The sequence below is a fragment of the Salvelinus alpinus genome, chromosome 20 (genome assembly GCF_045679555.1).
Source record: "Salvelinus alpinus chromosome 20, SLU_Salpinus.1, whole genome shotgun sequence".
NCBI lineage: Eukaryota > Metazoa > Chordata > Actinopteri > Salmoniformes > Salmonidae > Salvelinus > Salvelinus alpinus.
The window spans coordinates 34847006-35128693 of record NC_092105.1 but is presented as its reverse complement, the minus strand read 5'-3'; the positions used below and the strand labels follow the sequence as shown (position 1 = coordinate 35128693).

At 43.4% G+C, this 281688-nt stretch overlaps 6 protein-coding genes across 9 annotated transcripts; 2 read left to right on the top strand and 4 right to left on the bottom strand.

Annotated features, from left to right (window-relative positions):
• Positions 1 to 58118: 58118 nt before the first annotated feature.
• LOC139546740 (NEDD8-conjugating enzyme UBE2F) lies at positions 58119 to 159116 on the bottom strand. Of its 2 annotated transcripts, XM_071355472.1 has the most exons (10): positions 158897 to 159116; positions 152684 to 152820; positions 149991 to 150020; positions 148080 to 148145; positions 100828 to 100895; positions 98427 to 98497; positions 97814 to 97871; positions 78153 to 78185; positions 74324 to 74386; positions 58119 to 59901 (listed from the first exon to the last, which is right to left on the bottom strand). In XM_071355472.1, exons 2-10 carry the CDS (start codon positions 152799 to 152801, stop codon positions 59851 to 59853), a joined length of 558 nt encoding a protein of 185 aa, XP_071211573.1. In that variant the 5' UTR covers positions 152802 to 152820; positions 158897 to 159116; the 3' UTR covers positions 58119 to 59850. The 2 variants fall into 2 exon arrangements, with proteins under 2 accessions (XP_071211573.1, XP_071211574.1); XM_071355473.1 differs by lacking the exons at positions 148080 to 148145; positions 149991 to 150020 and having other exon boundaries at positions 158897 to 159094.
• Positions 159117 to 175513: 16397 nt separating this feature from the next.
• LOC139546737 (putative methyltransferase DDB_G0268948) lies at positions 175514 to 182345 on the bottom strand. The gene is made up of 7 exons (XM_071355469.1): positions 182151 to 182345; positions 179493 to 179696; positions 178734 to 178894; positions 178103 to 178316; positions 177734 to 177834; positions 177244 to 177381; positions 175514 to 175866 (listed from the first exon to the last, which is right to left on the bottom strand). The coding sequence occupies exons 2-7, from the start codon at positions 179601 to 179603 to the stop codon at positions 175776 to 175778; spliced, it is 816 nt and encodes a 271-aa protein (XP_071211570.1). The 5' UTR covers positions 179604 to 179696; positions 182151 to 182345; the 3' UTR covers positions 175514 to 175775.
• Positions 182346 to 191476: 9131 nt separating this feature from the next.
• On the bottom strand, positions 191477 to 195337 carry LOC139546738 (putative methyltransferase DDB_G0268948). Its single transcript, XM_071355470.1, has 7 exons — positions 195320 to 195337; positions 194972 to 195175; positions 193526 to 193686; positions 192875 to 193088; positions 192516 to 192616; positions 192072 to 192209; positions 191477 to 191838 (listed from the first exon to the last, which is right to left on the bottom strand). Exons 2-7 carry the CDS (start codon positions 195080 to 195082, stop codon positions 191748 to 191750), a joined length of 816 nt encoding a protein of 271 aa, XP_071211571.1. The 5' UTR covers positions 195083 to 195175; positions 195320 to 195337; the 3' UTR covers positions 191477 to 191747.
• A 1416-nt stretch (positions 195338 to 196753) lies between these two features.
• Positions 196754 to 203085, bottom strand: LOC139546739 (putative methyltransferase DDB_G0268948). The gene is made up of 7 exons (XM_071355471.1): positions 202956 to 203085; positions 202259 to 202462; positions 199977 to 200137; positions 199326 to 199539; positions 198966 to 199066; positions 198513 to 198650; positions 196754 to 197110 (listed from the first exon to the last, which is right to left on the bottom strand). Exons 2-7 carry the CDS (start codon positions 202367 to 202369, stop codon positions 197020 to 197022), a joined length of 816 nt encoding a protein of 271 aa, XP_071211572.1. The 5' UTR covers positions 202370 to 202462; positions 202956 to 203085; the 3' UTR covers positions 196754 to 197019.
• An 8134-nt stretch (positions 203086 to 211219) lies between these two features.
• LOC139546736 (uncharacterized) lies at positions 211220 to 215023 on the top strand. The gene is made up of 7 exons (XM_071355467.1): positions 211220 to 211361; positions 211729 to 212061; positions 212263 to 212523; positions 212762 to 213079; positions 213192 to 213497; positions 213690 to 213785; positions 214387 to 215023. Exons 1-7 carry the CDS (start codon positions 211283 to 211285, stop codon positions 214443 to 214445), a joined length of 1452 nt encoding a protein of 483 aa, XP_071211568.1. The 5' UTR covers positions 211220 to 211282; the 3' UTR covers positions 214446 to 215023.
• Positions 215024 to 215162: 139 nt separating this feature from the next.
• LOC139546735 (uncharacterized) lies at positions 215163 to 225755 on the top strand. 3 transcript variants are annotated; one of them, XM_071355464.1, is made up of 10 exons: positions 215163 to 215739; positions 220219 to 220542; positions 220779 to 221042; positions 221207 to 221509; positions 221701 to 222000; positions 223381 to 223491; positions 223612 to 223686; positions 224408 to 224491; positions 224583 to 224614; positions 225276 to 225755. In XM_071355464.1, the coding sequence occupies exons 1-10, from the start codon at positions 215454 to 215456 to the stop codon at positions 225309 to 225311; spliced, it is 1815 nt and encodes a 604-aa protein (XP_071211565.1). In that variant the 5' UTR covers positions 215163 to 215453; the 3' UTR covers positions 225312 to 225755. The 3 variants fall into 3 exon arrangements, with proteins under 3 accessions (XP_071211565.1, XP_071211567.1, XP_071211566.1); XM_071355466.1 differs by lacking the exon at positions 220219 to 220542; XM_071355465.1 differs by lacking the exons at positions 223381 to 223491; positions 223612 to 223686; positions 224408 to 224491; positions 224583 to 224614; positions 225276 to 225755 and adding an exon at positions 222344 to 223365.
• Positions 225756 to 281688: the final 55933 nt, after the last annotated feature.

Genomic DNA, 281688 nt, shown 5'->3' with positions numbered 1-281688 from the left:
ACATATCTGCACATATGTGACGCAGTGTGCCATTTTCAGGGACCACTTTTGGTTCGTGAGTGCTATTTTCAGAACTACTTGCTAAAAAGTATACAAAGTACAGGATAATCTCTAAACAGTGATTTTGTATGATGACTCTTCTCTGCGTAGTCTCACTAGGCTTAAGGTTAGTAGATTGTTTAGTAAGTTACTGACAAACTGTCATGTCTGTGTAACAGCAGTGTTGAATTCCATAAGCAGAGTATCCTGCTTATGGAATTTTCTGATGTACTCTTTATCTTATTAGTATTGAGAGGTAAAGTGTCTGTGTGTCCAGCTGCTTTTCTAATTGCCTTTATATTACTATGGCTGAGACCCGGCTTTGCCGTCTGCAAGACCTGGACTCCCAAAGCCCCCGTAGCTACCAGTTTACTCCTATTCACAGGGAAATACTCTCTCATCTCAGCGACCTTTCCACACAGACTTCAAAGCAATTTGATTTGCTTTAAGAGATTTAATAACTTTATTGGTCCTATGCTCAGCTCCCGTATTAAACACCCTCCCCTTCATTATGAGTCTTGTCAAGCTCATATGTAGAACATAGTGTACTCTGGGAAACACGGTAAGAGGGTTTAGGGTTTCCCAAGATGATGGTGTTGATGTGAGACATGACCAGCCTTTCAAGTGACTTCATGGCTACCAACATGAGTGCTACGGGGCGGTAGTCATTTAGGCAGGTTACCTTTGCTTTCTTGGGCACAGCGACTATGGTGGTCTGCTTGAAACATGTAGGTATTACAGACTCGGTCAGGGAGAGGTGGAAAATGTCAGTGAAGACACTTGCCAGTTGGTTAGCGCATGCTCGGAGTACACGTCCTGGTAATCCGTCTGGCCCTGCGACCTTGTGAATGTTGAACTGTTTAAAGGTCTTGCTCACATCGGGTATGGAGAGCGCGATCACAAAGTCATCCGGAACAGCTGGTGCTCTCATGCATGCTTCAGTGTTGCTTGCCTCGAAGCGAGCATAAAAGGCATTTAGCTCGTCTGGTAGGTTTGTGTCACTGGGCCGCTCGCGTCTGGGTTTCCCTTTGTAGTCTGTAATGGTTTTCAAGCCCTGCAACATCTGACGAGCGTCAGAGCCGGTGTAGTAGGATTCAATCTTAGTCCTGTATTGACGCTTTACCTGTTTGATGGTTCGTCTGAGGGCATAGCGGGATTTCTTATAAGCATCCGGATTAGTGTCCCACTCCTTGAAAGCGGCAGCTCTAGCCTTTAGCTCGGTGCGGATGTTGCCTGTAATCCCTGGCTTCTGGTTGGGACATGTACACACGGTCACTGTGGGGACGACGTCGTCGATGCACTTATTGATGAAGCAGGTGACTGAGGTGGTATACTCCTCAATGCCATTGGATGAATCCCGGAACATATTCCAGTCTGTGCTAGCAAAACAGTCCTGTAGCGTAGCATCCGCGTCATCTGACCACTTCTGTATTGAGCAAGTCACTGGTACTTTCTGCTTTAGTTTTTGCTTGTAAGCAGGATTTACTAAATTGAGGGAGAGCTTAGTATGCGTCTCTGTGTCTGGAGTAAAGATGGCCGAGTTTTTTTTTGTCCTCTGGTTGCACATGTGACACGCTGGTAGAAATTAGGTACCTTAGATGTATTAAACATGGTAGGTTCTCATGCATATATTATGTAATTTACAACTGATCAATAAAACAAAGAAAGCTTTGTAGTGTAGTGTAAATGTAGTGTAGTGTAAATGCAATTACATTTACAGAATGTTAAACAGTGCAGTGTCTCATGACAAAGCTGGTACAGAGCTGACAGGAATGTGGGATTTCAGTGTGCTTTATTTTCCCTGCCTGTGGCGTGTTCCTGGTTTCCCCACAGTAGTTCTGCAACCAGGGCAAACCTCCATCTCTTCCTCTTTCCTCTCCATCTCTCTGTTCTTTCTCTCTCTCTTCTCCCTCTCCCCTTCTCTTTCTCCTCTCTTTTCCCTCCCTCTCTCTCTCTCTTCTCCCTCTCCCTCCTCTCCCTTGTCTCTTTCTTCATATCTCCCTCAGAGTTTCATGAACTTGTCAGGTCTCCCTTGTTGTGTTAGCTAGAGGGACAAAGTCATAATATCATAATGCAACACACCAGCTACTGTCGTTAGATCGCTAACACTGAACCGGTTATGAAATCATTAAGAAAGGATAGGTGAGCAATGGATCATATGGTGGTAGCCTATGTCCAGGTTTGGGTTGGTTACTTTCTAAATGTAATCCATTACAGTTACTAGTTATCTGTCCAAAATTGTAATCAGTAACGTAACTTTTGGATTACTCAAACTCAGTAACGTAATCAGATTACCTTCCCCTTAAGAGGCGCAGGTTAGTTGCTGGCACAGTCACAAAGTCATAAAATCAGATTTTAAACCTAAACCTAACCCTAACCTTAAATTAAGATCAACAATATTTTGGGGGTTTTCAATTTTGACTTTGCAGTTGGCCCATCTAGTGGAAATCATCAGTTCTCCCTCAAGGACAAGACTCATCCCAAAAAAACGTCAATCTGCTTAAGAGGCATTAGAAGCAGACAAAAATGAATATTACTGAACAATTATTGAACAACATCTATTGCAGAATAGATCAATGTTAGAACTTACATAGCTGGCCATAAATGGATGTTGAATTTTACTTTGTGGGTTGGTTATGAAGGATTATTCTAACCCATTGCTTTCTACTACAGATAATAATACAATTATGATATATCTTTACATAAGAAAAAAAAAACAGTCTGTCAGATTTCCAATTAATGTAATACCCCTTGATCTGAAAGAATAGTACTCGGAAATATGGAAATATATATTAATAAATTAGTTTTACTTGAGTATAAAAACGAAGGACTAATTATCCTACTCTGTTTATGATTTTGTGGTCATGGAGGACTGATTGGGTTCATTGCTTCTAGTTGAAAAATGCTGCTCTCGGAATGTCATGCACTGAGAACTACCGAAAGTGCTATTTGCATGTAAAAAATGCATTCCATATGCTGAATTTGCTATCGGTCTATTGTTTATGTTTTTGTTGGTGACATTGATCATTTGAAGCTGTTTAAGTCTATCTAAAGTGTGTGTGTTTGAGCACGTGCCGTCAGGCCTGTGGACCTTTTTAAAAATCAGCATGAATTAGATTGAGCAATAAAAGCCCCACTTGTGGTCTTCTTAAATGAAACTCGTTTTGACAGTATGAATCACAATACCACAGAGGAGGTTAGAAGGGAGGAACTTTTATTCCATAGACTGGGATCCACACTATGTAGCTGTTGCAAAAGCACATTTTCCCTGGTTGTCCACTGGCCTGGGGCATACTTATTATGCCAATTCTGTTGCAAAACGTTTGCTCTGTTTGCTTCCATTTGGTTCTTAAACGGTAAACGGTTTCCGTAATGAATACACCCTTGGTCGCAAAACCAATTATAATAGGTAGCTTAAACTTCTTCAATTCAACCATTATTGGGTTAAAATGCACCTATACATTTGTGAACAGTCATCCACAATCCATAAAAGTCTAAATAGCTAAATGAGAGAGCAGCAGTGTGATTCACATCAATGCACTATGTAGCCTAGATATTAATAATAAGTGATATCAGTATCGCCCTTTTAGGCTACACCACTGCTGTCATCCTTACCTCCAAGTAGAGGTCTGTGCAGGACTCATTTATTTATCCCGTCCCCAACTGCAGCAGTACCAGCCCACATCCGCTGGCTTTCTGTATGAATCCCACCCGCAAGAACTGGTCAAGAGTCAAGAAACCCAACCGCAGTCCCACATTGTTATTGTAGCCCATGGGATGACGCAGCTCACTCGCCAGCCTTGGTCGTAGCAATTTTGACAGAGATTCTCACGTGGACCATTATATTAGGCTATAGGTATTACTGCGCTATATCAGCAAACGGGCTAGACAGAGTTTGGAGACAGGTGAGTTGAAGAGACTTATTCTCGAGCTATCTTTTATAGCCTACCGACATCTGCATTGGCCGTGCAGCATTTAAGGTGATATGGCCTCAGCAGAAGTCAGGGCATTCATACGTATTGCGCTTTGCCGAGCAGCACAGAGCTGTTGTGGAGGAAGTTGTCAAGGAAGTGAGTTGTGTGTTTATATAGGGACCTCCTGCCCTCACCTACCAACAACAAATCATGTCAATGCAGAGCTATACCGAGTCCTCTGCATTACAACATTTGACAGGAATTTGAGAGGTGCACAGCTATGCGGTATGGAGCTCCATTTGGCCTCTGCATGTCTCCAGAGGCACTGCAATTGCATCACACCATCCATAAGGCGCCTTCGACCACATTTTTGGATCAAGCTTAAATTGGCTCTTAGGAGTTGCACATTTTTCAGACGGAGACAAATATGGGTGATCAATATTTATTTATTTATTCTAGGCGATGTAGAAATAGCCTAATCATTTAGGAAGCACATTCCCTTGGAAAGATAAATGCCCCATGCTTCTCCGCACATGCATAGGCAGCCTAGTCTATTCAGTGGCAACCCTCATTCAGGCCCCACTTTTGTTTGAGAGGGGGGGGGCTTGCCTGTTTTGCATGTTATTTTGGCATTAATGTGTCACATATCAGTTTGCAAACAATGTAAAAAAAATGATATATATCATTGCGTTAATAAAGCCGCATACAAACATGGTCTCTTTTTGTTTTCTTGAGTAAGGCAGCTCCAAAATGCAGGTGTTTCAGCGTAGCTCAGTGCTTTCTGTGGTGGTGGGGCAAGCCAGCAGAAAATACAGAGCGTTGCACAGTTATTTTCTCAGTGTTCTGTCACTCATGGGGACACTACGTCACCACAAAGTCTAAGAGGAGACCTTGCAAATTCTAGCCTTTTTGGTGCTGCCATAAAGTTACATTAGAAGTGCCCATCCAAGAAGGCTCAAGGTCATTGGCCACAGATAAAATTACGTCAAATCACGTTGTATGTACAGTAGCTTTGATTGGACTGATCATGTCAACATCATACTTTCAAAATCTTAGCTAGCACTCATCATTATGAATCAAGTCGACAATCTACTGGCAAATCCTTTTAAATCCTTGTCATGTGAAGAGAAATAATGTAGAGAAATTATAGATAAAATGTATCGGTGCTAATCGGCCATTGGACATAAACAACAAGTTGGAAATCACAAATTCAATGAGTGGCTTGGAAGGAATTAGTGACAGTGGCTGTGTGGTCCCAAATCTGGGATTAAGGAGCTCTTTTCCAAATTTAAAATGATAAACATTCAACATTGTCCATAGAAAAATGTGTGGTCATACGCACATCCTTAAAAACATAGGTGCTGGGCTAATAAAGAATACTGGTATAGAACAAGAAGGCCCTCACACTGTTAAAGCTCCCAATTCACCGCTTTACTGACAACGTTTCCATCCAAAATGGATCTTCGTCAGGTCAAACACACTGAGTGTTCACATCCCAAAATATACACATTTCACCTCACATGACCATTGCAGACATGACGCATAGTGGGTGCAAAACACTTTGGGATATCTCTAATAATTAAATAACAACGAGATGGGTACATGTAATAGTTACAGAACATAATATATATTTACAAAATGACCAAGTGGGTAACCTGGAAGGCAAGACAAATCAAAGTGAAGTAACATATTTAGGTAAGAAATGGTCTGATATCAAACTCTTGATTCAGACCTCTAGGAGACATGGTACACAGTGAATCCAATACAATTCTCTTCTCAATAATAGGTTATCAGTATCTCCGCCCGCCTAGGAGTCTTAACATGTTCGATGCCAATGTATCTCAAAGAGCTAATGTTGTGACGAGCCACCATGAAATGCGCAGCCACAGGGCATGCTGTCAATGAAGCATGATTTGGGCTGCGCTCAAAACAGCTGTTAACTCGGAACTGCAAAAACTTGACTTCAGTGAGTTCAAGACAACTGGGAAGTCGGGAATAAACAAGGTCTGATTGGGAAAATACGTTTTGAATGGTCGTCCAACTCGGAATTGTAGATCCGGCCTCCAGTTGTTTTGAAAGCACCATAAATCCACAGAATGCCAGAGATTGATGTGATAACAAAATTCGCTCATAAAGGACCGCCGTGTCACTTCCTGTTCAAGTGAGCACAGCATGACAAGATAAGTCCAAAACTGTATTGTACAGTGGTTCCTCCTTTAAAAGTTGTCATACTGCAGCACACCTTGCATGCTGTCGCAGCATTCTGTGGCACGTCATTTAATTGTCAGACGTTTTTTTTGTTACTGCAAGTTATTGCTAGTTTGACCACCAGAGGGCATCTTTGAGAAGCATTTGAAAGTACTCCGTATTGGCATTACCAGAGAGATTAAAACCTTTTTTTGTAATAACATAGTATATGGGATTGATTTTAAGAAAGTTGGCTTAATTAATTTGATTCATATTATGGTGTTTCTAAACAAAAAACAAAACACTCAAGGTTTCCGTTAGGATGGAGTGGAAAATATGGCGATGTACAACATGATGGTCGGGAGTAGCCTACCGGATTGGAGGATTCTAAATTATTTGGCTTCATTAGACAACTTCGTTACAGTATTTCTGTAAATCTGTGATATTTATTCCCATAGTAATTCGTTATGGATCCATAACTAAATCAACATTTGCATTTGGAAAGACTATTTTCTATCAATATTTTATTAACAAAATGTGTTTATTAGGCTACTGTGCAGTCTACAATAACTACTGTAGTAAACATGGGAAAGTGCCTAATTCCGTACATAAGGGAGAGCAGGCCATTTGTGTACTACAGAATGCGGAGCACGCGGGAGACCGGGGTTCAAATCCCCATTGGGGAGGAAGGAGTAGGCTGTCCTTAAATAAGAATTTGTTCTTAACTGATTCCATATGTGTTATTTCATAGTTGTGATGCCTTGACTGTTATTCTACAATGTAGAAAATAGTAAAAATATAAAAAAATCCCGGAAAATATGGTTCTGTACAACGTGACGATTGGCAGTATAGTACTGTGCTATTTAGCTAAAGAATCCCTGCAGGGCACGAGTAAGGAGTAGGCTGTCCTTGTAAATAAGAATTTGTTCTTAACTGACTTGCCTAGTTAAATAGGTTACACTAAGAGCATAACATTTCTGCACTCTAATTTTCAAATTCTTGTCTAACCAATACCCAAAATGAGATTAAGTGAAAATAAAAATCTCATTGATTTATCAAGACTAGTCCCCATGCCTGCCTCAGAGCAGCGCGAAACGGTGCAAAAATAATTGTAGGCTTTTGCTTCTAACTTTTATATGCTCTTTAAATAAATATGACCTACACCATTTTTAACAGAATAGTACTCAACACTAGTGAGAGTCATTTCTTCTATGGTAGGCCTACAGTATATTGAAAAAAAATTATAAATCAATGACGTGACTCTGCCAATAAATACATTTAGAGGATTGGAGGACTCTAAATGAATATCTAAGGGGCATTTTCCATTAGATATTCTCACAGATCCTAAGGGGCTTTTATATAATTCTAAATTAATTAATAATAATAATAGCTTTGTTTAAAAAGTAACGATATTTTGGATATTTTGTTTTTATTTAACCTAGAGTGAGCGAGAAAAAGGCAATTCTTGGACATGGGGTGAGACATTCTCACTAATTTGTAAATAAAGCCAGTTTGTTATTTATTATTATTTATTTATGGAGAAATCTAACTTGAGTATTTAGCAGACATCACTTGCTTATATTCAGTCAACACATATCTTATGAATATCATGGAATATTTTAACAAGTAATTTGTTATGGATCCGTAACTAAATAAACATCAGCATTTTGAAAGAGTATTTTTATCATTATTTTATCAACGAAGGAATAAAAATGTACAGTACTGTACAGTATATGCTTTAAATTTGGATAATAAAGCATTTAAAGCATTTTGAAGCTATAAGCTAATAATAAGCTAAAAACTAATAATAATACTTTTTCCCCTTTCCACATGTTAAAGATTCAAATTGATAAATTGTTTTTAGCCACAATCGGCCCCAACCCCAATTAATACATTTGGGCACCATCGATAGTGTGCTGGACTTCGTGCTAGAATGTTGCGGGTTCGAAACCTCCGCTTGTTTCATTACATTATTATGCCGGTCTCAGAGCAAATAGCCTGGATTGTTACTCCCATCTCGTTCCTCGTGTCATTCAGCATGCCTGTGAGCGTGCTGGCACAATGTACTGTTTTTTATTCTGTATATATGAATTACAAATCAGCCTTTACTTAAATCATGTTTCCAGTCTATTGCATAGTTACATTGTGTAATCATTGATGTCCCAGGAGAAGGAGTGGTAAACACTGTGTAATTGTAATACATACATGCAGACACAGCATCATTCAAAGAATGGAGTTTGATACACCTGGTATTGGATATGACTGAAAAAAAAATAGATTTTCGTGAATTAACTTTATGACAACAAAATATGCACAATCATTTGTCTCTACATTAACTAACATATTCCTCTCAATTGTAATTTTTTTTGCGTGACTTGTTATGACGTTATAACTACTTACATTTGCTTCCCTCGTAATGTTTTGTCAGCCATCTTTGCTGAAGAAAGTCACCAGGGACAGGTGGCTCATGTCAAATTCATCACTGGAACCACTCGATATGATTGGTCATATAAAAACCTTGAGACCCAAATGCATAATGAGTGCTCTAATTCCTCCTATGGTGGTCTGGAGCAATGACACCGTGATGCTGGGTACCTCTAAGTCCCGCGGTGTAAGCTCGCAACTTTTAAAGGAGGAACCACTGTATGCTGCTACAAAAATGTGGTAATATGCCAGGAAGATATGTATACTGTAGCTAAGAAAGTAATACTAAGTGTAAGTTGTGTAGTAAGATGTTAGTAGCCCATGTGCCTCACCCTAATAATTTGGTGTATTTACCCCTCTTAATTTCACCTACTGTTCTGACTTGGTGGTGCACATGTAGCCTGTAACCTGTTTTAGAGAAATGTAATCATCGAATATTGTAAGAGCTTTCATTGTCTGCTTATATGCCACCTTTATTTATCCTATGGTTCTGACTTGGTGTACAGGGAGAACACTGTAAGAACGGCCCATGTTCTGAATTCTGTCGAGGTACATTTCAAAATTGCTAAACAAATAGTTATATTGACTAACGTTACGTCTGTCCTAGCTCGCTCTTTAATGTCTTAATCAAAATTACGGATTGCCTCTTATCCACTTGTCGTCCCTGTCATGACTCTCTGTCCTTGGTGAGGATCAAGTGCTGACAGATAGCCATATTCTCTCTCACAGGGCCGGTTTTACGACTTAACAGCCGGTCGTAAAATTTTGAGAGAACTTTCAAGTTCATGGTGTGTAGCATGGGAAGGCTGGAAATCCTTTGTTACACAGAGAGACTAAGCTGCCAAAACTTCAACATCAAACAATGGACATTTAAACAATATTTCTAACATAAAGAATGTTGGGAATGATGAGAGATGGAATATGGAAAATGCATGTATATTTTGTTGGGCTCCTGAGTGGCAGGTGTCACTACAGTAACTGGTTCAAATCCAGGCTACATCACATCCAGCTGTGATTGGGAGTCCCATAGGGCGGCGCACAATTGGCCCAGCGTTGTCCTGGTTTGGATGGGGTAGGCTGTCATTGTAAATAAGAATTTGTTCTTAACTGACTTAGTTAAATAAAAAATAGTGATGTCATAAAAATTATCAGAAGACGTTATAACAGAAACATTGTAACTTTAAGAGCTTTCACAATGTATATATCAGATTTACATCTAAATGTTGTAAAAAGTATATGATTAAATATGAAAAATATTTTTGAGATAATGGCTTTTCATATAAACCTGGGCCCAGTCAGTAACCACGCCCATGTGAGCACAGAATTTGTGTCAACAGAACGGAACACCCTCCAAGGCCAGAGTGCTTAAAAGGACTCGCTGAGAATTTAATTATAGACCAGAGAATGTGAGGACATGGTCCACACGTTGAAATGGTTAAAACTTCAAGTCCAGAAAATGGTAAAACCTTTTGAAACTCTCAACGAGTGAAGGTGAAGACTAGATCAAACATTAACAGTCTGCAGTCTGCAGCTGCAGCTGGGTAACTCGGTAAACAACTTTTCCCGTGGTGCCCCAAATTCCTAATGAGATAATTGTTAAATGATACATTTAACTTCACTAGGGTAGGGGGCACTATTTTCACTTCCGGATGAAAAGCGTGCCCAAAGTAAACTGCCTGCTACTCAGGCCCAGAGCTAGGATATGCATATAATTGGTAGATTTGGATAGAAAACTCTCCAACGTTTCCAAAACGGTTAAAATAATGTCTTAATAATAATTTAGGTCATAGTATTTCCCAATGGTTTTCTATGGGAAGCTCATTGAGGCCAACTCCCACAGTACTAATCTAGTATTGACGGAAGTCCCACCTTCGTGGGAATCCCATTTGGTTTCAGCCCTCAGGTATAAGTGACTCCTGGTGGTAAAGAATCAACAATATATATATATATATATTTTGTTAATTCAAATTCCATTGAGGCCCAATGTCATCTCACATTTGTAACAAGTGGTTACTCTTCTGATATCCAGCCAATCTCAGCAGATTGGATATCGTTGTCTCATTCAATTTAATTGAAAAAAATGTTGACAATGAACGAGCACAAACTCTTCAACAAAATCGTATTCTACAGGAACAACTCGATTTAGCCAAAACTAAATACGACAAAGTCCACACCAAACTAGATAAATATGACAAGTTATCTACAAACAGGAGCACGCAATAATGTTCTAGTCCAGATGCTGCAGACCTAAAACGATCAGTTAATGAACGCAATGACCAAGTTGGATGACAGATCAGCGGAACTCATTGAAGTCGCTGACCTAAAGAATGATGAGAGAACTCACGTGTTGAAGATGGAAATATTGATTTCTAAGCAAGCGGAGGAAATCTCATCACTCAATCTCTCGCACCGTACTCAGACCTCTACCTGCAATCCATGACAGATAAGTATGAGGCCGAACGGAGCAAGTGCGACACTCACGTGTCTGAAATAAGTACTCTAAGTGCCCAAGTGGACTCTGCTATGCAGCAAAATACCACCCGTATCTGGAGGAATTCCAGAACAGTCACGCAACCTAGAAGTTCTACTACGTGAAGTACTAAAGCGAGAATAATTTGAGAAAAGGGAAAAAGATAAGTCACTAGGACTAGACGTGGAATTGTCGGACAACAGGTCCGCCGGAATTAACACCCTTAGCAAGGACGTTAACAATCAAATTACTCCCGCTCTCACTCGAGACCCTATCCAGGGCCCGCTCGATCAAGACACAAGCCCTCAGGCTTTGTCTATAGACTCTGATACAAAGGTTGCGAAGAAAAAGGTCAAAAACTTCGCAAGAGCCAATTCCACTCAAAACCCGATAAGTCGATCTGTTTTGCGAACAACCACTCCACTTTGTGGGGAATATGACCACAAAACGCAACTCAAACAGCCCATACTTGGAAACAGTCCTGGAGGACTGCTTAACCTGTGAGGCGCTAATTGATTCGGGCTTGACAATGCTCATCTCTTATACGTTGTTCAATGATCTCAAAAGGGCTTTGAAGCCAGCTAAACGTTGGTTAAAAACGGAATGATGCGACACTACACTTCGTGGTTTCACTCGGACTACCTCGACACATTGAGACTCATGCTGAAACTACACTTCCAGGACATATCGCTTGTTCACCCTGTGTATGTCACCAGCCTCGAATCTGAACCTCTGCTACTCGGAACAGACTTGATGAATCGGTTACTCTCACTGATGGATTCAAAAACAAAACAAAAACAAAACAAAAAAAGTATGGTCACAGTGCCGTCTCCAATGACCACACTGTCTTCTCTAGCTGCAAAGCAGTCATCCACGAGGGGTATCTGTCGACAGCACCCCTTGAGAAAAAGACGTTTCAAACCCTCTTGGTGCAGAATCCGAACCAAGGAGATATTATGATATCTTGTCATATTCAATCATCAAACCTGACTGACCATTATTTTCATGATTTCGAGCCAGCAGTCTCTGTGAATGAGCAACTTCCCTCCTCCTTGGAGTCATGCAATACTGTAGCTGAGATGAACTTCTCTTGTCCTTCGGACACTTCCGGAAGCTATGCGTCCGTCTCAGGAGGTTAGCTCCTCCATGGATAACATAGCTATGAAATAGATTCCTTCATACCTATCGCCACTACAATGGTGTAAGACACATTGACGTGTAGTAAAACTACTACAGGTCCCCTAACATATGTCTTGAGGTCGACATCAATTCTTACTATTGTCTAGTGTTGTGGCTTTGCTGGCATGCATCCAATTTTTTTTGCTACACCAAGATTTACATGCTAAAAGTCTATTTAATTGAGTCTATTTAATTGAGACCACATTATAGGCCTATTTACCGTGCTTGATCTAGCATGCCCAACTAGGAGAGGAGAGGTAGTCTACTTAACTTGAAGTAGCGAATTCTGAGTGTGTGAATAATGCAACAAATATGTGCTTTTAATACAATAGGTAGGCCCAGGCTAGCACATACAAAGCCATTTCCAAATAATCTGTAGGACAACTAAAATATTTTATTTAAAAAAAAACACAAACATCCTTAATTAATTTAAAAGTAATCCTAGAAGTAGGCCTAATCATCTAGCTTTTCAAAAGTATCTGTAATCTGAGTAAAAATATTTTTGCAGGTAATTACATTTACAGTTTTTGTCATTCTTATGTAGTCCATTACTCCCCAACCCTGCCCATGTCCACACTACCACAATACAAAACCACAATATTGCCCATTCTAATCACAACTGCATGATTCTGTCTCAATACACACCTCAGGGGAGACGGTGTTTGACCATTCATGCTTCAATATGCTCTCTCTGTCAGACGTCCAGTTTGCTATCTATAGTAACTCCTGTTGGACTTATCAGGACTGGTACAGTATGGCAGATCCAAGGCTGACTTCTCTTATGCCAGGTGGCCCAAGCATGTTGGATCTAAAATGGGCATATATACTACTGTATAAACACACTATGTAGCAGTGTAACTCTGATCTTGTTGTTCAAGCAACAGCGATACACATACAGTGCATTCAGAAAGTATTCAGACCCCTTGACGTTTTCCACATTTTGTTACGTTACAGCCTTATTCTAAAATGTATTAAATTGTTTTTTTCCCCCTCATGATCTAAACACGATACCCCATAATGACAAAGCAAAAACAGCTTTTCCGAAATGTTTGCAAATTTAAAATAAAAATATATTTTTGGAAGAAACTTTTGACTTGCCTCCTGAAGTGCCACCGTACACAGCATAGCCATTGGTGATGCAGGACAGAAGGGTTTACATCAGCAAGGGCAGGGCACGGCTCATGATTGGGATATCCTATGAATTGCAGTCTGTAATGCAGTGTAGCCTAGTTTTATATACACCATCCTAGCAGCAGAAAAACTCGGGAAGGAAGTACATTTTCTTAGAAATATAACATTTTTCTTCTCAGATTATGCTCTTCGTATAGCCTAGGCCTATAGCCTATAGTATAGATTATGGATCATTTGATTGAGACCACACTAGGCACACTTCAAATTGCGCCCACAGCAGAGTCCACACGCCCAAATTGCGCCCACAGCAATCAGGGATGAGGGGCAGCACCGGGCACACAGAGATATAATAAGCAACTCATTCTCAAACACTGAGCAATATGACATTTAATCGATTACAAATTAATGACACTCCCCTTGACTGAAATTGAAAAAGCATGACCCTCCCCCATTTTCCTCTGGGTAGGAATTGTGTAAATGTCGAACGCTCCGTAACTGGCCAATGGTGAGAAACAACATGTATTCAACAGTCAAAACACACTACAGTCAGAGACATCACAAATGTCACGAACCGGCTCAAAGCCCGTAACAAAAGGGAGACCACATGGAGATAATAAATATAGTTTGTTATTTCTTAACTAAGGTAAAGTAAATACAATTAACAATGGTGTGTGTGTAGTCAGTAGTGTAGGTGAGTGGTTGCGTGTATACATGTGATAAGTAGGGGTGTTGAAGGGTGCCAACACAAACAAACCAAATAACCACAACCAGGCCACAACCAAAATCTGTCTGTGTATGACTGGAGAGAGTCTCCTCTATGAATGGGGAAGTGGTGTATTTATCCTGGGAGACACCGGGCCCAGGTGTTTCCCATGTAGCTGACGACCCTCCCAACTCCGCCCACCGGCATCCTAATAAGGAAACAAGAACAAAGAGAGAATACGGCAGACAGAGTGGGAGGGTCGTCACACAAAGATGAAAGACACATTCAGAATCATTAATAAAAGGACAGAAAATGTAATCTCTAATCTCCTTGCTAATGATTCGAGGAGTCGTTAGTCAGTGAAGTGGCACGGGGCCTAATTGCAATCACACAGAAGTTGTTATTTTTGGGGTACACTGACATGAGAGATTCTGGAGGGGACCCAGCAACCTATTAGTTATCAAAGAGCCAGTTTCACAGGGAGACAGACAGGGACGAGGAGAGGGATGGAGTGAAAGAGGAAGAGAGAGAGAGAGAGAGACAGGGACGAGGAGAGATGGAGTGAAAGAGGAAGAGAGAGAGAGACAGACAGACAGACAGACAGGGACGAGGAGAGCGATGGAGTGAAAGAGGACGAAAGAGAGAGAGACAGACAGGGACGAGGAGAGCGATGGAGTGAAAGAGGAAGAGAGAGAGAAACAGACAAACAGACAGGGATGAGGAGAGATATGGAGTGAAAGAGGAAGAGAGAGAGACAGAGACAGAGAGAGAGACAGGTCATGAGCAGATGAGCTCCTGCATTTTTCAGCATAAAAAATATACAACATTTAAAGTTAGATAAACTTGGATTTATACAAGATTATATACAGGATTCTACCCTCCACAACATAACATTCACTCCAAATCAAAACTCAAAACCTACAACCTGATTTTGGACGGAATTACAGAATTACCTGGAAGGCTTTCAACTACCAAAGATTACTATTCCCAAGCTATACAAACAAACAAACAGAAACTTGAAAACACCATCCAACCTGGAACTGAGTGAGTAATGTTTAATCTGAAGCTATATATTATATTCAAAAGCCAAGAAGAAAAATGCATTACAATGATATGTTTTACTTTATAAGGACTGAATGCTAAATTAAGGCTACCAAGCTGCTAGGACAAAGAGATACAACTTCAATTAGCACTGACGTGTCAAGTGAGAGACAAGTGAGAGACGTCAAAGCCCTTTAGCCCAACAATGGCAGGAGAATCAAACAGGCTACCCAACCAAATGCAGAGGGGTTTGAAGCTGCCTCATGCTGATCAGAGGTAATTCAAATACAGTACCCTCTGCATGTAAAAAATTATAAGGCAAGATAATAGTACAAAATGAAGCTCCTTATGGAAAATCAAGAGACACTTTTTGCTGACTGTTATAAAAATGGGAACATAAGCAACTTAATCTTCCACACAGACAATCCCCTGGCATGGCACAGTGCTATATTAATAAACTACGCCTCTGTTAAGATGGGGGGTGTTAGCGATGGGTTGAAACTCAGGATATTAGACAATGAGGACCCTGAGTCAGCTAATATAAATCACTATAAGTCTGGAACAGTATTGCTACAGGGCAACCCCAAACAGTTTCAGATGGACTTTCACCTAATCAAAGAATTAGCTCAGCAGGAGAAGCTCTCCCTTGAGAAAGATATCCCCACGCCGAGCGGGTCAGACCAGACCTCTTCATTATATAACCCCACAGACGAGCAACCCCAAGTGGAAAGTCAACCTCCCACCACAGAGTACTACTCCCTCATTGAAATTAAGGATAAATTCACCCAGCTGGAGGTAAGGTAGGTGGAGCTGGAACAGCAGGTGATTACACTCCAGTCAGCACAGACCCAGACAACAGTCCAGCACAACAACTTAACTAGACCTGGAGAGCTGGAGGTGGAGAGAGACATATATGCACTCTGGACTGTAGTGAGACAACATAAACAGGAGAAAGAGCAGGAGCAGGAGAAGAACAGCGCAGTAGAGGTGAGGATCAGACTGCTGGAGGAGAGGGTGAGGGGGATGGCGTGTGACAGAGAACAACCTACTAGAGAGGTGGCCACCCCCACAGAGAAGCCAGCAGAACAGCCCACCTCAGCTCCCAACAAATGTCTCGACACCACAGCAGAACAATCCACCCCTGACCATTGCGTCAAAATCACAGCGGGACAGATAAAGGAAGAACCCCAAGCCCAGGGAATCTCACCACCCTGTCAGCCACCCTGATAGCCCCCCTGACAACCCCCCCACACCCACTGAGGACATACACAAGACACAGATTCTACTCCTTATGGACTCAAATAGGAAATATATACAAAAACTCTGGTGTCCAAACACCCAGCACACCCTAGACCTTCTGTCTGAGGACCAACTAGGGTCACCCAGCCACATAATAATACACACAGGCACAAACGACCTGAGAGCACAGCAGGAAAGGGTGGCCTCAGCACTCAAGGGAGTGATTGAAAAAAGTTTATTCTACTTTCCCCAACGCACAAGTGATTATCTCCACTCTGATACCACAAAAAGACTTCCACCCTGCTACCATACAGCGGGTAAACGCAAGTATTTCCCGTGACTGTGCCTCAAAACCAAATGTTTTCCTGGCCCACCACTCCACCCTGGACTTGAACAGCCTTTATGACCAGGTCCACCTATACATCGCTCTCAAACATAGCCCCAACACTTCACACAAGAGCAACAGATCAATTGACACCCCGCCCAGACCAGCGAGACACTCTCCCAGACCTGCGGGACCAATCATCAAGTTTGCGGATGACACTACAGTGGTAGGCTTGATTACCAACAACGACGAGACGGCCTACAGGGAGGAGGTGAGGGCCCTCGGAGTGTGGTGTCAGGAAAATAACCTCACACTCAACGTCAACAAAACAAAGGAGATGATTGTGGACTTCAGGAAACAGCAGAGGGAGCACCCCCCTATCCACATCGACGGGTCAGTAGTGGAGAAGGTGGAAAGTTTTAAGTTCCTCGGTGTACACATCACGGACAAACTGAATTGGTCCACCCACACAGACAGCGTTGTGAAGAAGGCGCAGCAGCGCCTCTTCAACCTCAGGAGGCTGAAGAAATTCGGCTTGTCACCAAAAGCACTCACAAACTTCTACAGATGCACAATCGAGAGCATCCTGTCGGGCTGTATCACCGCCTGGTACGGCAACTGCTCCGCCCACAACCGTAAGACTCTCCAGAGGGTAGTGAGGTCTGCAGAACGCATCACCGGGGGCAAACTACCTGCCCTCCAGGACACCTACACCACCCGATGTCACAGGAAGGCCATAAAGATCATCAAGGACAACAACCACCCAAGCCACTGCCTGTTCACCCCGCTATCATCCAGAAGGCGAGGTCAGTACAGGTGCATCAAAGCAGGGACCGAGAGACTGAAAAACAGCTTCTATCTCAAGGCCATCAGACTGTTAAACAGCCACCACTAACATTTAGCGGCCGCTGCCAACATACTGACTCAACTCCAGGCACTTTAAAAATGGGAATTGATGGAAATTATGTAAAAATGTACCACTAGCCACTTTAAACAATGCCACTTAATATAATGTTTACATACCCTACATTACCCATCTCATATGTATATGTATATACTGTACTCTATATCATCTACTGCATCTTGCCATCTTTATGTAATACATGTACCACTAGCCACTTTAAACTATGCCACTTTATGTTTACATACCCTACAGTACTCATCTCATATGTATATACCGTACTCTATACCATCTACTGCATCTTGCCTATGCCGTTCTGTACCATCACTCATTCATATATCTTTATGTACATATTCTTTATCCCTTTACACTTGTGTGTATAAGGTAGTAGTTGTGGAATTGTTAGGTTAGATTACTTGTTGTTATTACTGCATTGTCGGAACTAAAGCACAAGCATTTCGCTACACTCGCATTAACATCTGCTAACCATGTGTATGTGACTAATAAAATTTGATTTGATTTGATTTAGAGGACCCACACCGAGAGGACCTACATCCAGACCACAACACCACCAGCCACATCCACACCCCCACCCCAACCAATCAACACCCCCCCAAGTCAACCATGCCCACACCCCAATTAAGCCTCCTCAGATCAGACCTATGCCCTCCTGCCCACTCCATGCCCCCCATTCCCGCAAAGAGGGCCTCAACGTGGAAGTCACAGATACGCCCAGGCCGTGAGCGGACAAACAGGCCCAACCCCCACTCTTACACTAGCCCAAGCCAATGGAATTTACCAGATGCTCAGCAGGGTCTGCTCACACTTACTGGCCTGAGGCGAAACCACACGACCAACAACATTGGACACTTTATGGAACACAAAGCCTTCACTATCTCATCCTGGAATATCCCAGGCCTGAGGTCATCTGCCTTTGGCCTAAAGAGCAGGAACCTGGACTTCAGGAACCTGAACAGAGAAAAATGTCCTCCTGTGTGCTACCTATATCCCCCCACTAGAATCCCCATACTTTAATGAAGACAGCTTCTCCATCCTGGAGGGGGAAATCAATCATTTCCAGGCCCAGGGATATATACTAGTCTGTGGCGACCTAAATGCCAGAACCGGACAAGTACCTGACACCCACAGCACACAGAGGGACAAACACCTGCCTGGGGGTGACAGCATTCCCTCCCCCATATGCCCCCCTAGGCATAACTATGACAACATAACCAACAAAACGGGTCACAACTCCTACAGCTCTGTCGCACGCTGGGTATGTACATAGTCAATGGTAGGCTTCGAGGGGACTCCTATGGTAGGTACACCTATAGCTCGTCTCTTGGCAGTAGTGTAGACTACTTTATCACTGACCTCAACCCAGAGTCTCTCAAAGTGTTCACAGTCAGCCCACTGACACCCCTATCAGATCACGGCAAAATCACAGTCTACTTGAATAGAGCAATACTCAATCATGAGGCATCAAAGCCAAAGAAACTGAGTAATATTAAGAAATGCTATAGATGGAAGGAATGTAGTGTGGGAACCTACCAAAAAACAATTAGGCAACAACAAATTCACTGTAATAGTGGAACGTTTTGTCCAGGAAGTTCAACTTGGCAGTTGAAAATCTTAACAGTATATTTGACCTCTCGGCTTCCCTAGCAAATCAAAAAAATTCCAACAGAAAACCGAAGAAAATTAACAACAATGACAAATGGTTTGATGAAGAATGCAAAAACCTAAGAAAGAAATTGAGAAACCTGTCCAACCAAAAACATAGAGACCCAGATAACATGAGTCTATGCCTTCACTATGCTGAATCTCTAAAACAATACAGAAATACACTACAGAAAAAGAAGGAACAGCACGTCAGAAATCAGCTCAATGTAGTTGAAGACTCAATAGACTCTAACCACTTCTGGGAAAATTGGAAAATACTAAACAAACAACAACACAAATAATTATCTATCCAAAGGCGGAGGTGTTGCTAACATTTACGATAGCAAATGTCAATTTACAAAAAAAAAACAGACGTTTTCGTCTTTTGAACTTCTAGTCATGAAATCTATGCAGCTAACAAAGACTACACTTTATATAGCTACTGTTTACAGGCCTCCTGGGCTGTATACAGCGTTGCTCACTGAGTTCCCTGAATTCCTATCGGACCTTGTAGTCATGGCAGATAATATTCACATTTTTGGTGACTTTAATATTCACATGGAAAAGTCCACAGACCCACTCCAAAAGGCTTTCGGAGCCATCATCGACTCAGTGGGTTTTGTCCAACATGTCTCCGGACCTACTCACTGCCACAGTCATACTCTGGACCGAGTTTTGTCCCGTGGAATAAATGTTGTGGATCTTAATGTTTTTCCTCATAATCCTGGACTATCAGACCACCATTTTATTATGTTTACAATCACAACAAATAATCTGCTCAGACCCCAACCAAGGATCATCAAAAGTCGTGCTATAAATTCTCGGACAACCCAAAGATTCCTAGATGCCCTTCCAGACTCCCTCCACCTACCCAAGGACATCAGAGTACAAAAATCCGTTACCCACCTAACTGAGGAACTCAATTTAACCTTGCCCAATACCCTAGATGCAGTCGCACCCCTAAAAACAAAAAACAATTGTCATAAGAACCTAGCTCGCTGGTATACAGAAAATACCCGAGCCCTGAAGCAAGCTTCTAAAAAATTGGAACGGAAATGGCGCTACACCTATCTGGAAGTCTTCCGACTAGCTTGGAAAGACAGTACCGTGCAGTATCGAAGAGCCCTTCCTGCTGCTCGATCATCCTATTTTTCCACCTTATTTGAGGAAAATAACTACAATCCAAAATTAATGTTTGATACTGTCACAAAGCTAACTTTGTGTTTGGCCGGGTGTGGTTCTCAATCAGAGGCAGCTGTCTATCGTTGTCTCTGATTGGGAATCATACTTAGGCAGCCTTTTTTCCTTTTGCATTTGTGGGTAGTTATCTTTGTTAGTGGCACTATAGCCCTGTTAAGCCTCACGGTTGTTTCTTTGTTTCTTGTTTTGTTGGCGACATTGACAATAAAAAATAAAATGTACGCTCACCACGCTGCACCTTGGTCTCCTTCCGAAGACGGCCGTGACAATATCTCTTGACACATTGATGAAAATAATCCTGGCCTCTAAACCTTCAAGCTGCATACTGGACCCTATTCCAACTAAACTAGTGAAAGAGCTGCTCCCTGTGCTTGGCCCTCTCTTGAAAAAGCCAACCCTTGACCCAGAAAACATTTAAAAAACTATAGGCCTATATCGAATCTCCCATTCCTGCTGTGTCCTCTGACAAATCAACTGTAAATTTCGGTGTTCCTCAAGGTTCCGTTTTAGGACCACTATTGTTTTCACTATATATTTTACCTCTTGAGATTGTCATTCGAAAACATAATGTTAACTTTCACTGCTATGCGGATGACACACAGCTGTACATTTCGATGAAACATGGTGAAACATGGTGAAGCAGGGAGAGCCCAACATTGCCCTCCCTGGAAGCCTGTGTTTCAGACATAAGGAAGTGGATGGCGGAAAATGTTCAAATTTTAATATGTTTCTACTTTTAAACGGACAAAAGAGAGATGCTTGTTCTAGGTCCCAAGAAACAAAGAGATCTTCTGTTGAATCTGACAATTAATCTTGCTGGCTTTACAGTTGTCTCAAATAAAACAGTGAAGGACCTCAGCGTTACTCTGTACACTGATCTCTCTTTTGACGAACATTTCAAGACTGTTTCAAGGACAGCTTTTTTCCATCTACGTAACATTGCAAAAATCAGAAACTTTCTGTCCAAAAATTCTGCAGAAAAATTCATCCAAGCTTTTGTCACTTCTAGGTTAGACTACTGCAATGCTCTACTTTCCGGCTACATGGATAAAGCACTAAATAAAGCAGCCTTGTTTTGCACTACCTGAAGTTTATTTAGTGCTTTATCCATGTAGCCGGAAAGTAGAGCATTGCAGTAGTCTAACCTAGAAGTGACAAAAGCTTGGATGAATTTTTCTGCAGAATTTTTCCTAGCCACCGTGCTTCTACACCTGCATTGCTTGCTGTTTGGGGTTCTGTACAGCACTTTCTGACATCAGCTGATGTAAGAAGGGCTTTATAGATACATTTGATACAAATACATTTGATTGATTGATTGATTCCCCAATCTTTTTGGCTATATAACAAATAACAAACAACAAAAACAGTCTTAGAGTCAACTATTAAAGACTACCAGAACCCACTGGTTTATTCAATTACCTTAAATGAACTACTGGACAAAATACAAACCCTCCAACCCAAAAAGGCCTGTGCTGTTGATCGTATCCTCAATTAAATGATAAAATATACAGACAACAAATTCCAATTGGCTATACTTAAACTCTTTAACATCATCCTTAGCTCTGGCATCTTCCCCAATATTTAGAACCAAGGACTGAACACCCCAATGCACAAAAGTGGAGACAAATTTGACCCCAATAACTACCATGGGATATGTGTCAACAGCAACCTTGGGAAAATGCTCTGCATTATCATTAACAGCAGACTCATACATTACCTCAGTGAAAACAACGTACTGAGCAAATGTTAAATTGGCTTTTAACCAAGTTATCATACGACAGACCACGTATTCACCCTGCACACCCTGATTGACAAACAAACAAACCAAAACAAAGGCAAAGTCTTCCCATGCTTTGTTGATTTCAAAAAAGCCTTTGACTCAATTTGGCATGAGGGTCTGATATACAAATTGATGGAAAGTGGTGTTGGGGGAAAAACATACAAAATTATAAAATCCATGTACACAAACAACAAGTGTGCGGTTAAAATTGGCAAAAAACACACATATTTCTTCCCACAGGGCCGTGGGGTGAGGCAGGGATGCAGCTTAAGCTCCACCCTCTTCAACATATATATCAACGAATTGGCGAGGGCACTAGAACAGTCTGCAGCACCCGGTCTCACCCTATTAGAATCTGAAGTCAAATGTCTACTGTTTGCTGATGATCTGGTGCTTCTGTCCAAAAAAGGTCCAGTCGCCAGGACCACAAATACAAGTTCCATCTAGACACCGTTGCCCTAGAGCACACAAAAAACGATACATACCTTGGCCTAAACATCAGCGCCACAGGTAACTTCCACAAAACTGTGAACGATCTGAGAGATGAGGCAAGAAGGGCCTTCTAAGCCATCAAAAGGAACATAAAATTTGACATACCAATTAGGATCTGGCTAAAAATACTTCAATCAGTTATAGAACCCATTGCCCTTTATGGTTGTGAGGTCTGGGGTCCGCTCACCAACAAAGAATTCACAAAATGGGACAAACACAAAATTGAGACTGCATGCAGAAAATATCCTCCATGTACAATGTAAAACACCAAATAATGCATGCAGAGCAGAATTAGGCCGATACCCGCTAATGATCAAAATCCAGAAAAGAGACGTTAAATTCCCAAACCTTCCATAACAAAGCCATCACCTACAGAGAGATGAACCTGGAGAAGAGTCCCCTAAGCAAGCTGGTCCTACAAACACAAACAGACTCCACAGAGCCCCAGGACAGCAACACAATTAGACCCAACCAAATCATGAGAAAACAAAAAGATAATTACTTGACACATTGGAAAGAATTAACAAAAAAAACAGAGCAAACTAGAATGTTATTTGGCCCTAAACAGAGAGTACACAGTGGCAGAATACCTGACCACTGAGACTGACCCAAACTTAAGGAAAGCTTTGACTATGTACAGACTCAGTGAGCATAGCCTTGCTATTGAGAAAGGCCGCTGCAGGCAGACCTGGCTCTCAAGAGAAGACAGGCTATGTGCACACTGCCCACAAAATTAAGTGGAAACTGAGCTGCACTTCCTAACCTCCTGCCAAATGTATGACCATATTAGAGACATATTTCACTCAGATTACACAGATCCACGAAGAATTTGAAAACAAACCCAATTTTGATAAACTCCCATATCTACTGGGTGAAATAACAGTGTGCCATCACAGCAGCAAGATATGTGACCTGTTGCCACAAGAAATGGGAAACCAGTGAAGAACAAACACCATTGGAAATACAATATGTTTATTTATTTTCCCTTTTGTACTTTAACTAGTTGCACATCATTACAACACTGTATATATACATAATATGACATTTGAAATGTCTTTATTATTTTGGAACTTCTGTGAATGTAATGTTTACAGTAAATTTTTATTGTTTATTTCACTTTTGTATATTACCTACTTCACTTGCTTTGGCAATGTTAACATATGTTTCCCATGCCAATAAAGCCCCTTGAATTGAATCGAGAGAGAGAGAGAGAGAGAGAGAGAGAGAGAGAGAGAGAGAGAGAGAGAGAGAGAGAGAGAGAGAGAGAGAGAGAGAGAGAGAGAGAGAGAGAGAGAGAGAGAGAGAGAGAGAGAGAGAGAGAGAGAGAGAGAGAGAGAGAGAGAGAGAGAGAGAGAGAGAGAGAGAGAGAGAGAGAGAGAGAGAGGAAAGATGAGGAGTGGAATGAAGTGAAGGTGAGCAGAACTCATAATGAGAGTGTAATTGATCACTTTGATGCATTAGAAATCAGTAAGAACTGAACCCAGACCTGACCTTAGCTGATGACTTCAAAACGGTAATTGGAGACTGGAAATGCAGCTTCACACTGTTTAATAATCAGACTTGGAACCAAAGGAAAAGGTCAGTTAGTCTGAGTATTTCACATAACACAGAACTCATAATCCACAACATATCTCATCATCATGGGACGAATGTTGCCAGAAAATATACATATCAAATGGTCAAAGATGTAGTTTGACCGGAGTTCCTTCTATCTTCAATAATAATATATACAATAATATACAATAATAATTAGCATATTAAAAAGTGATATATAAAACTAAAATCAACCTTCTTGATAGAAGAATGCATGGATCAAAGCCCTGGAGGAAGCAAGAAGCATTATCTCTGTCTCCAGTAATATAATTTATCCCTCACACAGACAGCTCAGATTAGCTAGCAGAGGATGAGCACAAATTGAATTTTTCAATTGAGCACATTTGGATCCGGCCTTGCAGCTATGTCCAGTGGCCCAGATTCACAAGGCACGGGCTGAGACTGCTGATATCACAAGAGACTCGAATCTACGTCCCAAATGGCACCCTATTTCTTTTAAAGTGCATTATTTTTAACCATTGATCAAAAGTAATGCAAACAAGTAGTGCACTATTTAGGGAATAGGGTACCATTTGGGATGCTGACTCAGAGTCATAGACATTCATATTCATTGGAGAGGATGTACTTTCAAAGTACTATTATAGGCACATTCATTGTCACATTTCACTTCTCTGGGTATAACTTCGGAATCCCCTGTTGTTTCAAAGCAGTTATAATAATTTCAGCATTCCATAATTTCATAATTTTTTCTCAAAAATCTTCAAGATCTGTCAAATTGGTTGTTGATCATTGCTAGACAACCATTTTCAGGTCTTGCTATAGATCTTCAAGTAGATTTAAGTCAGGAACATTCACTGTCTTCTTGGTAAGCAACTCCAGTGTAGATTTGGCCTTGTGGTTTAGGTTATTGTCCTGCTGAAAGGTGAAATAATCTCCCAGTGTCTGGTAGAAAGCAGACTGAACTTTAGTGCCTTGTTGCAAACAGGGCGCATGTTTTAGAAAATGTTTATTCTGTACAGGCTTCCTTCTTTTCACTCTGTCAATTAGGTTAGTATTGTGGAGTAACTACAATGTTGTTGATCCATCCTCAGTTTTCTCCTATCACAGCAAGTAACTGTTTTAAAGTCACCATTGGTGAAATACTTGAGCAGTTTCCTTCCTCTCCGGCAACTGAGTTAGGAAGGACTCCTGTATCTATCTGTACAGTTCAAAAGTTTGGAGTCACTTAGAAAAGTCCTTGTTTTGAAAATAAATGACATGTTTTGTCCATTAATATAACATCAAATTGATCAGAAATACAGTGCAGACATTGTTAATGTTGTAAATGACTATTGTAGCTGGAAACGGCTGATTGTTTATGGAATATCTACATAGGCATACAGAGGCCCATTATCAGCAACCATCACTACTGTGCTCCAATGGCGCGTTGTGTTAGCTAATCCAAGTTTATTATTTTATCATTTTAGAAAACCCTTTTGCACAGCTGAAAACTATTGTCCTGATTAAAGAAGCAATAAAACTGGCCTTCTTTAGACTAGTTGAGGATCAGGAGCATCAGCATTTGTGGATTTGATTACAGGCTCAAAATGGCCAGAAACAAAGAACTTTCTTCTGAAACTCATCAGTCTATTCTTGTTCTGAGAAATTAAGGCTATTCCAATGCGAGAAATCGCCAAGAAACTGAAGATCTCGTACAACTCTGTATACTACTCCCTTCACAGAACAATGCAAACTGGCTCTAACCAGAATAGAAAGAGGAGTGGGAGGCCCCGGTGCACAACTGAGCAAGAAGACAAGTACATTAGAGTGTTGAGTTTGAGAAACAGACGCCTCACAAGTCCTCAACTGGCAGCTTCATTAAATAGTACCCGCAAAACACCAGTCTCAATGTCAACAGTGAAGAGAGTTCCTCCGTCCAGTGTCTGTGTTCTTTTGCCCATCTTAATCTTTTCTTTTTATTGGCCAGTCTGAGATATGTTTTTTTCTTTACAACTCTGCCTATGTGTTCTTTTTTGGACAATATATGCGGCTCTTGTTTACAATACACTGTCCGCTCACGCTTGAGGCTTTCCCAAGTTGATGCCCAAGAGACCAAACATCCTCAGAGCACGCGCTCAGATCATGTTCGAGCCTCGGATTGGACACCTGCAGGCGACGTGCAGAGGTTTCATTTCTCAGCGCAAATTCCTACCATTTATGTGTCCAGGTTAAACGTGGGACGTCCCTCATTATAAACAAACAGTCGGATAAATTCATGGTTATTGCATCATTTTCAGATCTATTAGAAGCAATTAATAGATGAAACAACAATGTAATTGAACCAATTGACTGGCCACAGATCAGGGCATTCATCAGCAAAGACACAGTGCAAGCTGATAGAACTTTGGACAACAAAATTGAAGTAAAAATGATTGATGAAATCAAAGTGTGTCGTCTGTATGATGATTTGCGATTCATAACTTTTTACAGGTACTACCAGTAGTAGTAGGCCAACCGATAACACCAAGACAGAATGCATTTGAAGTGATGACGCGCCACCGAGAACAGTTAGCATGTCCAGCGAAGTACATCCCCAGTGGCACGCACACACTTCGTGCAGATCAGCAGGTGGGGGCTTTTCGTGGCAGCCAAACTAGACAATCGAAGGAGGATGCGGTGAGCAAAGTTACTGGGCTCGAATTTAGTCACTCTTGATCTATATAGATTGTTGCTTCTAATTGTGCATGTTATAAACAACATTTATTTTTGATGATTAAAGGTTATAGTCTATGGCTGGATTTATGTATTTTATCCAATGCTACATTAATTTAACTTGATTGACCCTCTTTCTACAAGGCCTAGTCTATGAAAGGCCTAACCATATTTGTATTAATATTTTGTTAACGCTTGGGCTATAGAGATGCATTAAGGTAATGAACTCATTATTATGCATCAACATTTTAATTTGATTACAATTATTTATTGTTAATCATTCTTGAATTTGTATAGTTCAAATAACCAGCAAACTTAACAGTTTTGTACATTATTATTTGCAAATGTTTGGTAAAAGGAACGGCATATGACAACAGTTCCCTTCTTCTAAAGGAGGAGGAGAGACATGCTAGTCCTGCGCAATGATGTCATACAATTAAGTAGATTAATGAACTGATAATACATTCATACATAACTTTTTTTCAATCATTTTTGAATATGATAGAATAGTGCATTCTATTATACATCCTATGTGAATAATGTGCATTAATGTTAATTTGTGTATTAATAATAATAATCTGAAAATCAGTCTGAAATTGAATATTTCGCCTATTGTTCATGTCCATATAGACTAGGACAATGTCATAAAGTACTGCTACTCCTTATCCTCCTAATTATTATTATTGTCACGTTCCTGACCTTGTTTTCCTTTTGTATAGTTGTGTTTAGTGGGTCAGGACGTGAGCTGGGTGGGCAGTCTGTGTTGTTTGTTCTATGTTAAGTGTCATTGTTAATTGACCTTGTATGGTTCTCAATCAGAGGCAGGTGTTTGACGTTTCCTCTGATTGAGAACCATATATAGGTAGATTGTTTCACATTGTTTGTTGTGGTTGGTTGTCTTCCGTGTCTGTATGTCTACCACACGGGACTGTTTCGTTTGTCGTTCGTGTATGTAGTCTGTTCCTGTTCGTGCGTTCTTCGTAGTTTGTAAGTTCTCAAGTCAGGTCTGTCTACATCGTTTATTTGTTTTGTTTGTTAAAGTGTTTTCGTGTTTTCATCTTACTTTATTAAACTTCATTATGTCATATAACAACGCTGCGCTTTGGTCCAATCCCTACTCCTCCTCTTCAGACGAAGAGGAGGAGAACGACCGTTACAGAACCACCCACCTCAAAAGGACCAAGCAGCGTGTGAAACAGCAACAGGACCTGTTTCGCTGGAGGCAGCGAAAGCCGAGAGGCGGTGGTATGAGGAGGCAGCACGGAGGCGAGGCTGGAAGCCTGTTACTCAAGCCCAAAAATTTCTTGGGGGGGGGCTAAAAGGGAGTGTGGCGAAGTCAGGTAGGAGACCTGCGCCTACTCCCTGTACTTACCGTGGAGAGCGAGAGTACGGGCAGACACCGTGTTACGCAGTAAAGCGCATGGTGTCTCCTGTACGTGTGCATAGCCCGGTGCGGTACATACCAGCTCCTCGTATCGCCGGGCTAGATTGGGCATTGAGCCAGGTGCCATGAAGCCGGCTCAACGCGTCTGGTCTCCAGTGCGTCTCCTCGGGCCGGCATACATGGCACCAGCCTTACGCATGGTGTCCCCGGTTCGCCTACATAGCCCAGTGCGGGTTATTCCACCTCCCCGCACTGGTCGGGCTACGGGGAGAATACAACCAGGTAAGGTTGGGCAGGCTCAGTGCTCAAGGGAGCCAGTACGCCTGCACGGTCCGGTATTTCCAGCGCCACCTCCCCGCCTCAGCCCAGTACCACCAGTGCTTACACCACGCACCAAGCCTCCTGTGCGTCTCCAGAGCCCTGTTCCTCCTCCACGCACTAGCCCTGTGGTGCGTGTCTCCAGCACATTACCACCAGTGCCTACACCACGCACCAAGCCTCCTGTGCATCCTGTTGCTGTTTCCCGCACTAGCCTGGTGGTGCGTGTCCTTAGCCCGGTACCTCCAGTTCCGGTACCACGCACCAGGCCTACAGTGCGCCTCAGCCGGCCAGAGTCTGCCGTCTGCCCAGCGGCGCCTGAACTGCCCGTCTGCCCAACGCCATCTGAGCTGTCCGTCTGCCAAGCGCCGCCTGCGCTGCCCGTCTACCAAGCACCGTCAGAGCTGCCCGTCTGTCCCGAGCATTCAAAGCCGCCGTCTACCAAGCACCGTCAGAGCTGCCCGTCTGTCCCGAGCCTTCAAAGCCGCCCGTCTGTCCCGAGCCTTCAAAGCCGCCCGTCTGTCCCGAGCCTTCAAAGCCGCCTGTCTGTCCCGAGCCGTCAGAGCCGCCCGTCTGTCCCGAGCCGTCAGAGCCGCCCGTCTGTCCCGAGCCGTCAGAGCTGCCCGTCTGTCCCGAGCCGTCAGAGCCGCCCGTCTGTCCCGAGCCGTCAGCCGCCCGTCTGTCCCGAGCCGTCAGAGCCGCCCGTCTGTCCCGAGCCTGCAAAGCCGCCCGTCTGTCCCGAGCCTGCAAAGCCGCCCGTCTGTACTGAGCCTTCAGAGCCGTCCACCAGACAGGAGCCGCTAGAGCCGTCCGCCAGACAGGAGCCGCTAGAGCCGTCCGCCAGACAGGAGCCGCTAGAGCCGTCCGCCAGACAGGAGCCGCTAGAGCCTTCCGCCAGACAGGAGCCGCTAGAGCCTTCCGCCAGACAGGAGCCGCTAGAGCCTTCCGCCAGACAGGATCAGCCAGAGCCTTCCGCCAGACAGGATCAGCCAGAGCCTTCCGCCAGACAGGATCAGCTAGAGCCGTCCAGCCAGGATCCGCCAGAGCCGGCCAGCCAGGATCCGCCAGAGCCAGCCAGCCAGGATCCGCCAGAGCCAGCCAGCCAGGATCCGCCAGAGCCAGCCAGCCAGGATCCGCCAGAGCCAGCCAGCCAGGATCCGCCAGAGCCAGCCAGCCAGGATCCGCCAGAGCCAGCCAGCCAGGATCCGCCAGAGCCAGCCAGCCAGGATCCGTCCCTCAGTCCGGAGATGCCCCTCATTCTGGAGATGCCCCTCATTCCGGTGTTGCTCCTCATTCCGGTGCTGCCCCTTAGTCCGGTGCTGCCCCTTAATCTAGTGGGGTTAATTTGGAGGGTGGTCATTTTGAGGAGGATACGGAAGCGGGGAGTGACTAAGGTGGTGTGGGGACAGCGTCCGGAGCCGGAGCCGCCACCGTGGACAGATGCCCACCCAAACCCTCCCCTTGAGGTTTAGTTTTGCGGCCGGAGTCTGCATTATTGTCACGTTCCTGACCTTGTTTTCCTTTTGTATAGTTGTGTTTAGTGGGTCAGGACGTGAGCTGGGTGGGCAGTCTGTGTTGTTTGTTCTATGTTAAGTGTCATTGTTAATTGACCTTGTATGGTTCTCAATCAGAGGCAGGTGTTTGACGTTTCCTCTGATTGAGAACCATATATAGGTAGGTTGTTTCACATTGTTTGTTGTGGTTGGTTGTCTTCCGTGTCTGTATGTCTACCACACGGGACTGTTTCGTTTGTCGTTCGTGTATGTAGTCTGTTCCTGTTCGTGCGTTCTTCGTAGTTTGTAAGTTCTCAAGTCAGGTCTGTCTACATCGTTTATTTGTTTTGTTTGTTAAAGTGTTTTCGTGTTTTCATCTTACTTTATTAAACTTCATTATGTCATATAACAACGCTGCGCTTTGGTCCAATCCCTACTCCTCCTCTTCAGACGAAGAGGAGGAGAACGACCGTTACAGAACCACCCACCTCAAAAGGACCAAGCAGCGTGTGAAACAGCAACAGGACCTGTTTCGCTGGAGGCAGCGAAAGCCGAGAGGCGGTGGTATGAGGAGGCAGCACGGAGGCGAGGCTGGAAGCCTGTTACTCAAGCCCAAAAATTTCTTGGGGGGGGGGCTAAAAGGGAGTGTGGCGAAGTCAGGTAGGAGACCTGCGCCTACTCCCTGTACTTACCGTGGAGAGCGAGAGTACGGGCAGACACCGTGTTACGCAGTAAAGCGCATGGTGTCTCCTGTACGTGTGCATAGCCCGGTGCGGTACATACCAGCTCCTCGTATCGCCGGGCTAGATTGGGCATTGAGCCAGGTGCCATGAAGCCGGCTCAACGCGTCTGGTCTCCAGTGCGTCTCCTCGGGCCGGCATACATGGCACCAGCCTTACGCATGGTGTCCCCGGTTCGCCTACATAGCCCAGTGCGGGTTATTCCACCTCCCCGCACTGGTCGGGCTACGGGGAGAATACAACCAGGTAAGGTTGGGCAGGCTCAGTGCTCAAGGGAGCCAGTACGCCTGCACGGTCCGGTATTTCCAGCGCCACCTCCCCGCCTCAGCCCAGTACCACCAGTGCTTACACCACGCATCAAGCCTCCTGTGCGTCTCCAGAGCCCTGTTCCTCCTCCACGCACTAGCCCTGTGGTGCGTGTCTCCAGCACATTACCACCAGTGCCTACACCACGCACCAAGCCTCCTGTGCATCCTGTTGCTGTTTCCCGCACTAGCCTGGTGGTGCGTGTCCTTAGCCCGGTACCTCCAGTTCCGGTACCACGCACCAGGCCTACAGTGCGCCTCAGCCGGCCAGAGTCTGCCGTCTGCCCAGCGGCGCCTGAACTGCCCGTCTGCCCAACGCCATCTGAGCTGTCCGTCTGCCAAGCGCCGCCTGCGCTGCCCGTCTACCAAGCACCGTCAGAGCTGCCCGTCTGTCCCGAGCCTTCAAAGCCGCCCGTCTGTCCCGAGCCTTCAAAGCCGCCCGTCTGTCCCGAGCCTTCAAAGCCGCCTGTCTGTCCCGAGCCGTCAGAGCCGCCCGTCTGTCCCGAGCCGTCAGAGCCGCCCGTCTGTCCCGAGCCGTCAGAGCCGCCCGTCTGTCCCGAGCCGTCAGAGCTGCCCGTCTGTCCCGAGCCGTCAGAGCCGCCCGTCTGTCCCGAGCCGTCAGAGCCGCCCGTCTGTCCCGAGCCGTCAGAGCCGCCCGTCTGTCCCGAGCCTGCAAAGCCGCCCGTCTGTCCCGAGCCTGCAAAGCCGCCCGTCTGTACTGAGCCTTCAGAGCCGTCCACCAGACAGGAGCCGCTAGAGCCGTCCGCCAGACAGGAGCCGCTAGAGCCGTCCGCCAGACAGGAGCCGCTAGAGCCGTCCGCCAGACAGGAGCCGCTAGAGCCTTCCGCCAGACAGGAGCCGCTAGAGCCTTCCGCCAGACAGGAGCCGCTAGAGCCTTCCGCCAGACAGGATCAGCCAGAGCCTTCCGCCAGACAGGATCAGCCAGAGCCTTCCGCCAGACAGGATCAGCCAGAGCCGTCCAGCCAGGATCCGCCAGAGCCGGCCAGCCAGGATCCGCCAGAGCCAGCCAGCCAGGATCCGCCAGAGCCAGCCAGCCAGGATCCGCCAGAGCCAGCCAGCCAGGATCCGCCAGAGCCAGCCAGCCAGGATCCGCCAGAGCCAGCCAGCCAGGATCCGCCAGAGCCAGCCAGCCAGGATCCGCCAGAGCCAGCCAGCCAGGATCCGTCCCTCAGTCCGGAGATGCCCCTCATTCTGGAGATGCCCCTCATTCCGGTGTTGCTCCTCATTCCGGTGCTGCCCCTTAGTCCGGTGCTGCCCCTTAATCTAGTGGGGTTAATTTGGAGGGTGGTCATTTTGAGGAGGATACGGAAGCGGGGAGTGACTAAGGTGGTGTGGGGACAGCGTCCGGAGCCGGAGCCGCCACCGTGGACAGATGCCCACCCAAACCCTCCCCTTGAGGTTTAGTTTTGCGGCCGGAGTCTGCATTATTGTCACGTTCCTGACCTTGTTTTCCTTTTGTATAGTTGTGTTTAGTGGGTCAGGACGTGAGCTGGGTGGGCAGTCTGTGTTGTTTGTTCTATGTTAAGTGTCATTGTTAATTGACCTTGTATGGTTCTCAATCAGAGGCAGGTGTTTGACGTTTCCTCTGATTGAGAACCATATATAGGTAGGTTGTTTCACATTGTTTGTTGTGGTTGGTTGTCTTCCGTGTCTGTATGTCTACCACACGGGACTGTTTCGTTTGTCGTTCGTGTATGTAGTCTGTTCCTGTTCGTGCGTTCTTCGTAGTTTGTAAGTTCTCAAGTCAGGTCTGTCTACATCGTTTATTTGTTTTGTTTGTTAAAGTGTTTTCGTGCTTTCGTCTTACTTTATTAAACTTCATTATGTCATATAACAACGCTGCGCTTTGGTCCAATCCCTACTCCTCCTCTTCAGACGAAGAGGAGGAGAACGACCGCTACAATTATTTATTTATTTTCGCTCACCTCACTTTTCTGTGGGGAAAATCCAAAGCATTTTTTGTTGTTGAAATGTTTGCAAATTTATGACAAATAAAAAACAGAAATACATAAGTATTCTACCCCTTTGCTATGAGACTCGAAATTGAGCCCCAATGCATTATGTTTCCATTGATTTACAACTTGATTGAAGTCCACATGTGGTAAATTCAATTGATTGGACGTGATTTGGAAAGGCACACACCTGTCTACAGTTGAAGTCGGAAGTTTACATACACCTTAGCCAAATACATTTAAACTCAGTTTTTCACAATTCCTGAGATTTAATCCTACAAAAAATTCCCTGTCTTAGGTCAGTTAGGATCACCACTTTATTTTAAAAATGTGAAATGTCAGAATAATAGTACAGAGACTGATTTATTTCAGCTTTTATTTCTTTCATCCCATTCTCAGTGGGTCAGAAGTTTGCATACACTCAATTAGTATTTGGTAGCATTTCCTTTAAATTGTTTAACTTGGGTCAAACGTTTCGGGTAGCCTTCCACAAGCTTCCCACAATAAGTTGGGTGAATTTTGGCCCATTCCTCCTGACAGAGCTGGTGTAACATAGTCAGGTTTGTGGGCCTCCTTGCTCACACACGCTTTTTCAGTTCTGTCTACAAATGTTCTATAGGATTGAGGTCAGGGCTTTGTGATGGCCACTCCAATAGCTTGACTTTGTTGTCCTTAAGCCATTTTGCCACAACTTTGGAAGTATGCTTGGGGTCATTGTTCATTTGGAAGACCCATTTGCGACCAAGCTTGAACTTCCTGACTGATGTCTTGAGATGTGGCTTCAATATATCCACATAATTTCCCACCTCATGATGCCATCTATTTTATAAAATGCACCAGTCCCTCCTGCAGCAAAGCAAGCCTCCCCCTTTTTCCTACAAACATAACGATGGTCATTATGGCCAAACAGTTCCATTTTTGTTTCATCAGACCAGAGGACATTTCTCAAAAAAAGTACGATCTTTGTCCCCATGTGCAGCTGCAAACCGTAGTCTGGCTTTTTTATGGCGGTTTTGGAGCAGTGGCTCCTTCTTTGCTGAGTGGCCTTTCAGGTTATGTCGATATAGGACTTGTTTTACTGTGGATATAAATACTTTTGTACCTGTTACCTCCAGCATCTTCACAAGGTCCTTTGCTGTTGTTCTGGGATTGATTTGTACTTTTCGCACCAAAGTACGTTCATCTCTAGAAGACAGAACACGTCTCCTTCCTGATCGGTATGACGGCTGCGTGGTCCCATGGTGTTTATACTTGCGTACTATTGTTTGTACAGATGAACGTGATACCTTCAGGCGTTTTGAAATTGCTTCCAAGGATGAATCAGACTTGTGGAGGTCTACAATTTTTTTCTGAGGTCTTGGCTGATTTATTTTAGATTTTCCCATGATGTCAAGTGGCACTGAGTTTGAAGGTAGGCCTTGAAATACATCCACAGGTACACCTCCAATTGACTCAAATGTGTCAAGCACAAAGTAGATGTCCTAACCGACTTGTCAAAACTATAGTTTGTTAACAAGAAATTTGTGGAGTGGTTGAAAAAGAAGTTTCAATGACTCCAACCTAAGTGTATGTAAACTTCCGACTTCAACTGTATAAGGCATTATGTGTGTGCCTCAAAAAAAAATCTTGTTTGCCCTTGACATGGTATGGCTCACTGTCTCCTGTCAGTAAAACAGTTTACACAGCTAACTCCTGAAGATCTGTGTTCCCTGTAAAACCATGGCTACTGCGTGACTCGGAATAACATGGGGCTTGTGAAAGCGGTGTTTTCTACACGAGAGGATCCAGATAAGAAAATCGTCACAACATTTTCTGTAAAACCCAAACCGTTTGAGCTAGCAACTTTACGGCAGTCGTGTGAACTTTCAGAAGGCCACATTTTAATTTCGAAGATGTCTTCTGACAAAACCAACTGCCCAGACTGAACAGTTTGAACTACAAAATGAATATCGACATCGACACAAACATTTCGCACTGACTTGTTTTGCTCTATCACGCACACAAGCTTCAGGGGTTGTTGGAAGTTAATCCAGTACCGCAGTAAGAATGGCACAAAAGTGAATAGGATGTGAAAAGTGCTATAACCAAAGTGACTAAATATTTATGGGTCTAAAAAATGTATCATCCCTGATTTTTAAAAATATCTCCTAGATATAGGACAGACACTTCAAAACCTTATTCCTTATTATTTATTTTTTGACTGTCTGTTTTCCCATTCATGAATATTCTATTCAATGTGTTTCTATGGCTATAGCAGCAAAAGCCAAATGCAATATTTTATTAAACATTTGTTTTATACTTTTGTTTTATACCTACAAGGGTCCAAAAATGCCAAACATAATAGCTAAATGATCCATAGTGTGATTATCCTAGAACAAACAATTCCATATGTTAGCTTACCAAGGGCTTAAACTTACAGGGGGTAAATGCATCAAGTTTTATTGTGGCATTTTCTTGCTGAAAGGTTAACCTGTGAGCATAACCGTGCCCTAACTAAAAACTATGCTCGAAGAAAATTAGGAACGTGAAAAGAGAAAAAGAGAATTAAAGACTACGGAGACAATGCTACATAACGACTTGAACATGACCACTTTCAATGCCTTAAATAGGTAAATAGTTTGATTAAAAACAAAGCAATGCTGTTTCAGTTCCAAACAGTACAGATCCATGATTGAAGCAGACACCAGTGTTGAGTGATGGAGGCGTTAAGGCAGGGATTCAGCTGTGAAACTAGAAGCTGGCCCATACGCCTACTGGGTCATTACACAACTAACAGAGAAAGAGAGAACAGAGAGAGTGAACAAACACCAACAGAATAAAGATAAGTTGAGCTTGCTCCTACCTATCTGGGCTTGCTCCTACCTATCTGGGCTTGCTCCTACCTATCTGGGCTTGCTCCTACCTATCTGGGCTTGCTCCTACCTATCTGGGCTTGCTCCTACCTATCTTTCCGATTTGGTCCTGCCATACATACCTACACGTACGCTACGGTCACAAGACGCAGGCCTCCTTACTGTCCCTAGAATTTCTAAGCAAACAGCTGGAGGCAGGGCTTTCTCCTATAGAGCTCCATTTTCATGGAATGGTCTGCCTACCCATGTGAGAGACGCAGACTCTGTCTCAACCTTTAAGTCTTTATTGAAGAGTCATCTCTTCAGTAGCTCCTATGATTGAGTCTAGTCTGGCCCAGGTGTGTGAAGGTGAACGGCAAGGCACTGGAGCAACGAGAGGCCTTGATGTCTCTGCCTGGCCGGTTCCCCTCTCTCCACTGGGATTCTCTGCCTCTAACCCTATTACAGGGGCTGAGTCACTGGCTTACTGGTGCTCTTCCATGCCATCCCTAGGAGGGGTGCGTCACTTGAGTGGGTTGAGTCACTGAAGTGGTCTTCCTGTCCGGGTTGGCGCCCCCCCTTGGGTTGTGCCATGGGGGAGATCTTCGTGGGCTATACTCGGCCTTGTCTCAGGATGGTAAGTTGGTGGTTGAAGATATCCCTCTAGTGGTGTGGGGGCTGTGCTTTGGCAAAGTGGGTGGGGTTATATCCTGCCTGTTTGGCCCTGTCCGGGGGTATCGTCGGACGGGGCCACAGTGTCTCCCGACCCCTCCTGTCTCAGCCTCCAGTATTTATGCTGCAGTAGTTTATGTGTCGGGGGGCTCGGGTCAGTCTGTTAAATCTGGAGTATTTCTCCTGTCTATCTGGTGTCCTGTGTGAATTTAAGTATGCTCTCTCTAATTCTCTCTTTTTCTCTCTTTCTTTCTTTCTTTCTCTCGGAGGACCTGAGCCCTAGGACCATGTCTCAGGACTACCTGGCCAGATGACTCCTTGCTGTCCCCAGTTCACGTGGTCGTGCTGCTGCTCCAGTTTCAACTGTTCTGCCTGCGGCTATGGAACCCTGACCTGTTCCCAGACCTGCTGTTTTCAACTCTCTAGAGACAGCAGGAGCGGTAGAGTTACTCTGAATGATCGGCTATGAAAAGCCAACTGACATTTACTCCTGAGGTGCTGACTTGTTGCACTCTCTACAACCACTGTGATTATTATTATTTGACCCTGCTGGTCATCTATGAACATTTGAACATCTTGGCCATGTTCTGTTATAACCTCCACCCGGCACAGCCAGAAGAGGACTGGCCACCCCTCATAGCCTGGTTCCTCTCTAGGTTTCTTCCTAGGTTCTGGCCTTTCTAGGGAGTTTCTCCTAGCCACCGTGCTTCTACACCTGCATTGCTTGCTGTTTGGGGTTTTAGGCTGTGTTTCTATACAGCACTTTGTGACATCAGCTGATGTAAGAAGAGCTTAATAAATACATTTGATTGAAGATTAGAGAGAGGGAGTCAGAAGCTGTTAAAACATACCTTTGTCTAGCTGGATGGTATGCTTACAACACCCCTACACACACACCCCTACACACACACACACACCCCTACACACACACACGCACGCACGCACGCACGCACGCACGCACGCACGCACGCACACACACACACACACACACACAGCATTCTCATATCAAAATGCCCCCGGCCCCCTACCCGACCTCCCACAGAAACAAAACAAACCCTTGTGATTGTTGAAGCCGTTAACTCAACCGCCAAGAAGTGTAAACAAATCAATCAATCATTCAAAACGCCTCTAACTGAAACAATACAATCTGCCAGCGCCTTTGAACAAGAACCCATTAGAATAGAAGTATGTCATCACTTCCATATTTGAAAGGAGGGAATTGTTGTTCTGCTCCTGCTCTGAAAACATGACTGACTTCATCTGCCATCCCATATCTGGGTTTGTGTGTGCGGGTAGATTATCATAAAAGACTATTCTTCAGTTTTTCCTGCAAGTTAGCATTTTTTTGTCATGAATCTTGTTCTGGAGGCAGCTCTGCAGAGTGGCACAGCCACAATGTCATAAAATCTGATTTTAAACCTTAACCACCATGCTAACACTAATGCCTAACCCTAAATGAAGATCAACATTTTTACAATATAGCAAATGTTTTCTTTGCAGCTGGCCTATCTAAGGGGAAATTGCTCACTTCTGCCTCTAGGACAAGACTCATAACAATAAATGTCAACCTATGTTTTTCATGGCTTCCACTTTGTGAAATGGGTGAACATCAAATTTTGAAAGCACATAATAATATAACACACTTTGCGGTGCAGACAGACTGAGGTTGTTTGTTAGTGCTGGGTTTGGATGTGGTGGTTGATGATGATGATGATGATGGCTACACTTGATTAAGGCAGCCCCTCAAACATCTCTGATTCAGAGGGGTTGGGTTAAATGTGGAAGACACATTTCAGTTGAATGCATTCAGTTGTACAACTGACTAGGTATCCCCCTTCCCCTTCCCTTTTAGAAAAAAGGGTTCCAAAGCGGTTCTTCGGCTGTCCACATAGGAAAACACTTTTTGGTTCCAGGTAGAACCCTTTTGGGCTGGGTTCTACATGAAACCCCAAAGGGTTCTACCTGGAACCAAAAAGGGTAAATCCAAGTGTATAAGATCTGAACACAAAACTAAACACTTTTCTCTAACACTTTTTACACGGTCAAGGCATTTATAATTTTTATGAAAATGCATCACAGTGTTTAGATTATAAATACAGGAACATGTTTATTTGCTGTAACCCTTTTTAAACAAATGAACACATCAGCACAAGGCGTTTAGGTTTTAAACACTAAACACTGGGGGGGTTGTTTTAACACTGTAGGATGTAAAGCCGTGTTTACATATTTCCCAGCATGCCTTACAAGTTGGAATAGTTTAGAAAAATGTAACTTTATCTTTGTATAGTATGAGACCAATTAATCAATCAATGTGCATGATGAAACATAGATATTAAAATAAGCTATTCTAAAAATCAACCTGCAACACAGCATGCAGGGAAATATGATGAGGCCGCTTCCACGTCTTTTTCACTCTGAGAGAGTTAACGGAAATGAACTCGACACAGTCAAGTAACACCACCATCCGATTGAAAATATTTCTTGAATCAAATGACCTGTTCAGTTGTGCTGAAATTTAGGTAAGGTGAAAGACATTCCTAATACTGATCTTAATAAAAGGCATGGACCACATCAATTTCTAATGACTAAATGCATTCTAAAACGGGAAAATGGGGAGGTAAACAATAGTGTTTACAGTTTTTCTCAATTGCTAAAACACTAAAACCCATTGGCTGAACAAAGTTCTCAGTTGCCTGGACTCATTTAGCTAATTATGCAGTCTGTTGTCAATACCTTAAACCATTTCACATGGTAAAACACAATTTGCAGATCTCACTTAGACTTTTCAGCAAAACTCTAAACACATTCTCATTCTCAAAACACATTCTGCACTCTAATGCACATGTCATCCATACTGGTAAACACAAGTGGCAACAGTCAAATACAAATAGAGAACACACGTCATTGATTGAACACAACCACTCAAAATTGATTTAACCTGTTTCAAATGATGCGACACAACCAATATAAGCCAGTTCAGAGAGCAAACAGGTTGTTGAAGGTGGGAAGGAGAAAGTCTGAGAATGGATAGAAGAAACAATGTGAGAGGACGAGGACGAGTGCGTATGCAAGGTGGGCGACGAGGAGGAAGAGGAGGGCAAGAAAGAGGAAGAGGAGGACGAAGAGGAAGACAAAGAGTGGAAATATCTGATGAAATTCGAGCAACAGTTATAGACCATGTTCTTGTCCATGGACTGACAATGAGGGAAGCAGGACTTAGAGTGCAACCCAATTTGAGCCGATTTTCTGTGTCCACCATAGTAAGGACATTCAGAGAAGAGAACAGGTACAGTATACTACTGTATTTTTGTAATTGCAAATTTACTGTACTACACTATATGGAGCTGTTTCAATAAAGATTTGTAAAGTTAATCACTGTATGTATTGTACTGCATGAATATGTTTTGTAACTGCACAACTACTTTTTGTAGAATTGCAAGGCTGCCACATGCAGGTGGAAGGACAGCTATATTCACTCGAGAGCAAGAGGCCATTATAGTTGGCATGGTCCTTCAAGATAATGCAATACGACTCAGAGAAATCCAGGAACGAGTGATACAAGACAACACACACTTCCAGGGAATTGACAGTGTGAGCATTTCCACAATTGACCGTGTCCTCCATCGTAACAGGATGCGAATGAAACAAGTATACAGAGTACCTTTTGAGCGCAACTCACCAAGGGTGAAAGAACTGCGAGCTCAGTATGTGCAAGTAAGTGTACTTTCATAAACATTTACTGTAATCCAGATTGTCTACAGTACTAACACATACTATGTGAATGACATTACTCTTCAGTACATTCAATGTATGTGAATCAGAAGCCTAATTGTACTCTACAGTATAGCACTGTCACTGTACGACTTACAAAATCCTACATGCAGTATATTGTATTTCTACACAGACAATATTTGACTTGGAATCCTTGGACAGACCCCATGAGTTCATCTTTGTCGATGAAGCAGGCTTCAATCTAACAAAGAGGAGAAGGAGAGGCCGAAACATGATTGGACAGCGGGCCATTGTTGAAGTCCATGGTCAACGAGGTGGCAATGTCACAATCTGTGCTGCTATCAGCAACCATGGTGTTCTACATCACCATGTTACACTCGGGCCATATACCTTCTAAGATTTATTGCCAATCTAAGAGATATTTTATTTGAGCAGCAGGTTCAAGAGCAGCAGGGTCAAGAGCTAAATGAGAATCCCATTCCCACCTATGTGATAGTGTGGGACAATGTCAGTTTCCACCGAGCTGCTCAGGTAAGGGAATGGTTTAACATCAATGGGCAGTTTATGAACTTGTACCTCCCTCCATACTCGCCTTTCCTGAATCCGATTTAGGAGTTTATCTCCTCTTGGAGATGGAAAGTGTATGATACACAACCCTACACCAGAGTAAATCTGCTGCAAGCCATGGATTTAGCCTGTGGTGATATAGGTGAGAAATCATGTCAGGGCTGGATACGGCACACAAGAGGCTTCTTCCCCCGTTGCCTCAGGAGGGACAATATTGCTTGTGATGTCGACGAAGTGCTCTGGCCTGACCCAGCCCAAAGACAAGAAGCACATTGATCACGTTTACTCTTTTGATTTGTGTCCCTTTTAGTATTGTATACTGTAGTACAGTGCATTGTAGGCTGTATACTGTACAATGGACAAATTGTATGGCCCTGACCATTGTGCTTTCCATTTATTAACAGTACTGACTGCTCAATAGATTTTGACTGGTTGCAGGTTCATATCAACAAAGAACAAGAATTACAGTATCACAGAGACAAAGGACAAGTTTGTGAGATGCAGGGTACAGTACTGTAAAAATAGGGGTACAAGGAGGAGGAAGAACAAAAAAACAAATTGCAAAGAGCAAAGCAGAGTAGTAATTTCTGATCAATTTTGAGCTACTATGATAGAACATGTTTTCGTTCATCAAAAGACAATGACGGAAAAATATGAATATGTTTTTAGATACAAAATGGACTTCTCCCTGAGAATTGTATGTTTTGAACAATGTGTTTTCTATTTTTCGGTGTATTGTTTACTGACGGCTTGAGAGTGTATATCATTTTGATCACTTTGTTTATGATTTGAGAGCAGTGTTTGATTTTGAACACAGGTAAAACTGTTTTGAGGCGAATGTTTCATTTTGCAAGAGGAGTCAGAGGTTATGTAAATAGTGCTTGAAGATGAGGTTTTGTGTTGAATGTTTTCAGGAAATGGAGCAAAGTTTCAGAAATTGTGTTTTAGCAATTGAGAAAAACTGTAAAATCTGAACACTTAGGAGATATAGGTGTTTTCCTGGTTGGATTGGAAAAAGGTTGAACAGACTGGAAAAAAGTACATGGAACTCAAATGCTTTCTACCTGCAACCAAAAAGGGTTCTCCTATGGGGACACATGGAGTTCTAGACAGCAATTTGTTTTTAAGAGTGTACCCACAGATTTGACTGGTCATACTACTTTTTTACATTTATTTTTATTTCACCTTTATTTAACCAGGTAGGCTAGTTGAGAACAAGTTCTCATTTACAACTGCGACCTGGCCAAGATAAAGCACAGCAGTTCGACACATACAACAACACAGAGTTTGTGAAAGGTCTATATACAGTGTGAGTGCAAATGAGGTAAGATAAGGGAGGTAAGGCAATCAATAGGCCATGGTGGCGAAGTAATTACAATGTAGCAATTAAACACTGGAATGGTAGATGTGCAGAAGATTAATGTGCAAGTAGAGATACTGGGGTGCAAAGGAGCAAGATAAATAAATAAATACAGTATGGGGATGAGGTAGTTGGATGGGCTGTTTACAGATATGATATGTACAGGTGCAGTGATCTGTGAGCTGCTCTGACAGCTGGTGCTTAAAGCTAGTGAGGGAGATAAGAGTCTCCAGCTTCAGTGATTTTTGCAGTTCATTCCAGTCATTGGCAGCAGAGAACTGTAAGGAAAGGTGGCCAAAGTAGGAATTGGCTTTGGGGTTGACCAGTGAAATATACCTGCTGGAGCGCGTGCTACGGGTGGGTGCTGCTATGGTGACCAGTGAGCTGAGATAAGGCGGGGCTTTACCTAGCAGAGACTTGTAGACGACCAGGAGCCAGTGGGTTTGGCGATGAGTACGAAGCAATGGCAAGCCAACGAGAGCGTACAGGTCGCAGTGCTGGGTAAAATATGGGGTTTTGGTGACAAAACGGATGGCACTGTGATAGACTGCATCCAATTTGTTGAGTAGAGTGTTGGAGGCTATTTTATAAATGACATCGCCGAAGTCGAGGATCGGTAGAATGGTCAGTTTTACGAGGGTATGTTTGGCAGCATTAGTAAAGGATGCTTTGTTACGAAATAGGAAGCCGATTCTAGATTTAATTTTGGATTGGAGATGCTTAATGTAAGTCTGGAAGGAGAGTTTACAGTCTAGCTAGACACCTAGGTGTTTGTAGTTGTCCACATATTCTAAGTCAGAACTGTCCAGAGTAGTGATGCTGGACGGGCGGGCAGGTTTGGGCAGTGATCGGTTGAAGAGCATGCATATAGTTTTACTTGCATTTAAGAGCAGTTGGAGGCCACGGAAGGAGAGTTGTATGGCATTGAAGCTCGTCTGGAGGTTAGTTAACACAGTGTCCAAAGAAGGGCCAGAAGTATACAGAATGGTGTCGTCTGCGTAGAGGTGGATCAGAGAATCACCAGCAGCAAGAGCGACATCATTGATGTATACAGAGAAGAGAGTCGGCCCGAGAATTGAACCCTGTGGCACCCCCATAGAGACTGCCAGAGGTCGGCCCTCCGATTTGACACGCTGAACTCTATCAGAGAAGTAGTTAGTGAGCCAGGCGAGGCAATCATTTGAGAAACCAAGGCTGCTGAGTCTGCCAATAAGAATGTGGTGATTGACAGAATCGGAAATCTTTGCCAGGTCGATGAATACGGCTGCAAAGTAATGTCTATCGATAGCGGTTATGATATCGTTTAGGACTTTGAGCGTGGCTGAGGTGCACCCATGACCAGCTCTGAAACCAGAATGCATAGCTGTACGGTTTTTAGAAACGGGAGAGTGAGGGAGTGAGTGAGGAAGATGGGTTTCTATGGTTCTTTGTAGCTCAGTTGGTAGAGCAGGGCACTTGTAATGCCAGGATAGTGGGTTTGACTCCCGGGACCACCCATATGTAAAATGTATGCATGCATGACTGTAAGTCTCTTTGGATAAAAGTGTCTGCTAAATGGTATAAATTATTATGGGTATAGGCACAATGAAAAACCCTTTCTGTCAGGCTGACTGACTGATTTGGGGCTCCTGAGTAGCGCAGCGGTCTAAGGCACTGCATCTCAGTGCCAGAGGCGTCACTGCAGTCTTTGGTTCGGATCCAGGCTGCATCACATCCGGCCGTGATTGGGAGTACCATAGGGCGTCGCACAATTGTCCCAGTGTCGTCTGGGTTTGGCTGGGGTAGGCCGTCATTGTAGATAAGAATTTGTTCTTAACTGACTTGCTAGTTAAATAAATAAAAAAACATACTCTCCCAGTTTAACACAACATGGAGAGTTGTTTTGCTTTGTTTGCATAAGACCTTCACTTCTCATTATCATCACAATTGCTGTACAGCAATTTAACAGCCACCGAAGTGAACTGACACAATCAATAAACAACAACAACATAATGGCATATATGAGCACCTCTTTAATACTCAGCGCTAAGTGCCTGCATTTGAATCACAAGCTAAAGGGGATTACATTTATTAGTGGAATCACAATAATAAGAGTCTATGATGAACATAGGTAACTTAAGGGGAGATGAATTATGTAAGCTCCTTGTTTGCCCTTGACATGGTACAGTGTCTCCGGTGGACAGCTTATAGCAAGTGTTATAATTCATTTTATAAACTGGGTGGTTCGACCCCTGAATGCTGATTGGCTGACAGTTGTGGTATATCAGATCGTATTTTTTAATTTTTAATTTAACCTTTATTTAACCAGGTAGGCCAGTTGAGATCAAGTTCTCATTTACAACTGTGACCTGGCCAATATAAAGCAAAGCAGTATGACAAAAACAACAACACAGAGTTACACATGGGATAAACAAATGTACAGACAATAACACAATAGAAAAATCGATGTACAGTGTGTGCAAATGTAGTAAGATTAGGGAGGTATACCACGGGTATGACAATTTTTTTTTACAGCTTTAATTACGTTGGTAACCAGTTTATAATAGCAATAAGGCACCTCAAGGGTTTATGGTATAGGGCCAATATACCACGGCTAAGGGTTGTGTCCAGGCAGTCTGCGATGTGAAGTGCCTAAGAATAGCCCTTAGCCGTGGTACAGTGGCTTGCAAAAGTATTCACACCCTTTAACATTTTTCTTATTTTGTTGCCTTACAACCTGGAATTAAAATAGATTTTTTTGTGGGTTTGTATCATTTGATTTACACATCATGCCTACCACTTTGAAGATGCCAAATATGTTTTATTGTGAAACAAACAAGAAACAAGACAAAAAAAACAGAAAACTTGAGCGTGCATAACTATTCAGCAATTACAGCTGCAAGTCTCTTGGGGTATGTCTCTATAAGCTTGGCACATCTAGCCACTGGTATTTTTGCCCATTCTTCAAGGCAAAACTGCTCCAGCTCCTTCAAGTTGGATGGGTTCCGCTGGTGTACAGCAATCTTTAAGTCATACCACAGATTCTCAATTGGATTGAGGTCTGGGCTTTGACTAGGCCATTCCAAGACATTTAAATGTTTCCCCTTAAACAACTCAAGTGTTGCTTTAGCAGTATGCTTAGGGTCATTGTCCTGCTGGAAGGTGAACCTCTGTCCCAGTCTCAAATCTCTGGAAGACTGAAACAGGTTTCCCTCAAGAATTTCCCTGTATTTTGCACCATCCATCATTCCATCAATTTTGACCAGTTTCCCAGTCCTTGCCGATGAAAAACATCCCCACGGCATGATGCTGCCACCACAATGCTTCACTGTGGGGATGCTGTTCTTGGGGTGATGAGAGGTGTTGAGTTTTCGCCAGACATAGCGTTTTCCTTGATGGCATTTTAGTCTCATCTGACCAGAGTACCTTCTTCCATATGTTTGGAGAGTCTCCCACATGCCTTTTGGCGAACACCAAACGTGTTTGCTTATTTTGTTCTTTAAGCAATGGCTTTTTTTCTGGCCACTCTTCCGTGGCCAGTTCTGTGGAGTTTACAGCTTAAAGTGGTCCTATGGACAGATACTCCAATCTCCGCTGTGGAAGTTTGCAGCTCCAGGGTTATCTTTGGTCTCTTTGTTGCCTCTCTGATTAATGCCCTCCTTGCCTGGTCTGTGAGTTTTGGTGAGCGGCCCTCTCTTGGCAGGTTTGTTGTGGTGCCATATTCCTTCCATTTTTTAATAATAATTTAATGGTGCTCCGTGGGATGTTTCAGATATTTTTGTTATAACCAAACCCTGATCTGTACTTCACAACTTTGTCCCTGACTTGTTTGGAGAGCTCCTTGGTCTTCGTGTTGCAGCTTGTTTGGTGGTTCCCCTTGCTTAGTGGTGTTGCAGTCTCTGGGGCCTTTCAGAACAGTTGTATATATACTGAGACCATGTGACAGATCATGTGACACTTAGATTGCACACAGGTGGACTTTATTTAACAATTTATGTGACTTCTGAAGGTAATTGGTTGCGCCAGATCTTATTTAGGGGCTTCATAGCAAAGGGGTTGAATACATATGCACATTCTTTTTTTTTTTTCATTTCACTTCACCAATTTGGACTATTTCGTGTATGTCCATTACATGAAATCCAAATAAAAATCTATTTAAATTACAGGTTGTAATGCAACAAAATAGGAAAAACACCAAGGGGGATGAATACTTTTGCAAGGCACTGTATATTGGCCAAATACCACACCCCCTCGTGCCTTATTGCTTAAATAAATATAGTATATCATTAGGCATTATAAATGCACCTACAGTTGAAGTCAGAAGTTTACATACACCTTAGCCAAATACATTTAAACTCAGTTCTCAATTCCTGACATTTAATCCTAGTAAAAATTAGTCAGTTAAGATCACCACTTCATTTTAAGAATGTGAAATGTCAGAATAATAGTAGAGAGAATGATTTATTTCAGATTTTATTTCTTTCATCACATTCCCAATGGGTCAGAAGTTTACATACACTCAATTAGTATTTGGTAGCATTGCCTTTAATTTTTTTTACTTGGGTCAAACATTTTGGGTAGTCTTCCACAAGCTTCCCACAATAAGTTGGGTGAATTTTGGCCCATTCCTCCTGACAGAGCTGGTGTAACTGAGTCAGGTTTGTAGGCCTCCTTGCTCGCATAAGCTTTTTCAGTTCTGCCCACAAATGTTCTATAGGATTGAGGTCAGGGCTTTGTGATGGCCACTCCAATAGCTTGACTTTGTTGTCCTTAAGCCATTTTGCCACAACTTTGGAAGTATGCTTGGGGTCATTGTCCATTTGGAAGACCCATTTGCCACCAAGCTTGAACTTCCTGACTGATGTCTTGAGATGTTGCTTCAATATATCCACATAATTTTTGTTCCTCATGATGCCATCTATTTTGTGAAGTGCACCAGTCCCTCCTGCAGCAAAGCACCCCCACAACATGATGCTGCCTCCCCCGTGCTTCACGGTTGGGATGGTGTTCTTCGGCTTGCAAGCGTCCTCCTATTTCCTCCAAACGTAACGAGGGTCATTATGGCCAAACAGTTCTATTTTTGTTTCATCAGACCAGAGGACATTTCTCCAAAAAAGTACGATCTTTGTCCCCATGTGCAGTTGCAAACCGTAGTCTGGCTTTTTTATGGCAGTTTTGGAGCAGTGGCTTCTTCCTTGCTGAGCGGCCTTTCAGGTTATGTCGATATAGGACTCGTTTTACTGTGGATATAGATACTTTTGTACCTGTTTCCTCCAGCATCTTCACAAGGTCCTTTGCTGTTGTTCTGGGATTGATTTGCACTTTTCGCACCAAAGTGCGTTCATCTCAGGAGACAGAACACGTCTCCTTCCTGATCGGTATGACGGCTGCGTGGTCCCATGGTGTTTATACTTGCGTACTATCGTTTGTACAGATGAACGTGGTACCTTCAGGTGCTTGGAAATTGGTCTTGGCTGATTTCTTTTGATTTTCCCATGATGTCAAGCAAAGAGGCACTGAGTTTGAAGGTAGGCCTTGCAATATATCCACAGGTACACCTCCAATTGACTCAAATGATGTCGATTAGCCTATCAGAAGCTTCTAAGGCCATGACACTGGACATTTTCTGGAATTTCCCAAGCAGTTTAATAAAGGCACAGTCAACTTAGTGTATGTAAACTTCTGACCCACTGGAATTGTGATACAGTGAAATAATCTGTTGGAAAAATTACTTGTGTCATGCACAAAGTCGATGTCCTAACCGATTTGCCAAAACTATAGTTTGTTGACAAGAAATTTGTGGAGTGGTTGAAAAACAAGTTTTAATGACTCCAACCTAGTGTATGTAAACTTCCGACTTCAACTCTATAAGGCATTATGTGTGTGCCTCAAAAAAGTTCCTTGTTTGTCCTTGACATGGTATAGCAGGCACACTTTCTGATATCAAATGGTAAAGTAACAGGAACTCATATAGTTGGACCCTGACACATACAGCAGCTCAGTATAGACTAGTAAAGTGTTCCAAGGGTTATTTGATCCTGGAGAGGTTGTAACAGGGGTTAGAACACGAACAGAAATAGCCAGCTGAAGCTCTTGATAAACTTTTCTCACTATCCACACACACAGACTTCACTACATAATCCCCCAGTGATTTATGGGCTGTTTCTCGTGACTGCTGTCGGACGACTTGGGGTGAGGGGAGGTCACGGAGGGACGTATTGATCTCCGCCGTCTCACCCGATCACACTACATCTGCTCAGCACTTCCCAGCAGTGGCGGTCCCGGTGGTGATGTGAGAGGAACAGTGTCTCCTTTCCTTTCCCTGCACTATGAAGGATGCTGGGATCTCCAGGTCAACCTATGATGCTGGGAGGGAGAACCCATTTCTCCATTTGGTCGGGATGGATGTCAAAAGACTTATTCCACCTCCTGGCCCGAGTCCCATTGCTACTGTATGTCCTTCAATGGCTATAAAAGTCTATGATGATCATTAGGTAAAATAAGGGTAGATTATGGAAGCTCCTTGTTTGCCTTGACATGGTACAGTGTCTCCGGCAAACAGCTCATAGTAAGTGTTCTAATGCATTATTAATGCACCTATAAGGCATTATGTGTTTGCCTCAGAAAGTGTCTTCTTTGCCCTTGACATTGTATGGCACACTGTCTCCTCTCATGATCTGGGTGTTCTCAGTAAAAACAGTTTACACTGCTAGCTCCTGAACATCTGGGTTCCCTGTAAAACCATGGCTACTGCGTGACTGGGAATCATTTAGTGTGTTTTTACAGAGGCATTTCATAACTTACCCTTACCAAAAAAACCTGGCTTCTGGCAAACAAGTGTGGCAAACCTTTGGCCAATTTGCAGAAAGCTCATATTTTCACATGCAAATTAGTATTTTGTCAAAGTTGTTCCGGTTAATTTGCGGCAATTTGTGAACTTCTGTCAAACAATCCTGGGAAACTTGTGGCGAACATTTTGTTCGCTGCAAACTCAGTATTAATATGCAAAAATGATCAGGTTTCTGGTTACTGTGTGTTAACAACATTGAAATGTATCTACATAAACAAAATCACAACTTTAAATGAAATTACTTCACAGAGAAAAAAACAAACATACTCAATGTAGGAAATATATACGAAACAACATGTATTCAATGTCTTTAACGGATACAAATAAATCCAATACAACTTGAAATCAGCATGGTAATGAAGAAATTGCAAACACTAGATATTTCCCAAATAAATGGTTTAATCTTTCTATGTAGCTACAACATTTACATGAGATAAATGTGGGGATGGGGATGGTGACCTTAGGATGTTTAAAGGGACAATTACAGAATTATTTACAATTATCTCCAAAAAAAAGAAGGATAAAATTGGACATAACTAGACAGTGCAACTGACACAAAGATCCCAGCTGACGCTACAAGGGTCAAGGACATCCCGAAGCACAGATATCATCATAAAGCCTTCCTAAAGAGAAAGGTCTTTAGGTCTGTTTTAAAGGAGCCCAGAGTCTGTGGTGCCTTCAGGTGGTCCAGGAGGGCATTCCGGAGGCTGTGGGCTAAAAACCTGATCCCCCAAGGAGCGGTGCTTGGTCCAGCTGAGGGTGTGGGTGGGGTTATGGAGGGAGAGCAGTTCTTTGAGATAAGGAGGGTCTGGAAAATCAGTAGGAAGGTTTTGAATTCAATCCGGAGTGAGACGGGGAGCCAGTGCAGAGATGCCAGGATGGGGGTGATGTGATGGTGTTTCCGCACTCATCAGGATCCTGGCAGCACTGTTCTGGATGTACTGGAGCTTTCTGAGACTCCTGCCAGGGATCCCGATGAAGAGTGTGTTACAGTAGTCCAGCCTTGAGGAGATAAATGCATGGATAAGCTTCTCTGCATCAGACTGAGTGAGGGGGTGGGACGGAGTTTGGCAATGTTCTTGAGGTGATAGAATGACGCTTTACACAGTTGTTTGATGTGGCTGTCAAAGGTCAGGGAGGAATCAAGCTTTACATGCATATTGGAAACTGAGTGGGAGAGAGGGATGTTCTATCCTGCAATGTTGAGGTGTGTTATTGTTGGTGAGTGCTGGACCTGGTGGGGTGTAGGGGCTGAGGTTCAGTTGAAGGAAGTTACGCTTCATCCATGCCCTTATCTCCTCAAGGCAGGAGTTCAGATGGGCACATGCATCAGAGGAACTTGGGGCAGTTTTTACATACAACTGGGTGTCATCAGCATAGCAGTGGAATGACATTCCATGCCAGTTGATCACACGACCGAGGGGGAGAATGTACAGGATGAACTGGATGGGTCCAAGAACAGATCCTTGTGGGACACCGCAGGTGATATGGTGGGTCCGGGACCTGGAACCACCTAGCAACAAATTCTCAGTCCTGTCTGAGAAGTAGGAGTGAAACCGGCTCAGAGCTGGCCCGACAGTCCAGTGGTGTCCCGGAAGCGTTCCAGGTCGATGGGGTGGTAGACTGTGTCAAACGCTGTGCTAAAGTCCAGGAGGATCAGGAGACATGGGGGGGGGGGGGGGGGGCTGCATCAGCAGGTTGTTGTTGACCCTGGTTATGACCGTTTCAGTGCTGTGGGTCGGCTGGAAACCTGACTGGAACTTCTCAAATAGGTTGTTATGATTGAGAGCTGTACAGCAACCACTTTTTCCAACACCTTGGAGAGGAAGGGGAGGTTGGGTATTGGCCTGTAATTGGCCAGCACTTCCACGTACAGGGTGGATTTCTTCAGAAGGGGGCTGATGACAGTGGTCTTAAATGCAGGTGGAACACTGCCAGATTGGAGGGAGTGGTTAACAATCTGGATTAACAGAGGGCTGAGCGCAGGGGTGCATCATTTGAGCAGGGCTGTTGGAATAGGATCCAAGGTACAGATTTTAATTATGGAGATGTTTTCTAATACCTCTCTGGGTGACTTCAAGGAAGCAGGAGAGAGACCGAGTTGGCGTTGGTGGAGGGTCAAGGGTGGGAAGAGAGAGTAGTAGAGCTGGAGATGAAAGATTTTATTTTGCTGACCTTTGTTTAAAAAAAGTAAATGAAGCTGTTACACTACTCTTCCGCTGTCTCGATGGGCAACTGGGACTGGGGTTGTAAAAGATGGTTTATGGTGGAAAACAGGTTTGTTGAGTTTCACAGATTGTTACTGATGAGATTGGAGTAGAATGTTGACCATGCCTCTTTCAGGGCCTTGGAATAAGCATTTTGGTGCTCTTGAAAGGTAAGTTTGTGGACGGTGAGGCACGAGTTTCTGAGACGCCTGCTCTTGGATGCGTCCAGTGGATTTCATATTTCTCATCTCTGGAGTAAACCATGGAGCTGAGCGAGCAAATGCGACATCCCATATTTTTACGGCAGCATGGAGGTCAGGCGCACTGCCCAGGGATTGGTTGTAAAACCCCACAGTTTCATCCACTGATGAAAAAAGATGTAGAAGACAGGTTCAAGATGTCCTCTGACAGGCTGGCTGGGTCTGTTTTTCCAGTTCCGGAAACACATGGGATGCTTGGACTTGGTTAGATGAGGAAAGAATGTCAAGTCCAGTGCGACAACCTTGTGGTCAGACACAGAGGTCATAGACCCTAATGTTTTTGATGGGGGTAGAGTCAGTGATGACCAGGTCAACTATGTGCCCACAGGTGTGAGTGGGGGCATCGTTGTTTAAATGGCTTCCACTTTGTGAAATGGGTGACAATCTATTTTGAAAGCAGATAATGTGACATAACACACTGTGCACTGCTGACAGACAGTGGTTGGTCTTTAGTGCTGGGTTTGGATGTGGTGGTTGATGATGGCCACCCATAGATTTGACTGATGACTCAAACTACACTCTTCATGGCACTGTTTTTAGAAACTGGAGAGTGGGTGAGTGAGGGAGTGAGTGATTGAGGGAGATGGGTTTGTATGGTTATAGGCATAACTGACTGACTGTTCAGATACCATGCTCTCCCAGGTTAACACAATGTGGATTTTTTTTTGCTTTGTTTGCATAAGACCTTCACTTCTCATTATCATCACAATTGCTGTACAGCAATTTAACACCCACCGAAGTAAACTGGTACGATCAATAAACATAATTGTGTATTTTTGAGCACCTTTTTAAAGGCCCAGTGCAGCCAAAAATGTGATTTTCTGCGTTTTATATATATTTACACACTACGGGGTTGGAATAACACCGTGAAATTATGAAAATTCCTCTTTAGTGTAAGAGCTGTTTGAAAAGACTGCCTGAAATTTCAGCCTATTTTGGTGGGATGGAGTTTTGGCCTTCCTGGTGACATCACCAGTCGGCAAATTAGTTAATAGAACAATAAGACAGAGTTCCAAACCTCTCTGCCAATAACAAAATATGTTTTGTTTCTTTTTGACAATTTAAAACAATCACATTAAGTTACTTAATTGTTACCCAGAAATGACTTGATATTGAGATAAAAAACAGCTGCATTGGACCTTTAATTCTCAGTGCTAAGAGCCTGCATTTGAAACACAAGCTAAAACCAAATATATTTATTAGGGGAATCAGAATAAAACATAGAATCTCTCCACTCCACTTTGTAATGCCTATTACTTTACTAGAGATTCATATTTTGATATAAAAGCATATTATGGAAATAGACTAATGCTACATTGAATTTACATCAGCGCTTTTCAACGATCCGAAGGCAGTACTATGAATATGGAACATGGGTTATTTCAATGAGAACTTGTACAGTAAGTGGGTTAATACATCTTTGAGAGGCATCCTCCTGACGATCTCTTTCAGGACACTCTCTGTGTGTGGGAGTAGCAACTACCCACTGGGCACTGACGTCAATTTAACGTCTATTCCACGTTGGCTCAACATAATTCAATAAAAAAACAAAAAAAAACACAAAGCTCCTATGCAAAGCCCTCTGTCACTCAGAAACATATTCCAGTGTCTGCCTGCATGCTGAAAATCTTAGCCAGCGTGTGTCCGTGTTTAGGCTAACTGATTTGGAAACAAACATTTTGGCCCTGTTCTACACTAAATTGATAACATCTCTTTCAGACGGCCATGAACAAAGGGTCCAGAAAAATTTGAGGGGAATCAGCACTTTTCCTAAATGAAAACTGTCCTCAAGGTTGTAGTGTGCTAAAGAAGGTACAGGCTACGTGCAGAGGAAGCGAAAGTGTGTGGCTGAACAGTTCTGGGTGTATACTAGTTAAGGCAGTAGCAATGAGAGAAATCTTTCATGGAGAGAGGAAGAAGCTTCGATCCACTGTAAAAGACAGTACAGCAGTGTGTCACAGCCTCAAGCAAGATGGCCGTCTTCCTGACTGCTCTGTACCTGCATGCGTCCTGCCTCAGCACAGCCGTCTCCCCCTTTTTAGAAGAGAGCGTGGGGCGGTACTTATGGAGCCAGATACCTGCCAAAAGGTTGAACGTATGTATCGTTAGGATCGTAATAAAATCCATACGTAAATTGTTAGGATCGTAAGCAGAGATTGCGCATACCTGCAGACGAGTATGTCTATGTAAGTGTGTGTAAGCTCCGGCCAAAGCCCAGCAGAAGTTGTGCGTGAGTGATTGACAGCTGTCGGCTGAAAAAGTGTGTGAGAGAGGTTGTCCAGTGGAGTGTGTGTGTGTGTGTGTGTGTGTGTGTGTGTGTGTGTGTGTGTGACAGAGAGGTTGTCCAGTGGAGTGTGTGTGTGTGTGTGTGTGTGTGTGAGAGAGAGAGGTTGTCCAGTGGAGTGTGTGTGTGAGAGAGAGAGAGGTGAGGGGAGGTGGTCCAGGCTGCTGACACTGACCACCCTCTTTCTCAGGAGACTGACTCACTATCTGACAGCCTGGATTAACATTCTGCTATGGTCATCATCATTTCAGCACAGAGTTAGTTAACACTAAACAGTACTGTGTGAGACCTGGAGTGTAATGATTAGTCTAAAATGTTTTGCAAATAAAACTAGAGTTTCTATTGGACAAATTCAGGTAGGTCCCTCCCTGTTTCGTTTGCTTCCTAGTGAATACACCCCTGAAAACTAATGTGTCAACATGAGTAATTAGCTTAATATGTCATTAACATTGTTGTACACAGGACAGTTATAACTAGTGGTGTAACGGACTGTAGTTGATCCGTGATCTGTACGGGTCACCCCCCACGGTTCGGCACACATGTGAACCGCAGATCAATTGCAAAGTTTACCATCATAATGTGAAACTTTTACTGCCGCTTATACGTTTTAAAGTAATAATTCCCTAAATCTCGATGCAGAGTTGTAATGAAAAGATAAAGACAAGACAGATGCTGTGTTTTACTCTGAAGCCTGAAGGTTGATTTTATTATCTTTTTTAAAGCAGTTGTGTGTACTGTTCACGTGAACGGGGCATGTTGAATTCCAACGAATCAATCCTGGATGCTCACGTTGCAAAAATCTAAGAAGAAAAAAGAGCAGTGACAGCCATGGCTAGCGGAGGAGCTGAAGAACTGGAAAAGCCTCCCGCTTCATTTGTCTCATCTATGGGAGCATTTTGGCTTCCCTGTCAAATATGATGACGGAAGAAGGGTGGTGGACAACACCATTACGGTGTGTAGGCATTGTGCCACAAGAAAGCCGTATGATCATGGAAATACATTGAGCACGGCCATACTTTTAAAGCGTCATCACCCTGGTGTGTCAGTGACGGGAGCCAACTCAGCCAAGAGGCAACTTCTCACCGCGGCATTTAAGCAGCCCTTTGCTGCAGAATCAGACCGGACTAAAGCCATCACCAAATCTATTGGGACGTTTATCGCTGCAGATATGAGGCCATAGTCTGTTGTGGAAAACAAAAGGGTTAAAAAATATGGTGAAAGTGCTTGAGCCACGCTAGGAAATCCCCTGGCGCACCCACTTCAGTATGAAGATCGTGACAGATCGTTATGAACAGGAAAATATCAAAATAGTCGACGAATTATCCAAGGCATCCTCTGTTGCCCTCACCACAGACGGGTGGACCTCCAGGGCAACGGAAAGCTACGTGACTGTTCACTACACCACAGAGGAGTAGACCTCCAGGGTAACAGAAAGCTACATGACTGTTCACTACACCACAGAGGAGTGGACCTCCAGGGTAACAGAAAGCTACGTGACTGTTCACTACACCACAGAGGAGTAGACCTCCACGGTAACAGAAAGCTACGTGACTGTTCACTACACCACAGAGGAGTGGAACTCCAGGGTAACAGAAAGCTACGTGACTGTTCACTACACCACAGAGGAGTGGACCTCCAGGGTAACAGAAAGCTACGTGACTGTTCACTACACCACAGAGGAGTGGACCTCCAGGGTAACAGAAAGCTACGTGACTGTTCACTACACCACAGAGGAGTAGACCTCCAGGGTAACAGAAAGCTACGTGACTGTTCACTACACCACAGAGGAGTAGACCTCCAGGGTAACAGAAAGCTACGTGACTGTTCACTACACCACAGAGGAGTAGACCTCCAGGGTAACAGAAAGCTACGTGACTGTTCACTACACCACAGAGGAGTAGACCTCCAGGGTAACAGAAAGCTACGTGACTGTTCACTACACCACAGAGGAGTAGACCTCCAGGGTAACAGAAAGCTACGTGACTGTTCACTACACCACAGAGGAGTAGACCTCCAGGGTAACAGAAAGCTACGTGACTGTTCACTACACCACAGAGGAGTAGACCTCCAGGGTAACAGAAAGCTACGTGACTGTTCACTACACCACAGAGGAGTAGACCTCCAGGGTAACAGAAAGCTACGTGACTGTTCACTACACCACAGAGGAGTAGACCTCCAGGGTAACAGAAAGCTACGTGACTGTTCACTACACCACAGAGGAGTAGACCTCCAGGGTAACAGAAAGCTACGTGACTGTTCACTACACCACAGAGGAGTAGACCTCCAGGGTAACAGAAAGCTACGTGACTGTTCACTACACCACAGAGGAGTGGACCTCCAGGGTAACAGAAAGCTACGTGACTGTTCACTACACCACAGAGGAATGGACCTCCAGGGTAACAGAAAGCTACGTGACTGTTCACTACACCACAGAGGAGTAGACCTCCAGGGTAACAGAAAGCTACATGACTGTTCACTACACCACAGAGGAGTGGACCTCCAGGGAAACAGAAAGCTACGTGACTGACTGTTCACTACACCACAGAGGAGTAGACCTCCAGGGTAACAGAAAGCTATGTGACTGTTCACTACACCACAGAGGAGTAGACCTCCAGGGTAACAGAAAGCTACGTGACTGTTCACTACACAACAGAGGAGTGGACCTCCAGGGAAACAGAAAGCTACGTGACTGACTGTTCACTACACCACAGAGGAGTGGACCTCCACGGTAACAGAAAGCTACGTGATTGTTCACTACACCACAGAGGAATGGACCTCCAGGGTAACAGAAAGCTACGTGACTGTTCACTACACCACAGAGGAGTGGATGTCCAGGGTAACAGAAAGCTACGTGACGGTTTACTACACCACAGAGGAGTAGACCTCCAGGGAAACGGAAAGCTACGTGACTGTTCACTACACCACAGAGGAGTGGACGTCCAGGGTAACAGAAAGCTACGTGACTGTGACTGTTCACTACACCACAGAGGAGTGGACCTCCAGGGTAACAGAAAGCTACGTGACTGTTCACTACACCACAGAGGAGTGGACCTCCACGGTAACAGAAAGCTACGTGACTGTTCACTATACCACAGAGGAGTGGACCTCCAGGGTAACGGAAAGCTACGTGACTGACTGCTCACTAAACCAGAGGAGTGGGAGATGCGAAGTCCGGTGCTACAGACATGAGATTGACACAGGCACAAATCCAGCGCAGGTACTGCTAGGAGCAGTAGCAGAATGGAAGCTAGAGGCCCAATAGCAATATCACAATCACCACAGATAATGCCAAGAACCAAGTAAATGCAGTGATAGAGGCTGGACTGGGGCCACAGATAGCTTGCTTTGCACATGTGATCAATTTATGATCCCAAAGGGGAATCTCAGTGAACCAGATGGACCGCCTCCTTGGGAGGATCAGGAAGGTGGTTTCCTTTTTCCACCGAAGAACAACAGCCGCTCATGTGCTTAAGACCAAGCAGGAAATGCTACAGCTACCGACCCACAAGCTCATACACCATGTCACAACAAGATAGCTCTCCAACATGTCATAAGTGGAATTCCATCTTGAGCAGCAGGCAGCTGTATACTCTGCTCTGACAGACAAGACCCTGAAAAAACAAAGACATCGTCACCTTGTCTGATGATGACGTGAAAGTGGCAGGGGAGGTCCTCCAGGTGCTCAAACCCCTCAAAACAGTTACAACCCTATTGAGCACTGAAACTGCACCGTCTGTGTCCATGATCCTACCTCTGAAAACAAGGATTCTACAATCCATGGCCCCAAGCGAGGAAGACCGCACCATCACTAGAGATGTCAAGGCTGCCATTAGAGAATTTGAAGTTAAGCGCAGGTCTGCTTTCTTTCTTTTTTTTGATGATGGACACAGGCTATTTTTTTCATTCACTATTGTTCAAAGGAAGAAGGTATCATGCCTCATATTGCACTTTAATTTAACAATTGAGTATTGAATATTTAAACATTGAAGTTCCTTGCTTTAAGTAATAAATGGAAAGCAAAGTTACATTTGTCTCCCTTATTTTTTTTGCTGATCTGAAAAATTATCCGCTCTGCGACTCAAAACCGTGATCCGAACCGTGAGTTTTGTGATCCGTTGTACCACTAGTTATAACATTGCAGTTCAATTAACATTGTTGCCAGCAATTACAATCCACAAATGTGTGATAAGGACATTGAATGTGGAAAGAAAGAAAAAACACAACAAGTACATGTTTTTCCTTATTAAATCCTCTTTAATATATCTTAAAAAATGGATATACAATCTGAGAAAGAAAAGGAGGATTTAAACTGAGGAACAGACAGACCCTCCTGAGCCCCACAGAGAACTAGGCTAGCTGGACCAGTAAAATAAGGAGTGTGGGGCTAGGAACCAGAGCATGCTAAAAACAAGTCACATGAACCCCTGTTCATTTGAACACACACACACACACACACACGGGCACAGAAGAGCATACACACACACCTCAACACACACTCTTCTAACATACCTACTGTAAAATACACCACCTCCTGGTCACATACATTTTGCCTCATGCAAACATGTGAATACAATTTAATACAGTGATGACACTGAATCTAACGTTCCAATATGCACACATACAGGCACAAAGCCAGCCCAGGCAAAGCGAAGCAACAAACCCACACACTCAAAGATAAACATATCTCTCAGAAACACACACACACACACACACACACACACACACACACAAACACACACAGAGGGGGACATTCAGACACATGAGGTCATTCATACAGAGGAGACCACAGGCCCTTCCCTTTAGACACCTCACAACAGAGGACTCTCATACAACACCTAGCAGAGAAGAGAGCCCTCGTATTCCCCCTACCTCCATGGGGGCAGAGGAGAATGCATGAGTGTGGTGGGGCCTAAGAGAGTGGAGGGAGAAACGTCAGGATGGAGGGATGGAGCAAGACAGACAGACTTTCAGAGGCACAGTGCCCTCTACGTTTGGCTTCCCCAGAGGTAAGGGGAGCTGAGATAAGGTCAAGGTTCAGGTGTGGTGGTAGAACTTGTACTGTGGTACAGCTTGAGTCTTTTCCTAGGAGCTTGATCTGGACAGTGTTACAGTGTGTCTGGGGCACTGGTAAATTGTGTGCCCCCTGTGGATGAGTGAACAGAACAGACAGGAAGTGGGCGTGTCTGAAGTGGTACCCTATTCCATATGTAGTGCACTACTTCTGACCAGGGCCTATAGGGCTCTTGTCAAAAGTAGGGTAATATAAAGGGGTGCCATTTCAGACGTACGCTGAGTGAAGTGGACAACAGAATGGGGACTGACTGGGTCGGTGGCACTTGTCATTCACATGCTGTCTGATGAGGTGGGTGTGGGAGTACAGGCCTTGAATGAGTGACATAACAGAGATGTTGTTTTTCCAGCTGTGTGTGTTTGTGTGGCTGGGTGGGTGTGCATGCACAACCAAGTGCTGTGTGTTGTGAGTAACTAGTTGAGTGTGTTTGCTTTTCAATGTGCGTGAAGGGATTCTGTGTGTGTTTGTGCTCGTGTGCATTTTCTTTGCAACCAGACATGGCAGGCACTAAAACTGAGAAACACTAACAGATAATCTTTCTCTTTGATTCGTCAATTCTTAAATAACAGCTAAGTGGATTGGTTAAATCCCGGGTCCTCACTGCCACATGCGCTCACTATTATTGGCTCAGAGAGGCCCCGTCATTGGACAATCCCTGCGGTGACGCAGCATGATTACTCTAGGCCACTCAGGGCAATTAAAGCATAATCCCTCAAACTTTTAAAAAACAATTTTTCTTGTAAATCTTTTTTTTCTTTCAGCGTCATTGTATTGCAGTCAGGGCGTGTCAGCAATGTGCAGCGGTTGGTTGACGAGACTTTAGGGGGCGGGGTTCAGCTGCGCAGTCGAAGAAAGGGGGGGTTGCAGGCAGCCGGCGCAGCTGACGCAGTCATCATCTGGCATAGTGCTTGATGTAATCTTGAACCTTATTCCGGAAATCCTCCTAGAGCAAGACACACAAACAACATCAGTGAGCTTTTCTGGATCTACTGTATATCCTTGTTTAATTTTTACAAACATCTTACCTCCAACTGCTCTGAAAATCTTTAGGCCAATATACAGAGTGTTCATCAGTTTAAATGACTTTGAGCGAGACATTCAATAACAATGCAGTAAGCTGCATCAGGGGTTGATGGCAGTGATACAGTGGGGTGAAAACATTACCAACAAACCCTGCGCACTTCCTGGCAAGCAAAACATGATACGACCACTGAGGGCACGGCAACAACCAGAGCTATGAAAACATTACCCGCAGAGCGCCCGTCCGGCCAGGGAATACGGTCCCCATTGCCAGACTGTGGAGATGGAGGTAGATACGGAGGGCCCTGCTGCACTGCTAAAGCTCTGGCTCCGGGTAAACAGCCTCCAACAACAAGATGCCTGAGAGGAACCCAGGAGGATTCAGGATTCCTCAATTAGCTCTGCTGGCCTGTTGTTCTGTACCCAGTACCAGGCTGTAAATAACCCCAGTCTACAGGGAGTCTGAAGGAACACACTGAACAGCCCATCTTTGCTCTGTCTTTGACCACCTGTTTGCCCAGCCGGTGCATACACAGTATCTGGGCCTAATTGATCATTCTGAATGGTATGGAACACTATAGTGCAGTACCTCCACTACAGAACTGGGGAGTTAAAGCCTGGGCCAGAATGAGTGTGTGTGTCTGCCATGCGAGTGTGTGTGTGTCTGCCATGAGGGTGTGTGTGTGTGTGTGTGTGAGAGATAGAGTGTGTGTACTCTGTGCGTGTGTGTAGAGTGTAAATGAAATAAAGTCAAATTAATTCCCATGAGCCTGTCTGGGGACAGTGTGCTAGATGATTGAGAGGAGAAATGGAGCCAGGTTGGCATGGCAGCGTACGTAGCGGCACAGGTGGCAGGAGCAGCTCAAGGCGATTGATATCCTTGGCTCTGTTTGTCTCTCCTGGGTCAGCTTGCTCCCTGCCCTTTTCCTTTTCCAGGGCCAGCTATATTAAACCACACCAGCTCAGGTCATGCACAGCACAGCACAGTTCTGAGAGCAACAACAAACGCATCCAACAAAAGCCTATTTTCTTCTCTTCTCACTAGTGGTCCAGGATTTGGGTTCGATTGGGAATTGATGAGGTTAGAAGGGGGTGGAGTCCGCTAAAAGACTACACAGCCCTGGTATCAGGAGCCAAGGCAAGTGAAAGAAGCAACTGTAAACCCTCCTCCAATCTGCACAGGGACATCAACGCATTATTTACCCATCAAGCTCCAGTTTCACAGATGCACGTTTCCCAAGATAGGATTCATTCCTTTGAGAATAAGCTCAGAATGAGGCTTGGTCAGGGCTGGAAAAGGCCAGAAGAGTCTCAGACAACAACAACTTATGGAGATAAGCGCGAGACAATGCTTTAAAATGGTGACGACTTTAGGACAAATGTGTGTGGCTGACTTACAATTGACATTTTAGTCATTTAGCAGACAATCTTATCCAGAGAGACTGACAGTTAGTACTAGACTAAGTTCCTAGCATGCCATCTAAAAGAGCCTGCTACTCAATAGCTTACTTTACCCTCAGGGAAAAACAATTAGCACTACAGATCTCTCTCTCCGTCCGACATTGCATGAAAGCTTGTATGTAAATGTGGATGAATATCACAATCAGACGGCTGGTTAGTAACCTGCTATTTGAGTCATAATCCATCCTACTGGGTCTCCACAGTCCTTAATGAAAGCCAGAGAACAGATGACCTGGGGGGGTAGATTATGACGTTGGTCTGTTATGGGAAACTCCAAGGACGTGGGGAGGACAGACAGAGACTGATATGAAGGAGGAAAGCAGTGAGGAAACCAACCAAACAAAGCCTGTAGTTGAAGCAGACACTGACTGACGGACTAACGTTAGCGGCCATCCATTAGTGAACTGAACCATGTAACCTTTCCTACTGAATTAGCTCACATCCTCCCAGCAGGCAGGTACACCAGTGTTCAAAACACCTCTTCTGTTCAAAACACCTCTTCAAGAGGTAAGTGAATTAATGCAAATGGCTGTACTTCGCCTTGGGTGGAATGTGCTCCAGCTTTACAGTCAGGCTATAGCAACAGAGCAAAGTAAATATCACTAAGTTAGAGAGCCTTCAGCACAGCTAGGCAGACAGAACAGAGACTTAGAAGGAACAGTTAGAACAGGGACCTCAGAACAATCCAAGCTGAGACCTTGGGGGATTCAACCGCTGCACCCCCCCCCCCCCCCCCCACACTTTACATAACTCTGCAGCCTTGCTAAATATTTTGGCAGCGAGCTGAGCGCAGCACAGAGCTTGAAATAGCCCCCCCACGTAGTTCTGCGTATTAATCTGCCCCATTATAACAATCTGAAGGGTTTGTGGTCATGTGGGCCTTGCCTTTCTTCCCTGGCTAAAAGCGTTTTGATATACCTCTGTATGTAGAATGTTACAAAGAAACAGATATTGGGGGGGGAGATTTATATTAGGTTTTACTACGACTACTCAACATAACAATGGAGATGAATGATGACATTCAGAACAGTTCTTTGACATACAAGTCAATGTCCTCAAACAAATTCAAAAGTAAAAGTGCAGATATAATCAACCTAGTCCTGCAGATTTATAAACCATTTCCCTCGGGGAATAGGTCAAACCTACATACTGTCCCTCCCCTGCTACAGAAAATACAGAAAAAGATACAAGCTGAATTTCCTTTCAGATCTCATCAATGTCACTGTTTTGACTCCCAGGGACATGTTTATTACACACGACTGGCAGAGATGACATGCGCTCTGAAACCCTCAGTCACTCTTTGGTTTGGCCATTCAGACGTTTTCAGAAACCAAACTGACCAATCAATGGCCTTCAGTAACCCTGTGACATGGTTTGTAACACCAAACAAGTTTACTTCAGAACACAGGGCTGCATGGCTCCTCTCCTCCATGTCCTTTACATTTACATAGTCATTTAGCAGACACTCTTATTCAGAGCGACTTACAGTTAGTGCATTCATCTAAAGATAGCACGGTGGGGCAACCACAATGCTCAGTCATAGTAAGCAAATGTTTCCTTTAAAGTAGCGATCAGCAAAGTCAAGTGCGGGTGTTCGTTCACAAAAGCCTGTTGGATTATTTCAGATACTTGACCTTTTTGTATATGTCATCCAGAGACGTTCTCCACTGCACTGTTGTGGGACAGTTTGGAGCATCTGCAGAGTCACCCTCAAACCATTACCCCTCCAGCTCAAAAAGTCTGATAGCCCAAATTGGATGTGATCTGTCCAGATGGGAACAGACAGCTCAACACAGCATTAATGTGAGTCTAGTGTGTGTTCCTGTCCCGACGCTACTGTGTAGGGACAGCACCTGCAGTGCTAGACCAGCTGCACACACCACCACTGCTACAGGTAGGGTAGGAGCAGCAGTCAAGCTATGTAAAAGGCAATCACATCACCTGAACACCAACTCAGCAGACGCTGTCAGGGTAGACCTCAGGGGTGGGAGGGCGGAAGGGGTGGAGTGGTAGAAAACAAGACCTCCTGATGGCACTCATCTCGCACTCTATCACTTCGAATCCCCCTCTTCCTCTTTCCTCCCCATCAGGACTCGGGATAGAACATTTTAGAGCCCTCTGGCTCACCTGGTAACGTGATCAGTTTGCACCGATTCAGGTCAGATCACGTCATGTAGAACTAGCGCTGAAGGTGGCCCACAGCCAGCAAGGTGTTACAAATACTAGATAGTCCGACAGGAGATCACACAGAGGCCAGATGAGCTAGTGATTTCAAAGAATTATTGACAGAAAGAAAGTTTACAAAACAACATTTCTGTACCGTCAGTTTTCACTTCACAAAACTGACAGTCTATACTAAGCGCTAAAGACCACCGTGGTTCAACCATCCAGAACCATGTAGAACCATGTAGAACCAGACCCAGTCACGTGGATGCTGGGTTCTTTTCACGTGCAAACAAGCCAGTTGATTGGCTATTGATCCAGTGTGAGACAGATTGTTAGCACAGTAAAGATACTGGTCCTGGGGTGGTTGGAGAGCCATAGATCTGCATTAGGATGCAGTCAGAAGACCACAGGGTCCCTCAAGAGAGCATTATGCAAAGCCTTCGTTAAGCCACCGGACTGGGGGTCATCAATGGTGCAGTATGGCTGACCATGCTAGAATACCTGAGTGACTAATCATATCAGTCAAAACGTGGCTGTTAGTTTGCTGTGGACAACCTTAAAAATAAACCATTTTCTGTGGCATTGCAATAGTTAATGTGACGTCCAAAAGTATTTGGACAGTGACACATTTTTTGTTGTTTTGGCTCTGTACTCCCACAATTTGGATTTAAAAGGATACAATGACTAGGTTGTAGTAGAGATGTTCAGCTTTAATTTGAGGGTATTTTCATCTACATCGGGATCAAAAATACAGTACTTTTTGTACATAGTCCCCCCCCCCATTTTATGGAAATAAAAGTATTTGGACAAATTCACGTATACAGTGTATTCGGAAAGATTTCAGACCCCTTGACTTTTTCCACGTTGTTACAATACAGCCTTATTCTAAAATTGATTAAATCTTTTTTTTTTCCCAGCAGCAATCTACACACAATACCCTATATTGTTGCAAATGTATAAAAAAAGAAATATCACATTTAGATAAGTATTCAGACCCTTTACTCAGTAATTTGTTAACGCGATTAAAGCATCGAGTCTTCTTGGGTATGACGCTACAAGCTTGGCACACCTGTATTTGGGGACTTTCTCCCATTCTTCTCTGCAGATCCTCAAGCTCTGTCAGGTTGGATGGGGAGCGTCGCTGCAAAGCTATTTTCAGGTCTCTCCAGAGATGTTTGATCGGGTTCAAGTTCAGGCTGGGCCACTTGAGGACATTCAGAGACTTGATCCGAAGCCACTCCTGCATTGTCCTGGCTGTGTGTTTTGGGTCGTTGTCCTGTTGGAAGTTCAACCTTCGCCCCAGTCTGAGGTCCTGAACGCTCTGGAGCAGGTTTCCACCAAGGATCTCTCTGTACTTTGCTCTGTTCATCTTTCCTTCGATCATGACTAGTCTCCCAGTCCCTGCCGCTGAAAAACATCCCCTCAGCATGATGCTGCCACCACCATGCTTCACCGTAGGGATGGTGCCAGGTTTCCTCCATACGTGACACTTGGCATTCAGGCAAAAGAGTTCAATCTTGGTTTCATCAGACCAGAGAATCTTGTTTCTCATGGTCAGAGTTCTTTAGGTGCCTTTTGGAAAACTCCAAGCGGGCTGTCACGTGCCTTTTACTAAGGAGTGGCTTCCATCTGGCCACTCTACCATAAAGACCTGATTGGTTGTCCTTCTGGAAGGTTCTCCCATCTCCAAAGAGGAACTCTGGAGCTCTGTCAAAGTGACCATCATGGTCACCTCTCTGACCAAGGCCCTTCTCCCCCGATTGCTCAGTTAGGCCGGGTGGCCAGCTCTAGGAAGAGTCTTGGTGGTAACAAAATTCTTCCATTTAAGAATGATGGAGGCCACTGTGCTCTGGGGACCTTCAATGCTGCAGAAATGTCTTGGTACCCTTCCCCTGATCTGTGCCTTGACACAATCCTGTCTCGGAGCCCTTCGACCTCATGGCTTGGTTTTTGCTCTGACATGCACTGTCAACTGTGGGACCTTATATAGAAAAGGTGTGCCTTTCCAAATCATGTCCAATCAATTGAATTTACCACAGGTGGACTCCAATCAAGTTGTAGAAACATCAAGGATGATCAATGGAAACAGGATGCACCTGAGCTCAATTCCAAATCTCATAGCAAAGGGTCTGAATACTTATTTGTAATACATTTGCAAAAAACTGCTTTTGCTTTGTCATTAAGGGGCATTGTGTGTAGATTGATTAAATTATATATTTTTTCATCAATTTTAGAATAAGGCTGTAATGTAACAAAATGTGGAAAAAGTCAAGGGGTTCGAATACTTTCCGAATGCACTGTATGTGTATTAAAGTAATCAAGTTTAGTATTTGGTCCCATATTCCTAGCACACAATGACTACATCAAGCTTGTGACTCTACAAGACTTGGAATCATTTGCAGTTTGTTTTGGTTGCGTTTCAGATTATGTTGTGCCCAATTGAAATGAATGGTAAGTAATTATTGTTCCATTTTGGAGACACTTATTGTAAATAAAAACATGTGTTTTAATCTGAACACTTCTATATGAATGTGGATGGTACCATTATTATGGATAATCCTGAATGAATCGTGAATAATGAGTGAGAAAGTTAGAGGCACAAAGATCATACCCCCAAGACATGGTAACTTTTGTTTTGTTTTTGGTAATTTTTGTGGGGGTATGATATTTATGCCTTTCCCACTCATCATTATTCATGATTATCCGTGTAATGTTCAGAAACATATTCTTTCCTTATTTACAATAAAAGTGACTAAAATAACACACTACATTATTTACCATTGGGCACAACATAATCTGAAACACCTAAAATGGGGGGACTACGTACAAAAAGTGCTGTAATTTCTAAACAGTTATGGATGAAAATACCCTCAAATTAAAGCTGACAAACTGCACTTTAACCTCATATGGTATCATTTCAAATCCAAGGTGCTTGAGTACAGAGCCAAAACAACAAAACGTGCCACAGTCCAAATACTTCTGGACCTCACTGCATGTGTACCACAATGACATGACAAAGTATAAGTCCAATATGCCTTTGTGTTTCTGACAAAGACATAAGATAAGGTCAAGAAAGTCATCATGCCTGGCTAATCATCGGCCTCTTTAGTTTTAAGGTCAACAGTCAAATGGCAGCCCCATGTGGGTTCAGTCTGTTCCGTTCTGGTATGTTCCATCTTCCACAGCACTACTGTATGCCCACCACCCGCCCCTAACCCCTCCTAGCTGACAATAGAATAACAACGCAGTCAGAGAGCATTGAGCACTGGGGGAGTTCCACTTTAAGCCTACTCTCTCTACGGTTGTTGCTGAACCAACGATAAAGCTGGAAAAAGGGCTGTTTCTCAGTAGGAGGTCAGGTCCATTTGACTGGATGGCTGTTGTTTTTCCTACTGTGGGATGGGGTATCTGCAACACCACTGCTGCAACATGACTTCGTTACTATTAAAAGCCCTAGTTTCCTCTGAGATAGAGGGAGGGAGAGTTTGAGGCCAAGCTTCCTGTGACGAGACAGTCAGCTGGGAGACCGCTGCATCAGTATGGTCATTTAGCACCAGTATGCTATGTGGCGGACGTGTGAGCCGTGGTTTCCCAGTACCCTCTGACACACATCCCACAGTTCCCTCCGCACTTGATGTTCAGTCGGCACGCCACAAAGCTACAGAGTCAGGGGAGACCAAGAGATTGGACACTCCTCACGAATGCCACGGCCCTCACGTCGAGAACCACAAACTGTGGACGTCACACTCGGCAGGGGCTTGCGAGAGGCAGCTGGAACACAATGCATATCTGTGTTAGTGTGAGGGAATATGTAGAGAACATGAGCCCCTGCTGCTTTGCTTCAAGTTTCTTGGCGTCCACATAACTAAGAATTTAACATGGTCCACACACACACTCGCATAATCGTGAAGAGGGCATGACAGCGCCTCTTCCCCCTCAGGAGGCTGAAAATATTTGTCATGGTCCCTTGGATCCTCAAAAGGTTCTACAGCTGCACCATCGACAGCATCTCAACTGGCTGCATCACCGCTTGGTATGGCAAGTACCGTCCTTGACCTCAAAGTGCTAGAGGGTGGTGCGTACAGCCCATTACACCATTGGGGCCGAACTCACTGCCATTATGCTGCAATAGTTTGTGTCGGGGGTCTAGGGTCAGTCTGTTATGTCTGGAGTATTTCTCCTGTCTTATCCGGTGTCCTGTGTGAATTTAAGTATGCTCCCTCTAATTCTCGCTCTCTCCCTCTGCTCCCAGAGAACCTGAGCCCTGGGACCATGCCTCAGGACTACCTGGCCTGATGACTCTGTCCCCAGTCCACCTGGTAGCGCTGCTGCTCCAGTTTCAACTGTTCTGCCTGCGGCTATGGGACCCTGACCTGTTCACCGGACGTGCTACCTTGTTCCGGACCTGCTGTTTTCGACGCTCTCTCTCTACCGCACCTGCTGTCTCTAACGCTGAATGTGTGTATATATATATATATATGTGTGTATATACAGTGGGGCAAAAAAGTATTTAGTCAGCCACCAATTGTGCAAGTTCTCCCACTTAAAAAGATGAGGCCTGTAATTTTTTATCATAGGTACACTTCAACTATGACAGACAAAAAGAGAAAAAAAATTCCAGAAAATTACATTGTAGGATTTTTAATGAATTTATATATTATGTATGTAGTATATATATATTGACTTGGATTGACTTGGAGTTACATTGTGTTGTTTAAGTGTTCCCTTTATTTTTTGGAGCAGTGTATATACTGCTCAAAAAAATAAAGGGAACACTTAAACAACACAATGTAACTCCAAGTCAATCACACTTCTGTGAAATCAAACTGTCCACTTAGGAAGCAACACTGATTGACAATAAATTGCACATGCTGTTGTGCAAATGGAATAGACAACAGGTGGAAATTATAGGCAATTAGCAAGACACCCCCAATAAAGGAGTGGTTCTGCAGGTGGTGACCACAGACCACTTCCTATGCTTCCTGGCTGATGTTTTGGTCACTTTTGAATGCACAAAGGCGGAGGTAGCGGTCCTGCTGCTGGGTTGTTGCCCTCCTACGGCCTCCTCCACGTCTCCTGATGTACTGGCCTGTCTCCTGGTAGCGCCTCCATGCTCTGGACACTACGCTGACAGACACAGCAAACCTTCTTGCCACAGCTCGCATTGATGTGCCATCCTGGATGAGCTGCACTACCTGAGCCACTTGTGTGGGTTGTAGACTCCGTCTCATGCTACCACTAGAGTGAAAGCACTGCCAGCATTCAAAAGTGACCATATACAGTGGGGAGAACAAGTATTTGATACACTGACGATTTTGCAGGTTTTCCTACTTACAAAGCATGTAGAGGTCTGTAATTTTTATCATAGGTACACTTCAACTGTGAGAGAAGGAATCTAAAACAAAAATCCAGAAAATCACATTGTATGATTTTTAAGTAATTAATTTGCATTTTATTGCATGACATAAGTATTTGATACATCAGAAAAGCAGAACTGAATATTTGGTACAGAAACCTTAGTTTGCAATTACAGAGATCATACGTTTCCTGTAGTTCTTGACCAGGTTTGCACACACTGCAGCAGGGATTTTGGCCCACTCCTCCATACAGACCTTCTCCAGATCCTTCAGGTTTCGGGGCTGTCGCTGGGCAATACGGACTTTCGGCTCCCTCCAAAGATTTTCTATTGGGTTCAGGTCTGGAGACTGGCTAGGCCACTCCAGGACCTTGAGATGCTTCTTACGGAGCCACTCCTTAGTTGCCCTGGCTGTGTGTTTCGGGTCGTTGTCATGCTGGAAGACCCAGCCACGACCCATATTCAATGCTCTTACTGAGGGAAGGAGGTTGTTGGTCAAAATCTCGCGATACATGGCCCCATCCATCCTCCCCTCAATACGGTGCAGTCGTCCTGTCCCCTTTGCAGAAAAGCATCCCCAAAGAATGATGTTTCCACCTCCATGCTTCACGGTTGGGATGGTGTTCTTGGGGTTGTACTCATCCTTCTATTCCTCAAAACACGGCGAGTGGAGTTTAGAGCAAAAAGCTCTATTTTTGTCTCATCAGACCACATGACCTTCTCCCATTCCTCCTCTGGATCATCCAGATGGTCATTGGCAAACTTCAGACGGGCCTGGACATGCGCTGGCTTGAGCAGGGGGACCTTGCGTGCGCTGCAGGATTTTAATCCATGACGGCGTAGTGTGTTACTAATGGTTTTCTTTGAGACTGTGGTCCCAGCTCTCTTCAGGTCATTGACCAGGTCCTGCCGTGTAGTTCTGGGCTGATCCCTCACATTCCTCATGATCATTGATGCCCCACGAGGTGAGATCTTGCATGGAGCCCCAGACCGAGGGTGATTGACCGTCATCTTGAACTTCTTCCATTTTCTAATAATTGTGCCAACAGTTGTTGCCTTCTCACCAAGCTGCTTGCCTATTGTCCTGTAGCCCATCCCAGCCTTGTACAGGTCTACAATTTATCCCTGATGTCCTTACACAGCTCTCTGGTCTTGGCCATTGTGGAGAGGTTGGAGTCTGTTTGATTGAGTGTGTGGACAGGTGTCTTTTATACAGGTAACGAGTTCAAACAGGTGCAGTTAATACAGGTAATGAGTGGAGAACAGGAGGGCTTCTTAAAGAAAAACTAACAGGTCTGTGAGAGCCGGAATTCTTACTGGTTGGTAGGTGATCAAATACTTATGTCATGCAATAAAATGCAAATTAATTACTTAAAAATCATACAATGTGATTTTCTGGATTTTTGTTTTAGATTCCGTCTCTCACAGTTGAAGTGTACCTATGATAAAAATGACAGACCTCTACATGCTTTGTAAGTAGGAAAACCTGCAAAATCGGCAGTGTATCAAATACTTGTTCTCCCCACTGTATATATATAGTTTTTGAAAGAAAAGCACATTTTGTCCATTAAAATAACATAAAATTGATCAGAAATACAGTGTAGACATTGTTAATGTTGTAAATGACTATTGTAGCTGGAAACGGCTGACTTTTAATGGAATATCTACATAGGCGTACTGAGGCCCATTATCAGCAACCATAACTACTGTGTTCCAATGGCGTGTTGTGTTAGCTTACCCAAGTTTATCATTTTAAAAGGCTAATTGATCATTAGAAAACCCTTTTGCAATTATGTTAGCACAGCTGAAAACTGTTGTCCTGATTAAAGAAGCAATAAAACTGGCCTTCTTTAGACTAGTTGAGGATCTGGAGCATCAGTATTTGTGGGTTCAATTACAGGCTCAAAATGGCCAGAAACAAAGAACTTTCATCTGAAACTCAGTCTATTCTTGTTTTGAGAAATGAAGGCTATTCCATGCGAGAAATTGCCAAGAAACTGAAGATATTGTACAACACTGTGTACTACTCCCTTCACAGAACAGTGCAAACTGGCTCTAACCAGAATAGAAAGAGGAGTGGGAGGCCCCGGTGCACAACTGAGCAAGAGGACAAGTACACTAGAGTGTCTAGTTTGTGAAACAGACACCTCACAAGTTCTCAACTGGCAGCTTCATTAAATAGTACCTGTAAAACACCATTCTCAACGTCAACAGTGAAGAGGCGCTGCCGGGATGCTGGCCTTCTAGGCAGAGTTCCTCTGTCCAGTGTCTGTGTTCTTTTGCAAATCTTAATCTGTTCTTTTTATTGGCCAGTCTGGCCAGCATCCCGGAGTCGCCTCTTCACTGTTGACATTAAATAGTACCAGCAAAACACCAGTCAATGTCAAAGTGGAATTATGTTTTTAGAGATTTTTACAAATTAAAAATTAAACTCGGAAATATCTTGAGTCAATAAGTATTCAACCCCTTTGTTATGGGAAGTCAAAAGTTCAGGAGTAGACATTTGCTTGACAAGTAACATAAGTTGCATGGACTCTATGTGCAATAATAGCGTTCATCATGATTTTTGAATGACTACCTCATCTCTGTACCCCACACAAACAATTATCTGTAAGGTCGAGCAGTGAATTTCAAACAGATTCAACCACAAAGAGCAAGGATGTTTTCCAATGCCTCGCAACGGGCAACATTTAAAAAAATAACAAGGTAGATATTGAATATCCCTTTGAACATGGTGAAGTTATTAATTACACTTTGGATGGTGTATCAATCACCCATTCACTACAAAGATCGACATCCTTCCTAACTCAGTGGCTGGAGGGTAAGGAAACTGCTCAGGGATTTCACCATGAGGCCAATGGTGACTTTAAAACAGTTAGAGTTTAATGGCTGTGATAGGAGAAAACTGAGGATGGATCCACAAAAGAAGGAAGCTTGTACAGAGTAAAATTATTCCACAACATGCATCCTGTTTGCAACAAGGCACTATAGTAATACTGCAAAAAATGTGGCAAAGCAAGTACATTTTTATCCTGATTTCAAAGTGTTATGTTTGGGGCAAATCCAATACAACTCAGCATAGTGGTGGCTGAATCATGTTATGGGTTACGCTTGTAATCATTAAGGACTGGGGAGTTACAGGAGAAAAAAATAAACCTTTCAGCAGGACAATAACCTAAAACACATGGCCAAATATACACCGGAGTTGTTTACCAATAGTGGCCTAGTTACAGTTGAGTTAAATCGTCTTGAAAAAAATATTTTGAATACATTTTTAATTCAGGCTGTAATACTGAAAGCACTGTAGGTGCAGTGATACTATCAAGGGGAACCTGTTACAGTAGTGTATTAATGGCAACTTAATTTAACTTAACTTTCTAAAGGTGGTCTGACACAGTGCTTCCCAAAATGTGGGTTATACAATCAGGCCCCTATTGATTTTGTTATAATGTTGAGCATAAGAACACAGCATTTGCCATGTCAAAATGCGTACAATTCCCGGAAATGAACGTAAAAACGTCAACATTTTCTCTCAGCTCCACAGCAAAATGTATAGAATTGCAGGGAATTCACTTTAAAACAACAACATTCTCTCTCCGCTGCAAAGATTATATTTTTTACTTATTATTTGGTCTGTTGATGTTTTTTCACCGCTCAACCATTATGGTGGGTCTCGACTCAAAAGACAGCTCAATTGTTGGGTCACGAAGCAAAAACGTTTGGGAACCACTGTTCTAACACAAGAGGACTTCTTTCTCCCTTCTTTTTATTTTAACTCACCAAAAAAAACAGCCCAGTGTAGTTAAAAGGAAGTGACATGTTTCCCTGAGTGTTTGGAAGCCCACTGTGTCCACTACTCTCTCTGTAATTGGTCGGAATGGCTCCTATGAACAACAACCTTAAGGCGTCTGCATACTAGGTTTGGTTTGCTCCTAGCAGAACTTGGCAAGGCAAAGTGAACGTCTGTGCCTCTCATAGTAACTTAAATAACCTTTGCATGAAAAAAAAAGGTCCCTCGAAACGCCATAGCCAGTACACACTTCGTCAAAATTATAAATCTGTAATTATTATAAGGAAGAGGAAAAGGAAAACGGAAATGAGAAGAAGGGAAAGGAGGAGGACGAAAAGAAGAAGGGAGGAGAAAGAGGAGAAAGGAGAAAAGAAAGAAAAATAAAGAAAAGGAAAAAATAAAAAGGAAGAAGAAAAAGCAGAATGAAAAGGAGGGCAGAAGGAAGAAGACTGAAGGAAGAGAGATTACTAGAAGTTTTCCCTTTTATTTGTGGATTAATTGTCGGAGTAGAGAACACACAATTTTGTGTGACTCAAAATGGGTAAAAATTCTACAAAGATCCAGGGAAAAAAAGACCTTGTGCATTTCAGGTAAAATAACAACCCGATGTTAATATCCCAGGACAAATTAACTAGCAACAGCAAGCTAGCTAAATGTCCATGAATGTTTCATGTGTTTCGACTCATCCCCAAATTAATATAGTTGTTTCACAGTTCGTTTTGATATTTCAACCTATGTGTCCTGATCGCGTCTGGTGTAGACGGACAAAATCAACAATGCGCGCATGCCCGGTGAAGTCAGCATGTTAGAAGGAACACGGCTCAGGACTGAAGAGACCAGAGGAAACCATCCATTGAAATCAATACTTCCTGTAGGTCTTGCCTTGTCTCCTCTCCAACATTAGTTTGGCCTATTCCTTCCTTCACTTACTTTCTCCGGCATCTTTTCCTCAGGTTTATGTTCCGCTAGCTCAGTCTGGGTTTTTGGACAGGGCTTGGAGTGTTGGTGTGTGAAACCAACCAGAGTGACCATGTTAGACTCCACTCTACACAGGCGGAGAGGGTGTGATGAAGACTGTGCAGATATCGATCCTCTGCGAGTGGCAAACAGTAATGAGGCATCAGGCATGATCTTAAATGTAAACCACAGCCCTGCTGTTGACATACTAAGCTGCTCTTGCTCTCTGAAGTTTAACATACACTGTCTGTCTGGGGACTGGGGAGTACTGCGAGCCCCAGCCTAGCACCACTTGGGAGGGAGTGTGAGAGGTCACAGAGAGTTTTGTCTCCTGCCGGGCATGGATAGCCCAGGCAGAATGAGACAGAGTGAATCACAAATGGCACCCAATTCTCTATATAGGGCACTACTTAGACACACAGTGAAACAGACTACAGCACAGTACCCAGTGGTTCTGAACGAAGTGTTCATTAGTGAGTTCTACAGAATAGCCCCACATTCCACTTCTAGAGCTTTCAAACCTTCTAAACACGTCCTACTTACTGCTGCCCATGTAAGGTCATGGACAGGACATAGGGAAGATGACCTCCCTCCAGGTGGGCTGGTTGGTGTTACCTTATCGCGCAGATGATGCTCGGCCGCATCGATGTTCAATGGGTCATCGAAGTTCAGTAGATCCTGAATGAAATGAAAGAGAAAATTAGCTTGAGTCAGCAAAAGTTGACTAAAAACAGTTTCAGATAAACTAAAACCCGCTAACCCAGATGAAAGCAACAAACGTAACAGTCAGGCAAATGTTGTTGTCTGATACTAACAGCCACTGGCAGTATGTAATGTCACCCTGGATTTAAGTTAAAAGACAAAGTAGTGTAATTAGCCGGTTGCCGTAGAGACGGTGTGCGTGGAGGGCGAGGTGCGGTGTGTTATTAAGGAGATAAAATGGCGGCAAGGCCTGTGTGTAGAGCGCCTCACTTCCTGATTAAGAGCTAAGCCTCAGGGCATGACTGAGCATCAGGCTGCATCATCATTGTGGGACGCAGCCAGGAGAGGAGCGAAAGAGATGCTATCAACCCAATCAACAACAGTCGCTTACAGGCACACTTAACACGCTCATTCTCCTTACCTACCTGCTTTCTCCTCAATGTTTACAGAAAATGCTTGGGGAATTGCTCGGAAAAACGGGTTTGTATGGTTTTATAAATAAAATAGATAGGCTTTACAGTAACAACTCAGTCCATACCTGTTGTCATAAGCATAGAAACACATTTTAACATGCAATGCATTTGGAAAGTATTCAGGCCCCGTCACTTTTGTTACGTTAGAGCCTTATTCTAAAATGGATGAAATTTGTTTTTTCCCCTCATCAATCTACACACAATACCCCATAATAACAAAAACTGTTTTTTAGAATTTTGTGCAAAAACATTAAATAAAACTGAAATATCACATTTACATAAGTATTCAGACCCTTTACTTAGTACTTTGTTGAACCACCTTTGGCAGTGATTACAGCCTCGCCTCTTCTTGGGAATGACGCTACAAGCTTGGCACAGCTGTATTTGGGGAGTTTCTCGCATTCTTCTCTGTAGATCCTCTCAAGCTCTGTCAGGTTGGATGGGGAGCGTTGCTGCACAACTATTTTCAGGTCTCTCCAGTGATGTGCGATCGGGCTCTAACTGGGCCACTCAAGGACATTGAGACTTGTCCCGAAGCCACTCCTGCGTTGTCTTGGCAGTGTGCTTAGGGTCATTGTCCTGCTGGAAGGTGAACCTTCGCCCCAGTCTGAGGTCCTAAGCACTCTGGAGCAGGTTTTCATCAAGGGTCTCTCTGTACTTTGCTCCGTTCATCTTTCCCCTCGATCCTGACTAGTCTCCCAGTCCCTGCCGCTGAAAAACATCCCCGCAGCATGATGCTGCCACCACCATGCTTCACCGTAGGGATGGTGCCAGGTTTCATCCAGACGTGACGCTTGGCATTCAGGATAAAGAGTTCAATCTTGGTTTCATCAGACCAGAGAATCTTGGGGAATTTTGGGGCAGCAGGTAGCCTAGTGGTTAGAGCGTTGGGTCAGTAACCAAAAGGTTGCTAGATCGAATCCCCGAGCTGACAAGGTAAAAATCTGTCGTTCTGCCCCTGAACAAGGCAGTTAACCCACTGTTCCTAGGCAGGCGTTGTAAATAAGAATTTGTTCTTAAAACTTCTTAGGGATGAGACGGGCTGAAATCCCGTTAACGGGATCGATTTGACAACAGCCAGTGAAAGTGCAGGGTGCCAAATTCAAACAGAAATCTCATAATTAAAATCCCTCAAACATAGTATTATACACCATTTTAAAGAAACTTTATGACGAAAGCATACCATGCGATTATGTTAGGTCAGCACCTAGTCACAGAAAAACACAGCCATTTTTCCAGCCAAAGAGGAGACACAAAAAGCAGAAATAGAGATAAAATGAATCACTAACCTTTGATGATATTCGTCACGACACTCATAGGACTATTGTTCGATAAAGTTCATATTTATATCCAAAGATCTCAGTTTACATTGGCGCGCTGTTCAGTAATGTTTTGCTTCCAAAACATCCGGTGATTTTGCAGAGAGCCACATCAATTTACAAAAATACTCATCATAAATGTTGATGAAAATACAAGTGTTATACATGGAATTAAAGATATACTTCTCCTTAATGCAACCGCTGTGTCAGAATTAAAAAAAGCTTTACGGCAAAAGCACACCATGCGATAATCTGAGTACAGCGCTCAGGCACCAAAACAAGACATACAGATACCCGCCATGTTGTGGAGTCAACAGAAGTCAGAAATATTATTATAAATATTCACTTACCTTTGATGATCTTCATCAGAATGCACTCCAAGGAATTCCAGTTCCACAATAAATGTTTGTTTTGTTCGATAAAGTCCATCATTTATGTCCAAATACCTCCGTTTAGTTCACAAATCCAAATTCATGAGGCGCAGGCACACTTAGTCCAGACGAAAAGTAAAAAAAAAGTTATTACAGTTCGTAGAAACATGTCAAACGATGTATAGAATCAATCTTTAGGATGTTATCATAAATCTTCAATAATGTTTCAACCAGACAATTCCTTTGTCTTTAGAAATGAAAAGGAATGCAGCTAGCTCTCATGGCCGCACGCCTGACTTAGCTCATGGCATTCTGCCAGACCTCTTAGTCAAACAGCTCTTATTCACTCCCCCTTCACAGTAGAAGCCTGAAACAAGGTTCTAAAGACTGTTGACATCTAGTGGAAGCCTTAGGAAGTGCAATTGGACCAAATTTACACTATTTTGGATAGGCAAAGACTTGAAAACCTACAAACCTCAGATTTCCCACTTCCTGGTTGGATTTTTTCTCAGGTTTTTGCCTGCCATATGAGTTCTGTTATACTCACAGACATTCAAACAGTTTTAGAAACTTCAGAGTGTTTTCTATCCAAACTAATAATATGCATATCTTAGCTTCTGGGCCTGAGTAGCAGGCAGTTTACTCTGGGCAGGCTTTTCATCCAAACGTGGAAATAGCGCCTCTCATCCATAAGAAGTTAAATGATTTGCCTAGTTAAAGGTTAAATAAATAAATAAATACATACAAAATGGTCTGAGAGTCTTTAGGTGCCTTTTGGCAAACTCCAAGCAGGCTGTCATGTACTGAAGAGTGGCTTCCGTCTGTCCACTCTACCATAAAGTGCTGCAGAGATGGTTGTCATTCGGGAAGGTTCTCCCATTTCCACAAAGGAACTCTAGAGCTCTGTCAGAGTGACCTCCCTGACCAAGGCCCTTCTCCTCCGATTGCTCAGTTTGGCTGGGCGGCCAGCTCCAGGAAGAGTTTTGGTGGTTCCATACTTCTTCCACTTAAGAATGGAGGCCACTGTGTTCTTGGGGACCTTCAATGCTGCAGAAATATTTTGGTACCCTTTCCCAGATCTGTGCCTCGACACAATCCTGTCTCGGAGCTCTACAGACAATTCCTTTGACCTCATGGCTTGGTTTTGCTCTGATAACTGTGGGACAATATATTATAGACAGGTGTGTGCCTTTCCAAATCATGTCCAATATATTGAATTTACTACAGGTGGACTCCAAGTTGTAGAAACACCAAGGATGATCAATGGAAACAGGATGAACTTGAGCTCAATTTCAAGTCTCATGAGCTCAATTTCAAGTCCCATAGCAAAGGGTCTGAATACTTATGTAAATAAGGTACAAGGTTTTTTAATTTTAATAAATGTGCAAAAATGTCAAAATGTGTTTCTGTCTTGTCATTATAGGGTATTGTGTGTAGATTGCTGAGGATTTAAAAAAAAACTTAATACATTTTAGAATAAGGCTGTAGCGTAACAAACAATTTGAAAAAGTGAAGGGGTCTGAATACTTTCCGAAGGTACTATAGATGTCAAATGGTTTTGATTAAAAAAGGTACTTACGGTAAACAAGGAGTTCAATCCCCAGACTACATCCTGAAAGACACAGAAGCAACAGACAAAACATCAGCAGACATCCATAGATCATCATAGTTGTATGTCCCATTAAAAGTCAAACTAAAACTAGTCAGTAATAACCAGGTAAATCGGTGAAAATTTTTGAGCCAACAAATGAACAAACAAAATCGTTGAATGCCCTAATTGGATATCATCTGATTAGCTCTATTGTATCTAATGAAGATGGAACCTTTTCTGATTATGCAAGTGGTTTGCCTCTGGGAACGTATTAGGCAAATATCCTTGATGATTAAAACCCTGAAGAACGGTATTCATTAACATATATATTTTGAGGACATTAAAAAAGAGAGGACACTGGCTCTTAATTGAGCGTCTCCGTCTTCGCAAAGGGTGTGTTAATTCATGAATCATTAAACATAATGAGATGCCGACGGGCGACGTGTAAACAATTACCCTTACAAAATAGCTCTTAATGTATTAATGTATGCTAGCTGCACTTAGAGGACGTCAGTGTGGACATTCAACTCTATTCCCCTGCTGATAACGCCATAGACTTGTCCCACATGGAGTTTTAATACGTATTGACACATTCTGGAGAATAAACGAACTGATGAGGGGAAGAAAAAAACATGTTTTTGTTTTCTATTTAGTTGTCAGTTGGCTATGAGCTGAGATTGATGAGGAAAATAATGATCCAAAGCCCTGTCTTTCTCGGCACCAGCTCCTGCCACAGCCAAAGAGCTCTGAGAGTCCGTGATGGAAACAGGTCATTGTTCATATGTGACACACACTGAATGTTTGTGTCCTGGCCAATGCGATTTTGCCTTCTCTCGCCAGAACCTACCTCAAATATCTTAAAAAATTTCAGAAAATGTTCCTTGATCGCAGAGCGCCAATTTTTATCAATGTCGAAGTGGGTGTCTGTGTGCTTAATTATTTTTCGAAGAAGTTAAAGAGACTTAATAATAAGACACTAATTAATTTAGTGGTGCTATCACACATGCCAGCTAATTCAACTATTTGGGCGATGAACGGGTGTACACCACAATAGTGTTGCAAATATAGAGTAATATAGGGCTAGGGTTTCAATTATTTACGTTGGACATAGTGGTTAACATATTATGGCTACCATACTATAATTTCTGCAGCTTTGAAAGGCAGGCATCAGCATGGCCGAGAGAGGCTGCCAGTGATTTTATAGAAATCGCTTTCTACGACTACAAATCGCGTTCTACGCGTGAGAACTTTCATTCTTCTTGTCGTCAAATTCCTGCCAAAAGTCAGGTGACCTAAGCGCTTCCAAATTTGGATTTGCAGGTTTTCCATATCTGTCTTGTGCTTATCTCTCCTATGTGCAAATCTTTATGGCAGTCATTTTACTTAAGACCCCTGGAAATGACCTGCATATCTGCAGTTTACACTTTGTTTAATGCAATACATCGATTTACAAATACAAATCAAAAGGTGTTTGTGGATAGTGAATTACATTTGTGCATTGGTGCTTATTTGTACAGATCATAATACACGAGCACAAAATGCATGCTGTGTGTTCACAATACATTTGGCATGATATTGATGGGGTTAAACCAAAGACATTCAATGCATTGAAGGGGAGGATGAGAATAAAAGGCTCATTAGAACAAGGAAACACTACTGTTAATGGATACCAACCCTAACGGGGATTTCTAATGGTAGTAACTACACATTGAAAAGCAAATCTATGCCTCGCAGAAAACAAAGGCGATGGGCCCAATTTGCTCTTATCACTTTGCTATTTCATTATAAAACAAAGGGTGGTCCCATCAAAAAGCAGAAGACAATTGATTGCAAGTGAAGAAATAAAACGTACTTGGAATAAAAACAAATAATTTCCTGGGCTGTGATGCAAACTGCAGTGCTGGCAGAGGCCATGATTGACAGTTGGTGGATTTGCATGAAATTGAAATATAGTCAATGCCTTTCTCTACAGGACCTGCCCTCTATTTTAATATTCTTATATCTCCATACGGTTGATCCCCATCTGGGATTTTGTTTTTAACAAGATCCAGCTCTTGACCTTGAAACAACTACTGTGCATAATTAGCCTGATGTTTAAATTCCTTACAAATATCTGACTTGATTCTAATGCAGGACCCACAGCTTGATGTAGACCATGATAAATAACAACACACAGAAGTAGTGGCCTATGACTTAATGCACCGTCCATCAGATAGCCTACCGTATCCGTTTAGAATGATGAATAAGAGAACCAACAACACACATTAACAAATAGGAAGACAGTCACCAGTTATTGCTCTTCCTCTGTTCTTGTTATTTCTAAGGTGATATCATACAGGGAAACTAACCCGCAAAAGGCTCCATAACACCACACAGTTGAGGGCTATGGGACTTATCCAACAACTATATTATCTAGATGCTCCAAGCTTTCCCTTGCTTGTGATTGCACTTAGTGTTCCTGTACCATTCAGTTTGGGAATCTGGACTCTCCTCTGGTTTAAGGGGGCCTGGAGTTCTGGATACTATATGTAGAGATATGGATCAGATCTGACTGCAACTACTAAAGAGAACTAACAAAGCGATAAGGATAACATACCCACTTGCATAAGCCAAAGGAGTCTATTTTTGAGTGAATATTGAGACCGTGGGAGAAATTGTGGAGGAGGAAGAACTGAGGTTATGAAAGAGAAATGAGAACACGTTATATTGGCAGAAGTAAGTGCTGGGCATGCGAGTGGTGAATAGGACGGATAGACAAATTATGAAAAACTATTTTTGCCAGGCAGACTGTCGCTCCAAAATGAGTCAAGCATAGTGTGTTTGTGTGTGAGAGTGTAAAATAAATAGCTAAATGTGTGTGTATGCCTATGTTTATCTACTTGCACAGATGTTGTGCGTCTGAGTGACTGTGTTCGTGTGTACAGTCAGTGGTGTAAAGTACTTAAGTTAAACTACTTTTAAGTACTACTTAAGTCGTTTTTTGGGGGTATCTGTACTTAACCATTTATATTTGACAACTTTTACTCCACTACATTCCTAAAGAAAAGAATGTACTTTTTACTCCTTACATTTACCCTAACACCCAAAAGTACTCGTTACATTTTGAATGCTTAGCAGGACAGGAAAATTGTCTAATTCACACAGTAATCAAGAGAACATCCATGGTCATCCCTACTGCCTCTGACAGACTCACTAAACACAAATGCTTCATTTGTAAATTATGTCTTAGTGTTGAACTGTGCCCCTGGCTATCCGTACATTTAAAAAAACAAGAAAATCGTGTTGTCTGGTTTAATTAATATCAGACATTTTAAATTATTTCTACTTTTGATACTTAAGTACATTTAAAACCAAATACTTTTAAACTTTTACTCAAGTAGTAATTTACTGGGTGACTTCAGAAGAAGAAGTGCTGTCAGAAAGAAATCATACCCCTTGACTTAATCAACATTTTGTTCTATTACAGCTTGATTTGAAAATGGATTACATAGATTTTTTTCTCACCCATCTACACACAATACCCCATAATGAGAAAGTGACCACATGTATTTAGATATTTCTGAAAAACGTATTGAAAATAAAATACAGAAATCTCCTTTACAGTGCATTCGGAAAGTATTCAGACCCCTTGACTTTTCCCACATTTTGTTACGTTACAGCCTTCTCCTAAAATTGATTAAATACAAGATTTTCCTCATCAATCTACATACAATAACCCATAATGACAAAGCAAAAAAGTTGACATTTTTACAAATGTACAGTTGAAGTCGGAAGTTTACATACACCTTAGCCAAATGCATTTAAACTCAGTTTTTCACAATTCCTGACATTTAATCCTAGTAAAAATTCCCTGTCATAGGTCAGTTAGGATCACCACTTTATTTTAAGAATGTGAAATGTCAGAATAATAGGAGAATGATTTATTTCAGATTTTATTTCTTTCATCACATTCCCAGTGGGTCAGAAGTTTACATACACTCAATTAGTATTTGGTAGCATTGCCTTTAAATTGTTTAACTTGGGTCAAATGTTTGGGTAGCCTTCCACAAGCTTCCCACAATAAGTTAGGTGAATTTTGGCCGATTCCTCCTGACAGAGCTGGTGTAACTGAGTCAGGTTTGTAGGCCTCCTTGCTCGCACATGCTTTATCAGTTTTGCCCACAAATGTCCTATATGACTGAGGTCAGGGCTTTGTGATGGCTACTCCAATACCTTGACTTTGTTGTCCTTAAGCCATTTTGCCACAACTTTGGAAGTATGCTTGGGGTCATTGTCCATTTGGAAGACCCATTTGCAACAAAGCATTAACTTCCTGACTGATGTCTTGAGATGTTGCTTCAATTTATCCACATTTTCCTACCTCACGATGTCATCTATTTTGTGAAGTACACCAGTCCCTCCTGCAGCAAATCACCCCCACAACGTGATGCTGCCACCCCCGTGCTTCATGGTTGGGATGGTGTTCTTCGGCTTGCAAGCATCCCCCTTTTTCCTCCACGCATAACGATGGTCATTATGGCCAAACAATTCCATTTTTGTTTCATCAGACCAGAGGACATTTCTCCAAAAAGTACGATCTTTGTACCCATGTGTAGTTGCAAACCGTAGTCTGGCTGGTTTTGGAGCAGTGGCTTCTTCCTTGCTGAGCGGCGGCCTTTCAGTTTATGTTGATATAGGACTCGTTTTACTGTGGATATAAATACTTTTGTACCTGTTACCTCCAGCATCTTCACAAGGTCCTTTGCTGTTGTTCTGGGATTGATTTGCACTTTTCACACCAAAGTACGTTCATCTCTAGGAGACAGACGGCGTCTCCTTCCTGAGCGGTATGATGGCTGCGTGGTCCCATGGTGTTTATACTTGCGTACTATTGTTTGTACAGATGAACGTTGTACTTTCAGGCGTTTTGGAAATTGCTCTCAAGGATGAACCAGACATGTGGAAGTCTACAAATTTTTTCTGAGGTCTTGGCTGATTTCTTTTGATTTTCCCATGATGTCAAGCAAAGAGGCACTGAGTTTGAATGTAGGCCTTGAGATACATCCACAGGTACACCTCCAATTGACTCAAATGATGTCAATTAGCCTATCAGAAGCTTCTAAAGCCATGACAATTTTCTGGAATTTTCCAAGCTGTTTAAAAGGCACAGTCAACTTAGTGTATGTAAACTTCTGGAATTGTGATAGATTATTTCACTTATAATTCACTGTCTGTAAACAATTGTTGGAAAAATTACTTGTGTCATGCACAAAGTAGATGTCCTAACCGACTTGCCAAAACTATAGATTGTTAAAAAGAAATTTGTGGAGTGACAAAAAAAAATCATTTTAATGACTGCAACCGAAGTGTATGTAAACTTCCGACTTCAACTGTATATACAAAATTAAAAACAAATACCTTATTTACATAAGTATTCAGACCCTTTGCTATGGGACTTGAAATTGAGCTCAGGTGTATCCTGTTTCTATTGATCATCCTTCAGTTTCTACAACTTGATTGGAGTCCACCTGTTGTAAATCCAATTGATTGGACATGATTTGGAAAGGCATACACCTGTCTATATAAGGTCCCACGGTTGACAGTGCATGTCAGAGCAAAAACTAAGCCACGAAATCGAAGGAATTGTCCGTAGAGCTCCGAGACAGGATTGTGTCGTGGCACAGATCTGGGGAAGGGTACCAAAAAAAAGTGTTGAAAGTCCAAGAACACAGTGGTATGCATCATTCTTAAATGGAAGAAGTTTGGAACCACCAAGACTCTTTCTAGAGCTGGCTGCCCGGCCAAACTGAGCAATCGGGGGAGAAGGGCCTTGGTCAGGGAGGTGACCAAGAACCCGATGGTCACTCTGACAGAGCTCCAAAGTTCCTATGTGGAGATGGTAGAACCTTCTAGAAGGACAACCATCTCTGCAGCACTCCACCAAATCAGGACTTTATGGTAGAGTGGCGAAACGGAAGCCACTCAGTAAAACGCACGACAACCCACTTGGAGTTTGCCAAAAGGCACCTATAGGACTCTGACCATGAGAAACAAGATTTTCTGGTCTGATGAAACCAAGATTGAACTCTTTGGCCTGAATTCCAAGCGTCATGTCTGGAGGAAACCTGGCACCATCCCTACGGTGTGCTGTGGGGATGTTTGTCAGTGACAGGGACTGGGAGACTAGTCACGATCGAGGGGAAGATGAACGGAGCAAAGTACAGAGAGATCCTTGATGAAAAACTGCACCAGAGCACTCAGGACCTCAGACTGGGGCCAAGGTTCACCAACGACCCTAAGCACACAACCAAGACAACGCAGTGGCTTCGGGACAAGACTCAATGTCCTTGATTGGCACAGCCAGAGCCCGGACTTGAATCTTATCAAACATCTCAGAGACCTGAAAATTGCTATTCAACGACGCTCCACATCCAAAAGTGATTCAACAAAGTACTGAGTAAAGGGTCGGCACACTTATGTAAACGTGACATCAGTTTATGTTATGTTAAACTGTTTTTGCTTTGTCATGATTTGGTATTGTGTGTAGATCGAGGGGGAAAAAAACAATTGAATGTATTTTAGAATAAGGCTGTAACGTAACAAAATGTGTAAAAAGTCAAGGGGTCTGAATACTTTGAATGCACTGTACTTAAGTATTCACACCCTTATGCTATGACACTCCGAATTGAGCACAGGTGCCTCCAATTTCCTTTTATCATCCTTGATATGTCAATACAACTTGATTTGAGTCCACTGGTGGCCAATTCAATTGTTTGGACATGAGAAAACCCTATATAAGCTCCCACAGCTGACAGTGCAGGTCAGAGCAGAAACTATACCATGCCATATACCACGTCCAAGGAACTGTCCATAGATCTGAGGGAAGGGTATAAAACAATTTCTAGTGTTGAAGGTTTCCAAGAGCAGTGGTCTCCATCATTACGAAATTTAAAAAATATGGAACTACACAGACCTGCCTAGACCTGGCTATAAGGCCAAACTGAGCAACCAGGCAAGAAGGACCTTGAACAGGGAGGTGATCAAGAACCCAATGACCACTCTGACAGAACTACAGAGTTCCTTGGCTGAGATGGGAGAAACTGCCAGAAGGTCAACAATCTCCACAGCTCTTTACCAATCTGGGGCCGGATTCACAAAACCTTCTTAAGAAAAAATGTCTTCTTAACTGCCATTTTTTCTTAAGTCTATAGTTAAGAAAGTTAAGCAAAGTTGCTATTTCTCAATAAAGTTATTGTAAATGTTCTTAAGGTTTTTCCTAAGTTTCTTCCTAAGAAAAAAGTTAAGAAATGGGATTCTTAAAAATAATACTTTAGGATTTCTTCTTGGAAATGTACTTAACTTTAGGACAACTAAACCCTTGTCTTGAGATGAATGGATACTTTTGCAACCATGAAAGTTTTCTTGTGCCACAGACACAGTTGGTTACCGGATATTTAAATACAGCAAGAACACAAATGATCTCGATAGCTAGTAATTAACAATATATTACAATATTCTAGAAGTGTTAAATAGCTAGTGCTATCTCGTCAATTTGCAAAGAAAAACTTAGCTAACGTTATAATATAATGTCTTCACACGTCAGCTAGCTAACGCATCTAACTAACTTACCAGTTGCGCAGTCAATTGCCATACCCGATGGCAGAGACAGACTCTGCAACTCACACCCATCCTTTCTTTTTGGTCTCTGCAGTGACCCCGCAGTTATCAAGTCTCCCCAACAGCAACCTTTTCCTTGCTGCTATTTCCTCCACCATCACTTCAAAATCTTTTCTTGGTTATCCATTTTTGATTTTGATATAGCTATAATGATATGATATGGCTATAATGTGTGAAAAATAACAAAATAACCAAATCATCCCTGTCACATAGGGTTATTTATTGGTTTCAAGCACGTCACTAATGTCAATGCCACATAAGATATTTACGAAGTTCCTAAGAAAACGACGAATTCCTAAGAACATTTTGAGGAATTGCATTTACGAACTCTTATGAACTTCTTACGTTTTTTCGTAAGTAATGTTTTGTGAATCCGGCCCCTGGGCTTTATTGGAGAGTGGCCAGACGGAAGCCACTCCTGAGAAAAAAGGCACGACAGTACACCAGGAGTTTGCAATAAGGCACGTGAAAGACTTCGACTATAAGGCAAAAGGTTATGTGGTCTGATGAGAGAAAAATGTAACTCTTTGGCCTGAATGCAAAGTGCTATATACAGTGGGGCAAAAAAGTATTTAGTCAGCCACCAATTGTGCAAGTGAAAATTACAGGCCTCTCTCATCTTTTTAAGTGGGAGAACTTGCACAATTGGTGGCTGACTAAATACTTTTTTGCCCCACTGTATCTGGAGAAAAACCCCCAGACACAGCTCCTTACCTGTCAAACACCATCCCTACCGTGAAGCATGGTGGTGGCAGCATCATGCTATGGGGATGCTTTTCAGAGGCAGGGACTCAGAGACTGGTAAGGATAGAGGTAGCAATGAATGGAGCCAAATGCAGGCAAATCCTTGATGAGAAGCTGCTTGAGTACAAATGACGATAGACTGGGCCCAAGATTTACATTCCAAGAGGATAATGACCCCAAACATACAGCCAAAACAACACTAGAATGGCTTCAGAACAAGAAAGTTCTTGAGCAGCCCAGACTTGAATCCCATTGAAAATTCATGGAAAGACTTGAAGATTGCTGTTCCCCGCAGCTCACCATCTACTTTAACAGAGCTTGAGAAAATCTGCAAGGAAGAATGAGAAAAATCCCCAAATACAGATGCGCAAAGCTGACACAAACATACGAAGACCACTAAAAGCCGCCTAAGGTGCTTCTGCAAAGAAATTACTCAGGGGATTAATTACTTATGAAAATGAGATAGGTCTGTATTTCCTTTTCAATAAATGTACAAACATTTCTAAAAACATGTTTTTACTTTGTCATTGTGGGGTATTGTGTGTAAATGGGTGAGAAAAACATATTTAATCTATTTTGAATTCAGGCTGTAACAACATAATGTGGAATAAGTCAAGGAGTATGAATACTTTCGGAAGGCACTGTGTGTGTGTGTGTGTGTGTGTGTGTGTGTGTGTGTGTGTGTTTGTGAGCTGCCTGGTCGAGGAGGGGAAAGGTGACAGTAGCTGCGTAGGTTGGAGCTGTGCAGCACAGGAGAGGTGACAGCGAAGAGAGACAGTGTCACCCTCTCCACAACACAACACACTTATCATAGAGAATGCCCCGGGCCAACTTCCACAATACAAAAAAAGCTTCCATTTTTTTTTACCTGCTCTTTCTAGATTTAGTTTGATCTTCATTTAAAGCAACCTGGTAGGACTGCAAAGTAACAATATACACTTCTTCTGTCTACCGTAACTACCTGATAAAATGTGTATGTCGCTCTAGTGAAATCAATTTCTCATCATTCTTTGGCACACATATGAGGGGGAGTACAAGTCGGTGGTTAAGGGTAAAACTCTCACCCAAACACAATCAAGACCCTATCTCACACACACCCTACTCTGTTTACAGTGTGTAGGCTGGATTAATCAGAGGAAAACATTTACCCTAGTCTGTCATTAGACGTTTGAGTTCTGGGTCACAGAACAAAGTCAAATCTCACAGTAGACTACAGGTTCAGAGAGAAGGCCAGTGATCCATACTGTATTGATTGGCGGGGGACAGTAGGATGCTGGGAGAGTGGTGCAGAGAGTAGCAGGAAAAAGTGCTGGACAGAGGGAGATAGCAGGGAGCTCAACAGAGGTATAAACTCCCAACAGTGCACCCAAGGCTAGGGTTAGGATGTACTGTATGGATGAACAGTCTGAGGGCTTTATTATACAAAATCTGGTAACCTGGATGTTCCAAAACAGCACTTGCTTGGATTAATCTACCCAACAAGACAGTGTTAGTGTTAGTGTTAGTGTGTGTGTGTGTGTGTGTGTGTGTCATCCAGCACCCCCTCTCTCCCCCACAGCGGTTAAAACAGTCAGGTGCAGTCCTCTCATGCACTCTCAGTGCTCATCGACAAGGGACGGAGGATATTGGCCTGTCAATAACTAGGGATGTGACAAATGTACAATTTGTCTTAACATTTAAACTGCCATTGTTTTCCTGTTTAACTCATAAGACTCTAAGCCTTGTCTAAGCAAGGGGATGGGGGTTGTACTAAGCTATATGGAATTGTTTTAAGAAGGTCATACCAAAGATAATTTTGCTGTTTGATTTGGAATTTTAACTAGTTAAGAAATGTTTTATTTTCAATGACGGCCTAGGAACAGTGGGTTAACTGCCTTGTTCAGGGGCAGAACGACAGATTTTCACCTTGTCAGCTCGGGGATTCGATCTTGCAACCTTTCGGTTACTAGTCCAACGCTCTAACCACTAGGCTACCTGCCGCCCAAACGCAACAACGCTGTAATGGTAGGAGGAGATATGCATATTTCAAATGATTTTCCATGGATATAAAGCGCTCTACACATTACATATCTTTAACAATAATAATGGCAGAGAGTGAGACAGGGAAGTGACTGCAGCGATGACCTGTATGGCAATACTTAGAGAACTTAAATGAAAAGGTGGTGAAATGCAAACTTTGCGAGGTGGAATTGAGCTACAGTGGTAGCTTAACCATCTGAAAGGGAGGACCCATGGGACCCAAACCATTGCTGGCAGCAGCGCAGGCCCCCCCCAACAGCAGACGTTAGACAGGCTTTTCACACAAACAAGTGCAATAAGGGATGGCGTGAGAAAATCACAGCGCTGATTACTGAAATTATTGCAGTTGATATGGAGCCATTGTCAATGGTAGAGCATGTCGGCTTCAATGGGCGCTGATGGCATATCAAGAACCAGACTACAAGATGCTACGTGATGTCCCGGGTGGAGAAATTGTACTATGATTGGTCTGCAAGTACAAAGTGCGAGCTCTCAAACACCGTACGTGGCGTTAACAGATTTTTGGACGTCTATGAACACGCTGTCATACATCACTGCAACGAGCCATCACATTAATGAGAAGTGGGACATGAAGTCCCATGTACTGACCATTGAGAACATGGAGAGGCAGCAGAGAACCCAAAAGCATCATTAATCACCATCGTTGCTGAGTGGATGGGGGGCAGCAGCAAGGTGAGCGCTGTTTGGTAGCCACGACTGCAGAAGATTGAACTGCATCACGCCCTAGCGGTCATACTCAGGACCATATCTGCATTGTGAATTCACATGTCATTTTATGATTTATCCCCCTAACATCAATGTCCACGTGGAAATCTAATCGCCATAATAAATCACTCCCTATAATGATATGTTTTTTGCATTGAATGCAACGCGCTTCCGCGTCGGCAGTGAAAGGTGACCGAGCTAGAATGGTGTTTGTCAGACCATGAGACATCCCGAAAATAGGTCTTATCACAAAATCGTCTGTAGCATCTGAATGGTTTGGCCTACAAAATATTACGATCCCTCTATGGGCGAGACTCTCACGAACACAAATGTTTTTTGCAGTTTTTGCTCTACGACCCCCACAAGCGTCTTGGGACTCGGTACAGCTGATCTGCCAACTTCTGTCTATAGCATCCGAACAGTTTGGTCAACACACTAATATGACCCCTTTGTGGAAAGGTGAGAGAGACTCTCAAACACGTACATGTCGATTGTTTTGCGCTAGAACGCCCACAGGCCTCTGTCGAAAGAGTGTGCAAAGCTGTCATCAAGACCAAGGGTGGCTACTTTGAAGAATCTAAAATATATTTTGATTTGTTTAACACTATGGTTACTACATGATTCCAAATGTGTTATTTCATAGTTTTGATGTCTTCACCATTATTCTACAATGTAGAAAATTGTACAAATAAAGAAAAACCCTTGAATGAGTAGGTGTGTCCAAACTGTTTTTAACTTCAAGGGTCTTAAATAAAAGGTAAATAAAATACAAATTGTTTAAAAAAATGTTTTCCCTTTATGATGATGATCTGGACTTGTTAGTTGTAGATTTGTGATTACCAAACTGTGATTTTAATTGTGTAAAAAATAAAATACACAAATAAAGTAATTTTCGGTTAGAGATTTTTCTTTAAAAGTTAAAGATCCCAATTCAGTTTAAATGTTCACACCCCTAGGTAAAACACTGATTAAGCAGGAGGCTAAGTGGCCAGCAGATCCTGGGGCCATCGAAGGACAGGAACACTGGAATGAATTACACCTGCAGATAGAGCCATGGGCTATTTGTCTGTCTGTAATCGTGCAAGGTTAGGAACTGTGGTCTGCAGAGCACAGCCAATAGTCTGAACAGGTTAAAGAAATCTATGAGCTCTGCCTTAAAGTAACTATCCAGTGTAAATCTCACTTTTAAAACTCATACCCAAATAATTTGACTCATCCTATACTGATGTGTCCAAGGCATAAATTGGAGAAAAAAACAAAAAAAAACACCTCAAATGTGCATTTCAAATTTCACATGCCTCTGATGAGACGTTTAATGGAAAAATAATGAAAATGGCATAGTGCCAAAATGAGTCATGTTTTGGCCTGTACTGTTTGTCACAGACGGAAAACTGGACAGAGAAAAGGAGGGAAGAGGACAGGAAAGGAAATCCAGACTTCCTCATCGCTCTAGGATACAAAAACGGATAACTCTGTTGATAGCCTTGTGTTTGAGAGAAGACTTTCAGAGGCTGGAGTTATTCTCTCCACTGATTGGATTGGTCATGGGTCACCGCCTTGGGTCACCGGTGCACAGACCGATGGGTCAATTGGATGAAAAGCCTTTAGGAAAAGTGGAATAAAATTTTTGAATGGCGCAGGGGATGCAGTGCACTCAGAAAGTATTCAGACCCCTTGACTTTCCCCACATTTTATTACATCCTTATTCTAAAATGGATTAAATCGTATTTCCCCTCATTAATCTACACACAATACTCCATAATGACAAAGCAAAAACTGTATATATATAAAAATATAACATTTAAATAAGTATTCCACCCCTTTACTCAGTACTTTGTTGAAGCACCTTTGGCAGCGATAACAGCCCCAGGTCTTCCTGGGTATGACGCTATGAGCTTGGCACACCTGTATTTGGGGAGTTTCTCCCATTCTTCTCTGCAGATTCCCTCAAGCTCTGTCAGGTTGGATGGGGAGCGTCGCTGCACAGCTATTTTCAGGTCTCTCCAGAGATGTTAGATCGGGTACAAGTCAGGGCTCTGGCTGGGCCACTCAATGACATTGAGTCTTGTTCCCGAAGCCACTGCGTTGTCTTGGCTGTGTGCTTTGGGTCGTTGTCCTGTTGGAAGGTGAACATTCGCCCCAGGAGAAGGTCCTGAGCCCTCTGGAGCAGGTTTTCATCAAGGATCTCTCTGTACTTTGCTCCGTTCATCTTTCCCACGATACTGACTAGTTTCCCAGTCCCTGCCGTTGAAAAAACATCCCCACAGCATGATGCTGCCATCACCATGCTTCACAGTAGGGATGGTGCCAGGTTTCTTCCAGACGTGACACTTGGCATTCAGGCCATAGAGTTCAATATTGGTTTCATCCGATCAGAGAATCTTGTCGTCATGTGTCATGTGCTGAGGAGTGGCTTCCGTCTGGCCACTCTACCATAAAGGCCTGATTGGTAGAGTGCTGCAGAGATGGTTGTCCTTCAGGAAGGTTCTCCCATCTCCACAGAGGAACTCTGGAGCTCTATCAGAGTGACCATTAGGTATCTTGATCACCTCCCAGACTAAAGCCCTTTTTCCCACGATTGCTCAGTTTTGTCAGGAAGCCAGCTCTAGGAAGAGTCTCGGTGGTTCTTCCATTTAAACTTCTTCCATTTAAGAATTATGGAGGCCACTGTGTTCTTGGGGACCTTCAAAGCTGTAGAAATGTTTTGGTACCCTTCCCCAGATCTGTGCCTCAACACAATCTTGTCGTCTCGGAGCTCTATGGATAATTCCTTCGACCTCATGGCTTGGTTTTTGCTCTGACATGCACTGTCAACTGTGGGACCTTATATACAGGTGGAATCCACTCAGGTTGTAGAAACATCTCAAAGATGATGCACCTGAGTACAATAGCAAAAGGGTCTGAATACTTACGTAAATATAACACATTTCTAAAAACCTGTTTTCGCTTTGTCATTATGGGGTATTGTCTGTAGATTGATGAGAAAAAAACATTTATTTAATACATTTTAGAAGGCTGTAACGTAAAGAAATGTGGAAAAAGTCAAGGTGTCTGAATACTTTCCGACTGCACGGTCTTTGGCGTGTTGTGTGACTTTGGGGTGTCATCGTCTGAACTATTTGTCACATTGAAGATATATGATTGGAAAGCAGCTTGCATTGCGTTTCTTGTATTTTCATCTAGCTAATCTCAGAGGGTGATTACACTCGTCCAGTCTCGCTGTGACATTTTGTGTTGGGATATTTTGAGCCCAAAAATATCTTGAGGGGGGCTGAACCTGAAGGATGTAAGATTTGAAAGGAGCAAAGCATTGCGTCCCTGTTATTTTCATCTAGCTAATCTCGCAGGCTGATCACACTCACCCAGTCTCACTGACATTTTGTTCTGTAATATTTTGAGGGGACTGAATCTAATAAACACAACATTGTCAGAGACTCGCAACAACATATGCACAGGCAAAGTTGAAACTCTATGCAGGCTAACAAAATGCTTTCCCAGCATTTAAATAGACTCGCATGATTTACTAGAGTAGGAGCTTTGGAACATAAAGGACTGGGATAGTTCCTTCTCATCTTGGTCTGTGTACCCTGTGAGAAAGACAAGAGAGCGAGAGAGAATGAGATGGACCGAAATCTATTATAGCTGCCAACACCTTAGGTGCTGAGGGACTGTCTAGCTCATTGATCCAGAGCCCTCCTGAATCCTCTTACTGGCAGCTAATAGACAGCTTGTTCCTATGGGCCAGCTACTGGCAGCTAATAGACAGCTTGTTCCTATGGGCCAGCTACTGGTAGCTAATAGACAGCTTGTTCCTATGGGCCAGCTACTGGTAGCTAATAAACAGCTTGTTCCTATGGGCCAGCTACTGGTAGCTAATAGAGAGCTTGTTCCTATGGGCCACGTACTGGTAATTAATAGACAGCTTGTTCCTATGGGCCAGTTACTGGTAGCTAATAGACAGCTTGTTCCTATGGGCCAGTTACTGGTAGCTAATAGAGAGCTTGTTCCGATGGGCCAGCTACTGGCAGCTGATGGCTCAGACACACAAATAGCATTTGCTGGCTGAGATTACTTAGCACTGCAATGTAATTTGCACACCGAATTTACATGTAGAGTCACATTATTGTCCTGTTGAAAGGTCAATTCATCTCCCAGTCTGGTGGAAAGCAGACAACCGGGTTAGCTCCATTAAGTTTATTTTTTATCCTGAAAGACTCCCCAGTCCTTAACGGTTACAATCACACACAACATGATGTAGCCACCACTATGCTTGAAAATATGGAGAGTGGTACTCAGTAATGTGTTGTACACTTTGTATTCAGGACAAAACGTTAATTTGACTTGCCACATTGTTTGCAGTATTACTTTTGTGCCTTGTTGCAAACAGGATGCATGTTTTGGAATATTTTTATTCTGTACAGGCTTCCTTCTTTTCACTCTGTCATTTAGGTTAGTATTATGGAGTAACTACAATGTTGATGATCCATCCTCAGTGTTCTCCTATCACAGCCATTAAACTCTGACTGTTTTAAAGTCACCATTGGCCTCATGGTGAAATCTCTGAGCGGTTTCCTTCCTCTCCGTCAACTATGTTAGGAAGGATGACTGCATCTTTGTTCAAATAAAATGTTATTAGTCACATGCGCCGAATACAACAGGTTACCTTACAGTGAAATGCTTACTTACGAGCCCCTAAACAACAATGCAGTTAAAAAAATATATGGATAAGAGTAAGAAATAAAAGTAGCAAGTAATTAAAGAGCAGCAGTAAAATAACAATAGCGAGACTATATACAGGGGGGTACCGGTACAGAGTCAATGTGCGGTGGGCATCGGTTAGTTGAGGTAATATGTACATGTAGGTTGAGTTATTAAAGTGACTATGCATAGATGATAACCGAGAGTAGCAGCGGTGTAAAGGGGGTGGGGGGGGCAGGCAAATAGTCCATCTTTGTTGTGACTGGGTGTATTACATTGTGACTGGGTGTATTACATCCAAAGTGTAATTAATAACTTCAACATGCTCAAAGGGATATTTAATGTCAACCCATCTACCAATAGGCACCCTTCTTTGTGAGGCATTGGGAAACCTCCCTGGTCTTGTTTTAAGATCTCTTAAATATGCCTACAGTTTCAGCCCCCCTCAGTTTCTCTGGCAGGCTATTCCAGAGGCTGGGGGCATAATAACTTAAGCCTGCATCATGGTCCTAGGCTTTGGGATAGTTAAAAGGCCAGTGCCAGCGGACCTGAGGGACCTACTGGTTCCATAACTTAAAAGCATGTCTGACATGTATTGGGGTGCACAATTGTGGATTGATTTAAAAACCAATAGAACAATCTTAAAATTATTCCAAACCTCACAGGCAACTAGTGCAGCGACCTTAAAACCTGTGTAATGTGTGCTCTCTGTCTGGTCTTGGTCAGTACCTGTGCAGCAGCATTCTGTATGTTTTGCAGTTGACCAATGGCTTTCTTGGGTAGACCAGACAGGAGAACATTACAGTAGTCAATTTTGCTTGTAATAAAAGCATGGATGAGTCTCTCTGTATTCACTGCTCAACTAAGGGACCTTACAGGTAATTGTATGTGTGGGGTAGAGAGATGAAGTAGTCATAAAAAATAAATGTTAAACACTATTATTGCAGAGTCCATGCAACTTATTATGTGACTGGGTTAGGCACATTTTTACTCCTGAATGTATTTAGGCTTGCCATAACAAAGAGGTTGAATACTTATTGATTCAAGACATTCCAGCTTTTAATTTTGAATTAATGAAAATTTGTAAAAAACATAATTCCACTTTGACATTATGGAGTATTGTGTGTAGGCCAGTGACCCAAAAATCTGAATTTAATCTATTTAAAATTCAACCTGTAACAAAACCAAATGTGGAAGAAGTAAAGGGGTCTGAATACTTTCTAAAAGGCACTGTATGTCTGAACCGCTGCTGGGAAGTCTCTCTCGCCGTCTGTGTTCTGCGGTAGGATGGATAGAGTGTATTGACCACAGCTGTGTATCTTGTGTTAGTGGGCGTTGTCGAAATCAAAACCCAACCCTCAAGTCATGACAAACTCACTTACAAAACTCTGTTTTGGACGAGACTGACCTTGTGACAAAAATGATCCCATTTACACTTTGTAGTACATGTTTTGACAGTAGAATAAATGTTTGACTAATATCAAGGCCGTTTTCTATCAGAGAAGTTGTTCATTGCTTAAAGAAAGCTCTATTTTTTTCATACCCAAAAAGCCTACTATTTAGAACACAAGAATGGGTATTCAGACACAGCAACAGTCTCTTCCTGTTGCGGTCCCGCTACTGCCAATAGGCTACGTCACAAATGGCACCCTATTCCCTATATATTGCAGTACTTTTTGAGCGCTATAGGCCATATAGGCCCTGGTCAAAAGTAGCGCACTATATAAGGAATAGGGTGCCATTTGGAACGCAGACCTTGTACAGCAGCAGATTACCTCAATACTAGGCTGGCTAACTGACACGCAAAATCACAGGTGTCCAGTAGAAAGAGCCTGAACAGGCAAGGAAACAGACCATGGCCATCACTTTAGGTACTGACTGTTAAATCACCTCCTCCTAAAGACTAATGATTCCAATCTTTTCCTCAGAACTGACAGTTAGTATTCCTCCAGTGCATCCTATTCTCTCTAATAGTTACTGTACTGCTGGTAGATGTACATCACTTCCTCAAGTCAGGTCCTATCATTCTTATACACATTAGCTAGGCTTGGAGTTTATGCTGGATGTTATCACAGCATAAAAACGAACAGAGTCAGGCTAATGAGAATAACTTTATATCATAAGAATTTGAAACATGCCACGGTAATGGCTTTTGATACAGTCATCATGCAGTAAATGACCCTGGCTGGCTGTGGGTGTCATCGGTAGCTAAGTAAGACGTTAGTTAGCCAGGGAACCACCTGAGGAGGACGTCATGGGGATATCAGAGCTGTTAACTACACCTGAATCACGGAAACAGAAGATGATGAGCGAGCCAGGGAGAATGTGCGTGTGTGCTTGTACCTGTGTTTCCGTGTGCCTGTGTCCCTTTGTGCCTGTGTCCCTTTGTGCCTGTGTCCCTTTGTGCCTGTGTCCCTTTGTGCCTGTGTCCCTTTGTGCCTGTGTCCCTTTGTGCCTGTGTCCCTTTGTGCGTGTGTGTGTGTGTGTGTGTGTGTGTGTGTGTGTGGTATAAGGTATTGCAACTGTGACGTCTAGGAGACGAGCAACCGCACAACAATAACATACTGTCGCCTTTCACAGTGTCAAATCATCTCCCTCGCCGTCAATTTAATCAATAGTTTTGAGCTCAGGGCCTAAATCGAGTGGCTGTGACACTACAAACTGAATCCATTCGAGCGGTACTGTATCTCAGTGTGTCAAAGGGGAAGAGAGGAGACGGAAGATGTGACGTAGGCGTTACGCAGAGAGATGGGTTGGGTTGTGACTCACAGTGGCTTCTGATAAGAGAAACACCAGTGAGACACAATCAAGGCCTCGGGGTTGACTTCATAGTCACTTCATGTCTCCTGTCTGCAAATACATTAGAATATTACCATTAAGATGCAAAAGGCACGCTCCTAAAAAGAAACGGTGGTATGTGCTGGTCATAAGTCATATGAAAAGATTTAACACATCTTTAATAGGCCTAGGTTTGGAATTTGAAACACCCAATGACTTTTTGACAAGGGATCTTAAATCTATCTGGAATTGCAAAGCAAGTTCAATGCATAGCACATTGTTCAACACCATGGCTCTCGGGTCAAGCACGTGCCATTTATCAAAGGAAAACCATTGGGATTTTCAAGCAAGGAGCCCTGCTTCATAGTGAGCCAACTCCCTCAGGAGCAATACATGACAATACCTGTTAGCAGCAGACCACCACCACAGTAGAATGGGGCCTCGTTCAGAGAAATCACAGTTTCTTTGGTTCAATAACACAAGGCTTAGCAAAGTTCACCAGGTCAAACCGAGTGAGATTTATCCTACATTCTCAGTTCTGCCGTCTACCAACCGGAAGGTAGGGCTGATGGCATTAAACTCTCACACAATTGAAAGTCCCCTCCTTTCAAGAGAAGACTGTGTTCTTTCAGTAGTAGAGATGAGAAAGTCGGGAAATAGAGTGGCATGGTTTATGCTTAGTTTACAGAACACACTGTGCTTGTTGAGATCTTAGAAAGAACCTTAAGGAGCAGGTAAGGGATTTTGAAAGCGCTTTGCAATCGCTACTTCCACATTGAATGGCAATTTCCACTCTTTGCATACTTTTATGATGTACAAAGCTCCTTTTAGACTAGGGCTCCCATGTTCTCCTCCCCCTGCAGCAGTATCCATCTCCCACTCAGAGCAGGGGTAGGAGGGTGAACGGTGCTTTAAAGATCCACTACTAGTTTAAGAGCGGGGGCGTTGGGACCACAGAGGTTCATTAAGATGGTCACTGATATCAGTCTGAGCTTTAGGTGCTTGTGTTAAAGTGATTAGCGACTCACCTTTAATGTTCTCGTAGGGGCCCAGCCAGTGCCGTCGATAGAGTGCTCCCGCAACAAACTGGGAAAATAGAAACCAGAAGAAATCAAAATCTCCATCATCACGTCGGAAATCCTGGGGGCAAATCACAATATAAAAATAGCCTACTACTAAAGTCAGACCTGTTCCCCCATGACATTCTCACCTGTGATATTTATTGCTCTATAAATGATTGGACGTCCCAAATGAAAGTCAGCCAGCCAGGCATCTTAAAATATCTGCTTTTCTTGACCTTTCATGTGCTGATGACTAGATGTCAGTGTTTTATCATAAAGAGATGTATTTTTACAGCAGCACTCTTGTTGTATGGTCATTAGCTGCTCTCCAAGGTTCTGAGAATAACTAGAGACTAGTCAGACATCAATTCTGCCTGTAAATGTTTTCCTCTCTCCAGCCCCAGCATATATATTTCACACACACAAAAAAACAGCTTGACCACTGCTGGGGCTCCCGTGTCCACTAACCACACTTTGGAATCTGTTCATGTAGTCCACTTCTGAATCGCCATCCTTTAAATACACACACAGAGGATGAATAGCCAATCAGTGTTTGGCAATGTGAGAAAGAGTTCATTACCTCAAACAGATCTCCCCCGTCTCAGCGATGTTGGGGTGCCATATTCTGGTCTGACATTTCACTTTGGGAGGCTGGGGGGGAGAAACATGGGACAGATTAGGATTAATCTCATCCACCAGCCAGCTCTCTCTTGAGCCTGAGGAAGAGGTTAAGACACATTTTATCACAACGTTTGATTGGGACAGTATGGAACACATAGGTTTGCCTGAGGAAAACCAACCTCCACAAACCAACAAACCAAGATACAAAGCACAGCATAGCTCAGGAGGAGACATACTTTCATATGGTGCGGAGATTCTTCAAAAGAAACCCTTGTATATTTTCTCCCCCAGACTGAACCAAACATGAAAACAAAAACAAACAAGACAAACGCCACAAAAAAAGCAGTGTCTTCTTCTTTAACATTGTTTATTTGATCATATGTCAGCCTTAGACCTCATTAGTGCTCCTCAAAACTGTGAGAAGAGGGTGGCACCGTGAGAGAAAAATACATCGTTATACACACAGTATAGAGAGAAATAGAAGCTTTAGTCTGCAATAGTTCATCAAAGAGGTCTCTAGAAGACAGAGTCCTAGGCAATTTGATAAGAGGACAACACTTTGGAAGTGTTTGGACTCACATTGGACTTGACTTTTCTTAAAATACCACTCCCCTGCTCCATTCAATTTCCCAAATCTTGCCTTTTTTTTTTTACCGTGCACAATGATATATTCCATAAGAGACATTGAATGAAACAACTTGCTAAATCACAACTTTTGCTCCATCTTGTTTTTGTTTATCATGTTAGGTTGTCAAGCCTGTGAGAAAGGCAAGAGCCTCGGGAACTTTAAGCAACTACTTTTCCCCAAAGCAGCCTTTGCCCATTCTCTAACGAAGGTGAACTAGATAGGGAAAGATTCATGAAAAAGTGACCAGTTGACCAGTGACCAGTTGATGTGCAGTGCAAACATTTCGTCTGAAGTCCCAAAATGGAATTGAGATAACCAGAATTGAAAGCTAATGAGGCCAGTCCTGGCTAAGAGTCCGTCTTTAAAATGCCGACCCTACTGTCAATAATCTAAACCCTACTGTCGATAAAGATTTGATAATCTTACACCATTATCAAACTCCTCAGTTGACCACCTTACAACAACCTGAGAAGGCTTAGAATAACCAGTCAAATTCATTATTAAAGGCTGGGATCAAGACATTTCAAAATTCATAAAAACTCAAATAATATATCGATTGAAAATCTTTGTTTAATACTGTGGCCCAGTTTGCTATAATGGTCAGATGTGTTGAGTATCTAGGGGCTAGGCCTAAAAAAAACTCATGTTCTTTACGAGTCTCTTTCAGGCCGTTTATTAGCTCTCATAAAAGGCTGGTAAATCCATACAAAGCCTTTACTGCCTGTCTAATTAGCCTCCATTAAGATAAGGCACAGAGCACAACGTATTTGTATAAACAGGCTGTAAATTCACCATTAAGATAAAGCACAAAGTGTAAGGTCTTCGGTAGGAACAGGCTGTAAAGCACAGAGCGTAAGGTTTTGGAAGAAATAGGCTGTAAATTCAAAGCCTGGACTGTTCCTGATGACACACAGGAGTGTGTGCGTGTGTGTATTAAGACGAGCAGTGTGGAGGGGAGATAAAACGGCATCCAGGATGGATGGGTGGCATATAAACAAGGAAGAGAATGGAGGGATGGAGGGAAAACTAAAGGCTGAGACTGTTCTGTGTTGGGCTGTAACTCACCCTGCATCCCTGCCACCTCCAGCTCCACGCCAGGCTGTTTACCGAGAGGACCTGTACTCACTTTCTCCTGATGGAGCTGTGGACGGGAGGCAAACTGGGAGAGTGTAAATTACCCACAGTGCTGCACAGCACCAGGGTTTTATCTCCACAGAACTTCTGGGTTAAATCCAAAAGAGAACCCTATTGACAAGGGCTCTGCTCAAAGGTGGTGCACTATGTCGGGAATAGGGTGCCATTTCAGACACAGCCCTGGTATGTGTTGGCCATGGGGACATTCAAATGGGAGGGAGGATCGGAACGATTTCCTAAATCATGACCCTGAGCTGTTCTGATTTAGGTGGACTGTATGATTGTAAGGCCTCTGGTGAGTGAGTGAGTTTTTGTTTTTTTATCTGGTCAGTTCTTAATAATCCAGTCGCACCATATAAATATTAAGCCAGTGAACGGAACCACATCACACGGTTTCCAATTAAGTTCCACCAACATTCAAAAAATATATAAAACTAAGAATTAGCCATGGAATTGGAAACCACTAAATGACGAGTCCACCTCTGCATCCCTCATCACCTGTTCTCAGTGTTCATTAGCACCTCCATCGGACCCCACACCACACATGCACAAACACATAAACACACAATTTCTAATGAGACATGACAGGACCACTTACCACCATGTTGTAAGCTTCAGGGACGTTTATTTCAAACTGGAATTTCCCACTCTGATAGTAGCCTTCATCTGCAGATGAAGAGAGCGAGAGAAAGAGGGAGCGAGAGAGAGACAGAGAGAGAGAGAGAAAGAAGAAGAGAGAGAGAGACAGTGAGCAGCAGCAGTTTAGCCGGTGGAATTCCCAGCAGTCTCCTGGGGGACCTGTGTTGTCTATCAGCAGGAAGGTTTGATGGCGGGGCCAGGCTCAAGTCACTCTAGTCTAACGCACTGGTTGAGCAACCATGTCCCAGTAATGAACTGTTCTCTAGGCACTGTCTCCAGCATACAGGGTTGTCTTAGAGGTCAATAATTGGGATGACGTCCAATAAAATCCTGTGTGATCCTGAGCCATGATGGGCCTGTGATTGAGAGATGGCTATAAGACCAGAGCTGTTCCCTCCCTCCCTAACCCTGATCCGACCTGAGCGGAAGGAAACGGACTGCTAGGTCTAATTAGCAGCAGCTTGACACCAGACACACTCATTACGAATCAGCATTGGAACCCTTCTGAGAAAACACAGGTTCTGCTCTGTTAAACACATCTTAAGCCCTTAAATATTAGCTGCTTGCTTTAACGACTTTTAATATGTTGTGCAGCCTATTATTAGTGCACGCATGCGCAGGCTCACACCGCACACAAACACTGGCTAGGCTATATGGCTTTTAGAACGTGTACAACCTTAGAGTATAAATAAATAATTGTGAAATAACAGCGCAATCTACCTGGGTAATAAAGCATCGACCAAAGGAACATCTTCGAACCTGGAAAAACTTGGAGGTGTCTCAACCTAAACAGTTTCCTAAAAAGCTATAATTGCCCCAAAATTTCAGGTTAAGGCAGATTTCCATGCAATTTCTGTGGGATATGGAGGTTGGCTGGTTCACAAACAACTTCAGGCACTGCGAAATCATCAGGTCTGACCCCATCACCCTTATCACCAAAGTATGGCTGATGAGTCAGAGCCAAAGTAGGCGTAGAGAGCAGAGTCACTGACTGGGGAGTCCGAGCCAAAAAGAAGCCGCTGCATCGCCAGGCCATCTCCTGGCGGAAGTAGCCAGTGTGCTGCTGGCATGACGGCTACAGAGAGCCCTCCTCCAGCTGCACTGGCACATGGGTACAAGGGGTAATAAAGTGCAGAGTGCACAAATGGCACAGCAAAGATGCCAGAAGTGAACGGGGTCCAGGGCCATGTTCCTTTCCAGATGACACTCCCACACATCAGTAGAAGCCTACCAGATGCCTCCACCGAAGATTCCATGCAGTCAAAGATTTTAAATAACAAGAGCTTTTTTAATGACACTTAGCACTTGGATGTTGTGAAATGCTCTTACATTTTTGGCATTAGTCCGATTCCTTATATAAGCATCTACAGAGAGAGGGACTTGCTTGATATAAAATAAAACCAACCAACACTGTTGCATTTCACAGAGCGCTGAATCATCTTTGTGAACATTGAATGCCATAACGTTTCCATGTCCAGGTATTCCACAGCCTTGATACCGTTGGCCCTGCTCCTTCAAACCCATTTCACTGAGATGTAGGGTGCAGCAGAACCAGAGGGATCGGATGCCCTGAACGAGCGATCAGCCCCCGAAGCCTATTACATTTCTACAGCCTGGCCCACTATCAGGAGAATAGGCTGTCTACTGAGCCTGTGGAGCATAAAGGACCCTGCTCTAAAGTCTAGCTGAAAGCCGATCTAGTCTCTCGCAGCACACATGCACGCACAGGCAAACACACACCTTTCCAACGTTTTCCCTCCTGCTCACCTCACAGAGGTAGGCTATTAGGGGGCGGTCTTCTATATGGCGTAATCCCAATTTCTCTCGCCAGTCCCCACACCGATCAGATATCGTCACACAGCTCAGGTTTGATGGAGAGATTGAATTCCACACACTATTTTAACACGGCGAGAACATAGATGTGTACAGATACGACTGGGTAAAGAACCACTCCTTACCTTTACACCAAGCTACATCTTCCAGCATATTTTCTCAGTCATCTCACAGAGGTTAAAAAGCCAATCCAATTCCTGGCCTTTAAGGTGTGATGTCTGCATTTCCCTTGCAGATTTAGGACAATATTCTCATCCGCCTAATGACATACAAAATGCTGTGAGAATGAGGATGGCATAGACGCAGGCCAGGGGATGATAATAATACTGTGGTCTTTGCTCTGCTCTCTCCATGCCTACTGCGTCCTAATAACTGCAGAGGGTTCTCACTGAAGGAATAGATAGGGCTCCTATCTCACAAACCATGTTTCTTTGGGTAGTCAGAACAGGACGCTTAGCCTCACCTACCAGATCTAGATCTCTGTGCGTTAAGTAGAACAGGTAAATTATTACACCGTTTTTGAGCACCGTGAGTAAGCATTTAGAAGAGAAAAAAGGTGTCACCCAAAGTACTTCTGAATAGATTTTTTACGAGGCAGAAATCTAGCCTAGGTTTGAAGTAGGCTAAAGTGTGGATTCGGACCATGAATGGTATAGCTGTGCAGGCTCATACCATGGCCCAGGTATATCATCTTCAGATTATGTCCGTGTTTGACAAGCAGCTGAGATTAGTGCCAGCCAGTCTGACTATAACATAATGGAAGAACACCCAAGACGTTCCAGATTTGACCCACAATGCTCTGTCCACTAGGAGGTCGAGGACAAACCACCCACCTACTGTCACAAGCTAGATATATAGTGCATTCGGAAAGTATTCAGACCCCTTCAAGTTTTCCAAATGTTGTTACGTTAGAGCCTTATTCTAAAATGGATTAAATTGTGTATTTTCTCTCAATCTACACACAACACCCCATAATTAAAAAGCAAAAACAGGTTTTTAGAAAATGTAGCAAATGTATACAAAAACCCTTGAAATATCACATTTACATAAGTATTCAGAACCTTTACTCAGTACTTTCTTGAAGCATCTTTGTCAGCGATTACAGCCTTGAGTCTTCTTGGGTATGACGCTATAAGCTGTATTTGGGGAGTTTCTCCCATTCTTCTCTGCAGATCCTCTCAAGCTCTGTCAGGTTGGATTGGGAGCGTTGCTGCACAGCTATTTTCAGGTATCTCCAGAGATGATCAAATGGGTTCAAGTCCGGGCTCTGGTTGGCCCACTCAAGGACATTGAGACTTGTCCCGAAGCCACTCCTGCGTTGTCCTGGCTGTGTGTTTAGGGTCGTTGTCCTGTGGAAGTTCAACCTTCGCCCCAGTCTGAGGTCCTGAGCACTCTGGAGCAGGTTTTCATCAAGGATCTTTCTGTACTTTGCTACTTTCATCTTTCCCCTCGATCCTGACTAGTCTCCCAGTCCCTGCTGCTGAAAAACACCCCCATAGCATGCTGCCACCAAAATGCTTCACCGTAGGGATGGTGCCAGGTTTCATCCAGACTTGACACTTGGCATTAAGGCAAAAGAGTTTAATCTTGGTTTCATCAGACCAGAGAATCTTGTTTCTCATGGTCTAAGAGGTGCCTTTTGGCAAACTCCAAGCTGTCCTGTGCCTTTTACTGAGTGGCGGCTTCTGTCTATACACTACCATAAAAGGCCTGATTGGTGGAGTGCTGCAGAGATGGTTATCCTTCTGGAAGGTTCTCTCATCGCCACAGAGGAACTCTGGAACTCCTTCAGAGTGCCCATCGGGTTCTTGGTTACCTCCCTGATCAAGGCCCTTCTCCCCTGATTGCTCAGTTTGGCCGGGCGGCCAGCTCTAGGAAGAGTCTTGGTGGTTCCAAACTTCTTCCATTTAAGAATGATGGAGGTCACTGTGTTCTTGGGGAACTTCAATGCTGCAGAAATGTTTTGATACCATTCCCCAGATCTGTGCCACGACACAATCCTGTCTCTGAGCTCTTCCTTTGACATCGTGGCTTAGTTTTTGCTCTGACATGCACTGTCAACTGTGGGACCTTTTATATAGACAGGTGTGTGTCTTTCCAAATCATGTCCAATCAATTGAATTTACCACAGGTGGACTCCAATCAAGTTGTGGAAACATCTCAAGGATGATCAATGGAAACAGGATGCACCGGAGCTCAATTAAGAGTCTCATAGCAAAGGGTCTGGATACTTATGTAAATAAGGTATCTGTTTTTGCACAATTTGCATACAATTCTGAAAACCTGTTTTCACTATGTCATTATGGGGTATTGCATGATGAGGAAAAAAAATGTATGTAATACATTTTAGAATAAGGCTGTAACGTAACAAAATGTGGAAAAAGTCAAGGGGTCTGAATAATTCCTGAATGCACTAATTTTAGTGCCAGTGCGGTACCTAATCAGGCGACACAAAGGGCCTTCATTCATTATGGACGTGTGTAAACGGAGAGAAACCGTCTTGTGGCTAATAGTAAAATAGGATGAATTAGTAATGGTGGGCACAAGGATTATCAGTCTTTCCATCAGGGGTTAGGCCAGGGACAAGACTAACTATCCAGAGCAATCATATTCTTCCGGTTTAAAAATAGCTAGATATTGCAACAGGCTGCATAGAGCAACAGCTGTTGAGAGGAAATGACTGATACGGAGGCCGTTGAAGAACTAATTTATCTTGTGGACTACTGAAAGATCATTCCAGAGGAACTATCCACACAGCAAGTTGGTGAGAGGCTAAATCTCCTAAACATATAATATTACAATAAAGAGTAGCCTAATATTAACATTAACTTTACAAAGGGAGATATAGGTCTAGTCTAATATTCATGTTGGGCAGGCATTCCTGTATGGCAGCATTGTCAGAGACAAAAGCCTATCGATAAATTATTTTTAACACCCCAAACTCAAAATGCCACCCTTTTGTTGCAATTTATTTGAGAGTTTTTTGGGGATATTCAAAATAACTACTAACTCCACTTGGGGCAGGGTTGCAAGTACTGGCTAGCATTTTGATTTACCCATGCGGCAGCTTAAAGATGCATTATAAAAGGTTTTGTATAATTTCAGTCAGTAGTTTTGAAATTAGCGCTCACTAGTCAAAACAGGTCCCCGAAAATGTTGTTACAAATTCGTAACATATCATATGAATTGCAAGATGTAAGCGTTTAAGATCCTATTCAATCTCCTTAACCAAGTCAAATAGCTAGTGTGGATGGACTCAGGATTTGTAAAAGCATTATGTAACTACTAGGGCACTTAACTATAAACAGCACTAAATGTAGATTCAAGTTTGTGAAATAATCAGTCTAGTGATGGGAAGTTCAAATCTTTTTACTGACTCTGATCAGAAATACCTTATTTACATAAGTATTCAGACCCTTTGATGAGACTAGAAAGTGAGCTCAGGTGCATCCTGTTTCCATTGATCAACCTTGAGATGTTTCTACAACTTGATTGGAGTCCACCTGCGGTAAATTCAATTGATTGGACATGATTTGGAAAGACACACACCTGTCTATATAAAAGGTCCCACAGTTGACAGTGCATGTCAGAGCAAAAAACAAGCCATGAGGTTGAAGGAATTGTCCGTAAAGCTCCGAGACAGCATTGTGTTGAGGCACAGATCTGGGGAAGGGTACCAAAACATGTCTGCAGTGTTGAAGGTCCCCAAGAACACAGTGGCCTCCATCATTCTTAAATAGAAGAAGTTTGGAACCACCAAGACTCATCCTAGAGCTGGCCGCCTGTCCAAACTGAGCAATAGGGGGCCTTGATCAGGGAGGTAACCAAGAACCCGATGGTCACTCTGACAGAGCTGTAGAGTTCCTCTGTGGAAATGGGAGAACCTTCCAGAAGGACAACCATCACTGCAGCACTCCACTAATTAAGCCTTTATGGTAGAGTGGCCAAACGGAAGCTACTCAGTAAAAATGGAATTTGCCAAAAGGCACCTAAAGAACTCTGACCATGAGAAACAAGATTATCTGGTCTGATGAAATGAAGATTGAACTCTTTGGCCTGAACGCCAAACGTGACATCTGGAGGAAACCTGGCACCATCCCTACGGTGAAGCATGGTGATGGCAGCATCACGCTGTGGAGATGTTTTTAGCAGCAGGGACTGGGAGACTAGTCAGGATCAAGGGAAAGATGAAAGGAGCAAAGTACAGAAAGATCCTTAATGAAAACCTGTTCCAGAACGCTCAGGACCTCAGCCTGGTGGCTAAGCATCACCTTCCAACAGGACAACGACCCTAAGCACACAACCAAGACAACGCAGGAGTGGCTTCAGGACAAGTCTCTGAATGTCCTTGAGTGGCACAGCCAGAGCCCAGACTTGAACACAATCGAACATCTCTGGAGATACCTGAAAATAGCTGAGCAGCAACGCTCCCCATCCAACCTGGCAGAGCTTGAGAGGATCTGCAGAGAAGAATGGGAGAAACACCCCAAATACAGGTGTGCCAAGCTTGTGGCGTCATACCCGAGAAGACTCGATGCTGTAATCGCTGCCAAAGGTGCTTCAAGAAAGTACTGAGTAAAGGGTCTGAATACTTACGTAAATGTGTTTTAACTTTTAATAAATTAGCAAAAAATTCTAAGAACCTGTTTTTGCTTTGTCATTATGGGGTATTGTGTGTAGATAAATAATTATTAATCAATCAATTTTAGAATAAGGCTGTAACGTAACAAAATGTGGAAGAAAGGCAAGGAATACTTTGAAGGCACTATATGTTTTGGTTTTACAAAGCTGTGTCCACCGATAAAATTCAATAATCAATTAATTGTATTTATTATTGTACCATGCGATTAAATATCAGTTGAAAACATTTCTCTATGCTACCTGCAACATGATCAGATCAAAATTAAATCAAATGTACTTATATAGCCCTTCGTACATCAGCTGATATCTCAAAGTGCTGTACAGAAACCCAGCCTAAAACCCCAAACAGCAAGCAATGCCGGTGTAGAAGCACGATGGCTAGGAAAAACTCCCTAGAAAGGCCAAAACCTAGGAAGAAACCTAGAGAGGAACCAGGCTATGAGGGGTGGCCAGTCCTCTTCTGGCTGTGCCGGGTGGAGATTATAACAGAACATGGCCAAGATGTTCAAAAATGACCAGCATGGTCATTTCTCCTGCAAGGGTTTCCGTTAGCCGGTAATAGCCAGCTTTTGTCAGATGTGTGTTTTTTTTTGTTGAAAAGCCAATACATAAAACTTCCCCCGGCCAAATGCCTGGGAGAAGAAAAAATCCCATTGCGAAACAATACTTTTTAGCCTATTCATTGATGGAAATACCAGTCAATGCAAACACAGTACCAGTCAAAAGTTTGGACACACCAACTCATTCAAGGGTTTTTCTTTATTTGTACTATTTTCTACATTGTAGAATAATAATGAAGACATCAAAACTATGAAATAACACATGGAATTATGTAGTAACCAAAAAATTGTTAAACAAATCAAAATATATTTTTGATTCTTCAAAGCAGCCACACTTTGCCTGGATGCCATACTGGTTAAGTGTGACTTGACTTCTAAATACATCACTGAGTGTCACTAGTAAAGCACTCCCACACCATCCACATCCTCCTCCATGCTTCACAGTGGGAACCACACATGCGTAGATCATTCGTTCACCTACATTAACAAAGACAAAGCAGTTGGAACCAAAAATGCATTCCAGCTGACTGCCTCATGAAGCTGGATGATAGAATGCCAAGTGTGCAAAGCTGTCATCAAGTCAAAGGGTGGCTACTTTGAAGAATCTCAAATATAAAATATATTTTGATTTGTTTAATACTTTTTTGGTTACTACAAAATTCCATGTGTTTTATTTCATATTTTTGATGTCTTCACTATTATTCTACAATGTAGAAAATAGTACAAATAAAGAAAAACCCTTAAATGAGTAGGTGTGTCCAAACTTCTGACTGGTACTGCACATTTGACTGGTCGTTCTCATCAGTCTATAGGTTAATTTGCATAATTGTGTGGACTTAAATTGGCACGTGTACAGTATATTCGTTATGCATCTTATTTATAACACGCGTACAGCACACAGTCTTTGAGAGGAAAATCTGTCAGACAGTGCGAGAGGTGCTGTTACAAACATCATATACATAGGCAATGGAAGGCAGACTTCATCAGTGCATCACACACAACTTTACAATGAGCTGGAGGCAGTACGCATTTTGAAAACATGTAAATCAAATATGTATGTCACATACGCCGAATACAGGTGTAGACTTTTCCATGAAATGCATACTTACAAGCCCTTAACCCACAATGCAGTTAAAGAAAGAGTTAAGAAAATATTTACCAAATAAACCAAAGTAAAAAATTATAAAAAGTAACAATAAAATAACAATAACGAGGCTATATACAGGGGGTACTGGTACCAATGTAAATTGTCCGGGTGGCCATTTGATTAATTGTTCAGCGGTCTGAAGGCTTGGGGGTAGAAGCTGTTAAGGAGCCTTTCGGGTACTAGACTTGGCGCTCTGGGACCGCTTGCTGTACGGTAGCAGAGAAAACAGTCCAGGACAAGGGTGACTGGAGTCTTTGACCATTTTTGGAGCTTTCCTCTGACACCGCCTAGTATATAGGTTTTGGATGGCAGGAAGCTTGGCCCCAGGCACTACCCTCTGTAGCGCCTTACGGTCAGATGCCGAGCAGTTGCCATACCAGGTCAGGACGCTCTCGATGGTGCAGTTATAGAATATTTTCTTCCCCTCTCCTGAGGGGGAAAAGGTATTGTCGTGCCCTTTTCACAACTGTCTTGGTGCGTTTGGACCATGATAGTTTGTTGGTGATGTGGACACCAAGAAACTTGAAACTCTCGACCCGCTCCACTACAGCACCACCGATGTTAAATGGAGGACTGTTCGGCCCGCCTTTTCCTGTAATCCACGACCAGCTCCTTTGTCTAGCTCACATTGAGGGAGAGGTTGTTGTCCTGGCACCAAACTGCCAGGTCTCTGACCTCCTCCCTATAAGCTGTCTCAATGTTGTCAGTAAATCAGGCCTACCACTGTTGTGTCGTCAGCAAACTTAATTATGGTGTTCGAGTCGTGTTTGGCCACGCAATCGTAGGTGAACAGGGAGTACAGGAGGGGACTAAGCACGCACTCCTGAGGGGCCCCAGTGTTGAGGATCAGAGTGGCAGACGTGTTGTTGCCTACCCTTACCACCTGGGGGGCGGGCCATCAGAAAGTCCAGGATCCAGTTGCAGTGGGAGGTGTTTAGTCCCAAGGTCCTTAGCTTAGTGATGAGTGTTGTGGGCACTATGGTGTTGAACGCTGAGCTATAGTCAATGAACAGCATTCTCACATAGGTGTTCCTTTTGTCCAGGTGGGAAAGGGCAATGTGGAGTGCGATTGAGTCATCTGTGGATCTGTTGGGGAGGTATGCGAATTGGAGTGGGTCTTGGGTATCCGGGATTATGCCATTGATGTGAGCCATGACCAGCCTTTCGGTAATCATTTAGGCAGCTTACCTTCGCTTTCTTGGGCACAGGTACTATGGTGGTCTGCTTGTAACATGTAGGTATTACAGACTCGGTCAGGGAAAGGTTGAAAAAGTCAGCGAAGACACTTGCCAGTTGGTCTGCGCATGCTTTGAGTACACGTCCTGGTAATCCGTCTGGGCCCACGGCTGTGTGAATGTTGACCAGTTTAAAGGTCTTGTTCACATCGGCTACCGAGAGCATTATCACACAGTCGTCCGGAACAGCAACTATTCCAGATATTTTTTTTGTTAGCTAGCTAGCTTTGAACGCTAGCAGCTAAGCTAGCAACGGCTGATACCTACAGTGCCTTCAGAAAGTATTCACACGCCTACGCTTTCTCCACATTTTGTTGTGTTACCGCCTGAATTAAAAATGTATTCAATTTAGATTTTTTTGTCACTGGCCTATGCACAATACCCGATTATGTCAAAATTGAATAATTTTTTTCAAAAAGTCAACAAGTATTCAACCACTTTGTTAGGGCAAGAGTAAATAAGTTCAGGAGTAAACATTTGCTTAACAAGTCACATACGTGACTCACTCTTTGTGCAATAATAGAGTTTAATATTATTTTTTAATGACTACTTCATCTCTGTACCCCACACATGCAATTACCTGTAAAGTCCCTCAGTCAAGCAGTGAATTTCAAACACAGATTCAACCAAAGACCAGGGAGATTTTCCAATGCTTTACAAACAATAAATTGCAAATCAATTATCTCCTTCTATATCCCAGCTTACTTGAAAGATAACCTTTGTTGTTTTGGACCAAGCAGATAATAGCCTAAGCAAGTCTCCCAAAATATCTGTTGTCTAGCACCTCTTCGATGCTGATCGAGACTGATGTAACCATGTGGAGAGCTCATACAGAAGGACCGTACCAGTAGAGGAAATCTGGCATGGGCTCCATGTATAGCACTTTGTGCCATCTGTTAAAAATACATTTGATTGGTGTTTGAAACTAATTTGCGAAACGTTTACCCCTCTTCCCGTGGACTTTGCTTCAAGGCGAAATGCCTCAGTCAATAGCCTTCATCAAAAACTTCTCGTTTCCCCAGCCTCAGAGACAGTCTAAACTGACTGAAGACCAGTAAACATTCAATCAGCAAGCCAGCCTTGTATTCACCATTCCTAAGGTTGCAAAGCTACCGGTAATTTACCAAAGTTAACGTAGATTTTTTGTAATTAACAGAAAATCTTTAGCAATCTATTGTAACTTTGGTAATTTATCCTTGAATAACTTTTAAAAATGTAAAATACCAAACATTAAGAACACCATCCTACTATTGACTTGCACCCCCCCTCCCTTTCAAGGTGAACTTCTGAGACCCACTGTAAATTAAAAACAGAGAGCCAATGAATATCATTCTGACAGAAAATAATAATGGTTGAATAACAGCAACAAAGAGGTGACCCACTGATGGAAACATGGGGAAATTGTGAAATCTTGAACAAATTGTGAACAAGAACCTTATGGTGTGGAGAGGTTTAATGATGCATCACATCTGGTACTAGCCTATAGATCAGAGGTACTCAACTCCTATTTGAGAAGGTCCGGTTACACACATTTTCTAGGTGGTAAAAGTCCGGATGGATATTGTCATTTATCGGCATAGTAATAAATCCCCCACTTCGCAAACCATGTGACCCCAAACAGTTCCACATGCCCCTCTTACTGGCAGAAATAAACATTTTCAGTTAAGTTCAATTGTACACATTTTGCTTTGGGCGTAGTGAAAATATTGCAGATTTAAAGCGAATTTCCTACAATTCTACACATTTGGCCATGTTTTGTGTGTGTTCATATGATACCGGAGTGACTCAACACAATTAGAAAACGGTGGATTTAGATCCACTACATGATCAAAGTATCTCATTCCAAAATCATGGGCATTAATATGGAGTTGGTCCCCCCTTTGTTGCTACAACAGCATCCACTCTTCTGGGAAGTCTTTCCACTAGATGTTGGAACACTGCTGCAGGGACTTGCTTCCATTCAGCCACAGTAGCATTAGTGAGGTCGGGCACTTATGTTGAGCGATTAGGCCATGGCTAGCACTCAACGTTTCAATTCATCCCAAAGGTGTTCGATGGGGTTGAGGTCATGGCTCTGTGCAGGCTAGTCAAGTTCTTCCACACCAGTCTCGACAAACCATTTCTGTATGGACCTCGCTTTGTGCATGGGGGCATTTTCATGCTGAAACAGGATGATGTAAGATGGTGCCGATACACATGGAAGCTCTGCTTCTAACTCCTAAGCAACTTTGCAGTAATTTGTTTTTTGGGGTGTTATTTCTTACATTTTTAGTCCAATGTGTTTTGTGTTAGTACATACAGCCGGAAATAACTTTTGGATATCAGGGCAGTGGTAACTCACCAGCATTACGACTTTCCCGAATTGGATCCTTTGTTTGTTCCCCCAAAGGCAATCGAACTTATCCCAGTGGCTACTCCAAGACCCTCAGAGGTTCCTCCTTTAAAAGTTGTGAGCTTACACCGTGGGACTTACAGGTACCCAGCATCACGGCGTCATTGCTCCAGACCACCACAAGGGGGAGTTAGAGCACTCATTATGCATTTGGGTCCCAAGGTTTATATATGACCAATCATATCGAGTGGTTCCAATGACGAATTTGACGTGGGCCACCCATCCCTGGTGACTTCAGCAAAGATGGCTGACAAAACATTACGGGGAAACAAATTTAAGTAATTATACCGTCATAACAAGTGAAGCAAAAAGTGTACATTTGATAGGAATATGTTAGTTAATGTAGAGACAAACGATTGTGCATATTTTGTCATAAAGTTAATTTATGAAAATCGCTATTTAGCCAGTTTTTTTCCCAGCCATATCCAATACCAGGTGTATCAAACTCATTCATTATAGCAAGCAGGGAGCAGGTTTTGAACCCTCAACATTCTAGCCCGAAGTCCAGCATGCTATCGACTGTGCCCAAATGTATTAACTTGGGTTGGGGCTGATTGTGGGTAAAAACACGTATCTATTTGAATCTTTTACATGTGGAAAGGGAAAAGAGTATTATTCGTTTTTCACAAGCAAAGCAGGATGGGCTATTAGCTGAGTATTCAACCTTTACTAAAGAATTGTCTAATAGCCGAGCTCGGTGTGAACCCGCCCTCCCCAACTTGAGCTAGGTGTGAAACCCCCCCATCCTCACCAACAAATCATTTTCAGGACTATCTAGAAAAAGCAGCAGAGATGCGCAATCGGTTTCTAAGAAGAGGCTATTCTCCACAATGTGTGGATGAAGCTCTCAATTTGGCATTGGGGAAAAACACGAGATGAACTGCTAAAAGACCCGCTAAAGCTAAAGAACACTCCGTAATGTTCACAACCACATATACTTTGAACTTGCAAAAAGTGGGAGATACGTTCAAGAAAAAACAGCATGTTTTATTTACGCAATAAATTGGTCCATGCCAACTACCAGCTACAAAAGAAAATCAACCAGAATATTTTGGGATTTTCACCCTCCAGACATTTCATAAAGGTCTTAATGATGAAATGCCTATGTATGTTATAAATTTGAACATGAATTATGCCCCCATTTCAGATTACTCTGACGTTTTTCTTACACTGTACGCAATGATTTATGAAAACTTGCTTGGTAGGTCGATGTCTTCATTGTGGTTTTACAGACGTGTTTAATACGTTTTAAGTACACACTTTATTTGAATATTTATGAAATGCATATATTCGGTAGCACTTTTGTTTTTCCTTTGCTTTTAACCCATTTCGATGCGTGGAACGGATGTGGGTGTGGCTAGGTCTACATAAGGGTGCTAATTTTTTTTTTAAACTCACAAAAGCTCTGACGAAGGCCATGAGGCCGATACGTAAAGCTTATTAAAGATCAGTGACACGATCAAGAGCAGTGTGCTGGTTCCTTCTTTTTCCTCATCTTATCCGGCTGTTGCCATGCACCTGCAAAAAAGATAGCTCAGATGTGCGAGTGCCTTTTGAATTTACAAACAACAAGAGGGCTTAATCGGAGTCTATTTCCTCAGAGCCAAGACCAATATAAAATAACTTAACTGACTGAGGTAGGCTATGATGCTTAACAGCCTAATATAAGTATTTAATTTTATTAGGCCTACTTACAATTGCAACTGGTCAAAAATGTAGCATCCTACATAAAACAATAATTTAAAGATTGTAACAAAAACAAAACAAAAGTAACTAAAAAGAAAGCGCACATTGGTAATTCCCAAACTCTAAAAGTAATTGGAAAGGTAGATACAAATTATGTGTGACATTGTGGTTACAATGATTTCTAGTAGCAGGACAACAGACTTTTTATAGCCTGGCTACTGTTGTGAGAATCCCTCAACTTGCAATGTATTCGAAGCTTAAGTACTCTAAAGTGTTACATTTCTAACTCAAAACAGCATTTCTTCATCAACATCTTTATGCTTTCGTTAATATTTCTGTGGCAATTTTGAGCAAATTGCTCAAGGGCCATGGTTAACTCGTTACAGCAAGTACCAGTCAAAGTTTTGGACATTGTAGAAAAATAGTGAAGACATCACAACTACAAAATAACACATATGAAATCAGTTAAGAACAAATTCCTATTTACAAGGACAGCCTCCTCCCCAACGGGGATTTGAACCCCGGTCTCCTACGCTGCTCTCCCTTATGTAAGGAATTAGGCACTTTCGCATGTTTACTACAGTATGTATTGTAGACTGCACAGTAGCCTAATAAACAAATGAACACATTTCGTTAAAAAAATAATGATACAAAAATATTGCATTTCAAAATGAAGATGTTGATTTAGTTATGGATCCAAAACGAATAACTATGGGAATAAATATCACTCACCTACAGAAATATTGGAACAAACCGCCATATTTTCCATTCCATCCTAACGGAAACCCTGAGGGTTTTGTTTTTCACGGAATAGAAACACCATAATATTATTCAAATTAATTAAGCAAGTACCAGTCAAAACTTGGGACACACCTACTCATTCGAGGATTTTTCTATATTTTCTACATTGTAGAATAATAGTGAAGACATCACAACTATGAAATAGCACATATGGAATCAGTTAAGAACAAAGACAGCCTACTCCTTCCTCCCCGTCACCTGGTCTCCCAGTACTGTACTGCCGACCGTCACATTGTACAGCGCCATATTTTCTGTTCCATTCTAACAGAAACCCAGAGGGTTTTTTGTTTTTCATGGAATAGAGATGCCATAATATTAATCAAATTAATTAAGCAAGTACCAGTAAAAAGTTGACACATCTACTCATTCCAGGATTTTTCTATATTTTTACTATTGTAGAATAATAGTGAAGACTGTCATGGTAATTTCCTGTATTACTCAATAAAGAAAGAGAGAGAGAGAGCCAACCACACACAAGTCAGAGTTGAATTATACACTGCTCAAAAAAATAAAGGGAACACTTAAACAACACAATGTAACTCCAAGTCAATCACACTTCTGTGAAATCAAACTGTCCACTTAGGAAGCAACACTGATTGACAATAAATTGCACATGCTGTTGTGCAAATGGAATAGACAACAGGTGGAAATTATAGGCAATTAGCAAGACACCCCCAATAAAGGAGTGGTTCTGCAGGTGGTGACCACAGACCACTTCTCAGTTCCTATGCTTCCTGGCTGATGTTTTGGTCACTTTTGAATGCTGGCGGTGCTTTCACTCTAGTGGTAGCATGAGACGGAGTCTACAACCCACATAAGTGGCTCAGGTAGTGCAGCTCATCCAGGATGGCACATCAATGCGAGCTGTGGCAAGAAGGTTTGCTGTGTCTGTCAGCGTAGTGTCCAGAGCATGGTGGCGCTACCAGGAGACAGGCCAGTACATCAGGAGACGTGGAGGAGGCCGTAGGAGGGCAACAACCCAGCAGCAGGACCGCTACCTCCGCCTTTGTGCAAGGAGGAGCACTGCCAGAGCCCTGCAAAATGACCTCCAGCAGACCAAATGTGCATGTGTCTGCTCAAATGGTCAGAAACAGACTCCATGAGGGTGGTATGAGGGCCCGACGTCCACAGGTGGGGGTTGTGCTTACAGCCCAACACCGTGCATGACGTTTGGCATTTGCCAGAGAACACCAAGATTGGCAAATTCGCCACTGGCGCCCTGTGCTCTTCACAGATGAAAGCAGGTTCACACTGAGCACATGAGCACATGTGACAAACGTGACAGAGTCTGGAGACGCCGTGGAGAACGTTCTGCAACATCCTCCAGCATGACCGGTTTGGCGGTGGGTCAGTCATGGTGTGGGGTGGCATTTCTTTGGGGGGCCTCCATGTGCTCGCCAGAGGTAGCCTGACTGCCATTAGGTACCGAGATGAGATCCTCAGACCCCTTGTGAGACCATATGCTGGTGCGGTTGGCCCTGGGTTCCTCCTAATGCAAGACAATGCTAGACCTCATGTGGCTGGAGTGTGTCAGCAGTTCCTGCAAGAGGAAGGTATTGATGCTATGGACTGGCCCGCCCGTTCCCCAGACCTGAATCCAATTGAGCACATCATGTCTCGCTCCATCCACCAACGCCACGTTGCACCACAGACTGTCCAGGAGTTGGCGGATGCTTTAGTCCAGGTCTGGGAGGAGATCCCTCAGGAGACCATCCGCCACCTCATCAGGAGCATGCCCAGGCGTTGTAGGGAGGTCATACAGGCACGTGGAGGCCACACACACTACTGAGCCTCATTTTGACTTGTTTTAAGGACATTACATCAAAGTTGGATCAGCCTGTAGTGTGGTTTTCCACTTTAATTTTGAGTGTGAATCCAAATCCAGACCTCCATGGGTTGATAAATTTGATTTCCATTGATAATGTTTGTGTGATTTTGTTGTCAGCACATTCAACTATGTAAAGAAAAAAGTATAATAAGAATATTTCATTCATTCAGATCTAGGATGTGTTATTTTAGTGTTCCCTTTATTTTTTTGAGCAGTGTATATACAAGCTTCACCAAAGCCCTTTTTTGACTCTCAGATCAATTCAGTGTCTATAAATGAATTCTCTGAGAGTGCTTACAAAACAATTATTAGTTTCATTTATAGCCAAGATACACCCCTCTCAATTTACAAAGAATCCTTTACCCGAAAGAGGAGTATCCTATCGCTAGACAGCATCAGCTATAAATCATCGTTCAGTTTGGTCTCCCAAGACAAGGTTTAAATCTCATGTTTGGTACTTCACTGTCTACCAACCATTACCTCATCCAATGGCAGAAATCAATTGTCATTTGAGATACTCCCATCTCAAATACTGGATAAGCTCAGAAAAGACAGTGAGCCTCTTAGGTCATATACTAGATCAAGATAAGGGCAACCTCAGAAGGGAAATACAATGGTCCCAAACACTGCCAAACCCCTTCCCCCTATGAGAAAAGTAGGGAGTGACTGGCGTACAGACATTGTATGAGATAACTAACTGGTTCCCCATTAATATCGCCATCCCGTCACATGGTTTAGGAATAGTTATAGACACATTCCCATAAGAAAACAACGTTCCATTCTGTCCTCCTCCCCTTCTGATATTCTACATAGCACCACATGGTTTAACATAAACATTGACATATGAAGACAAGCCTGACCTCTCCCCTCTGGCCCCAAGTTACTAATCCCTAGCTCAGAAGGGCAAATGCACTGTAAACCCTATAGTCCAAAGGGCACCATTCTAATGACAAGTATCTCACAAGCATATGATGAAAATAACATCTTATCTATCTATGTTACTTAGCTAAATCTGATTCTGCCACGACAAGACATTACACCGAACATAACACCGGTCTCCCACATTCCCAGCATTCTGTATTACAGACATGGCCTGCTCTCCCTTATGAAAGGAATTAGGCACTTTCCCATGTTTACCACAGTATTTACTGTAGACTGCACAGTAGCCAAATAAAACACATTTCGTTAATAAAAATGATTTTAAAAAACTCTTTCAAAATGCATAAGTTGATTTAGTTATGGACCCATAACGAATTACTATGGGAATAAATATCACTGACTTACAGAAATATTGGAACAAAGTTGTCTAATGAAGGCAAATAATTTAGAATCCTCTGATCATGTAGCCTACTCCTGACATCACCTTGTACAGCGCCATAGAAACGCTGAGGATTTCCTTTCTCTGAATAGAAACATCATAATATTAATCTAATTAATTTAACCAAATTTCTTAAAATCAATCCCATATACTGTTATTACAAAAAAGGCTTTAAATTCTCTGGTATTGCCAATACGGAATACTATCAAATGCTTCTCAAAGATGCCCTCTGGTGGTCAAACTAGCAACAACTTGCAGCAACAGAAAAAATGGCTGAGAATTAAATGACGTGCCACAGAATGCTGAGGCAGCACGCAAGGTTTGCCGCAGTATGACGCAACTTTTAAAGGAGGAACCACTGTACAGCACCCGATGTCACAGGAAGGCCAAAAAGATCAACCACCCGAGCCACGGCCTGTTCACCAGCTTTCATCTAGAAGGCAAGGTCAGTACAGGTGCATCAAAGCTGGGACCGAGAGACTTCTATCTCAAGGCCATCAGACTTTTAAATAGCCATCACTAGCTGGCTACCACCTGATTACTCAACCCTGCACCTTAGAGGCTGCTGCCCTATATACATAGACATGGAATCACTGGCCACTTTAATAATGAAACACTAATCACTTTAATAATGTTGTTTACATACTGCTTTACTCATCTCATATGTAGATAATGTATTCTATTATACTGTATTTTAGTCAATGCCACTCCGACATTGCTCGTCCTAATTTTGATACATTTCTTAATTCCATTCTTTTACTTTTTAGATTTGTGTATGTTGTGAATTGTTAGATACTACTGCACTGTTGGAGCTAGGAACACAAGCATTTCGCTACACCTGCAATAACATCTGCTAAATACGTGTATACAATTAGATTTTTAAAGGACCTTCCCCAAACTGTTGCCACAAAGTTGGAAGCACAGAATCGTCTAGAATGTCATTGTATGCTGTAGAGTTAAGATTTCCCTTCACTGGAACTAACGGACTTAGCCCGATACATGAAAAACAGCCCCAGACCATTATTCCTCCTCCATCAAACTTCACAGTTGGCACTATGCATTGGGGAAGGTAGCGTTATCCTGGCATCCGCCAAACCCAGATTCGTCCGTCGGACTGTCAGATGGTGAAGAGTGATTCATCACTCCAGAGAAAGCGTTTACACTGCTCCAGAGTCCAATGGCTGTGAGGTTTACACAACTACAGCCGACGCTTGGCATTGCGGATGGTGATCTTAGGCTTGTGTGAGGCTGCTCGGCCATGGAAACCCATTTCACGAAGCTCCCGACAAACATTTCTTGTGCTGACGTTGCTTCCAGAGGATGTTTGGAACTCGATAGTGAATGTTGCAACCGAGGACAGAAGATTTTTACACACTAAGCACTTCAGCACTCTGCGGTCCCATTCTCTGAGCTTGTGTGGCCTTACGACTTCGCGGCTGAGCCGTTGTTGCTCCTAGACGTTACCACTTCACCTCTAGCAGGGCAGAAACTTTACAAATGTACTTGTTGTAAAGGAGGCATCCTATGACAGTGCCACGTTGAAAGTCACTGAGCTCTTCAGTAAGGCCATTCTACCGTCAATGTTTGTCTATGGAGATTGCATGGCTGTGCGCTTAATTTTCTGCAACTGTCAGCAATGGGTGTGGCTGAACTAGCCAAATCCACTCATTTGAAGGGGTGTCCACATACTTTGTATATATAGTGTAGCTGGTTACCCGAACTTAACTACCTAGATAACATGAGCTAGTTGATCAACTGGACATTTCTGATAAGTTATAAATAGCTCTCTAAGGTCTGTCAATGAATGACAATGTAACAAGAGGAAAACTGCCCATGTACTACTAAATTCGAAATTGCACCTTGTGCATGCTACTATTACAACTAGTAGCGTGGAGGGGGGGGGGGGGGGGGGTTAAAGCAGGATAAATTGAGAACCTGTTTCTCTGCTACACACATTCATTAGGTAACGCCAACCCTTTAGTCTACATTTACACATAGCACACATGCATACACTGGCCCTGAGTGTTAAAGTGATGCTCAGCATGCAGGTCCATGACTGACACTAATCACATTGGAACATAGAGAGGAGAGCCCTTGTATTATCCACAGGAGATCTCTGTCCGCTCCCCTGTAGGTTATTATCTTACAGGCTTTACGTACGTGGGGTATGAGTTCCAAATGGAGCCCAATTCCCTAGTGCACTACTTTTTTATATATATATATATATATATATATATATATTTTTTTTTTAAATAAATTGTATCCCCTTTTCTCCCCAATTTTCGTGGTATCCAATCGCTAGTAATTACTATCTTGTCTCATCGCTACAACTCCCGTACGGGCTCGGGAGAGACGAAGGTCGAAAGCCACGCGTCCTCCGAAGCACAACCCAACCAAGCCGCACTGCTTCTTAACACAGCGCGCCTCCAACGAATGCCAAAAGTGTGCAAAGCTGTCATCAAGGCAAAGGGTGGCTACTTGGAAGGTTTTCAAATATAAAATATTTTTTGATTTGTTTAACACTGTTTTGATTACTACTTGATGTGTTATTATTTTTTTACACCTTTATTTAACTAGGCAAGTCAGTTAAGAACACATTATTTTCAATGACGGCCTAGGAACGGTGGGTTAACTGCCTTGTTCAGGTTCAGTTAACGTTCACTGCTATGCGGATGACACACAGCTGTACATTTCAATGAAACATGGTGAAGCCCCAAAATTGCACTCGCTAGAAGCCTGTGTTTCAGACATAAGGAAGTGGATGGCTGCAAACTTTCTACTTTTAAACTCGGACAAAACAGAGATGCTTGTTCTAGGTCCCAAGAAACAAAGAGATCTTCTATTGAATCTGACAATTAATCTTGATGGTTGTAAAGTCGTCTCAAATAAAACTGTGAAGGACCTCGGCGTTACTCTGGACCCTGATCTCTCTTTTGACGAACATATGAAGAATGTTTCAAGGACAGCTTTTTTCCATCCACGTAACATTGCAAAAATCAGAAACTTTGTCCAAAAATGATGCAGAAAAATTCATCCATGCTTTTGTTACTTCTAGGTTAGACTACTGCAATGCTCTACTTTCCGGCTACCCGGATAAAGCACTAAATAAACTTCAGTTAGTGCTAAATACGGCTGCTAGAATCCTGACTAGAACCACTGGCTTCCTGTTAAGGCAAGGGCTGATTTCAAGGTTTTACTGCTAGCCTACAAAGCATTACATGGGCTTGCTCCTACCTATCTTTCCGATTTGGTCCTGCCGTACATACCTACACGTACGCTACGGTCACAAGACGCAGGCCTCCTAATTGTCCCTAGAATTTCTAAGCAAACAGCTGGAGGCAGGGCTTTCTCCTATAGAGCTCCATTTTTATGGAATGGTCTGCCTACCCATGTGAGAGACGCAGACTCGGTCTCAACCTTTAAGTCTTTACTGAAGACTCATCTCTTCAGTAGGTCCTATGATTGAGTGTAGTCTGGTCCAGGAGTGTGAAGGTGAACGGAAAGGCTCTGGAGCAACGAACCGCCCTTGCTGTCTCTGCCTGGCCAGTTCCCCTCTCTCCACTGGGATTCTCTGCCTCTAACCCTATTACAGGGGCTGAGTCACTGGCTTACTGGTGTTTTTTCATGCCGTCCCTAGGAGGGGTGCGTCACTTGAGTGGGTTGAGTCACTGACGTGGTCTTCCTGTCTGAGTTGGTGCCCCCCCTTGGGTTGTGCCGTGGCGGAGATCTTTGTGGGCTATACTCGGCCTTGTCTCAGGATGGTAAGTTGGTGGTTGAAGATATCCCTCTAAGTATGCTCTCTCTAATTCTCTCTGAGGACCTGAGCCCTAGGGCTATGCCTCAGGACTACCTGGCATGATGACTCCTTGCTGTCCCCAGTCCACCTGGCCGTGTTGCTGCTCCAGTTTCAACTGCTCTGCCTGCGGCTATGGAACCCTGACCTGTTCACCGGACGTCCTACCTGTCCCAGACCTGTTGTTTTCAACTCTCTACAGCAGGAGCGGTAGAGATACTCTTAATGATCGGCTATGAAAAGCCAACTGACATTTACTCCTGAGGTGCTGACTTGCTGCACCCTCGACAACTACTGTGATTATTATTATTTGACCATGCTGGTCATTTATGAACATTTGAACATCTTGGCCATGTTCTGTTATAATCTCCACCCGACACAGCCAGAAGAGGACTGGCCACCCCTCATAGCCTGGTTCCTCTAGGTTTCTTCCTAGGTTTTGGCCTTTCTAGGGAGTTTTTCCTAGCCACCGTGCTTCTACACCTGCATTGCTTGCTGTTTGGGGTTATAGGCTGGGTTTCTGTACAGCACTTTGAGATATCAGCTGATGTAAGAAGGGCTATATAAATAAATTTGATTTACCTTGTCAGCTCGGGGATTCAATCTTGCAACCTTACGGTTAACTAGTCCAACGCTCTAACCACCTGCCTTACATTGCACTCCATGAGGAGCCTGCCTGTTACGCGAATGCAGTAAGAAGCCAAGGTAAGTTGCTAGCTAGCATTAAACTTCTCATAAAAAACAATCAATCATAATCACTAGTTAACTACACATGGTTGATGATATTACTAGTTTATCTAGCGTGTCCTGCGTTGCATATAATTGATGCGGTGCGCATTTGCGAAAAAGGACCGCCGTTGCTCCAACTTGTACCTAACCATAAACATCAATGCCTTTCTTAAAATCAATACACAAGTACATATTTTTAAACCTGCATATTTAGTTAATATTGCCTGCTAACATTAATTTATTTTAACTAGGGAAATTGTGTCACTTCTCTGGCAACAGAGTCAGGGTATATGCAGCAGTTTGGGCCGCCCGGCTACTTGCGAACTAATTTGCCAGAATTTTACATAATTATGACATAACATTGAAGGTTGTACAGTGTAACAGCAATATTTAGACTTAGGGATGCCACCCGTTAGATAAAATACGGAACAGTTCCGTATTTCACTGAAAGAATAAACGTTTTGTTTTCAAAATGATTGTTTCCAGATTCGACCATATTATTGACCAAAGGCTCGTATTTGTGTGTGTTATGTTATAATTAAGTCTATGATTTGATAGAGCAGTCTGACTGAGCGATGGTAGGCAGCAGCAGGCTCGTACGCATTCATTCAAACAGCACTTTCGTGCGTTTTGCCAGCAGCTCTTCGCAATGCTTCAAGCATTGAGCTGCTTATGACTTCAAGCCTATCAACTCCCGAGATGAGGCCGGTGTAAACGATGTGAAATGGCTAGCTAGTTAGCGGGGTGCGTGCTAATAGCGTTTCAATCGGTGACGTCACTCGCTCTGAGACTTGGAGTAGTTGTTCTTCTTGCTCTGCAAGGGCCGCGGCTTTTGTGGAGCGATGGGTCACGATGCTTCGAGGGTGGCTGTTGTCGATGTGTTCCTGGTTCGAGCCCAGGTAGGGACGAGTAGAGGGACGAAAGCTATACTGTTACACTGGCAATACTAAAGTGCCTATAAGAACATCCAATAGTCAAAGGTATATGAAATACAAGTGGTATAGAGAGAAATAATCCTATAATAACTACAACTTAAAACTTCTTACCTGTCAATATTGAAGACTCATGTTAAAAGGAACCACCAGCTTTCATATGTTCTCATGTTCTGAGCAAGGAACTTAAACATTAGCTTTTTTACATGGCACATATTGCACTTTTACTTTCTTCTCCAACACTTTGTTTTTGCATTATTTATTTGAGGCTAAATTGATTTTATTGATGTATTATATTCAGTTAAAATAAGTGTTCATTCAGTATTGTTGTAATTGTCATTATTACAAATACATTTAATTTATTATTATTTATTTTCTTTTATTTATTATTATTATTTTTTTAATCGGCCGATTAATTGGTATCGGCATTTTTTGGTCCTCCAATAATCGGTGTTGAAAAATCCAAATCGGTCGACCTCTATACTGTATGTTTCTAAATGTGTCATACTATGAATATAGTAGTAAAAAGGTGATTCATTTCAGGGCCCCTTATTCATAAAGGGTCTCAGAGTAGGAGGAGTGCTGATCTGGGATCAGGTCCCCCCATCCGTTTGTTATAATCTAATAGGCAAAACTGATCCTAGATCAGCAGTGTCTCCTAATCTGAGTTCTTCTTTGTAAATATGGGCCCAGAGCTCAACGTCACAATAAACTCATAAGAACACCAAACTGGACTGGGCCTATTCAGGCAAGGTACTCCCAGCATGTTGCTCCAATTGTTTAGAGCTAATCCCCTGTACAAAAAAAGCATTGTGATTTCTGCTAATAGCTTCATATCAAACCAGCCACAAATGGGGAAAGGTCTCCACTCACAATGGCTACACATAGACCAGAACAAAGCATCAAGTGAACCCAAGCTGTCAGTGTCCCAGTTCTGAAGAGAGACACAGATATACAGTGATGTAAGAATACAGGGGACAAGGGTTGAGGGGATGAGCCAGGGAACAGTTTTGCCGTCTCCCCTCACTTTGGGTTCACTGTTAGGGTAAACTACATCATGAAAGCGGCATGTACTAACTCATCCATCTGAGATTGCTTTAATGGAAGCTAGGTAGATCAAATATGGGGCTCTAGATCCTACATCAAAAACAACAGTACAGTATATTGAAACATTCATGTATTGTGATTCCACAACAGTGGTTGTTGGTGTTGTAGCTGTAAGCCTTTACTGTTGCAAGGAAAATAAATATTGGCATACAAGAGTTATTTCAATAACGAACTTAAACTATTGTGAATGGTGCCAATATTAGCTAGCTCAAGTGCTCCCTTTATTTACAGCAGGACAGAAATGGGTATTATTGCAGCTGTAGAACACAATGGACATCCAAGCTTGTGAATTGGATGTATGTTGTGGAGCAAATTGTGCAACTTCCTCTAAGAAAACATTAATGAGGTTCGTAACGATCAGCGAAGGCTAACCTATGGATTAATGCAAAAGTTAATACTAGGCTTACGTATCAAATTGCATTTGTCACATGCTTCATTAACAACAGGCGTAGACTAAAGATGAAATGCTTACTTACGGGCCCTTCCCAACAATGCAAAGAGAAATACTAGAAAAAAATTCAAAAATAATAACACGATGAATGAATAATAGTAACAAAATTACAGATATGTTTACAACGGTTGTCATGACTGTCCACGAGAATCCAATTAGGTCAAATCAGATTAGCAATGAATAAATTCAATCAGACCACCTCTCACCCGCAAGGGGGGGGGAGGCTAGACGGGATTAACAACTCCCGCCCTGTCGTAAATCAAGGAGGGAAGATTCAAGTCTCCCGCTCCAATATTCACCAAAGGAATGTCCTTTGTTTCAAGAGAGTTTTTCCTCGCCGAAACACTAACACGTTCAAAAGCAACTACTGGAACAATATTTCTAACATAGCATGTGGGGAATAGTCAGAGGCAATCTATAGAACACTAACCTAATTGTGCTTGTCATTTTGTGATGTCAATAAAAATGTTATAAATGAAATACTGTAACTTGGAAAGTATACCCACTACATGTACGAAGTGTCCATACTATGCATTGTGCATGTAATATAACAATGATGAAAGTGTTTTTGTTAAGAGGGATGTGATTTGAGAAACTATAAGGGATCATTGTTTTACATAATGTTGTACAAGTGACAAGTCACGCCCCCGAGTGTAGTCAGAACGTGTCAACCTGACGGAACCGCACCTTTCGAAAAAACTGTATAACATGATGGGTTAAGAAATTAACATACTAGACCAGAAAAGAGTGAGGCTGCACATTAAAAATTGGTCTGAACTTTGAATCTCAACATGAGGTAGAGACGATAAACTCACCTCCTGGACAATCACTGGTACGGCTGATTAGCTGTCCTAAGTACTTACGTAAGAGAATTTAAGTAGAACCAACCTACTGCTCTGCTCAAACCAACATATTACGCTACTCTCATCACCCCACTGGGAACCATCGAACCGGCTGGCAAGCCTATCTTCAAAGAAGCATCTTCAGGAGCGAAATGGAAGGGGGAGAAAAACAAAAAACTCTGTAGTTCGGTTCAGGACTACATGACAAGTCACAGGATACCGGACAACGACAAAGAAGGATAACAGTATGACACTTGTCGGAACCTTTTTGGACAATCAAAGCCTTACAAGTGTGCAGCGAAAAGTCCCAACTCCCTTTCCAAGGTGGCCCTGTCCACCAAGAGAGAGACAGCTAACAAAGACATTTCCCGTAAATACATTAATGATTTCTTACTCAAAGAGGTTGGCTGTTTGTGTCCAAAGTATATGATTACTATAAGTGAGAGTAGTTTCTAAATGTACCAATGTTGTGTCTCTGTCCCTCTCTGACCCCCCCTCCATCTCTTTTGTAACAAGCAGCCATGTTGTGTCGGTGTGCTAGGGACCTGTTTTTACCGTAATAAGTGTGTGTTTATCCTGTGTTACCATTTAATTAGCTAGTAAATAAATAATTAAACCAATTTGTTTTGTACTGAATCATAAGTAAGGCTTGGGTTGTGCAGATGCAAGGAGGTTACGACTTTTAAAAATGTATTTTTTATTCAACTAGGCAGGTCAGTTAAGAACGAATTCTTATTTATTGTCAATGATGGCCTAAGGACAGTGGGTTAACTGCCTTGTTTAGAGACAGAACGACAGATTTTTTACCTTGTCAGCTTGGGGGTTCGATCTTGCAACCTTTCGGTTACTAGTCCAACGCTCTAACCACTAGGCTACCTGCCGCTCCAGAATGATGATATGAAATGAGGTTATGATTAATACTTTGACTGTTTATAGATGCGATAGGTTAAGACCTTTTAGTGTTTAATTCGGGAGATGATAACTCTAAAGAAACGGTCTCATGGTGCACCAGATGCTAATGAGTTAATTGTTACATGATTCATTTAATCGGGTAACAATTAAACATAGTTTGGTGATTAGACAAATAACAGTCTTCAGATTAATGTTAAAGTCAAGTCACAAAATACTGGATCCCTGTGTGAGGAATCTAATACACAATTAGGCCATACTGTTGAATTCAGTCTACGGGATTTACGTAGCAAATTACGTTATACACCAAAAGAGCAGTAGGCAGGATTGTCGTTGTGTGAGAGAGTTTCCTTTCGACCCAGATAGCAGGGAGAGATTGACTCCGGTGTTGTATACCTGACAAACGGTCAGAGTGTGTTGGATAATTATTAATTTCCAGAGTTAGGACATAATGGCCAGCCTATTAAGAAAATTTGAGAAGATATATTTGTTTGTCCGAAGCAAAGTATTATCTGTCTCTCTCGCACTTCATGAGTGTGAGTAGATACGGCGAGTATTTCTTTATGTTCCGGTAGCATTGCTAGCAAGAAACGCAGATTGGGTTGAACGTGAGACGTCGTTAGGAAACCCCCATTCCCGAATTGAAGGGGACCCTTTTGTTCTTGAATTAAAAAGTATTGTACAAGAACGGCTAGCTTTGCATTAGAATATTAGCTAACGAACAGAGAGAAGCCATTCGCCTTTGTTTACAGCGGAAATGCCGCGCTTTGGGCAACGGAAGTCCCGACTTTGCTGGAATCCCATGTGATTTCAGCTTTCAGGGGTAAGTGACCCCTTGTGGGGCAAAAAGTTCTCACACATATGTAACAACTGGTTACACTTTATAATATCGTACCAATCTCAACTGATTGGATATTGTTGTCTCATTCGATTTAACAAGGAAGTTAAATTGACAAACAAACCTTTTTACCAGGTTGATCATTCAGCTAAGGGTCCAATTAAATTTGTTCCAACTAATGAAACATTTTAAACTTGTCAATCTTAACCTAGATACAGCAACGCTTTCAGGTTAATTAAAGTTCAATTCCTAGATACCTGTATAGGCTATGATTAATCATTAACATTGCTAAATCAATTCAATTTGCAAGTTCATTGAAGTCCAACTATTACTTTACTGATCCACTATTGATAAGTCATTAACGTCTATAAATTTATTTAAATAGTTTTGCAGGTTCCAACAAGTCAAAACCCAAACAATTTATTTTTATTTTTATAATCAAGCTATCAAAGGGGCTGTCCCCGATTCCCCTGCTAATAAGTGAACCCTCTCCCATGGACAGATTGATCACTGAACTCAGCAGCGATATAAACCCAAGCTATGCCAAAGGGCTGAGAATGTTAGATCACAACGCCATAAGCGGGGAAAAAAGAAATATGCGAATAACGCCATCCAAAATAAACCATCAGGCTCAGGCCCTGTAAAGGTTCTCTCCAGTTTAGCCCTGAAGTATGGTCGTCAGCAGAGATTGACATCGATCCAGTACCGCGGTGCACAGCAGAAGCACGAGCTAGAAATGGTTGAGATGAAGGGACAGGTGGAGAGAACCAGGAAACGAATGCCAAAAGCCGAAAAAGAAAAGATACTGCTAGCCGAAGAACTGCGTTAGAGAACGGAACAACTAAAATAAAAAATAAAAAAGTTGACGACAAACAAGCAAACTCTTGAACAAAATCATCTTCTACAGGAACAAAATTGTCTTCTACAGGAACTCGATTTAGACAAAAATAAATACGACGAAGTCCACACCAAACTAGATAAATCGGACGAGTTAGCTACAAACAGGGGCGTGTAACGTGATAACATGCATGCAGTTTTGATGAACAACACTCAAAGCAACAATGTTCTAGTCCAAATGCTACAGACCAAAGATCATTTAATGAACACAATGAACAAGTTGGATGACATAACAGCGGAACTCCTTGAAGTAGCTGACCAAATGAATGATGGGAGAACCCAGGTGAGGAATACAGAAAAAATGATCTCTAAGCAAGCAGAGGAAATCTCATTACTGAATCTCTCCCTCCGCACTCAAGACTTCTACCTGCAAACCATGACAGTTAAGTATGTGGCCGAACGGAGCAAGTGCGACACTCACGTGTCTAAAATAAGCTCCAAACTGGACTCTGCTATGCAGCAGAAAACCACCCTTAGGTACCACCTGGAGGAACTCCAGAACAGTCACACGCTACAGCGTGACTACCCAACAAAGCAAGCAAGTTTGCAAACTGAGCTCGGTACACAAAGGAGTGAAGACGACAGGTTTCAGACTTTACCTCTCTCAGGTGTCCCTTAGTCTTTTCCTCTTGGCCATTCGGCACAGAGTAATATGGCGCCTCCTCACCAACAAAGCCAAAACGCTCTTAGCGTGGAACGCCTTGACAAAAAAATAAATAATTGCACCTTTGATTCCGTTCTAGGGAAGCCAAACGACACAGACGTTCTTAGCAGACATGGAGGGAGGACGCCTTTGACGGATACCCGAATGCAACGGGTACTGACAGGCTTTATCTGTTGAAACAAGTGTCGAATAGACACGACAAGTTTAGTCCGTCTACAACAGCAACATGTGCAAAACACCTACGCAAAACTTGCCACGGCATTGAAAACTTTGGCCTACTCACTGAAACAGGAATGGAAGAGATATTACCATTCAAACAAATGTTTCTGTAGAAAATGTATCCCAACTTCATTAACTACTTGGGCCCTACAGCCCACGTTGGTCTGCCAATCTCAGAACTCAGAGAGCTTACGAGAACAGCTTTTGAGGCATCAAAAGTGAGCCGCTCTAAGAGTCCTGACATCTTGGTTTTCAATATTGAGCAGGAGCACTCACTCCAGTTAGAGGGTGCGGCATCAGGGATAGGAGCGTGGAGTGATGACGCACAACAATGGTATCTACCACAAAACCACGATACCAATAACCACCGAGGTCAAAATAACTATAAAGAACGTTGCCAGTGAAAAGACTACCACTACAATCAACCTGGTCGCTATGTTCCTGCACCCAACCCACATGGGTAACAAAGAGTTCAATGACAATCAAAACGTAAACCGATGCACTCTAGAAGTTCTAAGAGAAGTACAGAAGGGAATTTATTTTGTTGAGAAAGATCAAAAAGATAAATCACCATGACTAGGTGTGGAATTGGCAGAGAACAGGTCTGCCGAAATTAACACCATTAGCAAGGACGTAAACGATCAAATTACCCCCGCTCTCACTCGTAACCCTATCCAGGGCCCGCTCGATCAAGAAACAAGCTTTGACTATGGACTCTATAGACACAAACGTTGTGACACACAAGGTAAACCACATCACTATAGCCAATTCCACACAAACTCCGATAAGTCGATCTGTTTTCACCATGAACACAAACGGCACATCACATTGTTGCGAATAACCACTCCACTTTGTGGGGAATATGACCACAAAACACAACTCTGTAAGTCGCTACCTGGAAACAGTCCTGGAGGACTGCTTAACCCATGATGAAGGGCTCTACAGTGTGAGTATTTCACTCGCATTTGCCCCTAAAAATAGATAAGTGCGAACCGGGAAAATTATTTACGAGCAGTGATCGAGTAAAGATTACAACCAACCGTAATCGATTTCCCCCCCGCTGCTAATTGTTTAAAAACTACAAGTCCCACATTTTACAAGCAGTATGCGCCAACCACAGTAGAGTTTTCTGTGATGACGCAGTCCAGTCAGAGTGAGAGAAAGGTGAACACTGGAAAAAAGTATCGGTATAGGCTATAAGTTAACGTGCAGTCATCGATAAAAATGAAGCCATTCAATTTTATTTTAAACGAAAAAGCGACTAGGAGAAAGAGGAATTGGTCCGTTGTTTCTCTTTACAGGCTTTATTTTTGTGTAAAGTAACCATTATTCGTAATGGAGATAGAATTTAGTTTGTCAGAACCAACTTTTGTATAATAGTTTTTTTGTGTTGTCATTCAAGGTGTTTTGGATGCCACCAAGGCCACATTTCGTGCTGTTTGCTCAGAGGAGGGTCATGGATGAAGAAGTGCATCTCCATCTCCAGGTGGTGCCTCCGTGAACATGGGCCACCGTGGGGGAGTGATTGCCCATCTGCAGAGAGAGGCAGGGGGGCATATAATCTCAATCCACTGTATGCCACATAGGTTTGTAACTAATAAATTCTCTATGATTTAGCTCTATGTTTTCGGGCAAGAGCTCTGTGTGGATATTTGCACACCGTCTAGCGTCAAGGGCACTCGCTGGATCCCCCATGTCTACAGAGCCCTCAAAATGTGTTCCTGCGGAATGGAAAAGACAAGGACCATGCCACTGACGAAGGCCAGTACTCCGTTGTTCTGCAGCACATGGAACACCTGGCCGTAGCATCAACATCAGCGTGGATGATCTCAAAGCCAGGTTTGGTGGTTTGCTGAAGGAGGAGGGTGTCCAGACCCCAGTAGAGTCTTTCAGAGTGCTAAACCCTGACATGGCCAGAAGACCAGGGCAGCCTTCTCACCTTTGAGTGTCAGGGGCTGTAGGACAAGCCCTACAGTGGCCTGTGGGAGACCATGTTGACAAAGGACCCCTACAGGCACGATTACAAGGCAGGCTAACAGTCCTGAGTGGTTATGTATGGTATCCTTCTATGGTTGGTTTTGATAAGTTAATGGTAAGAGTTTAAATGAAATTGAAAGATATCATATTTTCCCTAGAACATACTGGAGTTGGTACAGCATATGCTGGTGCTTCCCATTTCAGCCACCCAGTGTGAGCGAGGCTTTTCTGCGCAGAACCGGATTAAGAATTTGACAAGAAGCTGCCTTGGGCTCTCCACCAGGGAAGACCTGATGAGGATCAGCCTGGAGGGGCATTCAGTCGAGGAGTTTGATCCCACTCCTGCCGTGGACCGCTGACTGACCTCTAAGCGTGCCAGACGGCCAACATACAAAAACTGATATCCTTTGCGTCTAGTAGGCATGGGTCAATGTGTGATTTTGGTGGTATGTGCTGTTGCATAGATGTGTGCCCCTTGGTACATGCACACGCACTATAAATATGTATGTAATAAATTCTTTGTTACTTTAACATTTTACACTGTGCGCCTCAATTTCTGTGTGCTCCTACATTTTTTCTTCATTTAGGAGCACATGTATTCCTTGGGGGAAGAAAATTGTGTAGAGCCCTGTGATGCCCTAATTAATTCGGGCTCAGCAATAACACTCATCTCTCAAACATTGTTCAATCATCTCAAAAGGGCTGTGAACCTAGCTAAACTTTGGTTAACAACAGAACGATGCGACACTAAACTTCGAGGTTTCACTCCGACTAATTCGCCTCTCACAAAGCGACTCATGCTGAAACTACACTTCCAAAACGTATCGCTTGTTCACCCTGTGTATGCTACCAGCCACAAAACTGAACACCTGCTACTCTGAGCAGACTTGATGGATCGTTTGGTCCCACTGATGGATTGGAAAAACAACCAATTGTGGTCACAAGTATCCGTGCCGTCTCCACTGACCACACTGTCTTCTCCTAACATCTGCTGCAACAGTCATCCACAAGGAGTATCTGTCGACAGGACCCCTTGGGAAAAAGACGTTTCGATACCTCTTGGTACAGAATCTGACTCAAGCGGATATTACAATATATCAGCACATACAATCAGCAAACCTCAGACTATTATTTTCATGATTTCGAGGAAGCAGTCTGAGTGAGCAACTTCTCTCATTGGAATCATGCAATACTGTAGCTAAGATGAACTTCTTGACCTTCAGACACTTCTGCAAGCAGCGCAGCAGTCTCAGGAAACTAAGTATCAATGTTCAGAGTGGACTCTGCTTCCGATGATACATTTTCCGCTTTGAGCGGGACAAACCCCTTCCAATGAAACTAACTGCTTCAGTCCCGCCCCTGACCCAGTAACTCCAACTGGTATAACACTGTGCGATATCGCCGAAAGATATCCTTGTCTCAGTTCGCAGTTACTGAAACGGTTCCCACACGTGGACGCTGTGGAAAATGCGGGCCATGACAGTCACTGAGCATTTTGAAGCACAAACACCAGGAGATTTGGTTGAAAGGTTACAGCCAATCTACAAACAACGCAGCTGCTGACAACTCGTACAAAGTGCACAATATTTTTGTTTGTGCCTCGGATAACAACACCAACCGCTGGTGGGGGTGTCCCGAGGCAAAAGGGGGGGGGAATACTAGCCCAGCTCCATGATGAGCCTCGTCGAGGCCAGTGGGTGGGTCGAGGCTACGTGCAACACTGTACGAGGCCGCCCGATCAGAAAACAAATCAAGTTGTAAACTTCCCCACGAGAACAGAAAGGGGCGGACAAGCCCCTCGACGGGGATAACCTTGAAATACATATTGAGATATCACAGAGGTGTCCCACACTGGTCGTAAAAGATATCCCTGAGGTGTCCCACACTTTCCACCTCCCCCCAAAATGGTAACAATATTCATTCGTAGCCATGCGTAGTCTCAACTACAATGCAAAGAGTAAAATGCTCTAAACATGTGTTCCGGTAGGATTACAATACGGAATAAAATCGGTAGGATAGTTGGTCCCCTTTGGTACCAATACCAATGCCAGCAACAGTCAGAAAGCTAACAAATTGCCCTTGATAACAGCGACAGATGAGGCAATAGTCACTCAGATTGCACCACGTGGAAGGGAATCTCCAAAACACTCTTCTGATGTTAACACACATGCCATTAACAAATAGAACTGTACAAATATCTGAACACTACGAAGTGGATATCAACACACACACATACTCAATTACATGCTCGCTTACACATACGGACTTACACACACACACTACTGATCACACTCTCTTCTCTCACTCTCCTCGCCATCTCTCTATTGTCGAGAACTGTTCTATAATTTAATATGTTTGTCTCTTATGTATTTGCCTACAAGTTCATATATGTTTACAACAAGCAAGGGGAAGATATCAGAATAGGGGCATTGGGGAATAATAACATATTAAACGGAATACTTTTGTACTGTAGTGAAGCCGTCTCTAGAGTAACGCACGGTCTCTTTCATGATCATGTGAAACATGAATTGCTATGGAAATGCTGGGATGTGTTTTTCAATTATGTTAAAGGTAATTATGATGCAACTATGACAGTGATACGATATGAATTACAATTATCCTCATGAATATTAAGGCTATACGCACTACATGTTACACACAGACACTCAACCATGCAAATTGGCTGAGTTATTATTTATTTGGACAGCACGCATTATAGTCGTACTCTTATACAGACATTGTACACATTCTCACTAAATCACAAATATCATACACATCAACCTACTCAGATTTACTACACATAATATCCTGTCTTAATTTTCTAACATCTGTGGCATTGGCTCACAGGCAAACAGGCAGGGGATTAAAACAAATATTGCTGGAACCTATTTCTTGAATTCTAAAAATCAGACATTTGAAAGCTCTAATTTTGACCGTCATAATACCTCTAATGGCAGTAACTTTACAAGCACTAATTATGGTCAATTTAGACTGAGAACAGTATCTAGTTATGGTAAGGGGTGAAATAAGTATAGCCAGTTATAATTATAACGGTTTAGCAGATTATAAAAAAAGATCAGTCTTTATGTGGCTAAAAGAAAAGGAATATACTGTTTACAGGAAACTCACTCTACATCCTTAGATGAAGTTGTGTGGAAAAAGGAATGGGGTGGTGAAATAATTCTGTCATGGACAAAGGAACTCAAAAGGTGTGATGATATGAATTAACAAAAATTTCGATCTGAATGTGCAAATAATCAGGAATGATGATTCGCAAGAAAGGTGGATCTTTTTGAAAGTGGACGAAAAAGAGATTTGGCTCATTAATCTATAATGTCTCAATCAGGATGATCCATACTTCAGGCAACAAATGATCAAATCATTATGGTAGGAGACTATAACACCGGTGTTAAGTGGGCCGTAAAGGTAATCACTCTACAAACTATTATCACCGTTCCCTTTAGGAAATCACAAATATTATGGACACATTATAAATAGTGGATATTTGGACACTAAGAAACCCGACCTAGTGAGATATACATGAAGACTTCAAACTTCTCTAGGATCGGGGGCAGCATTTCCACTTTTGAATAAATAGCGTGCCCAATTTCAACTTCCTTCTACTCATCCCCAGAATATAAGATATGCATATTATTAGTAGATTTGGATAGAAAACACTGAAGTTTCTAAAACTGTTTGAATCATGTATGTGAGTATAACAGAACTTATGTAGCAGGCAAAACCCCGAGGACTAACCATTCAGATTCAGATTTTTTTTAAGTCACTGTCTGTTCAATTAGTTTTCTTCATTGGGATACTAGATTTCTAAATCAACCTGTTTGCAGTTCCTACCGCTTCCACTGGATGTCACCAGTCGTTGGAAATTGGTTGAGGTTATTCCTTTGTGCAATGAAGAGGTACGGCTATCTGGAATCAGTGTAACGTTGTGTGTACTGTTTGAGAGTTGCACAAGACTAGAAAAGAAGCGTTAGTTTGTTGTCCTCCTGTATTGAAAACAGATAGACCCGTCTTCAATTTGATCGATTATTAACGTTTAAAAATACCTAAAGTTGTATTACAAAAGTAGTTTGAAATGTTTTGGCAAAGTTGAGGTAATTTGAGATATTTTGTAGTGACGTTGCGCAAATTGGAAGCTGTTTTTTTCTGGATCAAACGTGCCAAATAAATGGACAATCTGGATATATATGGATGGAATTAGTTGAACAAAAGTACCATTTGTGATGTTTATGGGACATATTGGAGTGCCAACAAAATAAGCTCGTCAAAGGTAAGGCAAGATTTATATTTTATTTCTGCATTTTGTGTTGCGCCTGCAGGGTTGAAATATGCTACACTCTTTGTTTACTGTTGTGCTATCATCAGATAATAGCATCTTATGCTTTCCCCCGAAAAGCCTATTTGAAATCTGACATGTTGGCTGGATTCACAACGAGTGTAGCTTTAATTTGGTATCTTACATGTGTGATTTAATGAAAGTTTGATTTTACATAATTCTTTTGAATTTGGCGCTCTACATTTTCCCTGGCTATTGGCCAAGTGGGACGCAAGCGTCCCACATATCCCAGAGAGGTTAAGCTAGTCGTCTTGCCTACTTTGTCTCTTGCATAAAGGTTAAAAAAAAGTTTTAATAGGAGACAGAATGTGATCGTATCGTCATCTAATTGGCATTCACATAACTCAGATTGTCCACGCGGATGGGGATATTGGAAAATTAATCAAAGTTTACTGGAGGACCACATATTTTTAACTAAGACAAAATAATTTAGAACTAAATTTTTCCAGTATAATATAGGTTCAGCAAATCCCATTATTTGGGATACCTTTAAAATGTACCTTCAGACGCCATTCAATTCAATATTCATCAATAATAAAAAAGCAGTTTCTGGCTAAAAAGAGACTAGACTAACAAGGGAAATCCATGAACTAATAGTACATGTAGATAGCAATAAAAACGATACTACATAGATGCAAAATAAGTTAGAGGAAAAACAAAAAGAACATGAGGAATTTATTCAAGAACAATCTAATGTAATCTATTAGAAAAATGAACAAAATTCTTCCTGAATCTCCAATACAGGAATGCTAACAAAAATAATTTGCAGAAACTCATTGCTAAAGACAGAGTCATCTATGACTCCCCAAATGATATTTAAACTTCACTAGGATAGGGGGCAGCATTGGGAAGTTTGGATGAAAAGCGTGCCCAGAGTAAACTGCCCAGAAGCTAAGATATGCATCTTAGCGTGCCCAGAAGCTAAGATATGCATATTATTTGTATATTTGTATAAAAAAAACACCCTGAAGTTTCTAAAACTGTTTGAATGATGTCTGTGAGTATAACAGAACTCATATGGCAGGCGAAAACCTGAGACAAATCAGGTTTGTAGTTTTTTCTAGTGATTGCCTATCCAATATACTGTGTCTATGGGGTCAGATTGCACTTCCTATGGCTTCCACTAGATGTCAACAGTCTTTACAACGTTGTTTCAGGCTTCTACTATGAAAGGGGAGCGAATAAGAGCTGTTTGAACCAGGGATCTGGCTGAAAACGGAATCGTCCGGTTGGAATATTATTGAAGATTTAAGATAAAAACATCCTAAAAGATTGATTATATCCATCGTTTGACATGTTTCTAATAACTTTAATGGATCTTTTTTGACTTTGTCTGGACTTAGTACTCGCGCCTCGTGCATTTGGATTAGTGATCTAAACGCGCTAACAAAAAGGAGGTATTTGTACATAAATGGACTTTATCGAACAAAACAAACATTTATTGTGGAACTGGGATTCCTGGGAGTGCATTCCGGTGAAAATCATCAAAGGTAAGTGAATATTTATAATGCTATTTCTGACTTTTGTTGACTCCACAACTTGGCGGGTATCTGTATGGCTTGTTTTGGTGGCTGAGCGCTGTACTCAGATTATCACATGGTGTGCTTTTGACGTTAAGCTTTTTTGAAATCTGACACAGCTGTTGCATTAAGAAGAAGTATATCTTTAATTCTATGCATAACACTTGTATCTTTCATCAAAGTTTATGATGAGTATTTCTGTAAATTGATGTGGCTCAGCAAATTCACCGGATGTTTTGGAGGCAAAACATTACTGAACATAACGCTGAGATTTGTTGTAAACTGAGGTTTTTGGATATAAATATGAACTTTATCGAACAAAACATACATATATTGTGTAACATGAAGTCCTATGAGTGCCATCTGATGAAGATCAAAGGTTAGTGATTAATTTTATCTCTATTTATGCTTTTTGTGACTCCTCTCTTTGGCTGGAAAATGGCTGTACGTTTTTTTGTGACTAGGCGCTGACCTAACATAATCGCATGGTATGCTTTCAACATAAAGCCTTTTTGAAATCAGACACTGTGGCTGGATTAACAAGACGTTTATCTTTAAAATGGTGTATAATAATTGTATGTTTGAGGAATTTTAATTAAATGAGATCTGTTTGAATTTGGAGCCCTGCAATTTCACTGGCTGTTGGTGAGGTGGGACGCTAGCATCCCGAACGATCCAAGAGAGGTTAAAAGAGGAAGCTAAATATTTTAGGCAGATGTTCTCTTTTACCGTAATCTTCATTCAGTGGGAGAGGATGAGACGTAAGGAATTCTTTCCAAATAATATAAAAAAATCTACAGAAAGATCAGTGAGATCTTTTTGATATACTAAAAGCTCCATTGTTAGATTGTTTTAACTACTCCTATAGAAATGGTAGTCTGTCAGGTACTCAGCAGGAAGGTCTGATTTCTCCATTATTAAAACAACACCCAGATGGCAAATATAAAGACCCGGTCTATCTAAAAAACTGGAGGCCCCTTACACTTCAATGTTGTGATGCAAAAATACTAGCGAAATACATAGCACTCAGAATTAAAAGGGTTTTATCAGGTATTGTTCATCCTGATCAGAAAGGACGATACATTGGAGATAATATATGACAACTACTAGAAATAATAGAACATCATGAAACATCTAAGAAGCCAGGCCTGGTATTTATAGCGGATTTTGAAAAGTCATTTGATAAAGTAAGACTGGATTTTTTCAATTTCGGTGATTCTCTTATAAAAATGGGTAAAAATAATGTATAGCAACCCCAGGTATAAAATAGTAAATACCGGCTACTTCTCAGAGAGTTTTGAATTGTCAAAAGGAGTTATCTATTCGTTATGGCCATCGAAATGCTAGCCATTAAAATCAGATCAAATAACAACATTAGAGGATTAGAAATCCAAGGCTTAAAAACAAAGGTGTCCATGTGTGCAGATGACTCACGTTTTATATTAAGTCCTAGATCAAATCAAAGTTTATTTGTCACGTGTGCCAAATACAACAGGTGTAGTCCTTACAGTGAAATGCTTACTTACCAATAGTGCAAAAAAAGTATTAGGTGAACAATAGGTAAGTAAAGAAATAAAAACAGTAAAAAAACAGTGAAAAAAAGTAGCGAGGCTATATACAGTAGCGAGGCTACATACAGACAGCGGTTAGTCAGGCTGATTGAGGTAGTATGTACATGTAGATATGGTTAAAGTGACTATGCATATATGATGAACAGAGAGTAGAAGTAAAGAGGGGTTGGCGGGTGGTGGGACAATGCAGATAGCCCGGTTAGCCAATGTGCGGGAGCACTGGTTGGTCGGGCCAATTGAGGAAGTATGTACATATGTACATGAATGTATAGTTAAAGTGACTGTGCATATATGATAAACAGAGAGTAGCAGCAGCGTAAAAGAGGGTTTGGGGGGCACAATGTGGGGGGGCACAATACAATGTCTCATTGAAGATATAGGTAACTTTTCTGTACTCTGAACTACAACCTAATTACGATAAGTATACAATATTACATATCGGATCTTTAAAAAAATAAAGATCCATTGCCTTGATTAACTCCTTAGTCATATCTCAGTTTACTCACTTATGGCGCTGCCTACCCCTGATAATTCGTTTTCAAATCATATGAGAAAAATATTTTGCTTTATCATCTGGGACACTAAACCAGACAAAATACATTTTTGCATTTTTGATGTACCGATTCCATGGTATGAGTTGATATATAAAACAATGCAAGATTCAAGACTTCGTGCTTTTCAGCTAAAAATGATTATATAGAATTCTTGCCAGCAACAAAATCTTGAATATTTGGGGCATAAAATCGTTGAAGCTCTGCAGAGTTTGTCGTGAGGATACAGAATCAATAGACCATTTATTTTGATATTGCCCTCAGGTAGCCTGTTTCTGTTCTCCGGTTCAGGAATGGCTGAAAATGCATAGCATTGATCTAAAATTTACCCTAGAAATAGTACTGTTAGGAGATCTGGAGAGAACGGGTCAGTCAATTACTAATATTCTTAGTAAAAGTGATTATCTTCAACTCGCAATCTGTGGATTCTATTCGATTAGATTGAAATTGTACGTTAAACATCACAGCATAGTTGAAAGATATATGTTGCATAGAAATCCGAAGATGGTGGCCAGCAAAGAGAAGTGGGAAGGGCTGAGGGAAGCTGAGGGTTGGGATGTGGCATTGGAGACAAGTGGGAGTGGAGTTGCTGTGCGGGAGATAATGGTCAAAGATAAAAGTAAAAAATAAAGTCAAAATAAAACCTAATAAAAAGTATGTTTGAATGACACTGAGAGGCAGTGTTTTTACAGCTAATGCTGGTTTGCCTGAAGCTGATGCTGTGCAGGTGTTTGTACACATATCCACTCATTCAAATAATCACATACAAGAACACACACATACATGTAAGTGCCAGACATGCACAGTTGGCATTGCTGTTATGATTTTAGTTGTCCTTGATGTCTTTGTTTTTGTTATTGTTGTTTGCTGGTTTTTTTCTGTCTTTTTTCCTCTTTAGTTCATTCTCTTGGTTGTTGGTGTAAAAGTAGATAAATTAATAGAAAAAGACTCAAGTAAAATCCCCCAGTAAAACACTACTTGAGTAAAAATCTAAAAGTATTTGGTTTTAAATATACTTAAGTATCAAAAGTAAAAGTATGAATAATTTCAAATTCCTTATATAATTAATTTATGAACGAAGCATGTGCTTAGTGAGTCCACAAGATCAAAGGCAAATGACCAGGGATGTTCTCTAGATATGTGCGTGAATTGGACCATTTTCCTGTCAAAATGTAACAAGTACTTTTGGGTATCAGGGAAAATGTATGGAGTAAAAGGTATATAATTTTCTTTAGGAATGTAGTGAAGTAAAAGTTGGCAAAAATATAAATAGTAAAGTACAGATACCACAAAAAACTACTTAAGTAGTACTTTCAAGTATCTTTACTTAAGTAGTTTACACCACTGTCCATAGGTCATCTCCGTAGACTATCCGAAGCTGGTGCCTTCCAACTGTAGACTTATCAACTTAGGATAGTGCCCTAAGCAACACACCACTAAGTATGACTACCCTAGATATGACAGACAAAATGTTATGATAAAGTAATTTAAACCACAAGCAGGGACGTATAGAGGAAAGTCCAATTAGATGATGACGGTGTGGTAAGTACACTACCGTTCAAAAGTTTGGGATAACTTAGAAATGTCATTGTTTTTTGAAAGAAAAGCAAATCTTTGGTCCATTAAAATAACACCAAATTGATCAGAAATACAGTGTAGACATTGTTAATGTTGTAAATGACTATTGTAGCTGGAAAGGGCTGATTATTAATGGAATATCTACATAGGCGTACAGAGCCCCATTATCAGCAATGTTCCAATGGCACGTTGTGTTAGCTAATCCAAGTTAATCATTTTAAAAGGCTAATTGATCATTAGAAAAACCTTTTGCAATCATGTTAGCACAGCTGAAAACTGTTGTCCTGATTAAAGAAGCAATAAAACTGGCCTTCTTTAGACTAGTTGAGTATCTGTAGCATCAGCATCTGTGGGTTTGATTACAGGCTCAAAATGGCCAAAAAAAGCGTCCCACCTCTTCAACAGCCAGTGAAACTGCAGGCTGCCAAATTCAAAACCACAGAAATCCCATAATTAAAGTTCCTCAAACATACATGTATTTTACACCATTTTAAAGATACACTTGTTGTAAATCCAGCCACAGTGTCCGATTTCAAAAAGGCTTTACGACGAAAGCAAACCAAATGATTATGTTAGGTGAGTGCCTATTCACAGAATAACACAGCCATTTTTCCAGCCAGAGAGGATTCACAAAAAGCAGAAATATAGATACAATTAATCACTAACCTTTGATGATCTTCATCAGATGACACTCATTGGACTTCATGTTACACAATACATGTATGTTTTGTTTGGTAAAATTCATATTTATATAAAAAGAATCTGAGTTTACATTGGCGCGTTAGGTTCAGTAGGTTTCAAAACATCCGGTGATTTTGCAGAGAGCCACATCAATTTACAGAAATACTCATTATAAATGTTGATGAAAATACAAGTGTTATGCATGGAATTTTAGATGCACTTCTCCTTAAATGCAACCGCTGTGTCAGATTTCGAAAAAGCTTTACGGAAAAAGTAAACCATGCAATAATCTGAGGTCGGCGCTCAGAGCCCTATCAAGACAAAAATATCCGCCATATTGTGCAGTCAACAGAAGGCAGAAATAACATTATAAACATTCACTTACCTTTGATGATCTTCATCAGAATGCACTCCCCCAGGAATCCCAATTCCACAATAAATGTTTGTTTTGTTCGATAATGTCCATCATTTATGTCCAAATTCCTCCTTGTTGTTCTAGCGTTCAGTACACTTTCCAAACTCACGACGCGCGGGGCAAGTCCAGCGGAAAGTACGGACGAAAAGTTTAAAAAGTTATATTACAGTCAGTAGAAACATGACAAACAAAGTATTGAATCAATCTTTAGGATGTTTTTAACATAATTCTTCAATAATGTTCCAACCGGAGAATTTCTTTGTCTTCAGAAGTGCGATGGAACAGAGCTCGCTCTCACATGAACGCGCAGTCAGCACATGTTCAGCTCATGGTAGACCTTACTCAATCCCCTCTGTCAGCCCCACTTCACAGTAGAAGCATCAGACAAGGCTCTAAAGACTGTTGACATCTAGTGGAAGCCTTAGGAAGTGCAACATGACCAATATCCTACTGTATCTTCAGTAGGAGCGGAGTTGAAAATCGACCAACCTCAGATTTCCCACTTCCTGGTTGGATTTTTTCTAAGGTTTTTGCCTGCCATATGAGTTATGTTATACTCACAGACATCATTCAAACAGTTTTAGAAACGTCAGAGTGTTTTCCACCCAAACTAAAAATATGCACATCTTAGCTTCTGGGCCTGAGTAGCAGGCAGTTTACTCTGGGCACGCTTTTCATCCGGACGTGAAAATACTGCCCCCTACCCCAAAGAAGTGAATCTCTTGGGTAGGGGGCAGTATTTTCACATCCGGATGAAAAGCGTGCCCAAAGTAAACTGCCTGTTACTCAGGCCCAGAAGCTAGGATATGCATATAATTGGTAGATTTGAATAGAAAACTCTAAAGTTTCTAAAACTGTTAAAATAGTGTCTGTGAATATAACAGAACTGATATGGCAGGCGAAAACCCGAGGACAAACCATCCAAAATAAAAATTCAGCCTACCACTGTTTCCAATGGCTTTCATGTTTATTATGAGGCAAAGTCCTCCCAGATTGCAGTTCCTAGGGCTTCCACTAGATGTCAGTCTTTAGAAAGAGTTTCAGGTTGGTTTTTGGAAAAATGAGCTAGAAGTTGTAGTTTTTCTAAGTGGCTCCCATTTTGGCTATAGTGTTTCCATGCACGTGGATGAAAGCGCGTTCTTTGTTATTTATCTCCGGTAATGAACATAAAATTTAAGACAGAATAGTATCATTTATTTACGTATTAGGGTACCTGAGGTTTGATTATAAACGTTGTTTGACTTGTTTGGATAAGTTTATTGGTAACGTTTGGGATTCATTTTGTATGCATTTTGAAGGAAGGAAACCGGTGGATTATTGAATGAAGCGCCCCGGCTAAACTGAGTTATGGATACAAAGAAGAACTTTATCGAACAAAAGGACCATTTGTCATGAAACTGGGACCTTTTGGAGTGCCAACAGAAGAAGATCTTCAAAGGTAAGGCATTTATTATATCGCTATTTCTGACTTTCGTGTCACACCTGCCTGGTTGAAAAATGTTTTTCATGCTTTTGTATGCGGGGCGCTGTCCTCAGATAACCTGCCCATAAGAAGTTAACTGGTCAGTCAATTCTTGTTCTGAGAAATGAAGGCTATTCCATGTGAGAAATTGCCAAGAAACTTAAGATCTCATACAACGCTGTGTACTACTCCCATCACAGAACAGCGCAAACTGGCTCTAACGAGAATAGAAAGAGTGGGAAGCCCCGGTGTACAACTGAGCAAGAGGACAAGTACATTAGAGTGTCTAATTTAAGAAACAGATGCCTCACAGGTCCTCAACTGGCAGCTTCATGAAATAGTGCCCACAAAACACCAGTCTCAACGACAACAGTGAAGAGGCGACTCCGGGATGCTGGCCTTCTAGGCAGAGTTGCAAAAAAAAAAGCCATATCTCAGACTGGCCAATAAAAAGAAGAGATTAAGATGGGCAAAAGAACAAAGACACTAGACAGAGGCACTCTGCCTAGAAGGCCAGCATCCCGGAGTCGCCTCTTCACTGTTGTCGTTGAGACTGGTGTCCGAAACTGGTTTTATTGCTTCTTTAAAATCAGCACAAGTTTTCAGCTGTGCTAACAATTTCAAAAGGGTTTTCTAATTATCAATTAGCCTTTCAAAAAAAGAAATATATATATATACACACATACACACAGTGCCGTCAGAAAGCATTCTGACCATTTACTTTTCCACATTATTACGTTACTGCCTTATTCTAAAATAGATTAAATACAAACTCAGCAATCTACACACAATACCCCATAATGAAACGCGAAAACAGATTTTTCAAAATGGATGCAAATGTGGGGATGGTGTATTAATAATAAAAATAAAAAGTATTCAGACCCTTTGCTATGAGACTCAAATTGAGCTCCGATGCATCCTGTTTCCATTGATCATCCTTGAGAAGTTTCTACTACTTGACTGGAGTCCACCTGTAGTAAATTCAACTGATTGGAAATGATTTGGAAAGGGACATACACCTGTCCATATAAGGTCCCCCAGCTGACAGTGCATGTCAGAGCAACAACCAAGCCATGAAGTCGAAGGAATTGTTCGTAGAGCTCCCAAACAAGATTGTGTCGAAGTACAGATCTGGGGAAAGGTACCAAAACATTTCTACAGCATTGAAGGTCCCCAAGAGCACAGTGGTCTCCATCATTCTTAAATGGAAGACCTTTTGAACCACCAAGATTCTTCCTAGAAAATGTGCAATCGGGGGAGAAGGGCCTTGGTCAGGGAGGTGACCAAGAACCAGATGGTCACTGACAGATTTCCAGAGTTCCTATGTGGAGATAGGAGAACCTTCCAGAAGGACAACCATCTCTGCAGCACTCCACCAATCAGGCCTTTATGGTAGAGTGGCCAGATAAAAGCCACTCATGACAGCCCGCTTGGAGTTTGCCAAAAGGCACCTATAGACTCTCAGGCGATGAGAAACAAGATTCTCTGGTCTGATGAAACCAAGATTGAACTCTTTGGCCTGAATGCCAAGCGTCACGTCTGGAAGACACCTGACACCATCCCTATGGTCAAGCATGATGGTGGCAGCATCATGCTGTGGGGATGTTTTTCTGCGGCAGGGACTGGGAGGCAAAGATGAACGGAGCAAAGTACAGAGAGATACTTAATGAAAACCTGCTCCAGAGCGCTCAGGACCTCAGACAGTGGCAAAGTTTCACCTTCCAACAGAACAATGACCCTAAGCACACAGCCAAGACAACACAGGAGTGGCTTCAGGACAAGTCTCTGATTATCCTTGAGTGGCCCAGCCAGAGCCACGGACTTGAACCTGATCGAACATCTCTTAAGAGACCTGAAAATAGCTGTGCAGCATCGCTCCCCATTCAACCTGACAGAGCTTGAGAGGATCTGCAGAGAAGAATGGGAGAAACTCCCCAAATACAGGTGTGCCAAGTTTGTAGTGTCATACACAAGAAGACTCGAGGCTGTAATCACTGTCAATGGTGCTTCAACAAAGTACTGCGTAAAGGGTCTGAATACTAATGTAAATGTGATATTTCCGTTTTTTATAAATTAGCAAAAATGTCTAAAACCCTGTTCTTGCTTTGTCATTACGGGGTATTGTGTGTAGATTGAGGGATATTATTAAATTGTAGAATAAGGCTGTAACCTAACAAAATATAGAAAAAGTCAAAGGGTCTGAATACTTTCCTTAGGCACTGTCATTCTGAGCCTGAGACTCCCAGACAGTCACTCACCTCTCTACCGGTCATTAGAGGTCAACTCCAGAGCAGGGGAGCCATGCCTTTAGTAAGTTAATACAATAGCAGGCTCAAGAGGAGAGAATACACTTGACTCAGCGTTAAGAGGGCTCAGAGAGCACCCGTGCACAAACAGACGCGCACACGCACACTAAAATGACTGCTCAACAAATAAAATATGCCTCCTTTCGAGAGTGACTGGCTGACAGCACTGCAGAAAGATAGAGAGGTGGCTCCTAAACACACCACATCCAAATTCATAACATTACCTCTTCTCTTGGTATTTTAATTCGAGCCGGGAGAACCTGTGGGTTTTGCCAACATCACCTGTGTAGTAGAAACTCTAAGGATAATTTATCTACGGGTCATTCCGCAATTAATCACCATTATCATTCCCACAGGCTGTGAATTTAAAAAGAGTCAACTGCTGAGGCTGGGCGGTCCTCTCAATCGTGCTCTGAGGCACTGACACAGACTGAATGAGGAGCTAGTATTAGAGGGCTTTTCACACTGCATGATCTTAGCCCTGGGCTTAGTGCAGAGATTATTATTTAGGTCCTCCCAATCGGAATCTTTTCAACCAAAAACTTCATAGACCGAGGAGTGCGGGCCTGCCAGCAGAGGGACATTTTGGAGCTTGTCGTACCAAAGTACAGCATGAAGGTAATTGTTAAATCACCCCTCGAACAGGGACTATGGAGGCACCTCAATGTTCCAACCCATGCAAGGTATTGAGGAGCTTGGCTCTAAAATAGTTCAGTTAGTGGATAGCATCTCATTTCATCATCTCCATGCTAGATCAAGCTATCAAACAGAGATGAGCATTACAGGAGCCCTGCTGACACAGAGATATTACAAAATGGTAAAGGCTCTCAGCAGATGTGAGGAAAGTGTGGCAAAACATTACAATTGCACTGCATTACGCATGCATGTTGCTGTGCCGACCCTCCTGAGCCTGGACAGGGCAGGCTAAACGCATGGGGCAGCTAGCCAAGTCTCCTGGCTCCACAGAGGGAGAACAACAGCTATCCTACTCACTCCCCAGCTAAATCACACTGCCCTCTGTGACCTCCAAACAGGCTGTCTTTGAATACCCCGGAATAACACTGCTTTAATGGTGACAACCAACAGTGCAGTATCAGAGAATCTGCTGATACTGCACTTTATGAAGGCTAAAGGAAGGAACTGAGCTCATTTAGCAAGAGAAGACATGGAGGTGCACATACCTGGAGAAGGGTGGGTGTGTGCGCGTGATGAAATTCACACAAGCAGGCACACACACACACAGAGTTAGGAGAACAAAGTCTCCTATGGCATGAATAATTCCAGGCTGCTCCAGTAACAGTACGACTTCAGACTACAGTATACAGGACAGGTATGCACTAGGCAGCGCTCCAAGACAGGACCTGCCTGGGGAATAATGATGGCTGCCTGCCTGCCATCCTGCTGGAGACAGCCTGCATTTAAATACAGGGAACAACCACTTAGACTAGAACAGGACGCGCTGTCACAGACGTGATCCAGGACTCTCAATTACCTTCCTGAGGAGCAGAACTTTTGCCTGGAGAGCAGTTCTCAATAGGGGACTATAGAATACTCAATAATACGTTTCTACTAGTACAGCTTGTCATTGGTGTGAGCTACAACTTTGGATAATGGTGACAATAGTCAGAAAGAACAGATTTTATTTTTATCAGTGTGATACTCAGCTGGCATGGAGTTTATGCCCTTTAACAGCACTGCAGTCTGCAGCAATTAGAGAAATCGCTGATGTAGTCCATCTTAGACTTGAACTCCTGACCTCACTGATCCAGTTTTACTCTGAGGAGGTCAACGGTTTGGAGAATTACTTAAGCGCTGCCACTTATTAAGAGCCTACTTCTAAAGGTTGACTGAAGGGATTAGAAATAGCTTCCAGACTGTCATCATACCTTACTATCCTAGTAACTAACCTACTAGATGTAGGTCTACATACACACAGGTTGGCTATTAGTGAGATGGGGGCTGGTGGGGTCTTACCTGGAGAGACAGCCAGCTGAAAGTGATGTAGCTTGTTCTCATCAGGGAAGCTGGCTTTACACGTACCTAAGGTTGGGAGGAGGTGAGAGAGAGGATAAGGGCATATCTCTCAGTTGTTAATAGCTAACATTTACAGTTAAATTGATATTTTCTGGGAAATGTACATAGTTATCTTAATATATTTGAATCTGTGTGTACATTATAAATCTAGGTCTACACTATATCTTTGTAATCTCTATGTTATGCTTATACAGTACCGGTCAAAAGTTTTAGAACACCTACTCATTCAAGGGTTTTTCTTCATTTTTACTATTTTCTACATCGTAGAATAACAGTGAACACATCAAAACTATCAAATAACACATATGGAATAACGTAGTAACCAAAACTATTGAACAAATCAAAACATATTTTATATTTGAGATTCTTCAAATAGCCACCCTTTGCCTTGACGACAGCGGTGCACACTTGGCACTCTCTCAACCAGCTTCACCTGGAATGCTTTTCCAACAGTCTTGAAGGAGTTCCCACATATGCTGAGCACTTGTTAGCTACTTTTCCTTCACTCTGCGGTCCGACTCATTCCAAACCATCTCAATTTGGTTGAGGTTGGGGGATTGTGGAGGCCAGGTCATCTGATGCAGCAATCCATCCCCCTTCTTATTGGTCACATAGCCCTTACACAGCTTGGAGGTGTGTTGGGTCATTGTCCTGTTGAAAAACAAACGATAGTGGGACTAAGCCCAAACCAGATGGGATGGCGTGTCGCTGCAGAATGCTGTGGTAGCCATGCTGGATAAGTGTACCTTGAATTCTAAATAAAATCACTGACAGTGTCACCAGCAAAGCACCCCCACACCTTGTCCTCCATGCTTTACAGTGGGAACAACATATGCAGAGATCATCCGTTCACCCACACCGCGTCTCACCAAGACACGGCGCTTGGAACCAAAAATCTCCAATTTCGACTCCAGACAAAAGGACACATTTCCACCGACCTAATGTCCATTATGTTTCTTGGCCCAAACAAGTCTCTTCAGTAGTCGTTTCTTTGCAGCAATTCGACCATGAAGGCCTGATTCACGCAGTCACCTCTGAACAGTTGATGTTGAGATGTGTCTGTTACTTGAACTCTGTGAATCATTTATTTGGGCTGCAAATTCTGAGGCTGGTAACTCTAATGAACGTATCCTCTGCAGCAGAGGTAACTCTGGGTCTTCCATTCCTGTGGCGGTCCTCATGAGAGCCAGTTTCATCATAACGCTTGATGGTTTTTGCGAATGCACTTGAAGAAACTTTCAAAGGTCTTGAAATGTTCTGTATTTACTGACCTTCATGTCTTAAAGTAATGATGGACTGTCGTTTCTCTTTGCTTATTTGAGCTGTTCTTGCTATTATATAGACAGGTCTTTTACCAAATAGGGCTATCTACTTTGTCACAACAAAACTGATTGGCTCAAACGCATTAAGGAAAGAAATTCCACAAATTATCTTTTAATAAGACGCAACGTTAATTGAAATGCATTTCAGCTGACTACCTCATGAAGCTGGTTGAGAGAATGCCAAGAGTGTGCAAAGTTGTCATCATGGCTATTTGAAGAATCTCAAATATATTTTCATTTGTTTAATACTTTTTTGGTTACTACATGATTCCATGGGTTATTTCATAGTTTTGATGTCTTCACTATTATTCTACAATGTAGAAAATAGTCAAAATAAAGAAACGGGTCTATGATCATCATCCATTTTCCAGTGGCTCTTAATCTCCCCCTGGTGTTCAGACAGGAGCACTACAGCCGAGCCATCCACCGCTGCCTGCACCTGCCTCTTCAGTTACTAATGAGCCATGGGAACATCAAACACATTCACATGAATCCGCAACTTTTTTTATGTTGCACTGCATACACTTACTAGGAAGGTTGGCTTCAAGTTCTGCAACTTCTGCAATATGAGAGAGAGAGAGAGAGAGAGAGAGAGTCGTCAAACTAAAACTAAGAATCCTGATTGTGTGGGTAGCTAGGAGAGCGCAGTCAGTGGTGTGCACCAAATCCTAAGGGAACAACACATCATATCCCACGCTCCCTTCCCTTCTCTCTCAGCCCTGTGTTGTTGGAATGCTACAAACTTACTAGAAAACACCCGTGCAAAAAAGTTACCTTATCATTCATAGGCTGAATGTGTGACTGAAACAAATATTATGAAATGGTAGCTACACAGTAATTATTGACCTTATAAAGCAGGTTGTAAATGAATCACAACAAAGACAATATGACTGATAAACCTGCAGACGGTTCAGCAAATCATTTGTACCACAGTCAGGTTGTCTACAGTTTCAAGTCTTCATGTCACGTGCACAAGTACAGTGCAACGCCTTTCATGCAAACTCCAAATCCCAAAAAACAGTAATCAATATTGCACTAAACATTAGGAAAAACAAAACAACAAGCAATAAAAATAAGAACACAAGTAAGTAAGTATATGCAGGGTCAGTTCCAGTACCATATTTACAATGGGCAGGGACACTGGAGTGATGGAGGGAGATGGAGGGAGATGTACAGTACAGGGGTGAGGTGACTAGGCATCAGTATATACTGTATGATAAACAGAGTAGCAGCAGTGTATATGATTGTATGAAAAGTTGGGTATAAATGGGGCAGGACTTGCAGCGCGATCTGCGTCAGAAATGATTTCTATTTTAGCCCTTGGCAACGCAGACGCTCGAGCAGTGTGGGTGCAATAATTGAATAACATAGATTTCTACATTTATTTTGCAACGCGAGCGGTGTGGTCAGCCTATTAGGCGTGTCACAGTTCGGACATTGCAATTTATTGCCCTGGCCACATCTGCAGTCCTCATGCCTCCTTGCAGCATGCCTACGGCACGTTCACGCAGATGAGCAAGGACCCTGGGCATCTATCTTTTGGTGTTTTTATGAGTCGGTAGAAAGGCCTCTTCAGTGTCCTAAGTTTTCATAACTGTGACCTTAATTGCCTATCGTCTGTACGCTGTTAGTGTCTTAACGACCGCTCCACAGGTGCATGTTCATTAATTGTTTATGGCTCATTGAACAAGCATGGGAAACAGTGTTTAAACACTTTACAATGAAGATCTGAGAAGTTATTTGGATTTTTACGAATTATCTTTGAAAGACAGGGTCCTGAAAAAGGGCCGGGTTTTGTTTGCTGAGTTTATGTGTATATTGTGTGAGCAAATGATGGAGTGAGTGCTTGTATGTGTGTTGGAGTGTCAGTGTGTGTGTAGGGCCCTGAGAATGTGCATAGAGACAGTGCAAAAAAGAAAATAAATACAAGGGTCAACTCAGATGACTGTACAGTAACTGTAACCTCCCTAGGGAGTCCTGTGGGGAGAGAAGGGGTTACTCTTTTGTGTTCCCCTTTCCTTACTATCTCTGCCGGTGCTGAGGTGAGAAGTAACTTATCTTGCTCTAGGTACAGCTTAGGAGCTTTGATACAGTGCTGTGCAAGCAAAATTAAAACAATAAATCATGACAATTGTGAATGGACTGTCTGTACGGCATATGTATTATCAATGGGTACTGGGCTATTTCCACCAATACAATGCATTGGACTGGTGCAGTTTCAGCTCCACACCGTTACAGCAAGAAAAGCATGTTCCCTCCCTCAGATCTCAGAGGGAGTATCGGACTGTGTACTTTGTGGCAAACTGCCTTCAGTGGATGTTAGGGTGAATGATTAAAAGAGGATAAACTTGGGACATTATGCCCCAGTGGTAGGACACAAAACAGTAATAGCTACGGACAAGGACAGAGGGAGGTGGATCAAGAGGAGGGAGGACACATGTGAATCTGTCAGGGAGTCTAGAGGAGCTGATGATGACGAAGCTACATCCGGACAGTGTTCCTGTTCTGCTAACGTTCAAAGCCCACCCCCTCAATCACTAGACAGATAGGCACAACCAGAGATCTTTGACTCTAGCTAGCTATTCAGGAAGTGGTAAAATGTGACCTGGCACGGTATCGGCTCTGCACTGTGTAGGCTAAGAGCATCCAAACATAACAGACAACTCAAATGACAGACAGAATGTAACAACTTTTTCTGCACTTGAGGGGGAATTTGTCTTGACCTGACCAACACAGGAAATTAACAAAAATAATAAAAGCCATTAATGTAACTCAAAGAAAAAAAACAATACTCGGAGGAATCATGGAGAAGAGACTGAGGATAGAACATCCAAAGTGATTGTTTACAGAAAGACATCCATTCTCCTTTGCATAAGATGGGCTTCTGACCTTGAATTTGAATGGATTTTTAAAGAAAGCAGAACTACAGAGCTTGAAACAGAACATGGAGTGTGGAGGAATAAAATTAGAGGAGATTGGTCTAGGACAGACGATTAAGGGAATGGGATGGTGAGACTATACAGAAGAAGAGTGAGCAACAGGAATACAGGGATCAAAATGTAAAGAACTAAAGACAGTATGAAAAGATAGAAAGAGAGAGACAGATTGAAATTCTTTGAAATTCATGAGAAGAGCATTAGGTTCACCCAGATGCTAGTAGTCTGAAAAGACTAACTGGAGGAGATGGATAGATACATTTAGAGAAGGTCATGTGTGTTGTACCTTTGATGAGCAGCCGGTCCCTGATAGAGACCCTGTGAGAGGAGTCGGAGGGGCCCCCAGGGGCCCTGCCAGTCTTCACCCCCTCGTCCCTCTTCAGCTTACTGGCCAACGTCAGCATGGCTACCCTACGCGCTCTCCTGAAAACACACAATAACAGCAGTGGTTCAGTGTGTGACATGATGCATAAGAGACAGGGATGTAGTGATATTACAATAAAATATGACCAATTCATAATAGTAGTAGACTATAGACCATGATAGACACACAACATGAAAGGAGAAATAAAAGAACGAAATAAGCACTCAAAGCCCTGAATACACTTCCCTTTGCTTGATGTTCACATTACATGAAGTGAAGTCTTGCCAGAGCGTGTACAGGTGCTAACTGCTACCCACAAAGCCCTTTGTCCACCAGCGTGTGGCTGGATGTGTTAGTTGTGGCTTCTTGTCCCCTGAGGTCCCAGTGGAATTGGGACACTCAGCACCCCTGGGACTCAGTCACTGCACTCCCAAAAGCCACTGCAGCAACAAAGTTGCTGAGAACAGCAGTGGCTGCTCAATCACATAACCTGATGACTTATTCATGCAACTGCAACATTCACTGTCGATAGGAACTACATGTGATGTGAAACATGTTTGATAGACTGGCACAGTGGCACACCTAATGGAATTAATCCAAAAATCACTTCTTGGACACCGGCAGCCAGAACCCAAGTCAGCTTCTTGATGTTAACACTGTCATGCGAAAACACAAAATCAGTGGTATTCAGTTATAACAAGACTTCTTTGCCGAGCTACCTTCCATTGTACTTTCTTCAGTGCAGTTACTTAGCCTACATAAATAGAGTTTTAGACAGTTTAATAGTGATTAGTCATTTAAGTCAGAGTTAATTCAAGCATTACACTAAAACATAAAGCCCATGTCTGATAGCTCCTCTGTGTGTTTTAATGGGCTGAATTTCTCAATCACTTCCCTAGGCTACATTCTACCACCACAGGGAAGAGACCAACCAACCAGCACTTGACCTTCAGCCAACAGAAACACTGTTGTCCAAAAGAACAACTCTAGCTAACCGCTTACACCTTGCATTCCCTTTAGGTGTGCAGTTAGATATAAGCTAGGTGTAAGCAATGTCCCAGTGGCTTGGGCAGGAGGCAGGCTAGGGTAAAGGCATAGAGGATAGGTGTCGTTTTCAAACAAAGTCCCAACAGTAACCATTTCCCAAGTCAGTCCTTATGGACCCAGATTAGTCCTAGCCTAATTCATGTTTGTCCCAGACATACCACAAAACGACATAACTGCTGAAAAACATTAAGGGGAGAGGTAGTTTTAACTTCCCAGCTGTTCCCGCCTTTGATTATAAGGAGTAGACTAATCCCAGCCAGGCTAATTAAGAGGAATTAATTAAGTTTACAATGATTAGGTGTTCTATTTCCAATTAGACTGACATTGAGAGAGATGGTACACAGGGCTGCAGGCACTCTTTAAGGGATACGGTTGATTTGGAGCGTATCGCAGTGTTGCAATGTCATTTTTCGTCACAAAAAGGGCGGCTTCGTGTACTACTCTCCGACATTCAACGTACAGTACTCCTGCGATTATGAAAATTGCCATGCGCTGTATCATTCCTTCTAGAGGTGATTCATGCGTGATTATAGGCTACTTTGAAATGTAAAAACAGCTGTAGCCCTTTACTTATTTCTTCTTCTATGTGACAAAAAATGACAACATTCTATTTTTAGCTGATATGGGAGCGAATACATTGAAGCAGCATATCAAATTGGATAATGTTGTAGGTCACACTGGAGTCGTTCCACCTCCAAAAGCACAAGAAAGAGCAGAAACCATCTAAGATTGGTCTGAAAATTTTTCTGTAGTTAGAAACATAACATTTGCATTCCTGAAACATTATTTTGTTGAAATATAATTTGATCCAAGAAATTAAACGAAATGATTGCACCGAAATTGGCCATTATAATTTATAGGACTAACATAATCATCAATATATATAGTACCTAACATCCGATTTGGACCACTGGTCTAATTCTTCCCAACAATGAGGATTCTAACAAAATTATCAAAAGCCGCCAATGGACCCCACGCCAATCCCACACCAACAACCACTATACAGTATCAGTTATGTCTCCATGTCATCCTTCGTAATGTAATCCATGTGAAGCTGGTGATGTTTTATTTCCCGTTTGGAGAAATTAGCCATTGAAGTCGATTGCATTATTTAACGTAAATGTGTTAAATAAAACAGAGTGTGTTCGGCCCGCCTTTTCCTGTAGTCCACGATCAGCTACGTAGTCTTGCTCACATTGAGGGAGAGGTTGTTGTCCTGGCACCACACTGCCAGTTCTCTGACCTCCTCCCTATAGGTCGTCTCATCGTTGTCGGTGATCAGGCCTACCCCTGTTGTGTCGTCAGCAAACTTAATAATGGTGTTGGAGTCGTGTTTCGCCATGCAGTCGTGGGTGAACAGGGAATACAGGCGGGGACTAAGTACACACCCCTGAGGGGCCCCAGTGTTAAGGATCAGCGTGGCAGATGTGTTGTTGCCTACTCTTACCACCTGGGAGCGGCCTGTCAGGAAGTCCAGGATTCAGTTGCAGAGGGAGGTGTTTAGTCCCAGGGTCCTTAGCTTAGTGATGAGCACTATGGTGTTGACCACTGAGCTGTAGTCAATGAACAGCATTCTCACATAGGTGTTCCTTTTGTCCAGGTGAGAAAGGGCAGTGTGGAGTGCGATTGGGATTGTGTCATCTGTGGATCTGTTGGGGCGGTATGTGAATTGGAGTGGGTCTAAGGTGTCCGGGAGGATGCTGTTGATGTGAGCCATGCCCAGCCTTTCAAAGCACTTCATGGCTACTGATGTGAGTGCCACGGGCGGTAGTCATTTAGGCAGGTTAGCTTCGCTTCCTTGGGAACAGGGACTATGGTGGTCTGCTTGAAACATGTAGGTATTACAGACTCGGTAAGGGAGAGGTCGAAAAGGTCAGTGAAGACACCTGACAGTTGACCTACGCATGCTTTGAGTACACGTCCTGGTAATCCGTCTGGCCCAGTGGCTTTGTGAATGTTGACCAGTTTAAAGGTTTTGTTCACATCGGCTACCGAGAGTGTTATCACACAGTCATCATGAGTAAAATCTATAGTTTTTTTACACAAAGTTGCAAAGAAAATATTGTGATCCATTTAATAAACACAGGAAACCACTTTCACACTGATTTATGGTAAATGATGCAAGGGACTTCAATGGCTCATTTCTCTAAACGGGAGGGGGGTATAAAAAATATAAATAAATAAATGCTCACCAGGAATACGCTTCAAAGGATGAAAAAGCAATACTTCAAGCTGCAGCTCCATACTACTTGTCAGATATAGAGAAATGATACTGTCGTGGTTGTTGGGGTGGGATTGGCATGGCGTGTGAGGGGGACCATGGGTGGCTTTGGACCATTTAATTGGCTACCACATGTTTTACTCAATGACAGGAATAAGTTTGGTCCATATTGGATGTTGAGTACTATATTTGTAGAATATTATGTGGATCCTATAATTTAAAAGGGCTAAAGGTGTCCACTGCTCCAAAAATCCGACTCCACCCACAAGCGTAGATCAATTGAGTGAAGCTTGTATGGGCCTTTGGACTCTTGACTTTAACCAGCTTGTTTACTGTGTTCTCAGTAGTCAGCTTAGTCTCACAATGAGCAGATGGTTGGCATCATGCAGATTTAAACTCAGTCAGCACACCTGGATGCACTTATCTAGGGCCATTGATGAGCTGTGTTGCTGAAATCCCCCCAAAATGCTTGGCAGCAGAAGACAAACTGTCGGGGGGGATGCAGCACAGAAGCACAACTATACAGCGGCTCAGTCTGACCAGCTTGTAATTTCTGTATGAGTCATTCGCCCGCTTTGAGACTGGCCATCCCGACAGGGTTATTCTCTTAGTTCAGCTATGAGTGGCTGTCATATTTGGCTAGTGGCTAGGACTGCTACCCAGAATAATTAAAATAGTTCAGCTTGATTTGAAGAATCACTGACTGACTAGCCTACTCAGTTTCAAACAAAGGAATGTGTCTGAATCGGCATGCATTCATGCTGCACTAAGAACTGCAGTCAAGCCTGTTCTTGAACAAGTTCAAGGTAGAGTTTATACCAGACTATGAAGTTGTTTCAATCCATAAAATCATCCTTGTTCTGAATGTAAAAGGAACAACAACCACCAGGCCTGGGATGTCTGCACCTGAACCAGAATATCAACCCCCCAAAAAATGAATAGGCCCTGCCGCCCTAGGCTGCCTGTGCCTATGTGGAGTGAGCGCTTGTGTTTAGAGGAGTGACAGAGGCCTAGGTATCAGATATCAGTGTGTCCATGAAATGTGCCTAGTATGACCCCCACCTGCTTCAGCTGTCACTGCCTGCCAGCACTACAGGGCAGGCTCACGTACTGTAGCTTTGTCCCCCGACAAGGGATTCTGTTGTTGGGACATTGGGCATGTAAAAATGGCTTGGAGGAGCCATCTGAGCGGTTGGCTATAGATTCCCTTACCTGCTAGTGACTTAATGCTGATTGACAAAATTTCTGACTCACTACAGGTTGTCTGGCAAGAACAAGGCAGATGTTCTATATCCAGAGTTCTATTCTCACCACCACACAGTTGTACACACATACAACAAAGAAGTAATCTTGTGGTTCTATAAAAGGAAAGAAAAAACAAAACCACATTAACGGAAGCTAATACAACTGGATCTATACATAGCCAACGATCTGTATCGGCCCAATGTCCCAACAGAATCTCTCGTTGCGGCACGAAGCTAGCTCACAAAGTGCAGTCTGCACAGGGCCTACATTTAGGCCTAACTTAAAAGCCACTTGTCCTAGCTATGTTTACAGACAGACAATGTAAGTAATTCCACAGCATGTTCACAATAGATTGGTTGTTAATTTCCCATAGCACAGCTACCAGTTTCTTTCTTTCTGATTTTCATTGCATTGTACTTACTTTCCGGTTGGTCCTTTTGCAGGTAGGAATGTGAGACAATATATCGACAGGAAAGTAGAATTAAATAAACATTTCAAAGCACTGGCAGTGCTTTCAGATTTCTATCACCTGAAGCATGGGCAAAAGAAGAAAATAAACGCTCGCCACACAAGGATACTTGCCAAGCTTGTGAACACCTTTAAATGGTTCTGCACATGCTTCAGGTGATAGAAATCTGAAAGTACTACCAGCGCCTTGAAAAGTTGATTGAATTATACTTTCCTGTGGAAACCACACAGACAACAGGTAAGTTAAAATATCATTGTATCCAACATTCTGGTGTGAGGAAACTTTTGCCTGTTCTTAGTACTCATTTATGTCAGAAGTTGAATCCAATAAAATTCAACTTTGGGTGTCCAGGCTACTAGTTTCTCAGCTAAATGAAAGCAGGGCAGAGCTGCACTGAACCAACGCAGGCAGTCAACAAGCTAAGACTCCCCATATAGTTATGTAATGCAAGGAATATGATGCTTTTAACAAATAAACAATAAGTGAAACTCAGTTAGGACGTAGTTAGGGTGTGGCAAGCAAGGAAGGGGAGACTTGCACAGATAGCTAAAGTATTGCTAGTTACACAGCAAGAAAACACTGATAAATAACGTTAGCTAAGATTAGTTGTGATATCAGTGTAGTAAACATATTTAGCTAACGTTAAAAAGCTAACTTTACACAATGTTTCCTGTGTAGTAGCTAACGTTAGCTACTGTAGTGCTAAAAAAGCAATGACATAGCTAGTTAACATAAAGCTAACTATGTAGCTAGACAAGTGAATATTTAGGAAGCTACTTATTTAATCACTCCAGCAATCTAACGTTAGTTAGATATGGGTTTAGTTTAGCTAGCTAACTTTAGTAAACTACATAACATAGCAGAGTAGTTAAGATGTTAACGCTAGCCGCTAGAAACCTAGATAGGTAGCAAGAAACGTAGCTACCAACTGGCTAGCCAACGTTAGCTATCGAAATATGCACTAACTTTCAGTGTTACAATGTTAGACTGGGATGACAACTGGAGCAATTCATAAAAACACACCTAAGGGTGATAGCTATGTTTCTACCAGAGATATCTAGCTATATAGCTATTGTTTTTATCGAATGAAATGTCACTTGGCTTGCAAGCAAGCTAGGCGAACATTCTAGCTAATGTCTGCCCCGTTGTTTACCTGCTGTCTCAGAGAAACGCTCCCTCTACACCATAATCAACGACACTCGGAATCAAGCCTCTTGCTGCACCTGCAGCGACAGATTAAAACTGAATTTCCGTCGCCAAACAACCTCTCAAATATATAATGAGAAATGTTAATACTGAAATGTTAAAAAGCTGACAATCAGCTGTAACAACTCCGCTGCCGGTGTCATTAACGGAAGTGCAGGGATTGTTCCGTTAGTTATTGTTGTCCGGCCAAATATCAAATAAAACATTTGTTCCGCTAGACAAAGAAAATGAAATAGGCAACACAGTTGGGCAAAATATGTAACACATCATTATTATGTTATGTAGACAACACAATATTTTATTGTTTTTTAAATGGTAAGGTGATTATTTGTTGGAAAAATATGCCAGCATGTTCATCATGGCTTTATCTCACAATATGTTGTGTCATTTTCAGCACAGGATACATTTCAGTAGTTGTCTCTTTTACAGTTCCAGCTTGCAGTCCCAATCGACAACTGAATGCATAAAACAGAACCGGAAAAGTAATTCACATAAAAGACATGAAATCGCCCTAAGAATTGTTTTGTAAATTATGGTTTTTAGTTACATACCATGTTAAGATTCAGATTCAGATCAACTTTATTATCCCACCAGGGTTAATTCATTTGGTCATGTGCTTAAAGAGACGGTACATAAAACATGAAAACACAGAAACGACACAATATAATTCATTCAAAGTGCTTTAGCTAAACATTTAAAGTGAAGGTGTACTGTATACTCAAGGGACCAACAGACTATCTATTATACAGCCTAATGGCAGTTGGAATAAAATAGTCCCCATATCTATCCGTTTTAATTTACTTTGAATAAGTCTCTTTCCCCTTGTCTGGCTGCTGTTGTGACTGAATTTTGAATAAAGATGATGAGTACTGTCCTGTAAAATGCTTCAAGTTTTAGGAGGATGAGTTTTGTGTACAGGTTGGTAGCTGATTCTTGATCTATACCAACTGTCCTAATCAAGCGCTGAAGCTTGACTTGGTCTTGCACTCGCATGTTTAAAAATACGCATATCAGACCAAAGGACAGCACACTCTGTTTTATTTAACCTTTATTTAGCTAGGCAAGTCAGTTTTAAGAACAAATTCTTATTTACGATGACGGCCTACCAAAAGGAAAATGGTCTCCTGCAGGGATGGGGGCTGGAATAAAATAAAATAAAATGTTATAAAAATATAGGACAAAACACACTTAACGACAACAGAGACACCACAACACTACATAAAGAGAAGACTAAGACAACAACATAGGATGGCAGCAACACATGAAAACACAGCATGGTAGCAACACAACATGACAACAACATGGTAGCAAGACAACATGGCAGCAGCACAACATGGTAGCAGCACAAAACATGGTACAAACATTATTGGTTACAGACAATACAATACATCACACGAAGCAGCCATAACTGCTTGAATGAAGAGATGGAGATAAAACAGTCCAGTTTGAGTATTTTTTGCAGCTCGTTCCAGTCGCTAGCTGCAGCGAACTGAAAAGAGAAGTGACCCAGGGATGTGTGTGCTTTGGGGACCTTTAACAGAATGTGACTGGCAGAACGGGTGTTGTATGTGGAGGATGAGGGCTGCAGTAGATATCTCAGATAGGGGGTTGTGAGGCCTAAGACGGTTTCATAACCCTGCAGGATAGATTTATAGAATATTTGTAAGACATGGCAGTCGACTTTATAATGGTTCAGTTTGCGTTAAAAAAAAACTTTTTCTGTTGCAATTTCTTCATCTTTGCAAAGGCACAGTCATTTAATTTCAGTTTATTGTCTATTTCAATTCCCAGGTACTTATATGTGGTCACTCTATCGACTGAATCCCCATTGATATTCGTAGAGGGTAGTGGAGTTTTGTTTAATCTGAAATCAATTTCCTTCTCTTTTGTTTTCTTAACGTTTATTTCAAGAAAGTTATCTGCGCATCACTAGACACATTTTGCAGTTTCTCTGTCAAAACATTGAACAGAGGCTTGGTCTGGGTGGAGGAAACCCACAACAGCGATGTCATCTGCATATTAAAAAAAATGTGTGGGCTGTGTTGTTTGAGTACAGTCTGTACAGTATCGGTGAAAGTACACAACCTTGAGGGGCTCCCGTGTTCACTGTTCTAAATGTAGAGAAGGCGGAGTTAAACTTCACTTGTTGAGTATGGTTCACAAGGAAACCCCACCAGCAGGTGGGTTGGATGGTGTTAAACGAGCTATTGAAGTCAATTAATAACATTTTCACTAGGCTATTTGCCTTTTCTAATTAAGTAATAAGGCCAGAGGAGGTTTGGTATATGTTCTTAAGCACGACGCAACGAGGAGTGCTAGGACACAGCCCTTAGCCGTGGTATATTGGCCATATATAACAAACCCTTTGGTACCTTATTGCTATTATAAACTGGTTACCAACGTAATTAGAACAGTAAAAATAAATGTTTTCTCATACCCATGGTATACAGTCTGATTTACAATGGCTTTCAGACAATCTACATTCAGGACTCGAACCACCCAATTTATAAATGTTCTTATAAACTGGGTGGTTCAAGCCCTGAATGCTGATTGGCTGACAGCTGCTGTATATCAGACCGTATACCACAGGGATAACAAAACATTTATTTGTACTGCTCTAATTACGTTGGTAACCAGTTCATAATAGCAATAAGGCACCTCGGGGGTTTGTGGTATATGGTAAATATACCAAGGCTAAGTGTAAGGACCGACGCTGGAGATGAGAAGCAAGTACAGGGAGTGAACATTTAATGGAAAACGGACATCAAACAAAACAAGAATGGCGTCTGGATGGGGGGGAACAAAACGACATTTCGACAATAATGCTGACACGGGGAACAAAACTGAGGAACAGACAGATATAGAGGGGGCATTCAACAACGTGAAGTAGTCCAGGTGAGTCCAATGAGCGCTGATGTGAGGAATGATGGTGACAGGTGTGCGTAGTGATCGGCAGCCTGGCGCCCTCGAGCGCCAAGGAGGGGGAGCGGGTGCAGGCGTGACACTAAGGGCTGTTTCCAGGCACTCTGCGTTGCGTCATGCAGAAGAACAGCCCTTAGGTGTGGTAAATTGGCCATATGTTCAGTGACAGCTGGAACATCTTCTGGAACAGTTAAGCAAGATGGTCTGCGCATGCCTGAAGTGCCTTGCTGCTGACGCCGTCGGTACCATATGATTATCGTGGGTTGACACGTTGAAAGTATTGCTTGACGTCATTCACAGAGATCTGTATATCAACAGCTGGTATGCTGTCTATACTGTCCAAGGCCACTTTCTGCTGCGGTGTAAAATCACACGTCAAACCTACAGTCGTGGCTAAAAGTTTTGAGAATGACACAAATATTAATTTTCACAAAGTCTGCTGCCTCAGTTTGTATGATGGCAATTTGCATATACTCCAGAATGTTATGAAGAGTGATCAGATGAATTGCAATGTCCCTCTTTGCCATGCAAATAAACTGAAACCCAAAAAACTGAAACTGAAACCCACAAAAGGACCAGCTGACATCATGTCAGTGATTCTTTCGTTAACACAGGTGTGAGTGTTGACGAGGACAAGGCTGGAGATCACTCTGTCATAATGATTGAGATCCAATAACAGACTGGAAGCTTCAAAAGGAGGGTGGTGCTTGGAATCATTGTTCTTCCTCTGTCAATCATGGTTACCTGCAAGGAAACACGTGCCGTCATCATTGCTTTGCACAAAAAGGGCTTCACAGGCAAGGATATTGCTGCCAGTAAGATTGCACCTAAATCAACCATTTATCGGATCATCAAGAACTTGTTGTGAAGAAGGCTTCTAGGCGCCCAAGAAAGTCCAGCAAGCGCCAGGACCGTCTCCTAAAGTTGATTCAGCTGCGGGATCGGGGCACCACCAGAACAGAGCTTGCTCAGGAATGGCAGCAGGCAGGTGTGAGTGCATCTGCACACACAGTGAGACGAAGACTTTTGGAGGATGGCCTGGTGTCAAGAAGTGCAGCAAAGAAGCCACTTCTCTCCAGGAAAAACATCAGGAACAGACTGATATTCTGCAAAAGGTACAGGGATTGGACCGCTGAGGACTGGGCTAAAGTCATTTTCTCTGATGAATCCCCTTTCCGATTGTTTGGGGCATCCGGGAAAAAGCTTGTCCGGAGAAGACAAGGTGAGCGCTACCATCAGTCCTGTGTCATGCCAACAGTAAAGCATCCTGAGACCATTCATGTGTGGGGTTGCTTCTCATCCAAGGGAGTGGGCTCACTCACAATTTTGCCTAAGAACACAGCCATGAATAAAGAATGGTACCAACACATCCTACGAGAGCAACTTCTCCCAACCATCCAGGAACAGTTTGGTGACGAACAATGCCTTTTCCAGCATGATGGAGCACCTTGCCATAAGGCAAAAGTGATAACTAAGTGGCTCGGGGAACAAAACATTGATATTTTGGGTCCATAGCCAGGAAACTCCCCAGACCTTAATCCCATTGAGAACTTGTGGTCAATTCTCAAGAGGTGGGTGGACAAATAAAAACCCACAAATTATGACAAACTCCAAGCATTGATTATGCAAGAATGGGCTGCCATCAGTCAGGATGTGGCCCAGAAGTTAATTGACAGCATGCCAGTGCGGATTGCAGAGGTCTTGAAAAAGAAGGGTCAACACTGCAAATATTGACTCTTTGCATCAACTTCATGTAATTGTCAATAAAAGCCGTTGACACTTATGAAATGCTTGTAATTCTACTTCAGTATTCCATAGTAACACCTGACAAAAATATCTAAAGACACTGAAGCAGCAAACTTTGCGAAAATTAATATTTGTGTCATTCTCAAAACTTTTGGCCACGACTGTACAATAGAAACTGTTCAAATGATTTGCAAAAGCAAGGTCATTTTCGACAGTCACACAATGTCTCTTTGGTTTGTAGCCTGTGATGGTATGTAGCACTTACCAGGCTTTCCAAATGTCCTTGTCCTTGAAAAGTTTTCAATTTTTTTTGCTTTGCCTCTAAATATTTTTCATTTCCTCTTTACTGCCACCTGATTTAAACATTTTTTTTTCTGGTTGAGGAGCTCTTATAATTCCAAAGTTACCCACAGTTTATTATTGGGGAAGATGTTGACTTTCATTTTGAATAACGAGATCCTCACAGAAACTGATGTACTCAGAGACGGTATCCGCTGCCTCTTCCAGGTTATCGGCGCTGTCCACCAGGACCGCCCAGTGAGTGGACTCGAAACAGTCAAAAGAGATAACATTTAACTTTTTTTTATTAGAAAATGTAAATACTTTTGTGGGAAAAAACCTTGCTTCTCCTCACCCACTCACAAGAACTTGCAGCCTCAGCTAACTTCTACACATTGAAAATTACCCAATCCTCACAATGCTACATAAGCCTACTATATTCACACACACTGACACAAGACTTGGAGTGTTTGGGTTTCTGTACCAATTAGCCTATGTCAGTTCTGATTCCCAAGCAACAGTGCCCTCTTGCTCTGACTGTCAAGGCCTGCATTTGGTGTCTAATGAATTGGACTCCACTGTCTGTTAGTGCCAAGTCATAACTTTTCTGTTTTACCCAAGTGTTACAGGCAGCAGAGCTAAATAAAAACTCTGAGGTTATGAGCATGAGAGAATAGGAGCAATCCACGATCCAAATAAACCTAAAATAAAAAGTTCTGCACCCCAGCACTGCTTTTCTATGTTGTTTTTGCCACTTGTTGGAATCAGATGAAGATGTTGGAGAGCAGTGTTGTTATAATTGGAAAGGTTTTTATCAGGAGGCTGGCCAGCCAGTTCCTCTTTGCATTTCATATCATAGTGCATCTGCAGCAGAGAATCCCTCAATCCTGAACCGCTCATTCTAACAATGACACAATGGTCTTCGGCTACCCACCCTTTCCAAAGGGATTATTTCTTCAGCAAGGCTGCCACCCTTAGTTTACATTTTGGGAATGCTGATAAGGGCCTCGGGGCAGTAGCTGAAACAATGTATTTATTATCTCTAAAATCCCTATTTTTCCATATCTGCATATGTACATTTAATTAAGCATCTATGGGGTTTTCAGCAGTATTCAGCCATTTCAGTCATTGCTGAAGTGAGGAACTCATACTTTTTGTTTGTTGAAATCTGCTGCTGTGCACAACACATAAGGATGCAATTCAATCTATTTTCTTAAATGCGTCATTTTCACCAACATTGAATGAGATGTCAATGCTTTCCCCTCTATGTCATCATCAGTTCCATGATAGAGCTACTAGCCAATTGGCCCTCTCACAAAGCAAATATGACCTGGTGTAATGAGTGTCTGCTCTCTCTCTCAAACAACATGTGTTCACGACAAGTCAGTGTCTGATTAATGGCCATCCACTTCCACGATATACAGAGCAGGCTAGGGGTCAGATTTATTATACATCTTTTGTTTATATGTGTCAGCATTATTCTGTAGACTCTGAGGCCCCAATGACAGTAAATATCCCAGAACTGAGAGTGTATCTATACATAGAGTGTATATAGAGTGTATCTATACATTCTTTACTCCTGTGGTCTGGTCCTTATCTGTACTCATTCTGATCCCCTGGTGTGACTGTGGCTCCAGAAGTGATGTGGGACTGAGGGATAGGAGTTCATCCCTCTTTTGCCCCAGCTTGGCCCCCTTATTCAGAGAAAGTATGGATGTGAAACAACCCGCTGTTCCCTGCCCTATATCACACACAAACACACAAGCAAGCGCACACACACTTTCCATGCTTTGTGGGGGTGGACATCTGGCACAGCACGCTACTTATTTTGGTCCAGGAGTGGAACCCACTTTCTATTGAATGTTCTGGTTGGCTATATTTTACCAAACATTGTGATGGACTCAAGGGGTATGGAGAGGCATATTTTCCTAAGGCAATGTTATTTACTGTTTCTTCTGTGAATGTTTCTACAGATGGAGGTAATTATGTCCCTAGCCAATTGGCTAGTAGCTCTTACCATGCCCATACAGGTAGGACAAGCTCCTGTGACATCCTCTCTCTCTCTCTACATCTTACCACACAGATACACACATGCAGGCTTCTACACACGTACACACACAGAGATCTTCATTCATCACTATTTATATTGGTGATAATACAGAGCTGTGAGACTTTCCATGATATTGTATCATAAAAAAATATCTCAAAGGGAAAGAAAAATACAACAGATGATATGAGCATAACAACTCAATGCTTGAATTTTAAAAAAAGGAACCAAGGCTGAGCCATTGAAAAGAGAAGGTGACTGACATTTAAATCAAATATATCCAATGAGGGATTATTTTTATTGCCTTTCGGGTCTGAGGAAATTGTATTCACTGAATTAATAAAAAGCATAAGCTAAACAAATAAAACCTCTGCAAAAATACAAACTGTTTTCATCCTAAGAATGAATTATAGAACAGGGCAGAGGGCAAAGCTTGTTGTGAAAGGAAAAACCCCATAGCATTTCTGCTATTGAGTATTTGCAGTTTATTTTGAAATGATGATAACAGGCATGGAAACTTATTTTTCATACAGTCAGTGTCATCAGCCATGAACCAAAAACTCAAACTTAATAGGCAATCAAAAACAGTATTTTGTCAAACTATGTTTGCCTGTGGTATTTCTGCTGGTCAGACCACCATTGTGACATTTCAACACACTGTGATACTGGCAGGCAGGGTAAAACAATTTTCATTATTTATACCACAATGTGGATTTGACCCAAGTTAGATTACAAACAAGCCAACCAGTGAGTCAGTCAGTCAACACTGCAGCCAACATCATTTCCTGCTACAAATGAAAGTCACCAGCACTCTCTCTTGGCTCTTCATCCATGCCAGGCTTCAGTTTACAGAATATTAAAATAGGAGCTATATAGGCCAATGTTGCTTAGGAAAAGGGTATGAAGATAAGGTCAGATCTGGGTGTAGACAGACCCCTACTGCAAATTTGGCTGATATGTGTCTCAGTTTTCATTGTGTTTGCGAGACAGTGTTTCCACTAACAGGGGACAGGACAGCCCTTTAGAAGAGTGACAGCTGTCTGTCATACAAGATTATGTTGTGACAACCTGATGAGGACCATAGTCTACTGGTCTAGGACCAGAGTAAACCCTGTCTGTCATATAAGATCATGGTCATAACTTCAGGATGTGGACTGTGTTTACTGGTCTAGGACCAGAGTAAACCCTGTCTGTCATATAAGATCATGGTCATAACTTCAGGATGTGGACTGTGTCTACTGGTCTAGGACCAGAGTAAACCCTGTCTGTCATATAAGATCATGGTCATAACTTCAGGATGTGGACTGTTTATTGGTCTAGGACCAGGCTTTTACCAGAGGCCTGACAGACTTATATGACCCAGTTGAAGAAGACCAGAGGTGGAGTGGTCTGTCACTTTGGGTCATCTGTGGATAGTGTCATACAGGATCAGAGTCAGAACACTTGGCTAACACAGACAGATTCACTAACTGGCTAGCTACAACAGGAAGTAACATAGGTAGCCTAAGAAGTAATAGTGCTGTGTTATCACACTGAATAGTAGAATGTTTTTTACTGCACTACCATTTGCCACTGATATCTCTCTACTACTGAGAATGATAGTAATTAGTGTACAGCCTTGAGGTGGGCTTGCAACATAGCACCTTTTGTGAAGCCATTGAGCGAGCATCTTTCCGAAATGGAAATCAATCACAACGCGTCTGTCTGCTGTAGATGCATACTGTAGTTATTCATCTGATATTCACAGTGGATTATCATATATATCCTGCAGAAAACATTGAGGGTGTATGATATTTCATTTAACCTTGTAATATAATTGTTTTCCATTAAACAAATGTTATATGTCAGGAAAAATGTAGACTTTATGCACATCACACAATATGGAAAATACATATGTATTGTTATCGCAGGTAATGGATAGAGCACCAAGAGAACCTTGAAATGACCAGCTAACTCCTCTGCCATGGGGAAAGTTGACACTAGTGTCATGAGAGATCAATGTAATGTATACATGGGTAAAGAAACCTTTATATTGCCATTAAATATTACTACGATTATATTATCTGGTGCCACATTATTTCAGATGGCAATACCTCTCTAGCAGAATTCACATATTTTTTAAATAAAATAAAATAAATGAATCACTAGGATATTTGATATGTAGAGCTAATACAAACCAGACTATTCTGTTCCTCTAGGTCAGCGCATCTTCACTTGGTCCCACAGAAACTCCATTAATGCTTATTAAATGCAATGAAGTGGAAAGTAATGGTATGATCTGGCTCATAATCTGGACATGTGGACATATACTTCTCCAAGGCAGTCTGTGTGTGTGTGGGGAAAACATGCCATTTTCATCAGAGGTTGTGTAGCTACTGTAGATCACTGTGATTAAACACTGACCTCTAGTGACCATAGTTGGAACAGCACCATAGTCAGTAGAGTGCTAATTTCAAACACCCAGAACTAAAATCTCACATAATTGCATATGATTATGTAAAGGGAATCTGTTCAGGAGAGATTATTAGAGCGCAGGTAGCAGCTATACAAATGTCATGGAAGCAGATGCAAAAAGACACATTCAATAATGGCAACAATAAAATGGCATGACAATATTTTGTAGCTAAAGACACAGCATCATTGGAATTTAGCAATTGGAAATAGAGAATTGTGTGATTGACTTCTCCCTCCTAGACAGAGGCATAAACACGCACAAGCACACACAAAATGAACACCCATGCTGGAAAGTAATCTAAAGAAGCTTGTATCCATGAAGCAAAACCTCTAGAGACTGAAAGTGCTATGCTAGGTACTATCCCTGTATATACTCTTCCCTCTGCTTTGAGGCCCAATGTCCTCTTGTTTCTGTGATATAATGTTAACTGATACCTTGACATTTTTACACAATTACTAAGTATAAAAGTTAATATAACAGCACAACCAGCATCAGCAAGGCCTTGGGAGGTTATGTTGTGAGGGACCAACCTGTGGGTGACGTCTGTGGACAGTCTCCTGGTCTCCTCTGGGTCTTTCTTTAGTAGTCCACAATAGGACTTGGCAAAAGAGCACAAACCGATCGGGAACCAGGCCAGAATTCGCAGACAACTTTGTGATTTGGTTTGGTTCCTGAGATATAGTTCAGATGGCACTGTTCCAGAATAGTATCAGTAGTTGTAGCTTTTATGTGCTCACCTGAGGGAAACGCGCATGAGTTTGAGCAGACAAGAGTCCCATTGTCCAGCTTGGCCCTTGGCCTAATTTCACTGTGTCCCCATCAAGAAAGGACTTTAACCCTACAGTCCCCTTCACACTGTGGTTCTGACCACCCGGCAGATGGTCTTGGTATATCCATGTCAATTTAACAGTGAATAAAAGGATTTTGTACCTACAAGTCTAGTAGGCCTACTTATACCAAAACGCTTTCTATGACTAATGTAAAGAGAGTTTGAGTCAACATTAGTGTCAGTCAAAACAAAACATGACCCTCCAGTCTAGTCCACCCTCCTTTCCCCTCTGGGGTTGGCTCTGACCTGTAGGAGATGTTAGGGGCGGTGACTCTGACCTGTAGGAGATGTTAGGGGGGTGGCTCTGACCTGTAAGAGATGTTAGGGGCGGTGGCTCTGACCTGTAAGAGATGTTAGGGGGGTGGCTCTGACCTGTAGAATATGTTAGGGGGGTGGCTCTGACCTGTAGAATATGTTAGGGGGTGGCTCTGACCTGTAGAATATGTTAGGGGGTGGCTCTGACCTGTAGAATATGTTAGGGGGGTGGCTCTGACCTGTAGGAGATGTTAGGGGCGGTGACTCTGACCTGTAGGAGATGTTAGGGGGGTGGCTCTGACCTGTAAGAGATGTTAGGGGCGGTGGCTCTGACCTGTAAGAGATGTTAGGGGGGTGGCTCTGACCTGTAAGAGATGTTAGGGGGGTGTCTCTGACCTGTAGAATATGTTAGGGGGGTGGCTCTGACCTGTAGAATATGTTAGGGGGTGGCTCTGACCTGTAGAATATGTTAGGGGGTGGCTCTGACCTGTAGAATATGTTAGGGGGTGGCTCTGACCTGTAGAATATGTTAGGGGGTGGCTCTGACCTGTAGAATATGTTAGGGGGGTGGCTCTGACCTGTAGAATATGTTAGGGGGGTGGCTCTGACTTGTAGAATATGTTAGGGGGTGGCTCTGACCTGTAGAATATGTTAGGGGGTGGCTCTGACCTGTAGAATATGTTAGGGGGGTGGCTCTGACCTGTAGAATATGTTAGGGGATGTGGCTCTGACCTGTAGAACATGTTAGGGGGGTGGCTCTGACCTGTAGAATATGTTAGGGGGTGGCTCTGACCTGTAGAATATGTTAGGGGGTGGCTCTGACCTGTAGAATATGTTAGGGGGGTGGCTCTGACCTGTAGAATATGTTAGGGGGGTGGCTCTGACTTGTAGAATATGTTAGGGGGTGGCTCTGACTTGTAGAATATGTTAGGGGGTGGCTCTGACCTGTAGAATATGTTAGGGGCTGGCTCTGACCTGTAGAATATGTTAGGGGGGTGGCTCTGACCTGTAGAATATGTTAGGGGGTGGCTCTGACCTGTAGAATATGTTAGGGGGGTGGCTCTGACCTGTAGAATATGTTAGGGGATGTGGCTCTGACCTGTAGAACATGTTAGGGGGGTGGCTCTGACCTGTAGAATATGTTAGGGGGTGGCTCTGACCTGTAGAATATGTTAGGGGGTGGCTCTGACCTGTAGAATATGTTAGGGGGGTGGCTCTGACCTGTAGAATATGTTAGGGGGGTGGCTCTGACTTGTAGAATATGTTAGGGGGTGGCTCTGACTTGTAGAATATGTTAGGGGGTGGCTCTGACCTGTAGAATATGTTAGGGGGTGGCTCTGACCTGTAGAATATGTTAGGGGGGTGGCTCTGACCTGTAGAATATGTTAGGGGATGTGGCTCTGACCTGTAGAACATGTTAGGGGGGTGGCTCTGACCTGTAGAATATGTTAGGGGGTGGCTTTGACCTGTAGAATATGTTAGGGGGGTGGCTCTGACCTGTCGAATATGTTAGGGGGTGGCTCTGACCTGTAGAATATGTTAGGGGGGTGGCTCTGACTTGTAGAATATGTTAGGGGGTGGCTCTGACCTGTAGAATATGTTAGGGGCGGTGGCTCTGACCTGTAGAATATGTTAGGGGGGTGGCTCTGACCTGTAGAATATGTTAGGGGGTGGCTCTGACCTGTAGAACATGTTAGGGGCGGTGGCTCTGACCTGTAGAACATGTTAGGGGCGGTGGCTCTGACCTGTAGAACATGTTAGGGGGGTGGCTCTGACCTGTAGAATATGTTAGGGGGGTGGCTCTGACCTGTAGAATATGTTAGGGGGGTGGCTCTGACCTGTAGAATATGTTAGGGGGGTGGCTCTGACCTGTATAATATGTTAGGGGGGTGGCTCTGACCTGTAGAATATGTTAGGGGGTGGCTCTGACCTGTAGAATATGTTATGGGGGTGGCTCTGACTTGTAGAATATGTTTGGGGGTTGGCTCTGACCTGTAGAATATGTTAGGGGTGGTGGCTCTGACCTGTAGAATATGTTAGGGGGTGGCTCTGACCTGTAGAATATGTTAGGGGGTGGCTCTGACCTGTAGAATATGTTAGGGGGGTGGCTCTGACTTGTAGAATATGTTAGGGGGTGGCTCTGACCTGTAGAATATGTTAGGGGCGGTGGCTCTGACCTGTAGAATATGTTAGGGGGTGGCTCTGACCTGTAGAATATGTTAGGGGGGTGGCTCTGACCTGTAGAATATGTTAGGGGCGGTGGCTCTGACTTGTAGAATATGTTAGGGGGGTGACTCTGACCTGTAGAATATGTTAGGGGCGGTGGCTCTGACCTGTAGAATATGTTAGGGGGTGGCTCTGACCCGTAGAATATGTTAGGGGCGGTGGCTCTGACCTGTAGAATATGTTAGGGGCGGTGGCTCTGACCTGTAGAATATGTTAGGGGCGGTGGCTCTGACCCGTAGAATATGTTAGGGGGGTGGCTCTGACCTGTAGAATATGTTAGGGGCGGTGGCTCTGACCTGTAGAATATGTTAGGGGGGTGGCTCTGACCTGTAGAATATGTTAGGGGGGGTGGCTCTGACCTGTAGAATATGTTAGGGGCGGTGGCATGCTCCAGGGCAGTTGGGCAGGGATTACGTCGGTCCCCACCACCGAGGAGAAGTGAGGGGCCAGGAGCACGGTGCCCTGACCCGACCCACAGCCTACATCTACTGCCAGGTCAAAGGGCTGCATGCCCCTCTGTCAAACAGGACACATCAACATCACACACGTATGTGACATTGTTAGTACATGTGCAAAAAAATTAAAAGGCATGAGAATGTCAATAGCCCATCTTTTTCTGCAGCTACAAAATGTAAAAGCAGGAATGAAACATGCATTGATATACAGTATCAGTCAAAAGTTTGGACACCTACTCATTCAAGGGATTTTCTTTATGTTTACTATTTTCTACATGTAATGTACTGTAATTCTGTAATGTATTGCAATAATAATTTGCCATTGTAACTTTTCTGAACAAAAATAGAAACGCAACATTTTCAACTATTTTACTGAGTTACAGGAAGGAAATCCAGAAATCAGTCAATTTAAATAAATTCATTGGGCCGTAATCTATGGATTTCACATGACTGGGCAGGTGTGCAGCCATGGGTGGTCTTGGGAGGGCAGAGACCCACCCACTTGGGAGCCAGGCCCAGACAATCAGAATGAGTTTTTCCTCGCAAAAGGGCTATATTACAGACGGAACTCCTCAGTTTCATCAGGCATGGTTACACGTGGTCTGCGGTAACAGCTCTGATGGAGATTCCTGCAGTCAGCATGCCAATTGCACGCTCCCTCAAAACTTGGAACATCTGTAGCATTATGACAAAACTGCACATTTTAGTTTGGCCTTTTTATTGTCCCCGGCACAAGGTGCACCTCTGTAATGATCATGCTGTTCAATCAGCTTCAGGTGGCTGGAGTATTTTGGCAAAGGAGACATGCTCACTAACAGTGTACTAAATTTGTGCACAAAATTTGAGAGAAATGCGTATGGAACATTATTTGGATCTTTTATTTCTGTTCATAAAACATAGGATCAACACTTTACATGTTACGTTTATATTTTACGTCCACAGAAGACCATAACCAAATAATTTGAGCATGCATATTCCATGGTATTTGATTTTTTTTAAAGAAAGTCTGCTACCCTGTAGCGGTGCGTTGGTAAAATCACTGGGGGGGCTGTATTACAATATGTGTTGTGATAACAGGTTATAGAGCAGTGTAATTAATTCATATGTCTTGCGACCGTGATATATAGGACTAAAGGCGGAGACAATAAGACAGTGGCAGAATAAATTCAACCACACCTTTGTTTTATCACAAAACCGGAAACCAACCTCTGTCCGGTGAAGTCCACAAAGAATATTGCATGTAACAGACTGTTAAATGACCTACAGCATGGTCAAGCAAGTTAATGATTCCGCCGTTTTCGGACCACTAAACAACTATTGATTTAGAACCACAGTTACCGAAAGTCGCAAAGAAAACAGGAGCTGCCTCCAATATGCCAGCACCATTTCAACATCAAATAATATCTGCCAAGTCTAATACAGTGACAACTAAAATATACCATAAACTATTTGGTCCAATCAATGTAAGCCAAATATGGTTAACTTACATGGTTCTGATTTCTATATGTGTGTGTGAGTGCAAGTAGAACATGTTCTCACCCTACTTGTAGAGAAACGCCAATGCAATCCACCTCTCATGTTGACGAAACGGTCTATCACTATGTCATACAGTACAAGATTGAGGTTTTTTGTTGTCCTAGGCTACCTGGCTAAAATGCTTGCTCGCTAGCCTATCTTCCATCAATGTGCAACATGAGCTAGTTAACATTAGCCTTCTACATCGAGCTACATATTGCACTTCCATCCTCTCAGGTCAGTATTACAACAATGTATGAATTAATGTTTAGATCAGAATCGCCGTTATAAATCATTGGCCAGTACGGAGAATTAAGTAAAACCACAAGTCCAAATCCCTATCTACATCCATGGATAATTTAGGAAAGGCCCACATTTAGCTAGCTAGCGAGACACTGAAGAACAATAACACAACGAGATGCAACAATTCAAATTGTTTCTGTCAATGACTTATGCCCTCAATGCGATTTGAAAAATACGACAAATCCAAGCTCGCTTTCCTTTCCTTCAGCCAGGACCATTCACACGTAGAGACAGGGGGGCGCTGTTTCGCCCGCTCGGATTCTTTCTTCTGTGAGATTCATTCAGCCTCTAGCGAATTGAAGGGAAATTATGAAACAGAGGCGAAAGATACATTATTCTATATTTAGATTTTTTTCTAGGTACATTTTTGGGGGAAGCTTGGCTTCCATTGGCATCCATGAATACACACAACTGCCTCTACCTTTTCTTCAGGAAGGACATGAACTCTTTATTGAGCTGAGGGAGACTCTTTTATTTCCAGTAGGAGGCAGCATGCTCCTTACCTTCAAACATGATGGGCCATGCCACTGAGCTATACTACAGGAAAAAACAACAGGAATACAAAAGGTATTCTCCAACACAGAAATAGACCTGCTATTCATAAGGTTTTTACTAAAATTCAGGCAAGCTCTCTTTCTCACTGGGTTGTGGAGGCCACATTAAGGAATGTAATCACCAACACACTAATTGCAGGAGATTCCCTTACCTCACAGGGCCAGTTCCAGGGAAACCACTAGGTGCTTGGCCAGGCTAGTATGAGAGATAGAGAAATGGCCGGTGCAGCGGCTTCATAAGGAATGTGTGTTGTTTGCTAATGAGGATGTTTATGAAGGGGGCCAGGGTTACATGGGTTCAAAGAGAGCTGTGTGGTGTGTCAGAACCAATAAGAAGTCCCCTGGAGATGGGATGGGAGAGGGAGGGATCAGAACCTTGTTTTCCTATGAGGTGTTTTCCCTGTTGTGATTGATGTGGGAAAATACAAACGCCTGATGAGTTCAGTTTCCTTACTCAGATAAAAACCCTATTCCAACTGATCACTGAGCCATAGATCAACAACAACAGGCTTTGTACTGAGCTGCACTACTACTAGCTCACTAAAATAGTTAATTATAAACAGTCAATATCTGAAGTACTGGTCCAAGAACAGACCAAAGGTCTTCTTTCAGTTGGCATAATGTGATGAATTTGGTTGAACCCATGAATAATGCATATTAAAAAGAAACCAACAGAAAATCTGGGGAAATATGGCTGCGTTTAGAACAGCAGCCCAATTCTGATATTTTTAACAATCACAACCACATCTTTTTCAGACCTGATCAAAAGACCAATTAGTGAGAAAAAAATCAGAATTGGGCTGCCTAAGTATCAATTGTCTCAGATTAGGAGTGCTGATCTTGGATCAGATACCCCCTTGTCCATGTTATATTTTTCATTGTGATCTAAAAGGAAAAACATCCTAAAATCCACACTCCTAATATTACTCTGAGACACTTGATACGGCCCTGAAGTTAAATAATATTCAAAAGTTACAATTCTGTCTACAGACACATTTTATTGTCAATCTCAGGCAAGGAAGATACTAAATGTGGCAACCATTTTGATAATGATGTGACTAAGGCTAATAGTTTGCTCTACATTACAATGTATAAAAGAAAAGAGACAAAACCAAAGGGACTTCAATGACATCTTATGTGAACAGAATACTACTTCTATTAACAACAGCTTAAACATGATTGACACAAGCTTAAGAAACATCTGTCGCCACACAAACACATTCACACTGTAAAGAGTGTTTCACTCCGGTTTAGACGCCAGGACACAGAAATACTCCAGCGTCACCTCCATGAGTGTGTCTGGTGATGTGACTCCCATCTCCTTCAGAAACCTGCAATATGACATCAATATATTTTATAAAATAATTCCAAGTGGAATAGACAAAAAAAGTGGCATACAAGTAAATAAAATAATTAATTATTTTGATTATTTGTTCATTTAATCTTTAGTCTAAAACAAGGGGGGGGGGGGGGCTAATCTGACAGATGGAATTGTTTTAAATTGGTCATACCTATGGATCATTTAGCTATTTGATTGAGAATTTTAGGACCCCTTTAGGTATAAAAATATAAATATGAAAAGAAAAGACAACTAAAACCGATAGAAACGCATTGAATAACACGTTCATAAATGGCAAAAAGGACTGTCAAAAAATATATCAGAAGAAACAAGGTTTTGAAGTGTCTGTCCTAAATCTAGGATATATATTTTTTAAACTCAGGTATGGGGCCTCCCGAGTGGCGCAGCGGTCTAAGGCTGGAGGCGGACTCCCGATCACGGCTGTATTGGCCCAGCGTTATCCGGGCTAGGGGAGGGTTTGGCCAGCGGGGGGTCTTTACTTGGCTCATCACACTCTAGAGACTCCTTGTGGCGGCCGGGCGCCTGCAGGCTGATCTCGGTCGTCAGTTGAACAGTGTTTCCACCAACACATTGGTGCTTCTGGCTTCCGGGTAGGTCATGTTTCAGAGAACGCGTGACCCGACCTACGCCTCCCGAGCACATTGGGGAGATGCAGCGATGAGACGGGGAAAAGGGTGTAAAATACAAAAAACATAATAATAATACAAATAAAAAAAATAAAACCTCTGGAAATATTTATATTTTTTACACATATTTAACCTCTTTTTTGGGGTAGGCACAAAACTACCTGCACACTTCCATCCGTTTTTTAAACCTGTACTGGTTACCTTCAGACGGGTCCCGTGACACTTGTGGGCATCCATTAGTTTGTAGCCCTAACGGTCCGGACGTTTCCAAACAGAATTTAGCACATCGACGGTACTGACTTCAGATGAGACTCCAGGCACTTGTAGGGGTCGTAGAGCAAAGCGTAGAACACCATCGTGTTCGTGAGAGTCTATCCATACAGTGGTCAATAGTTTATAGGTCAAACTGTTCGGACGCTACAGAGGATTTTCGGGATGTCTCATGGTCTGACAAACACCACTCTAGCTCTGTCACCTTTCACTGCAGATGTTGAAGTGTGACACTGGCGGATGCATTGGATTGAGACGCATCCAATGCAAAAAAACAGACACAGTATCTCTAGCTTAAACTGACGGGTTTTGATGGGGATTTTTTTGTTATGCAACTTAGACTGACACACCGGTTTGTCAATCGACCCCACCGGGTTAATTTGTTAATTAGCTAATTAATTCATCCATTCAGTCATTCGTTCATTCATCCGTTGATTGATCAGGGTTGTTACCTGTCGAGTGTTCTCTGCAGCAGTGCGGAGGCAGCATCAGGCTCGGCCCTCTGGAAGGCCTGGTACATGGAGAAGGACTCCATGAAGCCCACTATGTTCCTCACTGAGATCTGCTGCTTCAGTGGGATACACTCAATCCTGAAAGAAGAACAGATACCCACACACTGTTGAATTGAGAGGAGAGTCAGTGGATGCCCTAAGCTCCCAAGGGGGCCAAGAGGGTTAAGTCAAGTAAGTCATAATATTGAATACTCCTACAGTTTATTGAGTACAACATTTGATTTTGACCACGGTCGGAGTCACTAGGTGTGAGTACATTACTTCTGTATGTATGAATATATATATATATATATATATATATATATATATATATATATATTTCATTCTCAAATAGAAACTCAGAGACACAGGGTCAAAGTCACACCATGAGAAATGTTTTAATGTGTAACAGGCTGTTCTACTGGGTTCCCACAGAGTCTGTATGAGTTACCTCTCTTTGTCAGGGAAGGGGATAGCAGCGTAAAGCTCCCTTAGTTTGGTGTTGGACACTGCTACCTGTGTGCTGGTGTATGGTAACAGCACCTTCTTCAACTGGGGATAGCAAAGTCAAATCTCAGTCAGGAAACAGTCAGGAAAAGTGTTACTTATATCAAACAAAGAATTGTGAGGGTTTGTTGTATCATACAAGTGAAATGTCTCAATATGGCAGCAAACAAACATTTTGTAAGCATAATGTAGATGAAAACAACAATTGTACTTAGTACCCAATGAAAATAAACATATGACACACTAAACCGATTAAGTAGCATTGGTTTGTCACCATAAAAATAGAATGTCATTCTAGTTCTGTGTTTTTCACCTCATCATAGATGTCAGTGAGTCTGTCCCCACATGAGCCGTAATGGAGTCTGAAGTTATCAGCAAAGCCAAGCAGAGCCATGCAGCCGCAAGGCTTCAGGACCCGGCCTGCCTCCAAGAGCAACCGCTTCTGGTCAAACCAATGGGCCGCTGAGGCTGCAGTCAGTAGGTCCACAGAACCATCCGGAAACGGCAGCTCCTCTGCTGTCCCTTTCCTGTAAGTATTAAGACACAGCACCAAACATTGAGGATTTCTACATAAACTAACATATTAACTAGGGGCCTATTGAAAGTGGGAAGCTACTGCTGACCTTTGTGCTGGGTGTAATTGACCGTCTCTGCAGATTGCCATCACTGTTTCTTTTTAAACAACATACACGTTGGTTTTACTAGCCAAGTGTGGACCAAAACATTTATTCCCATTCAAAATCCTATTATGCCTAAACCCTAACTCTAAATCTAACCCTAACCCCTAAATAAACCTAACCAAACCTAAAATAGCAGTTTTTGTTAATGTATGGGGAATGGCAAAATGTCCCCACTTGTCACATTTTCCTTGTTTTACTATCCTTGTGAGGACTTTGACCTCAAAAGGATAGTAAGGTTAAACACACATAGACACATTCAAATACCTGTAGGTGATGTTGTTGAACCCTGCTACTGCCCTGGCCTCCTCCAGTTGGCACTCGCTGATGTCGATGCCCACCACTTCCTGGAAGTGTGGGGCCAGCAGGCGTGAGTTCTGCCCCGTCCCACAGCCCAGGTCCACAGCTAGGGCATGAGGCTGGACTTTCTGAAGAGAGGGGACCAGTGAGACACTATATAACTAGCCTTCACTAAAGGAGAGTGATAGCTAGTGATAGTGTAAATGTGATGATCAATACAACTGTTCTAGCTACATTAGTCATTTACAACATTAACAATGTCTACTGTATTTCTGATCAATTTGAAGTTATTTTAAAATTGACAAAAAAAATGCTTTTCTTTCTAAAACAAGGAAACTTCTAAGTGACCCCAAACTTGTGAACGGTAGTGTGTGTGTTATTATATATAAAACTCTGGTATTTGCTAAATAGGTATTTCAAGCTTACGGTAATAACGTAAGATAATGGATGACAGTTTAGTGACCTATTGTCGCAATACTCAAAAGCATTTAGAAACAGGAAATGGTTCAGATAATGTTTGTATCGGATTTAAAAATGTCATAGTCCTGAAATATTATGGAATAGAAATGAAAGTGAAAAATGCCCTCTCTCGGACACTGTGTGGAAGCATTACACCAAAGACTTATCTTAGATAACCTAAGATTTGTCTTAGCTGCCAACTGTACAAGTCTAACGTCATGTAAAAGACACAGTCTATAACAGTAATATTATCTTTGCTTGGCTCACCTTCCTTTCCAGGTAATGCAGGATGATGTCTCTGATCTCCTCTGGGGGTACAAAGCGGTACCTCTGGTAGATAGAGGCATGGTGTTTCTCCTCAAACAGCCGGTGGGTCATGGTGCTCTGCTGTCGTCTGCTCTGCTAGCCTAGTGCTCCTTCCAGCTTGCAGTGACTCAGCAGACAGACACAGACCTGCTCCTTCACTAGGACCTTTTAATCATTACATAGAAGGAGGAGATACATATAAGGAGTAGGACAGAGGAGGCTACTGGTAGTAGTCACTCAGTCACAGAGGTTTAAAGAGACACCTGAGCTGCTAAGATCAAATAACTTGTCACCTCTTGACAAATTGCAAAACACTGATTTGTGTGTGATGTTCTTGTGTGGAACGATAATGTCCGATAACGGCCACATTAATCACATGCCTATAGATAAACTAGTGGTTTAAAACATCTCATACATATTTCCATTTTATTTTTTATAAAAACAGTCAAACGCCTGGCAAAAGTTTGTTATACATGTACTGCATGCATTTATACTGAACAAAAATCTAAAAACACAACGTGCAACAATTTCAAAGATTTGACTGAGTTACAGCTCATAAGGAAATCAGTCAATTGAAATACATTTATTACACCCTAATATATGGATTTCACATGATTGGGAATACAGATATGGATCTGTTGGTCACAGGTATCTTACAAAAGGTATGGGCGTGGATCAGAAAACCAGTCAGTATCTGGTGTGACGACCATGTCTCATGCAGGGTGACATCTTCGCATAGAGTTGATTAGGCTTTGCTGGATATTGCTGGATATTGGTGGGAACTGGAACACGCTGTCGTACACATCAATCCGGAGCATCCAAAACATTCTCAATGGGGGACATATCTGGTGAGTATGCAGGCCATGGAAGAATTGGGACATTTTCAGCTTCTAGGAATTGTCTACAGATTCTTGCAACATGGGGCCGTACATTATAATGCTGAAACATGTGATGGTGGCGGCTGAATGGTACGACAATGGGCCTCTGGATCTCATCATGGTATCGCTGTGCATTCAATTTGTCATCGATAAAATGCAAATGTGTTCGTTATCCGTAGCTTATGCTTGCCCATACCATAACCTCACCATGGGGAACTCTGTTCACAAGGTTGACATCAGTAAACCACTCCCCACACACATGGTCTGCAGTTGTACAGCCAAATTCTCTAAAACGACATTGGAGGATTATGGAAGATAAACATTAAATTATCTGGCAACAGCCCTAGTGGAAATTCCTGTAGTCAGCATGCCAATTACACGCTCCCTCAAAACTTGAGACATCTGTGGCATTGTGTTGTGACAAAGCTTCACATTTTGTCCCCAGCACAAGGTGCACCTGTGTAATGATCATGCTATTGATTCAGCTTCTTGATATGTCGCAAGTGGATGGATTATCTTGGCAAAGGAGAAATGATCACCAACAGGGATGCAATCAAGTTTGTGCATTTGGAAAATGTCTGGGATCTTTATTTCAGCTCATTAAAACCAACACTTTACATATTGTGTTTACATTTTTGTTCATTGATTGTGAAACTAGACTGGGTCCTATCAAACATTTTCTAAACAATAGCAAAACAGAAGAACAAGTACAGACATTTAATTAGTCTTCTGAAAGTTTGCAATGAAGTTATACGCAATTATAATGTCAAATATAACAAAATCACCTTACACAATGTAATGCAGCTTGTAGAGCTGTGTGTTTCTCTCATCTGAAAATTTCACCACAAGCAACATTGCCAGGACTGGTTGGACTTTTCGCGGGTAGGAATGCGAGACAATATATCCACAGGAAAGTAGAATTAAATCATATTTTCAAACCCCTGGTAGTGCCTGAAACACGCAAACAGGATGAAAACACATGTAAGCCATGCATGGCCATTTGCCGAGATGCTGCACGTGTTTCTGCACATCCTTCAGATGATGCCTACCTGGTTAAATAAAGGTTAAATAAAAAATAAAAAAAATAAATGGTAGTGTATTCACATTCCTAACACCTTAAAGTTGATTTCATTATACTTTCCTGCGGATATATAGTCTCACATTCATACTGGCATAACTGACACATTTACGAAAGCTAAACACCCCTTGAATATGGCCGGTGTCAGTAAACCTCGGTGAAAAGGCGTAATTAAATTGTTGCCAGCAGCACAGTAACCAATGCTGTGGATAACATGAAAACAGCCTAGCCAGTTCTGTTAGGGCAAGTAAAATGGTCAGAGTGAGGTGTTCTCTCGTGTGTCTGTATAACGTCAGCTGGAAAGCTAGCTTGGGTACTTGACTGCGTTGTTTGGGCAGAACGCTCAGATCAACACTACTCCTCGGCCAGAGCGTGCAGTGTGCGCTCTGAACACAGAGCGAAATGTTCTGAATTTACGAACTGACAATCTGATAACATTGTGAAAATTAGAACGTCAAGAACGCACTCCAGATTGAATTTACGAATACACCCTCAGTTAGGTGGACGTAGGTACAGCAGAGAGTGGCAAGGATAGGGAGACTTGTAACAGATAGCGAAAACAATTGCTAGTTAACGTTACATAACTAGAAAATACTTCACGTTGATGAGGTTAGTTATGCGACATAAAAACCACATAAGCTAGCTGTCTACACGGTTGTTTACCTGCTGTCTCACAGAAAGCGCTCTGTCCACACCCTAATCAACGACACTCGGAAGCAAGCCTCTTGAAGTAAACTTCAGTCGCCAAACAACCTCACGAATATATAAAGACAAATGTTAATATTGAAACGTAAAAAAGCTGCCAAGCAGCTGTAACAACTTCTTATTCGATTAGGCTTAACGGCGATTGGCATCCAACAAATGTTGCATTACCGCCACCTACTAGACTGGAGTATAACTCTCATACTTTCCTTTAAAAAATACAACAAATACCCTACCATCTAACGCTACACTCACAAAAAATAATAAATACCATACTCCACTATTTAAATCTATTCAGTCCTACTTCAGGCCAACAGCCTGAAAGGACACACCCTGTCAGGCAACTACAGTCCTGGAGGGCCTGATTGGTGTCACACTAGTTCTCCATCCCTAGCAAACACAGCTGATTAATCAAATTGCATTCTAAACTGAAGATCATGATTAGGTGAGTATTGGAGTCAGGTGTGTTAGCTTGGGCTGGGGCAAACCTGTGACACCAATCAGGCCCTCCAGGACTGGAATTGCCCACCCATGCGTAACTCTTCTGATGTCAAGTCTCGCACACCCAAATACTTCTCTGCAGCTGTCGCCACAACCTCTATTTTCTGCGACTTACGCTCCATCCCCGCAGTACAGTTGATAACCATTGCTATAAATGTCAAACGTATATCACTTGTTGGTTTATCCCTCAGTACTGGTAAAGGTTGCTGGATCAAATCCCTAAGCTGACATGGTAAAAACGTGTCTTTCTGCCCCTGAGCAAGGCAGTTAACCCACTGTTCCCCGGGCACCGAAGACGTGGATGTCGATTAAGGCAGCCCCTCACACCTTTCTGATTCAGAGTTGTTGGGTTAAATGAGGAAGAAACATTTCAGTTGAAGGCATTCAGTTGTACAACTGACTAGGTATCCCCCTTTCCCTACTCACACCATTCCTCTCAGGATCCCTCCCTCATGACCCATCTTCCTCTACTTTCTTCACTGCCTCAGCATATGACAACTTCTGCACTACTATAACCCTGGAAACCTCAACCTGCCTCTCTCGCACAGAACATTTCTGATACCCAGCCCCATGGGCACCCCTACAATTAACAAATACCAATACTTTTCCCAATGCTACACAATCTTTTGTCTCATGCCCTTCTGCACAATTCTCACACCTAGGAAACTCCCTCCTACACACTGTTGTCACATGCCCATAAGCTTGACACCTGTAACAACGTAATGTATTCAGCACAAAAGCTTGTACAGGATAATTGATATATGCTAACATCACCTTGTTGGGCAAAGACTCAACATCAAAACTCAAAAGAACAGACAATGACTATTCTGTTTCTCCACTCATGTCACCCTTTCTACGTAGCACCAAACGACGAGCATCACAAACATTGGGAATCTTCCTCTTCAGTTGGTCAGCTTTCACATTTCCTTCTACCCAGTAATTACACCTTTCAATGGCACCCTTTTCTTGAGAGCAAAATAATTCACATCTCTTGCCCCCAGTCGTTTAACACGGAGCGCCTACTCCCTCTGACCAGCAGAAACAAACAATTATCACAAGACCCCTTCTGGTTACCTTTACTGATTCCACAGCACCCAACTCTGTTTTCACCCACCCTGAAACCACACATAGATCAGCCAAAAGGCAAGGGTACACTTTTTCCACAACTTCACCTACTGTCACAGACTCATCTTTATCCTGACCCTCAGTGCAAGCATCGGGCTCTGAGAACTTCACCACACCTACCACCTTCGATACTTCACCCTCCCTCTCTCTGTTAGACCTCCTCTGCCACTCTTGCCTCCATTCCTCTTCCATATTCCAAGTATAATTCTCCTTATGATAATACTGCACTTCTTCTGACCTACATCTTGTTCTTGCCTTGTCAAGAGATGCCATTTAACCAGCTGTCACAATCTCTGTACAATCAGCACGAACCCCTCGGGATGTAGCGCTCAACAGTGCATACCACTTGTAAAGCCAGCTGTAACAACTCTGCTGCCAGTGTCATTAAAGGAGGTGCAGGGATTGTTCCGTTCGTTACTGTTGTCTGGCCAAATATCAAATGAAAACATTAGTTCTGCTAGACAATGCAAAGAAAATAGGCAACACAGTTGGTCAAAATAAGTAACACGTTATTATGTTAAATTACGTGAAATCGCCCTAAGAATTGTTTTGAAAATTATGGTTTCTAGTTACATACCATGTAAAAGTTCCTATTAGACTAAATCAAAAGCCAAACCAAAGAGACAACATTTTACTTTTTGTTATTAGAAAAAAAAAACTTGCTTCTCCCCACCCATTCACAAAAACTTACAGCCTCAGCTAACTTTCACACACTAGAAATTACCCAGACCTCACAATGCTACATAAGCCTACTATATTCACACACACTGACACAAGACTTGCAGTATTCGGGTTTCTGTACCAATTAGCCTAGGATTCCCGAGCAACAGTGCCCTCTTGCTCTGACTGTCAAGGCCCCCATTAGGTGTCTCATGAATGGTGCTTCACTGTCTGTTAGTGCCAAGTGATACCTTTTTTGTTTTACCCAAGTGTTACAGGCAGCAGAGCTAAATAAAAACTCAGAGATTATGAGCATGAGAGAATAGGAGCAATACACAATCCAAATAAACGTAAAAATAACATTTTCCGCGAGCCAGCACTGCTTTTCTATGTTGTTTTTGCCACTTGTTGGAATCAGATGAAGATGTTGGAGAGCAGTGTTGTTATAATTGGAAAGATGTTATCAGGAGGCTGGCCAGCCAGTTCCTCTTTGCATTTCATATCATAGTGCATCTGCAGCAGAGAATCCCTCAATCCTGAACCGCTCATTCTAACAATGACACAATGGTCTTCGGCTACCCACCCTTTCCAAAGGGATTATTTCTTCAGCAAGGCAGCCATCCTTAGTATTCGTTTTGGGAATGCTGAATAGAAGTGCCTCGGGGCAGTAGCTGAAATAACTTATTACTTCTTATCACTAAAATCCCTATTTTTCCATATCTGGCATATGAACATTTAAGCATCTATAGGGTTTTCAGCAGTATTCAGGCATTTCAGTCATTGCTGAAGTGAGGAACTCATACTTTTTGTTTGTTGAAATCTGCTGCTGTGCACAACACATAAGGATGCATTTCAATCTATTTTCTTAAATGCGTCATATTTTCACCAACATTGAATGAGATGTCAATGCTTTCCCCTCTATGTCATCATCAGTTCCATGATAGAGCTACTAGTCAATTGGCCCTCTCACAAAGCAAATATGACCTGGTGCAATGAGTGTCTGCTCTCTCTCTCAAACAACATGTGTTCACGACAAGTCAGTGTCTGATTAATGGCCATCCACTTCCACGATATACAGAGCAGGCTAGGGGTCAGATTTATTATACATCTTTTGTTTATATGTGTCAGCATTATTCTGTAGACTCTGAGGCCACAATGACAGTAAATAGAGTGTATCTATACATAGTGTATATAGAGTGTATCTATACATTCTTTACTCCTGTGGTCTGGTCCTGATCTGTACTCATTCTGATCCCCTGGTGTGACTGTGGCTCCAGAAGTGATGTGGGACTGAGGGATAGGAGTTCATCCCTCTTTTGCCCCAGCTTGGCCCCCTTATTCAGAGAAAGTATGGATGTGAAACAACCCGCTGTTCCCTGCCCTATATCACACACAAACACACGCACACACATGCACACACACGCACAGACACACACACTTTCCATGCTTTGTGGGGGTGGACATCTGGCACAGCAAGCTGCTTATTTTGTTCCGGGAGTGGAACACACCTTCCTTTGAATGTTCTGGTTGGCTATATTTTACCAAACATTGTGATGGACTCAAGGGGTATGGAAAGGCATATTTTCCTAAGGCAATGTTATTTACTGTTTCTTCTGTGATTGTTTTACAGATGTCCCCTGCTATGCCCATGCAGTTAGGACATGCTCCTGTGACATCCACTCTCTCTACATCTTACCACACACACAGATACACACATGCAGGCTTACACACACACTCACACAGACACACAAAATGAAAAACCATGCTGGAAAGTCCTCTAAACAAGCTTGTATCCATGAAGCAAAATCTCTAGAGACTGAATGTGCTATGCTAGGTACTTTTCCCTGTATATACTATTCCCTCTGCTTTGAGTCAATGTCCTCCTGTCTCAGTGACAAACTGGGTCATTTGGTCTCACGAGATTACTCCTCCGAGGGATCCTATGCTATCCACACACACACACACACACACACACACACACACATACATCTCATATCACAGGCTGTGTTTGTCTGCTTGTGAAGTACGTAAAACTGGAGCCAGAATGACAAACTATATTAGATAAGATACCACTCATTGGCAAGCTTTAGTAATATAAATGTACACAGTAATAACAACTTCCTTAATTGTTCATCATTAACTAAATATTGAAGTTTCCACAGGGGACACATCATAGTCTCAGTCATCTGTAGCTAGTCCTCTTGCTTGCAGGCTAGCAGGTAGAAATAACTGACTCTGACCACAACCTCAGTCTCTGGGGAGGTCACCTCCATCACAGCCAACAGTCTGGAGAGGACAGAGAGAGATGTTAGATGTACTGTTAAATGATACCTTTACATTTCATATTATTCTGTACGTACATCTGGGGAAGCTCCAGCTCCACGAATTCTAGCTAGGTTGCTAGGTTGCTAACATTAGCTAGCTGGCTAACGTTAGCTAGGCTAGGGTTAGGGAAGGGTTAGCTGAAAGGGTTAAGGTTAGGGTTAGGGGAAAGGTAGGCTTACTATGTTATGTCTAGTCTATGAGACCTGGCTGTTCATCCACACACACTCCTGCCTAGACACAACTGTTCAACACAGAATGAGCAATGAGTTAGTCTCGCAATGCAATCCTTCCAATTGTTGTTAATCACTCGGCTACTGGAGGAACCCTGGAAATCGAGGCTAGCATTAAATTGTGAATCAATTCAACAATTATTGTACATGGGAATACAGTAGCAACAAGGGCAGATATAACAGTGGATGCAATGGTACTCAGGCCTCACCACTCTTTCTATGTGTCGGGGATGGAGTCGTAGGACTGTTTGTAGAGAGCCACAGAGTTGGGTCCCAGGCAGAAGTTACGATAGGGCAGGAGGGCAGCATAAAACTGATGAGATAAAAAAAGACAAATGCTGTTGAAAAAACACACAACAAATCTACTGTATGCATTGAGAATTTGTACACCGTCAATTTATCAAAAATGTGCATTGCATTTTGTTTTGTTTTCTACAGTGATTAGAATGGTACATTTCCACTGTTTATGGATAATATTATTTTATTCTATTCTCTAGAGTTGTCCAGACCTCCTTGTAGACTGTTGAGTGGTAGCAGTCTCCATAATGGATCTCCATGTCCATGGTATAGTTGAGCGGATAGAGTCGGCCTTTAGGATGCAGGATCCTATGGGCTTCCTTGGAGGAACTGCGGCCGGCCAGGCAGTCATGGCCGTCACCAGGTCCACTGAGCTGTCTGCGAAGGGCAGCTCTTCAGCCGGACACTGTCTACAGGCAGAGACAAGAGAGACACAATGATCAGCAGCCGGACGCTGTTTATAAAGAAACGAGAGACATAAAAATCAGGGCTACATAATGCAGGCTATACTGAAGTTTTTTGCTAGCCTAGTCTCAGGTCTGTAAAGTTATTTGCTAGCCTAGTCTCAGATCTGTAAAGATATTTGCTAGCTTGGTACCAGATCTGTTTCTGCTCTCTTGCCAACTCCTAATGTCATTGCCACGATAGGACTTGGCAAAACATCAAAAACCGATGGGAACCAGGCTAGAATTTGCACACGACTTTGTGGTTTCGTTCCTGAGATATAGTTCAGATGGCACTGTTCCAGAATAGTATCAGTAGTTGTAGCTTTTATGTTTGCTCACTACAGGAAGACGTGCACGAGTTTGAGCAGACAAGGGTCCCATTGTCCGGTTTGGCCCTTGGCCTATTTTCACTGTGTCCACATCAACAAAGGACTTTAACCCTACAGTCCCCTCTCCCATCACATTGTGGTACTGTTACTAAAGGCAAGACTTTTCTGAGTCAGATGGACTTTGTAAATCCATGTCTATTCACCCCGAATTAAATGATTTTGTACCTACAAATCTTGTAAGACTCCTTATAAAAAACGTATTCTATGACTGTAATGTAAAGAGAGTTTGAGTCCATGTTAGTGTTACTCAAAACAAAACATGACCCTCCAGTCCAGTCCACCTTCCTCCTCTCCCCTCTGGGGTTGGTTCTGACCTGTAAGAAATGTTAGGGGCGGTGACTCTGACCTGTAGGAGATGTTAGGGGCGGTGTCTCTGACCTGTAGGAGATGTTAGGGGGGTGACTCTGACCTGTAGGAGATGTTAGGGGCGGTGTCTCTGACCTGTAGGAGATGTTAGGGGCGGTGACTCTGACCTGTAAGAGATGTTAGGGGCGGTGTCTCTGACCTGTAAGAGATGTTAGGGGCGGTGACTCTGACCTGTAGGAGATGTTAGGGGCGGTGACTCTGACCTGTAGGAGATGTTAGGGGCGGTGACTCTGACCTGTAGGAGATGTTAGGGGCGGTGACTCTGACCTGTAGGAGATGTTAGGGGCGGTGACTCTGACCTGTAGGAGATGTTAGGGGCGGTGACTCTGACCTGTAGGAGATGTTAGGGGCGGTGTCTCTGACCTGTAAGAGATGTTAGGGGCGGTGACTCTGACCTGTAGGAGATGTTAGGGGCGGTGACTGACCTGTAGGAGATGTTGGCTCTGTGTTAGGGGCGGTGGCTCTGACCTATAAGAGATGTTAGGGGCGGTGACTCTGACCTGTAGGAGATGTTAGGGGCGGTGACTCTGACCTGTAGGAGATGTTAGGGGCGGTTGCATGCTCCAGGGCCACCTCCAGCTGGGCAGGGCTCACGTCGGTCCCCACCACCGAGTTGAAGTGAGGGGCCAGGAGCACGGTGCCCTGACCCGACCCACAGCCTACATCTACTGCCAGGTCAAAGGGCTGCATGCCCATCTGTCAAACAGGACACATCACCATCACACACAGGTATGAGACATAATTAGTACATGTGCAAATTTTAAGGCAGGAGAAAGTATATTTACAATCTTTTTATACTGCAAAAACATTAAAAAGCTGGAACGAAACACACATTGATATAATTCTGTAATGTATTGCAATAATATTTGCCATTGTAACTATACTGAACAAAAATATGAATGCAACATGCAACAATTTTACTAAGTTACAGTTCATATAAGGAAATCAGTCAATTTAAATAAATTCATTAGGTCCTAATCTATAGATTTCACATCCCAAATCTATGGATTTCACATGACTGGGCAGGGGCGCAGCCATGGGTGGTCTTGGGAGGGCAGAGGCCCACCCACTTGGGAGCCAGGCCCAGCCAATTAGAATTTGTTTTTCCCCACAAAAGAGCTTTATTACACACGGAAATACTCCTCAGTTTCATCAGCTGTCCGGTTGGCTGGTCTCAGACGATCCCGCAGGTGAAGAAGCCAGATGTGGAGGCCCTGTGCTGGTGTGGTTACACATGATCTGCGATTGTGAGGCCGGTTGGACGTACTGCCAAATTCTCTAAAACGACGTTGGAGGCAGCTTAGAAATGAACATTCAATTCTCTGGCAAAAGCTCTGGTGGAGATTACTGCAGTCAGCATGCCAATTGCATACTCCCTCAAAACTTGAGACATCTGTGGAATTGGGTTGTGTGACAAAACTGCACATTTTAGAGAGTATTTATATTGTCCCCAGCACAAGGTGCACCTGTGTAATGATCATGCTGTTTAATCAGCTTCTTGTTATGTCACACCGGTCAGGTGGATGGATTATTTTGGAAAAGGAGAAATGCTCACTAACAGGGATGTAAACTAATTTGTGCACAAAACTTAAAATAAGTGTGCACAGAAATAAGCGTTTTGTGGGTATCGAAGATTTCTGGGATCTTTTATTTCAGTTCATGAAACATGGGACCAACACTTTACTTGATGCATTTATATTTTATGTCCACAGAAGACTGTAACCATATCATCTGAGCATGCATATTCCATGATATTTGATTTAAGAAAAAAAACGGTCTGTATCCTGTGTAACAGGTATATGTCACGACTACCTTCTCTTCAGGAAGGACAATGCCTCTTCAATGAGCTGAGACTCTGTATTTCCAGTAGGAGGCAGCATGCTCCTTACCAGATGATGGGCCATGCCACTGAGCTATACTACAGGAAAAAACAACACAGGAATACAATGGTATTCTCCAACACAGAAAGAGACCTGCTTTTCATAAAGTTTTTACTAAAACTAATGCAAGCTCTCTTTCTCACTGGGTTGTGGAGGCTACATTAAGGAATGTGATCACACACACACTACCTCACGCATAGCAGGAGATTCCCTTTCTTCACAGGGCCAGTTCCAGGGAAACCACTAGGTGCTTGGCCAGGCTAGTATGAGACAGGCCCCAGATAGAGAGAGGAAGGGGCGGAGCAGTGGCTCATGGGAATGTGGGTTGTTTGCTAATGAGGCTGGGCCAGGGTTACATGGGGTCAAAGAGAGCTGTGTGCTGTGTCAGAACCAATAAGAAGTCCCATGGAGATGGGATGGGGGAAGGATCAGAAACTTGTTTTCCTATGAGGTGCTTTCCTTGTTGTGATTGATGTGGGAAAATACAAACGCCTGATGAGTTCAGTCTCCTTACTCAGATAAAAACCCTATTCCCACTGATCACTGAGCCATAGATCAACAACAACAGGCTTTGTACTGAGCTGCACTACCACTAGCTCACTGAAAGAGTTAATCATAAACAGTCAATGTCTGAAGGACTGGTCCAAGAACCGATTAAAGGTCTTCTCTCAGTTTGCAAAACGTTATGAATTTGGTTGAACCCATGCATACAGCATATTAAAAATTAAAAATACAATTTAAAGAAAGGACATCTTGGGCAGTGTGGCTACGTTTAGACTGGCAGCCCAATTCTGATGTTTTTACATCAGATCTTTTCACATCAGATCTTTTTCAGACCTGATCCGGTTGCGCAAAAGACAAATTAGTGAAAAAAATATCAGAATTGGTGTCCCTGTCTAAACGCAGACTAAGTATCAAGTGTCTCAGACTAGGATTAGATCCCCGCTGTCCATGTTATATTTTTCATTGTGATCTAAAAGGCAAAACCGATCCTAAAATCCACACTCCTAATATTACTCTGAGACACTTGATACGGGCCTGAAGTTAAATAATATTCAACATTTACAATTGTGTCTGCAGACATTTTATTGTAAATCTCAGGCAAGGAAGATACTAAATGTGGCAACCATTTTGGTAATGATGTGACTAAGGTGAATAGTTTGCTCTACATTACAATGTATAATAGAAAAGAGCAGACAAAACCAAAGGGACTTCAATGAAATCTTATGTGAACAGAGTAATATTTCTAATAACAGCTTGAACATGATTCACACAAGCCTAAACACAAGCTTAAGACACATCTGTCTACACACAAACACATTCACACTTTAAAGAGTGTTCACTCCTGTTTAGATGCCAGGAGACAGAAATATTCCCTTGTCACTTCCATGAGTGTGTCTGGTGATGTGACTCCCATCTCCTTCAGAAACCTGCAACAATAGGACATCAATAAATTTTAATAATTTAAATGTAAAAAATAATTCCATGTGGGATGGACCATAAAAGTGGCATGGATGACATTTTGTATTTATTCGTTCATTTCTTTCTTAATTTTTTTGTTCAAGAATTTTTTTATTATCTCATTAGTTCATTCATTCACCCATAATCCATTCATCCATCTATTCATTCGTTCATTCATCCGTTGATTGATCAGGGTTGTTACCTGTCGAGTGTTCTCTGCAGCAGTGCGGAGGCAGCATCAGGCTCGGCCCTCTGGAAGGCCTGGTACATGGAGAAGGACTCCATGAAGCCCACTATGTTCCTCACTGAGATCTGCTGCTTCAGTGGGATACACTCAATCCTGAAAGAAGAACAGATACCCACACACTGTTGAATTGAGAGGAGAGTCAGTGGATGCCCTAAGCTCCCAAGGGTGCTAAGAGGGTTAAGTCAAGTAAGTCATAATATTGAATACTCCTGCAGTTTATTGAGTACAACATTTGATTTTGACCACCTGAGAGTCACTAGGTGTAAGTACATTACTGTATATATATATTTCATTCTCAAATAGAAACTCAGAGACACAGGGTCAAAGTCACACCATGAGAAGTGTTTTAATGTGTAACAGGCTGTTCTACTGGGTTCCCACAGAGGCTGTATGAGTTACCTCTCTTTGTCAGGGAAGGGGATAGCAGCGTAAAGCTCCCTTAGTTTGGTGTTGGCCACTGCTAACTGTGTGCTGGTGTATGGTAACAGCACCTTCTTGAACTGGGGATAGCAAAGTCAAATCTCAGTCAGGAAATGTGTTACTTATATCAAACAAAGAATTGTGAGGGTTTGTTGATTCATACAGGTGATCCCATGGAGATTATGTCTCCATAAACAAACATATTATAAGCATTCTTTAGATGAAAACAACAACTGTACTTATAACCCAATGAAAATAAACATATGACACACTGAGCCGATTAAGTGGCATTGGTTTGTCACCATAAAAACGAATGTCATTCTGGGCCTGTTTGTCACCTCCTCATAGATGTCAGTGAGTCTGTCCCCACATGAGCCGTAATGGAGTCTGAAGTTATCAGCAAAGCCAAGCAGAGCCATGCAGCCGCAAGGCTTCAGGACCCGGCCTGCCTCCAAGAGGAACCGCTCCTGGTCAAACCAATGGGCCGCTGAGGCTGCAGTCAGTAGATCCACAGAACCATCCGGAAACGGCAGCTCCTCTGCTGTCCCTTTCCTGTAAGTATTAAGACGCAGCCACAAAAATTGAGTATTTCTACATAAACTAACATATTAACTAGGGGCCTATTGAAAGTGGGAAGCTACTGCTGACCTTTGTGCTGAGTGTAATTGACCGTCTCTGCAGATTGTCATCACTGTTATTTTTGAACAACATACACATTGGTTTTACTATCCAGTTGGGGACAACATTTCTTATTCCCATTCAAAATCCTATTATGCCCAAACCCTTAACCCTAACCTTAACCCTAACCCCAAACCCCTAACTAAACCTTAATCTAACTCCTAACCCTTAACCAAAACCTAACCCCTAAGCCTAAAATAGGATCAGCGAAATGTCCCCACTTGTCAAATTTTTCTTCTTTTACTATCCTTGTGAGGACTTTTGGACCTCAAAGGATAGTAAAGTTAGACCACACACACACGTTCAAAAACCTGTAGGTGATGTTGTTGAACCCTGCCACTGCCCTGGCTTCCTCCAGTTGGCACTCGCTGATGTCGATGCCCACCACTTCCTGGAAGTGTGGGGCCAGCAGGCGTGAGTTCTGCCCCGTCCCACAGCCCAGGTCCACAGCTAAGGCATGAGGCTGGACTTTCTGAAGAGAGGGGACCAGTGAGACACTATATAACTAGCCTTCACTAAAGGAGAGTGATAGCTAGTGATAGTGTAAATGTGATGTTCAATACCGATATTATATATACAGTGGGGCAAAAAAGTATTTAGTCAGCCACCAATTGTGCAAGTTCTCCCACTTAAAAAGATGAGAGAGGCCTGTAATTTTCATCATAGGTACACTTCAACTATGACAGACAAAATGAGGGAAAAAAATCCTGAAAATCACATTGTAGGATTTTTAATGAATTTATTTGCAAATTATGGTGGAAAATAAGTATTTGGTCAATAACAAAAGTTTATCTCAATACTTTGTTATATACCCTTTGTTGGCAATGACAGAGGTCAAACGTTTTCTGTAAGTCTTCACAAGGTTTTCGCACACTGTTGCTGGTATTTTGGCCCATTCCTCCATGCAGATCTCCTCTAGAGCAGTGATGTTTTGGGGCTGTTGCTGGGCAACACGGACTTTCAACTCCCTCCAAAGATTTTCAATGGGGTTGAAATCTGGAGACTGGCTAGGCCACTCCAGGATCTTGAAATGCTTCTTACGAAGCCACTCCTTCGTTGCCCGTGCGGTGTGTTTGGGATGATTGTCATGCTGAAAGACCCAGCCACGTTTCATCTTCAATGCCCTTGCTGATGGAAGGAGGTTTTCACTCAAAACCTCACGATACATGACCCCATTCATTCTTTCCTTTACACGGATCAGTCGTCCTGGTCCCTTTGCAGAAAAACAACAAATTTTCTGGATTTTCTTTCCTCATTTTGTCTGTCATAGTTGAAGTGTACCTATGATGAAAATTACAGGCCTCTCTCATCTTTTTAAGTGGGAGAACTTGCACAATTGGTGGCTGACTATATACTTTTTTGCCCCACTGTATATATATATCGGTATTGAACATCACACTCTGGTCCTTGCTCTATAGGTATGACACATTGCATGCTGAATTTCAAGCTTACGGTAATAACGTAACATAATGGATGACAGTTTAGTAACCTATTGTCACAAGACTTAAAAGCATTTAGAAACAGGAAATGGTTGGGATATTTGGTTTCTATATCTGATTTAAAATGTCAAAATCCTGAAATGTTATGCAATAGAGGGCATTTTTTGCTTTCATTTCTCTCTCGGACACTGTGTGGAAGCATTACACCAAAGACTTATCTTAGACAACCCAAGATTTGTCTTAGCTGCCAAATGTACAAGTCTAACGTCATGTAGAAGACACAGTCTATAACAGTAATATTATCTTTGCTTGGCTCACCTTCCTTTCCAGGTAATGCAGGATGATGTCTCTGATCTCCTCTGGGGGTACAAAGCGGTACCTCTGGTAGATAGAGGCATGGTGTTTCTCCTCAAACAGCCGGTGGGTCATGGTGCTCTGCTGTCGTCTGCTCCGCTAGCCTAGTGCTCCTTCCAGCTTGCAGTGACTCAGCAGACAGAGACAGACCTGCTCCTTCACTAGGACCTTTTAATCATTACATGGAAAGAAGAGAGATACTGTATATAAAGAGGTGGATAGAGGAGGCTACTGCTAGTAATCACTTCGTCATATAAAGGAGAGGTTAAAAGATCTACTATGATGGGCTGCTAATTTCAAATAACTTATCACCTCCACTATAGGAGATGGCAAAACATCAAAAACCGATGGGAACCAGGCTAGAATTTGCACACGACTTTGTGGTTTCGTTCCTGAGATATAGTTCAGATGGCACTGTTCCAGAATAGTATCAGTAGTTGTAGCTTTTATGTTTGCTCACTACAGGAAGACGTGCACGAGTTTGAGCAGACAAGGGTCCCATTGTCCGGTTTGGCCCTTGGCCTATTTTCACTGTGTCCACATCAACAAAGGACTTTAACCCTACAGTCCCCTCTCCCATCACATTGTGGTACTGTTACATAAGGCAAGACTGTTCTGAGAGAGACGGTATTGGTAAATCCATGTCAATTTCACCCTGAATAAAACGATTTTGTACCTACAAGTCTAGTCGGCCTACTTATGAAAAAAACAAATTCTTTGACTGTAATGTAAAAAGAGTTTGAGTCCACGTTAGTGTTAGAAATAGGCCTGTTTCTCTTACGGATTTTACTAAAACTAAACCAAGCTCTCTTTCTCACTGGGTTGTGGAGGCTACGTTAAGGAATGTGATCACACACACACTACCACATTCATCGCAGGAGATTCCCTTTCTTCACAGGGCCAGTTCCAGGGAAACCACTAAGTGCTTGGCCAGGCTAGTATGAGATAGGCCCCAGATAGAGAGAGGAAGGGGAAAAGCAGTGGCTTCATGGGAATGTGTGTTGTTTGCTAATGAGGCTGTTTATGAAGGGGGCCAGGGTGACATGGGGTCAAAGAGAGCTTTGTGTTGTGTCAGAACCAATAAGTAGTACCATAGAGATGGGATGGGATGGGGCAGGGATCAGAAACTTGTTTTCCTATGAGGTGTTTTCCCTGTTGTGATTGATGTGAGAAAATACAAACGCCTGATGAGTTCAATTTCCTTACTCAGATAAAAACCCTATTCCAACTGATCACTGAGCCATAGATCAACAACAATAGGCTTTGTACTGAGCTGCACTACTACTAGCTCACTAAAATAGTTAATTATAAACAGTCAATATCTGAAGTACTGGTCCAAGAACCGATTAAAGGTCTCCTCTTAGTTTGCATAACGTGATGAATTTGGTTGAACCAATGCATACATCATATTAAAAAGAAACCAACAGAAAATCTGGGGCAGTCTGGCTGTGTTTTGACAGGCATCCCAATTCTGATGTTTTTACCAATCACATCAGATCTTTTCACATCAGATCTTTTTCAGACCTGATCTGAACGATCAAAAGACCAATTAGTAAAGAATATATCATAATTGGGCTGCGTAAGTATCAATTGTTTCAGATTAGGAGTGCTGATCTTGGATCAGATACCCCCTCCATGTTATATTTTTCATTGTGATCTAAAAGGAAAAACCGATCCTAAAATCCACACTCCTAATATTACTCTGAGACACTTGATACGGCCCTGAAGTTAAATAATATTCAAAAGTTACAATTGTGTCTGCAGACATTTTATTGTAAATCTCAGGCAAGGAAGATACTAAATGTGGCAACCATTTTGATAATGATGTGACTAAGGCTAATAGTTTGCTCTACATTACAATGTATAAAAGAAAAGAGACAACACCAAAGGGACTTCAATGACATCTTATGTGAACAGAATACTACTTCTATTAACAACAGCTTAAACATGATTGACACAAGCTTAAGAAACATCTGTCGCCACACAAACATATTTACACTGTAAAGAGTGTTTCACTCCGGTTTAGACGCCAGGACACAGAAATACTCCAGCGTCACCTCCATGAGTGTGTCTGGTGATGTGACTCCCATCTCCTTCAGAAACCTGCAATATATTTTATAAAATAATTCCATGTGGGATGGACCATAATAGTTGCATACAAGTAAATAAAATAATTAATTATTTTGATTATTTGTTCATTTCCTCACACATTTGTTTTGTTCATTTCATCTTTAGAGTCTAAGACGGGTGGGCTAATCTGACAGATGGAATTGTTTTAAGTTGGTCATACCTATGGATCATTTAGCTATTCGATTGCGAATTTTAGGACCCCTTTAGGTATACAAATATATAAATATGATTTGATAAAATATTTATTTTGGAAAATGACTACAAAAACTGATAGAAACGCACTGAATAACACATTCATAAATGGCAAAAAGGACTGTCAAAAAATATATCAGAAGAAACAAGTTTTGAAGTGTCTGTCCTAAATCTAGGAGATATAAAAAAAACTCAGGTATGGGGCCTCCCGAGTGGCGCAGCGGTCTAAGGCTGGAGGCGGACTCCCGATCACGGCTGTATTGGCCCAGCGTTATCCGGGCTAGGGGAGGGTTTGGCCAGCGGGGGGTCTTTACTTGGCTCATCACACTCTAGAGACTCCTTGTGGCGGCCGGGCGCCTGCAGGCTGATCTCGGTCGTCAGTTGAACAGTGTTTCCACCAACACATTGGTGCTTCTGGCTTCCGGGTAGGTCATGTTTCAGAGAACGCGTGACCCGACCTACGCCTCCCGAGCACATTGGGGAGATGCAGCGATGAGACGGGGAAAAGGGTGTAAAATACAAAAAACATAATAATAATACAAAAAAAAAAAAAAAAACCTCTGGAAATATTTATATTTTTTACACATATTTAACCTCTTTTTTGGGGTAGGCACAAAACTACCTGCACACTTCCATCCGTTTTTTAAACCTGTACTGGTTACCTTCAGACGGGTCCCGTGGCACTTGTGGGCATCCATTAGTTTGTAGCCCTAACGGTCCGGACGTTTCCAAACAGAATTTAGCACATCGACGGTACTGACTTCAGATGAGACTCCAGGCACTTGTAGGGGTCGTAGAGCAAAGCGTAGAACACCATCGTGTTCGTGAGAGTCTATCCATACAGTGGTCAATAGTTTATAGGTCAAACTGTTCGGACGCTACAGATGATTTTTGGGATGTCTCATGGTCTGACAAACACCACTCTAGCTCTGTCACCTTTCACTGCAGATGTTGAAGTGTGACATTGGCGGATGCATTGGATTGAGACGCATCCAAAGCAAAAAAACAGACACAGTATCTCTAGCTTAAACTGACGGGTTTTGATGGGGATTTTTTTGTTATGCAACTTAGACTGACACACCGGTTTGTCAATCGACCCCACTGGGTTAATTTGTTAATTAGCTAATTAATTCATCCATTCAGTCATTCATTCATTCATCCATTGATTGACCAGGGTTGTTACCTGTCGAGTGTTCTCTGCAGCAGTGCGGAGGCAGCATCAGGCTCGGCCCTCTGGAAGGCCTGGTACATGGAGAAGGACTCCATGAAGCCCACTATGTTCCTCACTGAGATCTGCTGCTTCAGTGGGATACACTCAATCCTGAAAGAAGAACAGATACCCACACACTGTTGAATTGAGAGGAGAGTCAGTGGATGTTGGCACCCTAAGCTCCCAAGGGTGCCAAGAGGGTTAAGTCAAGTAAGTCATAATATTGAATACTCCTGCAGTTTATTGAGTACAACATTTGATTTTGACCACCTGAGAGTCACTAGCTGTGAGTACATTACTTCTGTATATATATATTTCATTCTCAAATAGAAACTCAGAGACACAGGGTCAAAGTCACACCATGAGAAGTGTTTTAATGTGTAACAGGCTGTTCTACTGGGTTCCCACAGAGTCTGTATGAGTTACCTCTCTTTGTCAGGGAAGGGGATAGCAGCGTAAAGCTCCCGTAGTTTGGTGTTGGCCACTGCTAACTGTGTGCTGGTGTATGGTAACAGCACCTTCTTGAACTGGGGATAGCAAAATCAAATCTCAGTCAGGAAACGTGGTACTTATATCAAACACAGAATTGTGAGGGTTTGTTGATTCATACAGGTGATCCCATGGAGATTATGTCTCCATAAACAAACATATTATAAGCATTCTTTAGATGAAAACAACAACTGTACTTATAACCCAATGAAAATAAACATATGACACACTGAGCCGATTAAGTGGCATTGGTTTGTCACCATAAAAACGAATGTCATTCTAGTTCATGTTTGTCACCTCCTCATAGATGTCAGTGAGTCTGTCCCCACATGAGCCGTAATGGAGTCTGAAGTTATCAGCAAAGCCAAGCAGAGCCATGCAGCCGCAAGGCTTCAGGACCCGGCCTGCCTCCAAGAGGAACCGCTCCTGGTCAAACCAATGGGCCGCTGAGGCTGCAGTCAGTAGATCCACAGAACCATCCGGAAACGGCAGCTCCTCTGCTGTCCCTTTCCTGTAAGTATTAAGACGCAGCCACAAAAATTTAGGATTTCTACATAAACTAACATATTAACTAGGGGCCTATTGAAAGTGGGAAGCTACTGCTGACCTTTGTGCTGAGTGTAATTGACCGTCTCTGCAGATTGTCATCACTGTTATTTTTGAACAACATACACATTGGTTTTACTATCCAGTTGGGGACAACATTTCTTATTCCCATTCAAAATCCTATTATGCCCAAACCCTTAACCCTAACCTTAACCCTAACCCCAAACCCCTAACTAAACCTTAATCTAACTCCTAACCCTTAACCAAAACCTAACCCCTAAGCCTAAAATAGGATCAGCGAAATGTCCCCACTTGTCAAATTTTTCTTCTTTTACTATCCTTGTGAGGACTTTTGGACCTCAAAGGATAGTAAAGTTAGACCACACACACACGTTCAAAAACCTGTAGGTGATGTTGTTGAACCCTGCCACTGCCCTGGCTTCCTCCAGTTGGCACTCGCTGATGTCGATGCCCACCACTTCCTGGAAGTGTGGGGCCAGCAGGCGTGAGTTCTGCCCCGTCCCACAGCCCAGGTCCACAGCTAGGGCATGAGGCTGGACTTTCTGAAGAGAGGGGACCAGTGAGACACTATATAACTAGCCTTCACTAAAGGAGAGTGATAGCTAGTGATAGTGTAAATGTGATGTTCAATACAGATATTATATATATATATATATACACTGCTCAAAAAAATAAAGGGAACACTAAAATAACACATCCTAGATCTGAATGAATGAAATATTCTTATTAAATACTTTTTCTTTACATAGTTGAATGTGCTGACAACAAAATCACACAAAAATTATCAATGGAAATCAAATGTATCAACCCATGGAGGTCTGGATTTGGAGTCACACTCAAAATTAAAGTGGAAAACCACACTACAGGCTGATCCAACTTTGATGTAATGTCCTTAAAACAAGTCAAAATGAGGCTCAGTAGTGTGTGTGGCCTCCACGTGCCTGTATGACCTCCCTACAACGCCTGGGCATGCTCCTGATGAGGTGGCGGATGGTCTCCTGAGGGATCTCCTCCCAGACGTTGACTAAAGCATCCGCCAACTCCTGGACAGTCTGTGGTGCAACGTGGCTTTGGTTGATGGAGCGAGAAATGATGTCCCAGATGTGCTCAATTGGATTCAGGTCTGGGGAACGGGCGGGCCAGTCCATAGCATCAATGCCTTCCTCTTGCAGGAACTGCTGACACACTCCAGCCACATGAGGTCTAGCATTGTCTTGCATTAGGAGGAACCCAGGGCCAACCGCACCAGCATATGGTCTCACAAGGGGTCTGAGGATCTCATCTCGGTACCTAATGGCAGTCAGGCTACCTCTGGCGAGCACATGGAGGGCTGTGCGGCCCCCCAAAGAAATGCCACCCCACACCATGACTGACCCACCGCCAAACCGGTCATGCTGGAGGATGTTGCAGGCAGCAGAACGTTCTCCACTGCGTCTCCAGACTCTGTCACGTCTGTCACGTGCTCAGTGTGAACCTGCTTTCATCTGTGAAGAGCACAGGGCGCCAGTGGCGAATTTGTCAATCTTGGTGTTCTCTGGCAAATGCCAAACGTCTTGCACGGTGTTGGGCTGTAAGCACAACCCCCACCTGTGGACGTCGGGCCCTCATACCACCCTCATGGAGTCTGTTTCTGACTGTTTGAGCAGACACATGCACATTTGTGGCCTGCTGGAGGTCATTTTGCAGGGCTCTGGCAGTGCTCCTCCTGATCCTCCTTGCACAAAGGCGGAGGTAGCGGTCCTGCTGCTGGGTTGTTGCCCTCCTACGGCCTCCTCCACGTCTCCTGATGTACTGGCCTGTCTCCTGGTAGCGCCTCCATGCTCTGGACACTACGCTGACAGACACAGCAAACCTTCTTGCCACAGCTCGCATTGATGTGCCATCCTGGATGAGCTGCACTACCTGAGCCACTTGTGTGGGTTGTAGACTCCGTCTCATGCTACCACTAGAGTGAAAGCACCGCCAGCATTCAAAAGTGACCAAAACATCAGTCAGGAAGCATAGGAACTGAGAAGTGGTCTGCGGTCACCACCTGCAGAGCCACTCCTTTATTGGGGGTGTCTTGCTAATTGCCTATAATTTCCACCTGTTGTCTATTCCATTTGCACAACAGCATGTGAAATTTATTGTCAATCAGTGTTGCTTCCTAAGTGGACAGTTTGATTTCACAGAAGTGTGATTGACTTGGAGTTACATTGTGTTGTTTAAGTGTTCCCTTTATTTTTTTGAGCAGTGTATATATATATATATATATATATATATATATATATATATATATTTATTTATTTTTATTTTTTTTTCACATTCTGGTCCTTGCTCCATAGGTATGACACATTGCATGCTGAATTTCAAGCTTACGGTAATAACGTAACATAATGGATGACAATTTAGTAACCTATTGTCACAAGACTTAAAAGCATTTAGAAACAGGAAATGGTTGGGATATTTGGTTTCTATATCTGATTTAAAATGTCAAAATCCTGAAATGTTATGCAATAGAGGGCATTTTTTGCTTTCATTTCTCTCTCAGACACTGTGTGGAAGCATTACACCAAAGACTTATCTTAGACAACCCAAGATTTGTCTTAGCTGCCAAATGTACAAGTCTAACGTCATGTAGAAGACACAGTCTATAACAGTAATATTATCTTTGCTTGGCTCACCTTCCTTTCCAGGTAATGCAGGATGATGTCTCTGATCTCCTCTGGGGGTACAAAGCGGTACCTCTGGTAGATAGAGGCATGGTGTTTCTCCTCAAACAGCCGGTGGGTCATGGTGCTCTGCTGTCGTCTGCTCCGCTAGCCTAGTGCTCCTTCCAGCTTGCAGTGACTCAGCAGACAGAGACAGACCTGCTCCTTCACTAGGACCTTTTAATCATTACATGGGAGGAGGAGATACATATAAGGAGTAGGACAGGGGAGGCTACTAGTAGTAGTCACTCAGTCACATAGAGGAGAGGTTTAAAGAGATTCTATGACACCTGGGCTGCTAAGATAAAATAACTTGTCGACTCTGACAAATTGCAAAACGTTGATTTGTCTGTGAGGTGTGGAACGATAACATCCGATAAGGGCCACAATAATGGCATGCCCATAGATAGACTAGTGGTTTAAAACATACCATAGATATTTCCTTTTAAAAGTGTGTCTTATGCAGGTACTGCATTCATTTAGATTGTGCATTTAAGACAAAAGTTGTGAAACTAGACTGGATCCCATGATGCAGGGATTAGGTTATCGAACAGAACAGTTTCCTGAACAAGAGCAAAAAACATGAACAAGTACAGAAACGTTTAAATAGTCTTCTGAAAGTTTGCAATGAAGTCATGCTCAATTGTAATGTCAAATATAACAAAATCACCTTCCAAAATGCAATGGAGCTTGTAAAGCTATCTGTGTTTCTCTCTCAGCTGAAAATTACACGTAAGCAAAGTTGCCAGGTCCCTCTCACAGTATTACCGGAAGTGTGCCTAGATTGTCCAAATAGCCATATGCATGCTGGGGCCTCAGTGTTAACCCTTGACTGTCCAGAATATTGAACCTATTGTAATTACATGATGATAAGCAAGTGATTTAACCCCCCTTAGAAGCATGACTACATGTCCAAATCATTTCTAGAGGGAGTGAATGGTGGAACATAGTGATGACAAACCTGCAATATAAGACAACATATAGGGCCATAGAAATAGGAAGGAACTGCACTGAATTTATTTACAGCCTTTATGTTTATGTTTATGTTTTGTTTTTATGTTTATTTTTTGTTAGATTATTTTTCATTACATACACTTGTACAGAAAGATAAAGAGAATAATTATAAATGCTGACAATAAACATGAAGTTACAGTAACTTTCAGTTTTATGTGTCAATGCCTTGATAGTTCAGATTTTAGTGGAATGTAAAATCTGTGTTCCATCATGCTGCTCATTGTCACGATCGTCTTCGGGTGAAAGAGAGGACCAAGGCGCAGCGTGATATAGATACATCTTCTTTTATTTGAGAAGATGAAAATGAACACTAATACACACTAAACAAAAACAACAAACGACCGTGAAGCTACAAACGAAAGTGCAGACACACGCTACTAACGTCAAACATAGACAATTACCCACCACCTACCTAATGCCTATGGCTGCCTTAAATATGGCTCCCAATCAGAGACAACGATAGACAGCTGTCTCTGATTGAGAACCAATCCAGGCAACCATAGACTTACATAAACACCTACACTGAACACAACCCCATGAACTATACTAAAACCCCCTAGACAATACACACACCCTAGACTAGACAAAAACACAAACATCCCCCATGTCACACCCTGACCTAACTAAAATAATAAAGAAAACAAAGATAACTAAGACCAGGGCGTGACACTCATAATAGCGTCGTTCCACCAATTTGCTGCATTTTGAGAAGTGTAAGTTGGTTTGATTTCACCTCATTTTAACATTCTTTCATAAATAGCACATGTTCAACTTCATTAAAACACTTTTACCCATCTCAAGAGGTTAAATAAAAAAATGACTATAGTAAGTGACTGTTAAAGGGGCAATCAGCAGTTGCTACATCCATTTTTGGACTTATAAATGAATTATATGTACCTATTAATTCTTGAAGAATATAACTTGTAAATGCCTCATGAACTTAGTTCAACTGTCATACACCATCAGAACCCAAAATATAAGCTTGCTCTATTCAAATGTTTGTAAACAAAGTACATTTTAACAAACACTATATAGCCTCAAAACACGGTTAAACGATCATTTTGATATTTCAGAGTGGTTACAGTTCTCCAGCCCCATCCCTCAGCTTTTTACTGGAACAGGTGCGGGGAACAGCTTTGTAATTGTTTCTACTGCTGATTGCCACTTTAAGTGGCAAATAAAGTTGCAGGGTTGACCGTAACAGGGTTGACGATTTAATTATTTATATTAAAGTTTCACAAAATGTGTTAAATTGTAAAAACATTTCTAGCCTGTCTATCTATGGCTAACATAATTGACATGTTAGGCTCGACCTGCTCAGTTTTCCACCACAAAACACCAGAAAATTGCCAAAAATAGTACAACCAGCTCACCTGCTTTCACACTATGATTTGACTGTGTTGAATGTTTAAAAAAAAAAATGTATAGTTTCACCATTTTTTAATTTTTTTATTTATTATTATTTAAAAAAAATGTTATCCCATTTTCTCCCTAATTTTCGTGGTATCCAATCGCTACTAATTACTATCTTGTCTCATCGCTACAACTCCCTTACGGGCTCGGGAGAGACGAAGGTCGAAAGCCACGCGTCCTCCGAAGCACAACCCAACCAAGCCGCACTGCTTCTTAACACAGCGCGCCTCCAACCCGGAAGCCAGCCGCACCAATGTGTCGGAGGAAACACTGTGTACCTGGCCCCCTTGGTTAGCGCGCACTGCGCCCAGCCTGCCACAGGAGTCGCTGGAGCGCGATGAGACAAGGATATCCCTACCGGCCAAACCCTCCCTAACCCGGACGACGCTAGGCCAATTGTGCGTCGCCCCACGGACCTCCCCGTCGCGGCCGGCTGCGACAGAGCCTGGGCGCGAACCCAGAGACTCTGGTGGACCACTGCGCCACCCGGGAGGCCCCATAGTTTCACCATTTTAGAACGACAGTTCAGTTCACGTAAAAGGGTTGACTTTAAAATGAAGGACAGACGTAAATGAACCACTAATCACATTAAATTAATAATAAACTTTGTCAAAGCAACAAATGACTAGGGCTTTACAATTATGGTGAAAAAAGAGATGACTATGATGACTATGAGACACAGCTCAATAAGAATACTCTGGTGTATCCTGCTGGCATGTGTATTGGGTATAATCATGGAATTTTTGCAGAAGTGAAGTCTCAGTTCATTGAATAAAACCTTCTAGCCAATACAATTTCCTTATTTGCTGAGGGGAGTCTTAAAATAAGTGTCCAGGGAAAATCTCACTGTTAAAAGTTCATATTCTGTTAATACCCAAATAATGTTATTGACTCATCCTTTACTCGTATTTGTGGCCAAAGCATAAATTGGAGAAAAAACACTAATGGACAGTTACTTTAAGAGTAATTCTTCCAAAGCAAAGTTTCAATAATTTTGTCATTCGAGTGGCCGGTTAAGTGATAGCATATGTCACTGAGGATTACTGTATAAGAAGTACATAAAAGGGCTAGTTGAAGTGTCAACCATGCATTTTTTGTTGCTGTAAAGTGTTTACTACCAACATTATCACCAAACGTCTTGTCAGAAACCACCCTAGCAATGATCCTTTCAGACAGAGTGGACAGATCCTGCTCTTGTGGGTATCGGGATATAATCATGGACTTTCTGCAGAAGGTAAGTCTATGTCCATTTGAAACTTTGTCGATGGGAGTTCTTAAGAGTAATTATTCACTTAAAAAGTCACGTTTCAATAATGTTGCAATTTTTATGTTTGCAACTGGCTTGATAGCTCTTGTTATGTCCGTCACTGATAGTCAGTCAATTAGCCCATGACAGCTAACATTTTTTTGATTGCTAAGTTAGTTTAGCGGCCAGCTATTTAAACTTGTTATTATGGTTGAATTACCGGCTGGGGGGACCCTATTGATTTTTGTTAGTCAGTCTCACTCAGATATTAACTGAAAACATTTCTCTCCACCCTATCGCCAAATGTGTAGAATTGCAGTAAATTAGCTGCAAAACATCACATTTTCCTCTCCGCCCCATGGCAAAATGAGTAGAATTGCATGAAATTAGTTCTAAAATAGCTAAATCTTCTCTCCGCTGGATGTGGGTGCGCAGACCCGGCCGCGAGCAACTGCAGCCCCTCATGATGAGTGCAGATTTTTTGTGGCCCCCACCCCTTCAAACTTGCCCATCCATGTCTTAGGGCAACATACTGTATGTCCACTGATTTTGTTCAAATTGCTCAAGCTCAGTAAATTTGCTTGGGAATCATTGATGGACAGCAATGTTGAAACCTTGATTCTTATTTTCAAGCAAATTTAAGTCAGGACTGAAACTAGACCACTCAAGAACACTCAACACCTGTTAGAAAACCATTCTGGTGTGTCTTTGGCATAAAAATAAGTGTAATTGTCTCACTGAAAATAAACCTCTATCCCAGGGTTAGGTTTTCATAAGACTGAGGTGGGTTTTCCTTTAACTTTTTACCTGGATTTTGCTCCTTTCATATTTTTTTTATCCTGATAAACTGTGGAAGCAGTATCATGTTATGGGTATGCTTGTCACGGAAGGGACTGGGGAGTTTGTTAGGATCAAAAGAAATGTGAATGGAGCAAAGCCCAGGTAAAACCTTAGAGGATAAGGTTGGTAGAATCTTATTCAAAATGATTCATAGCTGTAATGGGTACGATAGGTGCTTCGATCCACCAAGTATTAACTCTGGGGTGTGACTGAAGACATATGCAATCAATACAGCCTCATTTTATATTTCTGAGTCATTTGGAAAATGTTCTATAATTTTTCTTTCACTTTCGAATTGTGGAGTAGGTTGTGTAGATCAATAAAAAACAATTATCCTTTTTAGATGTAATTTTACGGCAGCAAAATGTGTGCAAGGGGTGTGTAGACTTTCACTAACGACTGTAGAAATTACACCTTGTCTATTCTACTATTCTAACTTGCAACAGTAAGTTGAGACCCCGACTGAATTCAGATTTTTTTTTGTGGAAATTGATCCGAGGGCCCATCCCTGCACTAAAAGTTGTCCAAAGTTGTTAGAATATTATTCAAAATGATTCACAGCTGTAATGGCTGCCTAAGGTGCTTCCACCAACTGTTAACTAGGGTGTGAAGAAGTACGCAATTAGACATCTTTGTTTTGTTATTTTTTATTGATTAGGAACATTTTCTATAACTTTGAGGAGTAGGTTGTGTAGATCTGTAGAAAAACAACTGTTTTGTTCTTAACAAAACAAACAAACAAAAAACATTTTTAACATGGAGTTTTTTCTTTCTCTCAGAGCAAACCAAACCATTTTCTCTTGGCTCAATATGAACTTTGCTGTCTATGTATATTTTCAATGTTTCCATTTGTTGACTGTCAATATTAAACGTTTTCAAATGTAATATGCCTACATCTATATATTATAGGATATGAGCGAAGGGACTCAAGTACATATGGGTCATCAAATCAAATCAAATTTTATTGGTCACATACACATGGTTAGCAGATGTTATTGTGAGTGTAGCGAAATGCTTGTGCTTCTAGTTCCGTCCGTGCAGTAACATCTAACTTCTCTGAAGTCCACAATCATCTCCGTCATAGAGTAATTGCAACATTTATTATGTAATTCAATTCAAATTACTTTGTTTTGTCTGTTAATTCCAAACTGACAGCTGGTTCAGATCGAGAGTGAGTTGTGAGTTTTCTCCTCTGCCATGCACTGCAGCGGGTTAGAGATGGAAATGCTACTTCTAACACCACATCTACAACCATCCCACTTACATGAACATGCACAATGTTGATCAGCACAGCCAGGGGAGATATTATTGCAGAATCCTACGGAATGGAGTGGATATATTCTATGTCTATAACACACTGAATATCATAAATGGTGAATAATACATTTTCCTATCTCTTTGAATAATTTGTTGTTTGTATCTTGTGAAATTGTATAAAAGTTACAATTATCACTATTTTGCTTTGTAGATGATACAGATTTTTGGTCAGTATTGTTTTCCTTGTTTTTAGAGTAACATTTTCAGCAAATGTCTTATAGTTTTATTCATTTTCAGTATTTCTTATATTTTCTCCTCTTGTTGAACGGAATAAATCAGGGCATGCTTTTAATAGCAATATGTATATTTTATTATGTCTTCTCAGATACAAAGAATCCTCCCTACGCTCTGTATAGAGAGAGTTCCAACATCAGTGAGATGACGTTGAACTGCAACTCTGGAGATGAACCTAACAGAACAGCTTGGTACTGACAGGTTGAGAGCTTCAAGTTCCTTGGTGTCCACATCACCAACAAACTAACATGGTCCAAGCACACCAAGACAGTCGTGAAGCGGGCACAACAAAACCTATTCCCCCCCTGACCCCCAGTCTATGACGGTCAGGGAGGCTGTAGCTCTGAGAATGCCCTCTGTGAACACCACACTGCCCGTGCAGCTGGTCACTACGGAGGCTGGGCAGGGTCACACTGAGCGTCCTGTTGGGATGACTCTCTGTCAGGATGTCCTGTTTGACCAACAGCCCCCTGCTCCCCTCCATCCTCATCCAGGCCAGGGTCACAGGGTCACCGCTCACCTCCGACACCTCACACGTCAGGACCACTGGCTGGGATCAGTGGTCTAGCTTGAAACACCGGAATGAGAATCTCTGAGGATTCTCCTGCATTGATACCCCGTTTGGATGTTCTCTCTCTGCTGAAGCCACCTTCACCGATGTTGCATGTTGAGTGGTTTTGGGTGCTCCACTGCAGACACGTCAATGAGAAGGGGGGCGTGCTCGGAACTCTTTTTCCTGTAGTCCACAATCATCTCCTTTGTGTTGATCACGTTGAGGGAGAGGTTGTTGTCCTGGTACCACACGCCCAGGTCTCTGACCTCCTCCCTATAGGCTGTCTCGTTGTTGTCGGTGATCAGGCCTACCACTGTTGTGTCGTCGGCAAATTGAATGATGGTGTTGGAGTCGTGCCTGGCCATGCAGTCATGAGTGAACAGGGAGTACCGGAGGGGGCTGAGCACGCACCCCTGAGGGGCCCCCGTGTTGAGGACCAGCGTGGCGGATGTGTTATTACCTAACCTTACCACCTGGGGGCGGCCCGTCAGGAAGTCCAGGATCCAGTTGCAGAGGGAGGTGTTTAGTCCCAGGGTCCTTAGCTTAGTGATGAGCTTTGAGGGCACTATGGTGTTGAACGCTGAGCTGTAGTCAATGAACAGCATTCTCACATAGGTGTTTCTTTTGTCCAGGTGTTAAAATGCAGTGTGGAGTGCAATAGAGATGGCATCATCTGTGGATCTGTTGGTGCGGTATGCAAATTGGAGTGGGTCTAGGGTTTCTGGGATGATGGTGTTGATGTGAGCAATGACCAGCCTTTCAAAGCACTTCATGGCTACAGACGTGAGTGCACGGGTCGGTAGTCATTTAGGCAGGTTACCTTGGTGTTCTTGGGCACAGGCACTATGGTGGTCTGCTTAAAACATAAAAGTTGTAAAATAATGATGCTGTCTACGTTCAGTGACTGTGATGAATACGCTACTGAGTGGATGATCTTATACACTCTTGTCATGCTTATGCTTTGTACCATACCAATAAGGAACCAAGTAGGGGAGATATTTCTCTGCTGAGAAAGTACATAGACCTATACTATCAAAGGCTTTCAGCATTGGATTGTCTATCAAATACATTTAAGCTATATACTGTATGTATTGTGTTTATCATGCTAATCCTGCTTCATATAACAATTTTTCATACTAAACTTTCAGGAATCAAACAGTATTAAAACCCATGCAATTTGAGCCATGGCTCTAACTTCTATTTTTTATTTGACCTTTATTTAACTAGGCAAGTCAGTTAAGAACAAATTCTTATTTTCAATGACGGCCTAGGAACAGTGGGTTAACTGCCTTGTTCATTTGTACCTTGTCAGCTCGGGGATTCAACCTTGCATCCTTTCAGTTACTAGTCCAAAGCTCTAACCATTAGGCTACGCTGCCGCCATTTAAAGGCCCATTTAAAACAGCTGATGAAACTAACACTGTAAAAGTTAGAAAAAATAATTGCTACGTTTTAATTCCTGAAAGTTTCTGGTTGAAAACACAATCTGCAAAGGACCTTTTAATCAGCGGCTTTGAATGGGCGTAAGTTTCGGTTTTCCTTCATGACATCAGCATGTGGGAAATTGGTTAATAGACCAATAACAAAGAGTTCCAAAACGATCTGCCAATAACAGCTATGTTTCAGTTTTTCCCTTCCCACTCAGACCACTCCCCAAAAGTATTTTTGACCCTTTTAATGGAAATCTATTACAGTAAAGTTCTAAATTGTTATCCAGAAACGATTTAATATAAATGTTTAAAAAGCTGCATTGTGCCTTTAAAGCTAATGAACCTTAATGGACGTAACCCCATTATAACATTGCTATGCACTTCACTTTACCATACTCTACCATATGTTTTTAATGAATCACTGTATAGGTCTGGTGATATGACGAACAAACTGCTTCCTGTAACACCAGTTTAGATCATGTTAAGTAAAATTGTTCCTAGTTTGAGTTGATTCTATTTAAATTCCAGTTCAATTCCAGTTTAAATTTGACCTTTTACCCATGGTTTGTTTTTGTTAAAGTATTATTAACGTAATTGAGAATAAAACCACATACAATTTTCTGGGTCCATTCCATTACTGTAACTATACCTAAATTAGATTAGACTATAATTAGATATCAGACAGCGCCTGGCTCGGCCATCCGACCATGGCATTCAATGGTCAAAATGGGTAACACAAATGCTAACGGTTCAAATCAACTGAGAAAACCTTCACATTATCAGTTTAAGAGAACAAGTTGCTACAATGATGAATGCAATAGTGTGATGATGAGATGTAACTGAACAAGACAGCGGAAATTGTGCAAGCTGCTGTTTCAATGTAAGAATGTGCTATGCTCCTTCACTTTGTCTCGAGTTGTTTCTCAGATATTGGTGGAACCCGGAGTTAAATGTCAGGTCAGGGTATGGACCACATTATGGTTATTCAGTGGTGGATCCTGTTATGCATATCAGAGAATTCTGCTGAGGGTGAGTTCAGTTTTTACTGTATGCATTTCATCATCATTATTTTGTTGCTCTGAACATCTTGTTTAAAACTCTACAAGCAGAATATTTAATTCAAAACCCAAATATCTGGGACAAGCAATTTAAATGTATATTAAAGGATTACATGATGTACAGTATGGACAGTTTCTATGACTATCAGAGGGAAACTGGTATACCGATTAGACTTTGAAAACCTATTCTCTAATTTGAATCGGTTGTCCTTGATCTTTAAAACAAATAAGGGGCTTTAAACCAGATTCACAATAAATAATCTGTGCATTTTGAAACTGTTATGGGGTGAATTAAAACTGTTATTTGACCAGATCTGTGTCTCATTGTCCACACACAGTGATGAAGAGGAGCATCTTCTTGATCTCAGGTCAGACAGAGAGTGTGCATCTGTCTGTGTCAGACCAGGCTCAACAGTCTGTGTCAGACCTGGCTCAATCTCACTGGTCAGAGTTCAGCTGGGAGTGGACCTCACATGATGGGAGATACTCAGAGATTCAAATAGCCAGAGCAATATCCTCTAGGCTAGTGGTTAGTCCACCTTTCACAGAGTACTTTTCTTGCAGCAAAGACTATGACGTAACAGTGAAGCCGAAGTTTGAATGTGCAGGGGTGTTTTTGTTGGTAAGAGCAAATGTCCCATTGGTTAAGATTGAGATCTTCGCCACAAAAAGTAAGTAAATTCTGTGTATGTTTCGTATAGACAAGCCATCGTGAATCTTCCATAATGACAAAATACCTTCCAATGATTAAATCGTTTCGAAAGCCAGCTTCCAGAAAAAAATTCTTCACCGTAATTGTTCATTCACATTATTGTTTTAGGTTGGACAGTAAGTTTACATTGTAACCATTTTTAAATTCCATGTTTTTTCAGTTACACCTTCCTTTTGGCCTTCATTTCGTCTGGGTTCTGATGTGAGTGTTAGTTGCGAGGTGTCCAGCCTACCAGATGGGGCCACACTGCAGTGGGAAAGAGATGGAGATTACACTTCTAACACCACGCTGTTCTACAATAACACTCTTCACATGATCATCCGCAGTGTTCATCCGGACAGTCAGGGGGCATTCTACTGCACTTTTAGACAGAATGGAACACTGTTATATAATGTCTCTAATGCTGTCAGAATTGAGGAAGGTATAAAATGTGTTCTTATCCAACTGAAATATCAAAACCTTTATGTGAAATGTGAATGTTGTCCTCTTGATCAGTAGTCATTGACAATCAATAATTTTGGTCTCATTTTAAATGGATAAATGGTGATCACATTAGTTACATTTACAATAAAATGGACCCATAATGCCATTTAGACTTTGGATTTAAATTAAATTAAACTTTCCCCTCTGACTGAACACCACTATGGTTTTCTCCACAGTTTCGTCTGATGCCACTCTCACAATGTACAGAGAGAGCTCCAACAGCTCTCTGGTGACACTGCTTTGTATGACATCAGATGGGTACTCCCATGCATCATGGTCCTGGACCCCACTATCTACAGCTAAAGAGGTTCACGTTGTGACAACTGCAATGTACGGATCCAATGACACGTTTAATGAGAGATTTTCATACGGGGACTTCAATGGATACTACTTCCCTCTCTACTTCTCACCGGTGAAGTTTGAAGATTGTGGGAGGTTCAACTGCTATTTTGAAAACCTCCTAGTTGCCTCTATTAATGTGGTAACCCTAAAGGGTGAGCATTATCATTTTAAGTATCCAAGGTGCATTTTTCAGAATGATCTATTTTACTTATATTTGAGAAAACAGATAACAGATCCCCAATGATCTCCAGATTTCCATTTCAGTCTCTGCAGTGCCGCCTAGTGGATTCCCCAGGAATCATCCGCTGGTCCTGACGTGTGAGGTGTCGGAAGTGAGCAGTGACCCTGTGACCCTAACCTGGCTGAGGATGGAAGGGAGCAGGGGGCTGCTGGTCAAACAGGACATTCTGACAGAGAATCGCCCCACCAGGACACTCAGTGTGACCCTGCCCAGCCTCCGTAGGGACCAGCTGCACTGGCAGTGTGCTGTGTTCACAGAGGGCATACTCAGAGTAACAGCCTCCCTGACGCTCACACTCCCCACACAGACAACAATGTCTTCAATGACAGGTAACAACATGTTATGATAGACTCTTTTCAATTTGACCTAATCTGTTCCAACATATCTCAATCCAAACACATTTTTCCCCACTGGACCTCTGCTTTCCCCTGGCATAGGCCTAGCGTAACAAAATAAATAGGTTACCATGCTGGAGAGGTCCCCATGTTTAATATAATCTAACAGAAGTCTCTGTTTCTTAGGGATGGGCACCGAGACAGTGGTCAGAGGGGTGATTACAATGGCTGCCACCCTAGGAATTCTGGGACTTCTCGGGTTCTACTGTCGAAGACCAAACGGTAAGGAGACACTCCGTCTTGGATAGACTCTCCATAAAAAAGACATCCAACCCAATCCCAAAGGAATGGGACATTGAGGCACCATCTAAAATGACTGCGTTAGACAGTACCTATCTTTCTCTTTCATTTTGGACCGAGGCAGAGCTAGCCTTCACATGGCACGTGGATCCTTCTCTGCATTAGAGCGCTTTTAAAGTCTCCAAACATGTGACCAACTTTGATTTTGTAGTGAACTACAACTTAAACTAACATTATGTAGTAACATATGTAACAGTATAACTTTAGTCCGTCCCCTCGCGAACCAGGGACCCTCTGCACACATCAACAACAGTCACCCACGAAGCATCGTTACCCATCGCTCCACAAAAGCCACGGCTCTTGCAGAGCAAGGGGAACCACTACTTCAAGTCTCAGAGCAAGTGACGTCACCGACTGAAAGGCTGCTAGCGCGCACCACCGCTACCTAGCTAGCTATTTCACATCGGTTACACATACATGATCACCTTTCATAAGTACTGAGTGGAAAACTAGTGAATTAGTGTGTGTAAATATCATCATTGCAAACTCTTCTGGTTGATGTGTTGTTGTGTCTTCCATCCAGGCACCCAGACACAGAGACAAAAGGAGGAACCTGCTCAACTGGAGGAGACTAGTGTATAGCCTTGTTGCTAGCCTATGGCCTGTGGCTGTGTTGAAATATAGCTTTCCCACCCATGTCTGTACCAACCAGTGACGTCTTTCACACGGAATTACCACATGACACACTGTGTTCTGTCAAAAGGTCTGGCAATAGAAACTTCATTGGTGTTAAAATAATGTGTTAATCACCAACAACCTTCCCCTCAAAGACTAATATTGAAAACATGACCATGTTGTGATACTGTAAGCATCTTTCCAAAAGACCTAAATAATTTACACTGTGTGTACAAAATATTAGGAACACCTGCTCTTTCCATGACTTAGACTGACCAGGTGAAATCTATGATCCCTTATTGATGTCACTTGTTAAATCCACTTCGATCAGTGTAGATAAAGGGGGGGAGACAGGTTAAAGAAGGATTCTTGAGACAATTGAGACATGGATTGTGTACGTGTGGCATTCAGAGGGTGAATGGGCAAGAATAAATAGTCATGTTTTTACACTCAGTGTATATTATTTAGTTCATCCTAGAAATGTACATTTCCATTCATCCTCAGTCTGTAATGGTTGTACACAATACATTGTGATGTTAATACTAGTTTGGCAACAGTGTCTCAGCTTATTTCACCATCTGATTGTCCTGTATTAGGAAAGCTTTGAACTTTGAATGGACTGTTGTATGAGACTGGCTATAATGTAGCAAGTTCAGCTTTTTGGTTTTGAAAGCCTTTGGTTGCATTTGGACATCATGGTCTTTGGAATTTCAAAAAATTCACCAACTGTTATTTGCTTCAAAAGGAAAATGTCTTGTTTCCATATTAATTTTTAAATCTGTAACATGCTTGTAATAATACTACTTCTATTATTTTAATTGCACAGCATTTACATTATGTTCTGCTACATGTTGCTAAACTGTGACATGTTTCACTATTGTTTTGATCCCATTGATGCCTATTATGACGATGGTGTGGCATTGATAATTTAACCCTTAATCCTGCTCCATAATCCCTGCTTGCTACATACAGTAAATGGCTGATACAAGTAAAGTGAGATTTTATGAAGTACTATATCCTCAGATTTGCACTAATTTTAAATTGCATCACATCTGTAGTTTTGGAACTTCTTCTTTTCTTCAGTCATTTCCTGAACATATTATCAGAGACGTCAGTAATGATATGAGTTGGCTACTGAGTAGAGAGGGGAACAGAACAGTAACGTACAGCAACATGGGGCAGTACAGTGGCTCTATGGGTGTAACGTTGTTGTGGACTCTGCTGTGGATATCTAGATGCGGTCAGGGACTCTCAGCTGAACGTGAGTAACGTGTTTCTGGTTGAATTTTTGACATAAAATAGTCACCAATTGAAAAGGTAATCTGTAGTTGCTACATCCATTTGGAGACCTTTAAATGAATGATATACACCAGCATAGCCGCGGGAAGTAGTTGGGGTGGAATGATGTAATCTTTTAGCCAATGGAGGATGGGGGAGGGGCTGAGAATGCTTTGTCAAGGGGGTTGCATTTTTGTGTGAATTTTTAAGGATTTTTTCATTCAGATTTTTCGGGGGGTGCTGCAGCAGCCTCAGCACCCCTACTTCCCGCGGCTGTGTACACCCAGGATGGGAAACTGGCGGCCCGCCCCTTTTGAAGGCCCTCGGATAAATTGAAGTAATACATTTTAAAAAGTTAAATAATTTACTCAGTCAGGGTCTCAACCTACTGTTGCAAGTTAGAATAGTATAATACACAATGTGACATTTTTTACATTTGGTTATGCATCAGCAGTTTTCTCTGATGCAGTCACTGATTGTCAGTCAATTAGTCCATGGCAGCTAAACAATGTTTTTATTGGTAAGTTAGTCTAGCTGCTAGCTATCTAAACTTAGTAATCATGGTTGAATTACCGTCCGGGGGGCACACATTGATGTTGTTACTCAGTCTCACTCAGATATCATATTAAAAACTGCACACATTTCTCCTCACCCTATGGCAAAATGTGTAGAATTGCAGGGAATTAGTAAAACATTATCAACCTGTGGAATTGTAAAAAGTTAACTCTAAAACATATTTTTTCTTGCCGCTGTCAAGATTGGGGCTACTGAAATGTTTTGCTCACTATGTGGTGGTGTGGGGGAAATTATGCGTATGTGGCTATGCAGACCTGCAAGGAATTTACGTCCCCTCATGATGAGTTCAGTTTTTATGGCTCCCACCCCCATCAAAGTTGCCCATCCCTGATGTACACCCATTGATTCTTGAGGATTTGAACTGCCTTATGAGATTAGTTCAACTCTTGTACCCCATCAGTATCCCAAATATAAGTTGTAAACAATATATATATTAAAAACATTTTTATAAATATCTCCAGGCCCATCTGTCACGTTCCTGACCTGTTTTCTGTTAGTTTTGTATGTGTTAGTTGGTCAGGACGTGAGTTTGGGTGGGCAGTCTATGTTTTCTGTTTCTATGTTGGTGAATGGGTACCTAATATGGTTCTCAATTAGAGGCAGGTGGTTTTCATCTCCTCTGATTGAGAATCATATTAAGGTAGGTAGTTTCACAGTGTTTGTTTGTGGGTGGTTGTCTCCTGTGTCTGTGTCTATGTTGCACCATACGGGACTGTTTTCGGTTTGTTTGTTCGTTTCGTTTTATGTAGTCATTTTTCCTGTTCGTGCGTTCTTCGAATCACATGTAAGTTCTTACGTTCAGGTTTGTCTACTCCGTTTGTTGTTTTTGTTTAGATTCAAGTGAAGTTCGTGTTTGTCGTCTTTACTTAAATAAATCATGTCAAATCGCAACGCTGCATTTTGGTTTAATCCCTGCTCCTCCTCTTCGGATGAAGAGGAGGAGGAAAGCCGTTACAGAACCACCCACCAATCCAGAACCAAGCAGCGCAAGTTTGAGCAGCGGCCAAGAAATCAGGACTCATGGACTTGGGAGGAAGTATTGGAGGGAAAAGGACACTGGGCTCACATTGGGGAATATCGCCGCGCTCGTGAGGAGATGGAGGCAGCAAGAGCCCAAGAGCGGTGGTATGAGGAGGCAGCAAGGAGACGTGGCTGGAAGCCCGAGAAGAGACCCCAAAAATTTCTTGGGGGGAGGCTAAGAGGTAGTGGGCCAAGGGCAGGTAGGAGACCTGCGCCCACTTCCCAGGCTTACCGTGGAGAGCGGGAGTACGGGCAGACACCGTGTTACGCAGTAGAGCGCACGGTGTCTCCTGTACGTGTGCATAGCCCAGTGCGGGTTATTCCACCTCCTCGCACTGGTAGGGCTAGATTGGGCATTGAGCCAGGTGTCATGAGGCCGGCTCAACGCGTCTGGTCTCCAGTGCGTCTCCTCGGGCCGGCTTACATGGCACCAGCCTTACGCATGGTGTCCCCGGTTCGCCTACATAGCCCGGTGCGGGTTATTCCACCTCCCCGCACTGGGTGGGCGACGGGGAGCATTCAACCAGGTAAGGTTGGGCAGGCTCAATGCTCAAGGGAGCCAGTACGCCTGCACGGTCCGGTATTTCCGGCGCTACCACCCCGCCCCAGCCCAGTACCACCAGTGCCTACACCACGCACCAGGCTTCCAGTGCGTCTTCAGAGCCCTGTTCCTCCTCCACGCACTCTTCCTATGGTGCGTGTCTCCAGCCCAGTGCCTCCAGTTCTGGCACCACGCACTAAGCCACCTGTGCGTCTCCAGAGTCCTGTACACACTGTTCCTTCTCCCCGCACTCGCCCTGAGGTGCGTGCCCTTAGCCCGGTACCACCAGTGCCGGTACCACGCACCAGGCCTATAGTGCGCTTTGAGAGGTCAGTGTGCCCTGTCCCTGCTCCCCGCACTAGCCTGAAAGTGCGTGTCCTTAGCCCGGTGCCTCCAGTTCCGGCACCACGCACCAGGTCTACAGTGCGCCTTATCCGGCCAGAGCCATCCGTCTCCCCAGCGCCATCTGAGCCATCCGTCTCCATAGCGCCATCTGAGCCATCCGTCTCCATAGCGCCATCTGAGCCATCCGTCTCCATAGCGTCATCTGAGCCATCCGTCTCCATAGCGCCATCTGAGCCATCCGTCTCCCCAGCGCCATCTGAGCCATCCGTCTCCCCAGCGCCGTCTGAGCCATCCGTCTGCCCAGTGCTGTCTGAGCCATCCGTCTGTCCCGAGCCATTAGAGCCGCCCGTCTGTCCCGAGCCGTCAGAGCCGTTCGTCAGTCAGGAGCCGCTAGAGCCGTTCGTCAGTCAGGATCTGCCAGAGCCGCCAACCAGACAGGATCTGCCAGAGCCGCCAACCAGACAGGATCTGCCAGAGCCGCCAACCAGACAGGATCTGCCAGAGCCGCCAACCAGATAGGATCTGCCAGAGCCGCCAACCAGACAGGATCTGCCAGAGCCGCCAACCAGACAGGATCTGCCAGAGCCGCCAACCAGACAGGATCTGCCAGAGCCGCCAACCAGACAGGATCTGCCAGAGCCGCCAGCCAGACAGGATCTGCCAGAGCCGCCAGTGAGCCATGAGCGTCCAGAGCCGTTAGTGAGCCATGAGCAGCCAGAGCCGTCAGCGAGCCATGAGCAGCCAGAGCCGTCAGCGAGCCATGAGCGTCTAGAGCCGTCAGCCTGCCATGAGCGTCCAGAGCCGTCAGCCTGCCATGAGCGTCCAGAGCCGTCAGCCTGCCATGAGCGTCCAGAGCCGTCAGCCTGCCATGAGCGTCCGGAGTCGTCATTCATCCAGAACTGCCTCTCAGTCCAGAGCTGTCTCTCTGTCCGGAGCTGCCCTTCAGTCCGGAGTTGCCCCTCTATCCTGAGCTACCTCTCTATCCTGAGCTACCTCTCTATCCTGAGCTATCCCTCTGTCCTGAGCTACCTCTCTGTCCTGAGCTACCTTGTCCCGGAGCTGTCCTTTATCTTGGTGTTGCCCCTTAAATTGGGTGGGGGAAATAAGAGGGTGGTCATTCTAAGGGGGAGACGTAAGCTGGGATTGACTATGGTGGGGTGGGGACCTCGCCCAGAGCCTGAGCCACCACCGTGGTCAGATGCCCACCCAGACCCTCCCCTAGACTTTTGGTGGTGCGTTCGGAGTACGCACCTTGAAGGGGGGGTTATGTCACGTTCCTGACCTGTTTTCTGTTAGTTTTGTATGTGTTAGTTGGTCAGGACGTGAGTTTGGGTGGGCAGTCTATGTTTTCTGTTTCTATGTTGGTGAATGGGTACCTAATATGGTTCTCAATTAGAGGCAGGTGGTTTTCATCTCCTCTGATTGAGAATCATATTAAGGTAGGTAGTTTCACAGTGTTTGTTTGTGGGTGGTTGTCTCCTGTGTCTGTGTCTATGTTGCACCATACGGGACTGTTTTCGGTTTGTTTGTTCGTTTCGTTTTATGTAGTCATTTTTCCTGTTCGTGCGTTCTTCGAGTCACATGTAAGTTCTTACGTTCAGGTTTGTCTACTCCGTTTGTTGTTTTTGTTTAGATTCAAGTGAAGTTCGTGTTTGTCGTCTTTACTTAAATAAATCATGTCAAATCGCAACGCTGCATTTTGGTTTAATCCCTGCTCCTCCTCTTCGGATGAAGAGGAGGAGGAAAGCCGTTACACCATCCCTCAGCTGTTTCCCAAATCAGTAGCAGGTTAACTGCTTTGTTGTTGTTCTATCAGCAGATTGCCCCTTTAAAGCACGACATACAAGTATGATGAAGCTATTGAGGAGTCATCTGAGAAAGAGAGCGAGAGAAAATGTGAGATTTGAACAGTGAATAATATTAATATAAAGATATTTTGCAGCTTTTTATCCTATCGTTTTGAATATCTTCCCTCCACAGAATTATCAAAGAAGATATTTTTCCTTGCCGAGACCAATTACAGAGTCACTCTCCAAGTTTCCCCTGCAGTTCCGGAAGGGACAGCGCACCAATGGATGTGGACCTCACATGATGGCAGACACTCAAACACTTCAGTAGCCCAAATCACTTCATCCATGAATAGAAATCCTTCAACGAACATACAGGCTCCTTTCTCACAAGGAACAGGATATGATCTTTCTTTCCCCCCAAAATGTGAAAATGCTGGAGAGTTTGTGTTCATGCAAACCAAACCAGCTTCAGCCGTTCTGGAGAGATTTGAGGTGTTTGGTTTTGTGTTTAAAGGTATATTGATCATGTTCAGTTCCTCAATGTGTATAATTGGAATCATTTTAAATATCAATGTATATCGCCTTGTCAATATCAGAATAAGAGCCAAACTTTTGCTGTTGTAATCATTTAATTACTGATTATCAAGCAGTTTAGATTTGTAAAAATATAACCACTGATTTCCACTTTTCCCCTCGTTTTATCTTCTTTTAACAAATTTAAGTAAAGTAATATACGTCTCCTTTTTGCAGTGACACCAAACTATAAGGGTAATCAAGTGTATCTTGGTTCTGATGTGAGTGTGCGTTGCGAGGTGTCCAGCATACCAGATGGGGCCACACTTCAGTGGGAAAGAGATGGAGATTCCACTTCTAACACCACGTTGTTCTACAACAAAACGGCCCATATGATCATCCACACTGTCGATCAGAATTACCAGGGGAGATCCAACTGCAATTTCAGACTGAATGGAGAATTGTTGTTTACAGTTTATACTACACTAAATGTGCAAACAGGTAAGATTCATTAACATGAATGTAATATATTAATACATGAATTGACCAAATGTTAAATATTCAGGAATATGGTCCTCAATAATACAAAGAAAAGAGTGATACAACTGCACTATACAGGCAAACAATATCATCAGCATTTTCCCTTTAATGTTTCCTTTTTCCAGACACATTTAATAAACCATTGATACATCTGTTTCGAGAGAGCAGCAACAGCAGTGAGGTGAAGTTGATCTGCAGGTATATATATGGTTCCTCATACCGCAGAGCCGCATGGACCATGAGCAGATTAACATCTGTTACTCTGACTTCATCGGACAAAATCAGAAGTGACCGATTCTCATCTCCCCCATTCAACGGATATGATTTCCCACTGCATGTCTCACCAGTGACATTTGAGGATAGTGGAACGTTCGCATGTTTCTTTGATACCCAACTATTCGGCTTGGTTAAACTCACAACCTTTCGAGGTAACTTTGCTTTTGTCTTTTAACAATGAGAGATTAGACACTCTGTTCATGTAGATTGTTGGTTACTATGACAACCATACACTTTTCACTTAATCATTTAATTTAATCAGCTGTTCAGTACATTATTACAGTATACTGCCCTTTCAGTGGTCAAAGTATAATACAGTACTTTTTTCTGTTCTTTATCTTAGTATCTGAATCTGGAGGGCCCCCTGGTGGCCAGCCGGTGGTACTGACGTGTGAGGTGTCGGAGGTGAGCGGTGACCCTGTGACCCTGGCCTGGATGAGGATGGAGGGCAGCAGGGGGCTGTTGGTCAAACAGGACATCCTGACAAAGAGTCACCCCAACAGGACGCTCAGTGTGACCCTACCCAGCCTCCGTAGCGACCAGCTGCACTGGCAGTGTGTGGTGTTCACAGAGGGCATGCTCAGAGCGACAGCCTCCCTGACCCTCACACTCCCCACACAGACAACAATGTCTTCAATGACAGGTAACCACTTGTTTTGCTGCACTTGCAGTCTGTGGTGTTCACAGGGGGCATGCTCAGAGCAAGCATTCCCCTCAGATTCAGTGATTCTGCTGGAAGATCAGGGTTCAATACATGAACATTGTCTATGAAAGGTAACACACGTCTGTAGATTACATTAGATCACTCCATCTGAATGATTGGAATCTATTAAAGATTCAGTTAGATGACATCATCATAAACAACATACAGTACATCATACAAGTAACCAAATCAATGTCTCTGGATTGCCCTTGGGCCCCTGTTAATTTAAACTGTGATGAATTTAGAGTATTAGTGTCACGTATACTCCCTCTCCGGCCTCTAGGTCATCAGGCTGCTGATTATTCCGCACACCTGTCACCATCGTCAAGCGCACCTGCGCCTCATGACACTCACCTGGACTCCGTCACCTCCTTGATTATCTTCCTTATATCTGTCACTTCCCTTGGTTCTTTCCTCAGGTGTTTGACTGTTTCATGTCGGGGGGTGTTTGGGTTTTGTTTTGATTGTTGTGTTTATTTAATTATTAAAACACTCACTCCCTGTAATTGCTTCCCGTCTCTCAGCGCACTCGTTACAGAATAACACCTCACATAATGGAAGCATATATATATATATTTTTTTGTGTCAATGTAAATGACGCCAGGTCCGGGAGCCGCTACAGGCTCCCCTGCCTCAGCCGGCTCGTCGGGCTTTCATGCCTCCGCCGGATCGCCAGGCTCCCCTGCTTCCACTGGCTCGTCGTGCTCTCATGCCTCCGCCGGCTGGTCGGGCTCTCGCGCCTCTGCCGGTTCGCCTGGCTCTCGCGCCCCAGCCGGCGTGACAGGTTCCCGCGCCCTAGCCGGTGTGACAGGTTCCTGCACCCCCCAGCCGGAGTGACAGGTTCCCGCGCCCCAGCCGGTGTGACAGGTTCCCTCGCCCCAGCCGGTGTGACAGGTTTCCGCGCTTCAGACGGCATGACCGGTTCACTCTTGATCCCCGGGTTCATCCCTTTTGTTGGCGTCAGGGAGGGAGTACTGTCACGTATACTCCCTTTCCGGCCTCAAGGTCATCAGACTGCTGATACTGTCACCATCGTCAAGCGCACCTGCGCCTCATGACACTCACCTGGACTCCATCACCTTCTTGATTATCTTCCCTATATCTGTCACTCCCCTTGGTTCTTTCCTCAGGTGTTATTGACTGTTTCATGTCGGTGTGTTTGTGTTTTGAGTTTATTTATTAAAACACTCACTCCTTGTACTTGCTTCCCGACTCTCAGCGCACTCGTTACACTTAGCAAATGGAGTCAGCTGTGTAGTAAGTATTCACGTATCTCATATCCCAGCATGTTCTCTCTCATACTCTTTGTTGTCTTTGTAGTTACCACAGATAACCATCTGCAGACTGTGGTCATTGTGGCCTGCATTGCTATGGTTGTTGCTGGGGTCCTGGTTGGTGCTCTGGTGTTCTACCTGAAGAGGAAGAAGACAGGTAAAATACATTGATAATGACCACATTGCTGCTCAAACTTGTTGGATTGCTACATCTTAAATTTAGGCCTATGTCAACAATTGTGTGAGAACGTGTTTGCTATGATCGCTTTTTTCAAAGCTGTGACGAACCTACCACTGACCCAGAAGAATGACCCAGTCTACGATAACACCACAGATCCACGAAGAGACCAAGGTATATACACTTCTTCACTTTGGGTCTAATATGATGTACAATATAGATATGGCAGTGGAAACTCCTCAGCGGAGGAAGGGGTGGACCATCCACTATTGTTTATAGTGAAACATTAAAGTTATCCTTTTTGGATAACATTATATAAAAAATATTCCCATCACCAAATAACTGATATAAATTAAACACACTGTTTTGCAATGGTCTACAGTGGCCTCAACAGTACTCTGTAGGGTCACACCATGTTGTAGCCGGAGTACAGTTATCTTACATTGACTTCAATACAAAACCTAGGAGGCTCATGGTTCTCACCCACTTCCATAGTCTTCCACAGTAATTATGACAACTTCCGGAGGACGTCGTCCAACCTATCAGAGCTCTTGCATCATTAACTAACATGTTGTCCATCCAATCAAAATATCAGAATGAATCTAATACTGAAAGCAGAAGCCACCGCCAGCTAGCACTGCAGTGCATAAAGTGTGGTGAGTAGTTGACTCATTGAGAGAGAAGACAATATTTGAACAGTTTATTTGCATGAAATTCACTGAGGAGGATGGTCCTCCCCTTCCTCATCTGAGGAGCCTCCACTGGTACAGTAAGGAGGAAGTAGAGATGACTTTCAAGAGGACATTCGGAATGTTCCACAGTGCCAACCGATGTATAGGAAGTTATAAAAGTCGCAACTGTGTTAACATTTTGGCTTCTTTTTTTTTACAACCAGAGAGCCAGAAGGGTCGAACAGGGGAAGATGAGAATGAGGAAGTTCATTACTCTGAATTTGCTTTGGGTGAACCCAGGCTTGGTGGTGAGTAGTGTGTGTGTGTGGAAAAACAGAATGGTTTGTTGAATGTAACTTGTGTAGTTGAAGCGTAACTATATGATTTTCTTTTTTTCAGATCCCAACAGAGTCACAGCAGCGGCAAATCAGGTAGGAATAGCACTTTATTAAAATTATCAATTATTTATATACAGTACCAGTCAAGGGTTTTTATTGTTAGTATTTTCTACATTGTAGAATAATAGTGAAGACCGCAAACTATGAAATAACACATGGAATCATGTAGTAACCAAAAAAGTGTTAAACAAATCAAAATATATTTGAGATTCTTCAAAGTAGACCTATTTGGTAAAAGACCAAATCCATATTATGGCAAGAACAACTCAAATAAGCAAAGAGAAACGACAGTCCATCATTACTTTAAGACATGAAGGTCAGTCAATGCGGAACATTTCAAGAACTTTGAAAATTTCTTCAAGTGCAGTCACAAACCTTCATGCACTATGGTGAAACTGTCTCTCATGAGGACCGCCACAGGAATGGAAGACCCAGAATTACCTCTGCTGCAGAGGATAAGTTCATTAGAGTTACCAGCCACAGAAATTGCAGCCCAAATAAAAGCTTCCCAGAGTTCAAGTAACAGGACACCAATAATAGAAACCACTACTAAAGGACACCAACCAAAGAAACCCTTGAATGAGTAGGTGTGTCAACTTTTGACTGGTACTGCATATATATAGCTACTATTTGCAATATCTGTCTAAATGTAGTGTGCTTGTTTTTATACTGGTGTTCATGTCCATACATACAGGAAAGTGCTGTGATCTATTCAACTCTCAACATATAAGGAAACATGTATTTCAGATGGATAAAATTACCATGTTAAGTTTCAGGGATTGTGTTCCTCATTTTGACAATTACTTAATGTGTATTAGTCTACAGAGAAAATGATACCACAATACTGATTGCTTTTGAAATTATGCTATATGCCAGTTGCCTTTTATTTTAAACCTATGAGATTTGTTCAATTAGTTTATTATTCTGCTTTTGATTCATGTATTTAATGATACAGTAATATATGCTTACTAAGACTGCCGTGTAAATACAGCAGCTAGCCCAATTGGAGGGTTTAAATTGTAGGAAGGCAATTTTGGTCTGAAATATTTTGATGGCTTTAACCTACATTGCAGCCATGGATGTAAATAATAGTTTTATATATTTGTAGTCTTTCATGCATGTGCATTTTGTATGTTTCATTCGATATATGTTTAAATAAAAATGTTTTTCATCATTTGATGTCTACTTATTGCATAGGTAAGTGAAGTTGGGTATGTTACCAGTAGATGGCACTGTTGGAAAGAAAATGTTTATTTGCAAGAATACAGTACATGAGGTTTGAGAGGGGAATAATTCATTTCTTTCAGCCCTCTTTCCTTCTCTTTTGCTATCGCTAGTTCCTTTAGGGATTGCAGAAAAAAGGTAGTAATTCAATGCATTTCTCTCCAACAAAGGTATGTAGGCACACTAAATGCAATGAATAGACTGCACATCCAGAAGGAATGTCTTTATGCACAGACAGGTGCAGAGTAGCACCAAAATCCCTCCTGCTTTGTGCAGAGGTGTGTGTGTACGCAGACACACTCACACACACATGCTCGCTTATGTGAGCATGCTTGTGTGTGTGCGCATTTGGGAGCTATTGAAAAGATCCAAGGTCTCCTGAAATGAAGTCTTTTATACTTGATTTTGAAAGAAGGAATGGGAAACAAAACATGATTTCAATTCACACTGATACATAATGACTCGTGGAGAAAGTGAAGGCTGCAGGCGTTGAGAGGAGAATGAACCAAGGTGAACACATGTTCTGCCTTTCACCCTGCATGGTCTCCTTCACGGCAAACCTCTCATCTGCAATAGACTGGGTGCTACAGTAGTCTTAGACTGCAGAATCTTCTGTTACATTCTGTGTTAGGACAATGCCAGGTGATAGTCATTTTTGAAATGTCTATTGTGGAAATAATTATTTGCAGAAAACATGGTTTGTGTGAGAAATGTATTATATTCATGTTAATTTTCACTTCATTTGGTATGAATGCTTTCCTCCAATAGGGGGCAAGCCAGTACAGTATTAACTCTTTGATCGCCTCACATATCTACACAAAAACACATGCTAACACACACATCTGAACATGCACATACAAAAATATGCACACACACCACAGTATTCTGTATAGGAAAGCATACAGAGGTAGGAGAGTGGATGGATGAATGCCTGTCAGTCAGTCTGTCTCCTGTCACCAGTGCAGCGTGTTCTCTATTTAAGGCAATGTTTACCCAGATCTCATCATGCACTGCTACCTTACAGATAGGCTGCCAGACACACTCCTACACTGATGCACTGTGTCTGCATTTGTGTCTCACTCCCACTGACACAAGTCAGGGTGTCCAACGGACCTAAACCCTCACACTCAAAATAAGGGCTGCAGAGGATTGGAAAAATACTACTGTGAACATGCATAGGTATAATAGCACAGTATAAACTTGCTGAGACGATGTTGGAAAATGATCAGTAGTGCTGATGAGGGGATATCTGTGACTGGGAAGGGACTCTTTATGTAACAGTGAAACCACTGCAGATAACCCGGTTGGTCAAAGAGTGACAAACGCAACAGCAGTCACCACTGAATGACCGTCCTACCGCTGAGTCTTTCAGCCTGTACAGAGCCCTAGTTTCAAGGAACACCGTAGTGAGAGTGTCCCTTCGACCGACATCCCGGAAATGAGGGAGTGAGTGTGAGTGAATGAGCTGTTCCGGGTACAGAGCAGGAGACATCCTTCCCTGCCAACTGCAAAGTCATTTAGCTCTGCTGTCTGGAGTGGAGGTGTGGTGACCAAACTCAACGCCGTGCTGATTTGTGTCTGAGTGCTTAAGGAGAAAGGAACGTCATCTACTGGAATTACTCTGGCTGCCGCCCAAACAGGACCCTATTCTCTATGTAGTGCACAGGGCTCTGGTCAAAAGTAGTGCACTGCATAGGGAATAGGGTGCCATTTGGGTGGGCACTGAGTCATCGTCACAGCGATATTGTTGTAAAAGAACTGGGCTATATCTCTAATCTCTGTCTTGCTAATTGCCCCACTGGGATGACGCTGCTGGCGTGTTCTATTGTATTGTGTTGTATGATATCTGTGGGCCAGACAGACTGAGTGTAAACATGGATTACTCATTGGGGGTAGTGGGACACAGAGAGCCTCATACAGTAAAATGAGTGTTCTTCTCAAGTAGTTAGACAAATGTGCCATGGGACATAGAGCATTGTGTAGTTATTGTGTTATTATCGTGTTAGCGTTGTGTTATTCTGAAGAAGTAAATAAAACCCTGCAATGTGGGCTACTGTTGACAGGACGTCCATCATACTGTGGACACACAGGCTTCGTCACAAAGGGCACCCTATTTCTGTCTGAATTTGAATGTGAAGTGGATTTGCACTCCTTGTGGAAAGAGACGTGTATCATTGTGTGTGTCTATCGGTGAAAGTGACAGAGAGTAAGGAAAATAGGGGAGAGAGAGAAAGAGAGAGAGAAAGAGAGAGAGAGAAGAAAACAGGAGAGAGAGAAGAAAGAGAGGAAGAGAATAACAAAGACATGTCTAGGGAGAGAACATTAGATAGATTGACAGCGGGACCATATTTTCACACTCACAGCAGTGTGGGAGTCCATAGGGTCCCCCTCCTCGCCCCTACATTGCCATCGACCCGGCCACTTCCTAGTTCACCTGCTAATGGAGAATGGAGCTGACTGGTTTAGCAACTCACTGTTAACAAGCCCCTCCTCCATGCTGCTATATTGGACCATACCAAGATGTCTTAAAGGGTTGAGGGTATAGATGCAATAAATACCCAGACCAGACATCACACGTCATACTGTCTATTGGTTATTGATGGTTATGAAACAGGATGCGGGAGTGATTATCATTATACTGTGGCCCCTATGGCACCTGGTCAAAAATAGTGCACTGTAGACAATAGGACACGGATTTGATTGGATGTTATGAGTGTCACAGCCAGGGAAACCAAGACTATGACCATTGTGTGGTTGCATGCTGTTGAGTCATCATCGCAGTCATTGCCTGTCTTCGCCCCTTTTCACCGTAGTAACTATCAGTCTTTCAGAAACTATCAAACTCTGACCCAGACTCCCTGTGATGAGTCTGGGTCTGAGCACTTGAGCATTACAAAGGTTACCATTCAAGCACTAGTAGATAGGAGGGTTTCACTTGATCTGGGTCACTGCAGTGTTGCCATTGAATCGGACAAAGGATCTTGTCAGTCCAATTGGTGAAACACTACAGTCTATCAATTTCCACTTGTCTTGTTCCAAAGCACGGTGTAACCTAGCTACAGTACACAGACTCTTCTCCGAGGAAGCCTCTATATCTACTCCTGCTCATCTAGCTTCCCTGCTTCCGTACTACTCCTCATCCTGAGTCAGTATATGTACGGTCTCTGTATTACTGCTCCTTTGTCTCTGTCGCTTCCCGTCTCTCCCTATATTTGCCCCTTTTCCTTCTCCATCAGCTTCCACATGATATCTGATCACTGATGACAACATTTATTTATTCCTAGGGATTAGGTGAGTCAATAGCCATGGCTACATTTCACTGTGAATAATAACATCTAACATATGACTAATTTAGAATTTCATGCTCCTCTTCCTCGAAATATGGATTTTCCACATTTCTCAATTATGGTTCTAATTTCCCAATTGTGCATGCTTCTCTATATGGGGAATATTAGCTGGGCCAGTATTACATAAATACACACTGCTTATTGCTGTGTTATCCTGCATTGAGCCCTGTGCTCCAGGAATGATACGATTCCCTGTCCACGTGTGTGATGCAGCTTACCGGTACCGACATCTTGAGAAAAATGCTTTTTTAATGCTGCGAGCCGTGCTGCGCTGCATGTGGCAGAAGAAGCGATGTGGCTGTTTGTTGTTAAGTGTTAGGGGCCTATTAAGTGTCATTATGCTTATGTCTCTCTCTTTCCCCATCAATCGGTCCGTGCCTTCCTCTCCTCTTCTCTCCTCTCCTTCATCCCCAGGGGCCTACATAGGCCCAACCTCTCATCAATCCATCCCTCAATCCCTTCCTCATCCAGATACCCCCCCCCATCAGCCTGACAGCATAGGGATTGGTTGTTCCTTTTGTCTCCATCCTCCTCCTCTTTCTCCATCCTCTCATCCATTCTTTCATCCATCCCCTCATCTCCCTGTCTCTCTTCCTGACAAATGCTCCCACTCTCATTCTTTCTCTCTGCCCCTCTCTCTGTAACTCTCTCTCTCCTTCCTTGTCTCAGTATCTTCATCCCTATCCCTCTCTCTCTGCATCCCTCTTTCCCTCCATCATTCTCTCTCTCCCCTCTCGTTCTCCCTCTCTCTCCATCTCTAGCCCCCCTCTCTCTCTTGCCATCCCTCCATCTCTCAGTATCTTCATCCTTATCCCTCTCTCTCTCTGCATCCCTCTCACTCCATCATTCTCTCTCTCCTCCTCTTTCTCCCCCTCTTTCTCCCCACCCCCCCCTCTCTCTTTCTCTCTTTCTTTCTCTCCCTCTCTCTCCATCTCTATCTCCTCTCTCTGTCTCTCTCTCTCTCCATCTCTTTCTCTCTGTATCTCTTTTTCCTGTTCTCCATAATGGGTTTTCTGTGGCAGTCCCTGTTGCTGCTGAAGGGACTAAAGCAGTAGTAGACGTGATATGTGGAAATGACTGAGAATTGATTTTCTCTGTGAGTCGAGCACAGCCAGCTATTAAGCAGGAACAGGATCCCTCATTAACATGAAACTGAGGAAGTTAATGTTGTGATTGCCCAGGGTGAGGAGGCATATGCCAGGGATCCACTTTCTCTGATTGGAGAACAGAGATGGGGTGTGTGAGTAGTGGGCTGTAGAATGTGTGTGACGGGGTGTTTTTGTGGGTATAAAATATATATTTTTCCCCCTGCTTCTCTTGTTAACGTGTGTGTGCGTGTGTGTTTTGCGTCACAGCGGGGGAGTGTGTTTTGCCCCCCACTAATTTGATTTGTAAATAAAAAGCGGAGAGAGAGAAAGAGAAAGAGGGAGAGAGAGAGAAGCAGCGAGAGAGGCTTTTATAATTGGCACTGTTACCTAATCTGATAACAGTGAGCCCTGATACAACAACACCAACAAGCATAATGGCTTTTTGTGAGCTGTTTTCCTTACCGTCATCTCAATAACAGGCAATCTCTCCTTTCACTCTCTAGTCTGTCGCAACTCAAACGTGGCTTCTTCTCTGTTTAATTATGAGTGTTTGGAAAACTGGCACTGACTCATCATCACCATGGATACCATGGTGGAGCTGATGATGAGTCCATGTTATTGTCCACCGTCACCAATCCCAGGGGGAGCCTGCAAACACACACTTATGAACCCCCCACTGTTGTCATGTCAACAGAAGTAATGACAACAGTGGACTCATTGCGCTGGACATAAATGTCTGTCAATGTTTTATGATGGTAGGAAATCAGACCCACCACAATGGTGGTGATGGTTATGCTTCACTGGGGGACTAATGTCATCAGAGACAGGCTCCTGTCCTGTGTGTTTATAGCTAACAGCTCCCACAGGGACCCTGAATAACGCTGTGTCTGTGTCTCTCTGTGTGTGTGTGGGTGTGTCTGTCTGTGTCTCTGTGTGTGTGTGTGCTTCAGGACCCTTGGTTTGGTACCTGAACAACCAATGACACACATCACATCTCTGGTTAAATACAGCCCTGGCCTTGTCTAGCTGCTTATGTATTCACAGTGGTGATATACAACAGCTCACATATTGGAATCCAACCCTGTTTCTCATTAGAGCCCCAGACAAGACAGCACTACTACCAACCAGAAATGCCCTGTGATAAAATGTTCAGCAGGCAAGCCGTTAGACAACTCCCTCTGTCTCGGACGAACCCGGGAAGGGAGGGAGGAATGGAGGGAGCGATGCAAGGGAGGAATGGAGGGAGGGTTGGGATGGGGGGAAGGAGAGATGGGATAAAGGGAGGAATGGAGGGAGGGATGGGATGGGGGGAAGGAGAGATGGGATAGAGGGAGGGATCGGGGGAGGGATGGGATGGGGGGAAGGAGAGATGGGATAGAGGGAGGGATCGGGGGAGGGATGGGATGGGGGAAGGAGAGATGGGATAGAGGGAGGGATCGGGGGAGGGATGGGATGGGGGGAAGGAGAGATGGGATAGAGGGAGGGATCGGGGGAGGGATGGGATGGAGGGGGGCAGTTGATTGGAAGGAGGGGGCTTTTACTTTGTCATCAGTCACTGGGCTGTGTGTGTGGATCAATAAGGCCCATTAGAAGCCTCTGTTCTCTGTGCAATCCCACAGGAAGGCCCTTCGCCCTGCTCTGCTCCGCAGCGCTATAGTGTTTAGTCCAAAGGCCCACAACTACACACGCACACGCCCCTACACACACACACACACACACATAGAACCCAAAATTATGCCTCCCACCCCCACACCCATCCCCACCCTCTTATCCACATAACCCCCCCCCCCCCCCCCCCCCCCCGGCCCCCACCAAATCAATCTTACTGATCAGCTCCCTGTCACTCCATAGCAGGGGGTGGGGGTAAGGGCCCGACACACCGACACAGGTGCCCTTCCGCGTGTGTGATAAATATGTAATGGATTGGCTAAAGACGAGCGATGCATCACAGGCCATAAAGTAATGTGCAATTGATGCGATTAGAATGGATCATCTCTAGGCACGCCGGGTGGGTAAGATGCATGGCTCCAGCCGGCCCCTGGAGGATGAGGGGTCTTCACCATTCCTCAAAGCTAAATTACTAAATATTTTCTGTGATATTATTGCCCTGGACATGAAGTGGGGTCCGGACAACCTCATTTATTTAGTGGACATGATAAACTGGGGAAGTTTACGGACATCTTTGCGACATTTACATTAAAAATTTTGTCATTTAGCAGTAGCTCTTATCCAGAGCGACTTACAGTTAGGGCATTCATCTTAAGATAGCTAGGTGAGGAGGAGGATTATTTAAGACAATGTTTGAAGAGGTAGGGTTTCAGATGATTTCGAAAGATGGGCAGGGACTCGGCTGTCCTAGCTTCAGGGGGAAGCTGGTTTCACCATTGGGGTGCCAAGACAGAGAAGAGCTTGGACTGGGCTGAGTGGGAGCTGCCCTCCCATAGGGGTGGGAGGGCCAAGAGACCTGAGGTGGCAGAACGGAGTGCTAGGGTAGGAGTGTAGGGTTTGAGCATAGCCTGAAGGTAGGGAAGGGCAGTTCCTCTTGCTGCTCCATAGGTAAGTACCATGGTCTTGTAGTGGATGCGAGCTTCGACTGTATACCAGTGGCGTGTGAGGAGGAGTGGGGTGACATGAGAGAACTTTGGAAGGTTGAAAACCAGGTGGCAGCGTTCTGGATAAGTTGCAGGGGTTTGATGGCACAAGCGGTGAGACCAGCCAACAGCGAGTTGCAGTAGGCCAGACGGGAGAGGACAAGTACCTGGATTAGGACCTGCGCCACTTCCTGTGTGACGTAGGGTCGTACTCTACCGATGTTGTAGAGCATGAACCTGCAGGAGCGGGTCACTGATTTGATGTTTGCAGAGAATGACAGGGTGTTGTCCAGGGTCACGCCAAGGTTCTTTGCAGGTCTTTGAGCGGGCAGGCTTTCCCGGGAGAAGGAGCAGTTCCGTCTTGTCGAGGTTGAGCTTTAGGTGGTGGGCCGACATCCAAGTTGAGATATCTGCCAGGCATGTAGAGATGTGTGTTGCCAACCTGGATGTCAGAAGGGGGGAAGGAGAAAAGTGGTTGAGTGTCATCCGCATAGCAATGATAGGAGAGACCATATGAGGATATGACGGAGACAAGTGACTTGGTGTATAAAGAGAAATGGAGAGGGCCTAGAACCGAGCCCTGGGGGACACCAGTCGTAAGAGTACGTGGTGCAGACACAGATCCTCTCCATGTCACCTGGTAGGAGTGAGCTGCCAGGTAGGATGCAATTCAAGAGTGTGCAGAGCCTGAGACGCCCAGACCTGAGAGGGTGGAGAGGAGGATCTGTTGGTTCACGGTGTCGAAGGCAGCGCATAGATCTAGGAGGATGAGAATAGAGGAGAGAGAGAGTCATCTTTGGATGCAAAGTCAGAGATGGATGCAAAGTAGCTTGGCCATTGTCTTGTCTTGAGGAGGACTGGTATCACCTTTGTCACTCAGGGAGGATGGGAGGGAGAGGTTCAAACTTCTGACTCAAGCTGAAAACTACTGAGAAAAAATTGAAAAGGGAAGATAGGAATGGCGCATTGGAGAAATGGAAATGTGTAGCAGTCCATAGCTAACTAAATCGCTAACAAAATGGCTACACGGACTATCTGAGTCAAATTTTTGCACTGTCTCTATGCACACTCACAGGGCCCTACACACACTGACACTGACACTCCACACACATACAAACATTCACTCCATAATTTGCTCACACACGTAATATGCACATACATTTATACTGACTCTACACACACCCACTCACATACAATAATCATATACTCTGCAGCTACTCTGTTTATCATACAGAATATTCTGATGCCTAGTCACTTCACCCCTACATATCTACCTCTATCACTCCAGTGTCCCTGCCCATTGTAAATATGGGCAGGGACATTGTAACCGTCCTGTACCCTCTCTAACCCTCCAATACCCTCCAGTAAGCCCGTCCCAGCCTGATTGATGTCCTGTGCTGTGGGAACGCATGTCGACAGGATGTAAAAACGATTGGCTACATCGCAGGGAGACAAATTTGAAAAAGGTTAATTGAATCAGTGGGCCTAATTTATTCTAATTATCAGTCTGATTAGAACTGCGGCCCGTACTTTCATGACCACGTCAGAGAGAGAGAGGGTTGTATGGAGAGAGAGAGGATGGGGCGGCGGGGGGATGCAGGGTGAGAGGACGAATGGTGAAATGATGGGAAGAGAGGAGAGGGTATGCTACATATTGCAGCATGCCAGCATTCCTGATGGACAGACACATTGTAGTAGCATGAAGCTGCAGATATGGAGAAACTTGGCAACGGAGGAAGGGGTAAAAGGGTAGAGGGAGGGGTTAGGAGGGATGAGAGAGAGAAAGGGAGGCAGGGGCCTGGGTAAATTTTGGGTATTATAGAAAGGCCTTTGTATGTCTGAATGTAATTACTTTCCTCCAAAGACGGCATGCGAACAGGGAGTTTTCTTTCATGACGGACACATCAAAAGGAAAGGAGAGGAGAGTACAGGGAACGTCATACAGGCAGCCCTGCTATATTAACCCTGGCTGGGATGTGATGTGATACTCCCCCCCCCCCCCCCCCCGTTAGGCAGATTATAATAAGTCTAGGCAGTGTCGCGGTGGTGTTACCACTCTGTCTGACCCCACCCCCCCAACCCTTTTATCCCTGTTGTATTCTAAACAAGCCGTGTCCCTGCCTCTGAATCCCCAACACATTCCCCCATTCAATCCCACTGTCTCGCCTCCATCCCCCTGTAACTAAGGAGATATACAGCACAGGTGTGTGTGTGTGTGTAGGGGGGGGGGGGTGCTTGGCCTGCTAGCCATATGATGGATGCCATCCGCTACGATGCTAATCTCACTGAGCCGAGACCAACTGCCAGTTGCAGGCCTGACCATCCATCTAACCTGGCCATCACTCGCGACTGTGATGTGAGGCACAAAATGGTGGCCTAGTGGCCCACATCGGTGGCTCAGAGCTCAAGGGTAATAAAATCTGCAATGGTGGTACTTGGGTGACCTTCCATTCCACATTGTTAACACATCAGAGGATGATGGCCTCTGGTCTGCATCCCAAATGGCACCCTATTCCCGATGTAGTGCCCTAAAAGTAGTGCACTATGTAAGGAATAGTCCCAAATGGCACCCTATTTCCGATGTAGTGCGCTAAAAGTAGTGCACTGTGTAGGGAATAGTCCCAAATGGCACCCTATTCCTGATGTAGTGCGCTAAAAGTAGTGCACTGTGTAGGGAATAGTCCCAAATGGCACCCTATTCTCGATGTAGTGCGCTAAAAGTAGTGCACTATGTAGGGAATAGTCCCAAATGGCACCCTATTCCCGATGTAGTGCCCTAAAAGTAGTGCACTATGTAGGGTGCCATTTGGGACAGCCCTGACCTTGTTAGGGGAGTCGGTATAATTATCTTTCAGCGCTGTGAAATGACTATCACAGAACAGACTGAGGAATAAGAGTGGCCTGCCTTTCCTGTGTGAGGCAACGGAATCAATGTTATTTAGAGGTGGAGGGGGTTGAAACAAAATTAGACCACAACGACAGACTGCAAGTCAAGGACTCAGCGAAAATAAGAAAAAAAAGACATAAAGACAACAAATCTAGAGAGAGAAAGAGAGAGAATAGGCTTGGCTTTTCTTACTGTGCATAACCTGACACTGGCCAGACAGAGAATAGACTTGTCCGCTCAGTATAGCCATCAATCTTCCTAATAGGTTATCTGTTTTTATTCCTTCGCCTGCACGGTTGCCGCAGCTCGGAAGTCTTTTTAATGCATTTCTATTAGGTGCTATTTCAACATAGAGTGCCTACATCACACACAAACACACACACAGAGGGGGGGCACTGAGCCGTGTTGACCCAGCTGTGTGGAATGAGAAAATGTATCATATATTGATTTTCTATGCCTGACTTGCACTTTATTCTGGTGAAGGACCAATGTAAGAGCGCCTCTTAGTGTGTGTGTGTGTGTTTGTGCTTGCATAAATGCATGTGTATACCTTTGTGTGTGTGTGCCTCTGTGTGTACATGTGCGTGAGCGCATGTGTGTGCCCCTGTGTGTGTGTGCCTTTGTGCAGGCATGTGTGTGTGCCTGTGTCTCTGTGTGTGTATGAGCGCCGAGGTTATCCCTGGGGAGAGTGCGGGTGGCGGTGGACTCAGGCTGGCTGTATTCACGTTCACACAGCCGGTAATGGGGTTAAACGTATTTATATAGAGCCACTGACCTGCATCCCTTCTCCCTTGTTATGGCCCAATTGAAACCCAGGACGAAAGCTCTGCTCTTTAGAGGAAGGAAAAAAAGAACAGGAGCCTAACCAAACATGATGACTGTTCCTCCTATCTCTCTCATTACGCACCAATGAGAAATAGTGAAAAGCCTGCCTGAGTAGTGCTGCATGTATGCTGAGGCCCAGTTAATTCTGGCATCACTATTAATAAATGGTTATCATTAGACTACCAAATGGACTGGCCCACTGCTATTTACTCCGAAGGAAGCGGCCCTGATATTTTTTGCTGATAAAGTGGCAGCGAAACACAAATTAGAGGCACAGTGGTTTCTTTATCGTTTAATGAGAAAAAACAGTGACTTCTCCCTCTCTCACTCTCTCATTTTTCTTTCTACTCAGCTTCTCGCTCCCTCCTCCTCCAACCCACCGGGGTTGCCATGACAATAGTCAGTCGCCGTGGCAACGGCTGGAGCTGACAGCTTGGAGTAGGGAGAGATAGAGCTATCTGAACCTTCCTGGCTCTTTACACCTCTACAGCGAGAGAGAGAGCGAGAGAGCGAGAGAGAGAGAGCGAGAGAGAGAGAGAGAGAGAGAGAGAGAGAGAGAGAGAGAGAGAGAGAGAGAGAGAGAGAGAGAGAGAGAGAGAGAGAGAGAGAGAGAGAGAGAGAGCAAGAGCGATAACAGATAAAAGAGGGAGCTACAGGAAGCTACAGGAAGGAAAGGCAGGAGGAGAGGAAATGAAAGGGATAGAGAGGAGAAGAGGGGAGAGATAAGAAAATAGATAGACATGTGTTGTCTTTTCTGAACTGAAGGAAGTAAGCCTCTATGGCTAGCCTTGGAAAGTGGGACAGAGCCTGAGACAGAGAGTGATATAGCAGAGGTCTTTGGAGCACAGAGTCACACATCTACTGACCTGGATAGAATAGCAGGCAGGCCACAGCTCCTTTCCCTTTACAGCCTTACCTTAACACTCATCCACTCTTCATCTCTCTATCCACTCCTCGTCCCTCCACCCCTCCATCCCACCATCCGTACACAGCCACAAAGTACAGAGTATATTATCTCCCCAAAGAGAGCAGAATGAACAAAGTAAATTAAACAGAAAAGACAGGGGTTCTGTCTTTCTATTTCCTTCCTTCGGAGATGGTGATAAGGACTAGGAAGCAGAAGGAAGGATGCATTTCTATTACGTGTTGAAGAAGTGTTACTTTGATTCTCATTGGAGGAGACAGTAATATGTTGTCTGTGTGTGTCTGTGTATGGAGGAGGCTTCCTGAGAGTTATTCAATGCCTCCTCTGTGGTATTAGAAAGTGGTAACCCTGAAGGATGTGCAGGCACACACACACACCTCCCCCCTGCCTGTGTTCCTGTACCGGTTCCATACACTTGCTGTGTGACTCTGCTGTTGTGTAATCTAATCAGAGCTCAGTAGCTCAGCTCAGCCTCTTCCTGTACTGCAGAGATAGCACAGCGCCGTCTGTAGCTACCACAGATGTTCAGGAGGAAGAGAGGAGGAGAGGGCGAGGGGGAAGAGGAGGGGAGGAGGGGGAGGAAAGAGTGTCTTCTGTAGCATCTCCTGTTCCCTGTTCAGGAGAGGGGATGGGGTGTGTGTATGTGGTGTGTGTATGTGTGTGCGTTATGCTCGGTGTTTGTGTGTGTCATTGGGTGGGTGCGGAGGGGGATTCCGGTGTAAGTGACCTCTCAACCTGATCCCGTTCTCGACAGTCACACCTCTGGACGGGCGCTAATGTGCCCTGTGTGGGATGGAGTTCCTTAAGAATGTTGCCTAATGGCCATCCTTCTGTCTGGCTGGCTGGTCCTAGAACATTGACAGTCAGATCGCTCAAGATTGACTTCGAAAGTGGCCGTCTGTTCATGTCCTGAAGACGTCGGGAAAGGTCTATAAAACCATTTACTGGAGGCTATTATCATCAAGTAAACGTCGGTTTTGACTGGGTGTTGTGGACGAGGGTGGTGGATGGGTGTAAACCCATGACTGGGTGTTGTGGACGAGGGTGGTGGATGGGTGTAAACCCATGACTGGGTGTTGTGGACGAGGGTGGTGGATGGGTGTAAACCCATGACTGGGTGTTGTGACGAGGGTGGTGGATGGGCGTAAACCCATGACTGGGTGTTGTGGACGAGGGTGGTGGATGGGTGTAAACCCATGACTGGGTGTTGTGACTAGGGTGGTGGATGGGCGTAAACCCATGACTGGGTGTTGTGGATGAGGGTGGTGGATGGGCGTAAACCCATGACTGGGTGTTGTGGACGAGGGTGGTGGATGGGTGTAAACCCATGACTCTGGATCTGAAGATCACGTTTCCAATCCCAGTGCTACAGTAGGTACGAAATATGACGATGTCTAAAAATGATGTAGACAACACCACGCACATTTACATAGACAAATCGTGCCTTCAGTCATGAGCAAAACATCTTGATTGCCGAACACATAGACCCGAGTTCTTGTCTGTCACAAATGTTGAATATACTGTATTTAAATGTACTCTGGCGATTGTTTGTGGTATTGGTTCTAAATTTGAGACAAAATATCCACAGGAAAGTATGATTAAACAAACTTCAGAACTTGGGTCTAAGATGTTTTGCTCATGACTGAAGACGCGTGCACAAGACAGAAAGAAGTACATGAACATGAACCATGCATACTAACCGAAGTCTTACAGCTGTTTACATGGATTTGCGCTTGTGCCAGGTGATCGAAATTTCAACTTCAGTACCGGTTATCTAAAAAGTGAGGTAAAAAATACTTTCCTGTGGATACTTTATCTCAAAATCCGAGCAGCTGAAGGACCAACCCTATGGACAATCAGCAGAGTAAGTTAAAATAGAATTGTATTCAACATCCCGGCTTGTAGAGCACCTGAGAGGACCATTTCCAGAATCAAATAATGGTCATGTTCCATACAGTGAATTTCACACTGTCTGGTCCTCAGGCAATCCCAGTGGTAGACACTTGTTTTAACCCTATCCCAAACATGAACTTATAACTTAACCATTCGGAGTGAATGCCTAAACTTCATGTTTTAACCCTATCTAAAACCTTAACCCTTAACTTCGAAATTTGAGGTTCGGAGAAAAGTGCAAAAACATCTAAGTCTGCAGTGAGACTGTGAGAGTTTGTTGAACATTGAGTAGAACATTGAGTATCACATCACTCACGAGAACAGGGTGTATTGCATGACCATACCATTACTGATTACCATACTGATTAGCTTGTACAGCAGGTTGGACACTTATAGTGGTTATGGCGTATAGGTTGTAAGGTATGTAGTAATAGTCAGTAATGGTTGTGGTGATACAGTAGCTATAGTAGTTGAGACACCGTTGTAGGCCATATGTTAATTTAATTGGATTACTGTTGGGTTTTTCTTCAAGTTAAATGGCAGGTTTGAATTGTAAAAATCATCAATACATACAGTGCCCTCTGAAAGTATTCACACCACTTGACTTTTTCCAAATTTTGTTGCGTTGCAGCCTTATTATAAAATGTATTACATCGTTTTTCCCCCTCTTCAGTCTACAAACAATATCCCATCATGACAAAGCAAAAACAGTTTTTTATACATTTTTGCACATTTATTTCAAATAAAAAACTGAAATATTACATTTACATAAGTATTCAGACCCTTTACTCAGTACTTTGTTGTAGCATCTTTGGCAGCGATTACAGTATTGAGTCTTCTTGGGTATGACGCTACAAGCTTGGCACACCTGTATTTGGGGACTTTCTCCCATTCTTCTCTGCAGATCCTCTCAAGCTCTGTCAGGTTGGATGGGGAGCGTTTCTGCACAGCTGTTTCAGGTCTCTCCAGAGATATTCGATCAGGTTCAAGTCCGTGGCTCTGGCTGGGCTACTCAAGGACATTCAGAGACTTGTCCCGAAGCCACTCCTGTGTTGTCTTGGCTGTGTGCTTAGGGTTGGTGTCCTGTTGGAAGGTGAACCTTTGCCTCAGTCTGAGGTCCTGAGCGCTCTGGAGCAGGTTTTCATTAAGGATCTCTCTGTAGCTCTACAGACAACTCCTTTGACCATGGCATGGTCTTTTCTCTGACATGCACCAATTGAATCTACCCCAGGTGGACTCTAATCAAGTTGTAGAAACATCTCAAGGAGGATCAATGGAAACTGGATGCACCTGAGCTCAATTTTGAGTCTCATAGAAAAGGGTCTGAATACTTATGTAAATAAGGTATCTGTTTTTTATATTTAATACATTTGCGAAAAAAATCTAAAAACTGTTTTCGCTTTGTCCTTATGGGGTATTGTGTGTAGATTGCTGAGGATTTAATTTAAAAAAAATCTGTTTTAGAATAAGGCTGTAATGTAACAAAATGCGGAAAAAGTAAAGGGGTCTGAATACTTTCCGAAGGCACTGTACATGCAGAGTTGAATAATACAGTAAACTTGATCATCTAAGTTAAATAACAATATAATAAGACAATAAGACACTCGCTCATGTACTTTTATACGTTTATTCTGGTATTATAATGTATATACACTCAAAGCTCTGCAGGGATGAAACACAACATGGGCTGTAATAAAATATTTTGTTTTTGAAATCAACCATGAGATGCTCTAAATGCTAAAAACACTTACCCTGTCATCCCCTCCTCCCCTGCCTCTCCTTTCTCTATTTCTCTTCCACCCTGTTTTGTTGTTTCTTTGTTTGTTTGTTATGATGCACAGTGTCACCAAGCAGAAGGAGATGATGAATGGAGCACAGAGAGAGAGAGAGAGAGAGAGAGAGAGAGAGAGAGAGAGAGAGAGAGAGAGAGAGAGAGAGAGAGAGAGAGAGAGAGAGAGAGAGAGAGAGAGAGAGAGAGAGAGAGAGAGAGAGAGGAAGAGAGAGAGAGAGAGAGGAAGAGAGAGAGAGAGAGAGAGAGAGAGGAAGAGAGGAAGAGAGAGAGAGAGAGGAAGAGAGAGAGAGAGAGAGAGGAAGAGAGGAAGAGAGGAAGAGAGGAAGAGAGGAAGAGAGGAAGAGAGGAAGAGAGGAAGAGAGGAAGAGAGAGAGGAAGAGAGGAAGAGAGAGAGAGTGCGCGAGAGTGAGCCCGGGGCTGTCCAACAGGGAGAGCAGTTTGCAGCACGTTCACTTCACTTCGTAACAGAAACCATTTCCGCATCGCCCTCCGGGGTCACAAGAAACCATGTTACCAAACCACACATACACACACATACACATACACATACACAACACCATTCCTCTCACCCAGCTCCCTAACACACAGTAGTAGACCCAACCATTTTTCATACCACCCATCATTATCTCTGAGCTGTGCAATTTAATTGAGTCCCTTGCTATCTTGTTCAACACTTCTCTACTTGTCTTGTCTACTCCCAAATGGTGAATCTTCACTCAGTCATAACGCTCTAAGATCTGTGAGTGAGCCAAATGATCTCTTTAGAATTGAAACCAGCTATAGGCTTTTTGAGAGACATCGTACAATACTATATGTCTCTGAGTTGTTTTTTACTGTGTGTCTCTCTCTCCCTGTACAGACTTGTTGAGTACTCATTTTTACAAAAAAAACGACTAAAAACTGTAGCGTATCTCAGCAACCCTGGGGGCATAAGGATAGAGAACTCAGGAGCACTCCTCACTTCCCGAAAGCAATTTAGGGACGGCACGATTAAGGATATCCAATCACACTAGGCACGCTTGCCTGAGGATGGCGAGAGGGAACCGGAGTCATTGGGGAGAAAAGCCAATTCCACACAGAGGGAGATGTAGAGTGGTAAAAGACACACACACACACACACACACACACACACACACACACACACACACACACACACACACACACACACACACACACACACACACACACACACACACACACACACACACACACACACACACACACACACACACACACACACACACACACACACACACACACACACACACACACACACACACACACACACACACAAACAGAGGGAGATGTGAGAGGTAAAAAGCCTAAAGCAGTGAAACTACAGCTCTACCTTCTTCACACAGACACTCTGCTATCTGCTGTGGCCACAGACACCAACGTTGCAGCCCGCAATACATTATGGATATGTCCCAAATGGACACCCCAGCTAACAACAAGCGTTCCCAGAACTTTAGAGAATGTTCCTTTACTAGTCTCATTAGGTTTTTATACCCCTTAAGGTTGATGTCCGCTCCCCCGGGGAACTCAAATTAGCATAATAAAAATATCCACATGCAAATCAGTTTATGCTAGAGATATGTTAATTTTGTATCGGATGCATCTCAATCCACCGCATCCGTCTATGTCGCACTTCCGGATCTGCGATGAAAGGTGACAGACCATGAGACATCCCAAAAATGGGTGTTCTCACAAATCGTCTGTAGCGCCCGAACGGTTTGGCCTACAAACTATTATGACCCCTCTATGGAGAGATGAGACTCTCACAATGGTGTTCTCCATTTTTCTCTACGACCCCATCAACTGTCTGAAGTCGGTACAGGTGATCTGCCTATTTCTGTCTGTAGCATCCGAACAGTTTGGGCGACACACTAATGAGACCCCTAGTTGGAAAGGTGAGACTCTCACGGACACGTACTGTACATGTTAATTGTTTTGCTCTAGGATGCTCACAAGACTCGCCTGAAGGTCCCCTGTACCACTTGAAAAAACGAATGGAAGTACTGTATATATGGAGACTGTTTAGTGCCAAAAATAAGGGGTTGAATAATAACAAATGTTTCCTTATCTTTCTTATATCTCTCAGATGTAGGACAGACACTTCAAGGGGTCTTCTATTCTCGTCATTACATTTTTTTTAAACACCAATAGCTACATTATCAGCCCTCTTTCATCCCCCCTACCTCCCCCTGCCTGCTTCCCCCTGCCTGCCCCAGGGTCAAGTATTTCCCAGGCAACCACCTGGCCAAGATAAAGCAAAGCAGTGCGACAAAAACAACGACACAGAGTTACACATGGGATAAACAAACGTACAGTCAATAACACAATAGAAAATCTGTATACAGTGTGTGCAAATGAAGTAAGGAGGTAAGGCAATAAATAGGCCATAGTGGCGAAGTAATTGGAATTAAGCAATTAATACTGGAGTGATAGATGTGCAGATGAGGATGTGCAAGTATAAATACTGGTATAAATACTGGTGTGAAAAAGAGCAGAAAAAAAAAACCAAAACAAATATGGGGATGCGGTAGGTAGTTGGTTGGATGGGCTATTTACAGATGGGCTGTGTACAGCTGCAGCGATCGGTGAGCTGCTCTGACAGCCGATGCTTGAAGTTAATGAGGGAGATATAAGTCTCCAACTTCAGTGATTTATGCAATTCGTTCCAGTCATTGGCAGCAGAGAATTGGAAGGAAAGGCGGCCAAAGGAGGTGTTGGCTTTGGGGATGACCAGCGAAATATACCTGCTGGAGCAGGTTGCTTCTCAGCCAAGGGAGTGGGCTCACTCACAATTTTGCCTAAGAACACAGCCACGAATAAAGAATGGTACCAGCACATCCTCCGAGAGCAACTTCTCCCAACCATCCAGGAACAGTTTGGTGACGAACAATGCCTTTTCCAGCATGATGGAGCACCTTGCCATAAGGCAAAGTGATAACTAAGTGGCTCGGGAAACAAAACATTGATATTTTGGGTCCATGGCCAGGAAACTCCCCAGACCTTAATCCCATTGAGAACTTGTGGTCAATTCTCAAGAGGCAGGTGGACAAACAAAAACCCACAAATTATGACAAACTCCAAGCATTGATTATGCAAGAATGGGCTGCCATCAGTCAGGATGTGGTCCAGAAGTTAATTGACAGCATGCCAGGGCGGATTGCAGAGGTCTTGAAAAAGAAGGGTCAACACTGCAAATATTGACTCTTTGCATCAACTTCATGTAATTGTCAATAAAAGCCTTTGACACTTATGAAATGCTTGTAATTATTACTTCAGTATTCCATAGTAACATCTGACAAAAATATCTAAAGACAGTGAAGCAGCAAACTTTGTGGAAATTAATATTTGTGTCATTCTCAAAACTTTTGGCCACGACTGTAGGTCTGTAACAGTTTGGATCTAGTGTCTATCCCTTTGAAGAGTGTGATGACCGCGGCCGCTTTCCAATCTTTGGGAATCTCAGACGACGAAAGAGAGGTTGAACAGACTAGTAATAGGGGTTACGACAATGGCGGAGGATAATTTTAGGAAGAGAGGGTCCAGATTCTCTAGCCCAGCTGATTTGTAGGGATCCAGATTCTGCAGCTCTTTCAGGACATCAGCTATCTGGATTTGGGTGAATCACTATGATCAATAAAATAGTTTATCTTTAGTGTACTTTTAACAGAGCTGAGATTTACTTCAAAGTGCATGTATCCCGTTGCTTTCACCAGAAAGTTGTTGCATCTACATAAGTGACTAGAAAGGAGGGGTTAGGGTTTCTTCTGTACAGGGTCTAACTTTATCCCAATAAGGGGTATCTCTAGGACATGTTCTTATTGGGCCAGTATTGTTAGGCCCTGTCCTGTCCAGAATAAACCCTTCTGCTCCTTCCCTTGTGTAGATCTGGAACAACTTTATAGGTGTAAGGCTATAAGCATTAGGGTTAATGCACTTTGAAGTAAATCTCAGCTCTGTTAAAAGTACACAAGAAAAATGTTTATTGATCATAGTGATTCAGAACTATTATTAAACAGGTTAACATGCCCCGCCAACATCAGACAACTGTACTGAAATTCCCTAAAATTGCTGTAAGAAGAAGTCCTAAATTAAATAAATGTTGCGAATAGTCAGATTAACCAACACATGACATGGACATGGTGATGTAGCAGGAGGATCGGCGTACCAAGGACCAAGAGGTTGTGAATTCAAATCCCAGGTGTCAACATGTTGAATCAAAATGACTCTATAAATGAACATGCACAGTGTAATCATGTATGTCAAAGTGTGCCAAATACTGTAGTACAGTGGTTCCCAAACTTTTTATAGTCCCGTACCCCTTCAAACGTACCCCCTCTAGCACCAGGGTCAGCACACTCTCAAATGTTGTTTTTTGTTGCCATCATTGTAAGCCTGCCACACACACACTATACGATACACTTATTAAACATAAGAATGAGTGTGAGTTTTTGTCACAACCCGGCTCATGGGAAGTGACAAAGAGCTCTTATAGGATCAGGGCACAACAAATAATATAATAATAATCAATAATTTTGCACTTTATTTAACCATCTTACATATAAAACCTTATTTGTTCATCGAAAATTGTGAATAACTCACCACAGGTTAATGAGAAGGGTGTCCTTGAAAGGATGCACATAACTCTGCAATGTTGGGTTGTATTAGAGAAAGTCTCAATCTTAAATAACTTTCCACACACAGTCTGTGCCTGTATTTAGTTTTCATGCTAGTGAGGGCCAAGAATCCACTCTCACATAGGTCCGTGGTTGCAAAGGGCATCAGTGCCTTAACAGCGTGATTTTCCAAGGCAGGATACTCTGAGCGCAGCCCAGTCCAGAAATCTGGCAGTGGCTTCTGATTAAATTACATTTTCACAGAACTGCTTGTTGCAATTTTGATGAGGCTCTCTTGTTCAGATATCGGTAAGTGGACTGGAGGCAGGGCATGAAAGGGATAAAGAATCCAGTTCTTTTTGTCATCCGTTTCGGGAAAGTACCTGCGTAATCGCACACCCAACTCACTCAGGTGCTTTGCTATATCACATTTGACATTGTCCGTAAGCTTGAGTTCATTTACACACAAAGAAATCATACAATGATGGAAAGACCTGTGTGTTGTCCTTGTTAATGCAGACAGAGAAGAGCTCCAACTTCTTAATCATAGCCTCAATTTTGTTCCGCATGTTGAATATAGTAGCGGAGAGTCCCTGTAATCCTAGATTCAGATCATTCAGGTGAGAAAAAACATCACCCAGATAGGCCAGTCGTGTGAGAAACTCGTCATCATGCAAGCGGTCAGACAAGTGAAAATTATGGTCAGTAAAGAAAATTTTAAGCTCGTTTCTCAATTCAAAAAAACGTGTCAATACTTTGCCCCTTGATAAACAGCGCACTCTGTATGTTGTAAAAGCGTTACATTGTTGCTGCCCATATAATTTCATAGTGCAGAAAATATACAAGAGTTCAGGGTCCTTGCTTTAACAAAGTTAACCGTTTTCACTGTAGTCAATCAAATACATTTTTTCACTGTAGTGTCCAAAACGTCTTTCAAGCTGTCAGGCATTCCCTTGGCAGCAAGGGCCTCTCGGTGGATGCTGCAGTGTACCCAAGTGGCGTCGGGCTCCCTGTCATGGATTTTGCGCCATCAGTACAGATACAACATGAGCAGCAGCTACGTTTGGCTTCATACTGACCGTTAGTGGAATTCCCGCGAGAGAGTAACGGTTACTGTGATTGGATGTTAATTATATGACTAGGCTACCTGTATTTGACATTGTGTTGTTTTTCCGCTGAACACTAGATGGGTTCATTTTATTTTTGGCAGTGAAACGAGGCTACTCAGGCGAGAAAAAAACCTCACCCAAATGTATAGCCCAGTTAGAAAATATAAATGTACTGTTTGAAAATGTGAAGCCCTTTTTTATTTTTTTTAAATGTGAATCACATTTTTATTTGGCGTCCCCCTGTTTGGGAATACCTGCAGTAGTGTATGTGTTGGTATCCCTCAACTTGCCAACAGATAAAGAGCTATGAATGGATCAGTGGTTCACCAATCATGGCCTAGATTGTCTCGGCAACAGTAACAAGGCGTGACGTGTAATGTTTTTTTTGGGGGGGGGGGGGGGGGGGGGGCCATCAGGTGACGTCCTGACAACTGATACACAGAATTGTTCTTTCAACAACCCCATGAAATGGCAACCATGTTCTGTTTATGTTTGGTGGGACATGGATGGAATATTCTCCTAACCCACAGGAAATTGGACACATGAATGTTCTTGCAACGTCCCATAAAACGTGTCGAGAACGTTAAAATTGGATGTTCTGAGAACATAGTAGCCAGGCTCCTCCAGGAATAAAATATCACTCTCTGCTCACTGATTGAAGAGCACTCCTCACACTGGACTGCACATTGGTAATGAATTTGCATTTTGCATTTGGATGCGGGCCATGCTGTTTATGCAACTGTAGGCTATATCTGCTGTTGCTGGTAGCCTTCATCTAACAGGTTGATAGAAGAAAAGGCTGATAGCATAAATGCACAGTTCACACTTATTTAGTCTAAATCAGTATTTGTGTGTTGTAGAAATTTGTCGTCCATTGAACCATGTCATTGGTAGTGCCATTGGACAAGCTGACAGGGTGACAGCAGGGTGACAGGACGGTAGAGGGGTCAGTGATTCCACTCTGATTCCTGGAGATGAGATAGGCTTTGCTTGCTTCCTTCCTCTTGGTCACTGATCTCCCTATCCACTGGCAGTAGCAGCATCGGAAACAGATAATCAATGGAACCATCATGGCCGCCAGAGGAGCCTGTCAGCATGACTCAGCTCCCAGGCTTTAGTACCACCTCTGACTCTCTCTCGCCATCCCTCCATCCCTCTGGCAACTCTGTCCTCCCACACCCCACCCTTCCGCCTCCTCTCCTCCTTCTCTCTCTGGAGGCGAATCGATTCCTCCTACACTTCGAAAAAAGGTTCTATCTAGAACCTAAAAGGGTTCTTCAGCTTTCCTCACAGGAGAACCCTTTGAAGAACCCCTTTTGGTTCAAGGGAGTTCCGTTTAGGATTCCATGTAGAACCCTTTCGACAAAAGGTTTTACATGGTACTCAAACGAGTTCTACATGGAACCAAAAAGGGTTCTACCTGGAACCAAAAAGGGTTCTCCTATGGGAACAGTTGAAGAACCCTTTTGGAACCATTTTTTATAAGAGTGTACCTCCCATACAGCCTTGGTCTATTTGAATCTCCTCTGAGCCCGGCCAGATACTGTACTGCTAGACATTAACACACAGATACAAATAAAATACTATATCTCCCCAACGTACATGCATGTCCCAGACACATTCATCATGTACTCAATCCATACAACAACCCACTGCCAATACATACGCCTCTGCAGTCTGGGTCAACAGGTGAATGGATTTAATACACACAGGATGTGTCCCAAATGCACCCTATTCCCTATATAGTGCACTACTTTTGAACAGAGCCCTATAGTAAAAACCGTTAAAAAAAGACTGGTCTCCCCTGTATTCATCCTGGCCTGCCTGTTGTTTCAAAGCTGCCAGTGAGTCACACTGGTACACAGGGTTAATGGGGTGACTAGTGCCCTGAGCTGTGCTGTACAGTACATCTCCTTGCCTCTAGGAGGCAGTGTGAGTTTGCTAAGCACAGGGTGAAGTAGCCAGCTGTGGTGACTGACTGGTGGACAGTGGGTTGGGATTGGTTGTGGTAGTGGAGGTGGGAGGTAGGGGCTTGGGATATGGGGGGCTGGCTGGTGAGCTATGGACCGGTGCTAGTGGAGGTGGTTGGGGGTTAGGGGGGAGGGTTAGGAGGGGGTCTGTTGCTGGGCATGGTGCATGGTGCTCTCTCAGTGGGGAGCATCTCTACCCTAGCCCTAGTAGCAGGCTGTTTCTGCTGACCCTTCCATATTCTGCCCAGCCAGGCCGCAGGACCGCAGCACTGGCTGCTCACTCGCTAGGAATCTCAATGAGGGCCGGTGCCCTCCAGGGCTCCTCACTTCCCTCTTCATTCCCCCTTCTGCCTTCCCCTCCTCCTTACCCCTCACAACCAGGGCTCCTCATTCCCCCTTCATTTCCCCTTCTGCCTTCCCCTCCTCCTTACCCCTCACTACCAGGGCTCCTCATTCCCCCTTCATTCCCCCTACTGCCTTCCCCTCCTCCTCACCCCTCACTACCAGGGCTCCTCATTCCCCCTTCATTCCCCCTTCTGCCTTCCCCTCCTCCTCACCCCTCACTACCAGGGCTCCTCATTCCCCCTTCATTCCCCTTTCTGCCTTCCCCTCCTCCTTACCCCTCACTATCAGGGCTCCTCATTCCCCCTTCATTCCCCCTTCTGCCTTCCCCTCCTCCTTACCCCTCACTACCAGGGCTCCTCATTCCCCCTTCATTCCCCCTACTGCCTTCCCCTCCTTACCCCTCACTACCAGGGCTCCTCATTCCCCCTTCATTCCCGCTTCTGCCTACCCCTCCTCCTTACCCCTCACTACCAGGGCTCCTCATTCCCCCTTCATTCCCCCTACTGCCTTCCCCTCCTTACCCCTCACTACCAGGACTCCTCATTCCCCCCTTCATTCCCTACTGCCTTCCCCTCCTCCTTACCCCTCACTACCTGGACTCCTCACTCCCCACTTTACTCCTCCCTACTACCTTCCCCTCCCCCTTACCCCACACTACTAGGGCTCCTCACTCCCTCCCTCACCCCTCCACCATCACCCCCCCCCCACCTCTCACCGCCAGGACTCCTTTCTCCCTCCTTACTCTCCCCTGATCACTCACACACTCCCCCTTACAGTGTGTGTGGGTGGGGGGGGGGGGGGGACAAGGGATTTGATCTTTAAAGATGCAGCAGGGGCCAATGTTGGTGGGCAAGGGGGCTGCAGGGGGGCCGAGGGGCAGCGAGAGGGCAGCAGGGGGGAAGTAGGGTAGTCAATGGAAACATGGTCAGTAGACTGACAAGCAGGCTGAAAGGGGGTCGAAGTGGAGGGGAGGGTGGTCAACGTGTGTGTATGTGCGTGCCTGCTTGCCTGCCTGCCTGTGTGTGTGTGTCTAATCCATAATTGGTTCTATAGAGTTTGCTGTGGTTGTTGGAGCGGTCGAAGGGTCTCTATTACGTCTTGTCGTGTCTTTGGCTATGCCGGATTAAGTGATATGACATGCTATTCTATAAAATAATTTCTCTGTAATTAATATTACCTGATTAAACTAATCATGTAAATTTAATTAACTAGAAAGTCGGGGCACCACGAAATAATGTTTATAGAGCTGTTATCTTCCAAATAAACTCTTAAAGACTTAGTCATTTTTTACATCAGTAGCAGTCAATCATCAATCGTCACCTTATTCAGTCTCATCTGAACATCGTAGAATTCTTGGTTATCTTCACGAACCCTAACAAGCTGAATCAGTAATACAAAATTTGGTTTAATTATTTATTTACTAAATACATAAATAATCACACAGAATTACATAAACACAGAATGGATCGTACATTGATTACTAATTATGTCATACATGAAAAACGTTCCTGGTGGACGGAAACGATATGACGGCTGGTTACACAAAGAGAGGGGGTTGGGTTTGAATGAAAGCGAGGGAAGACTAGGAACAAAAGGTTTTCATGACAGTCTGGATGCTGCAACTCATAGTTCTGCATGTCATGTAACTAACATTACATCCAAAATGGCACCCTATTCAATATTTAGTGCACTAATTTTGACAAGGGCCCATTAGTGCACTATACAGTATAGGGAAAAGGGCAGGGAGATCGTTCAAAATTGGACGTCACCATGTCCTGAGGATAATGTCTTCCAAACCGGCCACTAGGGGCAACAGTGAGTGCTATTACCTTGATGTGTTGTGGACGAGGATGGCAGATGGCAGATAGGTGTAATCCCATGACTCTAATCCCATGACCTTTGAAGGTTGCATGTTCAATCCCACTTGTGTTATTTTATTTTTTGTTTGAACCTTATCCTAAACCTTTAACCTGACCGTAACAAACCTTAACCCTTACCTTAGCGTAAACGTAACCCTTACCATAGCGTAAACTTAACCCTTAACTTCAAAATTCTACAATTGGAGAAATGGAACAACACAGCACAGCAGGAGCAACAAAAACCCTTTGAAATTTGAAGTTTGGCGCAACTTTGGAATTTGACGTTTGGAGAACGTGGATGAACGTCTAATTCTGCAGTGAGACTGTGAGAGCTTATGAAAAGGTACCATTTGCGAAGCAAACTAAGCCCTCAGTTCTTCATACAGTATCTCAGTGATGTAAATCGTAATCATGAACGTAGACAACCATATGTATGGAATGAGATATCATGTGGATGCTAGGACATAAGGTTGCACAGCGTGGTTTCTAAATGGTCCTGCTGGGCTCATCATTACAGATACACTCTTACAGTACACAGATGTCATTATGTCCACACTGTTTAATCAAAGCTGCAAGTAAACACTCTTTATTTTTACCCGTTCAAATACATGCGGACGCACGCACACACACGCACAGGCCTAATTTCTGTCTTTTCTGTCTTTTTCATTTTCTTTCTTTCCATCTATTTCTCTCTCTCTCTCTCTCTCTCTCTCTCTCTCTCTCTCTCTCTCTCTCTCTCTCTCTCTCTCTCTCTCTCTCTCTCTCTCTCTCTCTCTCTCTCTCTCTCTCTCTCTCTCTCAATTCAATTCAACTCGCTTTATTGGCATGACGTAACAATGTACATATTGCCAAAGCTTATTTTGGATATTTACAATATAAAAATTAATAAAAATGAGAATCAAAATTGTCAACTGGACAACAGTAATAACAATAACCAAGGGTCAAAATAACCATACATTCAACAATAACAATAAATATACAGTAGAGTACATGTGCAGGTTGATTGGTCTGTCAGACACTGTCCCTCAACTTATGGCAGGCAGCAATGTAGTGCGCTGCCAGCGCACAGCGCCCTGCGTCCTCCCCCAACAGGACGGGTAGCCTATCATCATCAGAGAGGTCTTTGAAACCTTGAATAAGGTTTTCAAATTTGGGAAAATGACACTCTCTAATTGTTTTATATTTTGTCAGGAAATGCAGCTCCGTCTCAGGCCCTGCTGTTGTGCAGTGGTTGCACAGCCTTTCCTCTACAGGGAGCCAGGTTTTCCTGTGTCTACCCTTCTCAATGGCAAGGCTGTGCTCTCTCTCTCTCTCTCTCTCTCTCTCTCTCTCTCTCTCTCTCTCTCTCTCTCTCTCTCTCTCTCTCTCTCTCTCTCTCTCTCTCTCTCTCTCTCTCTCTCTCTCTCTCTCTCTCTCTCTCTCTCTCTCTCTCTCTCTCTCTCTCTCTCTCTCTCTCTCTCTCTCTCTCCAATTTAAGGGCTGTATTGGCATGGGCAACATATGTTAACATTGCCAAAGCAAGTGAAGTAGATAATAACCAAAAGGGATTTAAACAAAGAAAAAAAGTTACATTAAACATTACATTCACAGAAGTTCCAATAGAATAATAAAATAGAAAATGTCATATTATGTCTATAGTGTTGTAATGATGTGCAAATAGTTAAAGTACTAAAGGGAAAATAATAAACATACATATGGTATGTATTTACAATGGTGTTTGTTCTTCAAATTTCTGAAATTTCTTAATTCAAAGACTCTAACATGGACACTCTTACTGACAGTTGTGGCTGCTTTGCGTGAATTATTGTTGTCTCTACCTTCTTGCCCTTTGTGCTGTTGTCTGTGCCCAATAATGTTTGTACCATGTTGTGCTGCTACCATGTTGTGTTGCTACCATGTTGTTGTCATGTTGTGTTGCTACCATGCTGTGTTGTCATGTGTTGCTGCCATGCTATGTTGTTGTCTTAGGTCTCTCTTTATGTAGTGTTGTGTTGTCTCTCTTGTCGTGATGTGTGTTTTGTCCTATATTTTTATTTCATTTATTTTTGCCACTGTGTACTCTCTGTTTAGGTCCAAATAGCATTAAAGTTTGCTCAGTTTTTTGTTAATTCTTTCCAATGTGTCAAGTAATTATCTTTTTGTTTTCTCATGATTTGGTTGGGTCTAATTGTGTTGCTGTCCTGGGGCTCTGTGGGGTCTGTTTGTGAACAGACACCAGGACCAGCTTGCTTAGGGGACTCTTCTCCAGGTTAATCTCTCTGTAGAAGATGGCTTTGTTATGGAAGGTTTGGGAATCGCTTCCTTTTAGGTGGTTGTAGATTGTAACGTCTCTTTTCTGGATTTTGATAATTAGCGGCTATCGACCTAATTCTGCTCTGCATGCATTATTTGGTGTTTACGTTGTACACAGAGGATATTTTTGCAGAGTTCTGCATGCAAAATCTCAATTTGGTGTTTGTCCCATTTTGTGAATTCTTGGTTGGTGAGCGGACCCCAGACGTCACAACCATAAAGGGCAATGGGTTCTATAACTGATTCAAGTATTTTTTTGCCAGATCCTATTTGGTATGTCGAATTTTATGTTCCGTTTGATGGCATAAAAGGCCCTTCTTGCCTTGTCTCTCAGGTCTTTCATAGCTTTGTGGTAGTTACCTGTGGCAGAGGTATGTATAGTTTTTTGTGTGCTCTAGGGCAATGATGGAATTTGTGTTTGTGGTCCTGTCAACTGGACCTTTTTTGGAACAACATTATTTTGGTCTGAGATTTACTGTCAGGGCCCAGGTCTGACCGAATCTGTGCAGAAGATCTAGATGCTGCTATAGGCACTCCTTGGTTGGGAACAGAAGCACCAGATAATCAGCAAACAGTAGACATTTGACTTCAGATTCTAGTAGGGTGAGGCCGGGTGCTGCAGACTTTTCTAGTGTCCTCACCAATTCTTTGATATATGGGGCGGCAGCGTAGCCTAGTGGTTAGCGCGTTGGACTAGTAACCGAAAGGTTGCAAAATCAAATCCCCGAACTGACAAGGTACAACCTTGTCGGTCTGCCCCTGATACAAGGCAGTTAACCCACTGTTCCGAGGCCTTCATTGAAAATAAGAATTTGTTCTTAACTGACTTGCCTAGTTAAATAAAGGTAAAATAAATGTATATGTTCAAGAGGGTGGGGCTTAACCTGTTATGGCTGCAGCCCGACGTCAGCCCGACGCCGGTACACCTATGACAACATCCAGCTCAAGTGCAGGGCGCGAAATTCAAAATCAATTTTTTTTTTATATTTAACTTTCACACATTAACAAGTCCAATACAGCATTTGAAAGATAAACATCTTGTCAATCCAGCCAACATGTCCGATTTTTTAAAATGTTTTACAGAGAAAACACCACATATATTTATGTTAGCTCACCACCAAATAAAAAAGGAGGACAGACATTTTTCACAGCACAAGTAGGATGCAAGTAGCATGCACAAGCCAACCTAACTAACCTAGAACCAACCTAAATAACCTAGAAAAAACTACCTCAGATGACAGTCCTATAACATGTTACACAATAAATCTATGTTTTGTTCAAAAAATGTGCATATTTTAGCTATAAATCAGTTTTACATTACTGCTACCATCATAGCTACAGTCAGAAATCGCACGGGAGTAGCCAGAGAAAATACAGACACCAACGTCAACTACTAATTACACATCATAAAACATTTCAGAGAAATATATGGTGGATAGCTAATGAAAGAGAAAGATCTTGTGAATAGAGCCAATATTTCCGATTTTTGAAGTGTTTTACAGCGAAAACACAATATATCGTCATATTAGCTTACTACAATAGCTAACATCACAACAGCATTGACTCAAGGCAAACGGTAGCATAGCACAGTTCGACAGATATATGAAAAAGCATCCCAAATTGGGTCCTTATCTTTGTTGATCTTCCATCAGAATGTTCTCCAAGGGGTCCTTTGTTCAGAAATGTCTTTATTTCGATCCAGAACGAACAATTTCCCTCTTGAATTAGCAAGCACACTGGCAGTGCGACGCTAACCTCTCCATCTTGAAAAAATTATTGCGTCGCATCACGTCTAAAGTCCAGAATACATTTCAATAATATAATTAAACTATATTGAAATAACATACTTTAGGATGATATTGTGACATGTATCAAATAAAATCGAAGCCAGAGATCATATTCACCTTTACAGAGTGTTTTCCAGGAGCCGAGTCCAGGTCCTACTTCGCGCCCAGAAAGAAAAATAAACTGCGCAACACTCACTCCAAGAGGTTGTGTTCAAATCCAGGACGAGATAATCAAGTGATTTCTTCTCTCACTTCCGCATGACACCCAGAGGAAGGCGTATGACGTGTTTCTACAGTCCTAAGTGACATGCCCTTTTATAGACAAGGGCTTGAAGAGCGACATCGATTTTGGAAATCTCACTTCCGGATAGGAAATGGGCTGTAAAAATAGTTCTGTTCTACTTAGAGAAATAATTAAAACGGTTTTAGAAACTAGAGACTGTTTTCTATCCAATAGTAATAATAATATGCATATTGTAAGAGCAAAAATTGATTAAGAGGCCGTTTGAAAATTTGCACATATTTTCCAGTTTTTCAATACGCCCCCTGCAGCCATAACAAGTTAAGCTGCATTCCTTTCTCACCCCACGGCCCTGTGGAAAGAAATGTGTGTTTTTTTTCTCCAATTTTAACCGCACACTTGTTGTTTGTGTACATGGATTTTATAATGTCGTATGTTTTTCCCCCAACACCATTTTCCATCAATTTGTATAGCAGACACTCATGCCAAATTGAGTCAAAAGCTTTTTTGAAATCAACAAAGCATGAGAAGACTTTGCCTTTGTTTTGGTTTGTTTGTTTGTCAAACAGGGTGTGCAGGGTGAATACGTGGTCTGTCGTATGGTAATTTGGTAAAAAGCCAATTTGACATTTGCTCAGTACATTGTATTCACTGTGGAAATATACTAGTCTGCTGTTAATGATAATGCAGGGGATTTTCCCAAGGTTGCTGTTGATGCATATCCCATGGTAGTTATTGAGGTCAAATTTGTCTCCACTTTTGTGGATTGGGGTGATCAGTCCTTGGTACCAAATATTGGGGAAGATGCAAGAGCTACGGATGATGTTAAAGAGATTAAGTATAGCCAATTGAAATTTGTTGTCTGTATATTTGATCATTTTATTGAGGATACCATCAACACCACATTCCTTTTTGGGTTAAAGGGTTTGTATTTTGTCCTGTAATTCATTCAATGTAATTTGGGAGTCCAGTGGGTTCTGGTAGTCTTTAATAGTTGATTCTAAGATTTATATTTGATCATGTATAGGTTTTTGGTGTTTGTTCATTGTTATAGGGCCAAAACGATTGGAGAAGTGGTTTACCCATACATCTCCATTTTGGATAGATAACTCTTTGTGTTGTTGTTTGTTTAGTGTTTTCCAATTTTCCCCGAAGTGTTTAGAGTCTATGGATTCTTAAATTACGTTGAGCTGATTTCTGATGTGCTGTTCCTTCTTTTTTCGTAGTATATTTCTGTATTGTTTTAGTGATTCACCATAGTGAAGGCATAGACTCAGGTTTTCTGGGTCTCTATGTTTTTGGTTGGATAGGTTTCTCAATTTCTTTCTTAGGTTTTTGCATTCTTCATCAAACCATTTGTCATTGTTGTTAATTTTCTTCAGCTTTCTGTTTGACATTTTTTGATTTGATATGGAAGCTGAGAGGTCAAATATACTGTTTAGGTTTTCTACTGACAAGTTTTCACCTTCACTATTACAGTGGTATGTTTTGTTCAGAAAGTTGTCTAAAAGGGATTGAAGTTGTTGTTGCCTAATTGTTTTTTGGTAGGTTTCCACACTACTTTCCTTCCATCTATAGCATTTCTTAATATTACTCAGTTTCTTTGGCTATGATGCCCCATGATTGAGTATTGCTTACAGTAGACTGTAATTTTTCTGTGATCTGATAGAGGTGTCAGTGGGCTAACTTTGAATGCTCTGAGAGACTCTGAGGTCAGTGATAAAGTAGTCTACAGTACTACTGCCGAGAGATGAGCTATAGATTTACCTACCATAGGAGTCCCCTCGAAGTCTACCATTGACTATGTACATATCCAGAGTGCGACAGAACTGCAAGAGTTGTGACCCGTTTTTGCTGGTTATGTTGTCGTAGTTGTGCCTAGTGGGGCATATGGGGGAGGGAATGCTGTCACCTCCAGGTAGGTGTTTGTCTCCCTGTGCACTGAGGGTGTCAGGTTCTTGTCCAGTCCTGGCACTTAGGTCGCCACAGACTAGTACATGTCCCTGGGCCTGGAAATGATTGATTTTCCCCTCCAGGATGGAGAAGCCGTCTTCATTAAAGAATGGGGATTCTAGTGGGGGGATATAGCTCTCTCTCTCTCTCTCTCTCTCTCTCTCTCTCTCTCTCTCTCTCTCTCTCTCTCTCTCTCTCTCTCTCTCTCTCTCTCTCTCTCTCTCTCTCTCTCTCTCTCTCTCTCTCTCTCTCTCTCTCTCTCTCTCTCTCTCTCTCTCTCTCTCTCTCTCTCTCTCTCTCTCTCTCTCTCTCTCTCACACACACACACACACATCTCCCTAATCCTCTTACTGTCTGTGTCACACTGACACACATTCCTCTGCACACACTGAGGCCTCGCCGCTTCACTCCCTGCTACTACTACTGCTGCTAGATGTAGGCTCACACCCCTACATGCTCCCCCATCAATTAATCAGTGATAATGTAATACTCACCCCCAACATGCATCCTCTCTCTAAGGTGCGTCCCAAATGGCACCCTATTACCTATATAGCGCACTATTTTGGGAATAGGGTGCCATTTGTAAGTAGTGCACTATGTAGGGAATAGGGTGCCATTTGGGGTGCAGCCTTAGTCTAAGCCCCCACCATCACAATGTCATTGTAATGGCCCAAGCTAGGTCCCTTGGACCGCGCTAACACCCAGTCAGGAGTCTTAGGGTCCTGCTCTACAGGCTGTAATGATATTGAAGCATGAGGACAATTTACCAGATAAACCAGAGGAGAGAGGGCTAGAGGAACAAATGGGGACCAGGCCATAGAGGGAGAGAATAGAGAGCCAATCACTAATAGGCTTATCATTTTATCCGATGACACAGAGAGAGGACATGGATGGGGGAAGTCAGGTAGATGTTAAACAGGCTGATCAATATCATCACAATATCGTCATCGGTGACACTTCAGGCAACCCTGTGTATAGAGAAAAGGGTGCCATTTTGCTTGTGGACATTGTCTATCCTTTCAGAATCCGAATCACGTTATTCGCCAAGTACATTTACACATACCCAGAATTTGACTTAGTGAAAAGGTGCTGCCAGCAAATGACAATGTACAAACAGCTACAGACACAAGTCGTTCCTTGGTCAACATACTGAATTTACAATATAGACACAGTCAACATAAAACATCAAACTCTGGAGTATAAACTGATTTACAGTGAGGATATTCAATTTACAGGGGGGATATACTGAGTGTACATTATGAACACGCTCTTTCTATGACATAGACTGACCAGGTGAATCCAGGTGAAAGCTATGATACCTTATTGATGTCACTTGTTAAATCCACTTCAATCAGTGTAGATGAAGGGGAGGAGACAGGTTAAAGCTTCGAGACAATAGAGACGTGGATTGTGTACGTGTGCCATTCAGAGGGTGAATGGGCAAGATAGCATCCCTGTGGAACGCTTTCGACACACTGTAGAGTCCATGCACCGACGAATTGAAGCTGTTCTGAGGGAAAATCGACACAGTGGGGGGTGCAACTCAATATTAGGAAGTTGTTCCTAATGTTTTGTACACCCTGTGTATGGAGATGAGCATATAAAGTGCATTTCCAAGCCACTCTAATGTACTTTTAATGAAACCTGCGTCAGTGCTCATTAACAATGCATTGAACAGAATGCTCAGTCGGACATCAGACCTCAAATGAATGTTCAAAACAATATGGTGACGAAACGTGCAACCCATGAATAGGCTAGGCCAGTGGTTCCCAAACTGTAGGTCGGGATCCACTTGTGGGTAGCGGCAGGGGTCTACTTTAAATATAACTAGGCAAGTCAGTTAAGAACAAATTCACAAAGACAGCCTACTGGGGAACAGTGGGTTAACTGCCTTGTTCAGGGGCAGAATGACAGATTTTTACTTTGTCAGCCCGGGGATTCGATACAGCAACCTTTCGGATACGGGTCCAACACTATAACCACTAGGCTACCTGCCACCCCCTTGTGTGTGTATATATATATATTTATATGGCATATACTGTATATTTATTTTTTTAAATATTTTTTTTCTGGATGTAAAATCACTTTCAGTTTAAACTTAAATGACTAAAAGCAAATTAGAAGTATGTAGAAAAGATAATAAACCTATACATTTTAAAATAATAGCCTATAATCTTTGAGAATTTACAATTACCAAAATAAAAGCCAGACAATCAAGCTCCCATTGATTTTGTTATACTGTTTGAGCATAAGAACACAGCACTAGTCATGTCAAAATGAGTAGAATTGCAGGAAATTAGCTTACAAATTGTTGAATTGCAGGAATTCGCTTTTAAACTGCAACATTTTCTCTCTTCTGCGAAGATAAGGGGTCCTGGACAGAATTCAGCCGCGTAGGCAACTGACTGCACCCATTTCCCCCTCTCATGCCCACAACTAAGTCCCTTTTTGATCCTGAAAAACCCTGCCATTAGCTAGATTTCCATCCAATTGGCCACAGATTTTCCTGTGACTATGATTTTCCTGTGACTATGATTTTCCTGTGACTATGATTTTCCTGTGACTATGATTTTCCTGTGACTATGCTGAAACTTGCAGAAAAACAATATGCACATTTTCCCACTAGAGATGTTTTTCCATCAAATTGACTTGTTACAGATAAAAGGCTGTGCGTGATGACGTAGTTAAATTCTCACAGACCGAATAAAAAATGGAAGTTAAATGGTTTTCATTGCACAAAATAATGTGCGTTATGTAACGGGTGTGTCCACTCTAACCAACAGCATGCAGGGCGAAGATACAGTACTGTATCTACATGCTGTTGGCTAGATCGCACGTATTGCCTACATATGAGATTATCATGGACAAAAAAGCAAGATTATTTTATTTGTCAAACAGCAGACAAGCACTGATTATCATGTCACCAGAATAAGACCCTCGACATTTATCGGAAAGGAGCATTAAGCCCATCACCTTGCACTTCCACCATTCTGTGTTGTTCGTCATCATTTATTTAATCTGTCCCCTAATAAACTGCAAGTTTTTCTGATAACTCGTAGTGGGAGGACCACACAACATGTCATCGCGTGACTCTAAGTTTACTTCGATATGGTGGTTATTATATCAATATTTTCATTTTACCAACACAAAAAGATCCCACCCTGTCTATCATATTTTGTTTTGTCGACATTTGGAAAGTTTACCGTTTCCATCAGGCCTGTCATGGCATGTTTTACTCAACTTTACACGCATAAAAAGGTTGGATGGAAACCTGGTTATTGTTACAAATAACTTCTTAAAATTGGTCACAAGAAGTCATACTCAAATCTACATTCAGCCATTTTTTATACATTTTTTATCCCCTCTCAAATCTTGTCTCATCGCTGCAACTCCCCAATGTGCTCGGGAGAGGCGAAGGTCGAGTCATGCATCCTCCCGAAACATGACCTGCTAAACCGTGCTTCTTCACACCCACCCGCTTAACCCGGAAGCCAGCCGCACCAATGTGTCGGACGAAACACAGTTAACCTGACTACCGAGGTCAGCCTTCAGGCACCCAGCCCACCACAAGGAGTCGCTAGAGCGCGATGAGCCAAGTAAAGTCCCCCCCCCCTGCCAAACCCTCCCCTAACCCGGACGACCCGGGTCTGTAGTGATGCCTCTAGCACTGCGATGCAGTGGGAGCAAGACAAAGGAGATCATCGTGGCCTACAGGAAAAGGCGGGCCGAACAGGCCCCATTAACATCGACGGGGCTGTAGTGGAGCGTAGTAGTGGTGTACACATCACCAACGAACTATCATAGTCCAAACATACCAAGACAGTCGTGAAGAGGGCATGGCAATACATTTTCCCAATCAGGAGACTGAAAAGATATGGCATGGGTCCCCAGATCCTCAAGAGGTTCTACAGCTGCACCATCAAGAGCCTCCTGACCGGTTGCATCCCCGCCTGGTATGGCAACTGCTGGGCATCTGACAGTAAGGCGCTACAGAGGGTAGTGCGAACGACCCAGTACATCACTGTGGCCAAGCTTCCTGCCATCCAGGACCTATATAATAGGCGTGGTCAGAGGAATGGCCATACAATTGTCAGAGACTCCAGTCACCCAAGTTATAGACTGTTTTCTCTGCTACAGCACGGCAAGCGGTTTATCTCAATACTTTGTTATATACCCTTTGTTGGCAATGACAGAGGTCAAAGTCTTCACAAGGTTTTCACACACTGTTGCTGGTATTTTGGCCCATTCCTCCATGCAGATCTCCTCTAGAGCAGTGATGTTTTGGGGCTGTTGCTGGGCAACACGGACTTTCAACTCCCTCCAAAGATTTTCTATGGGGTTGAGATCTGGAGACTGGCTAGGCCACTCCAGGACCTTGAAATGCTTCTTACGAAGCCACTCCTTCGTTGCCCGGGCGGTGTGTTTGGGATCATTGTCATGCTGAAAGACCCAGCCACGTTTCATCTTCAATGCCCTTGCTGATGGAAGGAGGTTTTCACTCAAAATCTCACGATACATGGCCCCATTCATTCTGTCCTTTACACGGATCAGTCGTCCTGGTCCCTTTGCAGAAAAACAGCCCCAAAGCATGATGTTTCCACCCCCATGCTTCACAGTAGGTATGGTGTTCTTTGGATGCAACTCAGCATTCTTTGTCCTCCAAACACGACGAGTTGAGTTTTTACCAAAAAGTTATATTTTGGTTTCATCTGACCATATGACATTCTCCCAATCTTCTTCTGGATCATCCAAATGCTCTCTAGCAAACTTCAGACGGGCCTGGACATGTACTGGCTTAAGCAGGGGGACACGTCTAGCACTGCAGGATTTGAGTCCCTGGCGGCGTAGTGTGTTACTGATGGTAGGCTTTGTTACTTTGGTCCCAGCTCTCTGCAGGTCATTCACTAGGTCCCCCCGTGTGGTTCTGGGATTTTTGCTCACCGTTCTTGTGATCATTTTGACCCCACGGGGTGAGATCTTGCGTGGAGCCCCAGATCGAGGGAGATTATCAGTGGTCTTGTATGTCTTCCATTTCCTAATAATTGCTCCCACAGTTGATTTCTTCAAACCAAGCTGCTTACCTATTGCAGATTCAGTCTTCCCAGCCTGGTGCAGGTCTACAATTTTGTTTCTGGTGTCCTTTGACAGCTCTTTGGTCTTGGCCATAGTGGAGTTTGGAGTGTGACTGTTTGAGGTTGTGGACAGGTGTCTTTTATACTGATAACAAGTTCAAACAGGTGCCATTAATACAGGTAACGAGTGGAGGACAGAGGAGCCTCTTAAAGAAGAAGTTACAGGTCTGTGAGAGACAGAAATCTTGCTTGTTTGTAGGTGACCAAATACTTATTTTCCACCATAATTTGCAAATAAATTCATTAAAAATCCTACAATGTGATTTTCTGGATTTTTTTTCCTCATTTTGTCTGTCATAGTTGAAGTGTACCTATGATGAAAATTACAGGCCTCTCTCATCTTTTTAAGTGGGAGAACTTGCACAATTGGTGGCTGACTAAATACTTTTTGCCCCACTGTATGTGGCAGTGGTGGAGCAGGGGCCTGAGGGCACACAGTGTGTTGTGAAATCTCTGAATGTATTGTAATGTTTTAAAATTGTATAAACTGCCTTAATTTTGCTGGACCCCAGGAATGGGGATCCATAATAAATACAAATACAAATACATATGTGAGCTCTTTATTTTTGTAACACCTACAGGAAGGGGGAAAGTGGGGGAACAGACAGAACCTCATACATAAAAGCTGCATGCCAAATGGCACCATATTCCCTATAGTGTCTCTACTTTTGACCAGAACCGATATGTAGTGCAATACGTTTGACCAGGGCCCATAGGGTACCCATATGTCTCTGGTCAAAAGTAGTGCACTACAGGGAATATGGTGCCATTTAGAAGTCACACATAACCTGCCTGTAATACTAAGGATTATCCTGCATGGGTGATTCAGACTGGGGGTATACAACGCTGACACTGGGATTACATTTTATGGTGCTCTGAGTTGTGACTCCTCAAATGTTTTTATCAGGTTCAGGTTGAGAAAAAGATTCAGTATACAGTATGTGGAAAGTATATTTTGTTCTTATATTTTAGCTGTGGCACTTACTTTGTGTCAAATCTAAAAGAGAGCTGGAAGGAGTGCAAAACAACGAGAGGGCGATAGAGGGCAAGGGGTAGAGGGAAGAGATTGCAGGAGATTCTGAGAAAAAGATGAACAACGAAGGAAGGATAGGATGGAGGGAAAATAAAGAGGCATGGGTGGAGCAAGAGAGAGAGAGAGACAGAGTGAGGATCACAGAGAGAAAGAAAGAGGCAACCGATGGTCCAGTAAGGTCAGCTGTCTGCTGAAGGGAGGAACTCTCTGTCTGTCTGTCCATTGGCTGTGATTGATGGACCAGGCCGAGAGAACGTGATCAGGTTAAAGTCTGGCAAGAAGTGTTTTTCTCCAATCAATAACTCATCCTGCACTCCCTAACATCCCTAACCTCACTCTATCATCAGCCATAACTAACATTTCAATAACAGACATAAGGAGTTCCTCTAAAAGAAATGTCTTGTTGGGAAATCATTGTTGATCTCATGAATAGTGACTATCAGAAGTGTTATGTGACCATTTCAGAGACAGTAAAATGTCAATTTTTTTTAGCAGTGAGAGGGATGGAGAGATGAAAGGGATGGAGGGATGGGGCACTGAGCAGCAGAGATAAGATCAGTAGAAAACAGCAGACATGACATCATTATTTTATTCATGAATCCTGACCCCCTAGATTTCTGCATGAGGGAGAAAAACATCTGTCTGTCGCCTCCTCCTTCTTCCCCTCCTCTTCTTTCTCCTTCTCCTGCTCCTCCTCCTGCTCCTCAACCTCCTCCTCCCTGTCACGCCCTGACCTGAGTATTCTTTGTTTTCTTTATATATTTTGGTTAGGTCAGGGTGTGACGAGGGTGGTTTGTGTGTTTTTTGTCTCGTCTAGGGTGTTTGTACTGTCTAGGGTTTTTTTGTAGATTTATGGGGTTGTGTTCATTCTAGGTGTTTATGTAAGTCTTTGGTTGCCTAGATTGGTTCTCAATTAGAGGCAGGTGTTTATCGTTGTCTCTGATTGGGAACCATATTTAGGCAGCCATGTTCTTTGGGTATTTTGTGGGTGATTGTTTCCTGTGTCAGTGTTTGTGCCACACGGGACTGTTTCGGTTTGTTCACGTTTATTGTTTTTGTATTTGTGTTCATGTTCAGTTTTCCATATTAAAACATGGACATCTACCACGCTGCGTATTGGTCCGATCCTTGCTACACCTCTTCAGAGGAAGAAGAGGATGACAGCCGTTACAGAATCACCCACCAACCAAGGACCAAACAGCGTGGTATCGGGCAGCAGCGATCGCAGGACTCCTGGACCTGGGAGGAGATTCTGGATGGGAAAGGACCCTGGTCACAGGCTGGGGAATATCACCGTCCCAAAGCAGAGCTGGAGGCAGCGAAAGCTGAGCGGCGGCAATATGAGGAGGCAGCACAGCAGCGCGACAGGTACAAGAGGCAGCCCCAATTTTTTGGGGGTGGGGGCACACGGGGGGTGTTGCTAAGCCAGGTAGCAGACCTGAGCTCACTCCTCGTGCTTATTATAAGCAGTGCGTTACTGGTCAGGCACCGTGTTATGCGGTGTCGCCAGTACGTGCCCATAGCCCGGTGCGCTATAGGGCAGCCCCCCGAAAGTGTCATGCGAGTGTGGGCATCCAGCCAGGGCGTATTGTGCCTGCTCAGCGTGTCTGGTCTCCGGTACGCCGTTTCGGTCCAGGTTATCCTGTGCCGGCTCTGCGTGCTGTGTCTCCGGGGCGCTGGGAGGGTGCAGTGCGTCCTATGCCTGCGCTCCGCTCGTGCCGGGCAAATGTGGGAGTGGAGCCTAAGGGAGAGGTGCGTGTAGTAGGCACTAGATCTCCAGTGCTCACCCACAGCCCGGTTCAACCTGTGCCTGCACTCTGGAGGGTCCGGGCTAGAGTAGTATTCCAGCCTGGGGGAGTGGTGCCAAGGCTGCGCACCAGAGCTCCAGTGCTCCCCCACAGCCCGGTACTTCAGGTGCCTCCTCCTAACACCAAGCCTCCTGTAGGTCTCCCCAGCCTGGTGGGTCTTGTGGCAGCCCCACGCACCAGGCTGTCTCTCCGTCTCCTCCCTACAGGTGTGCCCGTCTGCCCAGCGCCGCCTGCGCCACCCGTCTGTCCTGAGCCGTCAGAGCCGCCCGTCTGTCCTGAGCCGTCAGAGCCGCCCGTCTGTCCTGAGCCGTCGGAGCCGCCCGTCTGTCCTGAGCCGTCGGAGCCGCCCGTCTGTCCTGAGCCGTCGGAGCCGCCCGTCTGTCCTGAGCCGTCGGAGCCGCCCGTCTGTCCTGAGCCGTCGGAGCCGCCCGTCTGTCCTGAGCCGTCGGAGCCGCCCGTCTGTCCTGAGCCGTCGGAGCCGCCGTCTGTCCTGAGCCGTCGGAGCCGCCCGTCTGTACTGAGCCGTCGGAGCCGCCCGTCTGTCCTGAGCGGCTGGAGCCGCCCGCCAGTCAGGAGCCGCCCGCCAGTCAGGAGCCGCCCGCCAGTCAGGAGCCGCCCGCCAGTCAGGAGCTGCCGGAGCCGCCCGCCAGTCAGGAGCTGCCGGAGCCGTCCGCCAGTCAGGAGCTGCCGGAGCCGCCCGCCAGTCCGGAGCTGCCCCTCAGTCCGGAGCTGCCCCTCAGTCCTGTGGGGCCTTTAATTAGGATCTTAGACCCTAGGTCGGAGGCGAGGGTCGTCCCTCTGAAGAGGGCAATGACTATGGTAGAGTGGGGTCTACGTCCCACACCCGAGCCGCCGCCATGAATGAGGCCCACCCGGACCCTCCCCTTTAGATTAGGTTTTTGCGGCCGGAGTCCGCACCTTTGTGGGGGGGGGTACTGTCACGCCCTGACCTGAGTATTCTTTGTTTTCTTTATATATTTTGGTTAGGTCAGGGTGTGACGAGGGTGGTTTGTGTGTTTTTTGTCTCGTCTAGGGTGTTTGTACTGTCTAGGTTTTTTTTGTAGATTTATGGGGTTGTGTTCATTCTAGGTGTTTATGTAAGTCTATGGTTGCCTAGATTGGTTCTCAATTAGAGGCAGGTGTTTATCGTTGTCTCTGATTGGGAACCATATTTAGGCAGCCATGTTCTTTGGGTATTTTGTGGGTGATTGTTTCCTGTGTCAGTGTTTGTGCCACACGGGACTGTTTCGGTTTGTTCACGGTTTTTGTATTTGTGTTCATGTTCAGTTTTCCATATTAAAACATGGACACCTACCACGCTGCGTATTGGTCCGATCCTTGCTACACCTCTTCAGAGGAAGAAGAGGATGACAGCCGTTACACTCCCCTTCTCTCCATCCCACTCTCCCCTTATTCCTCCCCACTCTCCTCCTAGGTTAGCCTTTTTTGTCATATATCTTGTTCTGGAGGCAGCCCTACAATGGTCACTAGCTGGCACAGCCATAATGTCATACAATCTCATTTGAAACCTAACCCTAAACTTAACCACACTGCTAACCCTAATGCCTAACCCTAACCTTAAATTACAGTTTTTTCCAACTGCTTACACACGTTTTCAAAACTGTCTCCTTTTTTCAAAACTCTACACACAATTCCCAAAACTGCACACACAAAATGCAAAATGCCTCACATCTCCTTCAAAATGTAACACTGCATTCAAAATGCCATAAACACATGTCAGAATGAAGCATTTGCATCAAATGGCAAACACTGCTTTCATAATAGTACATTTTTGGATATACCATGTAAACACTGTTGTTCTAAAGCTCTTTGGTCTTTCATAGGCTTATATCTACATTTCAATACAATGTTCTACATTGAAAGTAATCTGCTGAGAGGGGTAACAAGTACACTGTAAACACCAATGCAATGTAGAAACAGAAAATATTTATTAGGCCAAACATTACTGTTGTATACAGTAGCATACAAAAGGGGGGGGGGGGCAGTCCAGGAATTGGTAGGGGGGGGCTGTCACCAGTGCTAAGCTACGCTTCATCTCTTCTCCGGCCTGGGTCTGGCCACAATACTTCGTCCACATCACAAGATACGTTTTCTCTTGCCAAACATCGAGGGAAGTATCTCCTAGCATGGCGTATCCAACCTTGGACAGAGGCAACCTCTATGTCCCCACATGCGTCCTCCATTGCCTGGAGAAGCGGCATGCAGGCATAGGGTTGGCGATCATACACTTTCCAGCGCCAGGCTGAGAAGAATTCCTCTATGGGATTTAGAAAAGGTGAATATGGGGGTAGGTACAAAACTACAAATTGTGGATGGGTGGCAAACCAGTTTTGGACCAGAACAGCCCGATGAAAACTAACATTGTCCCATAAAACAACAAATCTAGCAGGCTCCTGATCTGGATCAGGGACAAGCATTGTGTAAATTGCATCCAGAAAAGTGAGCATATGGCCGGTGTTGTACGGCATTGTGATGGAGGACCCCGTTTTGAGTGATGGCAGCACACATAGTTATATTACCCCCACGCTGTCCAGGGACATTGGTAATTGCCCTCTGTCCTATTACATTTCTTCCGCGGAGCCTGGTTTTGGTGAGGTTGAAGCCAACCTCATCCACATAAATAAATTCATGGCGAATTACATGGGCATCCAGCTCCAATACTCTCTGTAACAGACAAAAGGATATACAGATGAGTAAATATGGTATGTCTGAAGTACTGGAAGTAGTGTTGCATACATACCTTTACAAAGTCATGTCGCATATTCTTGACTCTGTCAGAGTTTCTCTCAAATGGCACCTTGTAAAGTTGTTTCATCGTCACTCGGTGCCGTTGGAGGATGCGTTGTATGGTCGACAGGCTTACAGCATTGATGTTGTTAAATATGGTGTCATTATTCAAGATATGCTCTCTTATCTCTCGAATCCTAATTGCATTGTTGGCCAAAACCATATTTATAATTGCAGTCTCTTGTACATCTGTAAACAAGCGTCCTCGTCCTCCATGATGTCTTTGCCTTTCCACTCTGTACAGAATTCAACATGTTCAGCATAGGAACTGTAAACAATGTACAAAGAAATATAGTACAGCATGATAACCAACCTCATTCATTCAATGCAGTGCAGTAAATGAATGGCTTAGAGTTACAAATGTTTATGCAATACTATGCAGTCATAGGTATTTTACAGTACATTACTGTAATGCTAAAATAGTCATTAGATAGTTGCATACCTGTTCTCATTTCTGAATCGACTCAAGTTGGGCTGGACTCTCAGTCCAGCCTCTCTCATGGTCAAACCGTGGTTGATCACATGATCAACAAGTGTTGCCCTAATCTCATCAGAGATGGCTCTCCTTCCTTCTCTTCTTTGCCCTCGTCCTCTTCTTCCTCTTCCTCTCCCTCCTACTCCTCTTGCTCTCTGTCCATTGTTGGCATCCATTGTTCAAAACAGGTAATCTGACCTTTGACCTATTTATAGGCCTATACTACAGTAAAGCAGTGATTGGTTAGTGATCAGTTAAGCTATTAGTGTTTGCACATGTGAGGAGTGTGTGTGTGACCTAGTGAATAAGTGTAGCATTTTGATTGGTTGTGTTTGGAAAAGGAAAGCAAGTCACTTCCTGATAGATTTTGTGTTTTAGGTAGAGAATTGTGTGTAGTGTTTTGAAAAAAGTGTTTTATGCAATTGACAACTGAGTCAAAGGCTGAGAAATAGCTTATGGTTTTGGATATTTGGTGTGTAGTTTTGCACTTTGAGTGAGAGGTTTCAAAAATCGTGTGACATGAAAAGATTTTGTGTGTAAGCAGTTGGAAAAAACTGTAAGACCAAAAAGCTAATTTTAGTTTTTCGCATTTTTACAATAGAGCCAATTTGACTTTGCAGCTGGCCTATCTAAGGGGAAATTGATCCGTTTTGCCTCCAGGACAAGACTCATGACAATAAACATCAACCTGCCCTCTCCTCCTCCTCCTCTCCTTCCCAAATTCATTTTTGAGAGCTGTGATGCTGGCATGCTGCTCTCCCTGTCAGTGCGTGTCATGGCCGTGAGCGGGTACTAATGTGAGCAGACAGCCAGGTTCACTGATACAGACAGACAGAGCCATTTTGGCTCTACTCTCGCCAGTCGCCACACCGCACTGCATGGGCTCCATTTGCTAAAGGAGATGACACGTGGCTCGGAGGCCCCCCTCATCTCTCCACACACACACACACCACACACACACACACACACACACACACACACACACACACACACACACACACACACACACACACACACACACACACACACACACACACACACACACACACACACACACACACACACACACACACACACACACACACACACACACACACACACACACACACACACACAGTCTTGTACAGCTAACCTTGTGGGGACATACAATTACACACACACACACACACACACACACACACACACACACACACACACACACACACACACACACACACACACACACACACACACACACACACACACACACACACACACACACACACACACACACACACACACACACTGGGCTTTATTTTCAATTTTCGGGCTGGCGCTAAGGTAGCTAAGTGCCAAATGCACATTAGTTGGCAATTTCGGCATAAAAAAATGTCGCTCCTGCATTTCCCACCCCTTCCACAGCTAGGCAATTAACCTGTCTAATATCAGCTTGCTTGCTCTGTGCTCTGAGGTGGGAGGGGTAGCAATATTTGAGGTGTGTGCTTGAAAACAAGTGCAAAAGGGACAATTTCATGCAGTGCATATCAGGAGATTTAAGACTTGGTAATGACATGGATTTTGCGAGTGGAAGCCAACCTATCTAGCTGTGATGCACAGTGCCCTTATGCTAATGAAACAAGAGAGGAGATGTGCTTTTTGGGCCGGTATCCCCCATATTGATAAACATAACATTTAAAAAAAAAAGTTGTATTATTCATTAGATTTAAGACTGAGCATAGCCTCCTCTCCCCTCAATGAAGGCTGTTTATTTTTCTCCAGCCCAATATGTTCGCCAAGTAGCCAAGCCTATCAATAAAGGGTTTGGCTCGTGAGACTGCTTTGAAATAAATCTTATTCACCAAAGCTTTATTAAAAGATCAAGTTTGACAGCAGCAAAACAGTGAGCGGACATCACCTTGTAATGAATTATTTTATCAATGACATTATTTTAGCCAGCTCCCATTTTGGAAGTGGGAATAACCCTCCATGTAGGTTAGCTGTGTCTATATGACCATCATGAGATTAGAGATGAGATGATGCTGGTGACCCTCGTATTTAGAAGTTATTTCCCTGTAACAATTGCTTGTTTTTAGTTTCATATGATTAAAAACCAAGCCCTCTCTAGGCTACCCTTACCCTAGGCCAATAGGCTGCTATAAAAAAAGGCTGGTTCAACAACACTGCATCACTTCTTTTTTATCCCGACGATTTTATGATATCATGCTTCTGACCCCAACCTATATAGAAATATGATTGTTGTTTAAAAAACAGATTGCTTGTTTTTCATTTCATTTGATTAAAACCAAACTTATTAGAATGATTCACCATCCTGACTTTTAAATGAGAAATGCCATGGCTCACATGCAATGCAATTTAACAGCCTTCTGCTATTTCTGGAGAAGTATGAATACGATCTGCAGGATTGTCCCATTATGTTTATAAAACATTAGATTGGGGAGCAGTATAATGGTGAGTGGACATGCCCCCTTTCTCTTTATATTGGATCTTTGTCCAGCTTCTGTGAACAGTTTGGATGTGTGTTAAACCCTCCATACTCTGCCTTGCCTTAATATGTGACTCATTTCAGGAAACTAGGTATATGTCACGCGTCACTACTTCACAGGAGAGCCATTTGAACTGTAAACATTTCTTTCTAGCAAAATCCTTTTTTTTGGCAGAAATGCCTTCTGGAACATGTGAACTTTCATGTGCCTTAATAACAAACTTGTATGCCATCTGTTAACACGAATACAATTGTTAAATTATGAGCCTAGTTGGTTAAGTCACGGAAATGCCCACGGAGAGCAATTATGGTGCCTGTAACTGTATTTAGACATAGTCTACTTAAAACAAGTTGTTGTTTAGTTTTGATTGGATTTTTTTATTTATTATTCACTCTCTTTTTAGGACGTAGTGAATTTAATATTGTTTTTTGACAATGTTTGGCATGTCCATGGCTCATCCATAATGCAATTCCCAGTAGGTCTAACCCCTATATCAGTGTGAATGCTGAATGCTGTCATCACACTCTAGTGGTCTCATGTGTGGAATGTTATAAATATTTTTCATTATTTCATAATTAATCAACATTTTCAAATGTTTTCAAATGTGTTTCTATGTCAAATGTTTTATTTTTATATTTCAGTCTTCTGTGATGTATTTAAAGTGTAATTGTCACGATCGTTAGAATGATTGGACCAAGGCACAGCGTGCGTAGAGTTCCACATGTTTATTAAAATGAAACTCCCAGAAAACAACAAAGGATCAAACGAAACGTGACGAAATGAAGTGCTCACAGGCACCACACAAAAACAAGATCCCACAAAGCACAAAGGGGAAATGGCTGCCTAAATATGATCCCCAATCAGAGACAACGATAAACAGCTGCCTCTGATTGGGAACCATACCAGGCTAACATAGAAATACAATTACCTAGATGACCCACCCTAGTCACACCCCGACCTAACCAACATAGAGAATAAAAAAAGCTCTCTATGGTCAGGGCGTGACAGTAATATTGAGATGAAAACTCCAAATTGAATACATTTCAACTCTATATCTGACATGGTACCTGTCACGACTTCCGCCGAAGTCGGCCCTTCTCCTTGTTCGGGTGGTGTTCGGCGGTCGACGTCACCGGCTTTCTAGTCACCATCGATCCATTTTTCAGTTTCGTTTTGTCTGTATTATACACACCTGGTTTCAATTCCCCTATCATGTTCCCTATTTAACCCTCTGGCTTTCATTTCTGTTTTGTCCGTGATTGTTTGTGCGTTAGTGGTTGTGGTTTATACGTTGTGTTTGTGATTATTTCCATTTGTGGAATTTTTGCCATTTATTTTGAGTAAAACACTGTGGTTTCGCTCAACACCTGTGTCCTGCGCTTGACTCCTATAATTCTCCGCACACAACCCTGACAGAATCACGGACCTCTTCAAATGGAGTCAGCAGGCGCAGCCAGCCCTTCTCTACCAGTAGAGGAGCAGGTTCAACAGCACCAAACTATGGACAGATGGGAGAGAGGAGGTCTCCCAGTAAATCAGACCCCAGCACCAACACCCGCACCTCTACCTACACCACCGTCCATCCCTCCACCGGTCAGACCCAGTGGGATTCGGCTCTCGCTCCCAGGAGCGTATGATGGAACAGCAACCGGGTGCCAGGGGTTCCTCCTACAGCTGGAGCTCTACCTGGCATCTGTTCATCCGTCACCTTCGGGATCCGAGAGGGTGGGCGCCCTCATCTCCTGTCTGACTGGTAAAGCGCTGGAGTGGGCCAACGCCATCTGGGGAAGAGAGGGTTCTACCCTGGATAATTATGATGACTTCTCTCGCCGCTTCCGGGCAGTTTTTGATCATCCACCTGAAGGGAGAGCGGCGGGAGAGCGATTGTTCCATCTAAGACAGGGGATGAGGAGCGCTCAAGAATTCGCCCTGGACTTCCGTACTCTGGCCGCTGGTGCGGGATGGAATGAGCGGGCCCTGATCGATCATTACAGGTGTAGTCTACGAGAGGACGTTCGTAGGGAGCTAGCCTGCAGGGACACCACTCTCAACCTGGACCAGCTGGTGGATTTATCTATCCGGCTGGATAACCTGTTGGCCTCCCGCGGGCGTCTAGATCGGGGTCCGCCCATTCCATTACCCAGCTCCTTGGATCCAACCCCTATGGAGTTGGGAGGGGCTGCTAGGAGGGAGACCGGAGGGGGACCCACTCCATGTACCAACTGTGGACGCAGAGGGCACACTGCTGTCCGGTGCTGGGGTGTTTCTCCTGGAAGTCGAGGTAGCAGGCGGAGCACTGGTGGGTCGTCTCAGGTGAGTAGGCACATAACTCACCCAGAGCCTTCTGTTGCACACATGTGGTTACCTATAGAATGTCCTGAGTTTTCCCCACATCCCCAGCATAAGGCGCTAGTAGATTCAGGCGCAGCTGGGAACTTTATTGACCGCTCTTTGGCTCATAGCTTAGGGATCCCTATTATTCCTGTTGATGTTCCCTTCCCTGTACATGCCTTAGATAGTCGTCCTTTGGGGTCGGGGCTGGTTGGGGAGGTCACAGCGCCCATCGCTATGAGAACGCAGGGGGATCACGAGGAGAGAATTAGTCTCTTCTTGATCGACTCTCCTGCGTTTCCTGTTGTGTTGGGTCTTCTCTGGTTGGCCTCTCATGATCCGATTATTTCGTGGCAACAGAGGGCTCTCAAGGGATGGTCCTGTCAGTGTTCAGGGAGGTGTGTAGGTGTTTCCTTAGGTGCCACTACGGTGGAAAGTCCAAACCAGGTTTCCACCATGCACATTCCTCCCGAATATGCCGATTTGGCACTCGCCTTCTGTAAGAAGAAGGCGACTCAATTACCACCCCATCGACCGGGGGATTGTGCGATAGATCTCTTGGTAGACGCTACACTTCCCAGGAGTCACGTATATCCTCTGTCACAGGAGGAGACGGTGGCTATGGAGACATATGTCACCGAATCTCTGGGACAGGGATACATTCGGCCTTCCATCTCACCTGTCTCCTCGAGTTTCTTTTTTGTGAAGAAGAAGGATGGAGGTTTGCGCCCGTGTATTGATTATCGCGGAAGATTACGGTAAAATACAGTTACCCGCTACCACTCATAGCCAGTATGACCGAGTCATTACACGGGGCGCGCTTCTTCACAAAATTGGACCTCAGGAGCGCGTACAACCTGGTGCGTATCAAGGGGGGAGATGAGTGGAAGACAGCATTTAGCACCACTTCTGGGCATTATGAGTACCTCGTCATGCCGTATGGGTTAATGAATGCTCCATCAGTCTTCCAATCCTTTGTGGATGAGAACTTCAGGGACCTGCACGGGCAGGGTGTAGTGGTGTATATAGATGACATTCTAATATACTCCGCTACACGCGCCGAGCATGTGTCCCTAGTGCGCAGGGTGCTTGGTCGACTGTTGGAGCATGACCTGTACGTCAAGGCTGAGAAATGTCTGTTCTTCCAACAGTCCATCTCCTTCCTAGGGTACCACTTTTCAGCGTCAGGGGTAGAGATGGAGAATGACCGCATTTCAGCCGTGCGTAATTGGCCGACTCCAACCACGGTAAAGGAAGTGCAGCGGTTTTTAGGGTTTGCCAACTACTACCGGAGATTTATCCGGGGTTTTGGTCAGGTAGCGGCTCCCATTACCTCACTGCTGAAGGGAGGACCGGTGCGACTGCAGTGGACAGCTGGGGCGGACAGGGCGTTTGGTCACCTGAAGGCTCTGTTTACCTCAGCTCCCGTGCTGGCTCATCCTGATCCTTCCTTAGCATTCATAGTTGAGGTGGACGCGTCCGAGGCAGGGGTAGGGGCTGTGCTGTCTCAGCGCTCGGGTACGCCACCAAAACTCCGCCCCTGTGCATTCTTTTCGAAGAAGCTCAGCCCGGCGGAGCGAAACTATGATGTGGGGGACCGGGAGTTGCTGGCTGTTGTCATGGCCCTGAAAGCGTGGAGACATTGGCTTGAGGGGGCTAGACACCCTTTTCTCATTTGGACTGACCACCGCAATCTGGAGTACATCCGGGCGGCGAGGAGAATGAACCCTCGCCAGGCAAGGTGGGCCATGTTTTTTACCCGTTTTGATTTCACCCTTTCCTACAAACCAGGTTCCCAGAACGTTAAGGCAGACGCACTGTCCCGGCTGTATGATAACTGAGGAGCGGTCCACAGATCCCTCTCCCATAATTCCAGCCTCTCGCCTGGTGGCACCGGTGGTGTGGGAGGTGGACGCGGACATCGAACGGGCGTCACGTTCAGAGCCCATTCCACCTGACTGTCCAGCTGGGCGTATGTACGTCCGTTTGATGTCCGCGATCGTTTGATCTGTTGGGCTCATACGTCACCCTCCTCTGGTCATCCTGGTATCGGTCGGACGGTGCGCTGCCTTGCTGGGAAGTACTGGTGGCCCACTTTAGCTAAGGACGTGCGGGGTTATGTCTCCTCCTGTTCGGTATGTGCACAGTGCAAGGAACCTAGACATCTGCCCAGAGGGAAATTACAACCCCTTCCCGTTCCACAACGACCGTGGTCACACCTATCGGTCGATTTTGTGACGGATCTTCCCCCGTCGCAGGGTAACACCACGATCCTGGTCGTTGTGGATCGGTTTTCTAAGTCCTGCCGTCTCCTTCCTTTGCCCGGTCTCCCTACGGCTCTACAAACTGCGGAGGCTCTGTTCACCCACGTATTCCGGCACTACGGGGTGCCTGAGGATATAGTTTCTGATCGGGGTCCCCAATTTACGTCTAGAGTCTGGAGGGCGTTTATGGAACGCCTGGGGATCTCGGTCAGCCTTACCTCAGGTTTCCACCCCGAGAGCAACGGGCAGGTGGAAAGAGTCAACCAGGATGTGGGTAGGTTTCTGAGGTCCTATTGCCAGGACCGGCCGGGGGAGTGGGCGGTTTACATCCCCTGGGCGGAGATGGCCCAAAACTCCCTCCGCCACTCCTCTACCAACCTATCACCGTTTCAGTGTGTGCTAGGTTACCAGCCGGTCCTGGCACCATGGCATCAGAGCCAGATTGAGGCTCCTGCGGTGGATGAATGGTTTCGGCACTCAGAGGAGACTTGGAACGCTGCCCATGTGCGGTTACAACGGGCCATCAGAAGACAAAAGGCGAGTGCCGACCGCCACCGCAGTGAGGCCCCGGTGTATGCACCGGGGGATCGGGTCTGGCTCTCGACCCGAAACCTACCCCTTCACCTGCCCTGCCGGAAGCTAGGTCCGCGGTTTGTGGGGCCATTTAAAGTCCTGAGGAGACTGAACGAGGTTTGTTATAGGTTACAACTCCCCCCTGATTACCGTATTAATCCCTCGTTCCATGTGTCTCTCCTCAGGCCGGTGGTGGCTGGTCCGCTCCAGCAGTCTGAGGTGCTGGAGGTCCCTCCGCTCCCTCTTGACATCGAGGGGGTCCCGGCGTATATCGTAAGGGCCATCATGGATTCTAGACGTCGGGCGAGGGGCCTTCAGTACCTCGTGGAGTGGGAGGGGTACGGTCCGGAGGAGAGATGCTGGGTACCGGTGGAGGACATTCTAGATCCATCCATGTTACAAGAGTTTCACCGTCTCCACCCGGATCGCCCTGCACCTCGCCCTCCGGGTCGTCCCTGAGGCCGGTGTCGTCGCGTTGCTGGAGCCGGGCGTCAAGGGGAGGGTACTGTCACGACTTCCGCCGAAGTCGGCCCTTCTCCTTGTTCGGGTGGTGTTCGGCGGTCGACGTCACCGGCTTTCTAGTCACCATCGATCCATTTTTCAGTTTCGTTTTGTCTGTATTATACACACCTGGTTTCAATTCCCCTATCATGTTCCCTATTTAACCCTCTGGCTTTCATTTCTGTTTTGTCCGTGATTGTTTGTGCGTTAGTGGTTGTGGTTTATACGTTGTGTTTGTGATTATTTCCATTTGTGGAATTTTTGCCATTTATTTTGAGTAAAACACTGTGGTTTCGCTCAACACCTGTGTCCTGCGCTTGACTCCTATAATTCTCCGCACACAACCCTGACAGTACCGGTGTCTTCATTTTTTAAGCCCATAACCATGTGTGTGAGGTGTTACCTTTTGTTTCAAAGTAGATTTGTCTATGACTACCAATAAACACTTGGTGTGACCCTAATTTAGCCCACTGCAGTAAAAGGTTAACAATATATTTCCATATGGAAGCTATGCAATTACTTAGAACAATGTGGACTGCAAGCATGTTCAACGTTTTTAGCAAAGATGGGATAGGCCTACATTTAGTTATTTTGTTTCAGTAGGCTATGTAACATGTGGAGGGGAGGACTGTTAATGAGTTACGAAAGCGTTATGATATGACCCTCAACTACATGATTTGATCTGTAAAATTTCCCCAGCAGGTTTCAACCCTGTAGGGATCTTCATGCACCATTGACCTCAGTAAGAAGTAGAAGAAGAAGAAGAAGGTAAATCAAGGGCCCCCGGTGGGGGAAATGGGGCTGGTACAGGCTATATTTAAGTAACAAGGCCTGGGGGGGTGTGGTATTTGGCCAATATACCACGGCTAAGGGCTGTTCTTAGGAGTGACGCAACGCGGAGGTATATTGGCCAAATACCACACCCCCCCGGGTTACCCACGTAATTAGAGCAGTTAAAATAAATGTTTTGTCATACCCATGGGTTGCGATATACCACGGCTTTCAGCCAATTAGCATTAAGGGCTCAAACCATACAGTTTATAAATCAGCATAATTTTCCAAATGTGGTTTGGCTTTTGGCATATACACTAACACTGGTATGGCACGGACACTTGTGAGAACAGTCAATACTGATGACACTACGCTGCCATTGTAATTATGCATCTTTTAAGTTCCCTAAATATGAGCTCTTGCATGGCATGACATGAATGCGCTATAGAGATGCTATGGATCGATTTCATTAACCTGTTAACACATTTAGAAAATGCTTATAGATGTGACATAAATGCGTTAAGGATATAAATCGTTACCATTATTCATCAAAACCCAGCTCTGTTCTGCCACCGTCAGTTACTTCGCCCATAATTTCTGCTGTGAAAATAGTACAAACTATTTCTGACACACCCCCAGACCTAAATCCCTACCGCCAGAGCTAAGAATTACCATTGTGTTAGAACGCACACACACACCCTCTGCTGTGCTCGCAAACAGCCGTCTGTCCCGGGTGCTCATAACTCATACTACTTCAAGAGTGCAAGGGGTCGGAGAGGGGCACTGTGGGTTGCCATGGCTACGATTGCGTAACCAATGACAGTGCCAGTGCGCATTGTCTCTCCAGATATTTGAACACTGAACACCATGTCTCTGTCTGCATGTACTGTATGCAGTGGGTGGTGGGATTATTGACTGGTTGTCTGCAGTAGGGTAGGGTAAACGCAAGATAAGTGCACTTTTTTTTTTGATCGATGGTTTACCCATTCAAAGTATAGGGAGCTTTACTTCATTTACCGCAAATGGTGATCAGAGTTTACCCAGTTTTAACAATACATCACTAGTTGTCTGTAGTCTATTTTCAATGTCCTGGTACAGTCTCTGACCTTTTCAAATGTAAAGAGGATTTCAAAGGCCATTTCTCTCTGGTATTTAGAAGTACTGTAGATGAGGACCTGTTTGCGCTATAGGGCTGCTGCTCTGCCAGTCTTGCAGTAGTCTCCTGATGTCTGTAGTCTAGAGAAGCCAGCCACAGCTACACACACACACACACACACACACACACTCACTCACTCACACAGAGAGCCCGATATCCCCTTAATTTGCATCAGTGATTTAAAAGCCTCTCCAAAGCCGGCGACAAGCGTGCACTCATTAATTAAAAGCCCCCCTCCACCCCTTCCCGGACAACGCTCCTCTGAATGTACTGGGCACTGCGGACTTATTCCAAATAAATTTACACACAGCCATAAAGCCTGTCCTTCAGGATAATCCCTCCACAGTCCCCCCTCTTTCTTTCTTTCTTTCTTTCATTATTTATTTATTTATTTCTCTCTCTCACTCTCTTACTCTGTCTCTCTCTGTCTCTCTCTGTCTCTCTCTCTGTCTCTCTCTGTCTCTCTCACGCTCCCTATCTATCTATCTCACTCTCTCTCTTTCTTTCACTATTTTTCTATACTCCCTCTTCCTAACCACCCCTTTTAAACCACCCTCCACAAACTCCCACCCTTGACACTCCACCCCACTCTCACCCCCAATCTCCAACCCACTGTCATGACTTCCATGATAACATTTACATGTGCCATGCGACCTGCCGATCCACCCCCATTGCTCACGATGTCCTTTGGTTCAGATCAGGCTAGGGACAGGGTGGGGGCCAAAGCAAACTGATCAGTAGGCCAGCGGTCACTTCTCCCTGGCTGGGAGTGAGTGGATGGGGAGATTGATGGGAGAGACGTGCTAAAGCCTGTCTGAGCCCAAGGAGAGGGAGGAGAGTCTCCAGCCTCTCACCTCAGTGCTCCCCAGGCAGCCTCCTCAGCACTTTCCCCCACACACTCCCACTCCCACACCCACAGCCACAGAGCTACCTAGATACAGTACAGGGGAGAAAGAGGTGAGAAAAAACTGCAGGTGTGTGAGTTAAGTATATGTGTGCCTGTCTGCCTAGTGCCTGGAAGTGTGTAGGGTGTGTGTGTGTGTGTGTGTGTGTGTGTGTGTGTGTGTGTGTGTGTGTGTGTGTGTGTGTGTGTGTGTGTGTGTGTGTGTGTGTGTGTGTGTGTGTGTGTGTGTGTGTGTGTGTGTGTGTGTGTGTGTGTGTGTGTGTGTGTGTGTGTGTGTGTGTGTGTGTGTGGTGCCTGCCTAGTAGTGTGTGTTTGTGTGTCCGTGTGTAAATGTGCATGTGCATACGTACGTGCGCTCATATACGAGTTTGTGTAAGTGTGTGTGCCAGTGTGTGTGCCATAAAAATGTGTCGGGGAACAAACTGCAATGGCAGGGCTTTTGTTGGAGTCCCCCTCGGGGCAGCAGACTCACATGAGTCAGCAGCCAGTCGGATTTACAGCAGATTGATTAAATTAGCATTCGTTCCGGGACCAGAATATCAACTCATCCTGTCCCCCGTCCTGCCTACCATGACACCGACCACTGCCAAACCCCTGTCACCCCCCTCCACCATCTCCTGTCGAAATGAGCACCTCCTCCACCCCCCCACCATGACTGGGAAATTACTTATTTCTCAGTGACAGGGAGCAAAAATGTACTCTGCGGCAAATAACGGAAAATAAAATAAATGGACCTAAAGTAGACAGATGCCACAAATGTATCTGTTTTGAAGGTCAGTGGAGAGTGAGGCCAAGAGAGAGAGGGCCCGGACCCCAAATGATCAAGTATCAACTGGTTGCGGTGAAGAAGGAGAGGAGGAAGGGAAGAAAAGAGCTCTCTACACTTCTTAAACAAGGTCTGGGGGCAGAGCAAGGCTGGGTGACATGCTTCTTAAACAAGGCCTGGGGGCAGAGCAAGGATGGCTCTCTGGCTTCTTAAACAAGGCCTGGGAGCAGAGCAAGGCTGGCTCTCTGGCTTGTTAAACAAGGCCTGGGGGCAGAAAAGGCTAGCTCTCTGGCTTCTTAAACAAGTCCTGGGGGAAGATCAAGGATGGCTCTCTGGCTTCTTAAACAAGTCCTGGGGCAAAGCTGGCCTGACTCACTGGTTTCTTAAAGAAGGCCTGGGGGCAGAGCAAGGCTGGCTGACCTGCTTCTTCAACAAGGCCTGGGGGCTGAGCAAGACTGGCTCTCTGGCTTCTTAAACAAGCCTGGGGTTAGAGCAAGGCTGGCTCTCTGGCTTCTTAAACAAGGCCTGGGGGCAGAAAAGGCTGGCTCTCTGACATCTTAAACAAGGCCTGGAAGCTGAGCAAGATTGGCTCTCTTGCTTCTTAAAGAAGTCCTAGGGGCAGAGCAAGGCTTGCTGACCTGCTTCTTAAACAAGGGTATATTGGCTCTCTGGCTTCTTAAACAAGGCCTGGGAGCAGAGTAAGGCTGGCTCTCTGGCTTCTTAAACCAGGCCTGAAGGCAGAGCAAGGCTGGCTCTCTGGCTTCTTAAACCAGGCCCGGGGGCAGATCAAGGCAGACTCTCTGGCTTCTTAAACAAGGCCTTGGAGCAGAGCAAGGCTGGCTCTCTGGCTTCTTAAACAAGGCCTGGGGTTAGAGCAAGGCTTGCTCTCTGGTTTCATACACAAGGCCTGAAGGCAGACCAAGGCAGGCTCTCTGGCTTCTTAAACAAGGCCTGGGGCAGAGCATGGCTGCCTGACCTGCTTCTTAAACAAGGCCTGGTGGCAGAGCAGGGCTGGCTGACCTGCTTCTTAAACAAAGCCTAGGGGCAGAGCAATGTTGGCTGACCTGCTTCACAAACAAGGCCTGGGGGCAGAGCAGGGCTGGCTGACCACAGCAATTAAACATTTTAAGGCCTTTGAATTTGTAGAAGGAAACAAGATCAATTAGGCAGGAAAATAACACAGGCAGGCAGCCAGACAGGCATGCAGTAACAGGCCAGCTAGTCTCTCTTTTGTTTCCCTCCCTGATTTTTTGGTTTTCCTGCTGCATTGTACAGTCTAACTCTCCTGTGGGGAAATAAATGCAAACACAAATGGCCCTTTGCCTTTCTCTAAAGCACAGTTTTTA

Bases quoted from the DNA above. Each gene is read 5' to 3' on its own strand.
- LOC139546740 (XM_071355472.1), bottom strand. From the start codon at position 152,801: ATGCTGACGTTGGCCAGTAAGCTGAAGAGGGACGAGGGGGTGAAGACT. The intron at 98,498-100,827 runs GTAAGTGGTCCT...TCTCCCCCCCAG, and splicing joins CTGAAGCTTACAACATGGTG to CCTCCCAAAGTGAAATGTCA. The intron at 97,872-98,426 runs GTAATGAACTCT...CTATTTTCCCAG, and splicing joins ACGGGGGAGATCTGTTTGAG to TTTGTTGCGGGAGCACTCTA.
- LOC139546737 (XM_071355469.1), bottom strand. From the start codon at position 179,603: ATGACCCACCGGCTGTTTGAGGAGAAACACCATGCCTCTATCTACCAG. The intron at 177,835-178,102 runs GTGAAAAACACA...TGCTATCCCCAG, and splicing joins TCACTGACATCTATGATGAG to TTGAAGAAGGTGCTGTTACC. The intron at 177,382-177,733 runs GTAACTCATACA...TTCTTCTTTCAG, and splicing joins CCCTTCCCTGACAAAGAGAG to GATTGAGTGTATCCCACTGA.
- LOC139546738 (XM_071355470.1), bottom strand. From the start codon at position 195,082: ATGACCCACCGGCTGTTTGAGGAGAAACACCATGCCTCTATCTACCAG. The intron at 193,687-194,971 runs GTGAGCCAAGCA...CCCTCTCTTCAG, and splicing joins TGCATTACCTGGAAAGGAAG to AAAGTCCAGCCTCATGCCTT. The intron at 192,210-192,515 runs GTAACTCATACA...TTCTTCTTTCAG, and splicing joins CCCTTCCCTGACAAAGAGAG to GATTGAGTGTATCCCACTGA.
- LOC139546739 (XM_071355471.1), bottom strand. From the start codon at position 202,369: ATGACCCACCGGCTGTTTGAGGAGAAACACCATGCCTCTATCTACCAG. The intron at 199,540-199,976 runs GTTTTTGAACGT...TAATACTTACAG, and splicing joins TTCAACAACATCACCTACAG to GAAAGGGACAGCAGAGGAGC. The intron at 198,651-198,965 runs GTAACTCATACA...TTCTTCTTTCAG, and splicing joins CCCTTCCCTGACAAAGAGAG to GATTGAGTGTATCCCACTGA.
- LOC139546736 (XM_071355467.1), top strand. From the start codon at position 211,283: ATGTCAGGTCAGGGTATGGACCACATTATGGTTATTCAGTGGTGGATC. The intron at 212,062-212,262 runs GTAAGTAAATTC...ATGTTTTTTCAG, and splicing joins TGAGATCTTCGCCACAAAAA to TTACACCTTCCTTTTGGCCT. The intron at 213,080-213,191 runs GTGAGCATTATC...TTTCCATTTCAG, and splicing joins TAATGTGGTAACCCTAAAGG to TCTCTGCAGTGCCGCCTAGT.
- LOC139546735 (XM_071355464.1), top strand. From the start codon at position 215,454: ATGGCTGATACAAGTAAAGTGAGATTTTATGAAGTACTATATCCTCAG. The intron at 220,543-220,778 runs GTATATTGATCA...TCCTTTTTGCAG, and splicing joins GTTTGGTTTTGTGTTTAAAG to TGACACCAAACTATAAGGGT. The intron at 223,492-223,611 runs GTAAAATACATT...CTTTTTTCAAAG, and splicing joins CCTGAAGAGGAAGAAGACAG to CTGTGACGAACCTACCACTG.